Source organism: Aquila chrysaetos, chromosome 3 (assembly GCF_900496995.4).
Source record: "Aquila chrysaetos chrysaetos chromosome 3, bAquChr1.4, whole genome shotgun sequence".
Classification (NCBI taxonomy): Eukaryota; Metazoa; Chordata; class Aves; order Accipitriformes; family Accipitridae; genus Aquila; species Aquila chrysaetos.
In genome coordinates, this window is record NC_044006.1 from 39920724 (window position 1) to 40178008 (window position 257285).

The following is a 257285-nucleotide window of genomic DNA, read 5'->3' on the forward strand; positions in this document are numbered from 1 at the left end:
TATGCTTCTAGTCACAAACAAACAAAAAACCCGTAAGTACAATGCACAAGGACTAAAATAGGGGGCTATTTGAAATTAACTAAAACATTTAGTTACCATAATCAGCGTTTCTGGACATATCTAGATGCCAAGAAAATTGATTTAGAAAGTGTGACAATGTTGAGTTTTGCTTCTTTGCCTGGTAAAATAGGATTGCAATCTTAACTGGTTAAAATAAAATAACATAAACAAGAACACCCCATCAGGCCACTAGTATTCAAAGATAACAGATGATCTGCCTCAGCTAGCACCTATAGAAAACCCTTCCGTTCTCATGTTGCCAGTCATCAAGAGAACATGTTCACGTGCCAGGCTCCTACTGGAATCAACAACCGCATGAGTCGGGGCAAAAATACACAAATGAGTGCTCACACAGAATACACTTAGTTGCTTTATTAAACTTTCTTTCTTCTTAAGGTAATACTAAAGTCTAAGTAGATTTAACTTCATGTAGAGTGTTAAGGAGAAGTCAGAGTCTATTTTGAAGCTACAGGAAAAGTCAAGAATGTTGAAACATTTGTATCAGCATTGTCTGTAGCAGTATGCCATTCCAAAAAACCCAGTCTCTTCAGTCTGCTAATTTTTTGGGTGGGAAATAAAAATTCAGGAGAAAAGAACCCCTTCCAAACCATAGTTACCATGCTGGACTGGCTGGCTGCAGTGTTATTTTACAGAAGAGCAACACTTCATCTAGTTTCTGTGTTCTGTATGCTGCTTTTTGTTCCTTTCACAAGAGGTTTTTAAAGTCCTATCTATGAAGATGTTCTTTGTGTTTGATGGACAGAGGCCTACCACCAAGCCTGTAAATTACTTCTCAAAATACAGTATGAGAATTACACAGGTGACATCTCTACCGATCCTCTGCCAAAAAAAGATGAACATTTAAAACATAGTGAAAAAATCTTTCTCTTTTTAGAATTTACGATCTTCTGTATTCCATTTGTGTATGGCCGCTTCATCTCACCGTTTGGTAACTCGTCAGTGTCTTTGTGCCTTTATTCGGCCTGCTCACGCTACCCAGCACCCGTCAGTTCTGCTGCCGCTCCTCCTTCCCCCGATGCCAGGGTCTGCGATGAGCATCTCTGCCAGGAGACACGAGGGGTGTACGATGCAACTCCACACCTACGCCAGCACCCGCGCTGGGCCTGAATGACTCCCGGGGCGTAACACATCCCTCCGTTAGCAGAGCTGCAAGCAGATGAGACCGTAATTCTGCAACGTGTGTCTGACATAAACACGTGGGAGTGGGGTGACGCCTTCTCCCCTCGGCAGCGAAGGGGCTCACACCGGCTCTGGAGTGGCGGGTGAGCTGCACCCCCGGAGGGCCGCGGGCAGGTGCCGGACCCTTCCCCCGGGGGGCCAGGGGCCGAGGACTGTCTCTGGCCCAGGGGTACCGGAGGACGCCCGCCTCGGGCCGAGCCCAGCTGTGCCGATAACCCCCGTCCCGGGACTTTTCTCGCCGAGAGCAGGCCTGGAGAAACCACGGCAGTTCCTCAGGGAAGCGCGGCTGCTCCAGCCCTGGCCCAACCACCCCCCACGTGCCCACCTCACGTTATCTCCCCCTGCCAGCCCGCCTCGCCCGCCCCGCCAATCAGCGCCGCCCTTACTCCGCCCCGCCTCTTGCGGACCAATCAGCACCGCCCTTGGTGGTGCGGGCCGGGGCCGCGGCCGGCGGCGCGGGCGGGTGCCTTTGATGCCGGCGGGCGGTTAATTCAGGAAGCTCCTCGGGAGCGCGAGGAGAGCGGCGGGGCGGGGCGGCGGGGCGGGGCGGGGCCGGCGGGGAGGGAGGGGAGGGGAGGGGAGGGGAGGGGAGGGGAGGGGAGGGGAGGGGAGGGGAGGGGAGGAGGCCCCGCCCCTGGCGGGCCCGCCGCGCGCCACCGCCCCGAGAGTTGGGCGCGAGGCCCCGGCGCGGGGTGGCGCCGGCGGCCGCGGCGGCGGCGGGCGAGGAGGGGGGCGTGGCCGGCGCGCGGGCTGCGGGGCGGGGGGGCGGGGCGGTGAGCGGAGCCGAGTCGTTGGTGGCCGGAGGCGGTGGCCGGTCGGTGCGGCGGCCTCGCCATGGTGTTCCTCAAACTCCGGGAGCAGGTGGGTGCGCGGGGGCGGCTGCCGTCGCCCGCCTCTCCTTCCCCCCCCCCCCCCCGGTGCCGCCGGGCGCGGCGGCTGCGCGCCCTTCCCCGCCCCCTCCTCGCTGTGGTGTGCTTGTGCATGCATGCGTGTGCGTGCGTGTGTGTGTGTGTGTGTGTGTGCGCGCGCGCGCGCGCGTGTGTGTGACAGGCGGCGGGCAGGGGGAGGCAGCATGGCTGCTGCCGCGGCCCGGCGGGGACGGGGCTGGGTGGCGGCCGCCCGGCGGCGGGAGGCGCCATGTGCTCCCGGTGCGGACGCCGGTGCCCCCTCGGTGGCCCCCCTGGGCGGCCGGGGGCCGCCGCCCCGCGCAGGTATCGGGCCTAACAGGTGGCCGCGGGAGCCCGCCCGCCCCTTGCCCTGCCCTCCCCTGCCCGCCGCGGCGGCGGGGCGGCGAGAGGGAGGGAGGGAGGGAGGGACGGCGCCCTGCCCGCGCGGGGCTGCTCCGGCCGCGGGTCCCTGCCGTGTCCCCCGCCTCGGGAGCGGAGGAGAGGGCCGGGAGGGGTGACGAGGGGGGTGTCTGCGGGCTCCCCCGGGCCAGCCGGGCCCCGCGCCTGTGTTTTGGGAAGGGAAAGGTCTCCGGGCGCCGCTGGGGCAGCGCGAGGCAGCCTGGGCCTGAGGGACTGCCCGGTGTGCGGGGTTCCAGCCGGCTGCGGCGGCTGGGAGGCGCGGCGGAAGGCGGCGTGCCCGGGAGCGGGAGCTGGCTCCTCTCCTGCCGGAGCCGGGCAGTGCTGCCCTTCGCAGTTTCACGTGCCCGGGAGCTGCCCGCCCGTCCCTCCCCGCATCACCTTTCCCTTTCAGGCCCTTCTTTAAAGTCTTTTGTTCGGCTGCTGTATCTTTCTCCTCCGTGGTCCTGACAAACCTTCCCCGAGTCCGCGCTCCCCTTCTGCAAAGCAAAAGGTTCTTCGTGCCCGTAGTGGTTTGTGGCTTTCATCGCATCACACCCTTCTTTGTTTGCTAGACTCTTCGGTTTCCATCCCAGTTTATGAAAAACACTTGTCTTCGCTGCTCTGTCCTTTTCTGGTGTCTCCCCTGTCCTATCTATTGTCTCTTGTGCAGTTTCAAGATACAAAGGTGGGAGGGTCTGCTCTGCCAGTTTGCTGCCTGTAAAAAGATGCTTGCTAGAAAATGTGTTTTCTTGTGTTTTCATGTGTGTTAGACCAAATTCACTGTGAAAACTCATACACCCTGCTATTGATCTCCTCCATACTCTTCCTTAAGGTAACTGACTGTAATGCTTGGAGACCCCCCCCCCCCCCAAAAAAGTGCCACAGAAAAAAAAACCCACCTAGAAACTTGGCAGTGGTTAGGCAACTGGTATCCTGTGTCTGTTTATTATGCTGATCAATTTCAGCTCATGGTTACCTGCTAGTCCTTTCATCAGTCTCCATACACCTCTGTCTTTTTACACTTAAGTTGCATGGTCCCTTGGGATTTTGTTCTAAAAAACGTTTAGCAATACGGGGCTGGGATCTTTATGTTCTGCTGTATTGTGTGTAAACTTGGTGAAGTCTCATATTTTTTTTAGAACTTCATCTATGAATAAGCAATGATTGTGGACCTGAAATACATGTAGCATCTTTGAGTTAGATTTCCTTTTAGGTTTCATGGGAGGCTTTCCACAGGAACAGAACACTTGTTTATCTCTTGTATTAAATAAGTCCTCCTGTTAAATCCAAGAAGTACAACTCTTCTGCAAGTAATCATTGTGAAATAACTCAGAAAAAACCCATCATCATGATTACGTTAACATGAAAGTGCTGTATTTCAGAACTTTTCTTCTGGGAAGGATCCTGCTATTGACTGATGCCGAGGTGAAGTACTGGTCTATGTGGGACCACTGGTCTGACAGAGTAATGCGTGTGAGGCTTTCAGCTTCTGTCATAATGCAGGTTTTAATCCAGAAGCGTGAGGTAGACTTGTTTTAGAAGCCTCATGGATCTATAAAGGTGCACTGATACACTGGGAATTGAAGTATTCTTTCACTTCAAAGGGGGGTGCTAGGGGCAGGGAAAGGAGGGAGGGAGGGGAGTGCTGGTTTTGAAGAGGCTTTTGTGGAGGGAGTGATTTTTAGCAGCAGCTGTATTTCTGGTGGGTAAGTGTCAGTTGCTTGAGAAATCAGTTATTACAAACTAAATTCTGTTAAAATTGCTTTATTGAAGAATGCCAAAAATAATGAGGAATCATATTAGCATGAATTATCTTAGTTTTGCTAATTTACAGATAATTCCTCCAGGTCAGTGTTCGTGTGCAGTATGCTGCAAGATGTCTTGACTTCAGGACTAGATGCTGTGCTAAGATTATAACACCACTTGCTCATTATAAAAATCAACTTGTGGTACTATATGAAAGTAGAGCTGTTTATCTTCAGTTTTTCATGAAACATGCTTCTTGTTTGCTTGAACCATATACTTTGCTTCATAGTGATGTGTTCATTTAGACTAAAGTAAATTGTCATGTATGTTTGTAGTCCCTATAGTGAGTCTGTCTGTCTTAAGTGGTGGCTGTTTCATGAGGGAGCGCAAAGGCTCCTCTGTTGTTTGTACCGTTCAGCTAGTAAGAAGGAGGGAAGTGATTTGCTAGTTTCTTTTTATAACAGTCAGACACACTAATAACTGTCTGGAACAAAAATGCTACTAAGTATTACTTTAATGTAATTATCAAGATTATTTTTTTCCAAAATCAACATAAACCTGTTGATTTTGTTCTTTGATAATGTAGAAGGGCTCTGCATTACTTGTTTAAATGTCAGAATTATGCTGGGGAGAGGTAGACTTAGGGCATACAAGCAGCTTGATATTTTCTTACACTTGGTTTAGTTTAGTTTTTCAAGTGAAGTGCTGCTTTTACGCTAGCTTGCAGTGAGAACTTACAATGAGGTGAGAAATTCTGCTCTGAGGCTCTTAGCTGACCTCAGAGGGTGAAATCCCAGTTCCCCTTGCAGTTGATTTAATTTACTTAGCACACTGATAAACAAAACTTTGATCCTACAGATGCTTAACGTGTTTGTGAAGCTCAAATATTTGGTTGTCTTTGGAGGCTGATTTGTTACCTTTAACTTTCAGAATAAAGGTTTTTCATGCACTGAGAAGAGTAGGCCTTTCCTTGGGTTCAGCAAGCAGCCAGCAGGTACATTCTTTACAAATTCGTGTTAACACTGCTTAGGCTTTATTGCTTTGCAATCCTGTGAGGTAGGAATATCTTTCAAAGTTTTGAAATAATTGAGGGTGTACATTGCATTTTCAGAAGTGACTTAATGTTTGCTTTCAAAGTATATTAGGTATCAAAAAACCCCATAAGCCATATTTGCAAAAATTTCCTTTGAAGCTAAATTGAACTATATTGAACAGAGTTGATACCTGTAAGGCTCAACAGCAAACTTTAACTCTGCAGTAGAAAGAGCAATCATTCCAGTGTCAAGTTAGAAGCTGTAGATTGTTCTCGTTGCTCTTGGTTTGTGCAATATTGGATGGAAATGTTTAAAAACAGAGGAAGCAAATCTGCAAATTCTGTCACTGAAGGTTAAGCCATTCAAGGTAGAGATGAAGAATCCAGTAAGTGTACCTTATGATAAAGGTATTTGCTCTTCAGTTTGTTTGCCTTCGTACTATCTGCATAGATTGGTGCTTGTATACCAGGTTCTTCTAGATGAGAAGCTGCTTTAACTGCTGAAATGCCAAGTGAGAAGGAAACTATAAAAGTTTGTTTCTTCCTGAAACATTGTGGTACTCTCCTGTAAGAAACTGCATTGAAAGCAAAGTTTAAGTCAAGGTGCACTGATGTTTTATCAGACCTTTTTTGGGGGTTTGGGGGAAGAAAAAGGAGTAACCTGCTTGTGAGTCTCCATAATGGTATACCTTGGTCTGTCCTGTACAAAAGCCCCCTCAACTCTGTAGAGCTAAGTGTGAAAGGCTAAGTGTCTTCTGGGTTTTTTTGCAATTCAGTCATAGCTTCTAGGTACATTAACTGTTTCCCAGAACAGGTAGATTCTTGCTTTAAAGCGTTGCAAGTTAGTCTCTCTTACACCTAAGGAGTAATTGACAGCCTAGTTTTTCTTAGTGGGTAGGTGAAATTTGGATTGCATAATAGCCGAGGGATTTGTTGCTTTTCTGTTACAAGCCTTACCTGCATACAAGCCTACACGTTGTCTTTTAGGCTAGCGCAAACCTACATTTCAGTATAGTGTTGCTGAAATGCATGAAGCTCTGATCAAAACTGGCTGAATTTTTTCTTTAATTTTGCAGCTATATAACTATTTGTGGCAAAGCACATTGGATGCAGCGTCATTACAGTTGGTAAAGCTTTATTTTTTTTCTTTCAGTACATCATAGTTTTAATTATGCATTTCCTGTTTTCTCTGAATCTTAAATATGTAATAGGAAGAAATCTTAGGGCTCATAATACTGGGCATTTGAAAGGAATTTGTATGGGATTTTTCTGTATGACTACTAGGCTGTGCTTGAGGCAATGCATTTATTCCCACAAGTCAGATGTGAGTGGAAAGGATCGGAGTATGAACAACTGCATGAAGATATTAGAGTGACCACTTATCTTGAAAGTCCTTGAAGGCTGTGAGCGCTGACTTCTTTATTGCCCATTTATATCTTTCTCTTAGCTGAGATGGATCTTGTTCAATTGGCAGTTAAACAAATGTTTGCAGTGTCATAGTGAACACTCTGAATGCCTCTATGGTTGCTATTTTCATTACTGCCAACATTAGACTTCATTCTTTTAGAATTCATGCCAAGAATAAATGTCCCAACTAGTTCCTTGTTACACTAAGAGGAGGAATGGTCTCCTGTGGTGATGAAAAGGAGCTGCTGCTGTTCGATGAGGGAGGGATATGGTGGGAATGGAATTACATGTTAGTGCTCTACAAATTCTGTTCAGACATAGCCTAATGAGATACGTGTTTAATTTTTTTTGGTAGAAGTTACTTTAAAGTACTGTTCTTTAAAAAAAATTACTTTTGGGAATCTTGTTGAAGTTGAGAACCACTCTGTGTTCTATTCTCCATCACACATTCTTCCTAAAATTTGGATCTAATCTGTTTTAACTATATACAAGATAACTAAATTAGGGAGTTGTAATACTTGTCAAGACACATTAAGTCTTATTGTTAATTTTTGTGTTCCCAGGGTAAGAACTCGTGTGTACTGAAAAGATAAGTTTCTTTAATTGATGGAAAACTTTGAGTAACTTGAACTCCGTTTATCTTGTTATACGAAGTAATTACCAGCCCTTCCATTAGAATGTGTTGAGAGAACCTGGTTCTACCACGTGTTCTTTTTGGGGGATCAGATTGCCTGATGATAACTCGGGAACTTTTGACTTGTGAACAAGCAGTTCTTCTCAGTCAAGAAAATAAACTTTTTAAAAAAAAAAAAGAAGGAAAAAAAATGGGGGAGAAACAAAGCAAGCCTTGATTCTGCAGTCAGATCCTTATGGCAGATCCTGTTAACTCAGTGGCCTTCTGTGAAGGTATAAAGGTCTATTCATGTAGATAGCATCGAAGGTTTGTGACCATTACTTGGAGGCAAATATCGGGGGGGAAAAAATGAGGCAAATGTGCGCTTGCCTATGAAGAATTGACTTCCTTAGCACCCACAAAAAAGTCGATGATTCCTGTAGGAAACTAGTAGCTGCTGAGACTCTGAACTAGTAATCTGATGTAGATTGTTACATTCCCAGATTTCTGTCGTTGTTTCCGTTCACTGAAGTGGGTTGTGCAATAAGATGACTGAAATTAAATATCTTTAGTGTTATACACCTCATCTTTTATCAGCTAGTTTGTTTCTCGGTTGCTGTACCTTTTATTTTTTCTCTAGTCAGCTGGGCCTTCCTGAGGTCAAACTAATATCTGATCATTTGTTTTCTTGCTCCTGCCAACTTTTTATTTTGTTCTTACCTCTATTCCTCTCTTCCTATTTCTGGAAATTGAGTGGGAGACTCGTTGCCTTAGTTACAGTGACTAACTGTTTCAAAGTTATTTATAATGTTTGTGTTTAAATAACCCATATCATAATATAAATCACAAAACATTTCACACCAATAAAAAAAATAAACAAAGCAGTCCATCGCTATGTGCTGGGAGCGTGCTTACGGTGCTGATTCTTGAGGGTTTTGTTTTCCTTCGTTGTTGGGGATGGAGGACAAGTTCTAATTGGCATTTGAAGATGAATCTGAAATAAGGTGTCTTGGTGTTATCCTTTGTGCAAATGAAGACAGACTCTTAATATTTAAGCTCCGAAATATCAGGGAATGTTATTCTTCCTCTCCTTTGTAACGACACTAGCGCTCTCACCCAAGGGGTGGGAATATACCATTTAACCATGTTAATTCAGTTGTGATTGCTCAGGTGTTGATGAATTATACAGCACTGACCCATTTCAGCACAAAAAATAGAGCTAATGCAAGAGTGATGGGACTGAGCAGCTGAGAGAGAAAGGAAGATGAGACTTGTAGCCAGCTGAGTGGGTGCAGAGAGTTAAAGAGGAAGCATCAGCAGTGATACGCAAATGAAAGAGGGGCAAAATAGTTGTCTGTAGCATACTTGTAGATTGAGGAATTACTTGTTAGCTGAAGCTCTTAATGGCTTCTCTCCTATAATAATGAGATGCTCTTTACTGTGAATTGAATATAATCTTACATTTTCATTGGTTATTTCTACAGTAATGTATGTATGTGAATTGAGTGAACAATACCACGTAAGTAGATTGCTGTTTACATGACTAAAGCCTACCTGTTTAGGGCAGCCTGAACACTTAAACGGCTTTCTCACTAAATTACTGAAACTATATTTGAATTTGAGAAGTGTAAAGCAAAGGTCTGCCTATTCTAAAACTGGGGTTTTGGGTAAAACAAGAAAAAAAACCCACTTTGCTTAATCTTGTGTTGTTAAACTTCAGAACTACGTTTACAGGGGTGGGTGGGGAAGCTTTCCTGCCCCAGAGTAGGAAAAAATGCCGCTTAATTGTAAACTGACTCATATTAGGAGAACTTAGTGAATGTTCAGGTTTTGCGGATAACTTTGCCTGTTTGCATGGGTTACTCTATTTTTGACTGTCCTGAACTGTTGTGAAGCCATCCTAAATGTTTAATGTTTCCATACTGTGATGGGTTGACCCTGGCTGGTTGCCAGGTGCCCACCAAAGCCGTTCTATCACTCCCCCTCCTCAGCTGGACAGGGGAGAGAAAATATAACAAAGAGCTTGTGGGTCGAGATAAGGACAGGAGAGAGATCACTCATCACTTACCGTCACGGGCAAAACAGACTCAACTTGGGGAAATTAACTCACTTTATTACAAATCAACCAGAGTAGGGTAATGAGAAAAAAACCGAATCTCAGAACACCTTCCCTCCACCCCTCCCTTCTTCCCGGGCACAACTTCACTCCCGGCTTCTCTACCAACCCCCCCAGCAGCACAGGGGGACGGGGAATGGGGTTTACGGTCAGTTCATCACACGTTGTTTTCTGCCGCTTCATCCTCCTCAGGGGGAGGACTCCTCACACTCTTCCCTGCTCCAACGTGGGGTCCCACCCACGGGAGACAGTCCTCCACGAACTTCTCCAACGTGGGCCCTTCCCACGGGCTGCAGTTCTTCACGAACTGCTCCAGCATGGGTCCTTTCCACGGTGTGCAGTCCTTCAGGAGCACACTGCTCCAGCGTGGGTCCCCCACGGGGTCACAAGTCCTGCCAGAAAACCTGCTCCGTGGGCTCCTCTCTCCACAGATCCGCAGGTCCTGCCAGGAACCTGCTCCAGCGCAGGGTTCCCATGGGGTCACAGCCTTCTTCGGGCACCCACCTGCTCCGGCGTGGGGTCCTCCACGGGCTACAGGTGGATATCTGCTCCACCGTGGACCTCCATGGACTGCAGGGGGACAGCCTGCCTCACCATGATCTTCACCACGGGCCGCAGGGGAATCTCTGCTCCAGCACCTGGAGCATCTCCTCCCCCTCCTTCTTCACTGACCTTGGTGTCCGCAGAGTTGTTTCTCTTACATGTTCTCACTCCTCTCTCCGGCTGCCGAATCTGCCTGTCCCAACTTTTTTTCTTCTTAAAAATGTTATCATAGAGGCGTTACCACTATCGCTGATTGGCTCGGCCTTGGCCGGCGGTGGGTCCGTCTTAGAGCCGGCTGGTATTGGCTCTCTCTCTCGAACACAGGGGAAGCTTCCAGCAGCTTCTTACAGAAGCCACCCCTGTAACCCCCCCCGCTACCAAAACCTTGCCAACAAAACCAATGCACATACTTTCAAACAATGAACTGTCACTTAATGGCCTTCCTAATTCCAGCTGATGAGCATTTGCCCCAAGTTATTCTTCGTCATTCTGCAATCATGCAATCATACTTGAGGTTCATTCTCACTTTGTTCTGAAATCCTGTACTTCACTTCCATCCTGTGCAGAGGAGAAAGCATGGGTACATCTGGATTTTTTTTTTACTTTGGCAAAGTGAAGATAGAACAGTACCTTAATGAAGGAAGAGAAGGGGGCACAAGCAAGGATTCTAGTCAGTGTGACAAAATGAGAATGAAATTGCAGTAGTTATAGCATTGAGGCCAAAATGAGCCTTTTTAGAGCTTACAGAATTTCGAACAATTGTGAAGAATTCAGTGTTTTCTTTCAAGATTTTGCTGTTTGCCCTCTACATTTGGTAGCTCCATCTGTACTGGTACCTCTAACAGGGAGGAAGTTGAACCTTCTGTTCAGGAATGTGGTCATCCAGTGGCAGGCAGCACAAGAGACCAAGGATATACCTAGCTCCTAGCTGAAGGACCTACTTGAGTCATAGACAGCTGAACTGGTTGGAAAAAAAACCATGTTCAGGAAGTTCTGTAGTTATTTATATACTAACATAATCTGTAACTAATGCATAATGTAGTCATTTAAATCCATCACTACAGACTCAGTTTTGTATAATGTTAGGGGTAATTGGTATTCTCTCCTTCCCCGTCCCATCTTTAGGTCATCTGCTTCTTCTGTCTATTGCTCATGATGGGCAGGTAGTCTATGCAAAGTTTTTCTTTTCATCCTGAGCACGGATGTCTCTTTCCTGCCTCAGATCCCTGTGTGGTGTCTGTTGATTTTTCTCTACTGCTGCTAATGCTTCATTCTCTCGCCAGTGTCACCCCACAAAGTATTGTTGGTAGGTCAAAATGAAGGACAAGCACACGTAAAATAAACAGATGAAGAAAAACAAAATGCTAACTTTATTTTTCTGGTTACGTTTTGAATTAGCAAAATGTCCCAAGTCATGGTGCAAAACCAGTTCAGAAATAGCATGTTAATGGAGTTCCCTGCCCCTTACCTCTGTTCCTTTGTGACTGCAGAGTTCTGTTCAGTTCTTGCCATGTTGAAACATGAGGATCAATAGAAGGAGGTCTTACGCTTGATACTGTGTTGCTGTGCAGTCTGTTTGCCAGATTAGAACCCTGTATTGGTACTGCTGGATAGCTTTCATTTCCTTTGCTCCTGTCTCAGTTCCAGGAGCAGTATTTTGTTTTACAGCTCTGCTGTATTTGTTGCTTTTTTTAAGCATTCTTTCATTCTGGGGGATAATTTTCAGTATTAAGGAGGACTTGCAGAAGAACACTTTCTCTTCTCACTTCTGTCACCTGCAAGGTTGCAAATGCCATTACTGTCCTCTATCATTTCTGATCCTGTAGTAACCACCCAGCTCATCATTTATTTCTTCCACTCCTACCCCATGATGTTATGTTTTGTTTCTTTCCGTCCACAAGCACACAGCCATTTAAAGATTACTAACACTACTTAGATCACAGACTGAGTAGTCATGTTAAAATAGAACTTTTCAAGTAAAGAATAAGTAACATTTTATGACTTGTCTGTAGACATTTGTCTATTCTTCTTTTTACTGTAAGCTTAACAAATTATAATTACTGCAATCGGGCATGATAATAGTCAAATTTATCTACTCCGGAAGAAATAGAGCCCAAGTGAGGAGTTCTTTGAAGGTCTTTGTAACAAGAACAAAAGAAAGGTGAAGGGATTTGTAAAGCACTAAAGTGAGAATGAGAAGGACAGAAATGGTTAGGATATCACAGATTGTCAGTGTCAGTGAACAGCAAAATCTTCTTCTAATGAACTTCAGGGCTTTGTAGTCGAGGATCATCCAAAAACCAACAGGTATTCAGATACCCTGTGGAGCTCTGTTCGCAATGACTTGAACATATTGGTTCCTTTTCCTACCTGCTGTATCTTTCTACAGCACAGGAAGGGGACTCTCCCAGCATCTATAATCTCGAACTAACACTGTGAAGAATACAGGGAAGAGAGTGCCTTCTACTGATTTTCTACACCCAGAGGTGCAAAAAATGGTTTTGGGTCAAGTATATCAAATTGGTCATCTTGGAAAGGCAAATATAGCTGCATGCAGCCACATCTTTTATTTTTGAAAGGGCTTCAACTTTGCACATTGTGAATTGGCTTTTTTTTTTTAAAAGACTCACAACATTTAACAAGCCATAATTGCTTTTAAAAAAGTGATATTTTTCATAGTTCGCATTTGAACAGATAAGTTGTGAGGTTTCCTCACCTGAAGGTTGATAAAATTCCTGCAATGCTCTGCATATGTGTTAAAACTGCTTTAGTAATCATTAAAGTATTAAACTCATTGCATACATAATTAAAGAATAACTACTAGCATCAAAGTAGAAGTACCATGGTTTGTGACTCTGTGCCCACAAGTAGTAGAAGAATTTTGCAGTAAAATTAGGATGACTGTTAAAAAGCTGTTGATTACATCTTTGCATTTCAACCTCAGCTTGATCTGGAAGGTTCTCTCTTGCAATGGCTGTACAAAATACTGTAAGCATTTAGGGTATCAGACTGGTTTCCTGTCTTGACATCCAACCCCTTACATGAGGGAGCACTGAGATACGTTTTCTTCTATAAAGTTCTTCACTGGAACTTACATAAGGCAAAGAAATAGTATCTGTTCAAATGACAGGAGGAATAGCAAAGCCAGTGGTGTCTGTGGAGACTGTCAGAGGAGAAGTTTAGCTCCCCTTCCCTGGAAGCTTGCCATACCAGTATTAGCAGTGCTCTCCTCCGTGGTGGTTGGAGGTGTTGCAAAGTCATTTTGGAACTGTCGTTCTGGAATAATTTCTTTAGAAAATTGGCTCTTTGCCTCCTGAATGACCACAAGCAGAAATAAATCTTCTAGGCCTGAAGCTCGGTCTTGTGGCAGCAGTCGGCCCCAGTTAACTGAAGCAAAAGACAGAACAAATGTGCCTGCAGCAGAGGTCTCAGAAATGTCTGGAGTTCAGCCTTCTATGCTGTGGGAGCCCTTACTGCCTTTACTGAAATACGTGTTTTAGACATGTTCACAAAAGCCCCCCCCTGCCCCCTTTTTTTTTATATATCATGACTACAGTGCCCACTAGTGCTTCCCTTGTGTTGCCTGACACCACTTATTTTTGGGAAAAGTAACTTGTAAAGGTAGGATGGATAACTGAAGAAAAGAGGAGGAATTGTTGGAATGATGTAATTTGACCTCAGGATTTCATGACCTACTCTTGTGTGGAGTGAAGTGACATGTACCATGGCTGTGAAGCAATGCATTGTCACAGGATGCCTGTTCAAAATGCTAAGTTCTTACTTCGCATAGTGTACAGTGTGACTGCAGAAGTGAGGTGGCAACTGCTTGGTGTATATTTGCACTGTGTTGTTTCTTTCACTAGATAAGAAACAATGAAAATGACCTGTAACAAGCAAGGTGCAGTACAGGCAGAAACATTAGGATATGTTTCTCTTGTTATTCTGTTCCTCTTTTAAGAGGTTAATTAACAGCCAAAACTGTGCTAATTGTGTGACGTGGAAATTATCTACCACAGCGAAGGCCAACATTTTCAGCTGACAGATAGGAGAAGGAAATACAGATACATGAACTACTGAATGCTGATGTATTTCTGGTGTAGGGTAGGACTCTGTGTGTGTGTGAGAAATAGAGTACATTGCCTGAATGAACCCCGATCTTTAAAGTCATGTGGAGTAGGTAAATTTTCATGAAAGAGTAGGAGTTTCATAATTTTAGGATGGAGTTTAATGACATGCTTCTCCTTGGGCTGTTTTTTTTTTTGTTTGCAAAGTTTCTAACAATGATGATTGAAACTCACTGGCTTCTGATCTCCTGCCTAAGGCTACGGTTTGATATTTGGTTGCAGCTGAGCTTAAGCAGTCACTCATTCTTTTATTCTGCAAAGTGGTGAAAAGGGAGGGGAGAGACAAATTATTTAGGTTAGCATATGACTGAAGTTGTTCCTTGAAAGTTTTCCTAAGTAGAAACTACAAAGGAGTGTTTTGGCTCAGATAAACTTACTCTAACGTCTTCCTTTGTGACAGCAGTCCTGTAATCACAGAAGAGGTGTCTTCTGTGAGCAACCTTTGGTTTGTGGGCTGAGGGGTGAGTGGAGGAACTTGAGTGTGGTCTGCCTTGGACCTCTTTCTCTGGGAAAGTAACTTTAATGCTGTTGGCCTGAAACTTTTTAGAATGTGTTTTGAAACTCAGCAACATGCTTAACTTTCTTGTCTGGTTCCCATTTGTTTTGGGGTTTGAGTGTGGTTGTGAATTCCTCCTTAATTGTGAGAGAACCTAGGGTCTTAAGGATGTCTGCTTCTATTTATAACATCTTGTGTTGACTTACACTGACTATGAAAACACTGAAACAAGAAAAGTTCCTCTGTAACATGCTTGTTTACCCCATGTGCTGCCTTTCAGGACCCTCAGCTTTTTCCCATCTCCCATATGACAACTGTGCGCCAGTTTTCTTGCAGCATTTTAAAGTTGTTTTTCTCTCCTCTTAGGCTGATTACGTGCTCTATTACTCACAGTTTACCACTAGAGCTCTGAAAATGACATCACACAAACTTGCTGTTGCCTTCCATCTCTTCTCAAGAGGTTACAGTGAAAGTATAAGATCATGTTCAGGTAGTCAAGTTACCTGAAAACTATATGCCAAAAGTAGTCTGAGCTTGCTGCAGATTTTTCCCTCATAGAAACATGTATGGACAGAAAGCCCTTCAACTTAACCCCCTTGTACGCTTCTGTGTGTGCAGCTCTAATTCTTGGACACCATCCAGTGACAGCTTGGAGTCATGCCTGTTGTGACTAGTGATCCCTCTATCTCCCTGCACAGAGATATATGCTTGGGGTAGGGAAATATAAGAAAAGACACTCCGAAAAATGACTTAAGTTGAAATAAACTAAAATAGTAATTGGTCACTTCTCTACAAGTAGTAATTAATGAAGCATGTCAGTCTAAGAATAAATTTAAGTCTTCTGTAATGGAAGAAAATTTTTCATCTCGGCTCTATAGGAAATTGAAATATAAAATAGTAGTTAAACTTGTTGTTCTGTATTCCACATATCACCTAGTATGGTTGTATGGATACCACAACAGAAGCACATTGGTTGTGTAAATATTTTTATCGTCAGCTAGAAAAGATAGCATTTTGAATCGCCATTAATGAAAACCTTATCAAGATGGACTATTCCTCACTTCATTCTGTTTCCCAGTTTGATCCTGCTGCAAAGCTGTTTAATCCAGGGGGTTATGGATGAGACTATTCATGCATTTGACTCTGGTTTAATTTTCTGGAATAAACAATGATGAAAAGCTTGGTTTAAAAAAAAAAATGGAGCATGTCTTTTGACTGTGAGAATGCACTGGGAATAATTACTCTGGAAAACAAGGGTTTAATAAAATTGCACTTAACAGGCTCCACATAAATAGTTATCTACATATCACCTGTATGTTTGTTATGAGATATCTTTGTTATAAGTATTTTGAACTAAGAAGCAAAGAATATGGAAGATTTTAGTCAGGGCCCTTAGCCCTAATTATTTGTATTTTGGGGGGGGGGGGGGCTGTTGGGTTTTGGGGTTTGGTTTTTTTTTTAGAAGTAAGCAGGGAAGACTCAGTGAAGGTCAGGTTACAGCTTCTGATTCATGCTTGTTCTTGAAACTGCTCATCAGCACCGCATTAAATTTTTTTAATATCTGCCTAAAAATCTTAGGCAGTCATTCAGGGGCTTCTTCATGAGTAGGTCAGTTGTCTCTGCTTTGGGCTCTAGAGCAGGTGACTGGAGGATAGTAACTGGTGCTGCTTCTAGTAGGTGTCAAAACCCACATGGGTGACATAAAAGTGTAAAACATAAACAAGTGAACACTGGGGTGTGGGGGGAGGGGGGACTGTGGAGGGGATAGGGGTGGAAACAGGCTGACAGACATTTAATAAATAAGTATTTTGCAAAGCATTAGTAAGAAAAGTAGTTTGATATTTAAGAAAACTTACCTAAGTATCTGATTCTAGATTTTCTTTGTAAGAGGAGGGAATATGAGAGGATAGCAGAATCTTACTTGCTATGCTGAAATAAATGAAAGTTATTAAAAGTATGTAAAGTTTTGAGAACACCTGTATTATGTGGCTATTAGTGTTTAAAAATGAGGTTCAACATTGTGAATTAAGTTACATTTATGATAATTTTTTTGCTATTCTGTACTTAATGTTCCCTATCTTAAAAGAGATATGGAGTACTTTTTGTTGTGCTTTTTGCATTATGTTGTACAAAGGTTCTCAGTGATAAGACTAGACAAAAGGTTAATCTATTTTCAGTGTGGTTTATTGGCGTGGAGTGTGGGAACTTTGAAGGAATGTTCAGCTTGTGGGTGTACAGAACAGGATGGGAATTTTTAATGTAAAAATTACATTAGGGAAATATATGAATATAACGTGTTAAGATCTAAGTATAACATCTACTTGCATTCAAAGAATTAAAAAAAAATAATGCTTAAGTAGTATATATTTGTTGCCAAAGGATTGAATTCGAACTGCTTCACGGACGGAAGTCATGAGCTAAGCAGTTGGAACAAGTTTGTGAAAGTCCACTGTTTGAAAGCGGCATTAGACAACAGTAGCCTCTTCTGGAACAAATGGTGTTTTCTTTACAATTACTTGTCTTACTCGGCTTGTGCAGTGTTGAGAACCAGAAGAAGCTGGGGAAAAGAAAAGCTTCATTTACAGAGTGAAGTCTGACAGAATTGTACTAATCCTAAAATTTTGACAGACTTTGTGACCAACCCCAAGTGTTTGATTCAGCTCACTAACTGTCCATAGTATTTCCTTCATAAAATGACTGCTTATCCCAAGACATTTTTGGAAGCTTTTTAATTAGTGGCACATGTAATTAAAACAACTTAAAATATTTTTTTTTTATTTTCTGTTTTTATTAAATGCCCTTATAAAATCATAAATTAAAAAGTATAGCAAAAGTAATAAAAGTGGAGTAATTAATGCATTGTAAAGGTTATCGCATGCTATTTAAATGCATCAAAAAAGCAAAAATCCAAACCAAGATAATTCACTTTGATTTGATGGGGTCTGCCCTTCATCTAAACACAGGTAGAAATTAGTTGAAAAATTGTTACTAAAGAATTCAGCTGTCTGTTCTGAAGAGGGGTATGCCTGGTGAGGCAGTGTATTCTTCACAAGTATTTGGTGGTAGCTTGCTTCTTTCTTCCCTGTGGAGGGATTTAAGCAGTCTAGGACCGAGGGCAGAGAAATTGCTGCAGCGCTGCTTCGCTGCTGTGGAGAGGTGTGGTACGTTCACTGGAATACTAGTTTTATAGGGTGGTTCTTTTTTCTCTGATTTTGGTTGTTTTGGATCACACCCTGTTTAGTGTGCATCGCTTTTTGGTTCCATGTTTGGAAGGTTGTCTTCTCGCAATCTTTTCCCACCTGACCCCTATCCTCCTCACCCCTGAAGAAGTGAAAAATGTTAAATTTTCTTGTGGGACAGTTCTCCCTGGGTTGCTGTCTGTCAAGGAAAAATCTGACTAATTTATTCTTAAGAGCACCTCACCTAGGTATTTGGAGGTAACTGAATGTGCTTTGGAAGTGAATTCTGTTTAGTCAATGTAATGCCACTTAACTATAAATAAGCAAGGTCTTGGTTTGGTTTAAGTGATCTGCTTTAGATTGATGGGATTACTTAGTTGGGATTAATTTTCCTGGGAATGTCTGTGTCCACTGTGCAGGTAGGCTTAGTTAACCTGTCTCTTTCAGACCCCTTTCAGTATTCCATTGTCTGTGAAATGTAATAATATTTTTTTTTAAATAATTTTTTACTCCTTAGTTTGCCTTGCAAAAATCCTTTTTTTTTTTTTTTTTTTTTTTTTTTTCCCCCCTGTAATGGCCACATCCTGCTGAACATAAAAGTTGTGCTCTTATACACAGCAGTCCTCTGACCAGATAGAGAAGATGACCAGCTTCTTGCAGTCAAAGGCACCTGACTTTCCTCCCTTTGCAGGCTGTATTGATGTAGTAGAATCAGCTATGGCACTTGTGTATGGCAGGTAACAACACCAGTTTTCCTCTTGCATTCGTGTGTAAGTGACAGTCAAGACTTAAGCTTTAAGCAGTGGGCAGAGTGCAGGTAAAGGAGATGTTGGGCTCTGCATTCTGTTCAGGCAACTGGGTTTTTCCCTGGGGGAAGAAAGTCCTGAAGCGTGTGGAAGCATTCTCTGCATTTCCAATGGAACCACACTGGACTGGAAAATGCAAATCATGCTTTTTGCTCAGATATATGGCCTGTCATTGACTGCTTTGGGCCTCTTGTAAGATTGAGGTGCTGCTACATCCATACGCTGAAAACGCGCTTCTGAGTCTGCCGGCCAGTTCTCTTTTAGACCTTGTATTTTGGGGAAATAAAAGCTATAGCTCATTGACCTGCGTCAAAAGCTTGTATAGATACAGTTAACACCTCTGTTCCCAGTAAAGTAGTTGATTCTGACTCTTCTTGTGTCCCACCTTAAAGCCATGTTTTTGTCCTGTAACAATAGCCTCAAAGCTGTTAAGACAACAAAAAAGGATGTGCATTAGCAGTGCTAGAAATGTTTATATGAAATTGCAGACTTTTAAGTCTATTCGAAGAGCTGCTTATTCCATGTATTTTGCTATGTTTTTCTGCCTTTTTTTAAAATGGCCTTTTGAAGACAGAGTCAATAGGATTAAGAATCATAAACTAGAATCATAGAATAGTTTGGGTTGGAAGGGACCTTTAGAGGTCATCTAGTCCAACCCCCCTGCAGTGAGCAAGGACATCTTCAACTAGATCAGGTTGCCCAGAGCCCCGTCCAACCTGACCTTGAATGTTTCCAGGGATGGGGCATCTACCACCTCTCTGGGCAACCTCTTCCAGTGTTTCACCACCCTCATCGTAAAAAAAATTGTTCCTTATATCTAGTCTGAATCTACCCTCTTCTAGTTTAAAACCATTACCCCTTGTCCTATTGCAACAGGCCCTGCTAAAAAGTTTGTCCCCATCTTTCTTATAAGCCCCCTTTTAAGTACTGAAAGGCCACAGTAAGGTCTACCTGGAGCCTTCTCTTCTCTCAGCCTTTCCTCATAGGAGAGGTGTTCCATCCCTCTCATCATTTTTGTGGCCCTCCTCTAGACCTACTCCAACAGGTCCATGTCTTTCCTGTGCTGAGGGCTCCAGAGCTGGACGCAGTACTGCAGGTGGGGTCTCACCAGAGTGGAGTAGAGGGGCAGGACCACCTCCCTGGACCTTCTGGCCACGCTGCTTTTGATGCAGCCCAGGATATGGTTGGCCTTCTGGGCTCGTGAGTGAACATTGCCGGCTCATGTCCAGCTTTTCATCCACCAGTACCCCCAAGTCCTTCTCGGCAGGGCTGCTCTCAATCCCTTCATCCCCCAGCCTGTATTGATACTGGGGGTTGCCGTGACCCAGGTGCAGGACCTCACACTTGGCCTTGTTGAACCTCATGAGGTTCACATGGCCCCACTTCTTGATCTTGTCCAGGTCCTTCTGGATGGCATCCTATCCCTCAGGCATGTCAACCGCACCACTCAGCTTGGTGTTGTCCGCAAACTTGCTGAGGGTGCACGCCATCCCACTGTGTATGTCATTGATGAAGATATTAGACGGTACTGGTCCCAGTATGGACCCCTGAGGGACACCACTTCTCACTGATCTCCCTCTGGACGTTGAGCCGTTGACCACTACCTGCTGGATGCCACCATCCAACCAGTTCCTCATCCATTGAACAGTCCACCCATCAAATCCATGTCTCACCAATTTAGAGAAAAGGATGTTGTGGGGGACTGTGTCAAAGGCCTTACAGAAATCCAGATAGACTACATCTGTAGCTCTTCCCTTGTACACTGATGTAGTCACTTCATCATAGAAGGCCACTAGGTTGGTCAGGCAGGACTTGCCCTTGGTGAAGCCATGCTGGCTGTCTCAAATCACCTCCGTGTCCTCCATGTGCCTTAGCATAGCTTCTAGGAGGATCTATTCCATGATCTTCCCAGGCACAGAGTGAGGCTGTCAGGTTGGTAGTTCCCAGGGTCCTCCTTTCTAGCCTTTTTAAAAATGGGTGCAATGTTTCTGTTTTTCCAGTCATCAGGGACTTCACCTGACTGCCATGACTTTTCAAATATCGTGGAGAGTGGTTTGGCAACTACGTCAGCCAATTCCTTCAGGACTCTGGGATGCATCTCATCAGGTCCCATAGACTTATGTATGTTCAGGTTCCTCAGCTGATCATGAACCTGATCTCTTACAGTGGGAGGGACTTTGCTCCCCCAGTCCCTGTCTTGCGGTCCATCCCCTCAAGAGTTGTGGGAAGAGAGGTTGCCAGTGAAGACTGAGGTGAAAAAATTGTTGAGTACCTCAGCCTTCACCTTGTCTATTGTTACCAGTTTGCTAGTTGTGGTCATCAAAGGGGTAAACTTTCTTTGACCTTCCTTTTCTGGCTGACATACCTGTAGAAGCCCTTCTTAGTATTCTTTGCATCCCTTGCCAAGCTGTGCCTTGGTCTTCCTGACCCCATCCCTACACAACTGGGCAGTGTCCCTATACTTTTCCCAGGATACCTGTCCCTGCTTCCACTGCCTGTGCATTTCCTTCTTGCCCTTTAGTTTGACCAGCAGGTCTCAACTCAGCCATGTCAGTGTCTTGCCTTCCTTTCCTGATTTCTTACACCCGGGGATCAAGAGCTCTTCTGCTCTAGGGAAAGTGTCCTTAAAGGTCTGCCAGCTCTGTTTTGCTCCCTTGTCCCTGAAGGCAGTTTCCCCAGGGGGGTCCTATTGACTAACTCCTTGAACAGCTGCAAGTTTGCTTTCCTAAAATTCAGGGTCCTGACTTTACTCTTCGACTGACCCATATCCCTGAGGACTCCAAACTCCACCAGTGCATGATCATTGCAGCTCAGGCTGCCTCCAGGCTTGATGTCACCGATTAGCTCACTTGCATTGGTGACCATCAGGTAGAGTATCGCATCCCCTCTGGTAGGGCTGTCTGTTACCTGGCTTAAGAAGACAACTGCTGCTTGGGTGGCTGGCCCTGGTAGTAATGACTGCTTGCACTGTTACTCCATATGTGTTGTAGCACTTCCTCACTGAAGATCCAGTGAGGCCATTTGGATGCACCTCTATTTTTGCTTTCAGAAATTACTCAAAAAATATTCTTTTAAAATGTATTGCTTTCCTTTTGGAGAGGGGGAAACAACTCTGAGGAGGTTTTTACCTGTGATGATTTGTTCCTGTTAATGCATAAGCTGAATGTTTCTTATCACTAAATTTCATTTTGCAAATGGATTTTTTTTTTGTTTGAAATAAGATTTATGTTTTATCATTCTTTCTGACAGACATTTAAGTTTGCAGTAGTTTCTAAAATGCTCCTAACCCTTCTTCCTGTTTTTCCCACCCTCATATTAGGTTGGTTGGAAATGCTAAAGTTCAAACACGTGGAAATTAAGTTGTGATGATTAAAACCCATGAAGTAAAACCCAAATTCTTAAAGGTGATATATGGGTACAAGATTCCCTCAACAACTGCCACCCTGCTATCCTATAAATACTATTGATCGGCTCCTTGGCAGATACCTAAAGTATGTGATGCTTTCCTCCCTCTACCCAATACCCATTTTTAACTGTTATGTTCCCCTGGATGTTCTAAAATATGTGACAGCTATGTACCAGAAAGTCACTGTTAGATAGTAGTTATCTGAGGGGTTTTAACTCTTCAGTCCTGTTGTGTTTCAAGCACTGAGGTTTCTGCAAAGCTGAACTGTAACCTTTGAGAGGTAACCTACTATGGACAAAAGTGGATTTGAATAGCTCTGAACCTGTGTTTTCTTCTTTGATTTTAACGTGTATGAACATCACTTCTTGAACTGTAATCTTTTCTTTGAATGTGACAAGCATCTGTTCAGATTGGAAAGCATTACGCTTTTCTGGTCTTATTGAAGTACGGTGTTTTTGAAAAGTTGCTGTAGGTTCTAAAAAACCTGTCCCAGTTGTGAACTTTCTTGATGGGTTGATTTATATATAAACTGCTGTGACTCATAGCACGCTACTTTATTTTTATCCAGATAATTACCTTGCTAAAAGATGTGTGAAATAGTATTTAAAGATTTGTTCTCTCAGTTTAAGGAGCAATGCTATTGTCTATCTTTTTATCTGTCCTCTTAATGTTATGTCAGATCAGAATTCATATTCTGCTTGCTTTGCTTTCTTCACAAATTTTTAAATTGAAATTCTTTCTGAAGTAGTTAACAAAAAGAATTGTAAAAGCGAAATTGAAGACCATAAAAATGGTATCTGAGCTGCAGTAGTTTGGGCTTGGTTTTTGGGGGGGTTTTTGGGGGTTTTTTGTTTTTTTGGTTTTTTTTAAGCTGTGTCAGTCCCAGGTATATCATAAGAAATTTTAAAGTTGATACGGCTTTTTGTATAAGCAGTTACTGTTTGAAGAGATACATTTGCACACACTGAAATAACATGTAGGTAAAGGATTCTGGAATCTCTAGAGGATTGTACTTCTCTTCTTCCTTGATCATTTTTCATTTTTAATAGTGGTGTGAACATCAGAGGATCAACATGTCTTTTCACTTAATGTCATTTGGGATGCTTCATAGATTCATGGTTTTCCAGGCTTGCGGATTCATTATTTCACTTCTTGTTTTATGCTAGGAAACTGCTCAAGTTCAAAGCTTTTTTCTGAATGGCAAATCATTAAGTAGGATTCAACAGCAGGAGTGCTCTTAAGTCTATTTTTGAATCTACTTTTACTTAAAAATGGTATAATACTTTTGCCATGATCTGTGACAGTTCTGCTGATTCATGATGAAACAGCTTGAGTTACTGCTTCATTTGCCTGCGAAGCTCCTCCGAGCAGTAGTCCTTGGTAAATAGGTAGTCACTGAGGAAATGGTATGGCATAGCATTCTCCTACCCCCTCACATCCTCTCCTCCCCCCAAATGAACTCAGCTCACAGCTGGACATATATATTAATGATATTGGTTTTATGGTAATGTACCTACTTGTGAACTGTGATTACTGGGGGCAGACATCCTTGGGAATATCTGCTGCTGCTAAACCTGCTTGGAATTGTAAATGCTGTTAATATAACCTACAGAATGCTCTGAAATAACATGCCTGATTTTAACCAACAAAAAGTTAAGAGGATCTAGTAAATAAACCAAGTTAAGTGGATCAGATTTCTTTTTTTTTTTTTAAGATAGTGAACAATTTTCTCATATAACTAAAAAATGAAGGCATGAAAACTAGGAGGAGAAAGTAAGATACCATTTTAAATTAATTGTACATTTAATGCTCCTCAAAGCTTGGTATAAATATAACCAAATTATCACAAGGATTTTGGAACAGCAGATGGATGTCTATTCTCCCCCTTCCAGCCCCCAAGATATCCAGGAATATCTTTGGGAGAACTTGGTGTCCTTCCTGTAAGTACTCTAGTTTAAATGTAACCACCATAAATAAGCTATGTGTTTGTGCTATGTTGAAATGGTCTTTAGCATCATCTAGTACTACAAACTCTCATCTGATGTAAAAGATGGAACTTTAGGTGCCAGATATGTTGACTTACATATCCTGAGATCCAAAGTAAAGCTTAGTTGTATTTTAAAATATATTGCTTTTATTGCGACAAAAATAATGTTGGTTAAGTTGAGCCTTCCACTTAGTTTAACTTCCCAGGACTTTTAAAAAGAAGAATAAAGAAACCCAAATTTTGCACATTTTTTCTAGTATTAGTAATTTGTTTCATGATAAGCCTTTACACCTTGGTTATAACTTCCATGAATTCAGGTCACCCACCCACACAGCTGTGTTGAGAATATCGACCTTCTGCGGCACATTGCTCCAGATGCTGGCAATGGCTTTGTCCGCCTTCGCTTAGATGCTGCCACAAGTCATCTTTTTGGATGAGACTTCCACGTTTGCTGGGATTAGTCTCATACTGTGTCTTTGCAAGGTCCTTGTTGTTTGTTCCGATGTGTTTATTGCTTTTACTCTGCTCAGCACAACTTGGTTTAGAAGGCTGCTTGCCAGTGTTGATTCTGTTGGTTGGTTTTTTTCCTTTGTCAATGCATTTTGTCTTGTCTTTGTAACAAATGGTTATCTTAAATAGCTTCTCTCTGAATTATTGATATTCTGGAATGACTTCTTGCTCCAATCTATTTACTTTCTACTTTAATCGTCTCCTGCATTATTCTGTGAGGTAAATACATTCATATGAAATACAGCATTAATCAGCCTCTGCAGTGTCTTTATACGTAGGTCCATAGGTATCTCTGTAATACTGTAGATTACTGGGTAGAATTCTACAAAGAATTATGAATTCAGAGAATAAGGTGTTCAGTGTCTGTTACTGTAGGTAGGTCTTATTTTAACTGATAAGCCTTCCTCTACTCTCCAGCTTAACTGCTTCCATAACATTAAGAGCAGAATGTCATACTGCTTTGTGTTCTCCCTGCTATCTTGCCAGACTATCCTTTGAATGTGAGTACAGATGGTATGACTCATTTACACTTGTCCTAAGCAGGCGAGGTACTTAACACCAAGTATGTGCCTCCAGCTTTTGATTCCTGTGAAAAAGATGTTTCCCTCCCCCCACGCCAACTAGAATTATTTTGCTATAATTCAATCAGATTGCAGTTCACCTTCCTTTTAGAATTGGGCATGCAGTCTCTCCCTTCCCCCTCCCCCGACTAAAATGTAATTGACTTAATTTTTAAAAGATGGCAGACTTCTGCTGATTTTGCTGAGGCCACTTTTAAGTAGGAAAAATGAAGATTACTGAAGAAAATTGCTCCACCATTTGGATCTAGAACATACCCTGAGGTACTGTAACCCTACTCTACTACTTCTTCAGTACCTCTGAAACAGATAACTATTTTTACCTAGTGTATTAGGAAGCTAGTGTATTCTGCAACTTGGGACGTGAGTAAATCAGCAAACATATTCCCTTCTCAAATAGGCTGAGCCTAATAGAGCTTTAGTGTTGACTAGACCTTATCCGGTAGGTCTTGAATATGCTGGAAAAATGGCTTCTCTTCTCTCTTCAGCAGCAGGGATAGAAAAGGAGGCTTAAGAACTTGTGTGTTTGGTTGGGGGGGGGGGGGGTATTGTCTTTTTTTATTAGGAACATTCTCCCCTCTTTTATCCATGCCTCAGCTGAGGATCTGCTTTTACAGGTAATGCTGAGGAGCATGCAGTGTGAAGTCACACTTGGCACTGAAGAGCAGCAGCAAAGGGGAAGTGAGAGCATGGGATAAAGTACAGGCTGGTATATAGTCAAGTGCCTTATTTGTTCAGCTTGTCCCTTTTCACGTCAGTCAGAACCAAAATTAAGCTCCATATTGATACAGTATCTTTTTTTCCTTTTGAAGGCACTAAGTTTACTGAAAGTTTACTGAGAAAAAGGATCAGGAGCACCTCTTCCCTAACTTTTATTTAAAATTACTAATTTCAGCACGTGAAACTTGAAGTTGGTGTTCATTGTCCCATGGCCATGTCTGTCTATATATAAAAATTGTATAGTAGCTCTGTTTTTCAAAAACAACTTTCTTTGTTTTCTTGCCGCTGTTTATCAACAAAAATTTGGAGGACCAGTCCTCCCTTAAAACTGTGTAGGTGTTTATAATTGCCCCAGAGCTGCATATTTGCTCTCATCTGGAAGCTGAATGCTTTTGTTTAAGGCTCATGCTCCCTCTGATGGCAAATTGCTGTGTTTCTCTTGCTTTCTATGTTCACTTTCATCTCTCCTTCTTGGTCTCCATTTTATCTTTTTGCTGTTACGCTGGATTAAGCTAAGTTGTTTTGTGTGTGGTATGTGTGTGTCCCAATGAAAGTGTAGTTTTAATAAAGCTAATCAAATTGAAGGGCTATACCAGACTGCATATATACTAGACAACAGTAAGCTATTTGTTCAGGTAGGGGGAAAGGAGGGAAAGCTTATCTTTGGATTTATTTTATATTTTTAAATATCACAGTCACTCTTCTGTGATTCATGTGTGATTTCTTAATGCTTGGCTTAAAGTGATGACTCTGTCTCCCTAAAGCTTGGATAAGAATAGTTTGCTCTCTTAAACTTAAATTCTTTGTTCCAGAGGTAAAGTATTTGAATAATATCAGTTTATGTATGGTATTAATTAAAAAAAAGTACTATAAAGACTTTATTAGTTGCTTTTGCATGGGATCATTATTAAGAAATGACTGTGTTTAAAATCTTGAAATGATACTAATCAAGATTTAATATATAGAAAGTAAATCTAAAAGAACTGTCATTGCAACTTGTGTGTTAATGACGTGATAGAATATGATAATTTTTTATTGACCATAGGTAAGTTTGGCATGTAGAGTACAAATAGTGCAAAATAAAGCCGTTTATCATGTGGTTACAGAAATAAAACATGATCATTTGTATGTCTTTGTACTAGCCTGTGTAGAAGATCAGTTTGAGAGAAAAGGTAGCTATCCTGTGTTACCCATGTGGTAAATGAGCCTTTGCTACAACATTAATAAGAGGAGAAGGAAACCAGCAGATGTTTGTGTTCTCATTACATCTCTTTCCTGCTTCAGTAGTTGTAGTTTCAAACATTTCTTGGATGTGTTTGTTAAATTATTTAATTATGATTAAATATTATGAATTTAATTAAATCTAACCTTTGCTTAACATCAGTTATTTAAATGGGTAAAGGCTATTGGTTCTGGTTCATTGTCACTGACTACAGTAGTACTGTTAAGTATTTACTGCATGTGGTGCTGCCTTTCATGTGTAGTGCTTGCAACAGTTTCAGGTGGTGGAAGAGATGCTGACAGGAGAAGTTTAAATTACTGTAATGAGTTTTCTGGTGTGTTGGTAGGCCTTTTCTGACAGCGTGGGGAGAAGGTAAAATCCAAATTGAATGTGCATCTGAATCCAAGTCCCCTCTTTAGTTTGGTTTCAATGAACAGTTAGCACCGTCATGACATCAGGCTTTCAAGTGTTGTTTCTGTTTGCTTGCTTATGCTTGGCACCTGCGTGGGAATCCAATTTAGCATGCATTTGGCAATTTTGGTGGAGGTAGGGGAACCTGTAAACATCAGTCAGAAAGACTGAAGAAGAGCTCTTTTAATTTTGAGCCTTTAATGTCTACTTGAATGTGAAGTCAGTAGTGTTAAAAATTTAGGTGGCTATCTTAAATTTGTGAAGTGACTAAAGCCTTCCAGGAATTCTGGCACTTGCATGAGAGATGTAAAGGAGTATGTGCTGGTAAGAAACTTTGTGTCTTGCTCAAGTGTTTTGGTTTTCTTTGGTGTGCTGCCACCAAGTGACAAAACTTGATATTGCTGCCTGTTTTAGAGTGATTTCCACCCATCATGCTTTCTCTTTTCTTTCTTTCAAAGTGAAAAAGTTAGAATATTACTTTGCACTTATTGTACATTCGCATATAATATTCCAAATTATTATTCGGAGTAACACAACTGCTTGGACAGTCTGACTGAAATTTCTAGGATAGAAGAATCGTCAAAACAAAGCTTTTTTTCATCATTCTGCTGTTCAGTTTAGAGATTCTAGATTTCTGTCAGTTATTGGAAATAATCTTCAGTTCAAAACAATATGATATAAGCACAAATTCGAACATAAAGATCAAGTATAAAAATGCTGAGATCAGAAAACAGTATTTGTCACATCTGAAAATGTGCAATGTATTGTAGAAACAAAGTTTGAATCCTGTTAGACATTTCTTTTCAGGGTATCTTTTGATGAACAATCTTATAAAAATAGTCAGTATATTAAGCTAATACTCTGACTAATACTCAAAGTGCTCAAAATACTTCACTGTGCTAATCTAAGCAAAAATTGCTTGGTAAGATGAATGATATCGATGTGGGTAAGCGGAGAGTCTTGCAGGTGGAGTGGGGGTGGTCACGGGATGCTGAGGGTGACCTCATGTCTGTGCAGCTCACATCTGATGTGTGCCGTCTACTTTACCTTCTGCTGAGCACTGTGTGTGGGCAGGAATGATGGGGGTATGTATGCAGAAATTACAGAAAAGATGATGCATTGCCCCTGGTTAAGTACCATTGATTACGTTACACTATTTATCATCTGGTCCTTATAGACTCGAGCTCTGTAAAAGTCGCTGAGCAATGAAATTATACTTGCTTTCTAAGAACATAAAGAAAGTAAGACTTTAGTTACAGCATTACTTGGGAATATGATTAAAGGTCTGAATTGTAGATGAGACCAGTAGCCAAGATGCATCTGCACAGATTAGCAAAGCTACTTTAAGTGCTGTTTATAAAGATAGTAACTTCAAAGCCATGTTAGAAAAGGCAGTCTCCTTTCATATCCCTCCCTTGGGAGTTTCCTAGCTGTCCTCTTGCACTGCTGTTCAGCTGATCTTACAGTAGGCCAGTTTTGGGGCTGAATTAGCAAAAAACAGTTTTAGCTTTCTGCCAATTGGGCTCTCTAGGTCAGCTTATGGGACAGTAAGATGACTGCAGGGACAGCACAATGAAAACACTGGGGATGTGTAACTGCAGTGGTAGTCCTGCTTTGTCCTTGGCTATATTGGGGCTGAATACATCATGTGCTACTCTGCCCAGTTTGGAAAGGTGATTGGTTTTTGACCTGAGTAGTTAATTTATCATTAAGATTCATCTAAACAATGTTGTCATGATACAGTTATTTTGGAAGATTTCTGTACCTGCTTACCATAGCTGTTACCTTTTCATTTGCCTTAATTCTATATGCCCTCTTAACTATGAAAGCTGAATCTCTTGAGGTTTGCTCCTGCCTGCCCCGCTCTGGGTGGAAATGAGGCATCCATGAAGGCTAGGCTTTCTTTGTAAGCACCACTGATAAGCAGAGGAGGGAAAAATATTGATTCCTTCATTTTGGTCCACAAAAAAGAAATCCATCAGTAAAACCCACTAGCAGTAAAGACTACAACTGTTTATATAAAATACATTGAAACTTCCAGAGATCTTTTCTCTGGCACAGGATATCTCACGTGTTGCTGACTACACTACCAGTGCTGTCCCAAGAAGTATTGGCATATCAATATGCCAGTTGTGCTTCTTATTTTGCAAACAAAAAAATTAATAGTAACCCAAGATACGGTTTTGTTTGCCTCAGTAAACAGTAACAACAGTTTTAACATACTTAAAACCTTTACTTCTGAGGCGGCAGTAATTGTTCCTGTAAAATATATCCAGCTTGTGATCTGTTGGGTTATATTTAATCGTAATGAAAGAGGATTTAAGTTCTGAATTTCTTTTGTGTAAATTAGGAATTAATTTTGCCTGTGGCCATTTCAACTCTGTTGTTAATCTTTCTCTCTTATGCTGCATAAACACTACTGCACCTAGTCACATGGCATTTTTCATGGTAAGAAATTTGTGATTAAATTTCATTAACTGCTGTGTGGTGTTTCTGTTTTGTATTTCCTTGTTCTCCTTATGTTCTTCAACTGCTTGTGTTATTTATTGAAATAACACAATAAGTAAAATTAATGAAATCCAGCATGGGTTGTACGATCTAAGTTTCACTGGTCCCCGTTACAGAACTGATTGATAAAGGAAATATCTGAACTGTTTAGAGATCTTGGGGAACTGGAATCACGCATAAACTTCTTAATTAAAAAATACTTATGTCTCTAACTCACAAAGTAGTAGGGACGTGTAATTAAGCAATATCTTTGTTCTGTTGAAGGTAAATGTGTCAAGGTTGCCTGTTACCTTAATTCTACCATTTTCTAGCTTGGTTTAACCCTGGCAGGCAGCTCAGCCTCACAGAGCTGCTGACTCGCTCCCCCTGGTGGGATGGGGGAGAGAATCAGAAGGGTAGGAATGAGAAAACTCATGGGTTAAGATGGTTTAATAGGTGAAGTAAAAACTGTCCATGCAAGCAATGCAAAACAAGGAATTCATTCTCTACTTCCCATGGGCAGACAGGTGTTCAGCCATCTCCAGGAGAGCAGGGCTTCATCATGTGTAACAGTTACTTGGGAAGACAAATGCCATCACTCTAAACTTTCCTGCCTTCCTCCTCCTTCCCTCAGCTTTTATCGCTGAGCATGATGTCATGTGGTCTGGGATATCCCTTTGGTCAGTTGGGGTCAGCTGTCCCAGCTGTGTCCCCTCTAACTTCTTTCGTATCACCAGCCTACTCACTGGTGGGGCAGTGTGAGAAGCAGAAAAGGCCTTTGTGCTGTGCAAGCACTGTTCAGCAATAACTAAAGCATCCTTGTGTTATCAACACTGTTTCATCACAAATCTAAAATACAGCCTCATGCTAGCTACTATGAAGAAAATTAACTCCCTCCCAGCCAATACCAGCACACTCAGTAACTTGAGCTAGTGTTTTGTATACAGTATTTCTGTCCTTTGGATGTTTGGAAAAAGGTGACTACAACAACTAGCTATTTTGGCATGTAAATAAAAGGGATAAACAAACAAAAAAAACTTGTCAGGAAGTGATGCCTGTAAATTAACTTTTATAGCATGAAAACAAGCAAACTGTATGAGATCATCTGGTTTGTGGCAGCTCTTTTTTGTTGGCTATATGTATTTGATAGTTTCTGGATTGTATAAGGCCATAAGAAAAATTGATTTTAGGCCTTGAGTTGATACAGCAGGTGATTTCCACCACCAATCTTTAAGAGAACACAAGTAGACTTCCATTACTGCTTTAGTGCTTTGGTTGTGGTTTAGCTTTATACCTTAAGTTGCATACACTGTGATTTCTTACATGATTTTTTTTGCTTCAGATTCTTAACTGGTTTATATGTCCCAGTTTCAAGACTAAATATCATTGTTTCATTTGAAATGACACTTTTTTTTTTTTTTTTGGTGTCTTGTTTTCCTGTTTAATCATGATGGTGACTCTTGAGTGGGCTATTGCCTTCCAGTTTAGGCTCTAGTTCAGCTACTTCCTTTTTTCCTCCTAGCATGGGAAAATAAATTGAGACTGTTTGCACTTAGAAGTAGTTCTGAAATTACAAAAAAAGCATTAGTGTCAAGCCCTCCACTAGGGGAGATTATCCTGTGCTAGTATTGCTAGTGTAGCATCTACGGATTCTCTTTACAAAGTAGTCTGTGTTGACAAAAGTCTACATTAGAGTTTACTTGCATAACTACTTTAGTGGTATAAAGCCACTGTCCTTCCCAACTTGCATAGGTTTGCTGGAAAATTTTTTAGTATAGGTTTCAGTCAAAGAACCAGCTTCTTGCTGTTGAGGAGTGCAAAACACTTTTAAGCTGTTATGCTAGTTTTTGTTGATTCCTCTTGGTAAGCTGAAGCCCTTATGGAGGGAAGGATATGTAAACCTGGCATAGTGGAAAAAAATCATAACAGCTTAGAGGAGATGTAAATGTCATCTTTTCCATGTCTATTTATTGAGGAAGAACTGGTTATATGTATACTATTCTTGATTTTGGAAAACTGTTGAAGTTTTTGATGCTTGACTTCAAAAGTAAATTTACCTGAGAAGCTAGTGTACATCACTTCAGACTCTTAACAACTACTGCTGAATAAAAGATGAAGAAGCCAGTTTTAATCAGCAGGCTGCATGTTCATCAGTTCTGATTTTTTAAATTATTTTTTTTTTACTGCTTTTGTATTGAAGGAGACCTCTACCCTGAAAGAAGCAGCACCTGCATGGGATTTTTGTGTTGCTACCACCAGGTTAGAAAATTGGAGTCTGTTCTCACTTAGCATGGTCTTGCCCTGTTCCTCATACCTCCATAGTGCAGACTGTGACATAGAAACCAACAGCAGTAATACTTATTACCAATAATAAAAAGAGGCATTGCTTATATTATTTCTGTTTGAAAGCACCTGATTCTGGGAGCAGTAACAATGATATAGGGCAATTTTGGTAGAACTTCGCATTCTAAAAGTTCATGGTAGCCTGATAGATTTCTAAGCAGAGGAACTGTTGCTGTGTGTAAGCGGAGTAGTTTTAGTACTTCTCTCCACAGTCAACAACTTTCTCTTACTGGATGAGGAAGTGGGGGAGATTGTCATGAATAGTAGTTTCAGTTGCTGGAAGTTTTTGCTTTAATGGTGTGGGACATGAACCTTGGTTCATTAAGACCTTTCTTGGATGTAATCTAATCCTTCTTTCTCATGCATTTCCACCCCCTAACCATGTGACTTTCAAAATTTAAAAAAAAAAAAAAAAAAAAAAAAACCAAAAAAAAAAAAGCTATGATTTGTCTCAGAGGTCCAAATGGGCAGGTCTGTTTTTAAAATTGAGGCAAGCAGTAGTCAAGACCAAGTCTGGGTGTTTTTCACAGCCCACCCAGAGCTGATCTAGCCCTGTTTGGACTTTGGGCAGCCCGGCAATCTGTGCCCCCAGCAGCTGGCTAAGTACCATGGACAGGGCCTGGGTTAGGCACTGGGGGCACTCAAGTTCTGGTGTGTTGGAAGACATCTCCCTTGTGAGTGGTGTTCAGCAAGACCCTTTAATCTCAGAGCTTAACAGTGTCTTGTTGGAAGTGTTGCTTGTGGAGGTTCTTGACTATATACTTGTAGCATTTGCAGCAAAATTGTAAAAACTGGTACTATTTGATTGAAGACCTCTTTTGCAAGACAGGCGTTCCTGTCGAGACTAGTAGGGACTTTAGATGGTTCCACTGTACTCCTTTTGTTTTGTCTGAATGTTTCTGTAGCTGCTATGATTTGCACAGAGCTGTTTGGTTTCTGATAGTTGTCACATGGTTAGGATGATTATGTCTTTCTCAGGGTTTCAAGGTAAATTATATTCAGAATTTCATCTGATAGCTGAACTCATGCTCAGCATCAGGAGAGAAATGGCACATAACTCTTTCAGATCTTAATTAGAACAACCTCCCCAAACTGTTCAGTTTGTGTACCTATTTATTATGGGTGGTGGCTGATATTTTCAAAAGACTTCTCTATAACAAATTCTTTGTTATAACTTTCCTACCAATAAGGAGGTGTACCTTGCTGTTAAATCTTTTTGTACCTGCTTGTCCCAGAAAGTTGCTAACTTTATATCCAAAGTTGAGCCTAGTAACCTAATGATTAAGCATCAGAATTTGCGTTGGTGCTGCAGGGGGTTTTTTACTGGTGGTTTTTTTTTTATTCCCCCACCCCCTTGTAAACCTTAATTTTCACTGAGAAGCTGTGCAACTGCTTTTTACTGCTACAGCTCAAGGTAAACAGCTTACCAGGTATGGGTAAGATCTGTATTGATATATAATTGAATGTAGGGCAAGTTCCTAACATGCAGTTGAGTCAATTTCCAGGTTAAAGCTAGCTTGAGTGATTTGGTTTCTTCTTCTTGAATCTGAACCATTTTGTTGATATTTAAACAACAAAAAAAGAGGTACTGACCTTAAAACAAACACAATCAAAAAACCCCCACAATAACAGAACGAGCAAAACCCCCTAAACTCAAAGATGCTTCAGTTTATTGATATGGAAGTGTAATTAGATTAAAAATAGGCATCTCTTAGTAGGGAACATACGGAGATTTGCAGAACCTCTGTGCTCCCAAAAGTCTTTGCAGTCATTTTTTGCATCCTAGTTTGGTACTCTGCTGTGAAACCCAGTAGGGGCCTGCTTCATTTTTAAGACACTTTGTACCTTTCTGAGGGGTATGCTTTAAGTTAATCCTCACAGGGAGAAAGGTGGCTGTATTTCACTGTTTTCCAGTAGTAAAACTGTTCCTAGCATTGTTGAAGTGCCTCAAAGAACCTGACTTTCTCTCATTTTCCCCAAGGAGTTCCATTGGTCTTTCCCTGTAAAGTCAAGTGGATTTTGTACCTCTTTAATTATTCTGTTAAAACTCCTTAGGTACATATGATAGTCAAGGGGGTTCTGTTCTGTACTGCTGGTACCAGTTGTATTTTTACAGTTTTGAAGAACTGCAGCTTCTCTTGGTTCCTTAACCTCATGTGCTAGGAATGTGGAGGCCAAGCTGCTCTGTGGTGTAGATGTCTCCCATAATTTGGCAGGAGTTGGAGCCTGTGTGAAGCTTCAGGTTGCAGACCTGTCGCCTCATCTGATCTTTTCCAGTTTTATATGTTTGTTGTTTTTTTTTTTCTTGCCTGACCTGTCCTGGACAGGAATCAAGCTGGAACAACTTAAGTGCAAATCAAACTATTAAGGGAAAATGTCTTGACTTCCAGGTGGTGGGGAGAAGTGTTGGTTTCCCCCTTATGTCTTTCTTGGGGATGAAGTGGCTGTAAAGGTGATGGTTAATAGTGGTTTAGTTAGGAAACGGAAAGCCATGGTTGCTGATACACCTCATCTTGCTCTTGTGCAAATACAAAAGCAGTGCACATCCTTATTTAGAAGTACAGTGCTAGCTAAAAGACTTCAAAAAACTGCACTTGCTGAAGCATGAGTTTTTGGACAGAACTTTCTAGTCCACTTTTTAGAGGTTATGGGAATTGTTTACGGCTGGAAATTGTTCTTTTGGGGTAAATTATTCAGAAAACTGGGTAGGCAGACAACTACAAACTATCTGAAAACATTTGTAGTATTCAGATAAGAGCCTTTAACTCACGGAAATTTGGGCTGATTTTGACAGCCCAATAATAATAAAACCACAAAACAGAAATCCATTAATTGTGTGTAATGGGTACCAGAATGGTGCATGTTTCTTTGACCTTTCAAAATTTCATGTACCAGCTACAAAATTGTGTGGTGCTATAACTTAAATTTCTGTAAGTGTGGGTTGAACTGATAAAGATAAAATTTATTTTTCTCCTAATCTTAGTAATAGCTGATTTCCCCCCACCCCCATAGTCTTTAACTGATTATGGCACCTGATGCAGAAAACACGAATCTGAAGTTGTCTGAGTTAAAGCCAGATGCTTATAGCAGTTAGTATGGTCTACCATTTCTGCAGATGTTGCTAGCAGCTCTTTAATATATATGTGTGGAGCAAAATAAGCTTTAGTTTTAAGTGCGTTACATCGGATTCTTTCTCAAGTGTGTTTAATCTTTTGTAAACGAGACTAGGTGTGATATTTCCCTTGTTGTTTACCAGATGGTGGTAGTAATGACTGAAAAATATACTCTCTTCCACGATGAATGGAATTTACCAGCTGCTGCTTTTTGACTGGGGTGGGAGGGAATGCGTTGGGAAAATATGCTGACTGGCAGTTTGATTGTTCCATCTCTGTTAAAGCCAGGAGCCCTGTGGGACAAGGAGTTGGTGGTATGTTTCTCTGGGATGGAAAGTGAATCTTTTTGTCCTTGATTTGGTTTTAATGGTACACGAATTCCTCTTCAAAAGAAAGGCAAAACAAAGCTTGTATTAAATAAAGAGTAAATACTTGAGAATCTTTTCCTCTTCCCTTAGGCATGGGAAAGAGGTGAGGTAAAGGCTTTTTTGTACGTTTGGTTTTAATAGTTTTATTTTAAAAAAAGCCACAAAGCCTCATGGATTTTGCTAAAATATTTAAAAGTTCAGCTCAGGAATGCTATAAATACTTTAGAAAACAAAATTCAAGTGTTCTCTTTTACAAGATCCAGAAATTTGAAGTAGCACCTGTAAAGAAATTACATAATGGAGCTTCTTTTCTTTTTTAGGAACTAACAGTATCCTTTAAGTGGCTTTGTCTTGCATATTTAGGTAAAGATAAATATTTCAAAAGAGTGAGTCTTTTTTTCCCCTGCATATTAATATTTCATGGATATCGTTAATTAAATTAGCTCTACAGTATTTTAGAAGAGTCTGGTAATACTCCTAGCAAATAAGCTTTATAGGCTTATTACATTTATATTACTCTCGTATTTGTCACTGTTGAGGACTTTATAATTTTATTTAGCAAGGAGTAGTTTGTTAGTTTATCAGTCTTGAGATGTACGATGGGTGACTTGACTATTTGCATGGATTGCTACGGACTTACCTTGGCATGTGGGGTTTGGAGTGGGTTTGTTTTGTTTTGTTTTTTGTTCTCCTGCCTCAATCAAGAAAGAAGAAATGGCAGAGGGTTTGGATTTTTTTTTCCCATACATGTTAGACAGCCCGTTGGGAAAGGTGAAAGGTAACACACTTCTACTCCAGAATGAGAATCTGGAAGGAACCTCGCCTTTTACCTTTGTTTTCTATGGTACAACAGTGCTAAATAAAGCTTATTGCTACTTTGCCATAAGTTGAACTGAAAATGGTAAATTTTGCTAATATTCTTAGGTAATCGTGTGTAACTATGAAGGCTTTCATGGACGTCAAAGACTAAAGGCCTTCTGCATAGACCTAAAAAACTGTTCAGAGCTAGTTTCTGTCATTTGGGGAAGGACACTTCCAGTCTGATTCTTCATATGATGTTTGTCCTGTTTTTCTTCCTGGTCTCTCTGCCCTGCCAGGAATTACAGGGTCTTTGGTTGCTTCTCTGCAGTTTGGAGGGACTGAAGCTGGAGAGAGGTACCTTGTCTTTCTGTGTTCCATGGTTCAGTGTTTGATGGGGGGGACCCACACTGCTCATCCAAAGTGAATGCTAAGTAGTTTTTTATTAAGAGAAAATTAGCAATAGACCAAATAATGTCTTGTACATTTCTAAAGCAGACAACATGACATTTTTAAAAAAAAAAAAAAAAAAGTAAAAGTGATTGGAGTTTTAAAAACGGAGAGAAAAGCAGAACTAGGAAAGAGTAGACATTAAAAAATTTTTAAATGTCCATGAGGTGTCAGTGTACATCCAGGAAGAAACCTGGGAGACCAAGACTTCCTTATGAAAAAATAGTTGCCTTTATTTCCTAGGGCCTGAAATCATTTGCAGGAGAGAAAGTGACAACAGCTGAGTCAACACTCCAAAAATTTGTTTCTGCATGACTTAAAGGTTGCACTTTCATGATAATGCGTGTGATGTTTTTTAAACAAGATGTGTAAGTTTACTGATGGGTTTCTAGGTTTTGGTTTAGTTTACAAAGCAATTTGAGTTCAGTTGTGTTCTGTCTTGATTTTCATACATTCTGAGTAGGCTGGTTGTGTTAGTAGACTTTCCTGGGGAAGACTTTGCACAGCTTGGTACATAAGATATAAACAAATAGGAATATTCCAAATCATGTTCTTGACTTTTTGTACTAAATATTAAAGTGTTCCTAACATATTACTAAAACTAAGTATATTTATATTTTATAGAAACCTGTTTTTTGTTTTTCATAATGCTTTTATAAAATAAAAGTTACCTTGCCAAAAAGTAGTAGAAAACAATTGGATACAAGATGTTCAGTGGCCTCATTTCTGCAAAAACTCGAGCAGATACTTTCCCTTTTCATAGGTGCATGTTTGCTGAGTGGGATTTGGTTATTTGTAGATTCTAAGATACCTAAGCCTATGGAAGTTAACTTTCTTAATGTTTTAAGAAACTGCTCACATGTATTATGTATTCTGGTTTGATACCATCTTTCTGATTCTATATTATAAGTACTCCTTTATAAAGCATTTTGTTGGCTTTTAGGAATATAAAAATTTACTTTGCAAGTTCTATTCTAGGTGTTATCTTAATTGAATAAATCACTGAGTGAAGACAGTGTTAGGAAGATTTTGGAAGAAATGAACCCCAAAATAATCCTGACTAAAAAAAACAAACCACAAGTTTAACTTTTAAATCATGCATGGATGACTGTTTAAAGTTGTAACTACCTTGTTGTGCTTGTATGGTAATATGTAAACTGTTCACATGTCGATTCTGCATGCATAATTGGGTTTTGGTGCATTTTTTGAAAACTGGGCCCTAAAATTCTCTAGCCTGAGGCTAGAGGCCTGAGGCCACTGAACATCTTATTCTTATTGCCATGTGCTTTATAAATACTGTTAGTACTGTAGAGACAGTTTGATTAACATAATCTGTGAAATTTCTGCATTGCAAAATATTAAACTTACTAGGAGTGACTTATGTACTGAATCATGGGAGAAAAACTTGAGTTCTTCACATAAGTAAGTTTTTGTGTAATTGGAAAGAATTTCATGACAGATACACTTGTTTGTAATAGTGTCCAAGTTTGGAAAAGTTCAGGTGTCAAGAAGGCTGGTTTGAGATATTTTAAGGAAAATACAAGGAATAAAATAGTTCTGATATATTGTTGATGAAGGGAGCTCAGCTTATGGGTGCAGTTTTGCAAAGCAGTTGCATCCCTTTCTGTCACAGTGAGCAGTTTGAATGCTCCCCCTGCTTCTGTCAGCTGTCAGCCCATGATGAGCTGGCTCAAATAATTCACCAGCAAAAAAAAAAAGTGAATAGGGGCAGTTTGATGACACAGGTGCCTGTGCTGGCTCAGGAAGGGGATGTGAATGTACAAGGATCATGTGGGGAAGGGAGGAGTGAAGAGTCTCTCTGGTGGCCCACAGTTAAAATCAGACTCATCCACTTCCTCAGATGTCACTTTTAAAAAAAAAACCAAACCCCCAAACAAACAAAGAAACCAAACAAACAAATTTCTAGGCTGGTAAAACTTTTAATAGTGTTCTAAATTAATACTTTGTTATATTTTGTGAAATTTAATTCAGTAATGGACTGCTCAGCTTTTTAAAGAAAGTGCTTTTTAATCTTCTAAATAACAGAATTGAAAAATTGATAGCAAAAGTAACTTTGAAGAATAAATGTTGCTTACCTGCTCTTATCCCGAAGGGATGTATAAGAGCCCTCCTGGGAGCTACTTTCCTGTTGGGCATTGAGGCGAGGACTCTTTGCTATGTTTGAAGCAGCTGGGTAAGATTCTTGGCTGTTGCTGTATTTCTCCTTGCTCAGTTTTGGGAAAAGCCATCCATTTTGGCAACTGCAGAAGATTCAGATGAGCTCTCTCATCCCATAGTAGTGTGCGTATGTGTGTGTGAATATGTGGATTTTGTCCAGATACGTTTTCCAGAGTGTTTCTAGTTGCCAGAAAGGAGCTCGCTCTTGGACATGAGGGAAGTGTAAGGGGTTCCTAAAAACTTCTAGTAAATTTAGCTTCCCCCAAACAGCAAAGTCTGATACATTAGGCAGCTAATGACCCACACTATTTTAAAGAGAATCACAATAATTCATATACAGTGATGCTGAGTGTTTACATACTAAAGAGAAGTAAAATACGTAAATGTGGTGGTATCCATAGCAGCTAGAATTCCTTTTGTTCACTTGCATATAGTATTTTGAGTCCCTGGTATGTATGGAAACAAAATCCCACATGTGAGCAAGCCAGCTGAACTGTGGCTTCTGTGGTCGCAGTCTATTCATATCTACCCAAAATTATATTAAAAGTATTGCACTGGTAGGAAGGTTATATACATTTTTAGTATTATACTAGTTAAATATTTATTGTTTTGTTTCAACTCTTATAACTTCTATGCAAGAGAGAATCTGATTTTAAAAAAATCTTTAAAAGAAAACTTTTAAATCTTTTTTTAAAAAATTAATGTATTCAGGGCTATTCTCCAAAACTCCATCCTGGAAAGAAAACCCTCACCACCAAACTCTCCGTGCACCCCCTGCAACACCACCACTCATCCCTGGGTGGGACAGGAAGGGGGAGCCTGGGCGGTAGGCAGATTGTACCATCACATGACTAATGAGTAGGAAAATATGAACAGAAACTTTTAAAGGCAGCAATTTTTCTTCTTCCTTTCTTAAGGTTGAGAATTTTGGAGCTATTTAGTATTTCAGCCTCTTCCTCCCCCCAGTATTACAGACTTCCAAAACTTTCTACTAGCAAGAGTTTCAGTAATGACAAAAATGGAGGATAGGTATTTTGAATGAGTAGATTTTTTTTTGTCCTTTTCTCGTTGACAAAATCAGAGCTATGTTTTGAATGGTAGAAATTGTGTGGTCTTCTGAGAAAATATTTGCTGCTATCGCTCCGTCATTCTAAATATAGTGTTTCCTCTTGATAATGCCTCTTAGTTCTTTTATTTATTAGAATGTTATGCTTATGAGTGAATAGCAGACAGACATTCAAAGCTAATTTAACTTCCCTAAGATGGCCAGACTTGGGAAGTGTTAGACAGGAATTGCTTCTATGCAAAGCGTCCTCTTCCTGGTGCCCTTCTGGTAGGGGAAAAGCAGTCTATATTATATAGCTGCTCCTACTTAGTTTTTTTTCCTTCCTCGGTCAAACCCTTGTTACTTCCCCTCATGGCCATTTAACCACTGGAGGCCAATGAGGGCTGTATAACACTCCTTTGGATGCATTGCCATGCTCTATTCTTAGCTTTTCACAGGCTGTTCGTTATTCCTCACTCTTAATTGGTTATGTCTTGTTGCCCCTGTCACTGGTTTAAAGTTGTTGGTACTGGCTGCTGAAATCACACAACCGTGTGAGTCCAAGTAAAAGATAGGCTAAGATAAAACCCCACTAATACAGCTGAAACAAGACAGGTAATGAATGTGCTGTAGCAAAATTTCCAAGCTTATTTTTGCCAATACAGCAAAAATAAAATGTAAATAGGCATAATTATCAGTTGGGAGTTGGTGGGCTTTCTGACCTTGGCCTACAGAGATATGATTCACTGAGCTTCTTGGGTTTTGTGTTTTGTTGGGGGGAGGGGAGTGGGAAAAAAAAAAAACCCACAACCCTTCCCCTTTTATTCTTTTTTTGGTAGTTGAATGGTTCTGTTGAAAGTGGATCGGTCTTGTTTATTTTCTTGAATAGTCAACAGCTTATTTTCTTCAATAGTCTACAGCAATTTGTTACTTTAGAAAAGCAGCCAATTCTGGAAGTGTCCTAAGCTGATGTGAGTCATCACTGAAGGTTTTAAATAGTTGAATGTGATGTTTGTTTCCTCCCTTCCATGGCTCAAAATGGTATGAATCATTTTTTTAGTGTTTCCCAGATAATAGTCTGAGCGGAAGCGGTATGCGTTTCTGACTCAAGTTCTTGAATGTTGGTGGAGCACTCCCAAACACTGCTGGTTTTGGCCATGTGGGAATTCCATGTAAATTTCAGACAAACATATAAAAGCGAACATTTTGTAACGATGGCAACTTACCCACAAGGATTCATGTGGTTGGTGACATAAAACTGTGAAAGCCCCTTACTGACTGGCATAACTGACTTGACTTTTCTGCCTAAATTCTGTAAGTGGTGCGGGATAAAAATTCAGTCATGAGAATAACTTCAAGTTTGTAGAAGGTCCTGTAGAACACTAGGATTTGTGTTATATTTTTATATGGCTACCTGCTGCTATTCTTACCTGCTAAAATGAAAATGTCTTTTATGAACCTGAATTTCTTCCGTAGTTTCACACGCTCGTAGTCAAATTTGGGTTTCTTTCTTCTTTCTACGTAACTTGGTGCACGACTCAAAAGCGATACATGCTCTAGTGTAACTGAAACGATGCTGAAAAAGGTTAGTTAGCTAATGAATTTTATAGGGGGAAGAGAAGGGGAAAAGGAGGAGAATGGCACATCTGTGTTAAAGAACAGTATTGGGAGGAATAACCTTGATGTGACTTGGAAAGGAGTAGCTGATTTGTCTGTCATCCCAAGTTCATCAAACATGCTGCAGTGACAGCTTTTATATGTCATCATTTAGAGTGGAGCTAGTGATAGAATCAGATTGGTCACTTGTCATAGGCAGCAGAGCAACTGTTATTTCTAGAAATCTACCTGACTAACATTTGCTTCTTCAGAAGCTCAGCAGTATGGCAATCCAGCAGAGTTTTAATGAGGAAATGATAAACTTTATTCCAGGTTTCTTGGCTCCAGCTAGAATTTCCAAATCTTCAATCTCAACACCAGCACTGTCCAGTGCTGAATCTGGGCAAGTTGCATTGTTCTGCCTTTCCTTTAAGGGGGTTTCCAGCCTTCAGCAAAAGAACCAAAGTTAAGAAAAAAGGCAAAGTGAGGAAAAAGGTTATTGTCTTTTAGCCCATACAGGTAAACGAGCCTCAGTGGGGAAGCTGACTGGCCCTACAGATCAATTGTAATGCGTTCCTAATCATCTGCTGGAGAAACACCAGTTTGTTAAAAAACAAACCAAAAAAGGATCTGAATCCAGGGAAGTTGGAACTTGTTCTTTTCCCATGTAACAATGAAAGATCACATTCAGTTTTTTTGATTAAGCAGCTGGAAGGCGAGAACTGCTTCTTTTCCTTGGGATACAGGTATAGGGAGTTTGTTTCAGTGCATCAGAGCAAGAACAAGCTGTTAAGCCTGGTGTGCCATCCTTCAGAAAACCCCAAGGACATCTACTGATATTCAACGATGCAGCCTCTGAGAGGCCTGTGATCTTGTGCGCTATAGCATCTGTCCTTGAAGCCCAGACCATGCACTGTATTTGCAAGCCCTGGAATACCTACTGACGAGGGAAAAGCAAGCCTATTGTATGCTGAAAATAAGACAATGCTATGTTGACGTTTTGTGATGTGGATTAGGTTTTTTTGTAATAAATTATGAGCTTGATTCTGTTTTCTATGCAGAAGCAATATTGCAGGAAGAAATTTTCAAAGGGGAAATACATAAAATCGGCACTTCCTGTGCTCATCTTTAGAGCATGACTATAGATCAGTAGAAAAGTAGATCAAAGGAGATGTACTAATTCTTCTCGGTGTATGCATGTGCCCACGTGCCCAAAGGGAATTCTCTTAGTTGTGTTACCAGCTGTCCTAATACAATTTAGTAGGATCATGTTTAAGTTAATGTGTAAGAGTGTGTGCGCTATTGGTATAAATGCTTCAAAGGCGATGTGATAGATGATAAAAAACTAACATTAGGAATTCTGCAGTCGTTCATTTGCTTCAGCAAAGCTACCTTTATCTGTTTCTTCTCCTTGGGACGATGTAATAGCATCGCTTCCTGAAGCATCAGGCTGTCAATGCCAGCTGTGGCAGTGGGTTGATGTCTTCCAATGTCTCCGGGTTCTTATTTTTGTTCCACTGTTGTTGCGTTCCTGTCCAGTCTCACCTCCCAGCAACTGTCTGGGTAGTGCTGGGAGAGGACAGTTAACATGTGAAAGAGCAAACAGGGGCTGCTGAGACTGAGCCTTTGATTTTTAATTTGTTTGTTTCCTTCAACTCTGCTTTTAGAGCTGGTGTGCACAGCTGAAATTGCTGCCTTCAGTAATTATTCCTTGAAGGATAGTGTGGTTATTATTGTAATTGATGCCATTTTCAGTGCCAGAAAACAAAATTGGCTGTGGAGGTGGTCTGAGCTGAAAGGAACTAAGGAGGCCAGAAGTATACCTGCGATCAGTGGCTTTTCTGCCTTTACTCTGCCAACAGGGGAAAATACCTGTAACCGATCTGTGGGCCTTCCTTTTCATACTATGAAAACATTTTTTAAAAGCTGTCATACTTGCAAAAAAACCCCTTAAGTGTACAGTTATAATTGTGAGTTTGCGTGGGTTTAACAAATGGTGAAGTGTTTTGCCTGCTTCTTTCTTTGACTGAGCTGATGTTTTGAGGTATCTTCTCCATTTTCCAACAGAATTCATCTTCTGTCACTTAGCTTCTCCCCAAAAGAAAAGTTACTTTAAAACCAACCCATCTCCTGTCCAAAACCCACACCACACTACCTGAACTATCTAGATCTATTTGTCTGTCTTCATGGATGCAGAATTATCTTACCTATCCATAACAACTATGTGGATAGATGCATCTTTTTGTGGTCTCTCTTCCCTGAAATAGGAGTTGTTTTGACCTCTGGTTAATTTTATAAGACTGCCAATTCTACTATCAGACTTGTATGGTTGTTATTTAGGAAAGCTGTTTGGTGTAATAGCTGCCTGTCGTTTTGGTCAAAAGACAGGAAAGTGGCTGCTGTTAGATACAGCTGATTAATCAGTAGGAGCCCCCAGCCAAAGCACATACACTTTTTTAAAAAAGTACCTTGAGAATCTAAAGTCAGACAGACTGGAGGACTTCTTTTATGTACTGTTTGTTAATGTAAGAGTGGATTGTTGATTTTGATTACAGGGTTGTACACTAAAAGAGCACAAAAAGAAAACTCCTGCCAGTGAAGTTAAATCTGGCCTTAATAAAAAGGGAGGTGTCGTGGGTGACGTCCTAGCTAGAAAATCGTGAGGTAAGATGCTGTTCCGTCAGATGTCCACTTTCTTTAAAGAGAAACAGGGCTTATATTTGCTTTTCTGGTTTTTAGGAATGTGTGCTCCGTTCTCTCTCTTTTTTTTTTTTTTTTTTCCCCCTGATTGCTAGACTCCATATTTTGGATACTGGAGAGAATTTTTTTAAAAGGTATTGATTTATCTTGTACTATGGTGTAAGGTACTTCAGCTGAGAGTTTCTCTACCAGTGTGTTGTGTTGTTCAGATGTATAAAATGTGCAAGAAGTATTAAGCAGAAAATTGTGGTAGACTTTTAATACTTTTAAGATATTTTATTGCTCTTTGATCAGATGGTATTTCTGAAGTATTTTTAAAAGGTTACAGTTTAAGTATACAAATGAAGTTTCCATCTCAATCACAAACAGACATTTTGCATTATTAATTTTTCTTATGCTGCTCCAATAGAGAAAATTTAGAATGAACGCTGGATTGTTTTTCTTCTTTGTCATATTTGTGTCTCAATTTTTGTTGAGATGACTATTCAGTTGCTGCATTTTATTAATTGCAAAGTCTTAATTCAAAGAAAATACATGACTAGATAAAATAGTTCTGTAGATTAATAGAGGCTATATGCTTCCATGAGAAAAAGAAATAAGAACTGCCTATGGTATCCGGGAGGTGCAAGCGAAGCTATTTTGCTTGTCCTTGGAACTCTCCTTTTTCTGTATCCCAGCTGTGCATATGGTCTGGAATAAACAGACCAAAACTGGGAAGAAAGGTAGTAATTTCTTGTTGCTTTAGACCGTTCTCTTGCCCGACTCCACCTCATTCCCTCAGGAGTGGGGAGGAAACAAGCAGAGGAGTTCAGATGAGTGACTCACAAGGCTTCTTGAAGTATTGTAGCTTATATTCATGGTGATGCTGAACACTCATCTCTGTCTATATGTGGGCAACACTTCAGTAAATATTCTAGCTAAATTATATAAAAATCTGCTTATACTGGGACATGCCTATGTATTTAGAGCTGTAGCTATTACAAGCAATCTTTGTCTTCTGAATAAATCCATAGGTTAGGTCTTTGCCTTGCAGAGCTGATACAGGTTGTTTAAAAAATGATTCATAAGACTGACTTGGTTCTAAATTTTTTTCATTTTTACTGGAAACTGACAGAACAGTTTCCTTCCTTTCCTAGATCTTTAATTATACAAAATATTAAATGAAACCAGTTGGATTAATCTCAGCCAAAAAAGGACTGGTAAACGCTGATTGGCAAGAGAGAAATCTTTATTGGGGTAGATTTGTTGATATTGAATGTGCTTTGGTGAGGTTTTCAGTGTCATCAGCAGTGCTGCTACAGTCTTCTGCTTGTCAGTTCCTACAGAAAAGGGTAGATCTAGAGAAAAGGTTGCTATTTTTAGCTGATTCAGAGTTCATGATTTTTCTGTCTGGTGTAGACATGGCTGTCATCCATATTTTAACCTGCAGGTTGCATTTTTGTAATACATTCTCTTTATCTGCACCCATGAAGGACTTTTGGAACTTGATTTAGTTAAATGGCAAGTGTAGCTTGAAAATTACAACAATTTTTTTTTTATTTGCAAAAAGCTATCATGTCAACACAAAAGCTTTTTTGCAAAAATGCATATCCTCACTATTGTCCACTTGAAAATTGTTTTTATTCTCTCTCCATTGCACTCCTTAAAATTTTAGAGCTAAGTATGGAGATTATACTTTGCTAACAATTAGATATTGTGGAAGCTATCAGATAGATCATCCCTTGAGCCCCAGCAGACATAGCTTGCCTTTTTTTTTTTTTTTTTTTTTTTTTTTTTCCCCTCTCTTTAAGTTAGGCCATTTTTTACTCTTCTTTCCTGCTACTCGTTTAATAAGCTTTCTTACTGGAAATATGTGACATGTGGAGAAGATGGATGCTGATGACCTGCTGTCTTCAGCTGTTTTAAGTTTTAGTAAGATAAACTGAAAAGGCTTTTTCGAGAGATGCAATGTTCTTTCTTCATACCTTTGCAAAGATCTGTTATGATTCCTAAATTAGTTTGAGGAGAGGAGGCCTTAAATTAATCCTCATGAATTTACTCTGCTTTCATTCTCTGTTACTATTATCTCTTCTCCTGCACTGGAAGTTAATAGTCTAGATCATCTGCTGAAAAACTGAAACCTTAGTTTAGTTTCTTTCAGTAGAATTGTGAACTTCCAGCTTTTGGCTTTCAGAATAGCTTTTAGGTAGCATTAGAAACTTGTATTTTGTACACCAGAAGATAGCTTGGATGATTTTTTGAAGTTGAAAGAAGAGATGACGAGAGATGGTGTTTGCATTGAGGTGAAGGCAGTACTTTCAGCTGAAGGGGATGGGGCGTGGGGAGATTGTTCTTTTAAGTAACCTGCAAGTGCTAGTTCATTGTAAGCAGAAGTTAAATGTTTCTAGAACTGGGTTGTCCTTTGGTTATGGAAGTAATTGCACGTACACATATTCCTAGTGTGAATAGGGTTTTTTTTTTCCTCTGCTTACTTAGATGGTTTAGATTGCTATCAAGATCAATATAATATTGACTCTGTTGTGTTGGTTCTGTTTCTAATGCAAACTGTGACGTACTGGCTTTTAACTCGTTGACCATAGTAATGTCACCATTCAAAAATATGTAATGTTGTGCAAGATATAGTATGTTAACTTTTGGAAATAGTTTATATTAATTTTATTTTAATTATATGTAAGATTTCTAGACTAATTACCAGAGTAGATTCCAATATTCTTAACTCTTCTGAATTTTCACAGTTAACTCAGTGTGAAGTCCTATACTTTTTTTTTAAGGTAACTATTGAATTTCTGGCTGATTTTTTTTGAGTGCACTTCGGAGCATTAATTGCAAAGGTCAAAAATGGACCACTTTCAGATTATTTGAACTAAATTGGGTATTATCTCTATCTAGCAACGCGTCCAGTTGGTAATTCCATAGAAAGCATATGGAACCCTAGCATTTGCTTACTGTATAAAGGTACTGACCCTCAAAAGGTGTTCATTTGTACTAAACATACAGGCTTAGCTAGAAAATCATCATCTAACAAGTGTGTGTGTGTGTATAGTATGAATCCCAAGTATGCATTTTGTCAGTGTACTTTGCTTGTAAACTTAAAATCGGGGGGGGGGGGGGGGGGTTTGGTTGGTTGGGTTTTTTTAATTTATGTTTAGTTACGCAAGTAAGCTACAGTGTCTTTTCCTTAGGGCATTTTTCACAAACAGCAAAGTATTTTCTAGGTTGTGGTTGCTGTGTTCCTTAGCAGACAGTAGGGCATTGCAGTAGATGAGCCTTGAGGATGTCCATGTTTTTATTTAAACTGGTTTTGCTGTGGCCAAGAACATGAGTTCTCATATGTATTCATGTGAATCTGTCTTGTTTCTTTTTAATAAATGGTTGAAATGCTAGAACAAAGCAGCGTAGTGTACAAACCATTGCTTTTTCATAATTAAGACCAAAAGTATGAAATTCCAAAGCATCTGGACTCTATGTAATGAACAGAATATATTTATAAACATGTTTGTTAGTCACATGCTGTAAATGAGAACACTTGGGAAATCTGAAATTTCATGGTGAATCAGAAGCTGGTGCTATATTCTGCCAGGCCAGCAGTCCTGAGCTCAGGGAGCCCTACACTAAGGTACTCTTTCGCACTTACAAAAACCTTCACCTGCATGAAGTGTCAGTAGGTGTGTGTTAAGCAATTTATTACGTTGCAGTGAAGCTGTTGTAGACATCATTTCAAAAGAGTGGCAATGCAAGCTTTTTCTGCCTGTGGCCCCCAAAGGTGGGAATTCAATATGTCTATTAATATCCAAACCATTTAATATACCACTTAAACCTGTTTTTCTCTCTGCCTGGACTCATATGTGAAACCTGAGTGCAAACACTTTATTGAAGAGCTCGAAACTTGTTCACCGTTGACAAATTTTGATCTTACCAGCCACTGAAGGACAGTAAAAGTGCCTTCATACTGTGCACCAGGAACAAAAACCTTCCTTCTGTTCCTGTAACACTGAAGCTTATCCAGCAACTTTGACAGAAGCCATTTACATAATACACCCACAAGCCAGCACCATTTAGGCAGATTCAGGCTGAAATATTTATTCAGCAAGTTGTAGGGCTTTATATTCTATTTATACTATTATAATATTATTATATTTAAATTATACTCGATGTAATTTTTTCTAAGCTAAGGGTATGTTTGTCTATACTAGTCGCAAAAAACATGCATTTGGTCATTAATAGCTGGCTTTTTAATAGTCAACCGATTACTTTAAGGGAGATTTTACTTTCATTTAATTTTCAGAGTATTTATGTGGGGAGTTTCTTGTCTTCAGCGACTTAAGTGAGGACTGTTTTGCTGCTCTGACCAGTGCCATATGAAAGCAGTTAAAATGCTGGAATTGTTTACTGCCTAAATTGTTGTTAGTCAGCAGAGCCAGTACATCGGATTTCTTTGCGGCTTTTCATGGAAAATATTAAACAGTCGCTCTTTCTTCAGTTATAGGATTTTTACGTTTTCAGCTGCGTTAGTCACAGAACTGGCACGGATGTAACTGCAAAGACTGCCCCCCAAAAAAAAGAAAAAGGCGCTTTTTTTTGGTGCCAGAGGAAGTTGCACTGAGTGCAGTGGCTGGGTTCTCTGGTAAGTGTGACATGTGAGCATTACTAGGCATTTCATCCTGCCAGGCTGCAGTTGCTGCTCGCTGGGCTGCTGCTCAGCGGGAATGCTGCTGTGGCGGTGGTTTGTGCTCTGCTCCTACGGGCTTTTAATGACCGGCTCGGACAGCCAGGCTTTTTTTAAGCTTTGCAAGGCTATCTGCTGATTGTATAATTTAATTTGTCAAGGAAAAAAACTGATAAGCAGAAGCTCTAGCGGAAGAGGAGATTCAGGTTGGCACAGTGACAGATGTTTGGATAAAGAAGTTGGCTCAGAGATGATGTACGGAGTCTGATTTTTTTTTTCCTTTTTTCCCTCTCCCCCTCAATCTGAATGAAGACTATCATGGGAACTGCATTCACATGGTGATCAAAAGAAACACTTGAGTGATGAACTGCTTTTGCAGAAGAAGTCTAAGGCAGTAATTTGAGCTTTTGTGTGTGGTAGCTAGCTTGTTTTGCTGAAGCATTCTTCCTCAACAGTATTTTTGCCTAACGCGTTCCCTGATGGAGAAGCCGCAGCTACTGCCCGGTGAAGGAAGAATCAACGCTCCGCATTGCTTGTGTCCGTGACAGAGTAACGCTGTCTGCGTTGCTCTCGTTTTGGGGAGGCTGGATTCAACTGGCAATATTATTCAAGGAGTTCATTGTCCCTGTGGTCTGACTCATCGCATGTAAATGTACTGCAGCCGTGCTGTACGTTGCAGATATTTTTCTTGCATGGGAAGGAATTACTTTCCTCTAAGCAGGTCCTGAATAACTGCTGGAAACGAGATGCATTTTTCTGGCTGGACTGTTTTTGACATTGAGAAAGGAAGCCATAGCATGACAGGATGATCAGAAGACGTGTTTATTTTCAGTCACCAGAAAGCCTGCGACGGTTGATTTAAAACCGACCTTGCAGGAGCGGGTATAGCTGCGGCTGTCTCTCTCAGGGCAATTGTTCCTTGTTCTGTCCTCAATAGGACGGTGTCATGTCTCCTGCAACAATGATTTCACTGTGGGGGTAGAAGGACGCTGTGGAAGTTGTGACATTAACAAAGACAAATTTGCTTGTGAAAGGACAGCTGTGTGCGACAGTGAGTGCTGTTCGAATGGAATTGGATCTTGGGATATTTTTATCAGCTGTTCCACAGTTTCATTATCGTGGTTTCGATGCCTAGGGAAATTTTATTTTAAAAGGAACAACTTTTTTTTCAGCATTGTCTTGAATGTCTCAGGGTGTTTAAATCTGAAAAATGAAGTGTAAGGGGGGATTGGAATGTCCTTTTTTAAATGCTAATATACCAGTGGTAGCACTCACAAGTTTGTGAGGGCATGTGAAACAGGTGAAAGTATTTCCTCTATGGTCCCCATTGCGATATTTGTGGTCTGGTTCCAAAAATACTGTTGCTGGCATTTTTTTGTTTGCTTTTGCTTCCTCAAACGGATCGAATGAGTCGAGTCTGTATTGTTGTTTTGGAGGAGGTGGAAGATGATTCTCCCACGTTTATTTCCAAATTACCTCAGGAAAATGTATCGTTACGTCCATCGCCCTCTGGAAATGTGCTGGTAAGGCATGTTGTTTGTTGGCATATTTCCTGCTTATAGTACTGTTGCGAATACAAATAGTAATTTTCCTAAGATGGATATGAATATGTGTGATGTTGAAACAAGACAAGGTGGTAAAAACTGCCTGTACTAAAGAGGGAAAAAGCTGAAACTTAGTCGTAAAATTAATATTTGCAAGGGCCCATTCTTTTTCATGTAACTTTATTTGTGGTGCAGCAATAACAGATCTCAACTCTTGTGTAATAGCAGAGGATTTTTAGAGGGCTTGGTAAACTGTATTTGAAGTAAATGGTTTTTCCCCGCTCCACTCCTCATTCCTCAGTGGTACATTTATGCAGTACCACTTTAGAAACTGATGTAATCATTTTATTGCAATAATATGCTGTGTTTATTTTGAGAACTGATAGAGTATATAGTGTACATCAAGCAAGAGCAATTCTAAGCTAAAATGAAAAATAGCGTAAGTCATAATCTTGCTGTTAGATTCAAGTTACCCCGTTCTGGAAATGATCAACACTAGGGACTGTGCTTTTATTGCTTTAAATTATTTTATTTTGTCAAGTGACTGACTGAAATCTTGCTAGCATACCTCAGCAGCTTTTCTTACTAAGAAATCCTGCTATATTTAGTAGTAGATGTGTGTGAGTGTGAATTTGTTACCATACTTATCTGATGCACTTTGCTTTCCCACTCTATCTAAACAGGTGAAAAACTTCTAGTAACTTTAGTCACTTGCTAATGTAAAAGGGGTTTGCTTATATTGTATAGAATTGGCAGTATGTAACAACAGCCCTAATTTTATTATGAGGAGTTCTCTTTTCAGCTGTTTTAAGCTAGTCTTCTGGGTCTTGGTTGGGTTTTTCTATTTTTATTTTTATTTCATGAACTTAGAGTATGTTTGTGTGTTTGAGGTTTTTAAAACTTAGAATTTCTTCAATTCTAAATACTGTTGCTGGTTTCTTTATTTCACTGCCTGGGATGTTTTATTTTGTCATCATCTTGTGTTTGTGTTATGTATCAAAAAACCATATGTGTATCACTAAAAGCTAAACTGGGATTATATTCTAAGATGTGTTTTTTCTTCATTTCAGCCACCATTGGTTCAAGCTATTTTTAATGGAGATCCTGATGAAGTTCGAGCACTGATATTTAAGAAAGAAGATGTTAATTTTCAGGTAAAACCAAACATCATTAGCTTTGAATACATTTTAATTTTGTTCTGATACAGCTTTCTGGTATACTAATCACTTTAAAACTTTGTTAATTCATGAGCTGTAAATTTTATTGCTTTTATGTAATAGGCAAAGTAAAGCCTATACATACACTTTATACTAGGAAGGAGGAGTGTAGCTTTGTAGATTTGTGTTGATAGTAAAGACCTAATTCTATATTCCTTTCAAAAGTTAGTTCTGCAGTGCTTGGGTAACTGAAAAGTTTGTTTATGCAGTTGCATAAGACTTTTTAGAAAGTTAGACTGGTTAAATGTGATGCTATGTAGACTTTGATTCTTCTTAAATTAAATACAGCCTATAGTATACATTAGACAATTATAAGAAAATGGTCTGGGGTTTCAGTAGGTAGGTTTAATAGTGGTTTTTAAAAAGTGAAGCCTACTGATTATATTAATAAGTAAAAATGAGAAATTGTGTGTGTATGCCCTACTTGCGGTGCTGCAAACCCAGACAGTGCAGTGTTAAAAATTATACTGAAATGGAATTGAATTTGTTCCATTGGGTGAAATTCAAGATTTGAACAGCATGCAGTTACTGTATTTACTTTCTATTAAAATTCTAATACTCATGTTTGCCACTATGCAAGATAATATAGCATAAACTCTTTACATAGATTAGAAATTGCTTTGATTATTAAAGCAGACTGATGTAAACCATTTAGGGTTTAACGCTATGGGAGTGTATGTAGCTGTTTCTGCTCCAAATGCATCAAAACAAGAGTGATGCTAAAAAGCAAAGGCTAACATCTAGATGCTACATAGTCGCCAGTGTAAGGCTATGATAATTGTTTACACTTTCTTCTTGAGAGATGTAAACCAAAAGCAAGTATTTAATTTGGTATGTGTATTTTGACATTTAAAAGCATTCTGCGGAATTTATATCTGAACGATGCTAGCTGAAGTATAAGGGAGCCCTCCCATTGTCTTGAAGAGCTTGAGTAGGACCCTGTATAAGTAGACTTGCTGTCAAATCTAAAGTTTTATTTCATAAGGTTGGACTTTTCCTCTCTTTTTCAGTAGTTTTGCATGTTCTTAAGTAAGATTGTATGATGGATTATATAATATCAAAAGATTTAATCTTCTGTTTAGTTATGAGAGCATGAGCTGTATATCTTTCCAGTCTCTTCATATGAACACTCTGGTCTCACTGCCATTTTTATTTTTAAAAGCTGATTAGGCTCTATTGTTTCATTTATATTCCTCCATGTGTAAAGTCAGCATTCATAGCTATAGTGCCTGTAAACAAAATTAGGTTAGTATCTTTCAGCTTTTTTGACTGTCTCTTACAAAATCCTGTGCTAGATGTCAGTATATATGTGGTAGTGGTTTGGTTTTGGTTTTTGTTCTATCTCAAGTTTTGTCAAACAGTTGCCCATAAATATGAAGTCAGCAGCTGTGCTGTAATTGATGTCTTTTGAAGAGGGTTACTTTAGACTGCCAGGTAGTTACAGTGGAGATACTGTAGGTACAGTATTCAAAATCTGAGGGTTTTTTATTTTTTTACATCTTAATTTTTATATTTCTTTCTGTGGATATATCTCACTTTAACCAAACATGTGTGCATCTTAGGCTAGTAACACCCAAAGTGTATTTAGAATCCATCCAGAACAAATATGCTATTTTTTCACAGCCACCTTCTTCAGCCTGGGCAGATGCTTATCACGCATGACCACTCCTTCCTGTCATGGCAGTCCTAGTCTTACTACAGTATTTAATATTACATTCACATATATCTCTTAAAACACTGTTGGGACTAAATGAGCATATAAATTCTCCCATTGTTTGATAGAAATGAAGTAAACTGCCTAGTGGATTTTTCTTTGTGTGTGTGTTTTGTTCTTTTCCTTGGGTTTTTGTTTGCTGTATGTACTTGGCTGGAGATAGATATCCTTACGTAGTCTAGATCCAAAGTTGTCCCCTTAGTTATGTGTTACAAATTGGTATGGACTGAATGAGGAGAAAAGAGAAGAAAATGAAGTGGTTATGTGTATTTCCTAATAAAGAGAAGGATCGTGATAAACTGTTTTGACTGTTGTGGATTGTATTAGACCAGTGTATATGTTGGATTTTTTTCCACTTTGCTATCCAAGGGCTTCAGTACAGTTGTTTGAATTCCAGAGTCATTCCCTCCAATGCCTCTGCAGAGTCTTTTCCCTCTCTCAAGAGCAACTAATTATTTTGCAGTTTGAATTCTAATAGTTCATATTCCTTCCTTCCTCCCTTCCCCTGAGCATGGGTTGGGACTCTGTAACTGAAGACCTAGCAGGGTTCTGCAAATTAATTTTGCCCAGAAGTGAACTGAAGATAGCGCTGTTGTAGGTCTTTGTTGTGACAGTGACATTCATCTAGGAAAGTTGTTAGTGTTTTGATGAAATGTGGGTGTAATTTTTGTTTTTTCCTTCTGTTACCATCCAGCTTCATTTACCTTCTTACTTTCAGGGTGTGTTATCTTTAACATTAATTGCAATTGGCTTAAAAATCTTTCAAAGCTAAGTGAGTTGAGTCTTTTTATTTGGCCTTCCAAAGCTAGGCTGTGATAACTGTTTGGTATTATGGTAATAGCTAAAGATTGCACCCAGGTTGGGCTGTATTAGAGCATTACTCCTAAAACAGATGATGTCTTCTACCATAGTGTTATATTTAGAAAGATTCTGAGATGGGTGGCCTTCCATGAATTGCTGTGTGTGACTGTAAAATGATGTACTGATGGCAAGCAGGCTTTTTCAGGAAGAGGATTGTTCATGTCACACCAGCCTTCTTGAGTCACAGGCTCAGTCTAGATTTAGACAGTATGTATTGTATTCCACTTTGCAGTTGTAATCTTTTGTGAAGAAAGAACAAATCAAGTGTGTCCCTAGCTGCTTAAGCTGTTGTTCAAAAAGACTTACCTTCTCTGCAAGTTGGAAGTGTGCAGCTATTTTATAGACAAAAATGATTTATAGGAACTTTGATCAAATGTATTGTTTGGAAGGTGAACTCTCTTGAGGCTCCAATTAATGGGAAAAAAACAGGGGAAGGGGTTGCTTCTCCCTCCCCTTCGCCAAGAAAGCTTGAGAAACTGTAGCTGCTTGTTTCATGAATCAGGCTTAAATCACACACGTCACATACGTCAAGCCCAATATGGTTTCTGTTACACACATGGCTCTTGCTGTGCTCTGTGTGTGTATATGTATATATATGTTTAAAAAAAAAATTATTATTTCTTGGTTTCATCCTGAGCTTTTGAGACTTGGCAGTAAGGAAAATCTTGTGTGATAACTGACATATTTAATATCTCTTTATTAGTTAATGGGGATCCTCAGCATTTCCTGCTCTTGCTGATGACAGTATGGCTGATTTGAATTTTATGTACTTTTCAGCAGTTAGTTTTAGCTAACTAAATGATTTCAGCATTGCCTTTTATAAATCAGGATTTGTTTGTTTAAGATTTGGAGGCCTATTACTGTTGCAAACTGTGCCATTTCTGTTTGTAACCAAAACTGTTATGATGTATGTTCGGTTTAAAAGATCATGAAAATGGAGTATTTCATCTCAGCTATTTGTTAAGAATACAATTCTGTGGCAGGAACACCAGATCACTGTCAAAAATCATTTAAAGGTTGCAGATCTGGCTATTGAAATGACCATTCAAAGTCAGAACAATTTTTCCTCCTCCTAGACCTATTAGGATAACATTTCTTGCCATGAAAAGTGATACTTCAGGTAACCCGATATGCAGTTTTTGTAACCTGATTGCACTTGATCTTAGCAGAGGGGATAAACATCTGATCCTCTCTTGAACTGGTGTCAGTGTGCCCCTTGCTCTTCTCATGCTAAAGCCAAACAAGCCCTCTTTTTGGAGGAATCCCAAAATCAGACAGATCTCTCCCAATGTCAAAAGTGCTCACTGCACATATTGACATGCGATAAGTGACTTAAACATGAAACACCTGTATCTCACTGCTCATTGTGCTTTGTGAGATTAAAATAGATTTAAACTATGAAACATATTTTAAAGCTGCTTTATGTGTGAGTTGGTGGGGTTTTTTCCAACATACAGTGTGACATGGGCAAATGAAATTCCACATACTGTACCAGCAACTGTAGCGATCAGGGTTATCTGTAAGATTTCTATCTGGACTATTGGCCATCCAGCACAGCTCTTAAATTAGTGGCTTTTTCCTACAGTAACGAAAGTAACGAAAAAAATAAAATAAAAGCTCACCTATGTTACTATTTTGGGAAGAAAGGAGGAAAAAAAAAAAAAAAGAAAACAAAACCATAGAACCAATCTTGTCTGCCCTCCTTACCCCCGACCTGTATTAGATAGCAATGAAGTGTTGCCCATAAATCCCAAGCTTTGTTCCTGGCACTGGCAAGGTGTATGATCCAGTAGCACCAAAGTGCCAGGTACAAATAGGAGGACTAAGTCTATGTGTGTGACTTGGTTATTTTGAGCAATAGGGTTGCTGCGTGGATGACTGTTGCAGTAGAGATGTGGGCTCCCTTTCCAAGCCTGCCAAGTGTGGGTTTGCATAACTTCTTGTTTGTGTTATTTGTGCAGTAGGAGAATGTTGCTGGATGTCATTCTAGCGTAAGATATGACTTCTTACTTGATTACCTCTTAAATTTTTTAATTCATTTTACTCTGCAGGTCATTGCATAGACTGAATGAGGAAGAAAACTGGTTTGTTAGTCTAGTGACAAGTCTAGGACTTCTCATACAGCATTGGGTCTGGGTACCAGGAGAATTAGATTATCGAGGGTCTCAAATATCTTAATAATTTAGGAATTAATAACGAAAACTGAAGTACAGTTTAAAAACCAAGAAAGATTCTTTGTGATGCTCGTATTGGTCAGCAAAGTCCTAAAAGAGGTTGAATAGAAAAAATAGATAATGAATATATGGTCTGCTGGCTTTCATCTTTATATTTAACCTTGTGGGTTGAACTGTGGGGTAACTGGTTTGTTGGGTTTTTTTCCTGCAGACTTGAGAGTACAGTGTAGAACAGAAAAGCCTGAACTACTTGGCTGAAATATGGAACAATCTACAAAATTTAGTAGAGTTCAACGTTCTGATCATACAAATAAATTCTGTACCTATTTCATACATTAGAATTTTTATATGTGTCATTATGTTGAAAACTGTAATTGCTGTCTAATTCAGCAATTATGTTGAAATATCTCTCAATGTAAAGAAACTTACATACGTAAATATGGCCTTGCTTAAAAACAAATAAAAAAGCCAAAATGTGTAATGAGGGGGAAAAAAAAAATCTTTGGGAATTTTTTTACCATTATGTTCATTATCTTTCTGTAGCCATTTATTTTACCAATGACTAATGTGGATTTTCTTTTGTTTGTTTTTGATAAAGTGTGTGTGCATACAACTACAAGTGTAAATTCACTTTAGTCTGACATACCTATACCTCTAAAAACCTATTTCTACATTAATTGCTATGCATAAATTATTTGAGTTATGCCTTTTGTTACCAGTGCCTTTTGTAACTTAAGAGTCACATTAGTGTAAGACTTTGCTGGTTGGGACAACTGGAAGAAGTCGCTCAGAGCAGGTTAATATGTGATGCTTTTCAGATAGTGGTGGTTCATCTGCAATACCATGTTTCGGTGCTTTTGCAGGGGATTCAGGGGGGCTGTTTTTAATAGGGAGTGGAAATAGTTTTGCAAACAGCGGGGAAAACTTTGACAATTTTGCAGAGATTTGCATGGGCTAGATAAAAGCAATGGGAAGGCAGGCGTGTCCAAGTCATACTCCTTTCCCCTTCAGGAACACTATGACTATTGATTAGAAAAGTGTTATGATGTTTCATAATGGTTTGTGATTTGCTCCACCCAGAGTATGCTTTCAGGGAAATAATTTTCCAGGCCAATTAATCTATAACACCTCTTGTTACTAGATAAAGCTTCTGGCAATCAGAGCAAAGCTACCCTGTGGCTTTTGTATGTAAACTGGTGAGGATAAATAGTAGTTAAAAGCTAGGATAATGTAGCAAAGGCTAAGCAGGAATTGTGTAGAGTTTCTAGCTCTTCAAGCTGTGTTACTGAAGAGGTGAGAGATTATGGTTTTACTAACTAGTCTGTCCCAGGCATGCATCAGGCCCAGTGTTGCTAACTGTTTTGTCAGGTTCCTTCAGGCAAATCCTGTAGACTATTTGCATGAAGGACTTTTTTTGTTGGCAACTGGACTTGGCAACAAAAACTTGCAGTAACGTATTTGGTACTGTGGAGCAGCATCTTATTGTATTCCCTGGCAGGACAGACTGTGCAGGCAGCACTCCTAACTTCTGGTTTGCTGATTTGAATGTGAGGGAGGAATTAAAAAGGCAGCCAGAAAATAGTAAAATATTCTGAAGAGCGCAATTTATTTATTTTTTAGTTCCTATCTTAATAGGTCAGGGTATGAACTTTTGCTTTCTTAGTTGTGGTCATTGCCAGAAAGTTTCAATCTGGCGTACATTTTTCTTTTAAAAAAGTATCAGTCAATTTTTTTTAATTGGGTCTTTTGCTAATTTCCAATTGCAGACAAGCATTTGATGAAGAGACACTGTAATTATTGTAACTTTAACTATCTGGGCTGTAGTGCATAATTTAGACCTACTAAAAACAATCTTAAATTTAAGACTTTCTCTCCAAAAATGTTGTAATGTCTCGAGTCTCTAATCATAGCAAAGAAATATTTAGTGAAAAATGGTGCCTTTGATGTATTAATAAAGTACATGAAAATATTTGCATGTTTTCCACTATTGAGAACACTGTTTTTTTCTCAGGGAGATTTAGAATGAGGACAAATTTTAGTTTCCCGTCTTTTATAATGTGCTAGTTATAGCTAGTGTGATTCTTAAGACTTATAGCTTCAGGTTTTATCAATCCAATCCAGAGGAAAAATTGTTTTAAAACTGCTTGCTAATTTTCCAAATTATTTATATAAAATTCTGTTCAACTTTGGAGTTTTGTTTTTGTTTTTTTTTTTTCCACTAGAAAGGTTTCTTCTTGGTTAAACATTATTTGTAATCTGTTTTTATTTCCAGTTTAGAGTGTAGCAGATTTGGGGGATAAAATTACAGGTATTTGTGGGTTTGAAAGACTTTTCAATGTGATGAGAACATAGGATGAGTTTGGTACTCGTTATTTTAATTCAGTTTCATCCTTTAGATTATTAAGCACAGTGACTTGCTGTGAGTTTTCCTGCAAAGAAGAACTGTATATTGAAAAGACACATATGTACATGTGTGTGCCTATATATATACACAAGTTTATATCTAAATGTGAGTGTGTATATAAGTATTTAAAAAAATATGGTAGCTTATCTAATGCTAATGACAATAAGCATATAATGAATCGACAGTGAGAACAGTCCTTTGAAATAACAGTAGGAGGTTGAAGAGGAAATAAAATGTTCCTGTATAAACAAATCTTAATAATGAGAATGCCTCCAGTAAAAAAAACAACGCTGAGAAGCACAGGGCTTGACTCAGTGCAGCAGCTCCTGCCTGGCAGCCTCTGCCTGGAACCCAGCTTCAGGTGCTGGAGCAGAGAGTCTGAGAAATCTTGTATTGGGCAAACAGGGGGTAGAGAGCAGGTGAAGTCAGAATGGGCATAAATCACAAAACAAGGTGAGTGTGCCTTCAGATGCTTCCCCTGCTAATTGTTCACTGAGGGATTTTTGTTACCCATCAAAATGGCAATAATGATACGTATGTCTTACTCAGATCTCTAATAAGAATTGAGAGGGCTTTTGTAATTAGAGGCATTTTAAATAGTTATTGGATTTATTTAATTTGGTATCTTTTCATTTTGCATGAGGTATATGTAAATATTTTTCATACGTATGGAAGAGAAGAAAATAGTATATAATCTCAAAGACTGACAGCACTCATCTGTATCCTGTTTGCCCACAGACTTCTAATAAAATACAGCTGTAGAATGAGAGCAAGATGTTTCTTTTTCCTTAAACTTTTGCTTGGACCTTTGTCCAATGTGCATTTCAATGTACTGTATTGCTTTCTGCTTCTGCACAGTGTCTATTAAACTTCCTTAATGTTTCCACCACAAACAGGAACTCTCCGTTTCCTGTGTGACTAGCCTCATGAAATGATGAGTCATGAGACTCTCCTGCTTTATGAAGTGTTAGCTTCATTGAAATTTCTTTACATCTGAAGAATAGCAGGAAAATTCTGTGAGGAGTCCTAGTTTTGAGGAGCGTGTTTGTGGTCCTCTGCAGACAGGAGCAGGTTGTGCCTGCTCAGAACTTGCAGCCATGCATCAGTTTTAATGTGGTGCTGAAGTATCTTGCGTGCAAGAAGGTCTAGGAGATGGTTTTTAGAAGGGCATTATGTGAATAGAACAGGCAAACGTGTGTGGTGCTTTATTAACAAGACACAAAGTTAGCTTGTAAAACATCTTGCCACTAAACATGCTCAAGTTTTAATGAGGTGTTTTTAAGGGAGTAGATAGATTTCAGCACTACCATACGGGAATGTCCAGGGGTTATTTTGCTAAAGAATTAAGTCAGTTCTTAAAAATGTGAATATTCATGTTATGTGTTTGAAGGTATAAGAAGAAATTTTGCTGCAGGGAATGTAGGGAAGTTTTTCCTATAGGAAAGCTTCCACTTCTAAAGGATCTGATATTGAAGCTGTTTGATCCATGGATCTGAAGCCTGACTGATTCCAGAAACTGAGAACTTTGGAGACCTAAGTCTTCCTAGTGTTGTGGAAACTTGCTGCAAGTTGTATAGTGTAAAGAGCATCCACCAGCTACTGAAAGAAGATTTAAATTCATAATATAGCAGTTATTTACTGTTATTTAACTTTAAAGTTGTGGATTTCCTGTTCATTAGTGTGGAATGTTTCTCAAGCATGTCATCTGTAATGAATAATCAGATATCTCACTTCCTTTTAAGTGGTTTAGAGTGAATCATGTTTTCCAGCCTCAATATAAAGTGTGTCCAAATTGTGTTGAGTTCCTTTTCTGGTGTAGAAACAGATTCAGAAGGTTTTAAATACAAATCTGTATAATTAAGCATTTTTCTTCAGAATTGAAACTCTTAATGAGAGAACCTTGCCAGTCCAAAGAGGAATAATTCCTTGCTTCATGTTGATAACACTGTATTTAGCCTGTGCAAATGAGAGTTTCAGATGTATTGAGTTATCACTCTTACTACAGTGATACAAACAAACCGTCAACGGAGTTATGGGATAATCTGACCAACATCAGCAAATTGCTGCTCTGTACAGTGGATTCTGTGGACAGTAGCTCTCAAAAAGTTACCATTGCAAAGGGTAGGACTCTCTGAAAAGAAGAATGTGTTTACATGGCATGGTGCTGCCTTATACAGGTAGTGAGAAATATTCTTTAGAGACTTAGTATGAATTAGTATTAGTGTGATGTGCTACTCAGACTAATATATCCTCTTTCTCATCAGGTCTAGTAAGCTCGCCTAGTACTATAGTAATATGGTTATATTGTTTGCTAAACTGGGCAAACAAGCTTGGATGTCTGCGTGGCAGTGTCTTTACTGTATTGGTTGTACACTGAATTTGTTTTACAGTAATTGGGGATTTGACAGACAGGTTTTGTTTCGGTCATTGTTATTTCTTTAACATTGAAAAATTGGCATTGATGTAGAGAACCATGAATAATTAGATCAAATTTAAATGTGTTGCAAGAATTTTGTGTTTGAGTCTTCAATATGATTCTTAGTGATAATGATTTTGTAGATCATGTCTGATTTGGCTTATTACTTTCAGTGATTATTACTTAAGATTGTAACCTTCAAAGGATAATTGGAGTTCTGCATTTCCTGCTGCTTTTACAAAACAAGCTAGAGGCAAGGTCTTGAATAGTTAGAGCTTACTGGGGTTACTTCTGGCAGTTGCTGTGCCTGTCACGCAAAGGATTGGTATTTGAGAACAGAACATCCCCACTGAAAGAACAGAGAGAAGAAAAAAACTCAGTAGACTTAATGTGCATTAACTTCCAACATTGACACAGTCCTTAAAGAATGAATTGCTGGTAATAGCAAGATAGGATTTGAAATTATTGATTATTTGCGGTAACTTTCTGGGTGAAAACTCTTTATGCATATGCAACGTACCTTTGAACAAGACAATTTTCTCCACTTTGTAAGTGGTTAAAGCTGTCTTACATATCTGCTGTGGAATATCTATGCACTATCAGTAAACATAATTTCCTTTGTTCAGTTTGGCCCTTGGACACAGGCTGTATGCATGGTAGATACACCTTTTAAGCTCCTTAAATCTACTCTAATGAAGGATGATTGTGTATCAAAAACTGGGAAAAGAAAGTGTTTCTCATTCGTTTGCTACATGTTGTATGGAGGGCTATCCCATAAATGCCCAAGGAGGAGGGCTCTCGTTGACTGTTTGTAGGTGGCTGTAGGCCCCAGAAAGGCTCTTACTGGTGTCAAGTCTGAGGACAAATGAACTGGAAGTTCATTGCAACGAGGGATCTCTGAGTCTTTCCTGAAGAGGATGCCCGAAAAGTTCAGATACAATGTCTGTCTGGAATATGAAGTTTGTGGGGAATTTTCTCAGGCCCATGATACCAGCCTGTACCCTTCCATCTCCAAAACCAGTGGAATTCTGTTCTCTTTTCAGTCCTTGTTAAAGTCCTACTTTATTATCATCCTTCCTGTTCCTTAATTTCATTTCAGTTTTTATTTGCATTAAATACTAGTTATATACATATGTATATATGTAGTTATGGTAGCTTATAAATAAATTACATGATGCTGACTTATTGTCTCAAAGGAACGCAAACATCTTGCTTTAGTTGCTGCTAGCTCTTCCTATAATGACAGTTATCTTCTAAGCTTATCCCCTATCCACTTAGCCTAAGGAGTAGTGCAAATAAAATACTTTGATCCTATGGTTACCAGCACTTCTGGAGGAGTTTTGATCCTTGCTAGCAGAGACTTTCTGTTGGGTTTCTTTTGTGATCAGTGTGGGGACTTTTCATTTTTTGTTGCAGACACTTATTGTTGGGTGGAGGGTTTTTTTGACTCTCATTTTCATTCTTCAGAATAGATATATTCTGCGGGATTTTTCTTGCCTAACAATTTGTCTCTGTATTAGCATAGATTGCGTTGTATGCTACTTTGAGTCAGATGTTCAGAATAGTGCAAGGGTCTCTTAACAGAAGGACTTTGCATATTGCAGCTAGATGACCTTACTTTATGAAGCTATTTATCTTAACACACACAAGCAAAATGTTTTAGCTTGCTCCAAGAAGAGGTGCTAACATTAAACACACAACCTGAAAATCACATCTTTTCCTGTCACCAAGACAATGCAGTTAGTGAGACGAATACCTGATTTACATCAGACATTTATAGAGTTGTCATTCTAGCACTAGCCTTTGCAATCAAAAAGGCAGAAACCCCAGCTTTTCTGAACAAAAGTGTCATTGGCCCGAATGTAATGTGTTGGATTTAAACTGGGATGGAGATGTGCATACCTTACCTAGTGTGGTGTGATCTTTCACTGGAGCATAAACAGAGCCTGTATTGTACTGTTTTCTCTCTTGGCATATTTTCTTACTTGTGTCCTCAAATATTACAGATAGATAACAGAGTAAGACGAGGCAGTCACTGTCCCTCGTTCAGCCTGCTCTATGAGCACAGGCTGAGTTACGTAATGTGCTCCACATTACTGTACTCTCATTATGGAAAGTCCATTGTTTTCACATACTGCTTTATTTTTTTCAAAAGTAGTTTCAGAGTTATTTATCATTTTTCTGATCAGCAACTGCATTCCAATTAAAAGCTGGGTTTTTTTTAATGCCATACATACCAGGTAAATGTTTATAAATCATATACTTGGCATTTGGAAAGGGTAAAGCCAAGGGAAAATAATTAGATATTATTGTATCTGGTTTTTTAAAATATAACATTGAATGCTATAGAGGTTTGTGGGTGGGTATTTTTTAATTTTACTGATGGGGGTTTTTGCTGCCTGTCCTCTCCCTGCTAATGATCTAGTATATTAACAAATAGTAATGATCTAGTATATTAACAAATAGTCTTGGCCCTAAAAGTTGCTCTGTTTTAATTCCTGAGTTGAGTGGAAGGAAAATACATCCAAAATGTCTCATCTGTACTGTGAGATCAAGTTGCTCTTATCAAAGGGTAGAGAATAGCTCTTTATTCATTCCAGGTATTGGGCAAGAATTCAGTAGCCTTTATTGGTGATAAATGGGACCAAATTCTTGATGTTGGAACTTCCAGTGAAAGGGAACAGCTCACAAAACCTGCTTAGTTATTCAGGTCCTTATCTGATACCCAAATGGATGCTTGAGTTCACTCACAAGGAATCCTAGCCTTTTTAATTCGGGCAAAAGAAGCTATGTAGACATTTTTATAGAATAGAGGCCTAGGTTCAGCTTTTCTTACAAGCTGTGCTTGTTCTGTACATGAGTTTGAAAACCCGTCCAGTGAGAATTACAACAGTGACAGCAACATTACAAAACCTGCAAGGAACGTAAAGGTTAAAGGGTATGAGAAGATGTGTATTTCCAAAAAGCACCCTTAGTACTTTCAAAAAAACCAAAAATTGAAGAGAGATGTTTTTGAGGTGAATTACTTGGAAGTGGAAAAATACACCGATGTTTGGTTGTTTCAAAATATGTCTCTTGAAATACTTGACTACAAGTCAAAAAGTCTTCTTGCTGTGTACCTCTTTAGTTGTGAGAAATAAGGATGCAATGTCTACTAGAGTACCTCAAGCCTTCTTGTCCTCATATGTTGCATTATTGACAATTTTTGACCTTTAGGAGTAACAGAACTTCTTACAAAAGTAGGAAATTTAACTTCATTCTCTGTTGTTGTTGGCAGACAAAAATAATGGTCTTCCAGAAACCAAATGAAAAAAGAAATACTGTATTCTACAAAATTTTGTCTGTTTTCTTAGTAAAACAGCATATTTTTCAAGATTTAGTACTTCAGAAAGGCCTTCTTGAAAACAAGGCATGCTCATGAACCGAATCTCACTGTTTAAACTTCTTAACCCCATCAAAATAACTTGGGGGTTTTTTGAGTGTACATCTTCAAATGAGAAATTTTTACTCTTGTTCTCTGATTGAGAGTTTAGCAGGCTGTGGGGTCCAGCAATTTTCATCATAGATGGAGCTGAAGCTCAATAGCTGTTCCTTGTGCTAAATGTGACTCTTTTCTTTCTATTTGTGTGTGTCTTTCTTTTGGTGCCACTGTTTTAAGTGGACTGGGCTTCAATCAGTTACACCTGAATGGTGTTTTGTGCCTAATGCTTGTGATGTAAGACAGTCAGCATTTGAAGAGTTAATTTTATGAAAAGATGTCCAGAATAGTGTTATTTAGCAATATGAATTTTTCTGAACTTTGGTTTCCTTTTTTGCCAGTCTTTCTTGTAGTGCAGTACCAGCTTGCATTCAAAATTACACTTCCCTGAGTTGGTATGGACATTAAAGTTTGCGATTCAATAAAAGTTAAAACAGCAGATTTATTTTCTCCCATCCCCTTCCTGTCAAGTTGTTCTACTGAGTGCAAATACTACAGACCACATCACCTTTTGGACAAGAGCACTTTGGCATCTGATGTTTGCTTATGTAATTTGAACTCTTAATACTATTTGTGCAATTTTTATTAAAGGTATTTGCAGGTGTTACTTAAAAACAAATACTAGAAAGATACAACTGAGCTATCTTGTTTTTAAAAAGGAATTTTTAATAAGAGGTGGTTGAATATAAGCGAATATTCCAAATCAATATGTCACTATAATATATATGAATGCTTGGTGCTTTTTCTGTGCAGACTTCATTTTAATGATGCCCACGAGATTGCTCTTACTGTTCAGGTGTTTCAGAAAGGAACCAAACTTTCAATGTGCTTTTTATTTGTAAGATTTTGTATATGAATTGTGTATAATGGTTCAGTGAGGATAGAGTTTTTTATCAGTTTTAGTTTTGTTATGTGAATAGAATTAAATAATATTAGCTGAATGGGAAGTAAATTATTTTCCATGGATTTTAGTGCTGTTCTGTGAACTTGAACTTCAAATTCAATTGCAGAAGTTCCATTTTAAAAATACCTGGAGGCATCAGGTTAAACAAGGATGCTTTGGGGATTGCAAAATATGTCCAGACAGCAAAGCCATGCAATGTGAATTCTTCCCTGCCTCCTCCTTGGTGAGGATTTTCATTTATCTTTGTGGCCCTGTAAAGTGGAATGATATGTGACAGGCAGTGTCATTCTGCTCTCCTCTAGGTCAACGTAAAACTCAAATGTTTGACTTGCTATTTTTCTGTAAGACTTCAAATAGACTCCAGGTTTCGTGTTCGGGAAGAAACATTGCCTGGGATGTTCCAATAGCCAGAAAAGGAAGGGACAACTGTTCTGTTATGAAGTGCATTACAGTTGTTCACCATTGTTACAGACTCTAAAACTCCAGTTTAGGATGTGTCTGTGATACTAATTTTTTTTTTTTTCCCCCCTAAAACTCTCACCATGGCAGATACCTTATTGTCCCAGGGAAGGAGGTTTCCTGACCAATGTTCAATCTGTTGTTCTTGTTCATTCATTTCTCATGGTGGAAAGGTTGGATATAACTTGGAAGTTTTTATAGCCAAATTTCTTAGCCTTTTATCACTGCCGTTAGTGACGAAATCAGAATAGATGCATTTCTGTAGTTCAGAGTGCCACTCAGCGTGGATTCCTCCCCCTTTTGCTTATTCACCCAGACCCAAGGTAAACTTATGTCCTGTTTCCAAAATACACCCATATGCAAAACCTGAACAGCTCTATCATTTGTCCATTTGAAGTTGCTAAGTGTTTGACTTTGATTTGGAAAATCAAATTTTGGATGGAAGAGTTAGTGTCTCCTTTGCAATTATGTAGCTAATAGTCTTTTCTTCTAACATCCTAAAAGTACTGTGCTTGCTGGTTGCTTTGTGTGTCAATGTAGATCTACTAAAAATTACCTTGTTATGGGATTTTTTAAAATTTCTTTTTCTTGTGGCAATTCAGAAAATTGTGAGCCTGTGCTATTGAGGAACATGAATGCTTAGAGTGACACTTACATGTTTTATAAACTCTTGGTCTTTCTTAAAATGGTGCTCTTGTGACCTTTTTCCAGTGGCTTTGTAGTTCTCTTCTGACTTGCCTTTTATTTTCTACTGCCATCTAATTTTTTAAGGTCTCCACAAGCTGTAGTGGCACTCACAAGTAAATGATTTAGTGGTTTAATCCACAGTGTGACAGGTTTTATTACTATTATCTAGAATCAAGTCAAAGAGCATGCACTATTAAATTGGTACTGAAGATCTTAACTAGAAACAACACTGGGGTTTGGCAGATTACGGCTGAAGTGACCCTCATTACTGAAGACGCTTCTTTTCTCCTACAAGACAAGGTCTCTAGAGTCATCGGTTACTGCTGTTGTAATGAGCAAGAGGGCAAAGATTCCTTCTCAGGTTTTTGTGATTTCTTGGAAGTCTAGATTTGCTCTGTCCTAATAGATGGCACAAAGACGTTATGTCCTGAAATGTAATGTGTAGTAATAAAGTCTTATTAGTGAAAATTGAATACTGGGCTTTCAAAAAGTTTCTTTCAAATGCCGTACAAGTGTTTATGCAAATAGTAGCATGAGCATTGGTTCAAGAAATTCAAATGGAGTCAGTATGACAGATCTAGTCATTTCAACTACGACGAATCTATCATCTGGCTTCAAAGGCTACTTTGTGGTTAGATATGTAATATGTATTATTTTTGTGGTTAATGGCATGCTTTCCTCCTGTTTTTAAGCATGCAGAAGACCATTATTGTAGCTTGTTAGGCTTGCTCACTGTATTGGAGCTGCATCTTAAATTTGAAATGTGGTGAGAAAATAGAGGTCTGCTTCTAAAAATTATGTTAGCCAAAATTAGTTAGAAATTTATTAGTTTTTTGACAATGTGCAGGTCTGAGAATTGAGTTAAAAAATATTGGGGGAAAAATCTAAAGAAATAGCAGATTAATTACGCTCAAGGTAGGGATACAAAATTAATTTGTCACAGATTTGCAAGTTTTGAAAGCCTAATACTTAACTGAAAGTGGAGGAAAAAGATTGACAGTAATACAACTAATTTTCAAGTTCTAGTTATGTGTTTTTAAGATACCACTTTGTGGTTGGACAGACTTCCAAAGAGTTAGTGGCCTCAATTATAGATTATGTACCTAAACAAACCTTTATGAAGTTTAAAGTTGGAACATAAAAGCCAAATATTTAAATGTGTTCTTTACTGTATGGAGGAACAAAAAATTTATTCAGAGTAAACAGTTACTGTACATTATGAAATGATAATTCTAAAAACTGTAGCAAAACATGCAAATAAAATTCAGTGTACTAGTGACCCTCAAGTGTAACACTGGGACTTCACACTGGGAGAGACCTCTCTGGTACTGGACACTGTTTTGGGTTTGTGTGGCGGGGTTTTGGTAGCAGGGGAGAGGCTGCAGGGGTGGCTCCTGTGAGAAGCTGCTCGAAGCTTCCCCGGCTCCAAGCCGGACCCGCCTCTGGCCAAGGTGGTAGCGCGTCTGGGAGAACAGATTTAAGAAGGGAAACCTGCAGCAGAAAGGGGAGTGGGATGCGAGAGAAACCCTTGTACAGACAGCAAGGTCAGTGAGGAAGGAGGGGGAGGAGGGGGTGCCCCTGCAGCCCGTGGTGAGGCGGCAGGCTGTCCCCCCGCAGCCCATGGAGGGGAGTGGGGGAGCAGGGGGATGCCCCCGAGATGGCCGTGACTCCATGGGAAGGCCCACGCTGGAGCAGTCTGTGCCTGAAGAACTGCAGCCCACGGAAGGGACCCACGCTGGGTCAGTTCGTGAAGGACTGCAGCCCGTGGGAAGGACTCACGTTGGAGAAGTTCGTGGAGGACTGTCTCCCGTGGGAGGGACCCCACGCTGGAGCAGGGGAAGAGTGAGGAGTCCTCCCCCTGAGGATGTTGAAGCGGCAGAAATAACGTATGATGAACTGACCGTAACCCCCATTCCCTCTCCCCCTGCGCTGCTGGCGAGGAGGAGGTGGAGAAAATTGGGAGTGGAGTTGAGCTGGGAAGGAGGGAGGGGTGGGGGGAAGGTGTTTTAAGATTTGGTTTTACTTCTCATTATCCTTGTTTTTATTTGATTGGTCATAAATTAAATTGATTTTTTTTTTTTCCCCCCAAGTTGAATCTGGTTTTTGCCTGTGACCATAATTGGTGAGTGATCCCTCCCTGTCCTTGTCTCGACCAGCAAGTGTTTCTTTATATTTTCTCCTCCTCATCCCACCAGGGCGGGGAGCGGGGGGAGGAGCGAGCGAGCAGCTTTGTGGTGCTTTGTTGCCAGCTGGGCTTAAACCACAACAGACAGTATCAAAGAATTGGAAATATTTTTTAATCATGTTCTTATACATTATCTGTGAACCCAGGAGTTACAAGTCATGTTGGTTGAATAGTCCTATCTCTCTAACCCTACTGAAAAATATACTAAGTGTTATACTGAAAATAGTTTCATGTGCAAAGAATGTTTATTAAAGCTATTACAGGGTATGTTGGAATTGAAACTCTTTCAAGATTTATGATTGTGTATCTAGGGTTGATTTCTGCCAGGAACAGATGGTATTGAAGCAGACAGCTGACAAGTGATACAGCAGAAAACACAATCAAATGAAATTTTGTAAGTGTGGTCATGAAATAATGAGAGTATTTTAAAGTGTTATTGCAAAATTTGGTTTTGAAGAGCAGACAGGATAAAGAGGGGTTTTTATGAAGGGGGAAGTTGCATTCATGCTTTTCCAAAAAATACTTTAATTCAAAGATTTCGGATCAGTAGATGTTGAACTATTTGAAGGGCAAATTGAAGTCATATTCTAACATACTCTTGGGGAAGCCATAGTCAGGTTACGGCAGTCTTACTGGATATGTACGGGATAACAGAGATCTGCCTTTAAGGCATCTAGCTCCTTAAAACTCTCTGTAGTTGTATCTAGTTATTCTAAATCAATTGCTGACATGGAACCCAAACCAGAAATAAATTGTTATGTCTCAAAGGATACTTACTACTTTAAAAAGAGGTAGATTTGAATGCTGCATGTTTAAAATAGCCATAGATTTGTCCATTGTAGAAGTTTTGATCCATGAAATAACCAGCGGAACAATTAAAGCCTGTGTTTTAGGTAAAATGGAACAAAGGAGGCCATTACCCTTGTTCTAGGTTAACTTAGGAAGAAGCTCGTAGCACCACAATCCCTGTCACTTTATTCTAAATTTGGGTTTAATGGGGTCATAAGTTTCTCATGTCGTAATCCTTGTGGAAACTCCTATGTGGATGAAATGTTTGGGAAACTTGTGAAATGGAAGTACTGCGAATGGATAGATTATATGTTTTCCATGTAATGTAATCCAAAGGCACATATAAATTATGATGTTGGGGTTTTTGTGACACAGAACCGTCATTCCAAAACCTGATTCCTTAAGGACTGAACCCTTCTACTGCTTTTTAGTTTGTTGACAGCATTGACCAATATCTGGAATTAAACTTTGGAGTTTCTTATTAGGAATATAAATTGCTTTGTTGTTTCTACTGGAATACCAACATAGTCTTTCAAATATGTAAAACTTGCCTAATGCAATTAGTGTGATGTGTTTCCTTACTAACATTAGAGCTGATTTAGAGTTGCAATAGTCCCATTTGCCTTGCAGATTTTTGAATTGGAAAATGAAGATGGCTCAACACTTGCCTTTCTGTGTTGTCAAATACTGCAGTAATATTGTGATACTTGGAATTAAATAGTACCAACAATGTTAGATTTTACATTCTGTGTAACAGTGACTTTTATGTACAAAACACCTTCCCTCTTGAAGTGTTTCTTTTAGTGTCATTTGAGTTTATGAAATTAAAGGAACAACACTAAGGCCAGTATTTGTATTAGTATGATATATTAGTGCTGCAAGATGTCTGCTTCCAAAGTGCTTGTTAAAACTGAAAGCTTGATTAGTGTTATTTACTGTAACACTTTATATGCAGTAGCTTATATTTGCAGATAAAATTTGTTCATCAAATGATTCCTGCTTTTTAATAAAAGTGGTTGATCTGTATAGCAGTACTTTAGTAGCATTTAAAATACAGAATTCTCTTTAATTTTACTCAGATTTCATTTATTAAAATTCACCAATAAAATGTAAGGGTTCAGATGGAACAAAATTAGAATTTTCTTTTAATGGAAACAAAGACTTCTGCATACTGATGAGAGCTTGCTGAATGCAGCATTTGTGCTTTTCTAAGACACTCTGAAAAACAGTTTTTTGAATAGTAAACCAAAAACTTTCTCTCAGAAATTAAACTGGAGAAAAAAAAAGTTTGGATGCATCAAAAAGTGCCAGCTGTGAAACTATGGGAAAAAAATGTCAGGGCTTCTGTCAAAGCACCCTCAGCATGCAGAATACTTGTGGCAAATAGAGACCCTGGGGCTTGGGATTGTTGAAATACCAAGCTCTGGAGTTGACCTAGAAGATGACAAGCCATGAGCATCCCAGCAGAGCTGCCCTGGTGCTGTAGAGCAGGGAAGTCTCTACCAGCCTCCTGCATACGTACCCTCCCAGTTTGTACTCCCTGCTGCAGAACTGGAGTTTGGCTTTGAGTATTTTCAAGCTGTCAGCTTAAGAGCAGCAAAACTGAAATCTTTGCATGACTGGAAACACACAGCTTGGAAACATAGAAGCACTGGAGTGGAAATGTTGCTTGTGTTAGAGCTGCTTTCATGTTTGTATTTTGGTGGGTTTGGGATGCTCAACAGTTTCCATTAGTAGAGGTTGGATTTTTGGAGAAGCATGGCTCAAATTTATCAGAAATTTGGACCATGGATGTTTCAGAAAAATATTTTTAGGGTTTGGTGATTTGCATTTTTCTAGACAAACAGCTTCCTTCTCACCACCGTTTTACTGGAAGATTTCTGATAGGTTTTATCAGATTGGTTACTTGCATGACTTCTGTCAGATGTTTAAAAAAAACCAAAAAACCCAAACCAAAGAAACCAACACCACAACCAATGGGATGAAAATTTTTATAATAATGAGTTTTGCCCTTTAAGTGGGGAATGCAGTTTTTGCTTGTGTTCCTGAGTAAATACTGTCTCTACAGAAGGACGTACTCACGGCTCATCTTATTTTCTCTAAGTCTACAATGAAATTGCAGGCAGTGTACTATCATACTCATTTTTCTGTGTTCCTTAATCTGTTGGGTATAGGCTTGCTAGCATTATAAAAAAGGCTTAAATGGGGTTGCAAAATACTAGCTAGCTATAGTAGCTCCACTCCTCCAGGCTGGAGGAATGAAAACTGATTTTCATTGCTGGCTGGTGCTTACTGCCTTTGGGCTGGGGAAGCAAGTTTAGTATGTGTATTACTTTTTCCCTTGTGTGTCCTGTCTGTCAGGTTGGGGTTTTTTTTGTTTTTTGTTTGTTTTTTTTTCCTTTTTTCCCCTAGATGGCAAATCCTTGGTGCCAGGGCCTGTCTTTTTTGTCATAAATGTGTTATCTGCAATGGAGACATACTGGCAAGTAATTGGTACCGTAAGGCATTATGTGGTGTTAGTGATAAGTACGTGGTATTGATTCCTTATTCAGGGTGCATCAGTGTCAGGTTTGCACTGCTCAATTTGGAATTACTTGTGTGTAATTCAAAAAATTATGTTAAGAAACATTGATAATATGGTAACTGTGTAACTTCGACTTTTTCCGAGCAGGGACTAAACAGGGAGTAGGTTGTTTGGGGCAAGGGGTTGTGTGTGTGTGGTGTTGTCTTGAGGAGGGGTTGAATGTTCTAAGTTCTGAAATTGTCTTTTATGTTTTAGAAGTGACTTCTTGGGTCTCAGCTCTAAATTTGTTATCAGATCTCTCCTGCCATGAACTTTATTTTTCTTGTATGCTGCTAGCTCTCAAGTAGGAATTCACTGAATAAAGTTATTTTTGCAAGGGAGAGGAATGCTTTTCACAATAAAATGTCAATTAAAATGTGCGTTAACTTCACCATAGTTGTGACACAACAGTTGAATTAATAGAAATGTCTTGCGACTTAAAATTTCTTGCTGCTTATAATATTGATCCCTCACCCCCGGTGTATTTTGGAACTCTACTAAAAAGATCTAGACATCTAAGCAGAGCTTAGGCCAGAACCAGGATCCTGACTGATGATCTGTCTCTCTTCTGATTTCTCAGCGGCCTTCCCTCAGAGAGCAAACTGGTTGGTTCTTGTTCATTTTTATCACTCACTGTGATGTGAAAGTGATCTTATTTTTCTGATTAAGCTATAAACTCGTGCAGGGAAATTGGCACTGATCCTGAAAGAGTGGAGAAATATTTTGTGCTAGTCTTTCAAAAGTGAATCTTCATCGGTACATATTGTGTATGGCTAAGTAAGTTCTCTTGTACCTTCAAAAGGACCTTAGGTCAGCCTGAACTAATCAAAAGTGCTGGGTCTTACTTGCATCCTCTAGAGTGTTTTCTGCAAAATAAATTGCCTCTCTACCTTCTTGCTTATTTACAATAAACAAAACAGTCGAAACTGGATTTCAGTATTTTTGCCCCTACTCACTCCAGCTTCTTTTCTATTTAAAAAATAACTGCTGAAACTAAATTAAAACTTTCCAAAGAAAATGTTTTTCAGTAATTGTTGCATATCACACACCATTTTTAATAGGACAGCTTCAAGTTCCTGTCTCTGGAGACAAGTGAATGGTGATTTCTAACTGATGGGTTAATCTAAAGATGTGAGGAGCATCTGTCAATCTGTGTATGTCAGGAAAACACTAGTTGACTATGTAGGTATTAAGAGTTCCTTAGGGAGAAGCATGCTTGTCTTAGTAAATGTGACTAACATCTTTAGAGTAATTATGTTTTCTAAAATATAAAGTGTACAATATTTGGAAGATGCACTCTTATGCAGTGTTTTTTCATAACTCATACAGAATGCTAAAACATACTTTTTTATTTTAAATAAAACCTTTTTTCCCCCCTCTTACCACAGGATAATGAGAAAAGGACCCCTTTACATGCTGCTGCCTATCTGGGAGATGCAGAAATTATTGAACTACTTATTTTATCTGGTATGTTCTGTTCCTGTTAATGGAAAAAAAAATAACTCTATGCACATCCAAAGAAATATTTATGTACATCTTAGTCTGTGTAGCTTTTACTGAGATATTTAATGTACTAGAAATTAAAGATGTTTGTACAGAAATTTTGGGTTCCAGACTTATCAATGTTATAATACTGTGTAGTTCTGCTTTAAAACATTTCTTTGTAGAAAGCTTTCTCAGTTATGGCTGTTTTTATTTGTAGCTTGATCAGCTTTAGGTAGTTTAACTCTAGTTCAAAGAAGCAATAGGGTATATGTTATAGGTAGATGTTAGCAGCATTGATTTTGTTCTGAAACGGCCTTCAGAAAAACAATTAAAGTTGAACATAGAAGATAACATCCGGAGTTGGTTATATTATTTTTTTAAGTATCCTTTGCTGTTGGCTTAAATGCACAGAATATAATTAGGATCAGCTGAAAATTTTAAAATCTCTTGTCTTTTTTTCTATTTATTTGTACTAAGACAAAGTGCAAGTTCTGTAAAACAGTATACTTCCATCTTTAAACAAACAAACAAAAAAAGGTAGAAAACCAAGAAACTAAACCGAAAACCTGAAAGCAGAACTTCATGATTGAGATAGAAGTTTTAATTTTAATTCAGCAACAGTCCCTTAGAACTACTTTAATCATCAGTCTGCTTAATGGCACGCTTTACCTGTGCAAAGCTGGCTATTTCCATGACCCTCCACCACCCTCCCCATGAACCTTTAATAACAAAGTTTGTTTTAAGGAAATGTCACTTTTAAGATTGTAGGAGTCACTTCCAGACTTCCAATTGAAATTGCCAGGCACAATTTAATTTGTTATAATTTAGCAAGATACAGTCTTCTCACTATATATATTATATGTATGCTCTCTCTATATAACTATATATACTTATGATTAATTAATATCATATTTGACATATTTGATGCATATATTTCTCATTGAAATATTATGTAGCGATAATTTGTCAAGAAAAGTTCACCTGTGTTGCTGAGAAGGTGCTGGTTTTCCCTATCAAGAAAAAAAACAAGTTCTGGTGACTTGAAAATATATAATGACCTTTTTCTTCTGAAAAGGGATCTTGGATTTGGCAAGGATATTTCTTTTTGTTTGGGTTTTCACAGTGATTAAAACAAAACCAAACAGAAACTCAAATCAACTAACCATGTTACAAACTTTGCAAAGTTGTAGTCAGCTACTTCTGGGAGTGAAGCTTCTGACTGTTTTGGGTGAAGAGAGTTCAGTTACCAGAACTGTGATTGAAGAAAGTCTCTCTCTCTCTCGGGCAAGGGGCTTACAGAAGGAGTGAGATTCTAGTTCAGATATTAATGAAACAAGATCGTGACTGGAGGATGGCAATAGGAGAGGAAAGGTTAGTCATGCTATTTGGGCACATAGCCTGGGGGTAAGTGCAAGAAAAATTGGAGAACAAAGGAGGGAAGTGAAGAACTAAAAATTATGGCTGTACAAATAGTCCAAAGTTGAGCTGTTGCATGGAGGAGAGGTGGTGGATTGCTGCTGTGTGTGCAGATTGGTCAGGAAGGCTGGGAGGCATTGATAGGTCTCTGATAAATCTTGATTTTCATTAAATAAATGTTACTTACACAAAACAACACATTAAATAGTTGCAAAATCAAAAGCTTCAAAAGCTGTGGAATGTATAGGCAATATCAGTCTAACCTTGTCGTGCTCATGGGCTATGCTGTGGACTTCAATTACATGTTTGTGCCTTGCTGTAGAAGCACAGCCTCATGAATTTCACAGGGAGGGGCTGCGCTGGGAATGAATCAGGGTGGTACAGTGAAGGAGGCAGGGATGCCAGTTGTTGATGCATTTGCAAGTGAATGAAGAGGGGCATTAATTGCAGGATGAGAAAGTGATGTCTTCATGTTAAGGCTGTTCAGTTTGAAAGGCTGTGCTGCACTTGGGCACTAATCTGTATATTATCTCCTTGCAAGCTGTGGTTTTAGGCAAGCAGCTTAAACCAGACTCTTTAAAAAGTAGTCACCAATTTAGTCGTCTTCATTTCTGAATGCTGGGCTTGAAATCTTTGTCGTTTGTGAAGTGTGAGCGCCCACAGCTGTATCTGAAGTGCTGCACCAGCTACTCTGAGAAATCAGGTCTAGGTGTCTCAAAATGCACAAGCCAAGATTTTTCTTTTAACTCTCTTAATTAGAAGATAGAGAACAGAGGTCAAGTGTATTTATCCTCTCCATTTCATAAAGATACGGAAAATTCATCTATTGTGTTTCAGCTGGAAATCAAATCTCTCCTTTGAGACCGATGTATAATGTTACATTTTTGTCATAATAGATGAGCATTAGGGAGCAAATAAAGAACATCTGTTACCACAGCAAGGTTTGAGGAACACTTGCTGTGTTGCAAGACCTCTTTTTGAACAATGAGAAAATAGTTTGTTTTTCAGAAATGTTATTTATTCAACAGTTTCCTCTGTGCAGTAAAGTTGCATGTAAAAATTTTGTATGTGACTTTCTTTAATTGACGTATTGTAATATATTTGCACAAGGGATTGAATTAAGTAGTGTAGACTGCTTTCAACCTAGCATTTCTCACCTTGTGAAAGCTTGGCTTTGCAACTTGTAATGTCCTCTAATGTAGTCTTACTGGAATGTTACTAGGAACGACTTTACAGTTTTCCTGTTGTGCAAGCTATCCTATGAAGACTGTTTGCTTTGACTCTTTTATTCTTTCTTCAAACTGGACCTCAAAATTACTGAAGTCAGTGTTGATCTGACTTCCAGTACTCAGTGGCTCTTACCCAATTCTTTCTCACTGTTCTTTATTCTTAGTTAAAGTGTGTATCATATGTTACCTAGACATAGTTTTTTAATTTGATTGGAATGTCTTTTGCATCCCCCTCCAGGGGATCCACATTGCTTTCAAGTATGTATTTTGGATCATACGTTGCTGTTACAATACCTTTACATTACTTTGCTGTAGACCTAAGCAACCCATATTGCATGTTCTGAAGATATAACCAGTTCAGCCTATTTGCAGACTTCTGTGGAATAAGTTTTGTCTTACAAGCATACTTACTTAGTTTTTGAATTCTTGAGATGGTTTCCCACCAAACCTGGGCAAGGGACCTGAAGGTGATGGTTTCAATACAGACTCTGAACAGCGAAGAAAATTCCTTCAGTGACACCAGTTTGGGCCTGGGCATTTAGATTGCCTTTTGTTTTTTATCTTGAGACAGTGCTTCACTGAACTTACTAATAAACTTGTCCCCTGAGGATGTGAACGTCTTGCCAGCAAACTCTCATACGACTATGGTCCGTGGAAGTCTAAATATTCAAATCATCTCTCCTTGCTAGATTGTAGCTGGATAAGCATTTAGCATTCCTAAATTTGTTAGGTAAGGAGGTGAACAGTAAATAAAAAAGAAACATAAAGGTGGTTGTTTATGGTTGTTATGGAACAAAAGTTTGTATTTTAGTTGCTCGAGAATCATAATTTTAGAAGCATTTTCTTTTTTGTATTACTCTGTGAAGAGTCATAACACCCATCACAGATTTATTTTTATGATGTGTGTACAACTCTGCATCCTGGTGCACAAATACATCTGTCTACTTTGCATAATTGCACTGACTTTAATTGTGTAAATACTTGATGGCAAACTACTGAGAAGTAGAAAAGTAAAATAATTAAATGTCCAAATTTTTGTTCTTCCCAAGAAGTCCTGATTAAAAAATAAAAAAAAAATCAAGCCCTTCTTTCAGCTGAGTCCTGCATGTGAACTGTTGTGGGGAGGCATCTTGCTTCATTTATAATTTATTTATTTATATTTTAAAAATACCATGCAGACTATTATTGCTTTCACTGAAATCAACACACTTCATGAAAATAAACATCTGATTTATCTGTTCTCTTTTGAATAGATTTAGTTACTATATTGCATTGATACTTAAATACTAACACAACATATTTATATGTTTGTTTAATCCAAAATTTTCATTGCATGGAGCTCAGCATACATGAGTGCGTGGTCAAACTCAATCTTATTAAGATTTGGCAGCCTACAAGTTTTTGTTGTGCTTTCTTCTGGGTCAGCTGGAAAATGTAAGAATCATGCTGACGCTGGAAAACTATCGTTACAGTAATAACAGTTTTTGGAGCATAGTAAAGACCCTCCAACATTACTCCACTCTACCTGCATTTCTTTCATCTAATTCTGAAGCTATGCAAGTATTAAAAGTCCATGCAATGACAGTCACACAGCTGAGCTGTTGAAAGGCTATCGCTGCAAAAATACCAGCCACATGAAGCTCCCTTTGTTTGGATTGCAGATGTACCCACAGTCCAAAGGCATTTCACAGGGGCTCCTTTTACACTGGTTGTATCTTTCGGTTGCTTCCTCTTCTTTTGACAATGATGTTGGCTGCCATTTTCTTTTTTGAGCTGTCTTAACTTCCCTCTGGCAGCAGTAACAGTCAGTTGCTGCGAAGAAAGTAGCTCTGATGCTCTTTGAAAGAGAAAATGAAGCTGACTTAGGAAAAGGTAGAAGCGTTCAGTAGCTCAAGGAGTCTGAGAACCTTGTGTTGCTCTCTGAAGCTTGAGGAGGTGGTGGCTGAGATGTGGCAGAAACTATGAAGTTCTGTAAGGAAATGGACTTCTTATATTGACAAGGCAGCGAAGTTCTGGAGGATGGCTTTGACTTGATTGTGGTTTTCCTCCCTTTTGTGGCCGGTGTATCCCCATGTGTGCTTGGTTTTTTCCAACCAATAAAAAGAAAGACTGTTATTGAATCATTATTGTGGCTGGTCAACGATACTCCAGTCCCGTTCCTCTCAGATTTTTTTTTTTCACTATTCTGTAGAACCTCTACTATGCATTTAGCTTATAAATAGAAGAAACTTTCTCTCAATAAGGTCTTAAGCATTATTTTTGCAGCAATAGTTTTCCAAGTATTCATGTTTTCAATAGGAAATTACCCTAGATTTCTATGACTGATTGCTCCAATTCATATCTCAAATCCTTTTTTACTTTACAAACTTTTTCTGTATCTCCTCCTGAATGTTCACATAACTTTTCCTTAGATAGAAAAATTTCTTCATCTGTTCATTGCCCAGGGCAGTCTGGGAATTTCTGCTTGCCACTTTCAGTACTTCCATGGTCATCATCTCTGGGTAGAAAGTGTGGGTCATTTAAAAAGGAAAAACTTCTGAATGTAATATTAGCCCTTAGACAAATAATTAAATAGACTCTAATTACAGTAGGACTGCTGATTATTCTTAGTGAATTATACCTGGGATCTTTCTAATTTCTGCAAAGATCATTCCTAAAATTAGTTCAGTATACTAGCTGTCAAGACAAAATTTGTTAGCTTTTTAAAATGCAATCTGAAGATCTTTCTTACTTGTTTTACTCCTAAATAAACATTTCGGAGCTTCAAATACTGAACGTTAGGTGTCTGTATTGTGTACGTGAATAAAAACACTTCTGCTTTCTTTGCTTATATTATGATATTGTTCAATTGCTAACACATCTTGTACAATAACAAAGGAAAATACTGCCCTTGACAGTCTAAAAATACAGACTGCAAAAAGAACAGTGGAAGACAATTCAGTACTTAAGTCAGTACTGTGATCGAAGATGAAAATGTCTTGTCAGTTCTGTTGTATTTCTCTTCTGAATCTATTTCCAACTAATGATGTGTAAGTAATGTAGCTGCTGCATTCACTAGTCTTCCGAGGACATTTGCAAATAGTGTTATGGGTGGCGACGACAAATTATACGCCAGCCTGTGGACAGTCCAATCAAAATTTATTGAAGCAAGCAGCAAACAGGCAAAACAGCGCTGGGCGGCCGGGGAGTCTCTGCTCTACCAACAGGCGCGCACCCAACCCCTTTAGAGTCCCCTTTTTATAGTCCGTGGCTGCCGGGCCAAAGCCCAGAGTCCCGGCCCACGTGGCCTTGTCTAGTGTCTTCTGCGATTGCGCGCCTGGTTGCTACGGGGGTCGTGGGATGAAGGTTGTAGTCTTCTTCTGTGTTTCTTGTCGGTTTAGAGCATGCGTACCTTAAAATATTTCCTTATTAGGCATTGAAAGCCGCCATCCCGCTCACTTAGCAGGACCTTATAGTTACAAAGTTTCCAACTGCACCTGTTTGCAGGAGCTAACACTGCCTTGCAAAAGCGAACACACTGTGCAAGGCTTACAAAACCGGTTTGATTAACAAATACATAAGATGAATTAATACATAAGATGAATTTATCACAATCCCCCCTTTTTGTTTTCATCATTTTGTTGGTCAAACCAGATTACGGTTTCTCGAGCTAGAGAAAGAAGGGGAGTTTCCCTTTCAACAATTTCGGCTTCATGCTGCCCTTTTATTAACATTAGGTGTGTAGCTTCTAGTCGATTTTTTACTAATTCAATAATTCTATTTAATATACAAGGTCCAAAAGTTAAAATCAACATTAATACAGCTATTGGTCCCGCTATGGTTGACAGCAGAGTAGTTAACCAGGGGGATTGGGTGAACCAGGACTCATACCAGTTCTGTTGGGCTTCTCTATCCCTTTTCCATTTTTCTAACCTTTCTCGTAATTTTGTCATGGTATCTCTCACTATTCCCGTGTGATCAGCATAGAAACAGCATTCCTCTCCTAGAGTTGCACAGAGCCCCCCTTGTTGTAGGAATAAGAGATCCATCCCTCTCCGGTTTTGTAGCACTACTTCTGATAGTGAGGTTAAAGATTTTTCTAATGCTGTTATTGATTTTTCAATTCTTTCTAAATCTTCATCTATAGCAGCCCTTAAGGAGTTAAATCCTTGTTTCTGTTGGATGAGTGAGGCGATTCCTGTCCCTGCTCCTACTGCCCCAATACCTAACAGTATGGCTATTGTAATCGCAGTTATGGGTTCTCTTTTCACTCTTTTTTGTGTGTCAATATCGTAATAGTCATAAATTACACTTTCTTGGTGATACAATATTCTCGGGATAATAGTGACTAGTATACAGTATTCACGAGAAGCATCAAACACATTTAGAGATACACACGGAGTAAGTCCTGTTTTTGAACATATCCATCGAGCCCCTTCCTGGGAAATAATCCATTTTCCAGCAGTTTTGTTGATGCTGGTATTAATAGAACTACACAGTGTTTGCTTTGCCCTAGGTACTGTACCTATACAGGCCCCTATTCCAGTAACATGTTGCATGGTTATTCCTTCCTTCCTATTTCCCCAAGAGCATTGGGAAGGTGCTGCTTCTGAGCTCAAGTTATATGTGTCATTAATTCCAATTGCCTCATAAAAAGGTGGACTGACATCATAACAAAGCCAACAACCCTCTGTTAAGTTTGGTTTGGTATGATTTAAAGTTTGGTAGTAGCTTGTATTATTTCCCATAGAGGATCTGATGGATTACTTTTCCTCAGGGTTCCTCCCCATAGAGGATCTGACTGATTTCTTTCTCTCAGGGTTTCTTCGGTAATATTATTTCTTCCTATGGTTATATCATGGGTTGGGGGTAGTTTTTTGGGTTCCTTAACTACTGAATTAGGACCTACAGCCTGTAGATGTTTTATCTTTTCCTTTTTGATAACAATAAGTATTCCCCTGTCGCTTCCCTGTTCCCAAAATCTTACTCCCCAGGTCTTACCGATTTCCCATCCATCATGTTGGGGTTGTAATATTTGAATCATTAGGTACTTACAATTACCAAGAGTAGCCAAACCTCCTTCAAATCCATAAGTAGGCTTTTTGCATTTCGTGGGTCCCCTGTCAACTTTAAGATATGGGTCAGAAGTTTGGACTTTCCAACTTCCTGTTGTTACAGTTTCGCATCCCCAGTAAGCACAATAATATTCCCCCGGATAGTTGCAATAACTTTTTCCTGGGTTAGAACTGGGGCACCAATAGGTGGCTTTTGCATTTCCTTCATCCGGTGTTTGTTGACATATATAATGATCTCCTATTAAGGTTTCAAATAATTTACAATTGGTAATAATAAATGTGGGTGCCCCTGCGGTAATGGTAGTATCAAGAATTTTCTGATCATCCCATCTACTAAATGTCCACTTATATGGTTGATGAGGATTCTCGTTCTCACAGGCAGATTCCGTCAGCATTGATAGCAGACTCATTATCCATATACTTAGATTTAAGATTGAGAAAAGTGGTGTGGCCTTGCTCTTCCTATAAATATTTCTACATGTTTGACATTTAATTTGGTTTTCGTTTCTACTCCCTGAGGGAGATGAGGAGCTTCGGGGCGGCCCTGAGGTCATTGGGTCTGGGAGTTGTGAGTCAAGGGACCTCATGTGCCATCTCTGGAGGTGGTTCTTTAACCTCAATCCCCACAGCAGTACGCCTCTGCCTTCTCCTCTGCCTACTCTGTTGCTTAGAGCAGCAAGGTGTACCATCTTCTCGGCAGCAGTCGTATTCTTCAGGGGAACCTCCTTTGTCATATTTAGTCAACTTTGACTTATAGATCTCCCAACTCGTATTCTTCACCTCCCAGACTCTACACCTCACTCTGGTCACGACCCGTCTGAATTTTCCCAGTTGCTACTCCCACACGTAATGCTTGTTCAGTTAATTCCCGTTCGTGATTATAACATTCGTGGCAAATACTGTTAGGGAATATCTATAGGGGCAATGGACCCACCACTTTTCTCTACAGAGTTTACACCTATAACATACAAAGGGATAACATATACAGTTAGGGTTGTTACAAAAGACAGTCTCACTCATCTGCTTTCCTTCGGAACGTAATTTTCAAGCTGTCAGGGTCTCTAATCGTCTCCCAATGTGAGCTCTGAATTGGTCCTTTGATTCTGCTTGCATGAGTCCATCTTCTTTCGGCAGTCCGGACTGCAGTATCTGTAGTAAGCAAAACAAGAAACGGTCCCTCCCAACAGGGAGTTAGAGATGATTCTTTCCAAGTTTTGATCAGTACTTTATTTCCGGGTGTAATTTTGTGTATTGCAATATCTAAGGGTGGTCTCTGCACTATCAGTCCTTTCTTTATCAATTCTTGTCGTCTCTTCATGAGTTCGACGATATATTCCTGTAAGAATTTTTCTTCTACCTTTGGGTGCTCAGTCGGCATTTCTAGGTCATAGGGCATCCCACATAACAGTTCAAAAGGAGAGACCCCAGTGTCTGCTCTGGGTTGTGTCCTTACATTTAATAAGGCTAATGGCAAACTTTTTATCCAATTCATTTTAGTTTCAATGATCAATTTAGTCAAATGTTTTTTATTTCCCCATTCATTCTTTCCACTTTTCCTGAACTCTGTGGATGCCATGGGGTATGATATTCCCATTTAGTTCCTAAGAGATCCAAGATCTCCTTGATAACCTTGGAGGTAAAATGGGGTCCCCGATCTGAATCAATTACTGCTATGTTTCCATACCACGGTATGATGTTTTCCAGCAGTACTTTGACTACAGTTTTTGCAGTGGCTCGGGCTACCGGAAAGGCCTCCACAAAGTGGGTCAAATGGTCTACTAGTACTAGGAGATATTTGTATCTGCCCACTTTAGGAAGTTCGGTAAAATCGATTTGTATTCTTTCAAATGGTCTCTTAGCTAGTTCGCGTCCTCCTAGTACTCTTTCCCTGAGCTGATGCTTATTTACCTTTTGGCATGTTAAACATTCCCCAACGATTTTTTTGGCTATATCATATATTCCTATACACATATACTTAGTTCCGAATTGGTCTACCAATGCTTGTACTCCCCAATGAGTTTGCCTGTGAAATTCTCTCATTATTCTCCATGCCGCCCCCTTTGGAATTACTTCTCTCCCATCAGGGAGACACCATTTCCCGTCCTTTTCAATAACTCCCGCTTGTTTGAGTTTTTCCTTTTCTTGAGTGGTAAAACTCACGATACCATTGGCTTTTATTGGAGTCTGTGTCTGTTCCACTTCCTTTACGATTAGTAAGGCGGCTTTCTTTGCTTCTTCATCAGCTAAATTATTTCCCCTTATTTGTTTATTGATACCCCTCTGATGGCCTTTCACATGTACTACTGCAATTTGTTTGGGTCCTCTTAGAGCCTCTAGAGTTTGTTTTATCAAGGCCTCATGTACTAGGCCCTTCCCTTGAGAGTTTACTAACCCTCGTTCTTCCCAAATTTTGCCAAATATATGAACTACCCCGAATGCATATTTGGAATCTGTAAATATCGTCCCTTGTTTATTTTTCAATAACTGCAAAGCTCTTAATACCGCATATAATTCACAAGCTTGGGCTGACCACGTCGCCTCAAGGGGGCCAGATTCTTTCACTTCTAGGGTGGTCCCATCTATTATCGCATACCCTGATCTTCGCTTCCCATTTACCACTCGTGATGACCCATCTACAAATAATTTCAACCCGTTCGGTAGTTCCTCTTCTTCTAAATCTTCTCTAATTTTGGTTTGGTGTTCTATTAATTGCACGCAATCATGAATTAGGTTCTCACTTGGTTCCCCATATAAGAATTGAGCTGGGTTTTGCAAGCTAGTTGTTTCAAGTTCCAACTTGGGGGAATGTATTAAAATACCCTCGTATTTCAGCAGCCTGGCGTCAGTGATCCATTTGTCTGCCTTCTGCTGTAATACTCCCCGTATGTTATGAGGTGTATATACTTTCAATTCTCCCCCTAGAGTTACTTTCTTAGCTTCTTCAACTAAAAGGGCCGTGGCTACTATAGCTTGTAAGCAAGTAGGCCATCCCCTGCTAACTGGATCTAATAGTTTAGAAAAATAGCCTATGGGTTTCTTTCTTCCAGCCCACTCCTGGGTTAGTATCCCAAAGGCTGTTCCTCCCTCTGAATTTACAAACAAATAAAATGGTCGTTTAATATCGGGTAAACTTAACACCGGAGCATTTACAAGGTCAGCTTTGCGGTTTTCTAGACTCTGTTCGTCCTCTTGAGTCCATTTTATTAATCCTACTCCCACTAATTTCTGATACAAAAACTTCACTTTGCTGCTATAATTTTCAATCCATTGTCTACAGTACCCTAAAAGTCCTAACAATTGCCTTATCTGCCTCTTGTTTGTTGGTGTCTGGAGGGATAAAATACCGTTCACTCGTTCAGGGTCTAGTTTCTTAGTTCCCTTGCTCAGCCAGTGTCCTAAGTAGTTTACTTCTTCTTCAGTAAACTGCAATTTAGACTTTGAAACTTTCAATCCCTTTAGGCTTAAAAAGTTCAATAATCTAATGCTCTCATTTCTAACAGCCTCCTGATCTTCCCCAGCTAACAACAGATCATCTACATACTGCACTAAAGTCACTTCTGGGTTTAATTCAAAAGTGTCTAATACTTGTTCTAAAGCTTGCCCAAACAAATTTGGTGATTCTGTAAAGCCCTGTGGGAGTACAGTCCATCTTAATTGTTGTTTCCTATGGGTTTCAGGATCTTCCCATTGAAAGGCAAAATAATCCCTACAGTTTTCCTTTAGAGGGCAAGCCCAAAATGCGTCCTTTAAGTCTATTACACTATACCATTTTAATTCGGGGGAAAGTTGACTCAGTAAAGTATATGGATTGGCTACCACTGGGAATCTAGTAATAGTCCTCTTATTTACTTCTCTTAAATACTGTACTAAACGGTAGGACCCATGTGATTTCTTTATGGGCAGAATGGGGGTATTGTGTCGTGACATGCAAGGTTCTAATAATCCTTGCTGCAACAACCTTTCGATTACTGGTTGTAGTCCATGTCTGCCTTCTTGTGACATGGGATATTGTTTGACTCTAATTGGAACTTCTGGGTTCTTAATAGTGACTTAAAAGGGAGCAATGTCTAATCGTCCTACTGATTCCGGGGTAGACCATACTTCAGGATTGATTTTAGCTTCATCCTCCATTGTCAAAACACACAATTTTACTGCTATTTCTTGGTTCTTTATCTATAAGTTAATCCCTAATTCAATCATTAGATCTCTTCCTAATAAATTGTATTCTGCTTCAGGTACCAACAAAAAGGATCCTATTCCAAATTGAGATGGAGTTTCTATTTCCACTCCTTTTATTATTGAAACTTGAAACGGTTCTCCTTTTGCTCCTATTACTTGCAATTTCTCCGAAGACAGTGAGCATCCTCGGGGTACTGACTGGACAGTAGATCTTTCTGCCCCAGAGTCCACAAGGAACTCAACTTCTTGATGCTGGGGACCTAATTTTAATTTTATCAAGGGCTCTGTTTTCTTAGGGGTCCCCAGCAAATAGAGCCCCTGACCCCCCTAATCTTCTTTAAACATCCGTTCATCCTGTATACGCTTTCTACAGTTCCTCCTCAGGTGTCCTTTCTTTTGACAGTAGAAACACTCAACCTGTCTCAAATCCTTTGTGTCACCCTGGCTTCCTTGGGGTCTTTCCTTTGGCCCCTGGGCACTACATCCCCCCGTACGGGGTGCTACTCCTCTCTGTCCTTCTCGGACAGCTGTCACCAAAATCCTTGCTTGCCTTTTCTGGATCTCTTCCTCCCTTCTCACATACACTTTCTGAGCTTCTCTTAACAATTCATCTAATCCTCGCTCCTGCCAATCTTCCAACTTTTCCAGTTTCTTTCTAATATCTACCCATGATTTCGCCACAAACTGAGTTTTTAACAGGGCTTGCCCTACTGGAGTGGCAGGGTCCAGCCCGGAATAGAGCTGCAGATTCTTTCTCAGTCTCTCTAACCATTCAGTGGGGGTCTCATCTTTCTTTTGGTGTTCACTAAATGCTTTGTTAATATTCTGTCCTCGGGGAACAGATTCCTTAATGCCTTGAACAATTATAGTACGCAGATCTGCCATATGAGTTCTATGTTCTGCATTCTGGTTATCCCAGTTCGGCCGCTGTAATGGCCATTTAATATCTGCGCCTGGTCCGTGTTGGTGCTGCTGATCCCAAACTCTCATTCCTGCTCTTCGAATCATTCCCCTTTCTTCTACTGTGAATAGTGTGCCTAAAATTGCCTGCAACTCTTCCCAGGTATATACATTAGGACCCAAAAACTGGTCTAACCTTTCGGATACTCCCAAAGGGTCTTCTAAAAGGTTCCCCATCTCCTTTTTAAATTCCCTTATATCTCCAGAGTTCAAAGGTACTGGCACAAATCCCATGCCAGGTTGTGGTCCTCCCATAGCTATTTCTCTTAAGGGGTATAGTCTTTCCTCTAACTGCTCTTTCCTCCTAGTCTGACTCCTCATTATTCTCCGAGTCTCTTCAGGGGAACTAGGAGAGCCTAAGTCTGGGTCTGGGACTGTTGGGGGAGAGGAGGGAGGGGGGGTTGGGTCAGGCGTGGGTGTAGGGGGAACATAAGGGGGAGGAGGTGCAGGAAGTTCTTCGGGGTTTTTAGTTTTTTTCCTATGGTTCTTTTCACTTAGAGTAAACACGTGGACTCGGGTATCTAATCTTATCCATAAACTAGCATATTCACTCTCTTCTAAACTGAAGGGTTCCTTAGTATTTACATATATGTTTAGGGCCTGGCATATCCAATCCTCAAATGACCCAAAACCAGGCCAAAATACCCGATCTCCTCTGATTTGTTTACCACCCCACACCTGCATACAATAATACATCATTTTTTCTCTACTTTTGCCTTGTCTGGGCGGCCAGTCATCCCAATGGGCAATGATTAATCCTAGAGGGCTGTCTGGCGGTAAGTCGGGTAACCTCACCTTGGGGCCCCTCATGGAGTCAGAAGGCTTGCTTTTCTTCTGCCCCATCTTCCGAAGTGCCTTCTTACACACACACACACGCGCCCCTTGTTCGTGGCTCATGCCCTCGCGGGCAATGAGAACCGCGCTACAAGAGGGTCCGCACTCACTTCGCTCCTCTCGGGAGCGTCTCGTTCATGCGCACTTCGGGAAACCCACCCCGACCGAACGGGAACGCTTTTAATACTCACTTAACCTGGAGTCTTCGTCCGGATCTTTGTGCACAAAAATTACGGGGTACTGCGGTGTTCTTTTGCCTGCTTGCCAAATTTAGGGTTCGGAGGTAAGGGTCTTGGAAAGGATATCGTCCACTCCGGGGCCATCCAAAGATGGGGCGCCTCCCCAGAGTTTAGATTCCGAACCAAGTTACCTTATCTGAGTCACGGCACCAAAATTGTTATGGGTGGCGACGACAAATTATACGCCAGCCTGTGGACAGTCCAATCAAAATTTATTGAAGCAAGCAGCAAACAGGCAAAACAGCGCTGGGCGGCCGGGGAGTCTCTGCTCTACCAACAGGCGCGCACCCAACCCCTTTAGAGTCCCCTTTTTATAGTCCGTGGCTGCCGGGCCAAAGCCCAGAGTCCCGGCCCACGTGGCCTTGTCTAGTGTCTTCTGCGATTGCGCGCCTGGTTGCTACGGGGGTCGTGGGATGAAGGTTGTAGTCTTCTTCTGTGTTTCTTGTCGTTTAGAGCATGCGTACCTTAAAATATTTCCTTATTAGGCATTGAAAGCCGCCATCCCGCTCACTTAGCAGGACCTTATAGTTACAAAGTTTCCAACTGCACCTGTTTGCAGGAGCTAACACTGCCTTGCAAAAGCGAACACACTGTGCAAGGCTTACAAAACCGGTTTGATTAACAAATACATAAGATGAATTAATACATAAGATGAATTTATCACAAATAGGAAGAGTTCTGATGCAGAGTAGCTTGGGAAGAGAGTCATAGCAAAAGTTCTTACGAGGGTAACACAGAGGTGATGTGCTGAGACATGGCTGTATATGGTTACATGGCACTTCATGGATGAACGAGGAGGTGTGTGACTGTTCCTTGCATTTCCTGTCCAGTCATTAATTGCCTATCTCTGCAAGACATGGTTGAGATGCTTGCTCTTACTTGACTGTGAGGATATTGACACCAATGAAGTACCAACTGGACTACAGAAACATATGTCCAGGAATTGGTGGCTAATTGCACATTTAAATGTGCAATTGCCAGATATTGACTGATATTATTAAAGCTTCCAGGATCATTCTGTAAATCAGTGCATGTATCAAATTGGAAAATGTGTCTCTTGGAACATAAATTTGCTAAAAGTAAGCATCACTGAGTTTTTCAGTAGCTTCTGTACTGGGTTTATTAAATAAAACATGTCTTTCTAATTGTCAGTCTTGTGAATGCAACTTTGCAAAATGAAATGTATGATTCAGGGAGGAGGGAAGAAAAATATGTAATACTTCTTCCCCCCTCCCCCCCTCCTTTTTTGTTTTTTTGTTGTTTGTTTGTTTGGTTTTTTTGTTTGTTTTTTAGAGCAAAAATCCTGCTTCCATATTTGCCTAGGTGTGTAAACTTACTAGGCTGTACTAGCAAAGTTAATGATGAAAGGGAAGATTTTGTTTAATATTTAGGTTTAGTGCACCAACATTGAAGAATTAGTTGGTTTGTTTGGAAGGTGCAGTTTTAGGGGAGTGTCATTTACATAATCAGTTCTTAAGTTCAACCAAAGACGATGGGTATTTGTGTTGCAGTATTGTATTTGGTATCTCTAGCAAGCCCCCAAATCCCTTTCCTGCAAGCTCTATGGTATTAAAAGAATTGAACTATAAGAAATTTTACACTAAACAAATGAAATATTTGAGCAGTTTTAATAAACATATTAAGACCAGGCCCCTGAAGTCTAGAAGATCCAGTGTGGTGGGGATTTTTTTTAGTTTGCTTTTTTTGTTTTTACAAATTGGGGATTGAGGTACCCTGCACTGTGTTTTGAAAGAGCAAACTGCTGCATAACTGGCATTTGAAATGTGAGAAATGCCCTGGTTAACATGTCAACAGATTGAGCTTCACAGAGATAATATTGCATCGGCAGTGTCGTACAGTGAATTATATGCATACATGTGTTCAAACTCTCTTTAAGCAAACCACAAAGCAAATCATCTTTAAGCAAAAGATATTCAGTAAAGGTGTAATATATTTTCTAACATTTATTTGCAATGATCTGGAGTAGAGCTTTACTGCAGAGGATGAAGGCTGTAAACTTCCTCATAGTTGCATAGTAGGAGTATGATAGGTTTGAGGGAGCTTTAGGTCTCATGGACAGCATCTGAAGGGGGGGGAGGGAGGAACGGTAACATTTTCCCAAATCACGTGCTGGGGAGTAAAGAACAGCCTAGAGGGGGATTATGTCCTCAGATACAAGGCTGTTTGAAGAAGCTGTTTTATGAAACTTAAATCATTCTTGGCAGCATGTCTTCTTGGTGAAATTTAAGGGGGAAGTATCTATGTTAATTTAAAATATTATGTTAACATATCTAGAGCTATAGATCTCCTGATTCCCACATTAATAGTTCATATGCGGTTTTTTGGTAGTACACTTATTCTGATTATTACTTTAAAACTTTGTCTTTCAATCTAACAATTTTGGAACTCCTTTAAGAGTTGTTTGTTGTGGGGGGGAAAACAAGCTTGGTGGTTCCTTCTTAAGTAAGTCCATTAGAGATTTAGATCTTTTGTCAAAAGTTAACTGTGGTTTTTTCCTTTGTCAGAGAATATACAAATTTTTTGTTCATTTGAAAAGTTAAACTTATTTTAGTGTCTACATATTACACTAATTTAACTATGGGATGTACTTGACCTAGGCTTTCTTGCTTCTTTGGGTGGAAGATCACTTATGGGGTGGGGAACAGATGTTGTTGTGTTGATTTTGTTCTTTTGAGAGGACCATGTTACTTTTAGATGTCGCTTCAAATTTCCTTAGGTGTTTCTTTGGCTAATGCTGATTTTCTTTCTTACCAGAAACAGCAAACGCTTTCAGATATTATTTTCCTGTAGTCCTAGCAAGTCCGATTAACTTAACAACTAGGAAAACCTTTTGTACAGTATCTTTCTGAATTTATTCCTGCCCTCTTGTGATGCAATTTTGAGGCTGTGTGTTAAAGTACCAGAAATGTCGGTGAACGACTTAGCTGAACCCACAAACAGGGCTTGGACTCCAAGCATGTTTTCACTAGAGCTTAGGTAACTGCTACTTACTTGGAGTGGAAACATGCATTTCTCCCCTTTGGCTGGGCATGGAGCTTCTCCTGTCTTGGGCATCATCACCTGGGTGGATCTGACCTAACCTCAAATCTGCAAATGCATTTTCCTGAGGAAAATCAGGACGGTGATTAGTGACCTAGTAACTCCTTTAGTTCCTTTAAACCACTTCAAAGACATTTGTATCCTAAGATTAGAAAGTGAAGTCAGTTAGACTTTGAAAATCTTCATTCCTTATTTGTTGGCTGTAGACATTAAGTCAGGTGGAGCTTGGATTACCAAGCTTTTGTCTCATCTGCTAAAAACAAGGTGTGGCTAACAATAACCTGGAAGACAGTCAAGAATTACAGATACATTTGAAATATATTGATGACATTCTCACTGATCATTCAGGTTATTGTCTTTTGGGAAGGATTACCAAAAATCCTAAGACATTTCTGGTGACTTTTAGAATCCTCAAATTCTTTTTTTGAGTTCTGTGCAGAATTTGATACAGTACATTATGTTATGGTACATGATACGGTGCAGCAGTATACTACGTCCTTACGATGGTTGACAAAAGCAGATATTTATGGTAAGATTAAGTCTCAAATTTTTGTTAGATTGTGAGGGCTTTCTTCAAATGGACTTGAACTTTCTTCCCATTTCTTCAAACTTATTTTTCAAAAACTTTTGAACTTGGAAAATAGGATGACACCCAAAGCTTCTGAAATTTGGATAAGAAAAGAGGGAAATCCCTGAAATTATAGCCAGCAATCAGATGTCAGGCTCTGTCTGGTGCTTGGAAGACCTAGGGTCAAAGTGGGAGTTTGGATCCAGCATCAGCTTCCATGTTGTGTTCTTAAGCCTGAAAGGGATGGATTGACTAGAAACTAATTAACTCAGAGAATTGACAATAAATCTTTGGTTTGCTTATTATATACAACCACAATTTTGTACAGACTGCCAAGTTTCTTGGTCAGGTTGTTCAGCTGGACTGGGAGAAACTTCTTTGCTGGTGTGGGTCTGGGAGACTTGGATCAAAATACTCTTGTCTCTCAGCTGAGTATCCTGACCAGCAGCCTGTTTGACATTTTGTGTCTTACTGGCCTTTCATGCTTTTCTGTTCTTTGCATAGAAAAAATTAAAGTTGGTTCTGACATAATATTACTTTAGCCTGAGAAGTTAAGCTCTGACCATGTAGCATTAATATTACTGTGTGATATCATATATTGCTCTATGAACACTTTCCAACAGTATTTCCAAACTATTTTTTCAAAAACATAACATTTGTCTAAGCTATCATACCTCTGTAACATCTTAGCAGTTTTCAAATAAAAATGGCTAAATTTCCACTCAAGGTATAAAAAAACCTATACGGTTATATATGTGTGTATATGTATACACACATATATGCATGTATACATATATGTGTGTGTATACATCAGTAAGAAATTAAATAATTAAGCTTAATCATTAAATTTTCTTCTTTGTTCAAGTTTACTGGAAGTTAGAATGTAGTTCAGTTGCTTCCTTCAGGAAAAAAAAAAAATTCCCAACTCCTTCTTTCCTTTTATTATTAAGAAAAAAATTAAAATCCAAACCCAGGCTTGTGTCCCTTATAGAAGTTTGTGCGATCTTTTTTTCTTGGGGTGGGGACAGCTGTTTCTCAGGTATGCTTTTAGAAGCAGAGGGGTGTGGTTGTTGCAGTCTAGCTCATGAAGGGAGGTCCTGAAATGGGCTAGGTGACCTGATGGAGTAGGGAAGATTCATTCCCAAAATCCCAGTAGAAGAAGCAGCATCTTCTATATACCTACGCATCAGACTCACCAACCACAAGGAAACTGGAGCCATGGGGAATAAATGTAGCTTCTTCCTCTACTTTAATAGAGAATTTCAACTATAGTGGGGAAGTGAGATTTTTGTTGCTGAATGAAGGCAAGGAGTCCGTCTTTCTTACCCAATAGTATTTTATGTGCCTTTGGAAGTGCAGAGGATTATAAAGGATTACCTAGTGTAAAAAGATGAGTATGCTTTGATGGAAGACCATTATGGGTGCAGTGTTAAAAGACTTTCTTCAAAGGGTGGACTTCAGCTGGAGGAAAGACTCCTTTCCATTTTTGGCATCATGCTGTATTAATGAGCCTAGAATAAGTATCTTCCAATAGTTCTATCTCTGTAGTTGAAAATATGTAAGTCTTTCTGTAAATATGTTATAAATTTCTGTTATGTTTTGTTACAGGAGCTAGAGTTAATGCCAAAGACAGCAAATGGTTGACTCCTTTACACAGAGCTGTGGCATCTTGTAGTGAGGTATGCTTTTTATTTTTTTGACTGCATTGTGTTAAAATAAGACATTTCAAATTACCTTCTGTTCTTTCTTTGATTTTTACAAAGTGAAACTACTCCAAAAGTTTGGAATTGCAGAACATTTTTGCAACAGTTTGTTTAACCTATTGAGAGTATGTGTATATATATAACACATGCCTGAGTAGGGAGAAAGGGGGAAAACTGTAAACTTCCAGTTCTCAGCCTTGCTCTCTGCTGTTTACCCAGCAGAGGATTCTGCATGCAGTGTTCTCAAGTCCAGCTTACTTCTCTTAAGGTGACCAGAATGGTTTAGCATGAGGGAAGTAGAGATGAACTAAGATTTAGTACAGCTTTTACAGCATAATCTTTGCATTTCTTCATTTTTTTACATGCTTGTCTGTTCAGGCATTGAAGAAATAAATGGTTCTATAAGGCCTGCAAACATCTTTCTTTTAAAAAGCAATTAATGAGTAATGATAGTATTGAAAATCACTTTTAAAGTTATAAATGAAATACGTAGAAAGTTTTTTGAAGTCTACCAGTTACACAGTTGTGAAAATATAGCAATGTAAGAAATTACTTTGTTATTCTTCCTCTATTGTTGATGTCCTAATAAAAATTTTAAATGCCTGTAGAAGATCAAAACAAAGAGAAATGCTGAGCTTGTTCTGTGGAAGAGTTTATGCAAAACTATCTCCTTTGAGATCCTGAGTCAAATCGCTGTGCATTTCATTATATCTCAAAAAATAAAGGTTTTTTAAAGATTCTGTGTAAATTTTTGTTTGAGAAGATGCAATTGAGTATTTTGGTTTTGGCAAGCATTGAACTTCAAGTATTTGATCCATGAACTATCTAAACAAATCTTGTTTCAGTTTTTGCTTTTGAATTCCCTGGATAAATTCCAATATTCTGTCACTAGCATTAATAGCTAAGTTACATGGAGATCATGTTATTCAAAACAGTGTTTGAAAATGAATCTTTGAAGGCGCCTTATTCTCAAATGCTGTGTGTTCTTCTTGAGGTATTTTTAGGCTGCTCTTTGGGAGCTGATCAGAGCACCAAATGCTGCATTCTTCAGAGCTGAGGGATAGCAAAAGCATCTTGTATCAGTAATGCTTGCAGGCAGGAGTGCTGCAGACAGACTGGACCTAAATGATAACTTCAAGAAATACAACCATACTCATATTTTTTTTAATGTGGAATATTTTAAACAAAATACTAACCAAGGGTGAACAGCACATGTAAACCAATCAGACTATTTACTCAAAAGGTAATGATAGGCTCTCGTCGGAATTTTCTGTTTATAAATACAGTAAGTTACAGGAGCCCACATACATGGTTGGTACGTGTAGGCACTGTTTTCCAGCTGACAGACATACATGGGTTTTGTGCACTAGATGAAAAAAAGCTGTAATGAAAAAACTCTTGATACTGATTTCAGTAAAACGTCTGTACTTACTCTTGAAGCAAGGACAGCTGTAATTAAACAAGGACATTGAAACATGCAAAATAGCTGGAATTATGGATTTAGTTGTCAACTGCAGAAGTTCAAGCAACTTCATGTCAAGACGGTCACACCCCAGGCCTTTGTATTTGTGTGCCTGGTGTACTTTGGGGGGGGGAGAAACCCTAAGCAGATTCAGTAATTCTTGAAATTAATTAATGCATATGTATGTGCATAAAAATGCAAGATGCATTCTTTTTATACTAGTACTATGGTGCTTCCTTCTACAAGAGGGGTAATAGCGGTTCTAAAATTTCCTTGTTCTGATTATGGTTTTTCTTAATATTTGGTTCAAAAAAGACAAAAGTTCAAAATATTGATTAGATTTTTAAAGTACTAAATCTGCTTAAGTTTCTTAGAGAATAGAAGAGCCATTCCATTTCTCAATTAAATTACAAGCCTGTGATGCAGTATTTTCACCTTTATGTTTGTTCCTAGCTTCTTCTTTCTTGACAATAGAAGAAATTTGAACATTTTAAATATAATTTATTGTAATAAATAGAATCAAGTGTTACTTAGCATTCTGCTCGTAGCTGAGAATAATACCTAGCTATTGTACCATAGTGTAATTAAAAATTTCCAATAACTACTTGTGGTAACATGTTTTAAGTTCAAAGTGCCAACCATTTATTTGTGTGCTCAGTATTTGAGTTGGAAGAAGTCGCTGAAAGCAATTAGTGAATTGTGGGAAGGTCACAGAGTTGATGTAAAATGCAGTATTCATCTTCATGTTGATATCACCAACAGATATTTTTTTTTATGCGTTCCAATTTTGTGCACATATTTTAATGGGATTTGTTTATCTTGCTGTAAGAATTATGATCTTATTTGTCAAATTTTCACAGCTTGTACTTTTAACAAAAGGAAATGAATAATCTTTTTGTGAGATGGAATTCAGTGCAACATTTTGAAATGGTTTTCAGGAGTTTTGCAACAGTATATGTTGAAACTTTTTGTGACCGTGCTCTGTGGTTCTTTAGATGTACATTTAATAAGGTGTTCTTCTCTTTGCCATTTCTAGACTGTGACAGTTCAAAAATTTTGCTTGGCAAATTGATGAAAATGCATTCTAAGTTCATAGTACTTCACTAATCCTTAGCGATGGAAGAAATCTTAAGGAGGTTTATTGAGCTTTGGAAACTAGTTGTGATGACAAAACAATTTGCTAGCCGGCTTAAGGAACTGGATAAAAGACCTGGAAATGGTTGATTCAGTTGAAAAGAACAAATTGTAAATAGTTCTATTCCATTATACTGACCTTGGATTTAAGGCTGATGTTTCAAATCTTTACTAATTGGCTTGCTTGTTTGTTGGGATTTTTTTAAATGCTTTCAGGATGCTGTTCAGGTGTTGTTAAAGCATTCAGCGGATGTCAATGCTCGTGATAAAAACTGGCAGACACCCCTACATATAGCAGCTGCAAACAAAGCTGTGAAATGTGCTGAAGCTTTGGTGCCTCTCCTAAGCAATGTAAATGTGTCTGATCGAGCAGGCAGAACTGCATTGCATCATGCAGCCTTCAGTGGACATGTTGAGGTAAGAGTTATTTTTCTTAGCTTGTTTCCCACTCATTGTTCTGTACCTCACATTTCTGATGTTTAGTTTCTCAGTTTAAAATCATGTTTCCCCCATCCCCTCAAAAAACCCCAACCCCTATTTTGTATTTGAATGTCTTTTGTATGCATCTGTGTATAGAATGGTTGTAGAAAATACGTGTTACATCATTCAGTTGGAAGGTTATTACAGCGTTCACCTTTCTTAAGATAGAAGCAAATTTGCCTAAGTTAAGTGGAGTTAAACTAGTAATAGATAAATTTAAAACGGAAAAAAGAAAATATTTTTCTGTTCAGTAGATAGTGAACATGTGGAATGTGTTGTCACTGAAATGTGGAGGAAATACATGTAATACGCTCTAACTCACTAGTTTTCAAGCCCTGAAAAACAACCGCTGAGAAATGCCCATTGTAATTGTGGATAGGTAATTGGAGACAAATTGGCAATAGGCTTGCTTTTAGTGATTGCCTTTAGTGAATTCCTTAGTAATAGCCTGAAGATTTCAAACATTCCACAGCTTTGCCATATTTAGCTGGGAGATGTTTTTGGTGACATCGAGTTTTGTGTTCCTTACAGTCACTTCATTATTGCTGCCAAGGTGGGCAGCCAGTTTTTTCAAGCTTATGGAATATTCAAAAACCCCACCACATTTAAAACGTTTGAAAATGCATATATTTTTGTTTTCTTGTATGATTTTCTTTTGTCTAACTTTAAGCAGAGTTTTCCATTGTGAATAGAGGATTTCTTTTCTTTCTATCTCAGATGGTCAGCTTACTGTTGTCTAGAGGGGCCAATATTAATGCATTTGACAAGAAAGACAGACGAGCTATACATTGGGCAGCATATATGGGTATGTATGTATTTCAGCTGATTACTGTTGTGGTAGTAAAAAAAAAAAGAAATTGCCTTATGTTTAGTTTTTTTATATATTTCTAGGAAAAATACTTACATTGTAAGCATTGAGGTTATCTGTGTGTCTGCCAGAAAACCATTAATAGTATACTTCACATTGCCTTGTAAACGTGTGTTTGTGGTGAGAAAAATCAATTTGTTCAAAAACTTAAGGTAAGTAATTTTGTTCTTTAAAAAGAAGGAACTATGTTCCTCAGTCAGCAGGAGTCTAATCACAGGTGAAAACTTTGGCAATAATGCTAAATAGAAAGTAAGCAGTTAATACAAGGCACACCTGAAACAGATGATCATTGCACCAACCTTGGGGATTGTATTTTAAAAGAATATTCATCTCTAAAACCCCAAATTCTTGCCTTGCCATTCTTACTCCAGGAGTGGATAATTATTGTTCTCATGATATTGATCAAGGCACTGGCAGTACTGTCAGAGTAATGTACTTCATTGCCTTTTATCAGATGTTCATTTTATTAAGTGGTAGGAATTGTTTTCTTCAGCACAGCTATTATAAATAGTAGAGCTTTGTATCTCAAGCTTCATTTAAAATATGAGCAATGTAAACCATTGGAAGGTGAATCACAGAAAATGCAGATTAAGAGTTCTAGGCTGACACTGGCAAAGTCTCTTAGCTTTGGCTAATCACTTTGTTTCCAAGTAATTCACTTGCAACTGCAGATTGTATTTGTCATTGCAGAATATCTTGTACCTGTTCAGAAGCCAAAAAACATAATGCCTCTTTTAACTTCAGAAAATGTCTAAAAATGCCCTTGAACACGAGCAAGGTGTGTCATATATGAGCAGTGAAGAATTAGGTTTTAGTATCAATTTCAGGAAGAAGCCAGTTGAGATGATTCCATGGTCTTGATTGTTACTCAGTATTTTAGCTTATTGCTTCATAATTCTACCCAGCCAAGGAAGAACAATAAAAGCAGTAGCATCAGTATTGTGTAAGTGTGCATGCCTCGGAATTTCTTCGAAGATGTAATGGGAAAATAAGACTTCATTATATGTAGTTTTTTGTTCCTGTTATGTTTTGGTGATCTTCATTTTCCTAAATTTTAAATTCTTCAGAAAATATATATCTATATGCCTAAGGTACCATCTTACAAAACTTAAGGAGAAGAACAGTTAGGAAAAGAACATGGTCCTATTATTTATGGCAGCTTTTGGTTTTTTTTCAGAGGTGATCTAAAGATGTGAATGTTTTTGTTCCCGTTATAAGAGAAAAATACTACTTGGAATGACTGTCTCAGTGAAAACATTTATATATGGGGTTTATAAAGGAGCACCTTGTATTTTTGACAAACATTTAAGTTAATGTACAGGGAGAGTAATTTCTATACTGCCCCTTTCCTGAGTAAAACAAACTAACTTTACTTTATCTGATATCAAACCAAAAAATAAACACACATAAACTAGGAAATTAATGGACTTATTACGCTGACATCACTAAGTCTAGGATAACTCTGCCTTGGAGGTCTGATCTTAGGCAAAATGCCACTCCATATACAGTTTGGTATTAATGCTCATTATTATGAATGAGAGAATTAATTATAAATAGTCATAATGCTGTGCAGTGTGTATGCAGCAAAACAGACTTAAGGTTGCTAATTAAACATATTTCTCATCTGTGATTCTGTGGCATTGAGTATCTTACACAACTACTTTGGAGTTACGTTTATCCAAGCAATGTTTCCTAGTCTTGCCAGGAAAGAGCAAATGGAAACAGTAATTTAAAAGTGGAAATAACATTTTAAACTCACATACTGAGCAAAAGAAAAGAGCAATAGCATGTGGGACAGTACCTGTTTAAATATAGTTGCCTTACTGAGGGTTTTGGCAATCGATAATGAGTTGTTTGTTGTATGAAATGTGCTTTGGTCCAGGGACTGAGATTTCTGATCTTTACAAATGCAAAACCACACATTTACAAAATTGGGCTTGTTTAACATCTTAGCGGTTGTAAAAGTGATCTTCTCGTGAACACCTGGATTCACACAAAAGTGGAATTACTAACTATTGTCTTTGCACAACTCTGTGTTTCAGGCCAATTTCACATTAGTCTTATGTCCCTGACAGTACAGGTCTGAAATAATCTGATAGCAATGTAAAATAAGGCTGTGAAATCCATATGTGAAATGCTAAAAAGAACAACAGGACCCTGTTGAGCTGTCTTCAGAGGAAAAGACTTGAATGTGCCCATGAATTATGAAGTGATCATCACAGTATTAATACTCCAACTTACAATTTGAAGCTGTATGATATTGCACTTCAAGTACTGATACCAGTACTTGAAACCGAGAAGTTAAAGAACAATCTTCATTACTGATCCAATGTTCTTTGCAATATTTTGTATTAGGATTTTGTAATCTACTTACATATGCAAAGCAATGTCTGTCATAGGCTGTCCAACCACCTTACTCAAGGTGATTATTTGCAAAATTTTGTTGAATGAAACTTGTGCATGAGATGGCAGAGATCTGACGAGCATCAGTGAGAGGACAGAGGTTTTCTGCCTTGTGCTCACCTAGATGAGAGAAAAATCTTGTGTTTCTCAGATATGCTACATTTATTCCAATTTTAGTCGGTGCTATTTCGTAGGCTATTAACAAGAAATTGTTAATGAACAGTTCTTGGATGGGAAAAATGTAATTTATCTGATGTCAATCAACCTAAATATTCTTGCAGACAACAGAGTAGAAAAAGCTTTTGAAAGTCTTCAAACAAGGAAAGAAAACCCTGTGACATTCTGTCTCACAATGTAGAGCCACTTTACACTGCTCCAATTGTTTGAAGAAAGCCTTAAAGCTTTTCCACCATATAAAACTGACCATAGAATAAAAAAGAAGTTATGCTTTTCGTCAGTCTACTATAAATAACTTTCTAGGGTTATATCCATTGTTTCCCTTCCTTCCTGCTTTTCACCCGGCTCCTTTGCTGTCTAGCTGCAATGCTGTGACTAAAATGGACTTTCATTCTTGCGTGCTAGCATCGCCCTCATAAGTGTATCAGGATGTCTCCTCAGTGCTGCCCACTTGAAGTATCTAGCTCTTCTGTTTGAGTGTCTTCCACAGATTGCTGCTTGCGTTTTCAATGCAGGTCAGGGATTTTTTGGTTTTTTTCTTCTCTTTAAAGTTTTTCTGCCACTGTTCTGCTCAGCATCTCTCTTCCTTTCACTGCTTTCAGTATCTTCTGTAGTTCTGTCTCTTATACAGGGCTTGTTTTCATTCTTGTCCCCGTTACATTTGGGTCAGAAGATGAGTATCATGTTTAAATTTCTCTTTCTCTTCTTTCCTACAATACTGCAGTAATTCAGAATTGAAATGTTGCAGCACTTCACATTGCACTGGTAAACTCTGTGTTTCTGATTGGTATGGCTAGGTGAAATGCCGTTTTGTATGTTGTTGGGCATGCAGCTTAAAATAGGTATCATGGTGACTGAAAATTTATCAAAATAGCTTGCTTTGTATTCCTTTGGGTAGATGCTTCCTATTCAAACTTTTGCAAGTTCTCTTAGTCATTAAAAAAACAAAGACCTTCACTTTTTATGAAGCACTTAAACTGAAGGCTGGATTTGATACTATTCACTTACATGTCTGACTGGATAAGCTTAAGTATTCAGTGTGCCCCTTTTTTAACTAAGGTAAGGGTGTCACTTGAAAGGTAAAACAAAGAATCCCACATCTGTCTGTATGGGTCAGTTACAAAGGAAAAGCACTAAATGTATCGTGGTCTGTTTAACTCAAGTGTGCTCCTTTATTCTGCAGACTTTGTCATGATTATTCATGTGTTTTCAGTGATTGACTTGTTTCGCAGTTAAATTAACAACTGAGCAAATATGGCAGATTTTTTTTGGTTACCCCATTTTCATAGCATTTTTCTTAGCGTGCAGCATCACAATTGCATGCAAGCTAGTGGGGGAGCACGTGGACATGGTGATGGGGAAAGCTGGTTGCCCTTTGCAGCAGCAGTGTGGTGTTGGGGCCCCTGGCCCAGCCACAAAGCTGGCAGTGAGAGCAACTGCCTGCTACTTCAGGGTGGGCTCCTTGCCCTCCCTTCCGTTTTCCACCCTCTTACCTGGAACTTCCCCCAGGTCGTCCCTTCCCCTTGATCCCACTTGACTCTTACTCTCCACCTGGTGACTTAGGAGAATAGTTGATGCTTTCAAAAGGCTATGGTTCCTCAGAGGCCTGAGTCAGTTTAGAAAATAGAGCTTTGCTAAATCCTGTATGATTTGGGTCAACATTTTAAAGGCTTTGCAAGTAAAGGAAGTTGGATTGCGGGGGGAGGGGGCGGTAGCGGTTTATATTTTTATTTAAAAATAGAATATTATCTTCTGAAGGCCTTAAAAACTTTAATGGATGTTTGTAGTTGAGGTGAAGGTGGAAGACTGACAGTCACATTCTCTCTCAAGTTGTTAACAGAAATTTGCAGTAGATGTTTAATAATTACAAAGTTATTTCACCTCTCTAGTTCTCAAGTCTTCCCAAAAAATCCTTCTGTGTAAGGAGAAACTTGTGCTGGTTAATATAAAATGCAGCTTCATTCTTTTTGTCTTTATTCTTTTAGGTCATATTGAAGTTGTGAAATTACTCGTGGCCCACGGAGCTGAAGTGACATGCAAAGACAAGAAATCATATACACCCTTACATGCTGCAGCATCTAGTGGGATGATCAGTGTAGTCAAATATCTTCTGGATCTTGGAGTTGATGTAAGGAAGAATAAAAGTGATCCTTTTTTTTTTTGTCATTTGAAATGCTCTTGTCAGTGTTGTAGCACACTGTTTATTTAGGGGCAGGTTATGAGACAGTGAAAATAGTATTTCCAAAGGTCTTCATTCACATGGTTTTTTAGTTATAAAACCTCATTCCCCCAAGTAACTTAAAAGCCTTGCAGATTTTGCACAATTATTTGGAAATAAATTTGTATTTAGTAGTTTTTTCTTTCGTTTGGTATTTCTTACCCTTAGTTCATTGAACTGGAACTCAGGAAATAGGAATTCCGTTCCTAGCTTTGCCACACAATCCTTTTTGAACAGCAGGAAATTAAACTCTTTTGCTTCGCTTATTTGTAAAATATAGATGTTACTGACTTTCTTACACCACAGGTTTTAGGAAATACTAAAAATTGTGAGAAACTTCAATACTACAGTAAGGAAGGCCATATTAATACTGAAATGCAAAATAAATTAAAGGGCTGTATAGTACCTGCATGTAGAAAGTGTGTTAACAACAAACTGAAACTGTGTAAGAATTCTACGTTGTGCATCACATTACAGTCTTACAAGGCTGGAGAATGCTGCCAAAGTTCTATCCTGAGAAGTAGATAAGAATTCAGTATCATGTGTGCACAACAACAAATTCTATTTCTATATGGCCCCCCTCATCCCCCCCCCCAAAGTCCCTCTGACCTCTTGTTTTTAATGGAAACCCACAAATGCTGTTGAAAAACAATAGAGGTCCATGCTGTGCTTAGTCTGTAGTGTCTGTGCAAATTGCCATTCTTGGCATTTTTTTCTATGTGTGTGTTCTGTGAAGTTGCATATTGCATACAGGAAACTAGTGTGGAGACAATTGGAGGAGGTTGGCTCACTTGTAAAGCAATCATACTCTTCCCTAGTACACACTTCTCAATCAAAGTACTACATCCAGAACTTGCTTTTAATTTCTGGTTTTGAAGATTTCCAAAACATAATGAAGAAGTTGTTTCATGATATGAGATTTTTCTTTGTCATAATTAAATGCTGCAGTAATTACAGGTTTTTGCCTACTAACTAATCTTGGGGGTTTTTTTTTCTGATAGATGAATGAACCAAATGCCTATGGAAATACTCCTCTCCATGTAGCTTGCTACAACGGACAAGATGTTGTAGTGAATGAACTCATAGACTGCGGTGCTAATGTAAATCAAATGAATGAGAAGGGTTTTACACCTTTGCACTTTGCTGCTGCGTCAACACATGGAGCATTGTGTTTAGAGCTTTTGGTCTGTAATGGAGCAGATGTAAATATGAAGGTAGGTGAATCCAAAGCCATCCATTCACTCTTAAAGATGCAGTATGTGTTTATCAGAGGTAATTTTTCAAAATCATTGTTACGATAATGTTTAAAAGTTCCCACTGATTGATGGAGTACTTCTGTGAAAAGTACTATAGAAAAAATGAGTCAGTATGTTGCTTCAAGGAACTTGATCTGAATCTGAAAACATCAATGGGATGTAGTAAATAGCCCAAAAGGTTAAAGAAAGATGACAATACTTTCTGGTCAATCTTGATTATATTTATATGTCAGAATTCCACATAATTTGTCTTCCCTAGTCTATCCATGTGAGTAAAGCAGATCATATGGAAAAATGCAAAAGAACATGTTTTTCATAGAAATGAGCAGCATTAATGAAATCAAGGATATTTCAGAGAAATGTGTATGAACAGGCTAATTGATGCAGCAGTTGAGCTGATAATGTAAGATCCTAAAATCTAATTAATAAGGGAGAGTTGTGAAGGATGTATTAAAAATACAAAGGTAAGTAGATTAGGCCAATGGAAAGTCTTAAACAGCTGGTTTTTTAATTACTCCAGCAAAACTTTGTGAGCAGAGTCAGTATATGTTTTACATCTCCACTTGGTCACAAGTCTTTGGCTGCAGAATATTCCTTAGAATCCAGTCTTAGTGCGGGTAGAATTTCTAATCCACGCAAGCATAAAAACAAATTATAATCTATATCTTTTATTATCTTCTCAAGCGTGTAGGGTAAGGCCTTGCGATGTGAGAGAGAGATGTGAGACATCCTGTTTTCTATTAAGTTGATTTTTACTCTAGTAATGAAAAACTAACTGTGTTCAGAAATATTCAGTGGCAGTATCTGGTGTCTTGACAGGTTTCAGGCTGGGGGACGTGGGAAATGGGTATGTGGAATCAAGAGTCCAAGTGTTCCTCTTACAAAATATCTAATTGCCTGTACTGTTGCCCACATGTGGTAGGAAGAGAATTATCTTTCCTTTTGTTTCTTAAAAATAAATAAATAAATTGATTCAATAGAGTTATGCCTGAATTTCAGCACAATCTAGATAAGAGGTGAATATTAGAATAGCTAACATACCTGTTAAAAATCATGGGGTTTGTGGCTCCCTTCATGTAAGATATTCACACTGATTTTCAGCTAATTCTATAATGTAATTTTATATCTATAGTTAGTACAAAATCCGTAGCCCACTGAAAATTTGGGAGTGATTTAAAAATAAGCTATTTGATATGGAAAAATCTTAGATGTATGTTACTGCTCACTTTTACATATATTTAAATGTGCAACTCGTTTAATGAAAATGTACTTAAACTCATTTGTGGAAAAATTCATCACCAGAGTGCCCTGGAGAAGTAAGGAGCTGTGCTACAGGGTTTATTGCTAACTTGTCCTAAAATACATAGGTCATAGTCCATTTATTTTTGTTGCCAGCTTTCTGCTCTGCATAATGTCCCAGACTGGATATGACTGAGGGTTTAGCCTTACAGGGCTGACTTCTGTCCTACATTCTTGAAACATCATTTCTCAGTAATATATGTTCTGTCGTTAAAATAATCCCGCAATGTTAAATATACTAATGATTATGTACGTATGTTACTTACACAAATAAGAACAAAAGAGAAACATAAATATTACTAAGCAAAGAATTACTGTTTTCCTGTATGCTGGCTTGCAAGGGTTCATGACTTTGTGCCTATTTGCGATGTAGAAGAAAGAAGTGGGGAGGGCTTCATTTCAGAAAGATGTGCAGCAAGTAATGGTGGTTGGGATTTTTTGGCTGTTTGTTTTCAAATACACCTTAATTGTAGGTTAGGAATGTAAATGAAAAACTTCCAACATTCTGTTAGGATAATTAAACACTGTTAAAGTTATAATCTTTATGTTTGAACTTAAAATAAGAATCTTTGTTTTACGTATGGTATACACTGTAGATACTGACTACATTTAGTCAGTTATAACACTAAGAAACCTTAGAAATTGTGCAAAGAATGGCTAATGTTTTCAAAGTGACTGGCAAAGTTCCTGAATTCTTTGAAGTTTATAATGTGGGTGAACTTTTGTTTGGATGTGACTAGAGATGTTTTAACATTAGAGAGAGGTATTGTTGCCTTCCTTCCCATTCCGTTTTAAGTTATGGGATCCAAAGTATAGGTTAGTTGGTTTACGTAACTTAAAAAAAAAAAAAAAAAAAAAAAAAAAAAATCCTTGGATTTAGTATGGGTAAACCCAGGTTTTCTCTTAAGCTTACTCTGAGATGACAGAATCATTTTTTCTGAAACATGATAGTAATGGGGCTGGGAAATGCAGCCTGAAGCATATCAGAGAGCTGAGAATTTCAGCTAAGTCTAAGAGCTTAGTGAAGATTTGGCTACTGAACTTAGCCTGCTTCAGAAGAAAATGTCTTTACAGTGGAAAGGGTTAACATCTTTAGCTATAGGTTGGCTGTAATTAAAATGTGTTAATTTAGTAAGTATCAAATCTGTTAAGTGCAAAATTAAGCAAGTAGGGTTGTGTAAGGATTTTAAGCAATTATGGCTTGAAAACACCATTTATCCCATGTTAACGCACTATGTATCTCTGTTGTAATTCTGCTAATAGCATTTCTGTGGATTTATACCAGTATGACTGAATTTGCACCTGAAGGTATGAACAGCCTTACTTTGTATATGAAAATTTACTGCTTGCACTGTTGAAAAGTGCAAGAACCGAGGCAAAAGAAAATAATTTCCAAGTCACCTTCTGCTTCCCTGGAAAGGCCTATAAGGATAAATCTTGCATTTAATCAGAAGAACAATCCCTAAGAAATAGCAAAGGGGAATTGAATTAGAATATGTTGTGTAGCTAAGAATAATTTGTAGAGTTAAAATGGGATACTTTTAGAGTGTTCTAAGTATTTATTGAAACCAAGCCTCTTCAGTGTCTTAATACTGAGGCTGAATTTCAAAGTAGTTCTTAAAATTGTTACAAGATTTATTTTTCATCATAATTATATTGCTTGTGTAATCTGATTCAGTAGTTCCCTCCCATGTGCAACTCCTGTGTTTTTAGAGGTAACAGAGTGAGTATGGATGGTAATCTAAGTGCAGACTAGACAGTACTATTAGAGCACTTTTGCTGTGGATGACCTAGTGGGGAGAGCAAAGGGGAAACACTTTTACTCTTGATGGCAGATGGAGGGTCAGTGCTTGTGTGTATCTGTGGATGCTGGCCTCATCTCAAGAAGGGAATATGTAGCAGAAGGTAATGGAACGGTAGAAATATGTTACATGCTTTTAATCACCTGTGTAGGCAGAGGACATCATTTCATACTTGTTTTTGTAGCCTTATCAGTGTGCATATAGTACTGTAGAACAGTGAGTGAATCCTGCTAAGTATTGGTCATTACTGCAGCATGCTCTCCTTGCTATTCAGGATTTCCATGCATGGAAGAAGACACTGAAATGAGTATGTAATGGGACAGTATTAATTGTTTTATGAACCCCCTTGCTGCTTGAAATTTCAGTGACCTAAACAGAAGAAGTATTTTACTTCTGTTGGTGATACTAGAACATGAGGATTATTGCTTAGGGGAAAAGTTCACTTGGAGGAATGCTGGGACATGATAGACCCACATTTTCCCTGACCCTCAGTAAAGCTCAGTAGTCTGAGTACAGTTAATGTCTGAGTAATCATTTGATAGAACACCTTGCGCTGTGTGTTTAATTCTTTCTGTCTAATAGCAATTACTGTTCTTAGCAAATTTCATATGATCTTAAGTATTTTGTTTCCTCTAGCAATAGAGGAGATTCGGGTGATTTCTTTCCTATACCACACTTAAGATTGAGTTTCAGTGAAGACAACAAAAGTTACCATTAGCCCATAGCTATTCTGTCATGCGCTCTGATCCTATTTGATCTCGTAAAATCAGACAGCTGTAGTTAACTTAATATTTAGATAGAAGACCTTAAAGTCATTAAAAAAGTAAATTGAAGCACAAGGTTTGAAGATGCCTCCTTATGCAGTCCAACCTCCTGGCATCTCAGGAAACAGTTCTTTGCTCAATAAATAGAGCCTTGCTGTTTCATTGCTTAAAGAACTCTGGCTACTGGTTCTCATTCTGTATATCCTTCCCTAGTGACAGTGTCTGAGAAGGGAATTCTGAATGTGATCCTGTACCTAGCAGTTCAGCTTCAACATAGAAATTATCACCTTCATTCAATTTTGTACCTGTTCTGTGTTTATATGTTGATAGACAACTGTGTGTTATGTTATTCCTGGGTTGCAAAGGAACCTGAGACTGTAAGGCTGGAGAGAGGCACTGTAGATAATTGAATCCATTGTCTTAGAAATCTACATTAAGAGCCTTTTTAAGTAAATTTGAGCAAAGTAAATCTAAAAATCCATTATTGATCGTACTGTGGTTTTTCATTTACAACTGGAAAATTATTTTGTAGCTTATTTTGATGTCCTTTCCAAGATCTTACTCAAGTTGTCTTGTGAGGGTTCTCACTTGACCACCATGCTCCTTAGTTTCTAATACTGTCATCTTAAGTTATTCTTATGTCCTTGTAAGGTACTTTATTAATGTCCTCAGTGAGACTTGGATTTACTTTTTTTCTGTTCTATCTTCTGACTGTTCATTAGCCTTCCTTTGAGATAGATTTAGTGTATCTGAGCCAGTGAGATTGCAGGCTTCTTTATCTGAGCCCTTAAATTCTTCTGTCTGTTACTTCACTAATTTATTTCCTTACTTTCTCAAAGTTTACCCTTTTAAAGTTTAGAATATTAGTTACCAAAGCAGGTTTTAGTCATTCACTCTAATAAAGCTTATTTTATGTGAGATTTATTTAAATTGATTGATTCTTCAGCTTAAAGAAGGAGAAAAGTGAGGGAAAGAGACAGCAGATGTGTAACAGTTGTTTTAAAGGAGGAGAATAATTGGACACAGAATATTAATGGTTGGATAAACAGAGTAGAACTAAACTGTGGGGAGAAACATGAAAGGTAGACATTAGAAGAAAATTCTCTTTGTAAGAAAATCAGAGCATAGAGAATGCTTGGGGAAGTTGTCACTTACGATGTGTTTATTTGGCCTTTTATTAAGGCCTCCAGTGACAGAAGTAAATCGATTGTCCAATTCCTCAAGTGAATTTCAACCCCATGTTCTGTGTTTCTTTGTGTCTGCTATGGATATGTGGATGGGTCTTTTGGATTATTTGCAGTCAAAGAAATCTGCTAGCTGAAACATCTGGAGATAACTTGGGTGTCATTATCAAGTGTTTTATTTCTTTCAGTCTAGGTCTGAGAAGACAATGTTTCCCATAATTGCATTGTTCTAGATGGTGTATCCTGCTCTGTGCAGTGACACAACTAAAAACTCCCCATCCAACTCTAAAAGGGTCTCCAGCAGACTTTCAGTAACAGATGCATAGAAGCTTTGCCATTTGGTTCCAAAGGAAGAGTAAAGATGGGAAGACACTTTTGCACATGACAGCAATTCATGATATTTCAATACATATGTTCATACTGTATGTTCCCCCTACCATCTTTGTCTTTTTTAGCTTTGTATTTTGTGAACATTTCATACTCTTCAAAGCTAACGTTTAAAATTTAAAGATGTGGTACTCATGTGCATCCAAGAGTGCTTTTATTTTCTGAGTGTCATGTTTGCAAATTTTTGTGTGTATTTGTAGGAACTTTTTTTCTGCAGTAGAGCTTTCCCATTACCTATGATAAAGTACAGGAAAGAAAAAAAATCATTCTAAAGTAAAACAACAGGAAAAAAATGGTTTTTTAAGTGCATTGAGATTGTGCTGTTAAAAATTGAAATTCCCGTATGCATTACTGTTGGCCTACTTGAAGGACATCTTTACTGGGTGAATGACTTAAGTGCACATTTGATATGTGTGTCAAATCTATAGTACCAATTATGGTTGAATAGTTTTACCTTAAGATTACTTGTGGTTTATGATAAATTGCTTACAAATATCACTTTAGAGAAATTTCCATGAAACACATAATGTGTTGTCTTCTAATATAATGTGTAAACCTCCATAGTAAATACAGCTACCTTCTTTCAAGAAACAAACAATTTAAAGAAGCATTGTTTTGTTTTAGACTTGGGTGGGGGAAGAGTTGGACGTAGGCTTGTTGCTAAAGTTGTGCGCTGTCATCATCCTCTGGAGAGTGATTATCCTAAAGGCATAACTGTGAGTGAGTGGGCATCACTGAGTTGTCACTCACAGCTGGAAGAGCTGTGATTAAGAGCAGCTCTTTTGAAAAGCTTGCCATGTCATGCTGACTTGTCACTGCCAGCATCTGTCTTGAAGAAGTGCATAGAAACAATGTAAAAGAGGGAGTAGAGGGGAGAGAAGAGAAAGTAAAAGAATGCCCTTTTTCTTTTTTTTTTTTTTTTTTTTTTTCAGTTCTGGTGGATTACTGTTACTGACCATAAGTAAACACTGGGGTTTTTTTTCTTTTCCAGAGTAAAGATGGGAAGACACCTTTGCACATGACAGCAATCCATGGTAGATTTTCAAGATCTCAAACCATCATTCAAAATGGTAAAAAGGGCGAGGGAGTAGTTTTGTCATCAGCTTTCCAGTATTATGAATATTTTCCTCCTCTTATATTGGTAACAATGTACTGAATTTTTTTTCATATCCAGTACTAGTTCAGTTAATGGTGGAGTCTGGCATATCTGCTTTTAAAGTTTGATAAGTTATGTTGAAGAACTGTTTATTTTTTCAGAATGCAGGAACATATATTAATTTCTCTTCCATAACTTAGGTTGCAGAAAGTTTGTCCCATATGGTTACATAATAAAATGCTTCTCTCCATTTTGCTTATTATTAATACTAAATACCACTGAAAGCTGTATAGATTTTTAAATCCAAAGTAGTCATTCATGGACAATTATTAATGTTGCTTAAATTATCATCAGTGCTGTTTTTCTAGCAAAAGTATCTGTATGCCTACGTATATTCTTACTTAGTAATTACTTTTTATTACAGGAGCTGAAATAGACTGTGAAGATAAGAATGGAAATACTCCTTTGCATATAGCAGCTAGATATGGCCATGAGCTATTAATCAACACTCTGATTACGAGTGGTGCTGACACTGCAAAGTAGGTAACTTTATTGACACGAATGCAAGCTGAGAGAATTTAGAAATGTATTTATTAGATTAACAAGACTAGTATGATTTTTTTTTTTAATACTGTCTTCAACTTGAAATAGGAAATACTTCGTGTATTATCCTGTACTGTACTTTTAAGTACGTACTCAGTACATCACAATTTGTACAAAAAGAAAGAGAAATAGATTTTCCTCAAATGTATTTGAAGTAAAAGTGCTGAAAGTTTTAATAGTCTGTTGCACTGACTTAATGCATCCTGCTAGCTTGTAAGAAAGCGTTTAATATGTGAAGTTTTCCTATGGCTCAGTATTCTAATTAGGTGGTTTGCTGAACCCACCGTGCACTTTGCCACACAGTCATGTTTGTTTTATGTTAATTGTAATGAAACTGTGATACCTGATTATGGTGTATCTTAGGCGGGGTATACATGGGATGTTTCCTCTCCATTTGGCAGCATTAAGTGGATTTTCAGACTGCTGCAGAAAGCTCCTCTCATCAGGTAGGATACTCTTTAAAAATCTTATGGCTGCTTAGTACTTTGTTTTTTTTATTCCATAGAATAGCTTTTAATTAAGTCTTAATTTAGTAATACATAAAAATCTTTATAGTTTACTAGTAGCCTGGGGCCAGTGCTTGTTTTTTTAATGAACAGTCTATAGTTAAAGTGAATGCAGACTTTTACAGAAGCAATTTAAAAAAAAAAAAAATCATCCAAATTGAAATAATACATCTATAACTTTTTAAATGTTGTGGTTTTGCATTTTAAGTTGGCCATAGATGTGGGATGACTGTTTCAGACCATAATGCGACTTCAAGGAGAAAGACTACTGTTGTCTTAAATGACTTTATGGAGCATCCTCCATTTCCCTTCCATGATGTCTTTAGCTTAATACAGATCAGTCTGTTCCTATCTTTTCCTGTAGTGGGCACCTAATAGCTCTGAAGACTCTGTGGGCTGCTACATTAAGAAACTGTTGCATTAGTGGTTTATTGTTAATTAAATGCAACCCAAACTGCGCTCTGCTTTCATTGTTTGATTCCTTCCTGAAGTTGCAGAGGGTTGTAAGGTTATTACTTCCCTTGTTGTCCATAGTCTGCTCTGGTGTAAATTCTGAGCTCTTTGAACCATTGCAATTCTGAGAAAGATCTGTCTGGAGGATTGTGGAAGCTTCAGGAACAGAAGAAGAATAAACTAAATGGTTCTACATTAATCTGAAGGCATTTCATGTTTTTTGAAAAAAGAAAAGTGGGGAGCAGAGGGTTGCGGAAAAGGAAGTGTGAGAAGTTGCTTACCCAGCTTTATATTGTCTGCTGGGGAAGCCTGGGAGAAGAACTAAAGGAGTATAACTAAAACTACCACTGATAAGGCTTTTTATTTCACTGTCCTTCATGGACAAGCTTGCAAGGATTCACTCCAGGAAAGAACTATCCTCTAGTTAACTATATTTCAATTGGATGCATTCAAAATGAGGAATACTCTGGCGCTTTTTCCTTTTTCCACATGGTGCTGTGCTGGCTCTGCCCTTACTGGAGATTCAGTATGGCAAGGGAATCCCTGCAGAAGACTTGCAAGTGGTTTCTGTGACTTCTACATGAGTTGAGCAAACTTGGATATAAATCTAGCCTAGAGCAGATAAGGACTCAAAGAGTACGTACAGCCTTCGGACTGGAAAGACTAGATACTGCTAACAGCTTACTACTAGTACATGCTCTTGGTGCGGGGATTGGTAGCTGCAGATTATGTGCCCTTTTGGTTTTGGGAGGAAGAGTCTCATTTATGTAAATAAGAATTTCTGGTTTTTAAATTCATTAATATTCATGTGCAGACCTTAAAAAAAAAAAAAAAATCATCAATCTGCCTTTTCCCCTGTACTGAATGACATTTAAGTAGTTCGTGGTGTTAGACAAGCAACCTAGGGATGTGGAAAGGCATCAAAGACTACTTTTCAAATCAGATTGATAAACTATCTTAAATTGTTTGCTGTATATCATTGCCTGTTGAAATGGGAGGAGAACGTAGTGGCTCATACAAACGCTATGTTTTGGGGGATATGGAGTAGGAAAACAGTCTTGAATAGTAGTACTCATGAATAAAACATCCTGTGTTGTTCACTATTTGTCGTTGTTGAACAATTCTTAAAAAGAAAAAAAAAATTGCATTCCCAAACAAAAGTACCAAAACAAGAGCAAGACTCTTAGGAGAATATAGTAGTTTTCTCAAACCAAAAATGTAGCTTTGAAACCTGATTTAAATAGTAATCTTCATGTCAAAGTATATGGTTAGATATGGAATTGCACAGTTACAGTTTGTGATCTCAAATACGAAGTTCCATAGTTCATACATTTTGGGAAGATAAAACTACAATGTTCTCTAAAGGACTCCTCTGTAAATAATTGCTATTTACAGGCTTCACTCCAGCTTAACAAAGTTCTTTATCTGGGACTAAAGAGCTAAACTCCAGGATGAAATATAAGTAGCTTCTGGATTTATAATGCTGACATCCCCCTCTTTATTTATAAAGAAAAATAAAAAAGAAAAATCTCTGCATAGCACTGATAAATTCTAGCATACTTTAAAATGTTTCTATTACCTTCATATATTTTATATTCAATACTAAATTATGCAGAAAAATTAGCAGACAAATAGGATAGGAAAGAATATAGCCTCTTGCCACAGTGCAGCTAATTGTCTTTTACCTCATGCCTTTCAGTTTTACTTGAACGCCTGTTTTTCAAAATATTACGAATAGCAAGGATGTGTTTCAAATGAAGTAAATTTTCAGTGCTTACGTGCTTTTTTGCAAATAGCTGTTAAGTTTGCTTAGCAAGCATTTCTCTTAAGAGTACATGAGAGCAGTTTTGTGAAAGGTGGTGTTACATAATGATTTTAATTGATTTATAGGTTTTGACATTGACACACCAGATGACTTTGGCAGGACTTGTCTTCATGCAGCTGCAGCTGGAGGGTATGTAAAAAAGCATTCATGCTTTCATATTTAGTGTTCTTTTTTCAATTGCTGATCATTACTGTTCTTTATTATTTCCTTTCTGTGCTTTGCCTGCCCTCTCCCCTTGGAATTTATGTAAACATTAAAATAATTTCAAGATGGATTCTATCTACAAACAATAAAAATAAATTAAATATTCAGCTCAATAAGTAATTATTGGAGTACAGTGTCCAAGTATCATCAGCCTTACCTTATGTTTGTGCTTGGGGATGAACTGAATTTTATTTTAAATTCCCATGGATGATGATATTTTTAGAATTTACAGCATTCAAAGATGGCATGTCCAGCTAAGATCACTGTAGGACATGAGGTGGAGAACAGCAACTTTGGGAAATATGTTTTTACCATATCCATAAGCAAAAGATCAATCTAAATTAAAAGCCATAATTAGATTCCAGAGTTTAGGTGGATGAAGTAGTCAGAACTACTTGCTCATCACTTAAGTTGTGATCCATATTGATTATTGTTATTGTATTGTAGGTTTTCTATAGCAGCTACTCAAAATTGCCTGGAAGAATTGGGTAATAAATTTCATGATACACTTTGTGGGACACAAGAACTCCATGATATTGATATTTTCATTTTTCTGTTTCAATGTTGTTTAAGTAATACTGTTAAGTAATCATTCTAAATCAAAAGATACTTGATAGATACATCCTTGTTGCAAATGATTAAGGTTAAAATGCTATCTTTTCATATAAAAACACATAATTTGTGACACATTCCCTCATTCATCTCCAGTTTAGGAAAGTTACTAAAATAGTGTTTGAACTATAAGCAGTATTGTACATCTATTATAATAATCATGCTGTATTGAAAATTAATTACACTAAAAAGTAGAATATTTATGTTGCAACTTACATTTGGCCTTAAAAAATATACATTAAAAACTTGCCTATGTGCTGGAATCCTGGTAGCAAAAAGCATGTGACATGCAGGTGTTATTGTTTGTTTGCTTTAAAGAATTGAAATTTCTATTAAATTAGATTAATGTTTATGTGCTTTTATGCATGCCAATTGATATCAATAAAATTTCCATATATGGACTTGAAATAATTTGAATTCTTTCCTGGTTTGGTCCTGCAGTTATGAAATCTATTTTACATATAAAAATATATTTATCAAACTTGTCATATGATAGTTCAGTTCAATTAAAAATAATGTATGGATGTATATATGTAGCAGTTCTGATATTTGCAGAGGCCAATATTAAGGAAATAAAATTTGCAATCACAAGTAATATTGCATTAATTTAATAGGAATTTGGAGTGCCTAAATCTTCTGCTAAACACTGGTGCAGACTTCAACAAAAAGGACAGATTTGGGAGGTAAGACATTCTAGATTTGTATATTGTAAAGGGCTGTTAAAGGTATTACAGAAGTAGCATATTGCTATGTGCGCAAGTCTGTGTGTTCCAGTTTAAATGTTTTTTAAGATAAGCTGTCTGTAATAAACTATGTTTTGGCATATGTTATCAGAAGTTACAAACATACTTTGTTTATTGTGTTTTGTTAAGTAGGTGTTTAGTCTTGTTTTTAAAGACTGAGTTCCATATTCAAATGTAATTTTTATGAGCCTTTTTTGCTTATAACATGGATCTAATGAGTTTAAATTGCTATCATCCAAGGACCTTAGTGGTGTTTTCAAAATAATGTGTGTCAAACCTATAAATCTGTTGCTATTTCTAAGCTTATTTTTAATTTAAAAATCCATTATTTTATTATAACTGCTTCACTTTTTTCCTTTCATTATATCCAGCCCTTTCTGTTTCCTAGTTTGTGCTCTGAACTCTTTTGGAATGACTTTAATTTCTATTTTTAGTATAGGATTATTTAAGTTTAGATGGCATGATCAGTACTTGTGTAAAATTTCACATCACATCATGGAAAATATGATTTTCCAGGATGTGAATGGCAGGAGTAGGACTTGAGGAGAATGTTATGGATCCAAAGCTGTATTTTGCTTTAAATTTCACTTCCATTCTTTTCTGAGAAAGGAACAACTATCTGTCATAACTTTTGCCATTGAAAGTTGGGGTTTTTTTGTCATTTTGGTTTGGTTTTGGTTTAACGTGCATGTTATATAGAGCAATTATTTCAGGAGAGGGAAAAGATTAAAATAGTTAAAAATTGAGAGAAATAGGAAAAAGTAATTTTAAGGGAGAGGGAAGAGGTAGGACACACTAAAGTGCCTGACTGTCTCCTCAAAATTGAGATATTTATAGTAGCAATCTTTTTTTAAAAATAGAAAATGGAATTCTGAGTCATCTTGCTGCTTTTGAAATTTTATCCAAACTGGTTTATTTAGAGAATTGTTTACGTATTTGAAGCTGGAATAAATTTCCTCTGAGATTATACATCAGTACTAATATTTCACCGTTTTGTTATAAGAAGACAAGGTATATTTTTAAAACTTTTTTTTAACAATACCTCTGCTATGTTAGTATAAGTAAAAATAAATAAATAATGTTTGCCTCTTTTAGACAAAGTTCTGATCTCTTTGTCGAAAACATCTACTTGTTAATTGTTGTATTTTATTTTGACCTTGTTTAGTTGCTATGCAGTTCTTAGTTTTGTCTGTATTTTTCCACGTGGCTTGAAGTTACTTAACTAAAAATATTTCTAATGTAAACTTGATTTTCCTCTGTATGTTTACACAAGAAAATTCATATAAAGCTTCCCTTAATACAAAGTTTGTGCATATTTTGGCTGGCAAATAGACCTCCTAGATATTGTTCTGCATTATTAAATGGCCCCTAGAAAATGGCCCCATTTTTTAATATTGTAATGATGCATTCTTCACCACAAATACTTGTTAAAAAATGTAAGGACGATTTAAGTTTCATTTTATTTTGCTTTTTCTGTCTCTGTAATATTATTTTGCTGTTATTTACCATTGTACTTTTTATTTAAATGTGTACTAAAGAACTCCACTCCATTATGCTGCTGCCAATTGTAATTATCAGTGCCTGTTTGCCCTTGTGGGATCTGGAGCTAGTGTGAATGACCTTGATGAGAGGGGTTGTACACCTCTGCACTATGCAGCTGCATCAGACACAGATGGAAAGTAAGTGGAATGCTTTGTACTAAAGCTTTTCTCCTTAGAAACATTTGAGTTGTGACTTTTGTGTATGTTCTGCCTTCAGATTTCCAAATGCATTTTTTATATTTTTTTAAAAATTAAACTTGACAGTGGATTGTTCATTGTATATAAATTATTTTATGTAACAAATATTTCTGAGAAAAATGAACAATAGTAAAATGTATTGTAATTTTTTGGTTATGTCTTAAAATGCGGATGTCCTAATTCAGGAATTCATTGGGAATAGAGTTTTTAATCCCACCTGCTGCGTAGTGGTTGAGTAAATATTGCTTGTGGGAGTTACTATGGCAGTTGTAAGCAGTAGGGTCATTTTGCTTTAAAACCAAATTCTGATGAAGGTTGCTGTGTTTTATGAAGGGTTCTTAATGTTGCCCCAAAATCTGTGTAGTTAGTCAGAAATACAGTGTAAAACTAGACTGTGAGTTACAGTAGGCCTACATCAGGATAGAAATTAACTTGACATGTCAGTATAAGATGCCTTATCATTTGGTGTTTGATTAAACTATTCATGTTTGGTATTACAACTGTATGTCCTGTTAGTGTAGCTTTTTTACACTTCTATTAATGAAATACATCCAGAAGCTTTCAGAAATCCACAAATGCCTCTTGCATGTGTTTATTTTGTAACTAATGGTTATATTTAACATAGTTATTAATGACTTAAATGCTTACATGCAAAGCTTATATAGGTAGCACAGAATTTATGAGGCTAGTTAAGTTCCAGACATTGTATATTTTGAGGAGACTTGGGGAGAGTACCACTTGCATGTTCACACACTCAAATACACAGGTCAAAACAAGCTGGTGTGCAGCATGGCATTTCAAGTGCATACAGTGACACCTTCACTGGAAAAGAGTGCTGCTTAGTGCTGTATCATCTTGTTTTAATATAGCACCTTTTAAAAGGTGAGGTAGTAATAGGAACGAGGTGGCATATAACTTACAGATTGGGTTTTGAGGGATAAATAAAGAATACTTTCATGGTGTCCTGGTTTTGGCTGGGATAGAGTTAATTTTCTTCCTAGTAGCTGGTATAGTGTTATGTCTTGCATTCAGTATGAGAAGAATGTTGATAACACACTGATGTTTTCAGATGTTGCTAAGTACTGTTTATACTAAGTCAAGGATTTTTCAGCTTCTGATGCCCAGCCAGCAAGAAGGCTGGAGGGGCACAAGAAGTTGGGAGGGGACACAGCCAGGACAGCTGACCCAAACTGGCCAAAGGGGTATTCCATACTATATGACATCATGCCCAGTATATAAAATGGGGGGAGTGGGCGGGGGGGGGCGGATCGCTGTTTGGAAACTAACTGGGCATTGGTCGGCGAGTGGTGAGCAATTGCATGGTGCATCACTTGTTTTGTATATTCCAATCCTTTTATTCTCATTGTCATTTTATTATTATTATCATTATTAGTTTCTTCCTTTCTGTTTTATTAAACTTCTTATCTCAACCCACGAGTTCTTTTTCCTTTGGATTTTCTCCCCCATCCCATTGTGGGGGAGTGAGTGAGTGGCTGCGTGGTGCTTAGTCGCTGGCTGGGGTTAAACCACAACACATGGCCATTTAACTAATATTTAAAGTACATGCCTTTTTTATGTAAAGCCAAATTTAAAAATTAAATTGTCTGCTGCTTTTTAGATGTACTTTTAATTCCTTCTGGAGTTTGTTGAGATAATTTTACTGTAATTGCCCTCTTATGAGTTGAGCTAGGATTAATTTTAGCTTCACAGTTGCTCTGAAAACCTCCAGACTATAATGGTTCTTCAGATGATATCGTTTTGCCATCTGTCTTATAAAAGGCACAAGCAAGAATGATGGCAATACTGCAGAGCTTTGGGAGATAACTCAAAGAATTGTCTCTGGAACCCACGCAATACTGCCCTTCTGATTAACAGTTGGCTTTCTGGAAGAGGCTGCAAAGTAGTATGGCCTGAGGAGAAGCTTTTTATATTGATGCAGCAAGATGATTAGTAACAGCTGGAAAACCAGTACTGCTCAGCTCATGTTCAAAATAGGAATGAAGCTAAAAATGGTTACTGAGTTGGAATATAAAGCCTGGAAAAAAAATGTGAGGAAATTATCTATATAGAAATTCCAAAGATATTTATGTGCATTTTTATAGTCTTTGTTCAGACATCTTTAAAGACAGATTTTAGGGACAAGGATGTTTTTGTTGAAAATTATTTTCCAGTTTGTTCCTGTTTGGAAGTGTTTCTTTTGTATCTTTAACACATGCTTCTGATCTGGAACAAACACCAGTAAGCCTCATTTTGACAAGACTAGAGAGAGAAACAGGATCACAGAATGAGATAAACTAAGCAGCATCTTAGGGGAGATAAAACCACGCTCTTTCTATGTTAGAATTATTTAATAGACAGTACACCAATAAATAAATGGGAAATAAATTTAACTTCTCTGGGCTTTCAGAAAGGTTGATTAATCTTAATTAAGATTATTTTATTATCCTAATTTTAAAGAGGCCTGTTGAGGACAGTTAAGTATAAAAAAGATGCAAAGTTAACCTCTTTCCTGGATGAGAAGAAACAGCAAAAACAATTCTCTCTTTTGCATTGGAAAGAATAGTTGCTTCCTGCAGTGTATTTAGTGGATTGTGGTTTTTGTGAGCACACAAATACAGAAAGTACATAAGTATAGAAATTTAGATAGCCGAGGCCAGTGTTGTTTAACATTTATTAATGAGTCATGAGTGTTAATACAAAATCATTGATTAAAATTAACGAAGAAAGTTAGACAATTGGACAAATAAATTGTAGGGACAGTAATTCTCACTCGATGGGACAAATTGACTTGTCTTTGAATTCTCAAAAATCTCATCCCATTTCAATTCAAATAAAAACATGCAAGCATGGTTGCCATTAATTAAATCCAGGCATTTGTTTATTGGGCAAATAAAACCCAAATTAGTTGGTTAAAAACACAGATATGCTTTACAGATAGCTTTTTATTAGGTACCCTGAACTTATAACAAGTTACTTACATGTTGTGTTACATATTGTTATTCTTTAAAACTGGAGAATTTTTACCTTTTTCACTACCTAAGTCCTTTTCTCCTTTATGCTGGGCATAAAATGATGAGAGTGCACCTTGGTACCACTCCTGTTCTTCTCAACTTTGTAATGAGATAGAGTACTTTGTAATTAGATACTTCCTTGTTCGTAGTTTTTCCTGCAGCTTTTTGTCCCTTTCATCTTCACTCACCTGATTCGTTAACTTTCAACCTTTGTCTGGAAAAGCAAATGTCAGATCTTCACTCCAGCAAATTGCTGTTGTTGCACATGAGGTTATCAGCCCCCTGACCCAGAACAGCTGTCTTACTCCTGTTGAAATGTGTTTCCATTTCATCACAGCTGGTACTGGATCTGATTCAGATGATGAACTTGCACTGTTCCATGTGCTGACTCCAGGCCCTTCCTTGAAAGAACTTAGGAAGAGTTCTGATGTTGCAGGGTCATTCTGTCTTCCCTCAGGAGATGGCTGCTTTTGTCAGATTTCTCCAAGGTTTGAGTGTTTTCCAGGGTTTTGAATGATCAAGTTTCTACTCTTAACGGCATTGATAAGAAGTCATGTTAGGATTCTTGCCTCTCAGATCTAAACCTGACATATCCTACTGCAAGTTTTTCACATGACATCACAGTATAGCCATATCGTAAAACAAGTGTTTACATTTCCTTCAACTTTCTACCAAACAATTTTCCGTGAGATAGATGGGAACTAAAACCCTTATATATTGTCAGTGTATCCAACTGATCAGTTTGTCACTACTGATAATGGTAATCTGTGAGACCTTTAGATAAACTGTGCTAAGGAAGAAAGATTCCAAGCTGGATTTGACAAGATAATGTATTTTTTAGCTCCCCATGCATTTTATTTAACTGGTAAAGAAGAAGTATTTCATAATCCCAGAGAGAAGGGATGGTGACCTGTTGTTCACTTCAGGAAACCAAACGGCTTCACCAGCTAGTTTAAGTCATGATGGTGACTTTGCAAAATGTTGCTGAAATGATAGACATCATAGAGTTATGAATAAGTAAGGTTATTGGTTGGAATTTTTTAGTGTGCATGCATAGAGTCTCTTAAAAACAGAAAAAGAGGGAGAGGGAGCTGACTTTAAGACCTATTTTTCATCCTCCTGGCTGAGTGTCTGTGGTTGAAACTGCTGATCACGTTCTGCCTTATAACTTTGTATAATGAAAGTAAGGAATGGTAGAATATAAGTATGCCAACAACTGAGTGTGTTTACTATACAAATAAATCAGTTAGTGTCTGGTAGTGGAAATGTATGTGTGTGAGACTCTTGGATACATACCATGAAGAACTCAGCTATTGGTTCTCATCCTTCTGTATTAAGTACAGAAGAATGTACTGATACAGAAAAACATACAAAAATAGTAATCATTTATATTAACAAAGGTAACTGCAGTTGTATTAGCTAGGAGCAAAATAGCCATGAAATCCTAGTTTTAACCAAGTCAGATAATTCAGAGGATGCAGGATGTCTGCAGAGAAGTATTCTTTCAAATTTTGGAAGCGTTGTGATTCACCTTAACAATTGGTGTGTAATGAGTTAGGTGTTCTCTAGTCCTAGCCAATATTGTACATTAAGTCAGTGTTCCTGTGTGCTGTATTCTATTTTCCAATTGAATTGGAACAATTTATCACTTAGCATAAAGTTGAAATTCGACATGTAGATATATGGTTATGTATGTCAATTTAAATAGGTGCCTGGAATACTTGCTAAGAAACGACGCCAATCCGGGGATCCGAGACAAACAAGGATACAATGCAGTTCATTATTCAGCTGCTTATGGTCATCGCTTATGTCTTGAATTGGTAAGAAAATGTATCATAGATGAATGCTGTAACAGCTGCTGTTAAAGAGTATGATGCAGAGGCTAGGGTACTCATCTACCTTGATTCTTTGTCTGTAAGCTAGGACAATAGTGTTTTTCAGCTCCTGTGAGGATGAATACCTAAGCACTTGGTACTCAAATTTAAAAATTTAATTTTAAAATAGGGGCAAGGTGAGGAGCTAAGATGCTAGATACTGGCTTAAAAAGGTAATACATTCTGAGATTAAGAGGTAACTGGTTGAGGATGTGGGATATTAGTTTAGTTTTGTTTCTTAACTTAGAATACACTGTTAAATTTTTTCCTGATGGCTGAAATAAAATAACCATAGGTTATCCCACTGAGAAGTGTTAAGAAATTTCACAAACGTCATCTGAAGGAGCAAATTAAAATGTAGGGAAAACCTGTAAAGTAAGGGTGCCTTTTAAAATAGTTCACATATTTACAGTAACATAATAGAATTTTAGATAATAAAGCCTCAGGTAGTTTTTCTTTAATCCATTTGCAAAAATGTGTATGTTATTTGATATGATAATTTTATCTTCTCTGTGTTATGCAACTTAGTATTTTTGTACAAATTACTTTTATATTCAGATGTATTCAAACATGAATTCTGAATGTTTTTAATTGCAGATTGCAAGCGAAACGCCTCTAGATGTTGTAAGTGTGTATTATTTCTCATTGTTAAAGTAGTACTGTACAGCAAAAGGGAACATGTAATTTTAAAAATACTGCTTATTTTAAGACTTATTCAACCATTTCTTCAATGCATAGATGTATTATTTAATTTCAATTACAATTTAGATTTAATTGCAATTCAGTATTTTAAAATAGTAAATTATTTTTAAGGCTTTTTTTTTTTACTTAAACATTCATATGACCATGTTATGAAAGTGTGATAATGAAAACTTAGTGATCTTGACTGTATTTGGTGATCTTCAAACACTTTGAATTTTTTAATTCTACTAGTGTGCTAAATTAAATATGGTCTTGAAAAAGATCCAGATTTAAAACTTTAAAACACATCTGAAAGTAACAAATAGAATATACATAGTTATTTTAATCCTATTTTATAACACTTGTGCCTTTTGGGTGTCCCTTTCTTCTCTGTGGGAAATGTTTTTCTGTTCTGAGAAATGAGTCTTGCCTTCTGGCTTTTCATATTGTTTTCTTGCTGACTTTTCACCTACTCTGAATGCTTGCTTGTTTGTTTGGGTTGGGGGCAGGGGGGGTGGGTGTGGGTTGGTTGGTTTTTTTTTCCTACTACAGCTGTTCTCACCTGTCCTTGTCTTTCCTTTGTATGTATTTCATCTATATTATTTCATATGGCTGCTTTAGGAAAAATAATAATTTTAGATTAGTTTCTGATTTAATTATTGCATTGTTATGCAAAATTAAACAACTGTGCTTGGGAGATGAATATGGGGGAGGGGTCGCAGTCATTGCAATTCAAACTCTTTAAAAGGTTGAAGGAGATACAGAATTCCTGAGGAAACTGTAATCCTATATTATTCTTCCTCTTTTTCTTCCTTTATTTTTCAATCTATATACTGGAAACTGCAGCAATTATTGCCGAATGTTTTTAAAGGTGAGGGTTTTTTGCACTCACTCTGACTTTCTCTCTCTGCTAAGCTAATGGAAACATCAGGTACTGATATGCTGAATGATTCAGACAACAGAGCACCTATAAGTCCACTGCATTTAGCTGTAAGTATTTCATTCTTTAATGATGATAGCTCATCTCATTGCAAACAGTTGTTGACATAGGTTTTTTTCATTCTGGATTTTTTAAAAATAGGTCAATAACAATAAATGAAATCCAAAAATACTTACTAATATTCCTGAATGAGCTATACAGGGCAATTTTTCCATTTGACTTGAAACTTGCTTCATGGAACAGCTTTCATTTGGAATATTCTGATTAAGTTTTATGTTATAATTTATACTAATAAAACTTTTAGAAGACTTGTTCTATAAGTAATGATAACTGTTTTATATCCTCGTTTTACCCTTATCGATGTTTAGTATGAGATGTGTTTATCCTTAATATTTTAAGAAAGAGTTGCACAAAGAATAGCTTAGGAGAGGACCTGATGAAATTGTCTATACAAATATACTCAAAATACAGAGTAACCAGCCCAGTACGTAGCTTTCATCTTTTCTACTGAACTTTGAGCAATTGAAAAACCACAATGTACTTTCTGAAAATAGCCTGAGTCTCATGCAGTGTGTGTATATATATATATATCTGAAGTAAAAAGTAATCTTTAATACTGGTAAATGAAAGCAGTTAGAAGAGACTGTTCCTGGAAATCAGTTTTGTTTGGGGCCAGGCAATGTATCCATGCATATACATTTAAAAGTTATTATGGAAATTATAAAACCATAGTTGTAGATGTTTATTTTCATTACGAATTTGGACATTCTGTCTTTACACATACCTACAGAGTATTCTCTATGCTATTTTTTTATCCTTGTACATCCATTCTGATCTTTTAACTGTTTCATCCCCCAAGTCCCTTGTGTTTTACCAGTTGTGTTAACTGTAGCTATTTGTACTGTATTCTTTTTACAGACAAATTTTACTGGCTTTTTCTTTTTCAAATATTTCATTAAAAAAAACTAATAGGAATTAGTTAAGTTTGCACAAGTTCCTCACTTGAAATAATCTGATGGTGATGTAACTATAACATAAAGCAATGAAACATGCAGTATTCAAAATACTGGCAGTTATACAAATTGGAGACAGTTGATTTTCTGAAAGTAGTTTCAGTTGCTGACTGAAAGGCTAAAGTGGAAAAAAACCACCAATCTTCTTGCTGAAATTGTGGTGTTTTTTTTAAATCAGTCATAACTATTGTAACTAGATACATGCTGCATCAGTAGCTCTTCCACATGTTAAAACAAAAATACTATCTTCACAGTTTCATATATGTAATCCCAGTAAGAAAGGGAAAAATATGAAGGATGGGAAAACTGAAGAATTTTCTTATTCTTGTAGGCCTATCATGGCCACCATCAAGCTCTGGAAGTGCTGGTACAGTCGCTGCTGGACCTTGATGTGAGGAATAATAACGGAAGGACACCATTGGATCTTGCTGCCTTTAAGGGACACGTGGAATGTGTAGACGTGCTCATTAATCAGGGAGCATCAATCTTGGTGAAAGATTATGTTGTAAAGAGAACCCCAATACATGCTGCAGGTATGTGCTAACTGCTAACCTCTAAAATTTTGGCTTTTGAAGCGGATCATCTTCATGTTCAGAAGTCTCGATCATTATTGTTCTAAGAAATGGTGTTTAGGAAAAGATGATTTTTAAGGTATATGCTATGCTGAGAAAGGTGTAACAAAGCAGTTGTGGGTGGAAACCGGTGTTAACCCAATAAATGATTTCAGCTTGAGGTGTGCTGTTCCACACTGCTCTCGACAGGGTGCATTGTCCTTGTTCATTCAACTAGCTTGGCTATCTGTGCTGACAGGTGTCAGTGACATGTTCCTGTTTCTCTCCTAGTCTTTCATGCAGCCCAAACTGTAGGCCCAAATTTACATACGTGAATTGTGTTGCCTGTCTTGGCAGTAAAATACTTCTAAAAATGACTGGATTCCTGGAGAATTTTGTCAGTTTGAGAAGAGATATGAAAACTATACTTTGGGTTTTTTCCAAGGATTTAAATGACTCCTGAGTGTTTTCAAAATAACAGCAATCCTTTGCAATATTTTCTGCGTTTCCTAGAAAACTTCTATAAACCTTTCTCAAAGTCTAGCATTCATACTACAGTCTTATTTTTTTCCTCCCTTTGAAAATAGACTTATTTAAATTGACATTTATAGTTATGGTGTTATAGAAATGTTGCAGTAAAAAGAGCATTATGTACAAAACATCATCATTCTAACCACTTAATTTGTTGTCTATGAGCACAAGCTGTATTTTTCTATTTGATTTAGCGTCTCCTAACTTCTGTTAGCATTTCTGTCAGCTAGAGAAGTATGAATTGTCACTGTTCTTATGTGGACTGAATACAGCAGCTGTGTGTCAGAAATAATTTCCCCTCCAACAAGCAATCATTTATCTTTCACGGGTTGCATTTAAATGTGATTTCTCAATTTTTTGTTTCTTTTCTTTTCCCCCCTTTTTTTTTTAACTGCTTGGTTAATTGCTTGTATGCTTTATATTTTTGTCTCTCTTTCTAAATGTGATTTCAGTCATTATTTCATAACTATGCACATGCCACACTTGCTAACAGAATCTGTATATGATTGGCTAGGTATGTGTTTACCTGTGCCTTAAAACAAGCCAAAATTATGCTAATTACTATATTTAATGATTACTTCTTATAGATGTTGTATAAGCATATATTCTAATTACAGTTAATGTGTGCAATCTCATTTATATGTAAAAAACATACGTTGGCAATTGACAGTTGGAATCAATTACTTTTAATACTATACAGTTGAGAATGCCTGATTTCTGCAATAACTTTCTTGTGTTCATATTTTTTGGTTTTAATTTAAGCTATAAAAAATGATAAAGCTGTACAGTGGGTTCTCAAGCTAACATGCTTTAGTCTGAGCAGGTTACCGTTCTGTTTGAGCTGTATACTCAAATGCAGTTCATGTAAAACTCATATTTTTATGTTTTACAGCTACAAATGGTCACTCAGAATGTTTGCGGCTGTTGATAGGAAATGCAGAACCACAGAATGCAGTGGACATTCAAGATGGAAATGGACAGTGAGTTTAAGTGATACACATTCTGTTCTTCACAAGTTACTGCATTTTATAAAAGGAAAAGCTAAATATTTTACATCGGTGATTTTTAATTTATTAATTTAAGGGGAGATGATATTTGAACTAGGACAAATGCAGCTGTGTATTTTGCAGTAAACATAATGTTGGTGGTGAAAAATGTTCTTGTTGAGTTGGGAGGAAACTAAAATGTGTCTTACTGCCCAAATGCTGAAAAAATGGATTCTGGTAACTTAATCAGGACTTCTGAATTAGGGTATATTAATTTATTTTCTTGAAACTAAAAAGCAAGTATGAGTGGCATTCTCAGAGTGAAAGTAGTGCTAGAGAAGATCACTGATGATATAAATGTTAACAGCATTGTCCAGAAGGGTAGTAGTTGTTATATTTCAGCTGAGTGCTAGTCTGTTAAATTTCCATGTAGATTACACTTTATTTCACTCTCTGCTTAGGACTCCTCTGATGTTGTCAGTTCTCAATGGGCACACCGACTGCGTTTATTCACTCCTTAACAAAGGAGCAAATGTAGATGCCAAAGATAAGTGGGGAAGGACAGCATTACATAGAGGGGTAAGAGAATATTCCTTTTCTGTCCTTTCCAGTTTTATACATATTAATTCAAATACAGACTCAAGATGTAGTGTTAATGAATTTCTCATTATTCTCATCTTGCCATTCTTAGTTTTTAATTGTCATTTTAGTTTCAGAAGGCTAGCTTTTGCCTGTATGCTGCGTACCCTCAGAATTCTTTTGGACTTCCAGAGTCTCTTAATCTTGCTGTGAAGTGTTGACCTGGAGAGGTCCCAGAGTACAGCTTTTTGTTGTGGGGTGGGGGTAGTGTTAATGGGAGGAAGAAAAGCATGATGCATGCCATATGCCAAAATTTTTTTTTATAATCTCTGCCAGATAAGACAATTGAATGAGCCCTAGAGATTAGCAGCTCATTCAGTGTTACCCCAAGAAATTATTCTGTCATCAATATTATAATACATTGCTGTTTTTCCAACAGAATTGCTGTTTCCAGGAATAAAAATAACAACTGTGCTTAAGCAATTCTGTTATTACTTAAAAACATAAGAAATTGCCTGGAGTTTGCTTGCTGTAGTTATACACCCTGGCTTTATATACATGAATATTTGCAAACTTGCTATTTCCTGTCTCATCTCTCACAGGCAGTTACTGGGCATGAAGAGTGTGTGGAAGCATTGCTTCAACATGGTGCTAAGTCCTTATTACGAGACTGTAGGGGGCGAACCCCTATACACTTGTCAGCTGCATGTGGACATATAGGTGTTCTAGGAGCTCTCCTGCAGTCAGCTACATCTGTGGATGCAGTACCTGCAATAGCAGACAATCACGGCTATACATCACTGCATTGGGCCTGCTATAATGGTAAAAGACATTAAAATGCAGGTCTAAATGTATTTGTTGATACTGAGAAAAAAAATTTTACTACTTAGAAAAGCAACGTATAAAGTCTGTCCTCTTTCAGTTCGTATTAGTCAATGTGAGGGACGTGATATCTTGAGGGAGAATGCAGTAACATCTAATACATAATATGAGGTGTTTATTTTTGCACTACATTCTTGTTATAAACTCCCTTCTTAGTTTTATGCCTTGAGTCTTTCAAGAAATTCAGCATAGTACCTGTGAATAGAAATCTGCCACACACCCCCAAAAAATAATCTTCACAGGGAGTCTTGGGAGGAATGGTTTCAGATTTTTTTTAAACTTGCTTCAAATCAACCTTGATAGGCACAAGAAGCTAAAGCATATAAAAGTGTTTCAATAAGAATTAATTTTTTTCTTTGCTGATCTTTTTCTTCACTGATACTTTTCTTGGATTTGGGGGTGAGGGAGGCCTTAAAAGGTAGGAAATTCATTCAGCATCTTTGCTAAAGATTTTGTTCTATGTGTTCATTTCCAACATAGTAGAGTTTCTCATTTATTTCACTTCTGAGTCACATGATAGAGAAAGATCAAGAAGTATGGGTTCAGAGCTTCATTTTACCAGTTATTTTTAAGTGAGTAACTAACTAGACTGTTTTCACAGCTGAAGCAACTGGGTAATACACTGATAACTTGAACTAGAATAACATCTCTTTATCACATTTGTAAAATTAAACTCTTACACCTTGGTCCATTTTCAGAGTGACCACAGTGTCTGAATAAAACAAAACTGAAATATGCTTGATTTGTAGAAGGAAAATTTGACAGGACTTCTGAAAATACAGATCTTCAAACATCAGTGAATATTGACCTAAGGTTCCCTCCATATGCGCATCGAAGATCAAACAGATAGTTAAAATTGTTAGCTACCTGTACAGCAGTAGGCTATAGAATTTTGAAAATAATAGTATGATAGGCTGAACATGTTCTTTTTAAGCTTTTGTTATGACTATCAACTTGTTTTTTCTCTGGGTTTAACAAGAAAGTGGAACAAAAATAACCCTCAAATGGTGGAGACGGTTTCATGTAAACTAAGTGGTGAATGTGCAGCAGAGTTTGAAACATGGAGGTGTAAAGAACTAAATTAAGCGTTCTGGATGTTCTTCAGACAGCATGAGATCCCTTCTAAATTTCACAAAGTTTACAGTGTTGAATATCAGTTTGATTTTCAGGATTCTAAAAATGTCTTGGTTCCTAAATGTAGCCCTATCAAATATAACCAGTGTGTCTTTGAAACTTTTAAATAAAATATTCCTAATCTAATTTAGATACATATTTTTTGTTTTAATCCATAAATAGACCTTTTCCTTTTTTTTTTAATATGCAACTCTTACATTTGCTTTAGGTCATGACAGTTGTGTAGAGCTCCTCCTGGAACAGGAAGTTTTCCAGAAAATGGAAGGAAATTCTTTCAGTCCGTTGCATTGTGCTGTGTAAGGAAGTGCTAAATTATTCTTCATAGATTTCATTGCTGTATTTAACAAAAGATTTATCATTCTGTAAATAACAGCCTGTTTAATTCATTATAGGATAAATGACAATGAAGGTGCTGCAGAAATGTTAATTGATACACTAGGTGCTGGTATTGTAAATTCAACAGATTCAAAAGGAAGGTAAGAGTGTAAATGCATAGTAGAAGAGTGTTTGTAATGTAATAGTTAGAGTGGCTCTGCTAAATTCTACAATCGTTTGGGTTTTTTGTATTTGCTACTGAATGTTAATTCTCCCTTCACCCTGTTTTTATTCTTTGAAATTTTTTTTTTATTCTGTGCTAGAAATAAATTTTAGATTTTTAAAAATCCTTTTCTGATTCAATAAACTTGAATTGGCTTTTTATTATATAGGCAAGTTTGAGCATGTTTTAAATTGTATCACTTTGTGGGTAGTATTTTATGCGTATTTTATTTTTTTCTGAATCAAATTGTATCTCTATTACTGAACTACACAGAGGCAATTATTTGAAACTTGAAGGTGACTTTCTAAAGGTAGCAGTCACAACTCCAGCAATACTGATGTCAAAGGATCAGTGGGAGGGACTGCCCAGTCTTTTGTATCTGCAGGATCACAGTCAGGATGCCTCTTTGAATAAAGTAGAAAGTATGGCTGAACATGGCCATATTGTCTTTTGATCTGTTGTAGAACTCCTCTTCATGCAGCAGCTTTTACAGATCACGTTGAGTGTCTACAGCTTCTGCTCAGTCACAATGCTCAAGTAAATGCTGTAGATTCTTCTGGGAAAACACCTTTAATGATGGCTGCAGAAAATGGACAGACGAATACAGTTGGTAAAGAGAAAGCTTTATATATTCCTGCTCTTAGGTTTGTTAATCTTAATATGGGTAAAGTTGCCTTACAGTTAACATTCTTGTGGATATATTTTGCCAAAATTATGTTTTCATTTTGCACAAATGTAAGCCATTAAGACTTTAAGGAATATGCTTTTAGTTAATATAAATCTTTATTTCCCCAGAGGTGCTGGTTAGCAGTGCTAAAGCTGATCTGACTTTGCAAGACAGTTCTAAGAACACAGCACTCCATTTGGCTTGCGGCAAGGTGTGTGTGTAGTCTGACTTACCAGTGCTGAGCTTTGTGTTATCAAGCACTGTTTGCAAATACTAACTTGTTACTTTGAAAAGGCATTCAAAGCAATTTTTGAAGAGTATTTGTTATATGACAGATTTTTGTTCTGTATTAAGGGTCATGAAACTAGTGCCTTGTTAATACTGGAGAAGATTACGGATAGAAACCTCATCAATGCCACCAATGCAGCCTTGCAAACGTACGTATCAGCAGTGAGTGTGTTTTACAGATGAGGTTTTGGTGTGTATCTTGCTTATAAAGAGGAATAGTTTTCAGAATTTTTTTCCACGCTGGTTGAATTTTAATTGCTTAATAGGTACCAAGAGTTGAACCGACTTGAAGTGAAACGGTGTTTTACTCGTACTTAAAGCTCCAGTTTTAGCTGGGTAAAAGGGATGATAAATAAATCTTAACAGTATTGTGATTCAGGGAATCCTGTGTGGAATTACTGCAATCCACTGAGATTACCTCATTCTAGACTTGCTCTTCAAAGCTAGCTAAAGTATGTTTTTATTCTGCAGCATGCTTTCTGTTAGCAAAAGACACCTATTCCTACTAGGATGAAAGACCATTTTCTATTAAATATTATGGAGAATACAGTATTCTTAATGCTTCCTGAAGATCTTCTCTCAATTAGAATTAAGCCTATTTTGTTAGCCCAATCATAAGGAAAACTTCAAAATGTAGTGGTATGTCATACTGGGGAATATATATCAGGATGAGCTATTAAAATGACTCTTCTGCATTTGACACCTGATATGTAGCTGAGTTATGTACATGAATTATTAGACTGCTTTAATAATGCTATTACAGCAACTCATGTATTTCTCTGGCCTTTCCCTTCTGGAATCTGTCATGTTTAAACTCCTACAGTTCTTCCAACTATTTCCAGAGATCTGCTTGAACTGAGGAGTTAAGATAGTTAAGACTTCTGCTGCTGCTCTTGCTGTTCACCAGGGCGCACCTCAGGCAGCATGAAATAACCAGAAAGCAGGAAAGGGATTGATTGCCTCATTTCTGCCTTGAAGCAGGGATGTTTTGAGAGAAGGAAAAGCAAAAACAAGATGGGAACAGAAGTGAGAAAGTGTGCTACCACAGGCTCATGTAATTCCACCTACATGCCTTGGCTCATATAGTCTGATCAAGAGATGTCATGGAGAAAAATAGGTACATATTCGCACCTCCATGAAATGTTTATATAAATTGCAAGATTTTAACAGTTGTTTAAAATATTACTGGCTTAGCAAATGTTTTTTAATAACTAAACTGACTTCCTAAATAGCTTAAACAATGTCCTACTTTGTGGCAAGATAACCATTAAAATTGTTGGCCTCTATATTAAAAATATTATAGTTACAGTACATTTTTCAGTATATCTGTGGTGTGCAGTAGTTCTTTAATTTTAATACTTTCACATAAGCACCACAGATACAGCTGCTCCTATTTGTATCTTTTGCATTTCTGGTTTCTAAGTAAGGCGCTTGTTTCCAAATGAAAATATAGTTCACAGTTAATTCAAACAATTTTAAGAATCTCAAAACGATTGAAGAGCAATATAAAGCAGAAGGGAAGTAAGCTGATTATTCTGTTTTCTGCTGAGTGGTGGTAGGGTTTTATTTAAGCCAGTGAGAACCAGTTTTGAAAAATGGTTGCATTTGAAAAAGATATAATTAGAATATTTGAGGTAAAGCTACACTTTCCTTGATACATAAGTCACTGGAAAACAGAGTTATGGTTAATAGTTTGAGGTTTTGAAAAGTAATCTGCTTTTCTTGCTTCATGCATGATACTCTAAAATATTTTTTTTTATCTCTAGTCACAATGGAATGTAGCTGTTTCTAAAAGGCAGATTGGTGAAATGCTTCTGCATCTCTTAGAAGCATTTACATGCAATAGAATATGACTACCGTTCTGCTGTTGGTATTCTAATGATTATTGCCAGTGATATGCAGTAACTCAGGTGTGACAGTATCTGTTAGAACCGTTCAGTGAAGGATTTATCAAGAGTAGGGTACTAGATGTTTCTAACTTTTTAACATAATAAAGTTCATAAGCAGGCAGGTCTTTCTAGTAGCTACTTCAACGTGTGGTGCCCTAAAAAGAAGAAAGTGCTCAATTGTTACTGTACAGTTTCTTCGCAATAATGAGACATTTGCTGGTTTTCCCATCTTAGTTGTTCTATCTACAATATCTATATAATGTGTAAATAACATACAAGTATAAATACTTTAATAGTCATTTAACTAGATGCAAGCTACCTATCTTACTTAATATCTTGTTCTAAGGTTTACATATAAGTTTGCTTGTCTTCACAGACCTCTGCATGTTGCTGCTCGGAATGGACTAACGGTTGTAGTTCAAGAGCTTTTAGGGAAGGGAGCAAGTGTACTTGCTGTAGATGAAAATGGTAAGAAAAAATTAACTTTGTTTGCCCATGAGGAACTGTGGTTTTAAACTCACCTCACTGAAAAGCAATAACCCTTTGGAAATTTTGTATGAGCCTTGCAGTAGGTTCCCCCATAGAAAAAAATGTGTTGGTGATGGGTCATTTTAGCAAAGCAGCAGAAGTGTAAGGAGAGTGAAAACCTTCAGAGCAACGCAGGTCATGGCATAGAAATGTTTAGTTTGCATTTGTAGTTTATAGTGTATACCCTATAAATACACTAGCTTTAGCATGCTGAGAACGGTCAGAAAAACATAATGCTCAGAGTAAAATGTAACTTTCAGCTATTAAGAAGCTGAATTGAATTGCCATTCATTTTGTGACGGTAGGTATATGGGTGTTAGCTTTTAAAAGCAAGTATGAATTACAGATCTCAGTTACTGGTCTCAAGCTTCTGGCTCTTTAGAGTTTTTTGGCACATAGAAGTCAGAAAAAGTAACTGCTTTATCACAGAGACTAAATCCTATACCTTGTAAGAACAAAAGAAAATTCGATCTATTGACTTCTTATTTGCATATTTTCATGTAAGACATCTGTGGTCCTCCGAAGCTGTGCTTTTAAAAGTGTAAGAGCTCCTGCTCTTATGCCATACCCTAAGGTGTCTTCAATGAAAGCAGTAGCTGGGGTTTGAGGGGGGGTGGGGGTGCTTTTTTGTTTTGTTGGTTTTTAGCGGTTTTGTTTGTTTTTCCAGAAGGGATGTGCCTAATTAATAGTTCTAATTATATTTCCAGTTCGGAAAGTTTTTCCTCTCTTCATGTTTACTGTGACTTTCTTTGTGTGTTTCTCAGATTACACTGCTTAAAGTGACATGGGTGACTTAAAGATCATTCCTTGCCTAAAATAGGGTACAAGGGTAGCTGCTAAATGAAACTCCCTAAAATGAAACTCCCTAAAATGAAAAGATTGGAAAACATCTTTTTGATTTCAGTTTCTCATCACAAGTATGCTAACTGGAGATGTTTGTACGCTTGTGGGCTTTCCATGTGCTGCCAGCCAGTCCCTTGTTAGGGTGGATCTTTGACATAACAGAGAAAAATGTCATTTGTATAGAAGTCGCAGTTCTCTGGCAGCCTGGGGATCTAACTGCAACATGTTAAAACTTCCTTTTACTTCTGTTCATTTTTTAAATTTTAAAGTAACTCTTCAGTGCTACCTAATCTTGTTCCTTACTGTGGTTCTTTTCTTTCTAATAGCAATTGTTTTGTTTATAAAATTTTAAGCAGCCTTGAGAATATTGATAATGAATTCTTATTCTGTTGGATGAATATGCCACCTTAAAGTACAGTATGTGCAAAGTGATGAATACTTTAAGTTGTGAGAAAGGAAGGGAAACTTTCATGGGATTTATCAATCTATTTCACCTGTCACTAATTTTTTCTTAATTCTTAGAAGTATTAGTATGTCAGCAGGCTTGCTAAACCTGTTGCAAAAGTTGTCTTGATTTCCATAGTGTACCTCTCATATTAAGTGGAAAAGCTGGCAGCAGTGATAGCCAGGTTCTGCTTTAGGTCTCCTTGCCTTTGATTTTAGCATCTACTGCTAGAGTGTAAGTGTTTCTAAAGAAAAAAAAAAAATACATACATTTATGTAATTCTAAATAAAGTAAAAATCTAGGAGAAACTTTGGTTTTTATTCTCTTTTTTTTAATTAGAAAGGCTTAAAAGAGTATGATTTGTGTATTTTGGGGGGTGAAAGCTACCTGTTTAGCAAAGCAGACTGAAGAAATAGGCGCTAGAATATTTTACATCACAATACTGACATTCTCTTACTTTAGGATAGCTCAGATAAGTACAGTGATCTGTCACGCAAACTTGGCATTTCAGATAGAATTGGATGAAATTGGAGGTAAAGTTTGAGTTAGTATTTTACATGGAAGCATGTCTTGATACACAGAACATGTAAACAGAACCTCAGCTGGTATGGGGTGGTGATCTCCTTTTTGCCTTTGAAGTTGTCCCTTTCTATAAAGGTGGCACTGACGTTTTTTACATGCAGTCTCTATTTGTATCTATATCTGTATAAAACTACTTAATAGTCCTCTGCTGCTGTATCTGGACAACAGAAAATTATTGAAAAACATGAGCTTTGAAAAAAATCACATCAGTTCTCTGCTTTTCAGCTTATAAATAATTTATAAGATACTTAAAACTCTAGATTTGAAGTCATACTGCTTTTGTTACAGAGCATCTCTTAATGTGATGAGATCACTTTTTGAGATGTTATCCTGGCTTCAGCTGGGATGGAGTTAAATTTTTTCGTAGTAGCTGGTACAGTGCATTTTGGATTTAGTGTGAGAATAATGTTGATAACACACTGATGTTTAGTTGTTGCTAAGTAGCGCTTATCCTAAGTTAAGGATTTTTCAGTTTCCCATGCTCTGCCAGCAAGCAGGTACACAAGAAGCTGGGAGGGAGCATGGCCAGGACAGCTGACCTGAGCTAGCCAAAGAGATATTCCATACCGTAGAACGTCAGGCTCAGTATATAAACTAGGGGAAGTTGGCCGGATCGCTGCTCAGGCATCGGTCAGCCGGTGGTGAGCAATTGCATTGTGTATCACTTCTATTTTCTTAGGTTTTATTTATATCTCTCTCTCTCTCTTTTTAAAAAATATTCATTATTATTGTTATTACATTTAGTATTATTATATTTTTAATATTATTGTTATTATTGTATTTTATTTTACTTTAGTTATGAAACCATTCTTACCTCAACCCACGAGTTTTACTTTTTTTCCTTTTTCCTCCCCGTCCCGCTGGGAGGGGGGAGGAGTGAGCGAGCAGCTGCATGGTGCTTAGTTGCTGGCTGGGGTTAAACGATGACAGATGTTTAAGAACTAATGTCTTTGGAAAAAATGTAATCCTCTTGGTTTTCAAAAGATTAAATGCAACTTAAACAGCAAATTAACTGTCCGGTATATTTCCCAAAAGTAGTCATGTTGGAGGTTCATTCTCAGTTCCGTATCATTTCTCACTCAAATCTTTCCGTTCTTTTGCCATGTTTCCACACCTGTCTTGATGAAACTTTGCCATCACTTGCATCTACAAAAATGCTGTTGAATTTTACATTATTTATGCAAGTTTACCTGTCTTAAAAGAAGTTACTAGCTTTTTATTTTATTTGACACCAGCTGAAGTTTTAGTTTTGGTCACTCAACCCACTTTTCAAGTTTGGGGTTTTTTTTCTTTTGTTTTTTTTTTTTCCCACTAGTTAACTTACTAGGCTAGTTAAGTTTCCTGATACGGTCTGTCTTTTATTTGTCATATTAATGTGTACCACAGTAGTGAGAGGAGGCATTCTCTAACTCCGGAGACTGACATAGCATGGAGGTTTCTCTTATTTTCTAGATTCATCATTACACTCATGATTGGCCTTTCAAGCTTTAAAAAAAAAAAAAAAGAAGAGGGGAGGAAAAATATATTTTATTGTCTAGTTCTTTTCCAAGCCTTCCTTTACTCATATTTCTGGTTTATAATATTGGAGACCTCCAGTTTTCTGGAAGGAATTTTTCTTGCAAATGTTTACAGGATGGCTCACACCTCAGATGACTTTCTTCTCTTTCCCAAGTGTAAGACTTCATTCAGTTTATCTTGAGAACTGTCTTTGCACTGACCGCATTAATAACCCTCTGATTTTCCTGTAGGCACCTTCACAGAAACTTTGAAGCCCCAGGGGAGTGAGCAGTTCTGCATTTGGGCAGGGGGAGCCCTAGTCTTAAGTCAGTGTCCACCACTTAGGCTCTGTTTTCTGTTGTGCAAGGAAGCTGCTTCACCTCACTACTTCTGTTGCCCTGTATATAAATGAAGAGAGTGATTATATTTTTTTTTGTCCTTTGAAAGCTTATGCAAATAGAAGTACATACCATGGGGGAACATTATATGAGAAATGAGTAAGAGTATTTCAGTGAAGTTGGTACCTTTACCAACATCTTATTAAAACAACATTTAAAGTATTTATATCTATTGTTGCCCTGGCATATGAATGATCAGTTTGCAGTTGTTTAAGGGACATAAAAATACAATTTGTTCTTACAATTTTAAGGTAATATAGACAAAAATAAAGTGGTGGAGGACGCAGATGTCAGTCTTTCATGGTGCAAGCAGTTACTTCATTTTGCTATTATCTAAGGCAAGAATAAACCTGTGATATTTCATTCCTAGTTATGAAAGCCAGAAGCTTAAGATCTACAGTCGAATATTAGTATAAATACTGTTTTTAGAGACCTTTTAAAAGAACCAAGTAATCTATTTAATCTTTATGTTGGCCTTTAATGTTTTTTATGATGAACTGGGATGCTCAAAGGTAGCTGGTGACTGCTCGTTTTTCTTCTTTGAGCTTTTATCAAATCATGTTAGTGAAAGAAATGGTGTTGATTGAGTATGGCCAGCTTGAATAAACTTAATTTGTGTGTCTTCTTACCTTCATATAATCTCCAGCAACTGTAGATATTAAATTGTGTGCATTTGAGTATCAATGCTGAGCCTTCTGTTCTGCCTGACATGCCTGAAATGCAGTCTTCATCCGAGTGTAGCAAGCTCTGGCCCTTGCTTCTGAATCCTCTCAAAATGTATCTCTTCTGCAGACTGTCACTGTTAACTCTGAGCTGTTTAAGTGCTGTGATACCTTACTAACAATGAAAACATCTGCTGCGCTGCACTTCTGTACGGCCCTATCGCATGGTCAGCTGGTGCGTTTTGTGCTTGAATTATCTGTGTGTTTCCTTGGATTGTATGCTCCTTTGGGCAGGGACTGTTGTCTTACTCTGTTCCAAGCATCAAGCACAAGGTCTGTCCTGAGCAAGTAGTAGTTCAAATGCAAGATTGTCTGTCCCCTGCTTGCTGTTTTCTTAATTTCTAGCTACAGTTATTTTCCACAGTGTGCCTACTTGTTTAAAACTTCTGTGCAATTGTACAACATAATAACTACTCCTGAGCTCTAGCCTAACACTTGACCTGGATCTACTTCTACAGTAAAGATGATATCTTAGTAGTTGAAACACTTGCTGGCAGAACAGGCATTGCCTCATTTTCCATGCCTTCCTAAGGTCTGAATAGAAATCCATCATGCGGTTTGCTTTAAAGCCATCTATTATTTAAAATTACTTGTGTGCTTTTTACCTGGATGTTGTACACCTTTATGTTGTGGACTGGGCGTAGTGCAGGACTTCAGACTTCCAAATGTTACCTGAACATGAGCCTTCCTGTTCAGCTCATTGTGGACATATCTATCGCATGTAGTGAGAGATACTGCAAGGGTGCTACAAGGTGATCTGGCCACCTGCTTCTGAGTGGAGCCAGGTGGAGGGAACTGACTTTGGTCTTGGCAGCAGAATTAGCTGTTATCTGTGGTTGTACTTAAGTGACTGCCCTGCTTCTAGAGCTGCTCGTCACCCGCAGTTGCAGTGCCTCAGTGTTGCAGATAACACCCGGAGACCTGTGCCACAACTTCAGGGGCCTTGCTGAAGGATTAAGCCTAAAGCCAGAGACAGGAGCAATGCAGAGATCTCCACTAAGGAGAATTTGAAGCATTTTTCTTGACATTTAATGAGTAGAGGCAAGTACATAGGGAAGGGGGAAGCTGCAAAAGGAGAAGTGTTGGAGGATTATTAGAGCCACAATTACCCAGAGGAGATTTCACAGCTACGTGACCTGACTGCAAATCATTCCACAGCCTGAGACGTCCTGCATTTGGGGGTTGTCACAGTAGCATTGCCTGGAAGGAAGAGTTTGGCCGGACCAGTTGGGCAACCAAGAGGTGTAGTTTCTCTCTGCAAGTGCTAGCCTACTAGTCCACCTGGCATTTCCTCAAACTTCTGTGGATTCTTAATTGATATCCTTCAAATAAAAGTTAGACATTGGCTTTATAGTTTATGTTACTGTACATTGTAATAAAGTATAGGTTGACTGAAATTGTATACTCTACCTTTTCAATTAACTGGCCCTGATACTTTAGCCAGCTTGTTACTGAGATAGGACAGTCTTATTAAAATAACTGTCTGTGATGAACAGCTATCTGGAAGTTTCTGGATGAAGAAATAGTTAACATGTTGAGCTGCAGTTTCTGCAGTGGCTGCCTAGCAAATGCCTTCACCCACCACTGTTGGCTGCAATTAACTGTCCCTCCTCAGCCAGGTGACTTCCTCACTATTTTCAAATCCAGGCTTTTCTCACTGGCCTAGAGTGTCTGACTGTGCTTAACAAAACAATTGCATCTCTGTTCCAAAGCCCACTAACTTCTGGGTTGTTTTTGCAACTGAAAGCTAAAAAATTCTAATTGATAATGCATTTAATTTTATGGTTTGATTTTTTTTTTTTTAAACAGTGCAGAACTAAGCAATATAAAATACTTTTGCAGCTGAAAGATGACAGTTCTTGGAGAAATTTTTACATTGTCTTTATTTTAAATGAAGGTTTTGTTTTTTCTTTACTTTCTAGGTTACACACCAGCTTTGGCCTGTGCGCCCAATAAGGATGTGGCTGATTGCCTGGCTCTCATTCTGGCCACAATGATGCCTGTTTCATCGAGCAGCACATTACCTTCCCTTACATTCAATGCCATTAATCATTACACCAACACCTCAAAAACTGCCACCTTCGATTCCTTGCCAATCATGAGGAGTGACCATAGCTCTTACTGTACTTTCAACAATATTGGCAGGGAAGGTGGCTACCCATATACAGAAGAAGACGAACTCAATGACTCAGATTCTGAGACCTATTAGAAGCTACGTTTTGTAGGTCTGCAGAGTGAACCCTCACGCTGGAAGGTCAGACTTGTGCTTTTGAAAAAAAGCTATCAGTGTTTGGATGCAAAAAGAGGACAGACCTTTGAGAAGATGTTTTTTATTGTGGTTGCATATTAAAAAAAAAAATCTGTGAGACTCTAGGAGGATTTTTAAGAGCATATTTTGCAGAAGAAGCATAAATTCTTGAATAAGTACTTGGAATCCATGGCAAAAAAAAAATAAAAAAATAAATAAAGAATGTCAAAACTGTTTTATTTAACTGTATTCTACCATTCTGTTTCTGGTGCCGGGAGTAATTTCTGCAGACTGGGCACCCGACTTGATGTACATGAACAACACTGTTGTACAACACAAAGGATGCTAGATTTAAATGTTATCAATAAAACTAAAAGCATTTTGAAGGCAATAAATGAGTTTGGTACAGTAGGCATTGTTTGTGCTGCAAATTGCCAAAGGACCAAATAACTTAAAGGTTTTTTTTTTTAATTAAATACGTTTTTGTGAAAACTGGAATAGGTTATTTGAGAAGTTGTTTCAACCAAACCTTAATTACTTCTGGAAAAGAAGCTTAGATTTGGTTTTAAATGTAGATTTTTTTTTTTTTTTTATTTTTTTTAAATCATCTGAAAGCCTTCCGACACTATTAAATGTACCATGAAAGAAAGCAGATGTACTTTTAAGTTTTGTTTTCTTTTTCATTTAGATGAAATGAAAATGAACTTGTCATACTTTTATAATACTAAAATTAAACCAGCTAACAAGGTGAAGTCAGGGTGAAAAATGTACAGTGTAATAAACAAGGGAAGGGGTGGGAGATGTGGGAGGGAAGCAGTAATTGTTGCACAGTTTTAGATTTTTTTAACTTTTGGGTTTTGGAATGAGATTTTTTTAATTTAAAAATACGCTGGTAACTTGGAAACTATGAAACTGCATAAAAAATTGAAATGAAATGTCTTGATAACCCTGTTGTGACTGAGAGTTCTTTTGAATAATTTGTCCACTTCCTTACATCAATTTGTATGTAAGATTAAAATTGTATATCCCTATCACTTTTTTTTTTTTTTCCCCAGTCCTGGAGTTACAAGGGGAGGGAGGTGAATTTAAAAGTATATTTCCCTATTAGAGAAAAAAGTACAGTGTCTGGTCTGTGGGAAGAGCTGTGTATCTTTGTTGTGCTCCATTTAGAAAATAAACAGCAGAAACAGGTCCCTGTAATGTAGTTCACACTTGCCCGGATATTTTTTTTATTATTATTATTTATAACAGACTGTGGTTTTTTTAACTGCCTGAAGAATGAAAAACTGACATAAGTAAGCTGAAGTTTTGTCTGTTAAATATGAATATTTACTTTATTTGGCTCTGCTTTAACTATAACTGTTACTTTTCAAGTGGATTTGTTTATGTACATGCAAGGAATCCTTGCATGTCCTGGTAAAGTACAAATAAATTACTACAAACTGATTCCAATTTCCTTTTTATCCTTTTTGTATTGTGAAACTGGAAACCCTTTATTATATTGTAAATTATCAGCTGGTTTTCTGAACATAGTGTGGAAACATGGGACAATATTTTGATCTATTTGATAATTTTGTGGGGTTTTTGAAGAATTAATGAGCATGTACATAGAAATAGTGACTGCTTGAATACTGTATTTACCTGCACTCTTTCAGTACTTCAAGATTCCTGTATATTTTACGGAGTATAATAAAACCCAAATGTGAGTTCTACTAATGAATAATTTATTTGTATCCACTAAGCATTAATGACAAAGTCTCTTGCTGAACTGTTAGAATTTATAAAATCTACTTCGCGAAGGCTTTGCCAGAATTTTAATTCTAAAGTGAAGGTGAAATATTTAAATTTTAAGTAATTTTAAATGTTAAATTACTTAATTATTCATTTAGGCTTCCTTTCAAGTATTACTTTCTTAACCATTTGTGCCTGTGTTCATTGTTTATATATGCAATATGTTTGTGAGCGGAATTAGATGACTTCAGGGAGATCGTGATTTCTGTATTTTCTTCCCTCTGAATCTTTCAAGTATGGGGCTATGTGGGAGTGATGTATGTGCCTCAGCTGAGCATGCAGGCAGCACTCAAAAGATCCATATTGGCCTGTCTTGAGATTCACTGCATCTATTAAATACAAAGGTTGAAGGAGCATGGACCCATTTTCCCTCATATGCTTGTGGGAGATCTGAGTCAGAATGCCAAGTAGCATGCCTGCTATTTAAAAGGTAACAACTGCATATTTCTGTTAATGAAACTGTCCAATTTTTGTCCCTTCAAAGGAACTGTGAGAAGATGCTATAATAGGCCTTTATTATCTGTGCTAGATCCTATTTGACTTCAGGATGACCTGTTTCCTCAGTGTGTGGTATCTGTAGCCATAGGGCAGTTTATAGGGGGGGACACTCCTATCTTACTTGAAAAATTGCCAGGGCAGAGATTGAGAACTATTCATGTCCGCTGTGTGCCCGGATGATGGAGGAGAAAAAGCTCAGAAGGCGTTGGTTTAAATGTTAAAAGATTTGGATACGGAATACACGCAAATGCAGAAAACAGTGCTGTTGAACACTTTTGTTCCTGTATAGCAATCAGAAATTGTGCCTCTCTTCCATTTCATTATTACTTGCCTCTTGAGGAAGAAAACTTTTGCTGCATTAAATTGCGTTATTTTTAAGTTAAGTTTTGTGAACTTTTTAGAGCTAAAGATATGTCTTTTTTTATTAGGAATTAATTCCATTTAGGAATTCAGAGTTACATGATTTGTGTATCTTATCTATCTCATCATTAGAATTTATTCAGTGAGCCTGTAGATTGCAATTTGCATGTATTTGGGTGTTCCTATTTAAAATAAAAAAACCAACAAAACCAAACCAAAACCAACCAAACAAAAAACCCAAAACACACCCCACCCCACACCCCCAAAAAAAAATATTACTCCATTACTACCTGGCAGACTGGGTAGGACAGTAATTGTGCCTTGTAAGTGATAATTTGGACTATTATTAGAATATGATCTTATTCCAAAAAAAAGGAATGTGATTTGTTTAAAGAACATGCTACTGTGGTCAAGAGACCACTCTCTTAATGAGAGATCAAGGAACAGAAGGTTCCTTGTTTCTGTAAAACAAATAATGCTGTCTGTGACTGGGGGCGGGGGGGGGGGGGGGGAGGTATTAAAAAAAAAAAAAAAAAAAAAAAGAAAAAAGTGTTCATACCTCAGTGGAGGCCTTTTCACTTCCAGAAAATGATATTGGAACCTCCACCTTTCCTAAAAGAAATCCTCCTCTTTTTGTACAGATAACAGGGCACTGTTACTGTTACAGCCTTGATCCAAACAGTCTCTTGGATTTTTACCAAGAGAGAGCAGTGAGCCTTGGCTGGACCACTGAAGCAGTATACTAGAATAAAAGAAACTCTTTTTATCTTGGGCGGGGGGGGGGGGGGGGGGGGGGGGGGGGGTGTCAAATGGACTTCAGGAATGAGGATAACCAGCTCTGCTCAGCTTTCTGTGTACTCTGACTTCTGGGATGTTTTATGGGTTTTTCAGTTCTCAGGATAAACGTTCTGCAGGAGAAAACACCAGATTAGTTAGTATTAACCTCCTAGGCTGAGCTGTTACTTTTAGAGTGTAGTGTGGTAGCATAAATGCTGGATGCTGTTAAAATGAAGAATTAGACTTTGTGTGTGTCCCCCCCCCCCCCCCCAAGAGTGACCCTACTGTAATCTAAAATATTTTTCTTGCAATTTCTTACAAAATCTTGTTCTCTCTGTCTCCTGCTTTGTATTTCCTTTTTATTACTCTTTATTGCTTTCCCACACTTTAGTATCTCCAAAATAATCATATAAATATATTTGGAACAATCAGAGCTAAAAATATGCTCTTTTTAAACGTGGATCTTGATTGTGGTTGGTTTGGGGGGTTTTTTGATCATGTATTTTCTTTTTTAAAATCCTGACTTTGTCTACCAGGCTAAAGAATTAATAAATGTTTGGTTAAAAAAAGTTAATATTTAAAAATTAATTACTTCAAAGTTTTGCTCCTTTTAACATCTACACAAAGGGCACTAAAGATCCCAAAGCTGCTACCTAAGCTGTATGGAAGATGACTAAAAAGGAGCCTGATAGAATGTTTACAGATTCTGTCCTTTTAAAGGCAACTGCTGTAGTGATCCAGAATAACATACTCTATAGTCTAGTTTCCAAAAAAAGAAAAGAGAGAATACTCATTAAATCCAGTTGATTGGAGATAACACAACTGTTGTTCTGGTAGCTCAGCTTCTATATTGGAAAAAAAAACAAACTTCTGTTAACCATACAAGAACTGGGTGAGAGGATAAAAGCCTGTAGAAAGACTGTAAGCAGCAGTGAATACTGTACAAAGGACTGTTGTCTAGCATATACTTGTGAGAAGTTTTTTCATGTGCATAATCATGGAGTATTTTTAACAGTGCTAGATGTGTCCAGGGAGCCCATACTACTTCATTCCATGTTTGGATCAGTGAGCTTCACATCTTAAAAACTGAAACCTAAATAGAAAGGACAAGTGTTTATGGAAGCAGCAGTTCTGGAGAACTGGAGGACGTGCTCTTTGGCTCTTCCCCAGCAGCAGCTGTAGGAGCAGCAGGAGGAGCTGGCAGGAGTACCCTCCTCATCTCCCACCACTTTGCTCTATTGCTCTGCTGACGGTACGTACCCTCTGATGATGATACACACCCACATCCCAAAAGAAAAGCCTTCGTGCTTTTGGTTAAAAAGCATTGATTCCTGATAACAATAGTTCCTGATAATCAAGTCCTGGTTGGAATCAGACTAATAACCTTGGAGAGAAGGGCCTTTATAATCTCTGAATAAGTAGTTTAAACTTTTAACACCACTTTCGTAGGTCTGGATTTAAACTCGGCAAAATCCATTTTAATATCAGGAAAAAGTCTTGAAATTCTTGAAGTTGGTCCAGCAAATTTGTAGAAATCCTTAAATCCAAGATTGGTAATTATTGCCTCTGGTAGTAATCTCTCAATGATTTGCGATGACTTCCTTATAATCTTTTAATATGCTGCAGAAGCTGATGGGACAGTTGGAGAAGAATTCTTTCAGATTAGGATTTAAAACCTTTTTTTATAAATCTGTAGCTGTGACTCTAAATTGGACAAGAATTTATAAAACATGGGTCTTCTTTACAGACTGAAACCTGAGATGTTACATGTGAAGAGACACAATACAGGCCTCTCTGTTCGCTGATAGCATTGGCTTTTTTCTTTTTCTGGGGTCCTTTTCTCACTGTAAAGTCCATATGTTTAGAAGAATGTTTAGTGCCAAGGAACCACCGCACATTAATTTGAAACGGCAAACCAACTGGTTGTTCTTAAGAAAATATCCTATTATTATAATGATTTATAAGCTTTATCACAAAAATCCCTTCGTTTTACTGGTTAACAGGAGAAGCAAACTCCTGGCTGGATATTGTAATGTCACCCAGGCCCCTGGTCTGATCCATGTATCCCTGTCATACCTACTGAGAGAAAAACTGTATGAAACAGCAGCCTTGGAAAGAGTGTTTCTTTCAGTTGTTCAGTCATCTAGAGCCCAGGAAAATCGCAAGAGTGATTCAGTTTCCTTTCCCTGGGGGAAAAATAGTTACAGATGTGCCTAAAATTTTCAGTCTGTGGGCTTTTACCCATCTCTGCCACTCATCTTGGAATTTAACGTTCCTGATGGGAAGATGATGAGTGTCCCTACTTGAGGGACTTGAACATTTCTTGCAACTCTTTCCAACCCAGTATCCCAGTCTCTTTAGCACTGTTATTTGTCTTCAGATAAAGCAGTATCTAAATTACCCATGCTTCCCTGGTGCTGTGTGTTATTTTACATTAGGATAAACTGAACTCCTTCCATTCCATGCTGTTCTAGCAATTTTCAAACCAAGATTGGGAAAGGAATCTTGCAGTATTTCACCATGTAACTGTAAACAGTTGGATAACCTAAAAAGCCCTTCAAGCTGTCTTAATATTGTTAGTGTCACTAAATATTTAAAGAGGAGAAAAACACCTCCATTCTCTTTTTTCATTAAAATTGGCATAAAAGCAAATAGAAATTTTGCTATTCAGATTCACAACAGAACAAAACAAACCCCTGCTTCCAAGCCTTGTCAAATGACAGACGCGCAGGTTTTCTTCTCATTGTACCTGTGAGTTGACTTAATTCGGAAAGCTTAAGACACTGAGTCTTGGATGTTCTTGTATGTTAAAAGAATAGATTAAATACCTTAAATAGTTTTAAAGCAAAATCTAAGGATTCATGTCCTATCCTACCATGTATTTCCTATCCCTTGCCAAACTGTTATTCAAGCTGTCTGCATAGTTTCCTTAAAATCTTAAAAATCTTTCTTAGAATCATATTAACATCTTACTGAATTCAACCTTTCTGATCTCTTCTACCAAGAGTCTGTCTGATCTGCTGTGGGTGCCACTAACGATCATCGCTGACTTCTGACCCGTGTTGCCTATGCCTGCCCTCCCAGCGGAGGGAGGAAGGAGAGCACAGTGAATCTCTGAAGTACTTCCATTGCCATTGACCATTAAAAACTTGACTGAGCGAGAACTCTCACTTCAACCTGTGAATAACTGGGGTTTTCAGGAATGGCATGTGTCAACACTTTTGGGGTTTTTTTTAACCTACATAAATGGAGGAGGAGGGGGTAGTTCTTTACAGCCACTGAATCTGCACGTGCGCCATAGTGGGGGTTAGGCATTGTTCAGGTCCTCTTTCTGTAACAGCTCTGAAAATGTAGTATTCTTCAGTTGGTTCTTCTATTCACTTTAAATGGTATGTCTGAAGCACCCAAAGAGGGTGGTCAGTTTTTTGTGTTGATCTTCTTGGGTGTTCTGTGATGATGGGGTGTTCATTAAATACCTGATGCTGCAAGACACATCACCGCCTGGGCAAGACTGCGCTGTGTCTCATCTCATGATGGCTTCCTTACTTCCATGTTGATTGCAGCAGGCCCTTGAACCTCAGTTGCTTCAGTCCGGTTCATTTCGCTTGTACAGATCTGTCTAAATGAGTTTATGCCCACCTGTGCATTGCAAAGATCTCTGATCTGAACATGCCTCTTGATAACTTAACTCCAATGTCCTGTTTGCCAAATGTTCCTTTGGTGTGCTTTCTGGTGGTTTCTCTCGCTGTAATCAAAGTATCACCCCATCCACCTGGAAAACTCACTGGCCATGTGAATCCCAAAGCAGCAGATCACTCATGAAGAAACTCCCAAAGCCTCTTGACTTGCATGCTGCTACCCCTGCCTGGACAGACAGTTTCTATGGTTGTCTTCCCCTTCCTGGAGGCAGCGTCAAGGCCCTTTAAAGACATCATGCCCTGCTGTCTGTCTCAGACAGGATGTTCCTTTGGTGTCAGTACAAATTTCCAAATCCTGATTTCACTTAATTCAACCAACCGAGAGAGTTAAAAATGTTCTAGACTTCAGCTGTACTTCCCATTTGGTTTTGTTGCACTCACAAACAGAAACAGTTCAGGAAGCTTTAATAAAACTGTCTCTTTCCATTGAAGAGATACCAGATGATGGGCTGCATTACAGTATGTTACGAGTCTGCCTGCATGAACATCAGCCTTGCCAAAGGCTTCTCACGCCTCCTCAGTAAATGGTATGTAGCTTCACTCATATGAACACCGGCTCGTTTGGGAACGGAGCTGCGTTCAGCCGGGCAGTGCTGGGATTGCTGTTCCAGTGCAGAGTTCCAAAAGCTGCCAGTTGGTGGTGGTCACCCCCTTTCAGAATGGATACATCTGGTGTCACTCAAAGATCGGGATGGGGAGGGGTGAAATTACTTAAATCGTGTCTAGTACTGTCTGCTCCACTTTTTACAGTGTCTTTGCTAAAGGCTGCTTTTTTGGGTGAAGGGAACAAGGTATAAGAACACACTCTAATATACGCCTGCTCTTCTCAGGGAGGAGACACAGCAATGTGCCCCATGCAAACAGTAAGGCCAGAAGGCCTTGTTTTGTAATCATTTTGACATACCCAAAGTTACAACAGCTCTGTGGAACACACTTTGGAGTATCTCGCAGATAAATGCATTTTTTTCCTTAAGCATAGCAAATTTGTGTAATGGTATTTACTTGTTTAGCCTAATTTATTGTGATAATAATGGTCTGCTTTGGAACTAAATCCAAAACAGTATTTGTTGCAAGAGGATGCATGTTTTTCAGCCTACAGGGTGGAGTGGGGAGGCTTGTCCTGAGCGCTGAAATTCTCCAGCTGTTCATCGTTCCTTTCTTTCAGACTTGGTTGTATGCTACTAGAACCAGAAGCACAAATAAGCACCACAAATAGTTTTCTGTTCTACCCTGTATGTTCTGGAATTTGTGCAGCGTTCAGCAAGAACACCGCTATGGGTGCCAAAGAATTAATGATTTTTAATAACCCTATGGTGGGATGGCCTACTTTTACATCAGCAAGTTTATGTCTAATGAGATATAGGCATTCCCCTCTCCATATTTCTGTCTAATATATGCTGCAGGATAAGCAAACCTGTTGTGTTGCTGCATCAAAGCTGAGTGTGACTAGGTCCTGGCTCACAGTAATACAGCCTGGAGAAGGAAGGTTTGATAGAGCCCAAGATCATCAATATTTATATACTTATTTTGTGTAAATATTGAAGAAACCTTGAGGTAGAAATTCAATATTTCTTGGTTGTTTTGCTTTCTGAAACTAGAAAGTGAGTTCATCCAAAGCAAGAGCTTATGGAGCAACTTTCCTTACACATACTTGTAGCTGCCATAGTGGTTTGAGTTTGTACACATCTCAGAATGGACTTGGACCATCAAAATGGAGACTCACAGCTCTCCTGTTAGTGCTCTGCTCCCTTTGGCCTTACTAATAGACTGAGCACTGGAACACGAGGACTCGCCAAAGGAACTGGTGTGTTTATTCCATTACTCAACAGCTATTATGCAGATGAAGCCATAACGGCCAATTAAGACCACACAAAATGATAACGCTTGAGAATAAATTATCTTCTCTGAATTTAACCCCAAACTAATATTCTTTGAATATTCTTTTCCCAACTTCTTCGCTGCAGTAGAACAGTTTGTCACCACAGTACAATAGTTATAGCACTTTTAATCTAGTTATTGCTCTGGAAAGAATAGCGTGTTTTACTCATTTAGCAGCAGGAGCCTGCCATCTGGCACACAAAGTATTTATGTAAAAACCTTGCTGTCCCACAATTCATTATGTGCTTTTCATAGCTCTTGTTGAATGAATTTATGAACAATGTGTAAGATGTCTTAAAGTCAAAACAGTCTTGAAATGACCTCTCTTTTAAACTAGGAAAGTTAAAGTACTTAAACAGTACATAACGTAGTCCTTGATACTCATTGCCCATGTTTTCTTTAAACACAATTCCTTGCACAGCAGGCTGGAAATAGTGTCTTAATGCAGACTAGTTTTTCACAATCATTTGATATTCTCTTCCCTAGACTAGCTGTTCCGTAGATGTTCACACCTATAACATTCAGTTACTGTTAAAAGTATATGAGAAAACTCACTGAGTTTTCTAACAGGTTTACAGACAACTGAGTGGCCAGTAAATGGTAATGATTTCAGCTGGGAGTTTTTGACTCTAAGAAAAAAAAATAAATCATGGCACCCTAACCAGAACTCAGAACCTCACCATATACAAGCTTAATGTATGTATACATATATATTTTCATGCATGTCATGCATGGTATTTGTGTCTTCATTCCCTTTCCTGTTTTTCTTCCTTTTGCAATGGTTTTCCATTCTATTCATTTCCATGCTCCTAGCCAGGACCCCAGAAAACCAAAGGAATAATTTAAAAGGAACAAATTTGGTTGCAATGAGAAACGTTATTTTCCCAATATAAAACATCTCAACACATTACAACAAGCCTTTACCTTGCGAGGCAGTTCTTTTACTTGTGGTAGAATATAAGCTACCAAGGTACAGACTGTACTTACAGCCCCTTAGGTTAAGTGCTTCACTTATCATTTCAAATGCAGAATCTAAACAGTCAGTCACGTAACAAACATACCTAAAGCTCTAGGAAGTACAGATGTTCGGCAAATTATATTAAGATATATACTCTGAACATACAAGAAGTTGTTTTCCGATTCTGTCAAATATCTGTGCTAGTCCTTTTCATACCATCGTCCATATAGAGCAGCTGTCAGTAGGCCAGAAGATGTTCTATTTTTGCTTATGTAATAGTGGTTGTTTTTCCAGCCCATGTCATCAGCAAAGTCCAAGGTAATACCAGATGTCAGCAGTAAAGGAAAGATGTAAGGGGTACTCATATTTCCCCATAGCTGGAAATCTATCAGAGCAGTGGCATCTGTAACCTCCTGTCCACAAGTGCTAAAGCTGAGACCACCACACTTTACTAATGCACAGGCCTGGACATAGTATGTGCCATGCACTGTATGGAGACCATCAAAAACTCCCAAAGCATATAATTCATCAGTTAAAACAGCTCTGCGATAATTTAAGTAACAACAAAGGGTATTGGCACAAACCTGGAGCTCTCCTTTCCGCCCCCATACAGGAACTAAAGTAAAGTTGTCATACATCATTTCTGCATAAAATAGGGGCAGTAACTGTTCCTTTCCTTTTTCTGATGCTCTGCCAGCGGTCTCTTCTCCCTCCTTAAAGCAAACTTGATCATCCAGTGAGGTGCTTGTAAAAGTCTTGCATGAGTGATGTAAGTTCTCCCTGAATCTTTTATTACTCTCCAAATTGTTTTCATAATCTATGGTAATCACAGGAATTTCTGCTACTATGAGCTTGCCACCATGACCTTCCATGTTGTGGTAGATGAACGATTTAACTGGAGTGTATATGCCACTCCCTGTCATGCCCAAGGTAGGGTGGTGGATGTTAGCTGCTAAAATATTGACTTTGAAAGCTGTTGCAAAAGCTTGTTGAAATTCTACAGCAGACAGGAGCGGGAGCTGGTTCATCCAGGCAGTCGGATATACAACTTGTTTCACGTTGTATCGTCTGATGAGGTTCACTGCAGGCTCAAAAAAGAGTATATCAAAGCAAGTGAACATACCAAACTTGCCAGCAAAAGGGGTATCAAAGACTTCATAGTCAGGCTCTGGAGGGGTATCAAAAGCGTATTCAAAATACAGATTGTGTTTGCGATATGTGGCTACCAGCATACCGTCATCATTGAATGCCACATTGGTATTGAACTGGTATCTTCCATCAGTTGGACAGTGAGGATCAGTGTACTCACAGGGTTGCTTAGTTCCTAAGTTTGCCACAAGGAATATTTTGTTCTTCAGTGCCATGCAGCTCAGACGCTGAAGAACCTGGAGAACAGTATGGGGAAACGTAAGCGCTTCAGAATATTGAGGAGTAAGTTTTACTTAAGCAGCTATAACTTACTTAATACTTTTCAAATTATTATTCTCAACTAGAAATTGAACATATTTGACCGTATCTGTAAAATTTAAAAGTACCGATGATTTTGTGATGAAAGCTATTGAAACCAGTAGCTTTCTAGACTGAAAAGTATTTCAGATACTAATTTCAAAATAGCACTGAAAAAAATTATCTAGGTTTTCTTTTCTGAGAAGTAAGTAAATAAATAAATCTATCATCTCAAGGGCATTAATTTTCAGAAACTTCTGTTGCAGGAGCACCAATGGCTTTAAAACACCATAGGTAAACTAAAAGCTTTGACGAGGCAGCATAACTGATCTGTGTGTGCCTTTAGAACAGCAAATGTCTAATAATGATTGTTTGCACTGCAATGGCTTGTTCCTGCAACTAGATGTTTTTACTGTAAATTTTTAAAAAAGTTATTACTAGCTACAACTTAGAGAAGCAGAGATGTAAACAGATAGACTTTGCATAGTTATAGAAAAGAAATACAAAAAGCTACAGACTACAGTATTACTGGGATGTTTCTTCCACACCAGAGAGCTGTACCAAAGACTGCCAGTACTGCAATCTCCAAATAGGATCTGAATGGCAAACTAAGTTCTTGCTTGCTTGTCCATGATCATTGGTAGTAAAGATTCATAGGCCAAAGTAGGTCACCATTTACAACTGTGATTCATGTTTGCATGCAAATTTTGCTTAGTAGGCACATGCATGATTACTTTCATTATATTGACTACTGTAATGTTAATAAGAATAAACAGTTTGTATTACTAAGCATGGTTATTTTCACTTCAGGTTAAGAACAATCAATGAAAATACTATTTTTGTAACCTGCAGGTCACATCTTCTGTAATCACACTTGATCTGTCCTAAGTTGTGACTTCTATTACGTTATAGTAGGTCAAGACATGTTACTTGTGCTAATCATTTTACACACAATCACTGAGTCAGAATGTTCTGATGTCATTAAAACTGAGTAACGAGAATGCATCAAAAGTGAAGATACACCTATATTATGTTATATAAAACAATGCTGTTCAAAATAAAATCACACAAAATGTATCTTATTAGAGAGCAATTACCATTTCATAGGTTGGGGAGGAGGAGATGACAAATCCAGATGGCTCATAAACAAGCTAATCTTCTTGCATGTATGTATCTAAAACCCTCCTCTGCCAAGAATGAAACCAGCACAAATTAAGAGTCCATGAAAACAGAATCTGGTACTACGAGTTCTTAAACTCTGTGCTTACTTCCCTAAGCAAAACTACTAGAGCTTAGTTTCCCACTTGGAGCACAAACCTAGCATTCAGTTATTCCACCTCTCTGCAGAAATCACTCCTACGTTTACCTCTGTGTCATTGAACAAATACGGCTCTCTGCAGGGATTCCACTTCACAGAGCGTGAATGCAGAACGAAATCTAAGTAAGGATAAATGGAGCTTCTGGTGAAGTTGAAGCCATGGATTCCATCTTCAGGAAAAACAATGATCTGTGCCCCCTGTATGTAAAACAAAGACATGTTTTGTAGGCAAAGCAAAACCAACCTAAATACGGAAGGAAAAAAGGGAATATCACGGCTAAAAAGAGCTAAAGAAAGTTAAGGATTACCCAGGTATGTTTTGACAAGAATGTAGTTTGAAAATATCTTTTCTTTGACTTCATAGTAGATGTAACTATGTATGTAAAAAAAGCTTATTTAACCTGACACATACATTTAGCTTGAAAAATAACCCATTTGACATTATTTTAAGGGCATATAAATAAGAGCAGACTTCATCCAAATTCTTACCAAAAGTATTCTCCATTCACATCAGCCAGGAGAATGACATCATTCAGGTTAAAGACTGATAATGTTAAAATTTGTCTTAATGTTTTTGTCAGAATTATGCTATTTGCAGATGAACTTTGTCAAAGGCGCTGTACCTGTGTCAAAGCTGCAGCATCACTTAGTCCAGGCTACATACCTTGATTAGGTATATAGGGTTGGATAGGGTACTGGAGTATTGTTTTCAGAAACACTTGACTGTGGAAGCAATGCAGATTCTGGCAGAAATGTAGCTATGCCAGAGCTAGGCTGGCTCTACCTCAAGGTCAGGGGGATCTGAACTGTTCCTAAAAATAGGGCGGATGCCTCTTAAATCAAACACAGCATCACTCACTCAAATTCCTGTGACTTTTCAAAATTCAGTTCAAACATGTTATCTATGCTATGGCTTTAGGATAATTTATGTGTCTTGGATGCAGTACTGCCTAAAAATAGCTATTATGCTTCTGGACTGTGACACCCAGTCACCTGAACTTCTCAAAAAAAGTCGCATTTTCAAATTATATAAAAATGGTAATGCTTCTATTCCAGAACAACAGATCTGTGAAACTTGCAAGTCAATTCTCTGTGTAGGGACAGTAATGCCTGCTTCCTCTGACTAGAACCAGCTTTGGGTTTTCTTGGGGAGGGAAGGAAAGGAGGCTCTGCATAAGAACAGCCAGAAATGCAAGTCTCTCTCCTCTAAATATATTCAGACTGAGAACCGTTCCATGGACAGTAGGAGAAAGGAATGGAAAACTTTACTTTCACAAAGCTGTTAATGGTGGAACATTCATTTCCAAAATATTTAATTTCCTTAGTTTTTAGAAACATTCAGGAATTTCCATTGAGAGCACTGGAATAAAATCAAACCCAAAGACAGCTGCCTGTAAGACAATCTTTCAGTAGAAACATTCCATTTAAGAAAACAGAAAGGAGCTAGGTATTCAGACCAAAATAGAAAATTAATTTCGCTATACTAAATAACTATAGGCGTGTTTTTCCAAGCTTGGAATAACTCAAGTCAGGCGAGCTGCTAATTGGCCTGATTTCTTTCAGAGCCGCTGGCAGGTCAGAATGTCTGAAAAACCAGACCATAGTTATGTATATAAATATGGCTTTAGTTGCCTGGGAACACAAATGTGAAAGATTATCCTTAAATAGCACTTACTCTATATATACATAGGACAGATGCAACTGGTACTAAGCTGCAGCATACCTGTCTTGCAGCAGCTACTACTTGCTCTTCATAGATGTCTAGGTTTCTGCCCATGAGTTCCAGCGCAGACTGTCGATCAACCAGGACTGTCGGGTTAGGACTCAGTATAGACTCGTGTTCATACACAGCAGCAACATAATGCCCCTCCTTCTTAACTCTTCCCAAGACAACTTGATAGCAAAAAAAGCAGACGGACAGTTTCCAGCACAGATCCACCATGGTGTATGCCATAAATCTAGAGCAAAAAAAACCAGGTGGGGCGGGGGGAGCTTGAGCAACAAATCATGCCAGGAATTTAAATTTATTATTAAATAGGGACTGTAACTGAGACTCTTAGCAGAGTTTGAACTGAGTGTGGTTTTTTTAAATTCCTGAATGGCTACGTGCATATTGTTTCTAAACCTTAAATCTATCTACGTTGGTGCTTTAAATAACTGTGTCCTGTTTAAAAGCATTTTAGTTTCATATATAGTTCTACTGATCTCCTTGCTTGGTCTCCCTTTACAATTAACTTTAGCATTCATTTATAGATTATTGCACCATATATCAAAACATCTGTGGGAAAAGTTAAAAGCAGCTCGCAAATTTGCAGTTTCTCCCCCAGTTGGTGATGGGGCATGTATTTAAAAGTAGCATTTCCTAAAATTACTTGGACACGATATTTAGTACTAAAGTAGAAATAGAACTTATTTTATCAATACAGAAACAGATAATTGCCAAAAGAATTACACGAGACACTACTTCTGCATTTAGCTATCTTTCTACCATGAAAATGCCTCTCCTGATGGATTACGGATTCACTCTATTCCAACTCCACATACGTAATTTAATAGACTATTTTGTCTCACACGGTGCAGCTTTTTTCAACATTTATAAAAATGTTGAGCACAATTTAGATTTGCATTCCTCCTATACAATGCAGATAGGTAGGGTTAAAAAATGCTTTCATAATAATAACAATAAAGCAAAAATCCATACAAAATGCAGAAAATTTGCATTACTGAGCTCTTCCTAGAAAGAAATGAAGAATTAGTGAGTCTGGAAGGCTGGGGCACTCTTTCCAATATGGGCTCCCCATTTAGCCTTTTGACTTCCCAAACTGGGAATATACTTACTTATACAAAGCAAGGACTGACTGACACAGTCAACGGCTATGCAACGCTTAAGAAATACTATAGCAATGCCATGTTATTCACAATTATTCTCACAACATGAGAATTCTGTATTTGTCACCACAGTGTTACTAGTATCATTAAGGAATTAAATCTTGAATATCAGTGAAGTTGGAAGAGCATGCAGGACAGATGCACTGATGCTATATATTGATAGCCTACAGTCTTCAAGTTCAGTTGCTGACTTTTTAATTGTATTTGCTCTTCGGTAACGCTTATCCAAGAAAAAAGTGTTCCAAAACGCTCTTAGCGCCTTTCAATCTTTGTGATCCACAACTCCCTGAATTCTTCCAAAGCAAATACAGACTGAAAGACACATGCATGAAGAACCTTCTCCACTTCCCGTTAGGAGTTCAGCTGGAAAAAAAGATCAATTTTAAACTAATCCCATTTTTATTTTTATTCATGTTATATTAAATGTAGTTTTGTACCTAAAGAAGAAAGCCTATGGCAAGTTAACTTAAAATATCTCTTTTCTTAAATTGCAGAATGAAAAGCAGCTAATAAGCAATCCTCAATACTGTTGTTTTTTTTTCTAAACACCAACTGGTTTAGTATCTAAGAATGAACAAATTGAAGTGTGAGGAAAGCTATTCAAAAAGCATTTAGGAAGTAGTATCTTAGTTTAAGCCACTTGTTTGCTTCCATGAGCTCTACACACTATTTGCAACACTGGTTTAATAGCAACACAATGCCATGTAGGACACAAAAATCATAACCTTAGTGTCCATGGTAGGCAGAAGACTTGTTTGCTCAACCAAAAAGCTTTAGTATCTAATAACACTTGTAAGGGTGCAGGAGTAACTTGGCTATTAGATGCTGCTAAGCTTACCTACATATTCATATTTTCCTGAGCCTTAATATGCTGATCTGTCCATATATACATGACTTCAAGGGTAAATTTAAGTTGCCTAAAGCACAATGAAAACAGAATAAGGCCTTGGCATTCCTGTAAAGAGTTGTATTAAAGATACTCCATTTATATAAACAGTTGAGAAGTGATGTACAATAAGCTACCTTTGCTATTCTGCATCTTGAGGAAAACACACGGTACTTATGGGGGGGGTGATTTGGCAATATTTATCAAGAATAGAGGATCCTACTTTGTCCTGTGCAGCTCAGCTTTGCAAACAAAGTACCAAGGTACACGTGAAGATATAAAGCGGTAGCAGGGGGGAGGGAGAGGAGAGACGGGAAGCCTCTCACAGTTAAGGAAGCACTGAAAATACACTGTGTTGCATTTCACTGACAAAACTCTCTTTTCTATTTCTGTCATACCTTCAGAGCCAAAATGCCTATTTAGGACAGGAATGGGTTCTAGTCAGCCGCTCCTCAAAAAAGTTATCAACTAAGATGTAATTAGAATTCATCATTACTAGTGATGGAAAAAGTTGGAGAGTTTTAGATCACAGGATGAATTGCTATGCATTTGAAAAATAGCCTTTTGGCCTTCTAAGCCAAACATGCTAACAAAAAAAATTAACAGGTAATGGGCTTCTACAGAATGTTGTATTTTACAGACATGCTTGGAGAATTCTTATTTTTCTGCCATGGTTTATTTCCTGGTGATCAGAAACACTCAAAGTACTAACCCGAGTCCCTTCCTCGTTTAGATACACAAGAGGTTTAGCACTGAACATCCCACTACACAATCCCATCTGGCTGAACCTGGGCCAACTAAAATAATTTAATAAATAAAATTATTCAATAACTAAAATAATTCCTCTGAGTCCTTACCCTTGGTTGTGATTACTGCTAGTTCCACAGGTGATGGCTGAGCACTTAACGGAAGTGCTCCCTAATGCCTTTCCCCTATTTGACAGCTTAAACAACAGAACCCTGCTATCTAATGGATTGCTTCTAACAAGGAGAGCTGTGACAAGCCCCAAGGCTGGGCTTGGGGATAGTAACCTTTCCAGCCACAATAAGGATACCAGCAGGGTTTACTCAGCCCTTAGGCTGTGAGACTCCACGTAAGTCTCAGCCACGTTCTGGTTTTTTTCCCTAATGGGAAGTGCTACACCATCTAATAAATCCTTTCCTTGAAGAGAAGTTAATTTGTTCCGGGTGTACAGAGCTGTCCCCTCACCTGAGCTGTGACTTTAAAAGACATTTTCATGAATGGAAATGCTTTATAATTTAATCTCTTTTTCTGGCCCTTTCCTGTGATTTATGTGGTCTTTTGCCTGGCAGATATGCTTCAGTAGGATCATCTTACCCAAATATAAGTACTTCATAGCAGTATTACTGTCACACAGTCACAGTATTCTAGGTACAGTTCTATACAAAAGGTAAAAAGACTGGTGTTTAAGCTTGGATGCCGATTCAGACAAGTTTTTCCCCCAGTCACAGTGCAGACTGTTTTCCTATACAGTTTTTCAGAACCACCTAATCTCAGTACATTGTGAAGTAAATCATCCAGTCACCCACTTTTCAACAACTTTGGAAAACTTAGGAGTTTGTCAACTCTCACCATACATAGATGTATACACAGAGAAAGGCAATACATACCCCGCTTCTTAGCACTTTTATATTCAGAAGAATCCAACAGACTGTGAATAGTATATTGGCTTTCGCAAAACGAGAACACTGAAATTTGCCTAACTACTGCATAAGCTACATCCCGAAAGGATGTTTGCCTCACTGCCACTAAATTAGGCCTTAACATGGGAAATATGTAGTTGATATATTCCAGACATCAATTGTATTTTATAGTTTGTAGGCAATAAATGGGCACAAGCAGAATATATAGTTTCTTCTGATAAGACATCCTGTAACTCAAGTAATTAAAGGATGTGTAGACAGATTTGTGAAAACACAGAAAAACAGACATATGGACTCAAGGACGAGTGAAACTGAGAACACAAGTAAGAAGATAAGGAGTGATTTGTTAACATGAGAACAGCATTTTGGGAGTGAAAGATTATTTGACATGAAAGATACGAGAAGAACAAAGGAAAAACAGAAGTTTAATGTGAAAATATTGAAAAGTGCGACTGGAGGAAAGTGACAGAGTGAAAAGTGCAGCCAGAGGAAGACTACTGACTTCATTCCTTGTAGATCCCCGAAGGCCCCTCCGAACCACAAGAGACGTGCGCAAGTGGGGGTGGTCTGGGGTGGAGTTATGTTAATAGATACCTGAAATATTAAAATAACCCCTTGGAAATGCCACGAACACAGTGTATAAAAAGGCGAGTTCGGGTATAACCAGCGCGCCTCTGGTTTTGACCATGTGCCCAGCACTGTTTGCCTTTGTTCTATAATAAACTTGTAAAATTCATGAAATTCAGCGTGAGTGCATTTCTCACAAGACTATAAAAAGCGGAAGTAGCACAGCATTAGTCTGGGTCCTCTCAAGTGATCAATAGCAAATGCCTGTTAAGCTATAGTAACATAACCAGTAATTGTTACTAGACAAAATATTAAATTTACTATAAAAAATAATTAAAAGTCTTTTTTACATAAAGTGATATCCATGAATTGTGATGTTGCTGTCATTCTAACACACAGAATATATAACACAACAGTTCCTACACAGATGTAAAAATATAGGGAAATTTAAGTTTTTTTTCCACTGATCCCTCCAGTTCTCTTTTACATGCTGCACTGTACTTCAATACAGTGTTTTACTATAATAGCTTTTTCTGAAGGTTTTTTTTTTAGCAACGCCATCATAGCTCAATGTAAACAGGTATCATGCATTTCCATTTCTGAAAAACGTTTTGTGTGCAACGCATTACATAACATTGCTCTACCTTCCTGGCTTTTATCCAGAGGCGCAATCTGTTTTTAAAGAACGCTGCCCATTCTAACACAGTCTTATATACATTTCACAGCATTCCTGAAGTATACTTCGTCTCATAATTAAAAGACCTCTGTTACCTCACGGACAGGGTGAGGCTGAACTGAATGCCGCTGTTGTTCGCCGTTCAGCCCGATCAACTCAAGATGGCAGCACAACCGACAAGTCAGGGGGTGGGGCACAACACGTTGTCAACCGCGTCAGCCCTCGGACACGTGCAAGCCTGGCGTGGCCAGGATGGACACGGCCAGCTAAACCGGCGCGCACCGTCCTTCGGTGAGGACGGTGGAGACGCGTCTCGCGCTCCGCTCCCGCTCCTCCTCAGGAACGCTGGCGCCGGGTATCTCCATCTAGAAGAACCTGTACTGCGTGTGGCCCGCTCTGTCAGCGGTCTCTGGCCGACTCCAGAGAGCCGGGGCGGGGCGGGGGTTACACTGCCCGGGCCGCCGCCTTAGTTAGAACTGCGGTTCGCCCTCCGGCTCCCACAGGCCTTCCGGGTCGAGCCGCGACACGCCAAGCGCGGCCTTAGGGGAGCCCGGGCGGCCTTAGGGGAGCCCGGGCCGGGCAGTGAAGCCGACCACCCGCTCCCGCCTGCCCCGGTTTGAGGCCGATCGCTCGGCGAGGCGCGGAGCGCTGCCCGCAAGTCCCCTCGCTCCCGCCGGGATCCGGGCAGGTCCGTACGCTTCCCTACCCCTTACTGCGCGGCGGCGGCGGCCCTCCTTCCCGCCCCAACCGCCCACAGCCGGTCTCCGCGCCCGCCGCCCGCTTCACGGCCGCCCCCTGGCGGCTGCTCCGCGCGCGGCACCGCCAGGAGCCTACGGCTGCGTGGGAAGCGTTAGGCGCCTCCCGGCCTCTGATTGGGTGCCCGCTCTAGCCAATAGGAGGCTCCCCCAGCCTTCGCCCTGGTCCCCGCGCCGCCTTGCCAACGGGGGTCAGGGGCGGGTATTCGCGGCCCTCGCGCCCGCCCCCTCCGCTGTCTCATTGGTCGGAAGGCGTGCCACTCGACTGCTCCCGACCTTCGGCCGGGGGCTCTGTTCCGCCCGCTTCCCCGGTGGGCGGCTCCGGCCTGGGCCTGGGTCTGGGTCGGAATCGGAATCGGAACCGGAATGGCCTCCGGGAGCGGTGCGGAGGGGGAGGCTGTCAGCGGGGCCCAGCTCATCGCTGAGTCCCTCAAGGCTCAAGTAAGCGGGCGGGGGGACAGGCGAGCAGGTTCCCTACGGCGGGCGGGCGGGCGGGCAGGGACAGTTCCCGCCGGCCCCGCGGCGGGGCCGGGCCGGGCCGGGTCAGGCCACGGGTGCCCGCGGGGCTGGGGAGAGGCGAGTACGCGCGGCCGGACTCACGCTGGGCGCCGCTGCCGTTCTCCCGGGGGCGGGCGGGAAGGGCTTGCCCCGTCGCTGTGTGGGAAGGAGGGAGGTCCCGCCGCAGCCGGCCAGTGAGCGGGCCCCCGGCCGGTCCCTCCGCCCCCGGCCGGTCCCTCCGCCGCCGCGGGCAGGCGTGAGGCGTTGACTTTCCCCGGTCCTTCATTTCTTCCTTCTTGGTGTTCATTTGCTGTGAAAGCGTAAAAACATGAAGCGCCACGGGGAATTTTCAGAGGAGGTGAAGTTGACATACTGAGACACCGGAAAGTGGTGTAGCAGGGATGTCCCCGGTAAGACGTCGTCAGTAAAAAGCACTAAACATCTGTTGGCTGAGGAGCCGGGCTGAACCGGCTGTTCTGCTCCTCGTAGGCCTCCAAAACCCGGTGCTTTCACAGCTACAGAGGACTGAGCTGCAAACGCCAGCTGGCATCGTATAGGTTTCCACAGCAGCCTGTGAACTTCTATGATGTGAATATATATATGTTGCTACAATTTATTTTTAGACTTCCTGTGTAGTTAGTACAACTGTGCGTGGCATGTGCTTATTAAAGCTATCTTTTGGAAACAATTCTGATTTCTTTTAACATTTTTCTTTTTAGAATATCAAATGCATGTTTGGCGTTGTTGGTATTCCTGTCACTGAAATCGCAATTGCAGCCCAAGCAGTTGGAATAAAATATGTAGGAATGAGAAATGAACAAGCTGTAAGTATTTATCTGTAGCAGGACCAATCCTATCTTTTAACTATTGTATAACAGAATGAAATCCAATTCATGTTTTCTTACTAGAAAGAATGTGGTCTCTGAATGTTCCTGTCCACTTACAGTCATTCCGGAATAAGAGAGAGCATTGGTGCATTGAGCTGGGTGTTTCCTTTTGCTCTTCTTTACCCACTTCCATTTTTAAGTGCCCCCTACTGTTCTAATAAGGGAATTGCAACTTTCTTCATTTTTGGATGCCTTTCTCCAGTAAGGGAGAGAAGATAGGGTGAAAATAGGGAGAAAAAGAATTTGAACAGAGCATTCCAATACAGAAAGAAAAAATGAGATCGATTTTGTCTCCTTCAAGTAATATATTGTCAGATTTTATTTGCCACTTTTTGGGAGGCTCATCCAATCCATTTTTGGTTTTCTGTAGCTTTATATACGTTTTCCAATCTACTTTTCCCTTAAATTTTTTTACTGTCATTGTCTTTTGCTCATGTCTTCCCTTCCAGATTAGGAAAATATTATCATTCTCTCTCTAACTAGTAGTAATTTAATTCCTTTTTTAGGACTTTCTTAGCTATTTTTTTCATTTTTGCTTAGAAGGATATTTTACTTAGGAGTTATTTCCTACAGGCCTGAAAAGGTAGATTATTTTTTTTTCCTTGTCTCTGTTCTGTTCTTGTGGTGTCCAAAGAGGAAGGTTTTCCTGCTGATAGACTTCTCCTGACTATTTTCAATAATAGTGATATCTTTTTTTCCTTAACTGTGTTTTAAAAGCTCACCAAACAGCAAACCATAGAAAGTTGTAACGCTTCTGAATGCTCAAAATCAAGCACAAACATACACTTAGATTCTCGTAGTTGTATATATTTGAGCTTCATTGTCTGGATATCAGAAATTAGACTCAAGCTCATTATCATTTTGATGTTATGCCCCTAGTTCTGGTTTTGTTTGGTTTTCCCCAGTAGTAACTCTTTAAGCTTCAGTAGTTTCTTAAGTGATTTGAGGTTGAATATAATAACCTCAGGTTTATACCTCATTTTCAAAGATAGCTATACAAGCTGGCTAGCTAGCTGCTAGCTATTGGACTGCTAGCAAATCAGCCATCAGCTTTCCATACTCAGAGTTGCTCTACTACGCTTGTCAATCTTCCATAACTGATGCCAACAAATAATTAAATTGCTCGATTATTATCTTATCAGGAGGTTTTTCCTGTGTTTTAACTTGTTTATGGGTCTTGTCTCTCTATGAACACTATTAATTAGAATTTTACCACTTTGTAAAAGGAACTCCTTCTAATATTCTGGACCCGCACAGTATTCAGGTGCCTGTATTTTGTACCAGTGTTCTTTTTCTGTTTTCCACCGTGTAGTTCATAGCCTTCATGGATTGTCCCAGATGTCAACAAAATATTATAATAGTACTTCTCCTAAATCAGGTGATCATGAGCTGTATGTTTTTGCTGTCTAATCCTTACATCCTTATATTGGAATGTGAGAATTTACAGAGGAATGCATGCCTCTGTATGGAAAATCTGTACCATGTGAGAGAGGCAAACATATATAAATATGTTTAAAAGGTGTATTTGATTCCTTTGAAGGGCTGGGAATTCAACATGGTCTTTATATTCCTGTAGGCCATTTAGCCAGTATTCTAGTTTTAGCTTTGGTTATGAACATGATTAAAATTAATTTCCTCATGTGTCTAATTAACAGAAAAGATTGCTTTGCACTGCCAAATGAGATGCTGTCCTATTTATCACTCTTTATTAGACTCTCTTCTGTTAGAGTGAAGAAGACAAGAAACATTCTGCTGTGTTAAATGGTGAGATACTTTTGCTTAGGGGAATAACAGTAATGTGAAGACTTGTTAAAACATCAAAATGTCAGGGTTTCTCTTCTTTGGGAAGTGGAAAAGGATGAGCAAAGATATGTCTTGTAGTGGGGATTTGTTTTCTTTGTCTTCAGTGAAGACATTGAGTAGTTGCTTGGCAGAGGAGAAGGTAAAAGGTTATGCACAGTATATTCAAGATACACTTAATGTTTACACGTGTCATGGTTTTAATTGTCTAAGTTTATTAGTTGTGTGGTCTGGCTGTGGAGGATGTGTATACAGCTGCTTCCTTTATTGGTGAAGGCAGCTGTATAATAATCTGAGATATATGAGTTTTTTCCAGGGGTTGAGTTTCTGCCTCATTTCTGGGCCAGGTGTAGCAAAAGCCCGTAAGGCTGCAGAATAAACTGTTTGACTAGAAAGACCACATTAAAGCATGAAGTTAAAACCTAACTAGTACTACCAGTATCCGTTAGCTAATCTCCTGTGGCCTGTAATATGCCATAAGTTTGCTAGAAGCAGTTTAACGTGTGTCCCATATGTCCCTTGAACACTGAATAGTTGTGTCGCAACTCAATAGGGGCATGTGTTTTGTGTACTGTCCCTGGGTAATTAGAGATTTCTGTGATTGTTTAGAAGACAGATAACCCAGGTCAGTTTTAAACTTCAAAGAAACCCTTTACTAGATTGTTATTCATTAACAACACACATTGCTAATGTTTAGTTCTTAATCTTTAATAATTATCGCTACGTATTCAAAGCAGTCTCTTCTTGATAATCGTATCCTAAGTTAGTTGTGAGCATACAATATGCTGGAGCTGGTGCAGTTCCAGCTGCTGATGGTGCTAGCTGTCAAGGGAATCGGGCTTGACAACCCTTCAGTAAAGGCAGCTGGAACCAAAGTGGGCATCTTTTTTCTCCACCCCTTAGATTCAAGATCTCTTTTTATAAGACCTTTTGGCCTCTGAACAGGTCTTGCCCCTTGGCCTCCGTGCCTGGACTATGGACTGCGTGGTGCTGGATGGCGCTTTCCGAGGCCAAGACAGGTGCCTTATCCTGTTGCACGTCTGTTGCTTTTCTTTTTTGATTTTGTTTTGTTTTTTCCCCTTGCTTAGCCATTGCTGCTTTACCTAAAGCAAAACAGCGTCTTCCCAGATCTCAAAGTTGCACTTTTTCAGTGATGAGTAATTGGCCATTAGCAATTTGTTTATTATTCTGGGACCGCCACTTTCAACCTGTGTCCTTATTTTCAAGGCCCGCACATAAGTCGTATGTGGTAACAAAAGACACTATGTACCGCGCTCAGGTTAATACAGCAGGTTCTCACAATAGGTCGATCACAAGCTCTACAGGCCAGCCCTGGAACATTGGGCATTAGGTGCAATTAACATAAGGGCCTCAGACCTGCCCCTAGGCATGGCAGTACTGTTTTAACTGGGCTTAAGCATTGTTTACTTGCTATGTTGTATTAGTTGGCTTATGTTTGAGTTGAAAACAGACTAATTAAACCCTGCTTAGTGTGCTTGTACTTGTATGGGAGGAACAGGCCTCTGCTTTGGCTACAGTTCAAACCCAGCGCTCATGGGTGGTTGCAAGCTTTTGAGTTCAGTGCCTACATCTAGACTTCCTACGTTTCTTCCTAATGTCGATTGTGGGTTTGATGAGCAATGGCATTTTATATACCTACATCCTTCTTGCCTGTCTGAGGAATATAAGGATCTGGTTTCAGCTGATTATCTGTTAAGGTCACAACACAGTTCATGAGTGCTGTTACTCACATTTTAGTGGTATGTGTGCAAAGTTCATCAGTAAAATGGGTTTTTGTTCTTACTGTTCACACAAAAAAATCTTTTAATTATACCTTCAAAATTATTTACGATCTCTTCTCCTCTAAATACAGATAACTTTAGTCATGTTGCTTTCTTGCAGAAAGAAGCAGTAAAAGTTTTAATGGCAATGACTGTACATGAACCCAAATTCTATGTGCTGCTTTATTTGCCAGTCGGTTCTAAAACATGATTGCCATGGAAACTCAACACCATGCTTTGAGCTCCATTAACAAGATTTTTAGTAACACCTACTCTAAATATTTCTAAACTTTTGCACACAGATATGTCGTCAAATTGTTATCTAATTCTTGAACATTAGTGACATTTTTCTTCTCCATGTTAGAGGCATATGAAAAGTAGAAAGAGATTTTTCTTGTCAATGTACTTTTTTGTCAACAATTCCTTATCCTAACGCTGCAAAGAAAATGTGGGTTTCTTATTATTCCTCTACTAAGCTCCACGCTTTTGCTCAGACAGTTGGTCTGTATCTGTAGGAGCATGCGGATATTAAAGATAGTTTCTCTTTCCGTGTAAAAGCTTCTAAGAAGTCTGTGTTTTCACTCATTTAAGCTGAGATTGCTGTGTTACCTAGAATTACTCATAGGTTTGAAGAAAATATCTAGTAGCTTTGTAAACTTTTAGAAGGAGCTTTTGTGTTACTTATTCTTCTTACCACAATATTACTTAAAAAAACTAAAAAACAAAACAAATAAATAAATAAACAAAATAAAACAAAAAACCCCAAAATCTCAACTCTGTTTAAAAATGAAAGAGGGAGGCTGCAAGACCAGGATCTTACCTTGAGAAAAAAAAAAAAAAAAAAGAAAGAAAAAAAAATGACAAAATCAGTTTTTTCCATTAAGTATTAGACCTTGCTGAATTCAAGACAAAAGCATGAGAATATAAGGGAGTTGGCAATGTTATATATGTGAATCCTTTGGAGTTCTTGGGTCACCTGTAAACTTCTGTTTCTATTTGATCACATATTGTCTTGTTACCAGGTGAAATTTCTATCTGAATGTTTAATATCACTACAGGAATAGCATAAAAACATACTCCTTAATAGTACTGCTGATAAGCTATGCTAACACATGTTGTAGGTGTTACTTTTGTGAAAATTATTCAAAACACAATTTTTGTTTATAATGTCAAAAGTAGCTAAAGCTAAGTGTGGTGCCAGAAATGGAGTGAGAAGTACTTCAGCAGCTCAGCTTGTAAAAGACAATCCCTAATCTTCTGATGAATCTCTCCAGTGTGTGATTTCAACCTTTTGCTTAATTTCTGAACTACAACAAGTTATTCCAGTGATGGCTGGATTTCTGTTTGTTGCCTTTCTCCTGCAAATCCCTCTTCTGTGTTAGTCCAGAAGACAGTGGAAGGCAGAAGTTTCATATGTTGTTCTATTCAATTTGCTTCCCTGGTTTTAGGGGTTTTCTTTCATGTGGTTGTTCTTTCTTTTTTGAATCCCAAATATTCCTTATGTAATATCCTGGAACAACAGGAGCCTGAAATGTGGAGAGGAGTCTTGAGATTTTTCACATAAACCTTCATGAACACACCTGATAATGGGGAGGGTAAAGGGGTGCTTTTACTTACATTTAAGCTCTGATGATCAGGGAAAATTCTGTACCTGCTGATTTTCAGTATTGTTGTTGAAAGTTATGTACAAGATATCATGAAATGTATATATAATAATAATTGTATAATTAACTCCAGTATTTTCAATAGGCCTGTTATGCTGCATCTGCTGTTGGATATTTGACTGGCAGGTACATTCCATATTTATTTATATTTATAATAATGTAATTTATAATATTGACTGTGTTAGACTCAACAGAAGCTAGGAACATTTTTCTATTTTGGAGCTGGGTGTTTTTAGTGTGTGCAGATGTAGGGCAGTTAAAATGGAACATGAATTTTAAAATAACTGTCAATAAAAGTTATCAATATTTCTGTTGTTATCTATCAGAGCAGGAGCAAGAAGGTGCTTAAGCTCATATAATATTGTCCATCTTATAACTTCCTTTATTTTTTCCTTTTTAATATCTGAATAGTAGCTTAACACCATTGGTATGAGGGGCAGAAATCATGCCACCATTGTTTGTTGCAACTTGGTGGACCTGCTATACCTCAATCTCATCATCTGGGTGTATGGTTCAACAAATATCTTATCAATACAGAGACTGATCATATGCCTTCGAGTCTCCCCTGTGCTTCTCCTGACACAAAGTACTGGCTTTTCCTCTTTTACTGCATTTTGCTCTTAATGTTGTTGGGAAGCATTCTGTGGCCTGTGACTTGAGTTGTGCTTCTTAGGTATCCCATGAATCCTTTTCTGAAGTAAAATCTGGTGTCTGCTTGCTCACAAATGCAGACCCGAAGATGCAGGTGATCTTTCTGTATTCTGTCTGCAAGCATGACACCTGTGTTACAGAGTTTTGTAGTTTTTCTTTATTTGAATAATCATCTGAAAGTAGGATTTTTTTTTTTTTATTTTTTTTTTTAATATGTAAAGAGTCTGTAAAGCTACTAGGGAATGGTTAGTAGTTAAGAATGATCATTTTTATCTCATCACATGGAATAACAAGTGCCTCTGCCTGAATTAAACTGTAATAAAATTTTTGTTGAAACAGATGCACTTCTTCCATTGTGAGCTTTCTTCATTGATATCTAGTGCTAACGTGCAGTTGAGAAAAATGCAAACATAAGTGGCTTACCAAGTTCCATATAATTGCTAGATGATGGAGTAAATGTGATAAAAGAAGTAAGGAGCTGTGTTATGATAAGCCTGTGTATGTTGCAGACCTCTGTGTGGGTGGCACATACCAACTGTTCACTTGCTTTTTCAATTGGGTTGGTACAGCTAAATGATTTCTGATTCCCATGTCTATCTTCAGTCCTTCATACAAATCCTTGCCATTTGTGCATTTTGATGACATGAGTAAAACTTTAATATTTTGTATTTCAGCATCTTACTAATTTTTGTTGGTGATTTATTCAGTGTTCCCTGTGCTAACTTTCCTTTTCTCTCCATCTTTTTCTTCTTTTTTTTTTTTTTTTTTTTTCCCCTCCCCTGTAGACCAGGAGTGTGTCTTGTAGTGTCCGGTCCAGGTTTTTTACACGCATTTGGTGGGATGGCAAATGCAACCATGAACTGCTGGTAATTTAACTACTTCCCTTTAAAATTCTAATAATTGTTTGCTGTTATTTGTTGCAGATGTTGAGTTCCACTGTATTTAGTATAGGACTTTTGTTTTTTCTTTCTTGTGGGTAACGAGAAGGGAATTCTTCATTTATCAACCCTAAAAGTAATTTAGTTCCATTTTTTGTATTCTCATGCATAAAAGTCTCCTTTTTGTCCTACCCCATTATGCATGTATTGGAAAATCTATCAGCATACCTGATTGTATGGATACGTTTGAAAATGAAGTCAATATTCAGCCTGTAATGCTTTATTGATCGTGGAAAGTCTTAGAGGGTTTTTCTAAATTTAATTCCACATTGCCTTTGAATTACTGTATTTCCTATGTGAACAAATTGACAACTGCATTGTTAAAATCTGTATTTGCTCCCCATGCAGACATTTAGAGCAGTAATTAAGTATTGAATTAAATAATGTACAGAGTGATAGCGTTTACTCCCACAAGCCTTCAGAGGGACATGGCAACTTTAGCTGGTCTGCCACTGAAAGCTGTTCAGAAAGCTGTATGAGATACTTTGGGTAGGAGCTCTGGTAATACCAAGTGCACATCCTCTGGAGCATTAGGTTAGCAGTGGCTGAGGGACAAGGGAAGCTCAATAATGGAAATGCTAAAAAATCAAGTCTCTGACACTTTGAAAAAAGACCCCTGGTGTTCAAATTCTTTTTTTAAAAAATGAGTTATTGAATAAAGTTTTGCTGTCCCTATGTGACCTTAGGTTAAAAAAAAAATCACATTAAAACCTTGCTTTTGAACAGTCATGGATTTGGTCATATTCATGGCACTTGCTTATGGATTTGCAGGAGGCATTTCTATTTTCTCACAAACTTAATTTTGTTTGAGATGAGGTCTGTTTACCTGACTTGATCTTGCGTAAACCTGTACTCCTGGCAAAAGGTGAAGGGAGTGACTCATCTAGTTTGGCAGAAAATTTGACAATATAGTAGGAGGATTGGTTTTTACTGACCAAACCACAGTGTTTGCCCAATGATTTTTTCCACTGGTTGCATCTGGCTTGCCTTTTGCCTGCCATGTGCCAAAAGGAGAGAAGTAAGCATTTGCAAACCCTAAATTTAGCCTAGTGAAATTAATTTTCCTTGGCTCCTTTGTTAGTAGGCCCTCCACTGAGTGTTTGAGAATCCCAGACATGGTTTCACATTTACTTTTGACTGGCATTACCATTGTAAGAAAGGGTGCTATGCTTTGGAGAGGAAGACTAGGGATTTTTCTGTTAAGTAATCTGCTTTCTAGCCTGTTTCACTAGACAGCAACATGAGTACTTGGGCAGGTACTACAGAGAAGGAGTGTTGCAAGGGAAGAGCAGGAGTAGCTCAAGGAAAAGAAAGGAAAATACGATACACATTGGGGGGTTTGGTTACACTGATGTAATACAGTCTGCCATGAAATGGAACATAAGCCTGTATCATCTCCTCACCTTTCTTCTGGGCATGTACTTCTGCTGCTTGCCCTCTTGACAGCTCTGGCACTTGTCTGCCTTAACAATCACATTCAGTTCATTATTTACTTATTTTTGCTGGGTTGGCTTTTTGCCAGAATAAAGTCATGTTAGATAAGTGATCTAAATCAGCTTACTCTGCAGTCGGGCAAGCATCAAGCACCTAGGCAAGGGAGGGAGTAGATTATGCAGATGGGAGCAGAAGTTAGAGAGGTCTTCCCCTTTCTGTGGCAACAAGGTGTTAAGTCTCCTGCTCTATACCATCCCCTGCGAGGAAGTGGCATGAGGAGACCAATTTGTAGGGCAAGGTTAGCCCTCATCGGTATCTCCCAGGTGTCATGCGATTCCATGGCTTTACACCTGGAATTGTTAATGTGCTACAATGGCTGAGCTTTGTCTCATTTCTTGCAAAAGTAAGGTAATAGTTGAACTGACCCTGCTGGTTCTGACTTTAAATAACTCTGACTAAGCGAGAGTCATTAAAGCTCAGTCTGAGTTGTCCTCCTTGAGCCTGGAGACCCATTCCTCTGATTGTGCTCTGTTTCAGTCTTTTCCAGATGAAAGAAACCTCTCCGGTATCAACTGGAAGAAAGTCAAGCAGTCTGATAGCACAATTTGCTGCCAATTGTGCTTTTAGATTTTATTGCCTGAGCACAGGTTGGCTGAGTAGAAGAGCCTTTGGTTTACCCTGGAAGCTTGTCACAGTGAGCTCTTGGACATGTAAATCTAGCCAACTAGGTAGCTAATGAGGCCTTGGTAAACTGCATTTCCGAGGGTAAAACCTTTTGATATTTCATGTTAAAAATTACCTACCATGCTGCCGCCTTCTCTCATGCCTCATTCTGAGCAAAAGTTTTTGTATCTCAGTTTGGCTATGAGAATAGACTCCAAAGAAGAGTTTGAGATAGTTGGTAAGATTCAGTATACAGTAGCATGGTGAAATACCATACTCTTTACCTGAAGCTGATGTTGAAATTTTCTTCAGTTTACTGAAGTTCTTCTCCTGCAAGTCCATAAGGGTTGCTATTCTTATTAGTTTCACTGTTGTTTTTGACTTAATTTATAAGCACTGCTCTTTAAAATGTCCACGGTATTGTGACAGTAGTACGATGATTTCATTAGGGGTAAAACTTCTTCCTGGTTAAAATTATGTAAACTTTAAAAGTAGAACCAAATCTTTTCAAGATATAGCTGTTGGAGTTGGCTTTCTTAACAGTAGAGCATTTTCTTAATTATATTTCTGTATTGGAAAGTAGTAGTTATTTTGTTTATTAAAACATTTAAATAAATTTGAAAAAGATAATTGAAAGGAACACAGGGTTTGTCATTGTGAAACAAACTGTTTACATATGGATAATCATTTTGCTGAGGGGAGAGAATCGGCAGAATAAAATATCTAGAGCATACACAAAATATTCCATAAGGATTTTTCACAGAGGTAAGATACAGTCTGAAGTTCTTACCTCACTGTGTCAGGGGATTAGAACTGAGATTTTTGATTTGTGGCAGAGAAAGGGCCTGGTTATGAAGCTGGGATCGAGATACACATATCCCCAAATCTTATGGGTGATTGAATTTAGGATTATGCATTGAGCACACTGTAAATGTTTCAGCTTAATACATTGTATAGATAAATGCAGTCAAAGGAAAGGCTATATCTGAAGATAAATTGTTTTGGAGAAAAAGCCTAGAAAGGTATTGACCCAATATTTCAATTTAGTGTGGATGAATGAGCAGATTAATAAGACAGCTTTCTTTTATTGGCTCAGCATTTAGCATTTTAAGGAGTTTGACCTAAAAACTGAATAAAAGACCAGTTTTCATTCACTGTAGGAAAACAATTTATTGTATTTTGTGGAAATGATAATAAAAACATGCTCCTGTGGAGTGTATAACCCATATTCTAAACTGATGCTGCCTTTCTCACATATCCATGAACTAATTTAAGAACAGGACTGCTTGTAGGCGTGTTAATTTTTTGTTCATCTCTTTGGTCTTTGGGGTTTTTTACTAAAAACTGAATGCAGGGAGAAGTGCTGTTGGATAGTCAACTAACTTCTGCTGTGTTCCAAATTGTATACAAATAAAATCTAATATTTCTGAAGAGATTGTTTCCTATTGCGTTTCTTTAGTTCTAGTGTTTGCGCATGTTACAATGCCTGTTATAAACAAACATCTTAATGCTTTTTAGATCAGTCATTACTTTATAGCTTTTTAGATTAGCTGTTGCCATTCCTGTCAAACCACCTTTGTCACCCATGTTATCAAACTTAAATGGAAATTGCTAGCAATATGACTTGCTTTTAGAATTTTTATGCTAGATACAGATCACTTAATATGGCCAGACTGTCTTAAAATTAGTGACGCACAAGCTGCTACTAAGTCTAAGGGCTGACACGCTGATACTTAGAATCCACTTCTGTATTGTGCTGGTCACTTTGTATTCCTGTTGAGATCTGTGGATGCTGAAGGTGCAGAAGATCCCAAGACTAGTAGGATTTGACCATAAGGAAAGTTTACAGATGTGATTGCAGTTATAAAAAAATATATGTATGCTTAAGGTTGGCTTTTGTTTTTTGTTTGTTTTTTTTTTACATACTTTTCTAGGCCTTTGATTGTTATTGGAGGCTCTTCTGACAGAAATCAGGAAACCATGGGAGCTTTCCAAGAATTCCCACAGGTACACAGACATACAACTTTCTGCAGAAAGGTTTCAGTTAAATAATTGATGTTGTTTCTTCATTAGTGTAGGAATAACAATCCCAAATACTAACATTTCCTAACAGATCTTATAATGCTGTTGATTTGCTCCATCTACTGGTTTAAAATTCACATTGTGTCAATACAGCAGACTACCTGGAATGTCTTGTCCATACTCATGTTAGAATTCATGCTCTGTTTTAGGTTCTCAGCTGGTATAAATTGCCTTTCTCTGTCTGTTCTTTCTGAGATGGAAGAAAGCAAAATAAACTTTCCAAGAAAAGAAGTACCACTTTCTGGGGGAAAAAAAAATACTTAAGCACTCAGGGGGATGGGTATGGCTTTGACAGTTTCCACCAGCTGAGGAACTGCATTTCTCTATGTTGGAGTTTTCAGCTTTTTGCTTTCCATTTGGCATTTCTTCCATTTTATTCATGTTGAAATGAGATGGTAATGAGCAAATCACTTTGATAAATCAATGTAATGGTTATATGCATTTATTCAGGTTGAAGCTGGTAGGCTGTACAACAAACTGTCTGTCCGCCCAAGCAGCCTAGAAGTTATTCCTGCTATTATTGAAAAGGTATGAAAAAATACTAAATTAGCAACAGGACATCAGGTAACTGTCTCCTCCTTTATAAGTTTTGAGGGTTTATTTTTTATATAGTTGGTACTATAAATAGTTTGATCCTGCAGATGTTAGATGATGGTTGAGTGTCTAAATTAACAACCAGGGAGGTTTTTCCTATGAACAATGCTGTGGAACAGGTTAGAAATAGATTCTGGTCCAACCTGATGCTTACTGATCCCTGCAGCATTTTTTGTTAGCTTCAGTCAGAGCTGGAAATTTTTTATGAAATAAATGCTTTTGGGGAGAGGTGCAATAACTAGAAATGTAATACTACAAACTCCAGCTCTTTTAGCACTTACTGTGTGAAGGAGATTTGGAGGGGAGGGCAGTGGGGACGGTTGTGTTTGGGTTTTGAGTTTGGTTGTTGGTTCGGTGGGTTTTTTTGAGAGAGTAAGAGAAAACACATCCTTATCTCAATCTTTCAGAAAGGATTACAAAAGTCTCTTGCTACTGCTGTAGCAGTGCTTCAGCCATGTCAGCCTAAATTCTGTATAGAATGATACTGTTTCCAGAAGTGCAAATTCAGCAGAGCATCCACCTGTAATAGAAGAACTGGAATCAAAAGGAATAGTAAATGGAGGCATTGGTTGTCTTGCTTTTTCTCTTTGTGCTACTTTAAATAGAATTCAGCATCAAAGTTTAATTTAGTATTTCCAAACACAACAGCTAATAATGCAGTTCTCATTGTAAATTAAACAAAAAATTTACAGTCTTAATACTGTGCATCTACTAAAAGGCTTCAGCTGGCATATAAGGCAATATGTAAATAGTTCTCAAAACTTGAATTTATTGGTATAAATCAGTCCGTGGGAGCTTTCCTTGTGGTGATTCAGCAATATGAAAAAGCATGTTCCTTCTCTGCCTACAGAAGGGTTTCAGCTGGGATAGAGTTAATTGTCTTCCTAGTAGCTGGTACGGTGTGATGTTTTTGAGTTAGGTATGAGAAGAATGTCAATAACACACTGATGTTTTCAGTTGTTGCTAAGTAGTGTTTAGTCTAAAGTCAAGGATTTTTCAGCTTCTCATGCCCAGCCAGAGAGAAAGCTGGAGGGGCACAAGAAGTTGGCACAGGACACAGCCAGGGCGGTTGACCCAAACCGGCAAAAGGGGTATTCCATACCATGTGACATCATGCCCAATATATAAACTGGGGGAGTGGGGGCGAGGGGGATCGCCGCTCGGGGACTAACTGGGCATCGGTCAGCAAGTGGTGAGCAATTGCATTGTGCATCACTTGTATCTTCTAATCCTTCTATTATTACTATTGTCATTTTATTAGTGTTATCGTTATTAGTTTCTTCTTTTCTGTTCTATTAACCTGTTCTTATCTCAACCCACGAGTTTTACTTCTTTTCCTGATTTTCTCACCCATCCCACTGGGTGGGGGGGAGTGAGTGAGCGGCTGCATGGTGCTTAGTTGCTGACTGGGGTTAAACCACCACATTTACACACAAAGATTTTTAAAATCCTTTCAAACCATGGTTAAAACTGTGATTACCTGTTTTCTAGGCTGTAAGAACCAGCATGTATGGTCGTCCAGGTTCCTGCTATATTGACATACCTGGGGATTTTGTGAATCTTCAGGTGAATAAGAGCTCTGTCAAGTGCGTAAAGATTATGTTCATTATTTTTCAAGTCACTGAATAAAAGAAATTTTAGTTTTAAGTTACTCTTGTATTTTCTTTTCTTAAAACAAGAAAATCCAGCCTCTAAATTTAACGTTCCATCATAATGTGATATAGATTATAGTTTGCAATGCAATGTGCAAAAAGGAATGAATTAACATGATCGTAATACAATGATGTCACTTTGTAAATCTCTGGAAAAACACTACCTATGAGATTGAAGAAACATGCAAGAAAAACTTCAAAGCCTGTTTTAAAAAAAATATATCCTGTTCTGATAAATGCTGTAACATGGTGTGTAGCAACTGTGGGTTTTATGCCAAACAATAGTTCTGTCTTTCAACATTTCTTGTTTTGAATTTTTTAAGGAGCTTCTTTTGTTTTGCTTGACTTCTAGGTACGTGGAATGCTGCCTGCCACCTCCCATCAGCATGGCCGAATGCTCTGCTGTATCCAAAGCAGCATCTATCATTGGTCTTTCCAAGCAGCCTCTGCTAATCATTGGCAAAGGTAGCATGCTTTAATGTAGCTTTGAACTGTACTAGTTTGGGACAAGAACAACGACTAAAGTGATTTCTTTTCCCTATAAGTGCTAGCCATGTCCTTTTCGCTCTCTATTAAAACAAACAAACAACCGAAACAAAAACCACAAACTTCATCGAAATTTGATGTTAAAATCTGCTCTGTTTTTAGAATATTTTTATTCTATTGTGTAACTTGTCTTTTTCATCTAGTTTAAGAAAAAAGTCAATTGATAAAATAAAAGTTTAAGTAGAAAAAAATTGGATAACCGTTGTCTTAAGTCTAGAGCCAGTACCAAGGGATCGCTTCCAAAATTCCAAACAAATTCTGTTAGAATACAGAAGTGATATTCTCTGTCTGATGCTCTGGCATATATAGCAAGAATCAGAATAACCAAAGGTCATTTTTCGATTTGGACTGACTGAAAGTGCCAGCCTGCCTGTATGGAGACATGAAGCAACACAGCAGGTGTTGCTGTTAATGCTGTTTTACAGACTTTCCATTGTACTCTGCCAGTGTATTTCATTCCTGAAATAGAGGTGTCCCTAAAGATAGAGGATAATTATTCACTGTGCTGGTTCACGTATTTTGTCCTTCCTTGTGGAATGTTAGTCATTGCAGTGGCGTTTCTGTTGAAGATATGGGTCTGCTAGTAACAGAATTGATGTAACCAACTTGTTTCACGCAATCTGTTTTCCTGCAGATGTGGGAACGATCTATATCTTGGAGAGAGGTTCTATGTTTAATCAGGGAGTGAAATGATTGAGATGAGAAGGATCTTATCATTGATTAGGTAATGAAATAATAGACAGAAGGTAGATCGGGAGAGGTTGGGGTTTTTTCCCTCTCTCTGGCTTGATACACATGAACAAAAGGGTGTACTTTGAAAGGGAAAGGTAGAAAACTCAAAAATACATAGATATATGTTTTGTTGATGTCAACAGTTGAGAATCTACTTAACATGTATCTGGACTTTCTGCTATATATTTTTGTTAGCAGAAATTTTGGAAGAAATACAGAAGTTTATTCTTCAGGATTTAAGGCTCTTGGACTTAAATCATTGCACAAGGACCAATCAGTTATTCTAGATTGCCTGGGCAACCTTATTTGAGCAGCCATGAACTGAAAGTAGCATCACAGTAAATGTATGCACAAACACATATCTTTACAAGATCTTCTTTGGGCTTCTCTTTTTTCACTAAAGGCTTATAGTGGACCTGTTTGGACAGATTGTTATGGAGCATGTGGTACGACGGTATGCAAGGGGCAAGCAAAAAATGGCATGACACAGCACAAAGGTCATCTCCTGTTGCTGCTGCAGAAGTCTCTGCCCCATAATACCAAACTTCACCCACTCAAAATTGTTGTTTTAGATAAACAAAATCTCCTGTTCTTCCCTGCCCTGCTTTACAGAAATAGCTAAGTAGTTCAGCTTAAGTCTTAAAAAAAAAAAAAAAAAAAAAAAAAAAAAGCTTTTGTCAAAAATATGGGAAATTTGAACCCAAATACCTGTAGTTTGGCATGTTATGTTTTGAGTTCTCCAGAATGAAAAATAACAGTTAGCTTTCATAATGAGAAATAGTACTCTTTCTGCCATGAATGTAATCAGGTTAATTGAAGTTGAAGTGAATACAGTAGGTTTCTGTAGTATTAAGCAGTCTTTTTCATTTCATTCAGGTGCTGCTTATTCACATGCTGAAAACAACATCAGAAAGTTGGTGGACCTTTGTGGACTGCCTTTTTTGCCTACACCAATGGCAAAAGGAGTAGTTCCTGATAACCATCCAAATTGTGTAGCTGCAGCAAGATCAACGTAAATATAAAACAAGGCTTCTAATCCTAACATCTGAGAAACAACTAGGAATTGTGGTGGTCTACACATGCCAGGGAAGCCAAAATTCATACAACAAAAATTTTTCAACCACATTTTACACTGCATTTTAGAGCACTGAAGATCTTTGCTTGGAAAGAGACAACAGATTTAGGTGGATCACTTTTAACAATGCCTAGAATGCTGGCCAGGAAGATACTTTATCTGAGAGCTAATACTCTGTAACTATGAAACCTATGGCAAGTAAATGTATCAATGTTGTTAGTATGTATTTCATAACATAAAATGAAACAGGCAAACAGTTTATGTTAAACATTTAACTTGGTGCACTAGACAAACTACTAGCTTTTTATTTTAACACCATAAACAGAAGCTTAAGATGCACACATTGCAGTTGAAGTTTTGCTATCTGCTGTCTCTGCATGGTGTTTGCAATACACCATCACTAAATCACACTTCATCTAAAAAGAAAAATAATGTATTTAAAACTACACTGAAGGACTATGTTTAAAGTAATTTATAAGGGGTTTTTTTGGCTTTTGGCAAAATTAATGTGAATGGACTATAAGAGCCCTACTAGGTATGAATATGCACAGAGTCAGCTTGCAGGTGGAGCATTTATATACTTAGAGATTAAAATATTTTCCGTTGTTGAACATCTTAGCTTTATCACTGTTAAGCATGCTGTTAAGAAAAATGGAGAATAAAATATTATACCAAATATTGTCTACCCAGCTGAAAGGTAGATTAACACGAGTCTAAACTGAGAGGTCCACAACAATCTTAATTTTGGCACCCACTGTTGCCAGTGTCACAGTAGTGAGTCTTTTGCTTTAACCTCAGCATCATTATAGCATCTTGTTAGTCTCCTAGTGTAATGATTCCTTTCCCAAACACAGTGTATCAGGAAAAGAGTAATTTTCTTCTTGAGTTCCTAAACTCAAGAATGCCTTGATGATTGGCTGTGTAAAAGGACATAGGGTTTTGGGGCTAAGCAAGCAGCTTAGAGGAAGGAAGGAGTATATGTATATTCTGGGGTTTGCTGTGGTGGTTAAGATTACTTCTAATTTTGAAAACACTATTGAATTTAATAATAATTTATCTTTATCTGATTCTCTTATTTCCCTTTATTAGGGCGTTACAGCATGCTGATGTAATCATCTTGCTTGGTGCAAGGTTGAATTGGATTTTGCATTTTGGTCTTCCACCAAGGTTTCGACAAGATGTAAAGGTTATTCAGGTAAGCATGAAAATGATTGTCACTTGAAGGAAGTCCTCTGTGTTCTAGCATTGCCTAGAGCAGTTATTGTAAATTATTTTGGTAGTGTACTTCATGTGGCAAATACTGCCCTATGGACAGTGCAGTACAGTGCATATTACAGTAGTTCTCCAGAAATACTTCTGACTTCTTTAAATTTTTATTTTTTTTACTTCCTTATTTTTTCTAAAAATGGTTACAGCATTGTTCCAGCTATCAAGGACTTGGTGCTGTAATGAGGAGGGCAGACACTTCTATGTAGCTGACTAATACAGGATTAGACTCATGATACTTGTGTGATCTTTGGAGCACTGGAATTTCTGTGATTGAAAGCAAATTGTCTTGAAATTGTGAAACCTTTCATACTGTTTGACAGTGCTCTCCGCTGGATTTTTTGAAATAGTATTGCTTTTAGATCCAGAGTCAGTCGAAGAAAAGAAAGGCTATTTAACTAATTAATGTATTTGGCAATCTGCCAGCTCTTAGAAAGACAAGTCATTAAATTGTTTATGTCCTTAAAAAAAAAAAAATCTCCTCCCTTAGAGTCTGTGATCAAAGAGTAGTAGTTGATTCGGTGTGCTGACTGGCCTGCCTTCACTGATCTGGAACATAATCTTGGCTTCCAAACTTTGCATCTTTTCTAGAGGAATAACATACATTTTTAAGCTAGAATTCCTTTTGACTTATGAAATAATACATCTTTTATGTTTCCTTTTTCTGAAGAATGTAAAGAAAAATATTTTTTCATCTCACGTAAATTAATTTTTTTCACTGTCAAGGGTTAGTATTAAAATACTAATTCAGTTCATAGTCTGTGTGACCTGGTCATAAGTCAGTGTTCCATGTAACCTTAGAGGTGTCATACATCACTGCTAAAGAAAGTGGATAAGTTTCTTCAGTGGCTGCAATTTACTTTTCAGTTTGTTCATACTAGCCAAATTCTTACTGCCAAGTGGCATACACAAACTTTTCTCAGTAAGAAAATTACTGCTTTATATAGACCTTAAGGGTATACCCAAGCCTAGATTTTTAGTTCTTGTATAATTATCACTAAAATCACCACCTTATTCTCCTTAATGTTCTAATAAAGCTCTATACTGTCTGCAAGAGCTTGAAAGAAGCAAGCAGTCAATTTAAGGATATATATGAACTTTTATTAAAATGGGTATGTACCAGAGGATTTTACTTTGAATAAAGGATTTCCTGATGTCATTTCAATGAAAGGCAGAGGAAGTTATCTGTACAGCCAAAATAAGGTATGAAGACATTGTTAGACAATGTTCCTCACTTGAACTGAAAAAAAATTCTCTTTAATATCCTTGAGTTAACAGTGGTCTTTCTTTTTGAAATATAGATTGATATTTGTGCAGAAGAGCTGGGGAATAATGTGAGGCCAGCTGCAATTTTATTAGGTGACATAAACGCTGTGACTAAGCAGGTAATGTAATGTCAGGTGTCCTCCTGTTTTGACCTTGGTTTCCTCTGATATATATAAAGTAAGTTACCAGTTAAAAAAAAAAAAAAAATACCCCAAACAAACCAACACAAACTGTTCAAGGAAAACCATTGTTCAGGCAACATACACTGTGCATCCAGTCTATTCCCAAATTAAATGTTAAAGATTCTGATTAGCGTTACTGTGGTTGTGCTGGGATCTTTCTTGATAACATTTTTCTTGATGCTTGTGATGGTTTTTGGATATGTTGAAAGAAATATCTGCAACATTTCAATGTTGTTCCAGCTCTTAGAAGAATTCAGCAAAAGACCATTGAAATATCCTTCTAATTCAGAGTGGTGGAAGAGGCTGAGAGCGAAAATAATGACCAATGAAGAAAGATCAAAGGTAGTATTATATTGAAAAAAAGAGGAGGCTTCTCACCTTAACAGGTATTGATGCATAGTCAGTTTTGTCACTGGTCTATATCCAAGCTCCTCAATTACTTCTGACAGTCACGTAACCCAGACTTTGAAAATTTATACCATTCTGGTACAGGCTTACTCCTGTCAGGCTTATGAACTGGTAAGTTAAGTCTTAATACTTAACTGTAAGTTAAGTATTCTAGGTTTTGTATAAATTCAAACTGAGTGGAAGTCATTGAACTTTGGGATTGGGTTCTTAAAGCCAGTGGTAGAAGACCACAGCCAGAGCTGCTGTGTTATGGGCAATGACTTCCAAGCAATGGACAGGTACTCCAGGTACCTCCAAATACTCCAAGGGGAAGCTAGCTTACGTGAAGATGCATTCTTAGTTTTCTTCTGTAATTGTGCTGTTTAGCTCTTTAACAATGCTGGTGAAAGTGTAATCTGTGTTAAAAGCAAGTAGCTATTAAGGCCAAAAGACCACAGATGCTTGGCATGTGCTTAACTTTATGCAACTCATATTCTGCATGTTTCAAGATTGGGATCTAAAATAAATTCATTCTAGCAGATCACTCTTTTGAACTACCTCCCAGCACACAGATGACAGCTCACTTAGGGTTATCAATAGTCAAACATATGTGCAGAAAAATTTCATGTGTGTCGTGGTTTAACCCCAGCCAGCAACTAAGCACCACGCAGCCGCTCACTCACTCCCCCCCACCCAGTGGGATGGGTGAGAAAATTGGGAAAAGAAGTAAAACTCGTGGGTTGAGATAAGAATGGTTTAATAGAACAGAAAAGAAGAAACTAATAATGATAACACTAATAAAATGACAGCAGCAATAACAAAAGGATTGGAATGTACAAATGATGCGCAGTGCAATTGCTCACCACCTGCCAATCGACACCCAGCTAGTCCCCGAGCGGCGATCCCCCGCCCCCACTCCCCCCAGTTCCTATACTAGATGGGACATCACATGGTATGGAATACCCCTTTGGCCAGTTTGGGTCAGCTGTCCTGGCTGTGTCCTGTGCCATCTTCTTGTGCCCCTCCAGCTTTCTCGCTGGCTGGGCATGAGAAGCTGAAAAATCCTTGACTTGAGACTAAACACTACTTAGCGACAACTGAAAACATCAGTGTGTTATCAACATTCTTCTCATACCTAACTCAAAAACATAGCACCATACCAGCTACTAGGAAGACAATTAACTCTATCCCGGCTGAAACCAGGACAATGTGCCTCTCAGGTTAAACTGAGTTTTAATAGCTTCCTGTTAATGATAGGCCATCCAAGGGTTGCTGAGCTGAGTGAGCCTCTGACAAATACATTGTGTCACCAGGATAGGTACAGAAGGAGTGACCTTGATGTAGTGCATGAAAGACCAAATACTTCAGCCTTACCTAGCAGAGTACATTTTTATTCCCATCATTACTATTTACATGTCTCAGTTCTGTACCTTATTATAAATTATATCCGTAGGAGTTACTAATATCTCTTATTTTTAAGGGATTAGCATTACAGAAATCCCTGCCTATGAATTATTACACAGTCTTCCATCACATCAGAGAACTGATACCCAAGGACTGCATCTTAGTAAGTGAGGGAGCAAACACCATGGACATTGGACGAACTATGCTTCCAAATTACTATCCCCGTCAAAGGTGTGGTATTTTCTTTGTTGTGCTGACTCAACAGGCTAGATCTATGTATAAATGTTTTCATTTAGCTGCAAAGTATGATGGTCCAGAATTTTTGTAATCCTTTTTAAAGGTTCTAAATAAAAAAAAAAAAGTTTAGTATGTTGGGAGAGGGGTTAAGGGAAGTTTTCCACTCATATACTGGTGTCCTGTCATAGATTTTAACAATTCTCTGCAACTTGTCTGTGTGCTCTGCAACAGAATGGTGATAGCTTCTCACTCTTTTGTGGGAAGTGAGTGAGGAGAATCATGTTGAATTCCTTGATCTAGATCTTTATTTTTGTGCTCAGAGTCCATGGTAAAATAAAAACAATCATTGGGATTCTCATGTTGAAAAGAATTCATACAAATAGTTTTTCTTTGAAACACACCTAAAAATGGGGACAACTTAAGAAGAATCAACTAATTTTGAAAATTGAATTATATATTGGGCACCCTTTCACATAAACCTGCATGCCTAAAATGTAGGTATTCAAATTTGGAAGTGTTGGTATATCACTTCAATCATTATATGTAGTCTAGTTTTAGTGTAAGTAGGAATTAAGTGCTGTTTCTTGAATGGGGGGAAAAGGTGAGTTCTGTCTGGTGAGGACAAACTTCTGATCTGACTGTGAAGCTTGCGTCTTCCTGTGAAAGTAGCACTAAAGTCATAAATGAACCTAAATACTTCTTTGTGAACAAAAAACAACCAACAAACCAAAAAAACCCCCATACTTCCACTAAAGTTGGGGGAAGAGTTTGCATTTTTCCCCCTTATTTAAAACAAGGGCACAGTAATGTTAACAATTCTCTTTTCAGATTGCATTGCGCGTATCTGAAAGCAAATATGAAAAGTTAACCCTAGAATAATCTAGTTCTTTATGTACTTTTGTGTCCATTATGTGCTTCTGACTGAAGTGATGTAACTTAATTACAGCTTTCAATTTGATTTCAAAAGTTGAACAGAAGACTAAAATTTGAACAACAGTATTTAACCGATGGCTTTCAGACTTCTAGTTATATTTTCAAAGAATTTATATATACAAAGATTTCATGTAGTCTGCCTATCTCTACAATAATTGAATGTTTTTGAAATATTGTTACTATGCAAGCTAAAAGCATACAGGAATAGTTCTTTATTGTAGTACAACTAGTGTATAAGAGTTCCTAATTTTAATTAAAGTTCCAGTGTGTTTATATCACTGAAAACATTTGCAGTCTTATCAAAAGTTTGACTGACTGTAATAATCTCTATATCTGGTATCTCTTTATACCAATTGTTTATGAAACAGTATTTGAATAGTATATGGCAAATTTTTAAAAGTAAAGATGAGTTACCATGGATTAACTTAAAAGTTTGAGTAGAAATAAAGGGCTAGTAATTCTGTATTCTTCCCTTTAGGCTTGATGCAGGTACTTTTGGAACAATGGGAGTTGGACTGGGTTTTGCTATAGCAGCTGCGATGGTAGCTAAAGACGGAACACCTGAAAAGCGAGTCATCTGCATAGAAGGAGATAGTGCTTTTGGATTTTCTGGGATGGAAGTGGAGACTATTTGCAGGTAACTGTTTTTTGCTCAAGAAGACTCTCTTCACATATTGCTGGGATCAATTTAACTAGAAGGCCAAGGACACCACTGTTAGATGGGGTACTCTTAAAAGCACATGAAAACAAGCCAAAAAATATACATGGTTGTTTTTATGCTGTTGTGACATGTGTTACCAGTGATGAGTAGATCATGTTTCAGGTGGAAGTTATTTTTTTTTTTTTTTTTAATTTATTTTACTTTTAAGGAAAAGTAACACTTTTAACACCTTAGAGAAGGGTGCAAGTATTTCAGAATTCTTCCAAATGCATCTTTTTTTATAGATACAACTTGCCAATCCTGATTATTGTAGTAAACAACAATGGGATTTACACTGGTTTGGATGCAGATGCCTGGAAGGAGATGTCAAAGTTTGGAGATCTTGCTACATGGTGAGCATCTTCAAAGTATGCCCTGTTAATTAAGGAAGAACTGACAAAAATAGTCATTCTCTTCACTTTTAATGCTTTGTGATCCAGATTGAAATTTTTCATAGTGAACTTGGTCCTGACCTAAGTTTGTGTAAGTAACAACCAGTTACCAAAAGCAAGCAACCAACCTAATTCCACACTATTGTTTACAAGCAGTGCAGCAGAGAGATGACTCTCTATTAGTTGTCTCAGGTTCCTGCAGCAGTTCAGGCCACACAGTACAGAGTTCATAGTGGGCTAACCTCCAAAATCATGATAATCTCCAAAATTACCTGAGACTTGTGTTCTGAGTTTACACTGGGCTTCTGCAGCTGAGATCTCTGTACCAAGAGAGCTAGACTAAAGCTTTGCTCAGGAACATCTCCAGAAGATGAAAATGAGTATGCTACCCTATAAACACAGCTTAAGCGGTATAGGAAACATAGTTCTTCCAGACCGGAAGAATTCATCGGCCCAGCACAATAATCATCTTACACTTTAAAATCAGTGCTGAAGTAATTAAATTGGTCAGTCTGGCAATTCTTCCCTGCCATTAATCAGAGTGTTTCCATTTCATTACAGTGTACCTCCTGTTTCTCTCTTGCCGAATTCACACTATGAGGAAATTATGCCTGCCTTTGGAGGTAAAGGATACTTTGTTAAAACTCCAGAAGAATTGCAGAATGCTCTGAAAGCAAGCCTGACTGACAAGCAAACACCTTCTCTTATAAATGTAATGATTGATCCACAGTCTGAGAGAAAGAAACAGGTATGTGTATGTTTCCCTTTCTTTTTCTGCAAGCTTCATGTGGGCAAGCCTCTGAAATCCTCTGGAAGTATCACTTAAACCGCAGAGAAAGCAGAGATAGTTGCAAGGCAGAAAGATTGTCTTTAGATTTGCAAGATAGGAGAATGGGTGCTTTTACACTGTTCCATCTGCTTTCCTTGTTCTTTGGTTTGTTTTTGTTTTGGTTTTTTTTTCTCCATTAGCTATTATTAATGCATAGTGTCTTTTAATGACTGTTTCCAGAATTTATGGTTGTTCCTTTTCATTCCTGACAAAATGAGACAAAACATTTTGAGCAGTCTTTATTTCCTGTGGATTCCATCTGGTAGTTAATACATATTTGTATCCTGTTCCTCTTAATGTTTGTCCATTCTGATATGTTTTTATTCTGGGGGGGGGGGTTTTGCTTCCAGGAATTTCCCTGGCTGACCCGTTCTAACTTGTAGTAGAAGATGAAGATAATGGTGGTGCAAGGCAGTGTGTTAAGCAAAACTAAATTGCCTTCCAGAAGTGGAACTGGTACAACTCTATTTTACATAAGCATTGGAACAAAGTGAGATTTTAGAACTGCTATTAGAGGAATCATTACATGCTGAAATTAAGTAATTGTAAAATGAAAGAGACACACATGGATGTATACCAGGCCTTCTAGCAGATTGTACAGAAACACTGATGATAAAATTATATACTTTTTCTTTTCCTCAGAGTCATACCTATCAAGATTTGTGAATTAAAATCTTGGGTGTTCTGGACAAAGGGAGTAAGCTGAGGGGTTTATGCTGACTGAAACATAGAAGTTTTTGGCAGTCTGCAGTTATACTAGCTTCATTTTTAACTGACCACTAGGAAGCTACTTGTTAGAGACTTTGTCCTGTAAGGACCAAAACAAAGCATCTTGTTGTGACAAAGTGCTGACTGGCCTCATGATGCATTGAAGCCCCTTGGGTTGATACTTGCTTCATAATTTTAAAGGTTGCTTTTTCAGCTTCTACTGCAGGTAGAAGTAGTGTATTAAAAAGTGAGACTTACTTAAGGGCGAAGTTTTTGTCTGTTGCATTTGCTTTTGTTAACTGGGACTTATGGTGCTTGTAGGAAAAAAAAAACCCTTAGATTTTTGTTTGAAGCTTTGCTCTTTACAAAGGCACTGTCATCCTTATAGGCTGAAAACAGGACTGGATTTATTAGTGAGGTTTCCAGGATTAATAGGTCATAAATCTTTATAATCAGAAGCATTTAAAAAAACCAAACAACAATGAAAGAAAAAAAGAAAAACAAAAAAACCTCTCACCAGAACAACAACAACAAAGTGTTGGGCTGGAGCTTAATGTTCAGTTTGGCTGGCATCACAAAGCAACCACCAGCATTCATGCTGTGGCTGGCTAATTGTGCAACAAAGGTTCTTCATATAATGTATTTACTGTATAGAAACTTAGTGCCCAACTCACACTGACTGTGATGCAAAGATGCTTTAAAGTGGATAATTGGCCTACCTGAGGTTATATCTACTGTGTTTTCATCTGTTGTTGCATCTGACAATCTGACTTAGAGCTCAGACTTTAAAATTGAACTAATTCTTTCTCTATGCTTCTATCATGGCGTACAGCAACTACTATTCAGTATACTACTAAGCAGGTTACTTTATATTTACATCTGTTCTTAAGTGCACTGGGAGGTTCTTTGTTGTTACATAGGTAAAAGGGAAAATTCTGGCTCTGATTTGGGTTTTGATTGCTTTATTGTCTATTATTCCATTGACATTAAGTGTTAGTTAACTAGTGGTAGGCACTTGGATGACCCAAGAGGGAGGAGGACTGGGCTGGCAGGGGATCCTGGCCTACAGTTAGGTTTGTTGCAAAAAGCTTGGCTTATTAGTTCTTGCACTTCAGCCTGGGTCTGGCAAAGGCCATGGGTTACTGTTAGGCAGAGGAATGTCTCTGCACACTCGTGCAGAAAGCTAGTATCTGACAAGAGCAAGAGTACCACAGTCTGACTAGAGGTACCACTATTTGCTGTGTGTGGGAACAGCCATGTGGCACTGGGAATGCTTGAGTCAAGAAAGGTAATATCCTTAGGAGCCCTAAGAAGTGCAAGAAGATAAAATCTGTAGAATGGATGCAACTCATGAATGAGCATAAGGCTGCTGTGATGGCAGAGTTGCTATGTTCTCGGGGCTGCTCTGCAAGGGATGTGGAACAACGTTGGATCTGGTCACCGATTTTGTCTCATTCTTCTTTTTAACTCCTAAAAATTGATTTTTATATGTTGCAGTGATTAAACATAATCCATTATGATGATGTAAAATATCTGTAAGAGTTAATGCTGGGACTGACCACAGGGCAGATCATTTGCATTGGATAAGCAAATGCAGATATTCTTGTTTTATATTTGAAAATTAATAAAAAGTTATTTTCATACTGTTTCTCCTTTAATGAGAGTATTTGAATTATATCAGCATTTTGTGTCAGCTGTCGGAAATCAGCTTACGTTGGATTTTTAGAAAAGTTGTTGAATAGTCACAGTAACATGCATAATTCATTTTAATAAGTCAAGACACCTGGAAAATGGAAAGCAAAGAGTTTGAAACTGTGGGGAGGCGATAACATATTGATAACATATTTGGATTTCACTGAGCTTTTAAAAAGCTCAAAGAAGAATTAATACTGCATTTCTTATAGCTTTAAAACAGACTAATACCATGATATAATAAAAATTCTTAGGTTGTTATTAATTAGGGTTTTTTGTGAAGAGAGAGTGCACAATTTCCGTATAAAACCAAGGAGAGTGAAATCTGTACTACTTTGTTTATATAGCTTACCTGCTTGATACTATGTTTTACGTCATGGAGTTGCATCTAAGTGAGGTGTTAGGCAGATAAAACTGTGTGAAAGACAAAGTTTTGGAGATGAGACAGGAACAAGTTATCTCTGAAATGTCCCAATTTTATTAAAAGGAGCAAAAAATTACAGATGATGTAAGTTTGGGGAATGCTGACCCATTTGACTTTAGCCAAGTGGAAATTTTTCTTCAAGACCAGAGCATGGAATTAAAAGTATTGAACAGACTCAAGATGCCAAACTCAAGAGGAAGAAAATGCCTGGGCCTCAGCTGAGGGAAGATACTGTGCAAGAGGTACTGTGTGTAATTTACTGAGACATACCAGGAGAAGATAGTGTTTAAATAAGGCAGAGTTCCAAATCTTTCTTATCATGGCTTTCAGGTAAATAAAGAATATTTGAAATTTTGATATACCTGTTATGGGTGACCTCCATCATTCATTAGTCTAGTTCCTGTGAAAACTTTCTTACAGGGGCCTGCTCAGTTCATGTGGTTGGGAAACCCAGTTCAGGCCAGCAACACTTCTCCTTTTCAGAGAGGACACCGGCATGCATGAAAGGGGTTGGAACCTGGGACCAACAAGTGGTATGGGGGAGGTATTACAGAGATGTCCAAAACCCAGCAGGTAATTTAACTATGGGACCGCAGGTGAAATCAGCAGCAGCCACAATGAAATGGCCAGGTATAAAGAATAAGAAGTAAGGTTTGTTATTGTCTCAGCACCTCACAAGATGGTGTAAGGTGTTGAATATGTGATCCTGCAGCCTGTTGGTATGCTCAGCTTGGAAACAGGTTTAGTTTGCAGTAATTACTAGCTTTTTAATAATTATGTTTCACCTTTAGGCTGCAGTGAATTCTGTAGACAGTTTGCCCTGTGAGCATTTGGGTATATGTCATGTATGCTTGCCTTTAATTGTTATGGCTGTATAGCATATATCCATTTTGGTGAGGCATCAGATGTATACTCGGTCTGGCTAGATTTGTTCTCAAGCATGCATGCGAAATCCCAAGTACACTTAAAACAAGCAGCAATGCATCTTCAGGCCTGCCATTCTACCCAAGAAACTAGCACACACTGGCTGTAAGCTACAGTAAAAGTCTTGTTAAGAAATGTGAGTGACTTCTGCCCCGACTACATCATTCCTTTATATGTTGGAATCAAAATCCCCATTGCAGCTCTTTTTATGCTATTTAAAGAGCTTGATGGCTGTGCTCAATAGAGAAAATAGTGCTTGGCACTCCCCTACTTAGTGATGTTCCGAGGTCAGACAAGGTATTGGAGCTGATCGTCTTTATGACATACAGGCAATGCGACTTCTGCCGATTGGTTTACTTATAACTGAATATTGTAATGAGTAAGAAACAGCTATTCTGAAGGAGACATTTGTTGTTCTCTTGATGTTTTGATTGAAACCAGATGGACAAGGTTTAAAGAGGCCCTTGGTAAAGCAGACCCTTCCAGCTAATTATGGCACACACTAATATAATTGAGAATTATTTCAGTGTCTGTTCTTTCCAGGAATCTCTAGGCTGCCTGAAATAGTGCAGAAATAAGTAAGAGAAGTAAATAGAATGACAATTAGCTTGCTTGAATCAATACTCTAAGAAATTTTTTGTTTTCATCAATCTGTTCAAGGGGGTGATAGATAAGATAAGGAGGCACAATACTGAAAATGTTGTTTAGAATAGTTTAACCCAGAATTATTTTACTTTTTGTCAGCTACAGGATGTCTGAGCAATCCAACTAGCAATTAGTTGTGTAATACCTTGGGTCAAATTCTAAACTAGATGCAGAGAAGGGATGTTTTTGAAGATGGGATTTAAATTGCTGTATTTTGGAGCTGAAAAAAGGGATTAGCAACCCATCTAGGGTTGTGTAAATGACCACAGACACATGAATGTTGGCAGCTTAGAACACCTTTGCACATAGCTGATGGGAGATTTCCTCTAGTACTTAGTGTTGGTAATGCTACCACATGAGGAAGATAGTGGAAGACTCATAGAAGCCTTTTTACACCTCCAGTCTACACGGCAACGGAAGTTTTTGTGGGTCTTGCTTCCAGAAAGCAATCGCTATTCCTGGGCATGAAATTTTGTGGAGTGACTAGCTGTAGCTGTTGCAGCACAAAACTTAGCATAACCTGCAAACCTACCTGAGAACCAAATTGTTGGGCAGAGAGGCCCTTCTGCTCTCCTTACAGTGGCTACAGCAGGTTTGCATACCTCTGCATCAGCTTGCAGCTGCAGTGGTGACTGCAGTGTCAACATACCCTCAGGCACTCGTCCAAGGTAGAGCTCCACAGTGTCCACAGACAAGTCCCTCTCTAATGAAATCAGCACACTAAAAGTATATATAAAAAAAAAAAAAAACTGGCACTTTTTTGAAGTGTTTGAAGAGCTTGTCATCTGTCTCCTTGGCACTGTCTTTAAGGTAATGTGCACGTATGGCATTTTATAGACCTTGGTGCTGGGAGGTGCTGATATCAATACTGGTGGACTTGCAGGCACGCCTCAAGTTCCAGCCAAAGCAGTCCATCCATCTTACAGCAAGGAGACGCGGCTGCTGGTATTTGGGTATGAAAGCCTCATTAGCCAGTCCATAAACCTGCTTGCTCTGCAAAAACAGGGATATCATTCAAGTGCTCAGAAAATAAGTAAAAATTATGTTAGGAAAAATTAGTATTTCAGCCTTACCAGGGATTTTAAGCTACCGTAGATAAACAGCTAATGCTGGGCCTCGTTCTAGGTAGTCGAAATCAGTGAGACCTTTATTACTGAATTTAGCATAAGAGCTGGTTTTTCTCAAAGTTTTCATCCCTGTGTGCCAAATTGCCACTTGGTAAGGATGTCTTAAATACAAATGATTGAAGCTTCAAAAGTAGGACTTTATAACGGAAATGCTAATGCAGCCTTAATAATAGCTCCCTGATTCTGCAAAGGGAGCTGGGAAAATGCATTTGTCTAGTTTGATTAGGCTCAGCTGTTACCCTGTGTTTGGAAGATGACAACCCTGGCATACCGGAATGACTGGGCAACGTGCAGTGCCCAGCCATTTTGTGTGCTGCCGCAGTAAGAGTGCGGCCTGGGCTTCAAAATTTGAAGCACTGTAAAAGGCAAGGCCTCTCCACCCATAGCCTGACTAGCACACCTTGAAATCAGCATGAAATTTGCCATCAGCTTACAAAAACACAGCAGTTTTAAAATGCAGATGTGGGCTGCCCAACAACTATGGTGCCAGAGAAGTCTCATTGAGTTCTGCTTGCTGTAGCGTCATGGTCAGCACTTGTGGCCATCCATTTGCTAGGGCGGAAAAAAAAAAAAGGTAAGCAAATTTGGGAACATACTGCTACTTCTTCCTACTCTTCTGCTGTGACCTATTTCTTTACCCATCCCCAGCTTTGTAATGCTGGTTCTTTTGTCAGGCCTTTGGATAAACCCATGAGTGTTGACCTGTATTACTGCTCCTGGTTTTGCATTCTGCAAGGCACAGGATCCCTAAATATTTAGTGCCCAGAGTCCACGAGAGGAGAGGAAAACCAGCTGTGGGAAAATGAGGCATCGTGCTATTTTAAAGACAAGGTATCTGAATCTTTTTCAGGCCCTGATTTGGCAAGGCATCTATACACATGCTTCATTTCAGGAGCAGCTTCATTGATTTCACTTGCATGCCTGAGATTACACTCAGGATTAAGTCTTTTCCCGAGTCAGTGGTGCTCTGGCCGCTCATCTGATAGGGATCCTCTACAGAAGGCTGCGGTGCCTATGTGAGGGGGCATTCTACTAGGTGTGTATGCACTGGTGGTTGGATCCATGTTTGCTTCCATCTTAACGGTGTAATGGGCTGTAGTGCAGTATGAAAATTGCAAACAGGATGCTGCATTGTTGGCATCTGCGAAGCTCTCTGGAATAAAGAGTCCTGAGACTAGTGTGAACAGTAAAACAATAATATTTTTTTTTTCCTGCGAGAATGTTAACAGAGAAGAAAGAAGATTGTGCTTTGTGGTGTTTAATTGATTGGGCTTTTTGGCAAGCTAGATGATAAATCACTTAAATGAAGAGTCATGAGAGCCAATTACTGCCAGAGATTCTTCTGTTCTGTGCCTCCGGCAGCACTGCAGTGATACTAGTACAGGCGGCAAGTTCTGCAGACCTTTACTAATAGAAGTAAATAACAGTAATAAACAATCCAAATGAAAAAAGTGTGCAAGAATTACCCTGAAGACTATTTCTATCTCCTCTAGATGTAAATATCAAGAACAGACTGGGTTATAGCTGTAACTTGTTTGTGATTCACCACCGCAGGGTGTTGAAGGCTGTTTATCTACCTACATACTAGTAACTGTAGATCTCAGCTGGCCACCACTCCCAATGTCAAGGCCATTGTACACATGGATTTCTGTGGACATCTTTTTCCTATGGAACATTTTTCTATGAATAATCCTAGGATTTTGCATGTTTGTCCAGGATTTTGCATGTTTGTCCAGGATTTCTAGAAGCCTGGGAATCCTGGATGTATCCCTTGATTCTGTGCAGACTTGGGAGCATGTGTGATGAGCATATCTCATCCAAGAAGCATCACGTGTTCTGCATGGTGGTCTGCTCCTGCACAGTAGATGCAGCACAATGAGAACATGTTTGGCATACTATGTATGCACCAAATAATCATCTAGTACCTGAACATCTTGAGAAGCCATCAAACTTTCTGCACATTTGATCAACACATTCAGCAAGTCCATGCGATTCTTGCCTATATAGATTTTTACAGCACGTGCATGCGTTGTAGAGAAGCATAGGCTTTCTGCATGTCTACCGTGTTATCCGTATGGACGTATTTCAGCTGTGAATGGCAGCCCTGCTGTTGTGCAAAATTTTATACAATCCCACAGCAAATGCTAAATGATTTGCAGTTTGAAAGGCAAGGTCTAAAAGGCAGGTGAAACAGGAACAGGGAAGAAGAGTAATGTTATAAAGGCCAGTGGCTGAATTATTGTTTTAAAATTGTTCTACTTTGTTATGCCTTCCAACGTTACAAGGTCACATTGGGATTCTTCTGATTGCTTTGATGGAAGTCACTTGGCATTATCCCATAATCTTTAATTATGTCCATAACACTTTTGTTCTCTAGTTTGTTTCATTATCATAAATAGAAAAAGAAATGTATGCATGGGGATTACTCACAGGAGAAAAAAAAGTGAAGGACTGAGCCTTTGAAATAGGTCTAAAAGTGCAAAGTTAGAGTTTCGAGCTGAACTTCCTAAAAATGAGGTGAGAGCTGGGCTGCTCTGGAAACAAATAACCTCTGAAAGGTGTAAAAATAAATCAGATTCCCTAGCCAGTTGTGCATTTCTGTGAACACGGAGTATAGAGAAAAAGAGGAGGCCAGAAGGCCACTGCTTCTTGTGCAATGTACAACATCCATTAAGTGGCTCATTTGCAAAAAGGGTTTGCTTTTGGAAGTTGCAAGGCATCAGTGTCCCGCCTTCAGCAGGACGTCAGTGTCCTGCCATCAGTGTCCTGCCTTCACCCTGTTCATCCGGTGGGTAATCTGAAGACTTACTAGCACTGACTTGCCTTCAACTGGCCACCTGCCCTGTGACCTGATACCCAGCTGGGTGACTGGCATGGGTGGAGCTGTGGAGTAAGCCAGAACTTCAGCATGTGGTTGAATTTACTTCATCACACAGTGGGTCTGTTCCTGTATGGGCTTCTGAATTAAATTTAATACACCAGCAAGGAAATGGTGAAGCCATTCATTGTTTTTCTGTGCTTACTATCTTTTTTACTTCAGCAGCTGCCTTTGTACTTTAGATAATACCATCTTCCAAAGTAACGTTAGCTACGTTGTCAAAGTATTAAATCTAAATGTTAGGTGTAACCGATTCAGGCATGCAAACTTGAACAGGTATTTTTATTGTGAAAAACAATTGTTGCTAAATAACTATCTAACAAGGAAAACATAATTATAAAGAGTCTTTTCCATCTCCCGCACTAATTGAATGAACAGAATTCTTCTGTACTGCTTTGCAGACATAAGCTGTTATTGAATTATTGCATTAACACTGGGTTGCTGTTTTACCTTTGCCCAACTCTGCAGAAGAGCTTTCAGACTTTTGAACTAGAAAGTTTCGATGTCCTATCGAGATATTCGATATATAAAGGGGTAATGGTTTTAAAGTAAAAGAGGGTAGATTCAGACTAGATATAAGGAAGAAATTTTTTACAATAAGGGTGTGCTGGTTTTGGCTGGGATAGAGTTAATTTTCTTCACAGTAGCTAGTATGGGGCTATGTTTTGGATTTGTGCTGGAAACAGTGTTGATAACACAGGGATGTTTTCGTTACTGCTGAGCAGGGCTTACACAGAGCCAAGGCCTTTTCTGCTCCTCACCCCACCCCACCCCACCAGCGAGGAGGCTGGAGGGGCACAAGAAGTTGGGAGGGGACACAGCTGGGACAGCTGACCCCAACCGACCACAGGGATATCCCAGACCATATGGCGTCATGCTCAGCATATAAAGCTGGGGGAAGAAGAAAGAAGAGGGGAATGTTCAGAGTGATGGTCTTTGTCTTCCCAAGTAACCGTTACACGCGATGGAGCCCTGCTTTCCTGGAGATGGCTGAACACCTGCCTGCCAGTGAATCCCTTGTTTTGCTTTGCTTGCATGCATGGCTTTTGCTTTACCTATTAAACTGTCAGATCTCAGCCCACGAGCCTTTCTTGCTTTTACCCTTCTGATTCTGCCCCCCATCCCACTATGAGGGAGGTGAGCCAGCGGCCGCGTGGGACTTAGTTGCTGTTTGGGGTTAAACCACGACAGAGGGTGGTGAAACAGTGGAACAGGTTGCCCAGAGAGGTGGTGGATGCCCCATGCCTGGAAACATTCAAGGTCAGGTTGGACGGGGCTCTGAGCGACCTGATCTAGTTGAAGATGTTCCTGCTTACTGCAGGGGGGTGTTGGACTAGATAACATTTAAAGGTCCCTTTCCAGCCCAGACTATTCTGTGAGTCTGTGGTTATCTTTGTCCTTCTAACTAGAACTGTGTTCATACAGGACCTTGAGATTGATGATAATTTAACTACATTCATTTTCCCTTGGCTTGTTGATGAAGTACCTACCAACCAGAAATGGATAGGACTGGGAAGAAGCCTTCTTTTTAACAAGTATTCATTAATTCTGGCATAGACAAGGTTCATAAATTCTATTTACATAGTTGGTCTGGGTTGAAAAGGTCAAGCAACAGCTACTTGAGCAGGTAAACTGTGCAGATTTTTTTTTTCGTTATGTGTTGGTTGGCTTTTGACATTTTTAGTTGCTATGGTATCTACTCAAAATAGGATTTTTTTTTAAACTGCAGTTGATGCCCTGTGATAAAACTGTGGGGGTCTTTATCTTTGAACACTAAACTGCAGATGACCTTTGGGGTTCTGGGGTTCTCACTGTGGAAAAATTTTTTAAAGTCAAGTCCTCAAAACCCCTTGTTCTGACTTAGGCCATTTGGGTATCTTACAAGACTCAGTGTGAAAACCTTGCTGTGTTTCTTTCTTAAGCTAATGTAGTCTGAAATAGAAATTCTGCCGAAGCCATTCTATTTCCATTTGATGAACACTACTCCTGGTATCAGAGTAGCAATTCTAGGTGAGACAAGATTAGGAATTGTGCCATATATATTACTTCAGTTTCTAGCAACTGCATAATTTCATATAAAAATTTTAAGGTTTTTTTTTATTTATTCCTCCAAAAATTTTAAATTTTTTTATTCCCAAATATTTATGGGATCTTCTCCAGCAGTTGCACTGTGAAGTCATATTAATGTGGGTTTTCACTACACCAGCAACAGCAGCTGCAGCGAATACGGAAAAAAGAAAAAATCCTTTGTTACTGATTGCTGTTTGGATGATAGAGACAAGGACTTACTTCTAACCTCAGAGCGTTGGCCTTAACTACCTGGTGCAGAGCTCTCTGAAGGGAGCCGAAGCTTTCCATTGGCTTCACGAGCCCCTGGGAATATCTGGAGGAATGCACTGCTTGACTGAGCAAGTTCACAGATGATAGACAGCTCAGGGGCCTAGAAACCACACGTCTGTCAAGTTTCTCGCACCGTGTAAGACTCACTCTGCTACGTGACACTCCCCCTCCTCAGGATTGTCTCTATCACGTGTACCGATGCCTCGGAGGTCAGAAACAAGCTGTGTGACCAGGTGTTCATCCTTGTCATCTAGCATGGAGCGCCAGTTAGCATGGAGTGTCAGTCTTGTGCACTGTCATCTAAGTCAAAAGCAAAAAGCCCACAGCTATTGTCCATTTTATTTCCAACGGACTTCATTCTTTTCCCACTGAAAGCATTAGCAACCTTGCCAGCAGTTTCTGCCGTTAAGGCCAATACCTTAAAATTGGCGGAAACAAAACCCAGTGCTTGCACCTTGACATGCCCTGGCTTGCTGCCTTGTAATGAGAGCTCTCCTTTGTGTTGACCTAACGGTGGTCCCACTAAAAATTTAACGAGTTGATGAACTACCGCTACATCATGAGAAGCAGTCTCTTCAAATATAAGTCCAAACATCTCCTTTTGAGACTTTTGTGGAGGGTGGTGCATTTTCCACTGCAGAGTATTTGCCTACAGAGCTTTCCTTTCACATTGGCTGAGAGCCAGTTCAGGTCAAACAGGCTCAGACTTCAGAGTGATGGAGATGCTATGTCTAAAGAAAGGAGAATGTTGACAAAACATCCATTTTTAATTGGGGTTCTCCACTGAAAAAAGTGGATAAAAAATCTCTACCTAAGAACTGAGTGTAAAGCTAACTATATGTGGGGTTTTTTTTAACTCTGAAGCAGCCCTGGCTTTCTGTATCACTTCTGGCCACCTCCAATATAGCACTCGCTCTTGCGAGGAAAAGGTATATTCCTTGTTATGTTGCATTTTTACCCAAACATGCATTTCTGTTCCAGGCCAAAGAACCAAGAACTAAAATTGTTAAGGGGGTGATGGAGGAGGGGAAAGATATGGGTCCTACTGCATGATCTTAGTTCTTTGCAGTATTATTGGATTAATTAATTTCCTTATCAAATCGAACATGTTTTTTACTAAAAGACTACAGGAGGATTTCAGGAAGATTTGAAATTACTCAATTGTTGCTTTCACTGACTATTGAGTTGGTCAAACATTTTCAGAGGTGAATCTTTTGGTAAAATCTTGGCATTTTAACTTCTGAGCAATTTTTTCCAGCATCCATGCAGGCTTCTGGCATAGGGATTGTCCACTGCTTACCTTTACAATCGGGCAGCTGGACATTTACCTTACATACTTAGGGCTTGTCATGATAAACTTTGCAGGAGCTATGCCTTTCCCTCTGAGATGCAGCATGCTGAGAGAACTAATGGCACTTACTTAATCCATGGTCATCTTGGTCAAAGAAGGAAGCGGCCAAACTACTATCTTCACTAAAAATAGCCAAATACTAAAAAGTAACAGACAGTGGACTAAAGTAGATTAAATTAAATAATAAATTCAGTTATCCAAAGTGTTGCAGTACTGGAAAGAGATTTTAGAAAGCATTATGCTTATATTAAGCATGTCCTTTAACGATAGAAACGTATAAGGCAGATGTGACTGTTCCTATCAAGCCATTACATTTAGAAAGATTTTGTTAATATGTTTGCAATGTCTGGAAAGTAACAGCCAAAACTGTGTAACTAGCATTGTGCAAATACATCACTTTTCCCTTTAGTGGTGTACTCAGTAGGAGTTAACACTCAGGGGGACTTGTCATTGTCTCTGTCAATGAGTAATTTTCTCAAATGAAAAAAAAAATCAATTCTCTAATTAATCCAAAAGATTTCCATGTTTGTCTTGCAAGGAACAATAAACAGTGGACAAAGAAAACCATCTCTGTCCAGAAGAGAGGGAGTAATGACGGTTTTCACAGTGAAGGAGTACCTCTGCTTTTCACGGAAACCACTGTCAGATTCCAGGCAGAAAGGAGGGTCCCTCTGCTAGTTATTCAGAGGACAGAAATTTATTTGCAAAGCCCTGCGAGTTGCAATAAGGCACAGAAACAGCAAGCTTTTGTACAGGTAAGGGCACGCGCTGCTTTTCAGAGAGCCAGAGGTTTGTTTTCTTCCCACAGTGCTGCGTAGTGTGTTGGCTGTCACCACCCCCAGAGCTGATAGCGTTTCACTTGCCCCGTCATGGCACACGTATTGTTTCTTCCACCTGTTGCACCCTGTCAGTAAACTCTTTGCAGTCCTACAATGTCTGGCACTATCGGTGATACTGTCATTTTCACTTAAATCCTAAATAATAATCTGTTCTGTGGTTTGTGAAGCCTTTGTGGCATCCCTCAGCCTGAGATGCACTCTGTAAGTGAATGCAACGCTTGTAACTACCAGCGATAAGCCGATGTTAGGTCACTGCTCATCTGTCTCATTAAGGCAATTAGTGACCTGTAGAAGATGATCAATGAGGGATTTTATCCATCTCGACATTGGTGTCTGGTTGCCTGCACCCAAGGATGCTGTTTGTAGTCCGGTTCATTATTTCACCGTTTCCCGCTCATCATTATTATTATTATCCAAAGTGCCTTTTTGCTTCTGTTAGCAAAACCAGAATCCCCCATGCCCCAGTTTTAGCAGCTAATGTCCACAATAGGGGCAACTGATCCAGTGCAGGAGTTAAATATAACCGTGTCTAGTGTAAGGAGAAGATTTAATGGGAAATGGTTGGCATTCTTTCTTCCTAAAGGCACGGGGGTGGGGGGGGTGAGGGGGGGGGAAGAGAGAGACGTACACACACAGACACACACACGCATCCCACAGCGAGGGAAGAGGCAGAGAGCAGGCAAGGCAGAGAGGGAGCGAGGGTATTGAGAGAGAGAGATCCCCAAAGCAGCCCTGCGCCTCTGAGCTGGAATCTGCCAGGGCACAGCCAGCATGTTGGTCCTCAGCCCACTTGTCTGGGGATCTTACCTGCAGCTTTTCTTCTGCTTTGCTTTATCTCAGACTGCGTACGTTGACAATGTCTTCTCACTTTCAGCAGGTAAATTGCTTTAAGTCTTGTTACTTTTCCTTGCTTGGAGCTCTGCGCTCTGATTCTTGCACTTTCCGGTGATTGGGAACACAGGAGAAAAAAATAAATACTTCAAATTGTAGATCTCGGTGGAGGGATTTTGCATTGCAGACCGGTTCTGCCACATGCCAGGACATTTTGTTGCTTGGTTGGTTTTGCTTTTTGCTTTATAATTTCAGGTTTTAAACCCCTCCCTTCCCTTCCCTGTGAGAAATAATAGACAAGATCCTCAGCTGCTCTAAAGTGCTTTTTTCCATTGGCTTCTATGGTGCTGTGCTAATTCATGGATCTGGCCCAATTAGTATATTACTTGCATGTCTGCATGCTTCTTTCTATTTTGGATGAGCTTAGGTAGATTACGGCAAGGGAAAGAAAACGAATCTCAATGTATATCTGCTTCTATAAATAAAGCCCTGACCTCAATGAGCGCTGCCGGAGACTGACTGGATGTTAGCAGAATAAACATCATCTGGCTCTGGCTATGACACTAACAAATACTCAGATGACTTACATAGCAAACAAGGGTCCACTGCGTGGAAAATCCCTGCTAGGCAAAGGCAAAACAAATTAGTTGTCAGCTGAGGCTGATTTCCAGGGCACTGGAAATCCCACTTAATAGATTTTACAGTTTCATCAGCAAGACTTTCCTTTAGCTGCATTCTGTGCAAAGGAAGGGGAAAGTTGGTGAGAGCTCCGATTCCATCTCTGAGGAAATTTCACCAACTTACAGCAAACTGCTATCTCCCACCTTCTGTCTGTCAATAGAGATCCTTCTAACTAACATCCTGGATTCCTTCAGTGTCAAGTTTGAGATGGTTCAACTGAGATTTGTAGGTCAAGGTCAGCTATACCTACAGATCCTCCCCATGTCTTTCAGACAAAGACAGTGACCAAAAGGGTGCGCATTTTAAGACTACATAAAATCAACTTTAGACATGAATCTAAAGACACACGGCCTTTCTATCTCTCTATCATCTCTGATGTGACCACAGAGCCAGATGGTTTACATTCAAGGCGTTTATGAGAGAAGGGTGTTCAAGAGGGTGGCTTGTATGAGATGATAGATTTCTGCACTAAATAATAGTAGTAGTATGCATCATTTCTTCTAAGGGTTTTTCAAAAACCTTTCAAAATGTGCAGAGCTAGTACACTGTATTTCACTCCCAATGGTTTGAACAGTCCATTCATTTAAAGATATTCAAATAATAAGATTCTGAGGGCCACAAGAGTAATGCAGATACCCTTTGGGGAAAAGCCCTATAGCATTTAATAACGCAGCCGTTACAGTTCTGTAGTCATTTCAGATATCTTTTAAGATAACATCTAGAGAATCCTAATGTTTGAAGAAGCACATCCTTTGAAAAACAATTTTATCCATTCTTTCAAACCTTTAGGAACTAATAATTTTTTCTACTAAGCTCTGTAAGATGCTAAAAAGCATTTACATTTGTTATCATTTCTGTTCAATTGGGTATGCTTTTTCCATTATGTTCCATTATTAATTGATGCTGAGGTACAGGAATCATCAAGATTTATTTTCTCTGATATATTCCAAATTGCTTTGCAATAACAAGTAAGTTATTAGACCTCAAAAATTGTTTCAAAGGGCTTTACATTTATTCGACACTTGTAGATGCCACCCAGACAAACAAGAATTTCACGTTTCCATCGCCTGCATGGCCTGGCGTTTCTCCTATGGCACACACTTGTGTGTCTAGAGAAGCCATTTAAACTGTCTTGAAAAGTAGCAGTTCAACAAATAACTTGCCCCTTAGAAGAGGGAAGACTTACCATCTCTGCTGAAAACTTAGTAAAAGAGGCCAATATGAAGGAAAATGCCAGACTCTGCTCTTTGCGGTCAAATATTTTCCATAGCGCAGCCCCGGGGGCTGGCCTGCAAGAGACCCCAGGGCTCCCCGGGCAGAGACTGCAGCTGGCCGTGGCCCCCTTCCTCCTCCATCCCTGCAGGCCAACAGCTTCTGGTTTCAGGCTCAGAGAAGGTGTGAACCCGATTGGGAAATCTGGTTCCCAATGTGGCAGTTTGGGTAAATCGCCAGCCCACGCGCTGCTCTGCGGGAAAGCCCTGCACTGTGCCCTTCTGGCCAAGCCACTGAAAATCACTTTTGTACCCAGCAAGCTCTTAACAAGGCTTCTGTCACAAACATATTGTAAATGTTTACTTGATAATATGTGGAAAAAATAACATTTGGCAGATGATTCAGTCATAATCCCACAACTGTGGGGCTGGATTAAGAGACATACTTTGGGGAGCTGTTACATACCTGTGTGCCATTATTACTTGCTAATCAGGGCTATTTGGTGTCAAAAATGACATAATAAAAAATTCCTTTAGTGCTTTGATTGCATCTGCGGTTTAAGAAACATCTCCTAAGAAAAAAGCAAAAGTTCTCTATTGTCTCGTAGAAATCTCACAGTGGGTACAGAAGGTGAATTAATTCCATTTAAATTCTTAGTTACCTTAATGGTTTCTCAAATGTTCTGTGACTGTCAGCTGAGTCAATTATTTGTATCTGGCACCAGGATGTAATTTCACATTTAAAGAATGGATTTCAGCACTGTACTTGCAGATTTTAAAACTAATCACATTTAACAGTGAGGATGTTCTTAAGCGATAACTTCTCTTTCCTATAGTTGGGAAAATGCATCTGGGTATCTTCCAGGTATGTCTGAAAACTTCTGGGCTAAAAGTACTTTTATTTCTGTCCTCACACATCTTTGCATAGCAACAGGTCACAAATAAAAAAGTTTACAGGTCACAAAGCAATAACTAGAAAGCAGAAATAAACAACCGGTAGGGGGGAAACGTGTTTGTAGAATAACGGGGGAAGAAGAATAATCTGGACCTTTGTCCATTTTGCTGCCAACTCCACTTTATAGTCCCATCAGCCTCAAGCAACAGCTCATCCTTGTTTCTGGAACTATTTTGAATGTCATGTCAGCTCCAAAGAGTTGAGTCTTCTGGTGCTGAAGCATAATTTCTGGAAGAAATGCTTCAGGGAATAATATTACAACACACTCAAGCATGTGGCTGTGGTTCCACGCGGCAGTGAAGACCCTGAGGGGTGCGTAGCTCAACCCTCCTGGAGACAGCAGATTTCTTTTCAGGGTAACCTCTCCTATCCCACCCGTATGCCACTGTGTTTATGGTGCCCTTTATAACCATTTTTCAGGGCTCTGCTCTACTGAGATTCCTGCACTGTGCATTTAAGGAGGTTGCACGCACGTGATGAAAACTAGGTGTGAATTTTATACTCATTTTTAGTAGGGTTACATGAACCAGTCTGCACGTTGTAAGAACCAGCCTGAAGGAAGCCACCTTCCAAATTGAGATAGCAGAAAGACTCTCTTCCCCTCCCCCTCATTCCTTCTCCCCTATTCTACTCATCCAGGCTGAAGGTTTCTGAGGTTTTGCAGAGATGGGGAAGTATTTAAATTACCGGCAACTGCTGGAGAAGAACAGTATCTCAATGCTTCTTCTTACCCAAACTGCCTTTTATGCATGCCACAAATGTATGCCTTGATTGACTTTTCTCCTACGATTAATATTGATACACAGCCCTATGAAAAGAATATGGTTTATTAATTTAAAGGCACAAAATGAGATGATAACATCTGAGCACTATTGGCGGTATTCCTCACACTTTCTTTGCCTTTTTCCCATTATTTTCCCAAAGAAAAGAAACACCACATCTCACTGGATGGGTGGCACAGCCTCTTTGAATCAGGAAGGTGTAAGTTTAACCTGCAGCCAGACCCTGTGTGGGATAGCTGCAGAAAACAGTTCAGCTTTCTTGCGGACCGACACTGTTGGAGCAGTAGGAAAGAGCCACAGTGATGGGCAAGGCGGGCTGGGAACAGGAGCTGTGTGGGGTGACAGCCTTGGCTGGGCAGCGCAGGGAGGGGACCCTGGTACCCTCTGAGTTGCTGCACTGTGGGGAGAGGGCGTTGGGCATTTGTGAGAGAAACAGCAGAGAGAGAAAACACAAGACCAAGTGGTGATGCCTGACATTGAGGGAGTTGGGATCCCAGCTGCCTTTCTGTAAAAGGAACATCTGACCCCATCATCAGGGTTTCGGGTTTTTTTTTCCTCTAATGAAACAACCTGCAGGAACCCTAAATATTGTCAAAATGGGCAGCAAAGTTGTCAGGTGGATGTTTTTTGTTTCTAAGGAGAGTAATTGTAAATATTTATTTCTGTAAATGACAAGGGAAAAAATGCTCAGAGTGCTTGCAGGAGTAAGAAAGACGCAAAGGGAATTTAAAATAAGACCAACAGTAAAATCTGGAAGACTCTCAAAGGCAGCAGCCAGGGCCTACTGGGAAAAGAGCCCAAAGGGTGACTAGCAAGCAGAGGTGAATCTCTGAGGGGCGAAAATACCAGTCCAGGGAAGGAAGCCTGGCTCTGCTCTGGAAAGTCAGCATGGGCCCAGGAGGTGCCCAGCATCCTGACGCTGTTGGTCAAGAGGTTTCTCATGGAACACAAATGAGCAGGAAAGCTTTGGTTAGATTAAAATTCCTGATGGAAATGAGCCACTGGCAAAGGCTACAGCTTTGTTAGGAGAAGGAAAGCAAAGTGTCATTGGCCATAAGAGAAGGCAGTCACCTGGCTGTGGATCTGGCTGGGCAAAGGTCTTGGGGCTGGACTCGGCTGGGTATTTAGAAGCTTTCTGTCTTGTTTGTGACTCACAGAAGCCTGAAAGGGAGGCAACAGATTCTTTCAATAGAATATCTCTTCAGCTTGAGAGAAAAAAATAACCTTGGGATTGGCCCTTTGCATTTGAGAGCCCAGATGAGTGGCTAGAAAGGTGAGCCAAAAGAAGGGTTGTGTAGTGGTTACCCTTCTAAGCCGATAAAGAAGGCAGTTCCTGAACAGTCTCAGGGGAAAGGCTTGGACTGCTAGCAAAATAACTGTCTGGTATGGTGTGGTTACTGTTGCTTTATGTAAATGATCTTTAAAATAAACAGAGATTAAAGAAGCACCTGATTTGACTTTATCTGTAGTGTCTCCCCTGATAGATATGACCTGTGAGAATCCCAAATTGTGTTTCCTGCTCAGGTCAATGCAGATAATACTCAGGGATGAAATTACCTCAGGATTCATAGACCGTTCTGTGGTGGCGTACGGCGCAAGGCCTGTGCCGAGTCAGGTGAGAGCAGAGCAGCCGTGCCGGTGCACAGCCTGTCCCCGGCTCCGTGCCTGCACCCGGCTTCGTGCTGGGAAGGCCAAGGGGAAGACCGATGTGAGCCGTGGTAGCGAAGGACCCCCAGGAGGTCCTGTGAAATTAGCAGTAGACCAATGAGTAGAAGCCCACTTGATCCTGTGGGCGAGGGACAAGGAAAGGACGTCAGAGGCAGTTCAGGAGGTTGCGGCATTTGCCTTGCAGCAGTAAATAAAAATCAGAAGAGGACACAGCCACTAGCGAGAAAGCTGGCTGCTGGCTGCGACAAGGCTCCTTAAGTACAGCTCTGGGTCTTGCATGCAGGAGGGGAAAGGGGCTTCTGACCTGCTTGTGGCATTACCTGACGACAAGGCACTCGGCTTGTCAAAAAAGGTTCAGTGACTATAATGCAAATGAGGGGAAAGGGTTCATTTAAATGCTGCTTAAGGCTCAAGAAAATGCATGTCAAAGACCATGTGGTCATCCCTGTGTTCTCCTGTTCCCCCTGGTTTAATATAAAGTTCGACTCATTTGGCTTCATGTGGTGAGCTGATGGGGGCACGGGCATTCTGAAAAACAGAAGCCAGGTTTGATACCTGGACTCCTGAAGTGCAGGAAGCTGGGACTGCACTGGTGGCCAGTTCAGATTTTTTTTCTGGGGCGATATTTGCGTTACAAGTAAGGCAGGTGTCCAACTTCAGGCTGTGGAAGCTCCTTTGGAGATGTAAGCCAAGCAAAGCCAGTATTTTTCAGGTAGGTTTTTTGTGGTGAACAAGTGCTCCTGCTGCCAGCGACAAAGGTCAGTGCAGGAGCTGAGGCAGCGCTTGCTTGGCGTTCCAGCGAAGGAAGCAGTAACCGATCCGAAGATTTGTCTATAACCTGTGAATGTTTCTGAGAGGCAGCACCCAGTCCAAAAGGGAACCTCAGCTGAAAGCGATGCTGCAGCTGGCATGGAGATCCCAACTGGTTCAAGTAAGCTTGTCCATGCTGTGTCGTTGCTATAAATGAGCATAGCGCTATCTGTAGTCCATAGGTATTGGACGTGCTGGTGAATACTAGATTTTTGTGGTAACCAGACTGGAAGGTGGAGGCTTAAATTCCAGCACAGCAAAGCAAGCTGTTTCAAAATCTGGTGGTTTCAGTGAAAGGATGGGAGCTCCACCGACAAGCAATCCGAAGTGCTGTAAAACCAGCTTATTCCCTATGTACTTGTAGACAGACAGTGCTTGTAGGCCTCTGCTCCTAGTACAGACAGTTCATTTGTGGGCTTGTCAATATTACCAAACCCCTGCACAGGAAGGGAACAGCCTGTGACTTCGCATTTTAGCCTCCTTGGTTTTTACAGTCTGTTTTATATCGGACACAGAGGCTTCCCGTGGGTGGGCTGTGTTGGCACAGGGGCACCAGCAGCATGATTACAGCAAAAGAAACTGCTAATCTTAGTTAAAACTATAGAAAAAATATCATTTGTGTTTATACAGGAGGAAGTCTGTTGTCAGGATAGGCCATGTATCCCTGCAGTCTTTAACTCTTGGTGCTAGGATAGTGTGTGATAGCAAAATCGGGGAACATTCAGCTGTAATGCAACATAGGACTCACCCAGGACACACACATCCAGGAGACCTATTTCATGCTGCAGCTCAGTAGGTAGAAGACAACTGGGAAAGCCCTTCAATTCTAGGGGGGATTGTTTGAGGAAGACCAGAAATAGGCAAGAGAGGAAAAACCTCACAGGAATTAACAGATCCCAGCCTAGATGTTCTGTTTCTTCCCTTCTCCTCTCCAAGGAATCACTGCTTTAATGAAAAGGAAATAGGGAGGATGCTTTTTGTAGTCACACTGCTGTAATGGTAAAAGGGCATTTGGGATGAGAAGATGGATGTAGGAAGAATGCAGAAGAGGACTGAGACAGTGGGGGAAAGAGAAAAGAAGCTGTTAACCATTTTTCTCAGGAACTAGCCAGCGCATGTGCATGAATGCGTGCACCCAGGGAATGTACACAAGTAAAGGGAGATGCTTTGCCTACAGAAGGCAGTGCTACAATTTCAATTTTCTTCTACCCAGGGAAAAGTGTCAATGGATTATTTTTTTTTTTTTTAGCTTCTTGAAACAAGTCAATACAGAATTATTTTTTGTGAAAGGCGTGAGAATAAAGTCAGCTGGGCTGTGAATCTGCTGCAGCAAGGGAGTCATGAGGAATTAATTTAATCCATAGTAGCAAAGTTTAAAAGAGGAATTTGAAGTCTTTCTGAGCACACAGTGGAGCAACATCAAAGTCAAGTACATGTTTGATCTATGCCAGCACTGACAGATTATGATCTTGCAGTTGCAGAAGGGTGGCACTGGTGTCTCTCAGCTTTGTTGCTACTGATCCCACAGATAAAGTGGGAGAAGACTGTCTGGCAGCAAATGAGACGTAGAAGTCTCTTGGGGTGATGCAGCAGCCATCTTGCATTAATCTTTAGGGTTTCAGGCTCTCTACAGATTGTAGTAGGTTCTTAGGCTTTCATACTCACAGTATTTATAATATTGTTCTGCTGTGACAAGCAGTTGGGTTTTATAATCCAGTTCATAAAATGATTGATATTGTGATTTACCAGACTGGAACTCCATTTCTGGTATTGTAATTGAGTCATCTGTGGCTTTGCGGGGGTTGCTTACCTTCCCTGTGCCTCAGTTTCTCATGCACTGAAGGGGAGCACATAGAGTTGTCAACATCATTTAGCAGCATCTAGAGCTCTGGACCTCTGCAAATAGAAGGCAATAGAAGGAGAATTGCACAAAATAGCCCTGTTGTGGTTATTGGGATTTATAAGCCATGGGTTTATTTTATTTTATATATATATATATATTTTTTTTTTTATAAACCCATATTATAACCCACTGAAGTGTTCCACCCATCAGATTTTATTGGGATTTTCCTGTTCTTGTGAAACTGGAGCGCAGAGCCAACCCAAGCAAATGCTCCTCTTTCTGTACTGATCTCAGAATTTTCCTTCTGTAGTCAATCTGTGAGAACAGTATATGACCTTTTGGCATATGCATTGCCCTCATACATGCACATACACACAGATTAAATGTCTGAAGTATTTGCATATAGGGAGCAAAAGGCCTTTCCCTCGTTTAGAAATCTCACATGCCCCTTTGTTTTCCTGCATCTTACCCTTTCTGCAGCATTCTCTAAGGCTCACCTGCAAAGATGCAGCCGCCTACCTCTCGCCAGCCAGGCTGCGAAGGGCTTACCTGGGCCCTCACTGCCTGTGAGCACACAGGGAGGTACTGGGAGATGTTGGGGGCCATGGGCTGAATATTAGGTGGGGACAGAGGACAGAGTGTCCTTGCTCTTCCAGCCAGGTGAATACCGAGATCTGCCGTCCAGGCAGCGTGCCAGGGTTTGTGCTGTTGTCAAGTTTTTGAATGTCGATTGATTTTAAACACTTTTATTTATTTATTTATTTATTATGACAGCTTCTGAGCGTGTGCCAGCTGGTAAAGTACACATTACTGCTGCCACGGCCCGTAGCCACTGTGGGGATTAAAACCAGAGTATTTTCACATTTTTATGAGTTTTTCTTGGCTGAAAAGAAACTTGCAAGCTTTCGGCTGTTTTTTTTTCATTTTCTGTTAGAAAGATGGTGAATTAATTTCTGATCAGCTTGCTCTGTTCCTTTAAGACTCTGAAGATCAATTTCAAGCAAGAGGAAACCAGAAGTGGGTGAGACCTGCAACCCCACGTCTCATCCTGTAACTCCCATGGGAGCTTCATAGGTCACTGCCTCCTCCGCGCAGACACCATTACCTAAGCTGTAGGGCTTGATATATTTCTTTGACATATTTATATTAGCTGGTTTATAGGAAAAATATATATTTAGGCCATCAACTATAAGATCTAAGTTTAAAAGGGTACTGAGAGATGCAGACCATTCACCAACCTGACTGTCCGACCCAGCTCCAGACATGAGCTGTATTTCCAGCTCTGCTTATATGTCCTTAAAGCACATTTTGGGTCACAAAGCTTTGTAAAACACATTTTAAAGAAGTATGTATTGTTAATGCTGATGCATGTCTTTGGGGTTTTAAAGGAGAGCTTAATACCTGCATCTGCTCTGTAAATAAAGGATTTCGACCTGTATGGCTCTCAGAAGGCACTTTTGACAAGCTCTTAAACTTTCCTAGCTCAAAAGGAAAAAGTGCCTTAGTCACCTTGCAATAGATGTACAGAATGGTACCAGGTGGCTGCGGCCCCTGGCGCGCTGGTCTTCTTGCAAGGAGGGTAAGAGGAGCCTGAATGAATGACAGCAAAGCAGATTAAAAGTCTCAGTTTCAGCTGGACAAGCCTACATTCATTAACTGACTAGTCTGCCCAGCTTGTTTATTACTAATTCTGAGCACCATCCAAGTGGGAGAAACACCTGTGATGGGGTGTCAGCCATCAGAGGTGTCCATCTAGCAGAGTCCTGCCCATCACAAGCTGCGGGCCACCGGCACTGCTGTCAGGGTGACAAGCCTCTGGATAGCAGCTTGGCTTCCCATCGGGACCTGCTGGATGAATGTGGTCACAAACAGGAAGGGAAACACATGTTAAATACCTTTTTGCTTTCTTGTCCTTTCCTCCTGACAGTTGGCCTACAGCTTGTGATTTTAGGGTAAAAGTCACTTTTGTGGTCTACTTATGACTTTTTTTCAATGAAATCCTGTAAATCTAACATGAACCCAGGACAGCACTTCTCTGGTACCTCCTTTGCAGCTGTGGGGCATTCGTAGGGTGAAGGGCAGCTCTGGGATCAGCTCTAAGAGGGCTCAGAGACCTCACATGTGCCCTGCTCCAGGGGCTCAGCCTGGGTGAAGGCTTCTCTCTGGCTCTGCACTGGACCATCTTGGATAACAGTTCCCAAATTCCAACTGTGGTCAGAAGCAAGCAGTCTGCAGGAACAAAATGAAACATTGCAATGGCTTATCTAATATACGTTAATTTCCGAAGCAAGCTTTGCCAGTATACCCATAGATTTGTACAGTCACTTTCGTGAACTAGATTAACATATAGTCTGGACTGTAAAAATAACTTGAGTTTGAAAATGATGAAGACTTTCTATTTTAAAGCCGACTACCATAATTTTTATGTTCTCTGAAAACAACTGCCACTTAGACAAGTCCTAGAAGGAGTTTTTCATTTTGTCTTCCTTTTGTTATTGAATACATTCTTTGATACTGAAGCTGTTGAAAGAGCAGTTTCCATACAAGATATGTAAACGCACACTCTGTGTAGACAGGGTCTTCATATTTCACAGAAAACTATGACAGTCCTATTCTTGGGCTGAGATTTTTTCCACTGATGGGGACTGCAGTATTCTGAAGCTGTGTTTAGCAAACAAAGCTAACCTGGAGCCTAAAAATATACATTGCATTTGCAGAGAGCCTGTAAGCCTGTCAAGGTAACCCTTTTGTGATATAAAACAAGCCAATACTGTAATGGTTGTACCTCTTGGAGCTATTGCAGTTACAAAATCTGTACCAATGAAATGCAGTGCTTATTGTAAGATCAAATTATAGCAGTCATACCTGTAGTGACTCTGTGACTCATTCATTTTTTTGCTCCTTCTGCTGTCGTATTGCCTGTCATATGTGCGTGTGGGAGGTCCTTGGGTCCAGGACCAGCCTTTTCTTAAATACTTGTTTTACAAATACACCTTCCAGAACATAGCCATGGTTAATGATGGAGCCCCTGAAATATTAACTACCCACATCTTTATATAATTGATATCTATAATAGTAATTAGATAAACTTTTTTCTTGTTTCTTCATTGAGATCAGTACATGCTATCACCATTTATAGCAGCAAACCTAAATTGGGTTTCAACCTAACTTGTGGTACAGTAGTATTAGAATAAGACTATAAAGACTGAAATCAGTGGCTGTTTTGCTACCATCTTGGTTAGCTATAGTGTTTTTTCACAATAAAACCTGTTCCACAGAATTTCAAACTTTGCTGCTAAAAAGGAAAATCCAAATATTTAATAACCCAGGACTTGACTTTACTCATGAGGACATGATAAGTATCCTATTAAAGCTATAGATGTGCATCTATATTTAATCTCATCTTTGCAAAATATTTAAAGAACAACACTTTAATATTCTCTTTTTTTTTTAAAGTAGCAGTACAACTGCAGTAATACAAATGTTTTTCTACAGTGCCTGGCAGTGATCTCTTAGCAAATAAGCCACATCGGGCTAGCTTTGATATTCTTATTCTTGTTGAATGATAATAATCCTACTGAAATTTAGCTAAATCATGGAATAGGGTAATACTAGGAAAGAGTGATGATGTTGGAATGTGGCCTAAAATAAAATAATAATCACATTTTATACTGTGTTAAATTACAAGCTGTCCATTGCTTTAATGATATGCAATTTAGTCCCAATGCAATATGTTCAAATACAATCCTGAAATTAAGACAACCCCAGAAGTATGTGTGGTAAAAATTGAAGACCTTAGTTACAGCTGCGTAAGAGTGATTGAATTCAGCATACGCCAATACAGAACTTAACTCTACATATCTTTGTATTTTATTGCTTGTGAGAACTGAAGACAGGCGAACTCAAACCTTTGCTACTTTTTAAAGGGCATTGGCATTTTCAGTATGTATTTAAATCTTTAAATGAAACAATATATCTCTATTTTTTTAATAAATCTTCTGCCTTTCTCTTAAATTGAAATCTCTGGTTGAGTTTCAAACTTGTGAGGAAAAGTGGAGAAAGAGTCTTCTTTATGGACCCTTTCAGACTTTAACTGACTCATCTCTCAAAGGCATCATCGCAAATAGTGTTTTGATAGAGAAAAAAATCCAGATAATATAAACTACCCCTGAATGCTGTTGAATCACACGCCTCTGGGCAGCTCTTTTCTGTGCATCAGGACTGAGAAAATGCTGTCCCCATTGATGCGGGATGGTGGAACTGATAGAATACATTTTCAGAGACATTTGAAAAATTAGGAGTATCTCCGTCTCCTAGAAAAATTGTCTTACCTTGAGATGTGACTAATATCCAGCCTGCAATTGATTTGCACACAAATCTAGCAATTTTGCCAGGTTTGTCCTCCCAGAAACTTAATTTAGAGATTTTCTATTAATACCAGATACTTCACCATAGGCTTTTCTTCCTACTGTATTTGGCTCCCTGCCACCCTTCATTTCACAGACACCCATTCCTTCTGCCACTAGCGAGAGGAAGAAACCAACAGACATAAATAAATGTTTGCTGTCCTTGGCAAAACCTTTGCAGAAGGCCCCCACCCTGATTAGAGATATATTTCCCAAGGAGTAAATAGATTCTGGAAAAAAAACCCACCACAGTATAAATGCATCATCTTCACATCCTTTCTCTGTGAATCTTTGGTCACAGCTTCTTATATTGTTGACGGAAGTTTACAGACCAGTCAGTTGATGACAGAGCTATCAGCTAAATCTGGGTTGCAGAGTATTTATTCTTAGGGATGATGCACGAATCAGAAATAAAGCAACTTGGTTTCAGTCCCAGGGGAAATATAAGCAAATGTGCTGTGGAACCGCTTCCCGCTCTGTTATCACAGAAGTGCCCGAAGCGATTCGGTCCACAGGGAAGGCTGGTGGGCAACAGCACAGAGTGATTCCTGGTGGCATGCGGGCTGTAACGGGAACTGGAAACTTTTGGAACAAAGGGGAGAGAAAGCAAGAATTATTTCAATCTAATTTCTAGTGTTGCTTACCTGAAATTTTCCAAAATCAGCCTGTGTCATAGCCACATTAAGATCTTAAAGCTCTGCATAGCCTTCAGCACAAGAAGGAACTTACAGACTTAAGGGACCACCCGGTTTCTTAAATCCCCGCTTGGATTACAGTGTTACAAGCAATGCACACAGGATGTAGGAAAATCCTATCGAATGGAAACTCCTCCTATTCTGTAAGAAATGTTTGTGGTGTTCAAGACAACAGATGAGTGTTTGTATTGAACAGATCTCCCTTGTTTGGAACAGAAGAAACAGCTCAACCGCAGAGCGTGCTGCTTCCTCGGCCCTCCTCCACCACCCCTGTTTCCACCACCGTACTTCAGGCACGGCTGGAGCTCTGTAAGTGTGGCCCAGGAGCCTTTCTCTTCTTTTTTACATGACTTTTTTGATGTATGACAAAGACTGAAGCATCCTCTCAAGCACTGCTTCATGGCATCACTCAGCAAACCCATCTGGCTGTGTTGATACGGCTCTGTTAGGACAATCATTCAACATCCCAGACTGGTGCTTGAAGTAAATCTCAGATCAAGGAATGGAACGAGGCTGGGTTTGTTCAGGCAGTTAATTCAATTAACTTAAAATATTCTCCTTAGTCTGTTTTGGGAACTTTCTTAGAGTAAGGCAATCCTGAACTAAAGGAAATGGCAATGCAATAAACCAAGTAAGGACAGAAAGGCCTTAAATCACCCTGTACAGTGATTTCAGGGTATACATTATGTATGTGTCCTGTTTTGCATCACATTTGCCTTTTACCCAGTAGGTGAAACAAAGGTCCCAAAATCCTCCTATGGAATCTATTCCCGACATTTCATTTTGCAGAAAGACAAACATGTTTGAGTTGCTGGTATGGAGTTTTCACTCACTCACCCACCTATGCACATACCTGCTCTATATGATATATATCCATACACTTATGTTAATATATGCAACATACAAGATACAATGGGTATATGATATAGCAGTTTGCCCCATTACTCTTATTGCCAGGTTCTGTTAACACCATTGTATTTTCCATCCCAACATTAAGAATTTTTCTACCTACTCAGTAATTCCTATTTCTTAATTCTACTATTCATTTACCATATAGAAATACTGCAATAATTGCTAGTCTTATGTAAATAATGATTAGTAAGATGTCTGACAAGAACTAACCCAAGAAAAAATACAGTGTAAAATCCTCCATTGTCTTCAGAGAGATCAGGACTGAGGTCAAGGTACTATTCCCCCTAAATCAAAATCTAGTTGCCTCCCTTTTCTTCATCCCCTCCCTGTGCCTTGATTTCCGCAGGAAGGAGACCCAGAGACAGGATCTCCTTAGGAATATGGTGTACTCCTTCAGTGAGGATGAAGTTGGCACTAGGGTCCCTGAGATTGCCCCAAGCAGCCCAGAGAGTAACCTGGGCATAAAATCACCCTTCACACCATCTCCCCCATAAAAACACGAAATAAAACTAAGTAGTAACTAGGAGGGTGGGAACCACGTGAATTCACTACGAGCAGTTTGTGCTTTGGAGTCTCTAGTTGGAGACTCCTTTTGTCACAAGACATAAATAAGCCAGTTTACTCATGCAAGCCTAATTTGGAAGTCAAAAGATTAGATGTTCATTGAGCATTAAAGACATTGGCTCTGATCTGCAGTGAATGAATGCCTACGGGTTAGTATCTTCTGGAGCGAAGTTCATGCTGCCTACAGCCTCACTGAGCGTAGCCTCTATTTTTAGAGCAAAGACACTATTTTTGGAGAGGATCTGCTACTTGCAAAGTGGGATGGAGAGAGCAGGGTCAGGTCTAAGAATAGGCCAGGGTCCCACGCTGGCTCGGAAGGGCGCGCAGCAGCCTGGCTGCAGTGTGCCTCTGGGAGAGGAGGAGGAGGAGGAGGAGGAAGTGTGGGGCAGGACACTGCTGAAGTGCTAATGTTCAGGCATCCATGAAGATAACCTTGTGACAAACCCTGGGCTTCTCCTTAAGGGAGTGAATAAACTCTCCTGAGGCTGTAGCGTTTGGTGGCTGGTTTTTTTATGCATTTCTCCAACAGGCGATGTATGGCTGCATGTTCACTTGTATGTTTTATGTTACGTAGAAACTGCTTGCCCTGGATATGAAAGAGTTGTGTCGGGAGCTCCAGATAATAGAGGCTTCCTCTCTGCCCAAATCGCATTGCCCTGCAGGGCCTCCTGGCCCCCAGGTGAGTGATGCATTTGCAATTAAACCACATCATTCTCTCCAAGGTTCTTACAAAGCTGTAAAACATCTGCAAATGCTTTTTACCACTTAATAAACATACCGAGCTCTGACTTAATTTCATTGTGATATGACTATGCATAAATCATGTAGGCTTTGTACCCTATGTTCTCATCCCTGCCTTGCATACTCCAGTTGGTTTCAAGTTCACCCTTCATTTTTGTGGAGTTTTACAGTGGGTAGCACCCATCAAAAATCTCAGAGGTGCCATCACTTCCTTCAGAGGCATCATCACTTCCTTCAGAGGCTCTTTGTTAGCTTTTTCTTTGCTTTAGACACTGTTGTCCTTTATGTGAGGGAAGGAGCTCATGGAGTGGATGCACAAGAGGTGCAATGAACTTGAATGTTAGTGGCGTACATCCCTGAGAAGGCAACCACCTACAGTAAATGTCAGAGACAAGGAAGGGCTTCAGGAGGGCAGTGGGATGGGATTCAGGAGATGTGGGGTGTCCTAGCTTGACCTGCAACATCTCTGCCTCTGACTTGCTGGGTAGCCTTTGGCCAGCCTTTTTAACCTCCCATTTAATTTTCTACAATTTGTACATTCAGAAATCTTCTGAAGGAGGTCAGAAATCTTCTGAGGAAATGGTCCACCTCTAGGGGGAAGGTTTTTGCGAACATCTCCATACTTTGGATAAGATCACCCATCTGTCTTTCCATTCCAGTTCGTTCCCTCCAAAGAAAAATGAAACTTTTCATGGAGACGTACTTCCAGTTTCTCCTGGGGCTCAGGTGATCCCAATCTATGTGCTGTGCACGGTGCTTTGGGACAGTGATCTTCCTCGAGGTCCCTGGGTGCCTGTTTTATAACAATACAGCTAATAGCAGGCATGACACAGGACCTTTGCTGCAGCAAAGCTGTGACTGAGGCTTTGGCAGCCTGAGAAGTTAACAAGCACCCAAACACTATTTAAAAAGTACGGACTGTACATCACAGTAAAGATTCAGTTATGTGGCAAAAAGCTTAGCTTTAATTATCTAGAGGTCAATACTTCAGAAGGCATTTGTAAATAGTCTAGAAGTAGCAATGTGAAAGCCACAAGGTCTTGCTTTATGAACCTTGACTTCATTGTTCTGCCATTTTGTCTTTGCTGAGATGCAGGATGAGGCTGATTCATTTAGCATATGAATCATAAGGTGCGGAGAGCAGCGATGGGAAGTGTTTGTCCTGTCCTGTATTGAGAAAACTCTTCTCTGCATTATGAAACAGCCCTGCAGTATGGTTGGCCATGATCCAGAGCTGCAGTACATGTGAAAGAAGCAGGTGTTGTTTCAGTCTTCACTAGACTGTCTTTTTTTTAAAAAAATACTCTTAATACTCTCTCTGACTTAAATTGGAAGAACAGTAATATTAATTCTATTGTTCTACAAGGTCCATTGATATAAATGACATTAATCTTGCAATCAAATGATCTATGATCCCTCCAAGAACATTTTTTAAATAGACTGGGCTGGCAGATTTTATCACAACAGCAGACAGTAGGGTGGGTATAACATGGCTTCGGAATTTTTAATTATAAATTACAGGACTGTGTGTTGTAATGGGACAATGTTAGAGCCAGAAGTCTGTTGACTCAGAGCTGAATTTTAACACTTTTTCATAAGAAGGAGAATTAGATTTGTAATGATATAACTCAGAGTATAATTCCTCCCATGTGTAACCTAAGGTAAAATGAAAGAAATAAGATAAAATATGGCTCTGACTCTAATAGGGTGCATTCTGATTTACACTATTGAAAACCTAAAATAACTCTACTGATGAAAATAGTTGGAGTAATTTGCATTTGAAGGTACACTTTGTTCCCATTCACGTACAATTTGCATCATGTTTTGGACAGTATAAGACAGCCAGGATCCAGACCTGATGTGAGTGATTTGTACAGTGAATCTAATGCTCAGGCTCATGGCATTCTAAAATAAAAGGTGGTCTGTGAACTGAAGCATTCTAGAAACAAAATTCTTTTTCTGATTTTTTTTTTCTGAAATGGGGTTCAAGGTCTGCCTGGATTAAGCAGTCTCCTGAAAGGAAAATCAGCCTCATTTGAGAGAGACAAATATCCTCAGGATTCAGAAGTGGTGACAATCCTCTATGTCCATACCACACTGCAGAGCCCATCCCACGTGTTTTATGCCACTTCTTTTACCACCCTTTTGGCTGACCTCCTTTGCCAGCTGATGTGGTGTCTCCGTGTCCTCGTTGTCGCTAATTCTTCAGGACTCCAATAACTTCTCATCTTTCCTTTGCCCCAGGCCTTTTTTCTTGCTAGTTTTCCTCATCTAGATGCCCCTGCACTTCTCACGTCAGTCCAACTCTCTAGCCTGCCATTCAGCAGTGGCACAGAGCTGGCATTTAGAGGTCACATTCAAACACCACGTCCAACACCCCAACCTTGTGGGTTCACACTGTTCCCAGGAGACACCTACAAGGTCAAAGGCTGAGGGAAGACAACGACTAGTGCCTCCTTACTAATGCAGTTTAATAATAGCATTCACTTTTCTCCCTAGGGTCCACAAGGTATTCCTGGTATAATGGGACCAAAAGGGGAGAAAGTAAGTGTCTGTTGTTATGGAGTTTGGTATGTTTTTGAAGGGCAAAGAAAGAAGGGGGGGGGAATGTTCACTTTTTTCCTTGTCTGTTTAGTGAATGGTGGGCCTTAGGGATATAGGGATTTGCTTTAATTTGAATGTAAAGCTGTGAATTGGTTTGAAGCTATAATTTAAAGCTCCATCTTTCAGTGTTCATTTTTCAGTCTTGGAATGTTTTTTATGGCTTCTCATGATAGCTACCTCTGTCTAGAGTATGCGTGAAGAAAGCAGCTCAGGTGCACAAGTCAGTGATCTTACTGATCTGAAGGCTTTCGAATGCACTGTCCCTCTGGAAGGACATGAGAAGCAGAGCTCTCCCATGTACTGTTAATTGTATGGGTCAGCTCAGATGTTAAAACTGGCCTATATGTTAAGTTTGGCTTCAGATCTGCAAAACATTTGCTCCATGATGATGCCTAAAGAGCCTTTTCCTGAAGCTAGGCATGTAATTACATGCTTTGCTCTACAAGGGGATGACTGTAGATTTAGGACTGAGAACACAGGAGAGACCAAGGAGCTCTGTTAAAGCAATTCTTCTCACTTTACCTCTGGAAGCAGAGTCCTGAACACAAAGATATTCGCAACATTTACTTATTTATTTAATGTAAATGCACTGACTAATGAGTCACTGTGCTTTGTGTGGTGCCTATGAGACTAACATACTCCTTTCTCTGGCAGGGGGAGATTGGCCGGCCAGGAAGAAAGGTATGAACAAAGGTGCTGCCTCAGAAACCTGTCTAATACTTGACACGTAGCAGCTGTCAGAGAGGGGTGCAGACAGTAGTTAAATAAAAATCAGCTAATGTTGAAGTCTAACCTGTTTGTGCTGCTTTCCCTGGTACCCAGGGTGGGTGGTAGGGAGCTCTGGGTGCAGGGCTGGAGAGCTGGGCCCTCTGGCTTGGAGAGCTGTCCCAGCCGGTTTGAATTCGACAAATTCCCTCAGTAAAAGCCTGCAGCTCTAGCCAGACAATTAAAACAGAGTGGGAAATTATCTGAACTATGTCTCTGTGGACAGGGAAGCAGAGTATGGGAACTATCATAAAAGGTGTATTAAAAAAAGCCCAAAGCAAAATCAAACTTTTTACTCCTCCAAAGTCTAAACAAGGCTTGACCAAACACCCCCAAAGGAGGAATAACCATTAATGATTACACTCACAGAGTTCTGGCACAAATGCAGTATGCTGACTACAATCCCATGCTTGGTGTCATATGAACCATGATATATTGTCAAAAATATGCGCCCCTACATGTGGTGAAACAGAATACGTTATCTCAGTCGCTAAGTACCTCTATTTAATGTAATTAACTTTAAAAGAAGTCAGAAATGCAGGATGAAATCAGAGATATGCAGGCGGTAGTCACTAACCAGGAAAAGAAGTACCCTTCTAATAATATGCCAAGGATTTTAACACCCTTCTAATAATATACAAAGGATTTTAGCACTAGCTACCAATCAGTAATTCAAATAAATATGAAACACATAAACAAAAGAGGTCTTTTTCTTTAATCTAAGTTGCAAATGCCTTACAGTAAACAAAAATACTACTTCTTATATATATTCAAGTGTTCAAATCAGCAATGTCTTAGAGAGAGTCACCCACCAACCTACAAGAGAGTGCAAACTTTAAACACAGTACATCAGTACTTACTCTTCTGACAAAAACTAGTAGGTCCCAAAAGAGAAGTTGCTCAGGTTGGAAATAAAACAGTATATCTCTTGCTAAAACCTGTCTGGTTCGTGGGAGGTCACTCTTAGCCCCAAATGTCATGATGACATTTCTAAGATCATGTTGTCAAGTGGCGTAAAGCAGTGGAATAGCACTAATCTGCAGCATTTTAGGAGACACACAAAGAGTGATTTACAGGCAGTAATCAAAATAGATAAATAACTCTATGATGTGTGTAGTTATTGCTAGTCATATAGTAGCTAATAAAGAGGAATTATAGCTAGTAATATGAGAATGTTCAGAATAGGAATAATAGTAAATACAAATAAGAATATCTTAGTTAAAGATTTGGTTCTGTTCTTAATGTAAATTGGATTCATACTGACATAATTACATGCAGGTCTTTTTGATTGACATCCTATTATTAAATGAAAAGAGGATCTAAGTTATTGATACTGGATTTTTAGGATTATTATTTTGACTGCATGTAGATTTACTCTGTAGCTGACCTACTTATTTGACTCAGTATAACCTGGTATTTCTGTGAGCCCACACTTGCTCCAGTAGCATCAAGACAAACTGTATTATGAATATAATATAGTAATTTTTTTGTATTGAAAACAAGGTAAAGAAGAATTTGCAGGTCTTTTCCTGAAAAGACTTTATTCCTCCATATCTCCTGTCTGCAATGGAGGCCTGTGTGTAGGAATGATGTTACATGAATCATTGTAATCAATGTTTTCTGTTCAAGGGTAGACCAGGTCCCCCGGGTGTCCCTGGGATGCCAGGACCAGTAGGATGGCCTGGACCTGTGGGACCGAAGGTAAGACTAAAATTGACATGGAATATAACCTGTTCAACATCATGATCTGAACAGAACAGTTGTCTTGGGAAGTCCCTAAACCACTATCTGCTGGAGGTTGGGAAGCTGCAGCAGTGCAAGGACAGTCTGTGCTTGTCCCGTTTCTTACACTGCTCTGCAAATACCTGCCCAGTCTAGGGTTAGGTTACTCCATCTTCAGCCTAGCCCCTGTAGCACTTCTTATGTTGATTAAAATATGTCAAAGGGAAATTGAAAATCAATCTAATGAAGACTCATTGATAACCACTGGTATCTCACAGTCACATGAATCAGTGTTTCAAAACTGATCATCATCTTTATGACTGTTCTTTTATGACCTCTTTGCCTGAATGTCTACTTCTCGGCAGTGTAACTGTGTGCCCATGCGATCAGAGTGAGAATACCTCACTGGTATCAGGAGAAAGAGATTACCAACCATGAGGATTGCTGATCGCATCTTTGAAGTTCACTCCCATACAAACAAACACTCATTCCTGTGATTTTTAATAACCAACAGTGAAAGAAATGGCAGGACAGGCTTTGCTACTGCAGAGTAGTTGCTTCACCTGCATTTATTACAAAAAAGCTGCAGGACAGTCCTTTACTGAGTATTATCTTATGCAAAAGGTATACAGCTCTTCTCAAGAGCCACAGTATATGGAGTTTCTACTGGGACTTTTGAGATAACTTGCTTTTCTTCAAGCCAGTATGCATCAGACAAAAGGACTACACACAATGTTTAGTTCAAAGCGACATTTTCCAGTAAATCTTTGACCCTTTATTTGCTCCATGAAGGTTGGTGCCCCCACCTCAGAGTATGTGATGCAGTAGCTCTTGCTACTGCAGGAATAATAGTAGATGACTTCTGAATTCAAGCCACATCTGGGAAGCAGACCCTCTAGCTCTTCACAGCTGTGTTAGATGAAGAACATCATATTATAGTATGTGGAAATGTAGGCAAGCAACAGCAGAGGATGTACTTAAAAGAAGCCAATGTTCACTTTGAATTGTGAGATGGGAAATGGTGTGTGTCCCCCCCAAATGCATTGTGTTTTCTTTTGTTTGTGATTTCCCACAGTGAGAGCAGTCAGGGCAGAAGGAAGGTCCAACTCCCTCCTTCCCTCACAGTCAGTACTGAGAGCAGAGCAGTCAGAAAACTCATTCACTTGGCCTTTTCCTTAAATAAGCTCTGGTTTTATTTATGAAGTCTTCCTAATTTTTATTTTATCTCCTCTTCAACTATTGCTATGCTTTTTCATCACACTCCTAGAAGCATCCCTCACATTCAGTAGTAATACTTTTGCCTATACTTTGCAAGTCTTACTTGCTGTTTGATTCCAGTTCTTCTGCTTTTATTGTCTCCTCTGATACCTGTCTCCTCTGTTCTTTAGATGGGTTCACACTTTCATTTCTTCTAGTCTTTATAAATTTTGGTTTTATGCCTGTCAATGAAGACTCCAGTCAAATAGAAGCCAGCAGATCTCTGTGCTCACTTCCATCAGTTGTGTCTCCTTTCTCTTCTCATCTCTGATCTTCCCAAACTTGTGATACTTCGCTATAGTCATTTGCTGCATCCTCTTCTTGCTGTAAATCTCCCTCTGTAAATCTTGCCTTGTTTCAATTTTAAAGTAAGATGCTGCTTGGTTTTTTTTCTCAGTACCATCTCTGTGCCTTCTATTTCTTCAGCTGGGTCTCCTTACTTGTCTTCCCTTTCTTTGACACAACCTTGATCCAATCCTTATTTCTCCTACTTTGTTTCTTCAAGTCTTTTCTGAACTTCTGCCGGGGCAGCAGCCAATGTGAAAATTCTCTCCATTTCTAGGACAGTGAAAGCCAAAGGAGAATGAGAGCCAACTGTATTCTGCTGGTAGCACTGCTGCATGTTTGCAGGGACTACTCCATATTTCACACTAGACATAATTATCTGACAGCAGCCAGAGAAGTTGTTGTAAAGCCTTTTCATGATTTACTGGCTCCAAACCACTGTAAAGCACATGATGTCTCAGAACTATGACAAAAGTAGTCACTATGCCTCTCCAAGCCACAAAGGCTTGCAGCAAAATACTTTCCTTTTCTGCAACTCAGTGGAAGCGATGCTGGTTAGAGACAATGCACCTTCACGCAGAAAAAAGATGCACTGCTGATGCTAATTTGCTTGCATGTCCTTTAATAGCATCTGGCAAAACTGAAGCACAAGTTACACACTCAAGAATATGCAAATAGAAGAATAAGATACATATGAGGACTCAGGCAGAATATAATTGCAATATAGACCTCTGACTACAATGCTACACCAAGGTCAGGCTTGTCTCACCTATTTGACATAAAACCTGAACCGCTAAACTGCCAGACATTCAAATACGACCTCATCAGAGAGCCACAATCAATAACTCTCTTTATTGACCCCTTTAGGGTGAAAAGGGAGAGTTGGGTGTGATGGGATTGCCAGGTACAAGAGGACCAATGGGCTCCAAGGTTTGTTAACCAAACGCTGCATTTTCAGACATTGGTTTCTAATGCTCTGCTGACAGCTGCTTCCCTCATGAATTTGCTGGAAGGCATTTATCAAGATATATCTTTTCTAATACATTTAAAAAGATATGTTCTCCTTCAAGCAAGGTTTTGTTGTCTGGTTGAGCTTGGCTGTGTTTTTGGCTTTTCATAAAAATGCTTTGGTATAAATTATTGTAATGCAAAAATTTATTTTAAAAGCAAAACTCTTATATGATTGTATCCCACTAGAAGACTGGAGTTCTTAAGTGTATCTGCAGCATTAAATAATTTCTGCAATGTTTTCCACCCACCTCATAGGATTGTGGAGATCATTTTGGTACTCTACTAAAACTATGCATATGTACTGACAGTTGGATAGCAAGCTCAATTTGGTCTGGATGTTCTAGTATCTGCACATCATTGCCTATAGCATAGCCTCTGCCTTTACAAATTTGAGCCACAACATTTTAAGGTACTTGAAAAAAAAGTGTGGTCAGTTTATTCAGATAAAGGACTGGAAGGAAGAACTGAACACCACTGTTTATTGTATGTTTCTTAAAGAGAAACTCAGTTTTATAGTAATCTTCACATTAGAAGATTACTCAAGTATATTTTAAGGATGTTTCACAGGAGAAATTTAAAAAAAAATACCAAAACAACAACAGAAGAGGAATGTTATTGCTAGTATTATTTTAGATTATTAACTGTGGCTTCTAAGGCTTTATTCACTTTCAGTTACATTTTATTGCCCTTGCTTCAATTTTAAAGCAATATCAAACCTGCTGGCTTTACCTGGCTTTTTCACATTGGCTTTTGGGCTGAGTCGTCTTGCCTTTAATTCATATTTCATAGTTCTGTTTCAGTGCAATTTTAGAAGCTATAAATATTCATTTGCATTTACAAGCTGATGCAATTAATTATTTGTGCTTCATTCCTTTTCTTCACTTTGAAGTTTGAAAGTCCAGCTTCTTGGGTGATCTTGAAAGTGAGAAGCATTAAAATATCTATCATTCCCTTTAGGGTTTTCCTGGAACTAGAGGAGAAAAGGTCAGTGTGACAATAGAATAATGTATAATTTAACAATTGGCAAGTTATGTAAAAAGAAGTAACTGTAGAAATGAGATGATTGAATTTTGATGGAGTGAAGTCTAAAGGTCCCACTGAGAAATGCAAACAAGCATCAAGAAGGAGCACAGTCTTGGGATGCTGAAGAAGTGAGTTTTACACCCCATCTTCTATTGAACAGGTTACTACAGTGCACCTCACTACAGTTTCTCCGTCTGTAGAATGGGTATAATAATCCTTAATTGTTGGTCTGGTTTATTTAGGCTATATACACTTCGGCATAGAGGCAGTTTTTACTGTAAGACCTTACAGTGGGACCTGAACTTGGATGAAGCCAACTGGGGAAAAAAATCATGTTTGGAAGTATTATGTCGAGGACAGCATGTATTTAAAGCAATTATCTGGGGACAATGAGTCCCTTTTCCTACAAGCCTTACTCTTAATTCTGTTATAATATCAATAAAAGTAATAAGGAAACATTTGAGGGTACCTACCATATACCTCACTCTGAAGATAGTACTGTATTCTGCGTGACTCCAAATAACGCCTCATGTAGGAGAAATATTTTTTGCTTCCTCATGAAATGCTACTAATTAAGCTATTGTCACCCTGTTATCTCTCTCCAGGGATCCAGAGGTGACAGGGGTGACAAAGGAGTCAAAGGAGACCAGGTAATTTTCTTTTCCAAAAGGCTGTGAGCTTTAGCTGAACGTGCACATGAGGACTAATGTACTTCTGATAGCAAAAACCAGGAGCGGTATGGAGGAAGGGAGGCTGGAGGCATCTTCCCAGGAGGGCAAGAGTGGCAAGGGAAGGCAGTGGTCCTACCTGATGGGAGGGCGGTGGGGCAGCCTCCCTGTCCATGTGCCCCCGCGGCGCATAGGGGGGTTGATGAGTCAGAAGGGGATTTCCCTGGAGGTAACCTCAGTCCCTTCTGGCCTGTGCAGGGCAGAGCCAGACACCTCACCAAAATGTTTTTAGCTGGTGATATGATAATGCTGGGGGTGGGGGTGGAGTGGTGGGGTGGAGTGTGAGATTCATGGCTTGGGGGTTCTTTTAACTAAGAAAAGAAAAGTAAGCTGCTTTTGATGTAAATGGAGAAACGCCATTCCCAAACCACAGGCTTTGGGAATTGTCCAGGTAGCATGGTTGCCTGTAGACAAAAGCACAATTAGGATGTTTTTGCTGGAGGAGAGGAAGCAGGTGGCAGAGGATCAGACAGAGGAGTAGTGTTACCATAAAAGGGGCTTTACAGTAAAATTTTGCTTATAATTCTCCACCTACTGCATCAGCCGCAGTGCTGAATCACAGTATGGGATTTTTTAACCGATATCAGTACATGGCGCTTGTTTTACTTCCTTCCAAGGAAAGTGCTGCTTTGTCAAAGATGTCTCCACATTTTTTGACGATTTTTCTCCTTTTAATTTGTAGGGAGAAATAGGCTTCCCTGGAATGCTGGGACAAAAAGTAAGTGGGTGTGATATTTTGGGGAGTTGTGTTAAGTGCTGACATAGGGTCAATGAGTGGCTTCAGGGACAGCCTGGAAAGTATAAGATATTGAAGGTCTTGCTTGACTCAATGACCAACACTTCTTGGACTTGGACAAATTCTTTAGGCTTTTTGTCTTCTGAGAAAACTCTGAGATTTAGCTGTTTGTTGGTGTTCCTCTTTTTTCCCCAGAACATTGATTCAGTCATAATCTTCCTCCTGTTTTAACATATTCAAACTCTTGATTGTAAGTTCATAACTGCCCTAATTGCTTGGGGTTTATTCACTTGAAGCTAATAAATATTTCCTTCTTGATGGTGTGAATCAAAATGGCACTACTATAAATAACAGTGATATCCATGACCAGTGTTTATGTCCTCGTTATTCTGTACTTGAAGAGCAATCAACATTCAGATGTTGGCTTATTGATAGAAAGCCTAAAGGAGGATAATTTTACAACATAATCACATCTTATTTCTGAAATTAGGGTAAGGAAATAATGCTTCTAAGGAGGCTAGAAGATGAGTGAATTCACCTCCCTTTCACTGAGTGATTTTATTACACTTGCGTCTTAACAGCAAAACAAAATACTGCCAAGGGGTCAGAGAGTTTTGCTAGCCTTGACCTCACCGGGTCTCTGAGCATGTTTCTGATCTCTCCATTTGGCCTCCTCTTTAGGAAAGGATTTTTCAGGGAAATGTGGGTAAATTGTAAGAGATATATTTTACTTTATGCTTGTTTTAAAATATTTTATTATAATCTTGGATATCTGAGAAAGAAATGGTGCCAGCATTATCTAGAGGAATTGTGTGAATGAAAGCACCATTCATCTGCTGTCTTGTATAAGGCCAGTATAACCATGTATTTACATCCTGCTTCCTTTCTGCCCGCACCCACCAAGGGAGAGATGGGCCCGAAGGGACAATCTGGAGTACCAGGACACAGAGGACCTATAGGAAGACCCGGAAAAAGAGGCAAACAAGTAGGACCATGGTGTTTCCTCTTCGCATGACTCATGGCGTCTGTGTGGTCGTGGTGTACAACTATGCGGTCTGTGCTTTCGTGGTACCATGCACTTTATCACAGAGGGAGCAGACAGAAGCCCTGAAACACCTCACACGCATGTACAGGCTAAGCAGGAGTTAAAGCCTCAGCTTTAGAGCTGGAGCCTTATCTGTAGCATTCAGCTCCCTGGATGTGCAGCATCGGGGAAAGTTGTATTTTTCCTGGCTTGGTAATGAACTTGTTGAATACAACTTGAGCAGACCCTGAACCCCTCCTTTGAATCCTAAGCAACACAAAGCTACAGTCCCAACCCCACCTGATGGCTAGAGAGTTGGCATGAGGTCCAGGTCTCAGACAGCATGGGATGTAATGCTGTGGTGCCCTACACTTCGTAGATCCCAGCCCTGAAGCTGACTTAGGGAGCAGGGCTGCTCGATTTACAGGCAGGCTGCAATGGCAAATGGGATATATCCAAAATGCAACACATTTCAGCCTAGCCAGGTGCCATCCTCTGCCCCTCACAAAAACAGGTTCCTGGGATGAGCGAAGAAAGGTTTGTAGGGAAATGCTGGCTTTCCGGGGCTCTGAATGAGGGAGGGATTGCTGTGGATGCTACATAAACTAGTTCCTCCTCACCTCGGCTCCAGGCAGAGAGGCAGCGTCAGCATCTTGCAAGGGAGGTCCCATTGCCTGTCCATGAATTTTCTCCCTGGCTCACCAGCGCAAAGAGCTACACTACTGCTAGCAAAAACACTGCTTGTGTGCACTGGCAGTAGCTGCCTGTACACTAAGAATGGTATGCTGTAATGGATTAAACTGGTATGTGGTCTGTGGCAATGAAAACCACTGGTCTATACATCCAAACCTCAGTCCTGTATTACACTGTCATACACTCCTGGTTTCTAGCACATGCACTAAGTGTGCATCCAGTGCCCATTCAGGCTTGGCCCTTGCTGCCGCGCCTGCCTGGGGGATGCTTTCCGTCCACACCATCCAATTTGTTTGAGTCAGGCTTTGCCCAGGCCCAGGTGTTGGTCAACACAGATCAGCTTGCAGAGCCACAAGGCCTTGGAGATGTCCGACACACAGTGCAAAGAACCAAAGCACTAAAACACCCTCTCTGTTTCTCCCGTTTCCTCTGTTAACACTAAACCAAGATTGATTTGTTAGACTGGATATTTATAAGGCAGTTCTTGCCATAGTACTGCATACCAGGGACAGATTCTTCCACGCTGAGAAAGGTCAGGAAAACACATAGTGAGCTTAAGGGGTGGTAATCTTGTATGGAAGCTGTTCAGGAATGGGATGGTTAACAAATGGTCCTTATTTGGAGCTCAAAATAATTATGCTGGTGGAACTATTTTTTCAGACTTTTAGATTAATTGTAAAGACCAGGAATTGTGTGTAAATTTGATACTGACTCCTCCACTACAGCATTTTCTAAGGAGGAGGTAGCAATATTGGTATAGTTACCTGTTCAAGTCACTTAATGGGCCTCTTTGAGTGCACCTTTCCTTTTGTATTTTTTTTAAGCAGTGATACTGGGGATACAAAGGAGACCAGTTCTTGGTGCTTTGAATTGCCACCTGCAGAGCCTGTTTCTTTCCGCTGACTAGCAGGGAAGGGAACCTGTTCTCGCTACACCGATGCTGGTGTTAATGTACATCTGCTCAGATACAGGAGCTTGTAGATGCGGTAGTTATTGGGCTTAGCCAAAAGTATTTTATTTGCAGTCTTGTCATACTCAGCATTGCAAACAGAGGCACATGCCTGCTTCACTGTTGCTCTGATGCCATCAGCTAGTATCTGAAGTGAAAAAATAGCTAGTGTGGGGAAAAACTGAAAGTTGGCTGTTAGCGGGGGAATAATATGTCACCAGGTAAAGGAAGGTATGTGTAATGTAAGTCTTCTAGATGACCCACAAGAAATATTTTATTGTCCTTGATTTATCAGGTTTTAAAAGCTGATGTGTGCTCTTTGCTTTTTTTTTGTTTTGTAAACTGTGCTCATCTGTGCTGTGAAAGTAATATGCACAGAATATCTTTACATAGCATAAGGCAAAGAGAAGACAGTGCCTGCAGATCAGCTTGAACACAGTGCACTCCTTACTTGACCGTAGATGTTTCACCACATTACACAGTGTCTTAATCAAAGTGGTGACATAAGCCATGTCATAGTTTAAGGCAACAATCAGTGTGACTAAAAGGACTATAGTCTGGCCCTAAATTAGGATTTCCAGGCCCAAGGCTCAGTACACAAACCCTGAAAGCATTTTCAGCATTGATCTTCTGCAAGAAAACCGGGTTTCCCTCTCTGTAATTGGTGAACTAGCTACTTCCTTCTTTTCTAATCCTTTGAAAAAACTTGAGAGTGGCATTTTAAGGCTCTGTGGGTCTGGCTGCTGCCTTTAAGTGCTGTAGTTGTCTGGCTGTTTGTTCAGCTGAGAGGATAGTTTCCATCAACATGGGGCTGTTTCCTGTCTCTTGATCCAGCTGACATCCCTAGATAAAACAGCTAAATTAGGAAGGTGTCACTTCCACTTCCATTTTGAGATACGTCTTGATTATCTCACTGACATCTTCAGCTCTCCCCTGCTTCTGGGGCAGGCTCTTCCTAAAAGGTGGCAAGGAGTTGGGAGTCACGAGTCACAGCCTCACCGACCTCTAACTGAGATATAACACCCAAAGCTTTGTAACTTGGGAATTGACCCTAAGGAGCAAATTTAGGGTTTCAGTCTTGATAAGAAGGAATGACTTAGGGCTTTAGATAATGTTACTTTGAAAGAAAGGAGAGGAATATAAATATTGTCCATGGAAAAATCTTCTCTGAATGCCATGGGTGCATGTGAAAAGAAACAAGGCAAAAATATTGAATATAAATCTCTGCCATTATTATTTAATCTATCTGTGTCAAACAAGAGAGCATTAAGCAATCATTCCACCAAAGCAGGAGACACGGAAGACAGCTAGTTTTCAGGCAGTACATGTCCAACTGGCGCTGGCTTGCCTCTGCCAGATTGCTGTTGTGTGGGGGAAAGAGATTTCCCACAGACTTCTTTGGGGCTACAAAATCCTGGTCTGCTAGTTCTGTGTTGCATAATGTAAGAAGTAATTAGGGATCAGCATCACTGACATTCACATAAATCCTGGAATATTTTGATGGCACAGAGCTTACCTAATAGGATTAAACAAAGCAAATATTCAATTAGTTCTTTATGGAGCATGGCAAAACCAACCTTCTTCTGTTGAAATGGTGCAAGTGACATTCAAACGTATCCATGGGATACAACAACATTATATAACAACAAATTATTTTAGCATATATTACTATATATGCTCCATTACTCTGAAATCAGACATGCAACCACTCATCATGTGCCCCTGAATGCACATTAACCTGGAATTACACCATCTTCAAGGAATTAATCATCTCCTTTGTCATTAAAAGAAAGCTTAAATAGTACACATCATTTTTGTTATGCTAAATAATGTATGCTGCTGCATAAAAATCAGATCAGATATTTAAACTTCAAGCTACATAATACACTTCTGAAATATAAAGCTGAGAAATCCAAGCCTTGGAGAGTATATGAGCAGGAAGATAAATATAGTTATTTTTAATAAGTGTCACAGTATTAAATTCAGGAGCAAAAATAGGAAGGTGCTGAACAGTTCTAGGGTGAAACTTCCAAATGCCTAAGGGTATGGCTGCACAAACAAGCTCCCATGAGGCAAATTAGGGCTGATTTTACAGAATATTAGGTATTATATGGTAACTGTGTGTAAGCTGATCTCCCATAGGTAATTTTACAGCATTTTGACGGAGTGATAAGGTACCCGAGGGACACCATTTGTCAGCATGATGTTGCCACACACTAGCTTGCACTTCGTAAAGCCAAGCCCTTGCTTACCTTGCGATGATTTGTTAACATAGCTATACCCACGGTGAGAGTCAAGAACATACAGGAGTCCAGGCACCTAAAGTACTTCTGGAAACAGTGTGGGCCTCAAAGTCATTGGTGTGCTTCTGAAAGACTGCACCCTGAGACTGGGAAATGTCACTGTGGCAGCCCTTGCCAACTCCTTGGTGAATTTTCTCTTTTTTTCCCCAGTGTGTATTAGTACAGTAACTAAGGATTTCCAAGGTCCGCTATTTCAGCTCCACCAGCCCTTTCTTTCTGAGCTGCACTGACTCCTAGAGAGCTACCAGGGGTAAAAAGGCATCCTTAAAGAAAGGCTATCAAATGATTGAGGTCAGAGTAGGGTGAATCTTGACTCCACACAGAACAGGTCTCTGGGACTGTTCACGTTTAGGAGCAGAAGTCCTGCCTGGACATGCTTTTCTGTCTCCACGTGGAAGAGGACAGAACCTCTTCCCTGGGGTGGTGACTATGAAGCTCATGCTGCATGCTTTTATTGGCAAATGTCTTGGCATTCTTGAAAGGGAAGCCGGTGCTGGCTGGAAGAAGTTGTGTGCTATTAATAGTTTAGCAGATAAATGGGTGTCTCCTCTCTCCTAGGGACTAAAGGGAGACATTGGACCTGCGGGTATCATGGGTCCACCTGGAAGGCCTGGTCCTTCTGGCCAGCCAGGCCCCCCTGGACCTTCAGGATCAGGTAAGCAGGAGATCAGGTGATCTCCTAAACAGTGTCCCTGCTCCCCAGCCCCTCCTCATTCATCACATACACCTACATAGGCCCCTTTACAAAAAGTACTGCAGGGCTTCATTTGCTTCTCCACTGACAGCAAGGAGAGGATTTCTCCTGAAGGCAGGTCATGCGATCCTTGTCCATTATAAGGACTCTATACCTTACTTTAAAGTCTAAATTATGGCTTCTGATGTTTCAAATAAAACCAAACCAAGGCCTATGTGGTTCCTGTGGGACTTTGGTAGATGGGGATGATGAAAAGCCATCTGGCAGCCTTGGAGGCACTAGTTGATCTCCATCATCAAAGGTCTGCTGCTTCTCCAGATATCCTGGCTTACAGTGAGAGATTGCAATTTTTAATCAGCCAGGACATACTCACCCTGTGCAGCTCTGTAAAAGAAAGAGAGGAGACTCAAGTCACAACGGCATTAAGGAAAGAAAGGAAGAGAAGGGAAGGGATAGGAGTCAGAGGGACAAAAGGGCAGTGGAGAAAGACTCTTTAATTAAGTGCTGGAGGTCTATGCTTGTTGCAATTGTGCATGTTGTAGAAATCATGAGAAAAATCTCGTACCTTATAATTGTACAGCTTCAAAGCTATGCATGCACATGAACTCTGGGCAGCTTGTGAGACCAAGCATAGACATGAAGGACAATACACGACCCACAGCGTTCAGTGACAGTGAACCCTCAGGTAGGGTTTTCTCAACCCAGATATGTACTAAAGTATCTGAAAAAAAAAAGCAAAACAAGGTGGAAACTACTGTTGCTTCAAATGAACAACAGCTGCTTGTATTGCAGCTGACCTGTTCAATGTCCTCTTCCATTTTGCTTTCCCTTTTTCTTCCCTTGCTTACATCAGTGGGTAGGAAGTCTCTTTTGTGGTGGTGTGGAAATGGTACATCATCTCTGAAGCTGGGGGCTGCTTCAAAATCTTCACATATCTCATGTGTCCCATTATGAAACATCTTTGCCTCAAGTAAATTAGCAGGAAGTTTTCAGAGGGCAGAATTTTCACCATGCCGATGGGAAGGCAGCCAGGATCTTGAGATGACTTTTTAAAGGCTTTATTAATCCGCAGAAAGTCTATGTGTCAGGTTTGTTAATCTGTTTCCTCTAGAATATAAATTCTGATCCTAAAAGACCTTTCTGTAATGATGTCACTGTTTGCAGTATGAACATGTTGGCTCATAGTCTAATTCTGCAGAGTAGCACATCCTTGCCAAAGTCTGAAAGTCAAAAAGCAGTATTTTTTTTTAATTTTTATTTGTAGCACTCCTGTATTTCTAGTTGGGGTTCCTGTACAGAAACCTCTGAAACAGCATTGCTCAAGTAGTTGCACAAACACACAAGTCCAATGCATTGTGGATGTATAGAGACTGACTCTAGTAAACTTGGTGCACAGGTGCTGTAGAGTGATCTGCGTGTTCATTGTGTCCTGAACTTCTATCACTTCAAACAGGCTGACATTTATTCTAAGCAAATCGTCTCTCTCTTTCTCTGTAAAGTTGGTAGAAAAATTTAAAAAGTGATCTGAAATAATATGACCATAGTACAAACTCGGGTCTTTCTCCTGAAGTGCTGGAATTGGTGGTTCCAGCAATCCCTTCCCTCAGTTCCCAGTGGATTTGGTAGGACATGTGCATATCTGAAAACTTAGGTAAATACATATATCCACCTGACCTGTATTTTTTCCCCTCAGGCTGCATTTGTGTTTTGTGTATTAACTTCATAACAATGCAACCTGGTATTTTGCTTCCTAGGGCAATTTGCAATAGGACCAAAAGGGGAAAGAGGACTTCCAGGGCCTCCAGGGAGATGTCTCTGCAGATCCCCACAACATGTGAATAACGCACCATATGAGGAATCTGTGTTTGGACACAGTTATCCAAAAGTCCCCGCGGTAAGCAGATTTTCTGGGAGAGGTTATGAGTGGTTCTTAAGTACTTTTATTGTAAGAGGTGGTGTACTCACTAATATTTTGGATTTAACAGGGAAGATGTCTGTATGTGGGCAATGTGTGAGTTCTAGTATCCAAAACCTCTGAGATCCAGTCGGTGCAAAAGAGTTTGGTCTCATAACTAGTCTGAGGGTTGTGTGATTGTGTCGTGGTTTAACCCCACTCAGGGGTGCATTTCAGGGTGCTGAAATGCAGCTATTTCAAACCATCAGTAATGTAGCACATGTTTAGAAACCTTTTTTCAAGCCTGAGGATGCTCTTTTCCATCTCCTACTGTACATATATAATCTGTTCTTTTTCTTTCAGTAAATTGAAATATATTTCAGATTGGTCAGTGAAGTAAGCATCTCTTTCTTGCTTATTTTTTATATCTTCTTCTGCAAAGACAGTGATTTCAGAATTGAATATTGGGGTCAAGCATTTTGCATATGTGATAGAACTTTCTCCCAAAGCACAGACCCTCTAACTTGAACAAAAAAGGAGTCTCCACAAATCATGGGAGTCAGATTTCTGAGCTCCTGTCTGTAGACATACACTTTATATAGCTAATTTCAATCTCTAGCCTTCCTGAAAGCATTTTTATGAGCAAATTGGACAAAGTACTTTAAAGGAGAAGTCATTGGTGGAAAGTGACCAAGCAATTTTTCATCTCTGATTTCTTTGGGCTTTGTAAATACCATTTCTGTACTTTTCCCTCTGCTGGGCCCTGCCTTATTATTCTGTCCATTGTAGAACTTAATCAGCAATGAAAATGCTAGCTTGCTGCTGTGTACCAGCATAGTCCAGCCACTCCACTCATGCAAGTGGATATTGCGCAGTGTCTGGTCATCTCTGAATGACAATAAGCAGCAATTAGCTTTGTTAACTTTCCCATCTGTCACGTTGTCAGAAAGCTATTACGGAGTGTGAAAGGGAAATAAAACACTGTCTATTAAACTGGGTCATTGAACTCAGTCTTTTGCATGAGTCTGCTGCAAGTCTTGTCAGCTCCTCGCTCATCCCTGTCTGTGTTGCATTACAAAAAAGCCTCATTGTTTTTAAAATGTAATCGTGAGTGAAGTAACTGCATGAACTAAAGGCACATCACATCACGCTGCATGCTATTGCATAAAAACTATCATGTACTTCACGGCACGGAGAACTCGTAGGAAAAGGTATAGGGCTCACAATATTCTGTGCAGGTCTCATCGCCCTCCTTCTCCATCAGGAACAGTTTCATATTAGATCTTAAAAGATGGTAATAAGACTGTAACTACCTAAAATATAAGTACCCTACACTACCGCCATGCACCCTCATTTGATGATGATTAAGTGCTGTTTCATTCTCAGAAATGCAGGGTGGCAAAGCAGCAAGCCTCAGCTCTGAAAGTGGAGCACTTGCAGAGCAGCACTCCCTGTTTGCCTGCCCCATTTGTTTTACTCCCTGAATGCCAAGAGCGGGAGCTTAAACATTGTTATTATTTATTCTGTTCAGATCCCCATGTAGCAGCTTTGAAGCCTGCCTTGTACCACTTGAAAATTATTGTCATGGTTCCTATAGCTGCTCATGGAAAAGACCCAGAGACGGTGCTCTGTGCCCCGAGTCCCAGTGTCGCCTGGTTTGCCAAAGCAGCACCCGACCGCAGCACGTCCCCAGTGCAATCACCCACTCCCCCGTCAACTCCTCCGGTGCCAGCACTGCCAGGGTTGGGGAAAGGCTAGGAAACAAAGCACTGGTTTTCTGTCACTGGCTACGGTTCATTCTGGTTCTTAAATCTTTTGCAATTTCAAAGGCCAGTATCCGTAACAGAGAGTTTCAGAAAGCACAGATCTGCTATTGATTTCAAGAGAAATTAGAGCTCTGGGGCTTGGACTTGAGCTCCTGAACACAATTACAGAATCAGTTCTTTACTGGCTTTCTATTTCTTTGCTTTCTTTCATTCAAGCTGAAGGCATTTTTATTCAATGCTTCTTTAATGAAATTGGCCTTTGTAGAGGGCTATGGGAATATTCTGCTATGTAAAAATTTCAGGGTAATTTGTTTTAAAAAGAGCCAATTCTGTTTATGCTGGTGGGAATCAGGCTCAGCCCTAAATCCATTTTGCTCAGAAGCACTCCATTTGCTTTTTCTTAATTTAAAAATGGTTCAAATCTTGCTAAAATTAATTTGATTAAGCTGCCAAAGGAAGAGATTATTTCCTAATGCCCCTTACAGCCAATTTCAGTGACTGAGACATTAAAAAAATTGGTAAGAGAGCAGCTCATCCTAATTTTTCCATTTTTAACTAGTTCTTTTCTGTTTAATTGAAGACTTGGCTTTAGACTAAAATGTATGCATATAAAGAAACATGCATTTCAATGACAATTAAATCTAAACAAGGTACAAAGTAGTAAAAGATAAGTGAAGGTTGCATTGAGCAATGCATTATATATTTTGTAGTCACAAGCATGCCTAAAAAATTGTAGCCAAACCCACAAAAAGCACTTACGCCCATATGGATTTTGGAATTGTTCCAGCATCTAACCAGTGGAGCATCTGACAGTTTTTCTCAGCAATGATTGTGCACGAGTACTTGCACGACCATTACCTGTGGATGTGCATTTTGAAACAGGCGCCATTGGAGCCCTAGCTAGGTGCTCAGGAAAGACCATTCTCCTTCGGCAACTTGTGTCTCTTCTTACCAGTCACAAAGGAGCCTCTTATGGTCTGGCAGTCCATGGGTGTAAGTTCTCATACCATTCTGTTTCTGAAAACAACCAAACCATTTTTCTGGGTAATTATTTACCTATTTGCAGATACGTATGTCAGTCAGCAAAACTAGATTCTGTGACAATCCTAAATACTTCTTGAGAGGGTTACCAATCACCTCTTTTTCTGTGCCCCAGATTTTTGTGGTGAATAATCAAGAAGAGTTGGACCGGTTAAACACCGAAAATGCCCTAGCTTTTAGAAGAGATCAGAGATCTTTGTATTTCAAGGATACCTTTGGATGGCTCCCAATCCAGGTGAAAATGTGACTATGGTCTCAGAAAACTTGTGAGTGTATGTTTCGTTTTTAAATAGAGAACATACTTCTGTACTTAAGGTGTCATACAGAATCAATGAAGCAAATGGAGAAAAAGCTTATTTTTGAGCACTGCCACAACTGTACATAATTCTGTGATTTTTGTGCACAGGAGTCTCAATTAATGAGGTGTTAACTCATCAGTGCTGCAGGTTTTGCTAACCGCCCTGTGAACCAGGCTCCACTGGTGAACAAACTGGGGCCGAGTTCAGGGAATTATGATAGTAAAAAGCATTTTTTATTTAATACAAAATAAGGCAAAACTCACCAGGGTACAAAGTTGTGGAAAAACACAAACCCTGCAAACCAAAACCGTGTATTTCCTTATTGCTTCAAGGAGCTAAGCTAAGTCTTGCTGAAATCAGCAGCAGGATCCTTCTTGTGTCCACTGGACTTTGAATCAGCTTCTGTATAAACCCTGTGAACCACCAAAATATGAAAATCCAGTTGCGGGATCTGCCTCCCACAGCCCTTCACCTCGGTTTGCTAGTCAGGCTGCTTGTGGTCCAGTTCAGTAACAGCTGTGTGTTTGTTTGGCCAGCTCACCCCTTTCTATTCTGTGGATTACCACTTCAAGGATGGCGGTACCTGTGGAGATGGGATCGTACAGGATGGGGAAGAGTGTGACGATGGCAATGCGGTTGTGACTGATGACTGTATAAGTAAGTTCCAGCGCATCAAAAGCAGCCTCTTTCTACCAGGAAAGGTGCATTAGTTGTTTCCACAGGGTACACTAGTGTGTAAATCACACAAGTGTTTTACTCAGGGAAGCTTGCGTGGTTTCTGGATTGAGTGCAGGCACGGGGAGAGGGAAGCACAATGGCCATAGTGCGAAAACTGAGGTTCTTCCTGCGTGTGGATGCCACACACCAGCACAAGACAGAGGTGATGCCAAGCACTTCTCATGCGTCCGTATTGAGGACCATGTACCTCACTGAGCAGAGGCGTCTGCAATCAGAGCCAAACCACTGCATTTCAGAGGCCAAATCCAGCAGCTTGTGTACATACACAACCTCCCCGGAGGCTGCTGACTTTCTGGCCAGAAGATGTAGCATACCTTTGCAGTGCACCACAAAACCCCTTAGGATAGATAGACACAGGAGCTGTCTGTTTCTAATAGTGAGCTATATCCTGGGTCCAGTAAAACCACTTTGGATTTTGTTATTCACTTGCATAGGGAGGGTGTCAGCTCGCTACCTACGCTATTAGGTTTATACAACATTTGATTCCTATCTAGTCAAGCTTCCTTTCATTTTGCTGGTTGTTGATAGCAAAGAGCCCATAAGCATACAAACAACTGTGGCAACCTTCACTTCTACCTTTCAGTCACTTTTACCGCTTGATTCCTTCCTCAGACTGCAGCACTCTACACCATCTACAGCTGACACACAGCAGGTTTGGTATTCTGTTGGTTTTAGCAAAGGGATGCTTCTTCACACTTCAGAACAAATATCAGCCAACACTGAAAGATGCAATTTTTCTTTTTCATTTATATAGCTCTCCTTTTTTTAGCCTGACTTTGAAAATGAGGTGTATACAGCAACGCTCTATGTGCGTTTGTCCATCCACCTGTCCATCATCACCCTTCCCCTTCTAACTTAGGAATCCCAGCCAACTTCTCAGTGACAACAGGAAGGAGATTTCAAAGGCAATTCAGTTGCAATAGGTACAGGGAGACCTATAAATGCCCCTCGAAGCATGACTGACCACAGAGTAATCCAGTGAGAGAGCATGAGCTCTCCAGGCTCCAAGCATGAGAAAATGATTCAATTAGAATTTGCAATGAACAGTGGGGAACAAGCGTGCAGGAAAATAGTGCTCCTTAGTTCTAGTGCCTGCAAAATTGTACATTGTATGTCTGGAGGCACATCTAGTGCCTGCAAAATTGTACATTGTGTGTCTGGAGGCACATTGTGTTACTTTGTGCTATGCACTGGGCAAAGCTCCGGGTCGATTGAGGCGTTGCAATAGATAGACTTCTGACACTGATGTGACCCAGAGAGTTATCATTTAGTTCCTTGGAAATGAGCACAGTGTCATCATTCTGCTCTTGTGACTGAATCAAAAGGAAAAGGTTTACCAAATGTTAAGTGAATTTAATTGTAAAATAGGCTCATTGCTCTTAGAAGCATCAATTTCTAACAAACATATCCTTGATGCAATTAATTAATCATTTCTATTTGTAAATAGCCTACTTTAACTCTTATAAACACCTTATTCTTGTGTGTCCTTTTAATCCGTTGCTTAATAGTGTCTCGGAGATGATGTCAAAGGGATTTTAGCTAAATGAATTTGTTCAAGTTTTGAAGTCATACTTAGAAAGTTGAAGACATCAAAAGTGAAGTCCAGTTTCTAAAATAGCAAACAACCGACAAATTACTGCAGCCTACATGCCAGTTCACCATGAAAAAATGTCACAAGGCCCACTCACACTTAAGTCAGTAGGAGTCAGCAGTGGGAAAAACACCTTTTTGGCAATCATTACATACTTTTTTTTTTTTTTGATAGACAGGCAATAGGTCTGCATAATTTTGTTCATATATGGGAACTTACTTGCAGTAAACACACACAGATACTGTGCAAAATTGGGTAAAGGTCTAGGTTGGGATTTTCAAACCACTCAATAACCTCGGAGTGTTTTTTTGAAATTGTGACCTCCCCATATAATTTATGGTAACTGTATTTTATGCTTCCTTTAATTTGTTTTGATGGTAATTATCTATGGCAATAATCATTACTAGAATAAATGCTGTTGTAATTAGTGTTTCTGTAGTAATTATTTTTAGTAGTTATCCATTCTTTCCCTTGGTCACTGAAATTAGGCTAAAAAAAGTGTATTCTTTGCAGTGAAGAATATTGCTTCTCCTAAGACAGTCCTTACAGGATGTCCTCCCCAAAATGACTTGGTTTATACTTTACCCTTAAAAATCTAGTCCCACTTACCTCACCTGCCTCTTTTACGTATGAAGTGCCCTGAAGGTATTTCTTTCTGTATTTTTCGCTAGGATGCCGCCGTGCTTACTGTGGAGATGGCTACAGACATGAGGGAGTTGAAGATTGCGATGGGAAGGATTTTGGGTATTTGACATGTAAAACATACCTCCCTGGGTATGTATGAGCTGTCTTCACTTTGATTCAGAGTTTTTTTTTGTTGGTTTTTTTTTTTTTTTCTTTTTTCTCTTTGCCAGCTTTAAACCAGAAAAGTATTACCCACTTAAACCTTGTTCCACTGGGATCACTGCAGGTAGTGGGGGAGAAAGAGTCTATCAGATTATTTCTGCATATCATTGACTTTAAAGGCTAAATCTCATGTCTCGGTAACAAGCATATGCCTCTTACCCTACAAAATGAATGAAGGTCATATAGACATATGTTTGCCCATTGCTTGCAAAGATTTCCTCATTTGGTGACATTATCATTGCATTAGTGTTCACCCATAACATACCAAGAGTAGGAAAGACCATAAGAAGGAAATGATCACACCGAAGGAAAAAAAAAAACCTAAACCACAACCCCCAACTCACCTCCTGTTGCCCTTACCATTAATGGGTACTCTAGGGGTATCTTTGTTTCTGAATCAACCGGTCATCTATCAGCCTTTCCAAAGACCAGGAAATTCACTCTACAGCAGATGCAAAGCCATGCATCTGCTTAACAGTGTCCTTCATTTAAAACATCTGCTTATTGTTGACTTGCCTTCTCTGCCTTTGTTTAAGCAGCTTCCTCTGGTCAGCATTTTGCCTCCAACAGCAGTACCTCTATTTAACTGTCAGGTATTGTTACTGGCTAACAGGAAACATTTAATTTGCAAATGAAATTATGTGCAGAGCCCTCATCATTCATGGAAGAATAATGTGCTAATTGACCTGAGTAAGAAACCACAGGATGTCTTTGTAAGTCAAGCACTGTGCTAATCCTTCCAGTGCAATTGTTGCAGCACTCCTGGTGTAAGAGATTACTAAAATCGAGACCAGCAAACCTGACAACATGAAACATTTTACAAAGATCTCATCTTCAGGCAATGTGGAGCTGTTTTCTACTGTGAAAACTATTCCCTTCTAAGAGTGTGAAGTTTGGTGCCAAAAATAGCACCACCAAAGCTTGAGAAGTCTTTATTAATTTCACTTTCCATGTATAATCAAGTTGTGAAGAGCAACTGACATCCTTTATTTTTGTGTAAAGAAAAAGCTGTGAATCATGAGTAAAATGAGATAAGTATGTAAGCATGGCACTCCCAAAGGCGTTTCATCCCAAAGCACCCTTTCCTCCAAGAGCTCTGCTGCAACTGATTTTCCCATTTTCTACTCTTCCCAGCCCCCAAATCCCTCCTCATATTTCACACACCTTCACTTCAGATTTTATGTTGGTTTTCTGAGAATGTAGGTTACCCAAGGACATAGTTTTAAGGACTTGCTTAATGGCTGCTTAATCCACAGTTTGTGGATTATCTGATGGATGGGTTATTCACTTAGACATATGCTAGCAATAAAACCTCATCAAAATGCTTATTTTATTAACATCTCTGATCAGGTCTTTGGTAGGTACAGTCACTGCAGCTCAGTTGAAGTCAGTAGAAAGTAGAAAATCACTGGTTTTCTTTATTTTGCAAGGACCCTTCCATTTACTTTATTTCAAAGGTGGGCATGTGTCACTCTCATGATTTCAAGTACATGATAAGTAAGTTAAAGGACAGGCACAGTCACGCCTGCTGGAGCTATTGGAAGTAACTGGAAAAACACTTAGCTCAGAGCCTCAGATATTTCGTTACACAGTTCCCATGGATGAGCACCAAGGCCTCCTGCACCCACCCCCACGTAACACTCAAGTCCCACTGCCAATGGGGATTTTTTTTTTTTTTAATTGACATTACTGGGAATTAAGTCTCCACTCATAGTTTTTCCTGCACTTTTATTTTGCTGACAAGGGGGAGCACAGTGGAGCACTGATGGAAGTTACCCTCCCATTTTGGTTCCTATATGTTGCTGCACATGGCATTTTCTGATGTCCTTCACTCCTACAGAGAATTACATCCAGAAACCTTACAATGTGAACTATAGCATACTTTGAAACTGAGATATTCTCTTTTACTCTAGGTCTTACGGAAAATTGCGATGCACTTCTTACTGCTACATTGACTCTACACAGTGTCGATACTTCACATGAGGGGAGAGGAGGTGGGTAGCATCCCACATGTAGCGGGGTGCTAGGTGCTACACTATCATCTATCCAAGAAGGACTGGGACAAAAAAAAAAAACCCACCCACCTCTGTGTGAAAACAAACAAGGAGACATCATGCTGCTGATGGCCATTTTGAGATGTTTTTCTTTTTTTTTAAATTAAGTCAGATTGGGAAAAAATAGGACCACTGCATCCTGTCTTAATAGAGAAATGTCAAACAGTGTTTGCCAGCAAGACTTTCATGTGGCTGTGGATGGCAACCTGCTCTCCATCACAAATGCAATGTTAAGCTACTGGAAACTGAATTTCACTAACCAGGAATATTGAGTAACAATTACCTCGACTTAGCACTGTTAAACCTACATGTAAGCTCTTCAGGGTTTTTGTCTTTAAATCTTCTCAGCATAAACACAAAGCATATCTTGGATGCAGTGTTTATAGAGACTTCCTCTTTTATTACAATGTGAACTTTACAAGTGTTGTATCCACATGAGTGATGACTTCAGCGACATTAAGGTTAAAGATACACCTTCATGGGTCAAAGGAGCAGAGTGCTTTCAAGATCAGCAAAGCAGCCAAAAAAGCTGGTTAACTTCACCTTCAGGCTAAGACGTTTGGCTGTGTGTGTCTGTGTGCATGCACGGAAATGCAAGCAGTCACAAGGAGGCCTGAAACTGCAGACCACAAAGGCCAAACTGGACAAACAAATTGTGAAATAGCCAAGAAGCTCTCTCCCAGGAGAAAATCAGACAAGGAGAGAAGATAAAGAAGGAACGTATTTCCATATTTTTCACCTCTGTTGAGCTGGCTGGGCTCTGTGTGTCCTCGAAGGGGCTGAGACAGCATTGGTTACCTGCTTGAAACCACAGCGTGACCACGTACACGTTGCCTTCACTCTGGTTTCTACACTGGAAGGTCTTTTCATTTTCATCCCATTGTCTACCCAACTATCATCATTCAATTACCCGTTATACCCTTTCCTCTCCCCGCCTCTCTCCCGCTCACTGTTTCCGCCATCATGTCTGGGGTACCCCCCAGTGTACGTTCTCACTTTTGTATCGCTGTAAATCAGACCTTGGAGTAGGGTGTTTATGGATGCTCATTCATGCTGAGTAATGTACATGTATTTTTGTTTTTTTCAGAAAGTTTGTTCAACTGCATTATCTCTGACAGGAGTCAGGGTAATTATATACTTATTTATTAGCAAAAATTAAAGAGCAAATTTCACATGGGAAGCATATTAAATGTTAAGTGAAAAGAGTCTATAAAAGAAGAAAATGAAACAAAGGATGTGCAGAATTCAGGACTAAAAGCCTCAAATCAAGGTGTTATTTTCATACAAGCCACTCTTTTCTGCTTCATGATAAATGCTGTACACGACTGTTTGAAATGCGTGAGCTATCTGTACCAGTGACAGCACTGCAACAGCTGCACTTACACTGGTACATCTGTAAAGGTTAAAGGTGGATGTTATAATGATAATGCATTAAAGCAATCAAGAAATGCATACAACTTTTACCATCTGTATAGAAGACTTGAACTCTGCATGTCCAAAGTGGTACTGGAAATCACCAAGTAAAAAAAACCAAACCAACAAAATTAGTGTACTCTTTGTAGCTATCACTTACCCGGGCTATTTATGTTGCTATGAAGCCAAGCCACCAGCATTTGTAGCCCAGTTCAATAGTTCAAAATTTTTCATCTTGTTGCTTTTTTTTTTTAAACAGAGGTCTTAATAAAAGGTCAAGGAACCACTGGGGAACTTGTCATAAGCTCTGGAAATCTGGGCACTAGCACAGCTGCCTTTTAATTTCCTGTGCTTTCGCAAGCAGCAGTTTCCAGCAGCGTCATACCACGCAGCAACGCGTACCCCAGCGGGAGGCTCCCGAGGACAGCCACGCTCCCAGCAGCACGTCCTGCTGGCCAACCCTCCGGCTGAACCTCTGGCAGCGTCTGCCAGGCGTTACCATCCTGGGCTTGGAGACACTTCATCTGAACTCTTCACCTTCTCCAAGGACTTCATCTCTACTCCACAGAAGGCTGGAGTCTTTGAGAAATTTGGTAACCTCGGTGGTCTTGCACATTCAGTTTTAAGTTGCGTCATTTTTAAAAGCTGCTACCTCCAAAGGACGTTGAAGTTGCAAAGCTAAGTGCACGGAGGGTAGGAAACATAAACAGGAGATGTGATCACGTAGGTAAAATTGTACTGTGCTGCACGTGTTCAGGAAGGGGTGTATCAGTCTGGTCAGAAAACATACACAAAGCATGGATTTTAAATGGACTTTATCAATACAGCACAAACAATTCAGCATCTTAACAGAAAGAAAGCAATCTAAGATATAAGGAAAAAAACCAAAAGGACATGAAACGAATTTCTTACTACCATTACTGTCTTGCTCCCCTCAGATGATAAAGCATGAGAAAGACATCTGGGAAGGTGTTAACTATATATGATTTAAAAGGCTGCAAAAGAAATCCTTCCTCCTTATTTCTGACATACCTGCTTTATCATTAATTGGGGATTCTTCAGCTGGATGGTGCCTGGTCTGCTGTGAATTATCTTCCCTCATTGTCTGAGTTTCTGGCACATTGTGCCAAGACTGGTTCAAAAGTTAATTGGGGTATTTCAGTTCCTTGGCCTTTTGTAGCAGCAAATGCTTGTGGGAGAGTTTTCTAATGATTAGTATGCAACTCTAGACAAATACAAAACCATTATGACCTTACACCATGCACTGTATTAAATGTATACTAAAAATCCAGCTTGCACTTAATATATAATTAAATATATGTAGTTATACATATATACTGCGTGTATTAGCAGCTCATGTCAATAAATTATGCTACCTTAGTTCTGCTATGTCCTTACTTTCACTTATTTCATTTTGGGTTTAACACCACAGTTTTTAAATATAATTACCTAGTTTAAGATGCCAGGAAGGGAAAAAAAACAGTGCCTCCTTTCCCATGCCTGCTGCCTCTCCCTGCCTGCTGGACCCAGCTCTGTGCGGCAGCACCGGCGCGCACAGACCGGGAGTGTGACTGTGCATCCCTGCACCCCGTCTCGCTGCTGCCCAAATCGACCCGTGCAACACACCATGTGCAGAACTGCTCCGCTTTCATTGATTTCTGGTTGTAATCGGAGTCGCTTGGACTACTTTTAATAAGGGCTGCGGTTTTGGGGATTATCTCCTCATGCTACCTCATAACGTACAGGCTGGTTTGTAACTCCTACCCGAGGCTGAGCTGATGGCTGCAAACCAGAAAGCAACAGCATCGGGTGCTGATGGACGATGGGAACGGCAGTGTTGGCACCTAGGGTTTGGTCCCTCCCAGCACCCAGCACCCAGCCCGCGGGAGAAGGCTCCTGCCTTGCAGTAGCAGCTGGCAAGTCTGTCCTCCCGAGGCTTTTGTGTACAACGGGGCATCCCAGAGAAGGGCAGTGCTGTCTGTCCCCACGGGAAATGGAAGTGTATTGACGGCCAGAGAATGAATGAGTCTTTGGGGTGGTATATTTTCTGCCTGTCCTTTCTAAAAGCTTAGCTTCCCAAATGCCTATGTCATGTCTCTCTTCACTTCAAAGCATTCAAAATGGTAGCTGCCAACCCTGTCCTTGCCCATAAATCTGGCCGTGCAGCTCACCTCCTCCTTTCTTTGTTCCTTTAACAGCAACAAAGTTCATATCCCCCCCGCCAAACCCCTGCAACACCCTTGCTGCTCTGCAGGCACTGGGTTTCATTAGCTTCTTTTTCAGCCTCTCATGCCAACCCTTTTCTAACATCTTGTGCATGTCACAGCCCCGCAAACATCACAGCAAAGCCCCTTGGCCATGGTTCTTACCTTCTTAAAGGATGGCTTCTTAGAGAAGTCATCCTCAATGTCTCTAAAAATCGTGTGGTGCAATTCCCATTTCAGTCCCACTGATTTGGACAAGGGGCGAGGGGATTCGTGGTTATCCTTAATCTGGGAGTCCCTCCAGAACAGACACTGTCCTTGAGCACCAGCTGTTTATGAGTAACAACAGTAGTAAGGCCCCGGTTAGCTGCTTTTGGGGACAATTCAATAACTTTGGCACTCTGCTACTACATACAATCAGGGTTTGTATTAAAAAAAGAAGACCAAAATAAACCCCAAAGAGAAGTAAACCAGTGCTGTGCTGTGATTCTTTGATGACACTCAAGTGTATTATGCAGGCAAGGCAATGCCACAGGATGTTAACTCTTAGAGAGTTATTGGAAAAATCATGTTTTAATTCACAAGTGGTGAGGCAACAGAGAGCACTTTGTGATAAACTTTCAAAGTTCTCCCTCTGATAGCTTTTGCCTAAGGAGATGGATACGGCAAAGCAAGTGTCCCTTCCCTGGAAACTGTTCTCTTGCATGGAAACCACCAAGTAATGGGCTATTGAACTCAGCTACAGGCAACGTAAGGTGCTGGCAGAAAGACAAACTAAAGCAGGCAACTAGTGAATGTAAAATTGGGATCAGGAATTTGGTTCAGAGTAACTGATGCTTATTGATCTGGTAAGGGAGCGTGCAACTTGCAGACCATCTAAGTGCTGCCAAACGTTAATCAAAGAGAAAAAAGGAACAGAGCCTAAGCAAATGAGCCATTTTTTGTCTGTATTGAACCTGGTCAGTGAAAAACCCCCACTGTATTAATGCATTCAGTTACATGCCCAGCAATGTGCTCTTTGCTGCAAATTGGGGTCCTCTGTGCTGAAGGCTGGTGTCATTCCAGGTCTGAAGAGGCCAGAGCAAAGCCAGGGCACATGCTTTCATTGCATCTGTAATTACTGAGGCATTTAGGAGGATGGCCCTGAACCAGCCCAGTGGAGGAAAGGCTATGTTTGAAAGAGTAGCCAGGCCAAATTGCATTAGAGGAGTGTACTCCTGCTGGAAATTACATTAGTGGCTACTTCCCTCCCTCTAACCCCAACAAAATCTTGACACTTAAAAAGCACTGAGTTATAGCCCTGGCCTTTTAGGGCTTTTAATTCACTCTGACAGTTTCCTGTGCATCTGATGGAGGGTCTGGTTTGGATGCATAATCTTCTCGAGTGAGAGAGAATAGGGTTTAAACAGGCATACATTGCTGCAGCCTTCCCACCCACTACTGAACAAGTGGCTCTCCCTGAACAGGGTGCTGCTCAGCATTTTCTTTGGGAAAGGAGGGGGGAGGAGAACCATGGAGCTGAACCCTCGAAGCCTCCCATAGCAAAGCCAAGGGGTGCCGCAGGGCACTGCGGGGAGCCAGAGCCTCTCTGGCCGTCGTGCTCAGGGTGGGAAGGGGCCTCATGCCACACGTCCATTGGACCATGTCACATTCTTCAGGAAAACCATCTGCCAGGCTGTGCCCAGGGCCAACGCTACCAGTGGGATCTCCTGCAGGACACAGGGAAGGACAAAGTACTCCCCGAGCTGTTTTGCAGGTGCGGCTGGGAGCCTGCCCAGCTAGTGTGTGACAACACAAATGCAGAGCCTCGACAGAGCAGGAATCTGAGGTAACAGCACGATAAATCAGCCAGGAGGAAGAGGAGGTAACATTAACCTCCTCACACAGCAGCACATTTAGTATATTTAGAAACTCGGCAACTGATGAGTCTCTCTCAGCCAGTCTAAAGTGTCACCTTCTAATAAGTGAACAAACTGACATCAGCATTAAATTCAAGCCCATGGCAAGATGTGTGTTTGACACTTGTGCCAGGTGTGGGAGGAAGCTTTCAGGGTTCATCTTGGAGAGGAGACAGAGACCCGCCAGAGTCCTCAGCACCCCTTGCGTGGGGTGAGCAGGGGGGACAGTTATTCGCCGGCACCCTCCCAGGGGGAAGGGGCACCCAATGGCATTTCCCACTGAACCACTACAGAGTGCTGACTTAAGACGTGGAAATGCAGGCTTGTAAGACTTATTTTCCTTTGCCCTCTTAACCAGCATGTCTCCAATTTGGTGGAGCAAAGAGGGAATAGCTTGGGGACCCCATACTGTTCCCCAGCCCCATCACGAGGGCCCAGAAACTTTTTAGTGATGAATTTTGTTTGGAAGAGGAGAGCTCCCATTGCTCCCTGCCCTTCTCATTTCCATCGGCCATGTTCCCCATGAAACTCACCGTGCAGGAGCTGGGGGAGGCTGCGCTGAGCCAGTCAGACATTTGGGGCAGGTTATGCTTGGTGCTTCCCATGCCTTCCTCTTGGAGGTTATTTGATGGACAAACTTACAGGGGAACCTGGCAAACCTGACACTTCATAGCAACACAATTTCTTTTATACATTTCCATTGGGTTTGTCATCTTGTCTGGCAGTACTGCTCTAAGGACGGGATGTGCCAAGCAAGATTATACTGAGGACTGCTTCGGTTTTGAGTTGTCACCAGATTTAAAGTGGAGGATGACCGATTAGAGGTAAGAAACAGAGAAGGGTTCAGGCAACTGAACTGTCCCATGGAAATGTATATATTATGGGCCAAAAACCACAGGGAGGTTGGTCATGAAGGACAATAACAAGCCAGATTTAAGCCATGATGCTCCAGTGCATTCACATAAACCATCATAAACCACCTGGTGGCTGTAGTGGCGAGTTACTGTTTCACTGTCATTTGACCAGAGACTAGTTTTCAAACCCAGCAGTAACCCCAAAGCAGCAGCGTGGGACCAGTGGGGTGAAGCTGGTCATCTCACTGGTCTTACTGGATGCAGAGAAGGGCAGAGAGGCTTGCTCGGTGCCAGGACTTTTTGAGCAAGACAACATCTGGTGTGAAATGCTGCAGGATTACAGCTTCTAAATAAAGCCAGGGAGCTGTACCTGTTGCTGCCTGGGGTCAGCAGGCTCTGCTTTAAGCTGTCTGAGACTGAGCTGTTACACTAATCTAAAGATGTTAAATATTTGTTTTCTGCTCTACACTGTCCCATTATTTGATGAGCAATAATGCCCTGTAGGTTTGCCAGGGAGTAAATACACGGCAGGGAGGATTGAACTGCTGTGACTGGCCCTTGGGCCAAATAGGTTGACATAAGAGAGTTTGTACTGGGTATAGGCAAGGAAGAGCCGAGCCCTAAGGACATAAAAATCACGTGATTATTCCTCCTGTATTCAGCAGTCACACATCTGTTAGGCCATTTGAAAAGGGAAACCCATGCTCTTTTTAGCCATACTGACCCTGTATTTTGCAGCCCTGAGGGTGGCAGGACTCTAGCTGCAGGGTAAAGAGAGGCAAAGCTTCCCTCAAAATGCAAAACCACCCAAAAGGCTGTTAGCGATGTCTCAGCAGTGGGGGTTCGTGCAGTGCCATGCAGCACGGCCGTGGGCCATGCCGGGTCGCTCAGGCTTCTCTCCTTGCCTGCAACAACCATGCCCAGGTTTCACAGCAGGATGGTCTGTTTGGTAAGTGCATCCGCATGTGAAGATTGAAGACTTCTTCATTTCTGTTGCATCAATGGCCAATGCACTGCATCGGCATTTGGGGGCAGAAGGAATTCCCCTCCACACCCTCATCACCTATGGCTCAGCTGAAGGTTGTCACTGAGGCTGAGGGGCACACACTTGACAGCTCTGATTTATGGAGATGATCAGATCTGTCTGACATTTATTTAGGGATACAAACCAAGGCTGTTTTCTAGGCCATCTCTTGGTTTCACCAAACTTCGTAGCCCACAAGAAAAGTCCTTTAAGGCAGATCTGTGCTGTGTGTGTCTCCAGAAGGGCACAGCAGCAGCACCCGCAGCAGTAAGTAAGTACTGCATTATTTGACTACAGAAATCACTGAGAAGTGATTTGTCCTGTTTCGGGTTATGAACACCCACAAAGTATGCTTTGAGGATTTTTTTACCTGCAGACATGTCCTTGCAATGGCTATGTCAGGGGCTTGGGTTTTGTGGTCTGCAGCTGGATACCTCAGCCATACAGACCCAGTTCTGCTCCCTTAGCAGAGGGCTGATCATTTCCTTGCTTCTTTCTCTTTTAATAAAAAGGGTAATAACAAATATTTTTTTTGAAAATTTGCATGCTTGAAGGAATATCCTGCTTGCATGTGTTTCTAAGCCTCTGTATCAAAAAGTTTTATTCTTCTAACAGCTGAAAGCAAAGCTCCATTTGAGATGGTCTGCAGACAAAAAAATATGAATGTGGAATGATGAATCCTCTCCCTGTGCTGAGAACAGCTACATACTCACAGGCTGTTCAGAGAATGTAAGAAAATTACTTGATTGCCCAATGGATGATACAGGCTTAAGAAAATGTAAATTAATATTTAATTGCTTTATTGAAAGCAGAAGAGCATCGACAGAAACAAGAGAGTCTATTTCAGAAGGAGCGTAGCCTGGATGTATGAACTCCACACAAGTAAAGGACCGATACAAGAAAACTAAAAGTGCCACATGAAGAAACTTTTGGGCTGGCCGACAAGAAGCATGTCCAAGTGCTTTGAAATAGTCTGGGTTTTTCCCCAGCTTCCACTCAGGGGCCCTGGGGAGAGCAGCCTGCTCAAGGTGACTGGTGAAGTGTGAGGTGGGTAAAACTAGCAGTGACTATTTATACATTGACAGTGTGCTGTAAACCAAAGGTGAGAGAATACGAATCCATCAAAGACTGGGGTGGAAGGGGAATTTAATAAGCCGGATTGAAGAAAATAAATTGTGAAACGTCCTGGCAGGATCCCGTGGACACATATTTAGCTAACGGTCGCAAGAGCATTCCAGACGCCTTTAGAAGACCTTGAACAGAATAAACAAGAAGACAAAAAAAGAAAGATGCCAATTAGAAGAACACAGGTGCGCATTCCACGATAAAGGGAACTTGGCACAAAGAACTGCAATTCGGCAGTTTATCTTGACCAATTAGACTGAGACAAGTTTCGCATGTTTTAGTTGGTATAACCAATTAAGTCCTATGTTTATGCGCGTGTACAGAGTTGATATAACCAATTATGTCTTATTTTTATGCGCATGTACAGAGTTGATATAACCAATAATATTTTATGCTTGTGCGTGTGTACAGTGACTTTGCAGAATATGTGATTATAAATATGTGTGTGTTTTAGCAATAAACGTCATCTGCTTTCAACTTTACAGGCATCTGTTTATTTCTACCTCCTGCAAATGGTGACCCCGATGTGGCCCTGAGAGCGCAGAAGACGCGGCAGGAGAAGCCCTGGTTGGAGGTACTGCTGTCGGCGGGACCAAAGCATGGAAGCTGAGCCTAGGCTAAGAAGACACCTGAAAGGAAGGTGAGCAACCAGGTGCAGTAGGGGGCAGAACATGTCCTCGGAGGAAAGGGCAATAGTCAGACTCCTACTGCATATACTCTCTAAGAGAGGAATTAAATGTAATGAATCCTCCGTGAGAAGGTTATTGAAATGCTGCCGAGTTCAGGGCTAGCCTGCTGAAACGGCTACTGCATTTGAGCCTAATATTTGAAAATATTGGAACAAAATTATGGGATGCAATGTCTAAAGGGGATCAACACATTGAAGAACTGGTTACGACTTGGCGGTTGCTTTTTCACAATATACGATCCTTACGGGCAGAAAGAGAGGTGGCAGCGGAGGCAAATTCGATTTTGAATCCAACAGCATCGGTGTCGGTAAACAGCGATGAGGACAGACATGATACCAATGAGTCATCTTGTTCGCATTGTCCCTCTGACTGTACTTGTCATAAAATGACGTAACTGGATGGTTCAGTAAAAGATACACTGGATCCAAAAAAAGGCATCGCCACCTATTCTACCACGAAACCCTGAGAAAGAAATATGCCCGATTAAGCCATCTAAGGGTTTATATCCACCTTTACCTGACGATGATGATAATTGGTCAGAACCTCCCCGAGACGATATTTCTTTAGAAAAAGAAAAACCGCCGCCAAGTTACGATGTAGCTGAAGATTTGGGCTGTGACCCGAGAAGTTACTGGAGAGAAATACATAAGAAAGCAGCAAGCGAGGGAGTGGTCGTTCCTCATGCTTAACCTGTTATAGTGAGGGCGAGTAATCCAAATGAATGGAATCCCTTTTCATGGGATTTGATAAAAGAAGTGTGCAAGTCAGTCCATAATTGTGGGCTGACAGCTCCTTTCACTGAAGCGCTGCTCGACAATATTTTCAGAGCTCAACTTTTGACTCCGTATGATTGCGATCAATTAGCCAGCATGCTATTAAAGCCAACTCAGAAAATGTTGTGGAGAGACAGATGGAGGGGACTGTGTGAAGAAGTTGCTATAAAAAATTTGGATAGACCCAATGATGACCCCCTGAAGGCAATAGGGGTGGATCACCTTATTGGGACTGGCAAATTTACTGATCCAAGATTACAGGCAAGGTTTCCCACAGAGGCCTTGAGAACTGCTTCAGTAATGGCATTTAAAGCAATGATGACTCTGCCAGAAGAGGGTAGAAATGTTAAGTCGTTCACGCAGTTTAAGCAGGGTCCCCAGGAATTGTACACGTCCTTCATTGACAGACTAAAAGAGATGCAGTAACCAAACAAGTATCGAGTGTGGAGGCTCAGAATGCTTTGGCGCTAAAATTAGCAGTAGAGAATGCAAATGCTGACTGTAAAAAGCTTTTGATGGCGTTACCCAGAGATGCCAGCCTTGTCGATATGGTCGAGGCATGTAACAAGATTGGAACTACATCATTGCAAATGGCTGCATTAGCAGAAGCGTTTGCGGTTGCACTTAGAGGGGATAAAAAAATGTTACACTTGTGGAAAGCCCGGTCATTTAAAAGCACAACGCCGGGCTAAAGGGAAACCGAGACAAAATCATTCGCAGTATCGACAACAAACTGTCACACCGGCTCAGGTTTGTGCAAGGTGCCAGAAGGGTGGCCACACGGCTCGTGTTTGCCGTTCCAAATATCGTAAGGATAGCTCTCCGCTACCACCTCTGGCGGGAAACGGCCAGCAGGGCGCGCCGGTGAACCGCGCGCCGACCCAAAACAGCCCCGGCCGCGCCGGCCGCTCGGCAGCCCCCGGCGGACGGCAGGCAGTGCCGCGGGGGACCCGGCCACGGCACAGAAACAACGCGTTTTGATACAGCCCTGCAGTGTATTCCAACAACTGCATGTCGACCACTGGGGTTTGGACTGAGTGCGTTATTAGCAGGACGATCATCAACAACTAGGAAAGGATTGTTTGTTTTGCCAGGAGTAATCGACTCTGATTTCACAGGACAAGTTCACGTTATGGTACGGACATCTATGCCACCGGTTAACATTCCAGCTGGAAGCCGAATTGCACAACTCGTTCCTTTTCAAGCGCATGTTCCCAACGCTCTAAAACAACGTAGGGGGACAGAGGGTTTTGGTTCCACGGGAGAACCGGCGATTTTCTGGGCTCTAGATATTGGACAAAGAAAGCCAACTTTGCAAATTCAGTTTTTACACCCTCAAGATCAACCTAAACTCTGGACCTGTCAGCTATTAGTTGATACAGGAGCAGATGTGACAATAATTTCAAGCAAAGACTGGCCATCAAGTTGGCCGCTGATCAATCCAGCCCATGGACTCATGGGGGTGGGTGGAACATCAACCACCATGCAAAGTGCAGTAACATTAAAATGCAAAAATCCTGATAGTTATGTTTGCTCAGTGCATCCCTACATTGCTCCTATACCGGTTAACTTGTTTGGGGTGGGATATATTAGGGCAGATGAGTTGTACCATTGTCAGCAAGCCTAAGCATTTTGTGGAGAGGCCATTGAAGAGCGACCAGCCCTTGAATTAAAATGGAAAACTGATGATCCGGTTTGGGTAGACAAATGGCCGCTAACCCAGGAAAAGGTCGCTGAACTGCAGGATCTGGTAGGAACAATTGGAAAAGGGACATATTAGACCAACAATGAGTCCGTGGAATACACCTGTGTTCGTAATCCCAAAGAAAAGTGGAAAGTGGAGACTTTTACATGATTTAAGAAAAATAAATGAGGTTATGGAAGACATGGGAGCCCTTCAGCCTGGGTTGCCATCTCCGAGCATGATTCCACAAGACTGGGACATTTTGATAATTGATTTAAAAGATTGTTTCTTTACCATTCCTTTGCCTGAACAGGATGCGACGCAATTTGCCTTTTCGGTGCCATCTGTTAACAAAGCTGAACCAATGAAACGATATCATTGGACAGTATTGCCACAAGGTATGAAAAATTCCCCAACGATGTGTCAAATTTTTGTGGATTGGCCATTAAAACCAGTACGAGAGAAATGGCCTCAGTATATAATATATCATTACATGGATGATATATTGCTTGCTGGAAGCCAATTAAATAAACCTGAACTGATCGATGAGTTAACAATTACGCTAAAAGAAGTAGGGCTACAGATTGCACTGGAAAAGGTTCAATGTCAATCTCCGTGGAATTATTTGGGTTGGAAAATTATGCAAACAGCTATTTTCCCACAAAAACTGCAACTGAGAACAGAAATCAAGACCAACATCCGTATGCTATTATATTGCAGTGGTTGGAAGCTGAAAAAGATCCTTTACGAATTTTAGAACGGGTGTTTGTGCCATTCCAGCCCCAAAAGACAATTACCACCAGATTGGAAATATTTTCATTGTTAATAATAAAAGGAAGATCACGTATAATTGAAATAGCCGGTGAGGAACCAGGGAAATTGTTAATTCCCTTACAACAAGATTATTGCGAATGGGGTTTGCAGAATTCTGTAGCACTTCAAACTGCAATAGTGGGCTACACAGGGAAACTAAGTATTCACTACCTGAGTCATCAAATGTTCACCTTTTGGAAAAACACAGGGCTAGAATCAATACCTAAACTTAGTCAGCACCCTGTTAAAGGACCTACAGCATTTACCGATGGAGGAGGCAAATCAGGAAAGGCTGGTGTAGTGTGGGGAGAAGGCAATGAATGGAAGACTCACATGGTTCATTGTGAAGGCTCGGTGCAAAAAGTAGAGTTGCAAGCTGTAATTGAGCATTTAAATTATGGTTGAATGTTTCCATAAATATTATTTGCGATTTGCTTTATGTTGTTGGGGTAGTACAACGAATGGAAAGAGCTATTTTGAAACACTGTAAACAAGAGGATTTATACCAACAGTTTAGAACATTGTGGTACCTATTAAATGACAGGTTACACACCTATTTTGTGAGTCATGTTCAAAGTCACACGAATCTGCCAGGAGAAGTAGCACAAGGAAATGCAACAGTAGATCAGTTGGTGGCTTATGCATGGATGGGACCTTCACGAGATAAGCTAGGACAAGCTAGGATCTCACATGGGTTTTTTCATCAATCAGCAAAGGTACTTGCAAAACAATTTGGAATAACCATTGGAGATGCAAAAGCCATTACACAGACATGTTCTGAGTGTCAACTTGTGGGAACAAATTCACCTGGAGCCGTAAATCCATGAGGTTTGCATTCTTTACAATTGTGGCAAATGGATGTAACGCACGTACCTGAGTTTGGTAAATTGAAATATGTCCATGTGTCTGCGGATTGTTTTTCTGCAGCTGTATGGGCAACAGCGCAAACAGGAGAAACAAGTCGACACGTCCAGCGACACCTGTGTTCAGCTTTTGCAGCACACGGCATTCCACTTCAGATAAAAACTGACAATGGGCCGTGCTACATCGCACAGACAACTCAAAAGTTTTTTAGTCAATGGGGTATTGTACATACCATGGGTATGCCACATTCCCCTACAGGCCAGGCAATTGTAGAACGCATGAATCAGACTTTGAAACGCCAACTGGAAAAACAAAAAGGGGGAGAGCAGATGGCTACTCCTCACGAACGATTGAACAAAGTTGTGTATGTGTTGAATTACTTGAGATTGACAGATGGCGAAAGTGTACCACCAATTGTAAAACATGTGCAAGGCATGGTAGGAGATTTGTTTGACATTAATAGCAATGTTCAAGTTAGGGTTAAAAATGTTGAGAAAAATGTATGGGAAGGACCATTTCAATTAATAACCTGGGGACGAGGTTATGCTCGTGTTGTTACAGATCACGGAACAAGATGGGTATCAGCAAAGTGGGCAAAACCCTGGACAGTCGTTACATCCTTGGAAAAATGCTGAACCCAAAAGGACTCCTCGCTGCATTCGGCCTGTTATGGGTGACACACGTAAGTGAAGAATGGATGATCCAACAACCAAAAGAGGGTTTATGGGTAACTTTGGCGAACATAACACATCAAGAAGCTATATGTCTTTCTGTTGCTACCCCTGAAAATCCTTTTTCTACCTGTTTGGTGGGGTTACCTCTAGACACCTGTCCAGGTCCAATGCCTGAATTTTCCCTTTGTAATAACCCACAATCCTGTGTCGATAATTGGGATGGTGTGTATGCACACCTGCCTCAAGTAATGCAAGAACCTCAAGAGTTAGAGTTGTTAGGATCAGTCATCATGAATGCCTGTGTGATGTTTAATTACACCTATAACACCGCTCGAAAGGGTCAGAATGTAAATGTTATTTTGCCTGTATATAGAAATGCTACAGCTTGGTGTAACTATATCTATTCCAGAATATCATGCTCTTTTTTTCTATTCCAGCTGCTTTACCTGCGGGGATGTTTTTAATTTGTGGGGATAGAGCGTGGGGGGAATTCCATCGAAACTTAACAGGAGGCCACGTAGCCTCGGACAACTTAGGTTACTAACACCCGATATCAATATGATTCACAGTAAAAGGCTCATGATAACTGACACAGTGTTAAGTGGATGGCTAGCAAGTTTGGGAATTATGGGATGGTTGAAAGATTTGCTTATGCATGGCTTAATTATTTTAATTGTAATATTAGCAGTTGTAATGATTGTACCATGCATCATAAAAATAGTTGAACGTATAATTGCAAAAGCATTTCATGTAACTTGGCTTGCACAAAAAACAAAAAGGGGGAATTGTGGGAGATTTCATGGAAAATGGGGGACATTTCTTTGAGCCTGATTATTTAGAGTTAGCATGAGTAGGCCGCAGTTAGCACGAGTGAGCCGTAGTACGTGACAGCTGCAGTATGAGCGGACTTTGAACCACCGGAAAAACAACGGACACGATGAACTTGGACAGTGGAGCAATTAATAAACAAGATAACAGAACTGCAGAGGCAAGAAGGAGCTGCAAGAGCTTTAATGCAATTAAGAAAGCTGTCATTTTGGCTGAGAGCATTTAGCTGCAGGATGGGGACTTAGGAGTTGGTTTGTATCTTTGTTAAAAATCGGGGTTTCTTTTATTCTTATGTATTTTATTAGGTATAATGTTGCTTTTACTGTGTTTAATTAATTGTGTTCATAGATCTTTGCAAAGGGCAATACAGCAGGTGTTAATTGACGAAAAACAAAAAAGGGGGAATTGTGGACACATATTTAGCTAACGGTCACAAGAGCATTCCAGACGCCTTTAGAAGACCTTGAACAGAATAAACAAGAAGACAAAAAAAGAAAGATGCCAATTAGAAGAACACAGGTGCGCATTCCACGATAAAGGGAACTTGGCACAAAGAAGGGCAATTCAGCAGTTTATCTTGACCAATTAGACTGAGACAAGTTTCGCATGTTTTAGTTGGTATAACCAATTATGTCCTATGTTTATGCATGTGTACAGAGTTGGTATAACCAATTATGTCCTATGTTTATGCGCGTGTACAGTGACTTTGCAGAATATGTGATTATAAATATGTGTGTGTTTTAGCAATAAACGTCGTCTGCTTTCAACTTTACAGGCGTCCATTTATTTCTACCTCCTGCAGATCCAATGTGTGACTGGGACATTCAGCATGTCCCCGACAAGGGGACGACTCCTTACAGACAAGCGCCTGCAAGAAGGTCCCCGTGCCTGGCTGGTGCATCTGCTGAGGCAGGACTGGCGGTGCCTCAACACGAGGGCCAGGGGCAGCAGAACAAAGCTCTGCATGGAAGAGCGTGCCTCTTGCTCTTGACGAGGGTCTCCCACCGTGGTTTTGGCAAGAAAGCTCTCCCAGCCACCACAGTGCCCAGAGGGGCACGGGTTTCACAGAGACATCCGCAGCAACCCGCTGCACGCGCAGGTGTGTCCTGCCCGTGGGGCAAACCTCCTCGTTTTGCTGTTTTGGGGAAGGCTGGTTGCTGCTCGATGCGTGGGACATGGAGCCTTGGGCTCAGCGAGTGTTGAATACCCGAGACCGCGGCTCAAATGTCACGCTAGGGAGAAAGCGGGGTAGGCGAGCGGTGGCAACGCAGCAGAGGCTGCGCGGGCTGCGCGGCACGCAGCTTCCTCTCGCTTGCAGGAAGGAGGTTGGGTACCAGCTGCTAAGCAAGAAAGCAAGTGGAAAACTATGACCTATAGGAAACTATGTGAGGCACGTCTGGTCTCTGAAGACTACAGATGAGCTGGCGATACCAACACTGGAAACAGATGCTGAATTGATTGGAAATTATTTTGGCGGAAAGCCATAGCTGGAGCAGGAGCCCTGGTATGAAGACAAATAGATGCAAATGCATCTGAAGTCTCAGATCTGTTTGATTTTTGAGAAAACTGACCTGTTCTCTTTTTGGCATCGCTGCAGGACTTTGCACAGGCCACACATCACTGCATCTTGCTGAAAGCAGTGGGGTACCTACTTAGAAAGCTGCCAAATGCTGCTGGTTGGCACCAGGACCTGTTGGGGGCCCTGACAGGGAAGCACCATCTCAGTGACTCCTTGACTGACAGCTCTGGAAGGACACGAGTATCACCAATTTCAGCTCCTCCTGCTGCAGGCGAAACTCCTGCACTAATGGTGACGCCCTGCTAAAGCGGTGGGTAAGCAGTCAAAGATCCTGGAGAAATTTTACCAGACCTTGCAAGTCAGAACACCAGCAAAGTAATACCGGCTGGTAAAAGGTGAAGGTTAGGGCAATGCAAGAACACAACGAAACCTGGAAAAGCTTTTCTCCCTAATCCTCAATGTTGGGGGTTGAGCCTGCACTGCCATTACTGCAGCTTCGCTGGGAACCATCTCCTCATGGGGCAGGGAAGGGAAGCTTGAAGCTTTCTAAGGCTGATGTGTTTTTTTAATGATAACACACAAGAAACAAATCTAAAATCTGTGTTAGACACAGAAGGAGGGGAATAAATATATGTTAGTTAAGAAATATATTTGGGTCAATGTATTGAAATATTAGGAAAAAATACATGGTACCATCTTGGATGAAATCTTCCAGATGGACAGACACTTAGCTTGGTTGCACCAATGTCTGAAAGTGTCTGACGTACTGTAATACATCCTGCACTTCCTTTTCTCAGTCCTAGTACATCTGCTTGACACTTAGTCTACCAGTCCTCAAAAGATAAAGAAAACTTTCCTCCTCATGTCTCCGATTCAGGGAACACCTTTGCATAAACACGTTAAACTGGTGTTCAGAACCTGTGCTCCATCCAGGCTGTAGCACTGAATTATGGTCCCATATTCTGCATCTCAATAGCTTTATATTTCCTATAGGGCAGCAAAACTGCACGCCAGCCCCACACTGTCCCCAGCATAACAGGGTTTCCAGCTGGACTAAAAAGAAACCAGCCCAGTAAAGGTTTCACTCTGCCTGGTTGCATTGGTCAAAGCTTTGGCGCTGTGAGCTTGCATTGCCTTTCCCCCTTAAATTCAGAAAACATAGTCTTTTTCCATGTACGGGAATCCTAAGAAAAAATATCTACAGATATTTTGGTCATTGCTGAGTCTTTAATGTGTCCTCTTTGAGCTTCCTGTTTTAACAGCAGCACATGTGTGTTCCTATGAACCCTACATGTTCAGCACACCATTTTTTATTTTGAACCATGGATCTAGATTCCTGTGGGGACAGGAATTTAGCAGCCACTATCACAGCCCGTGACCTTTACTAAGAAACATCGCAAACTCTGCCAAAGCTTTAGCTGGGGCTCTTTCTGCAGTTCACCTGGGATCCTGTAAAGGCAACAGATCTGGGTTTTTTAACCAGTGGATGTTGTAGTGAGGAGACACTTGCCTGGGAGGTATCTTTTTGTGCACAGGATTTCTATTAGTCTGTGCAGCGCTGCTGGTCCGTGTTCAGCTGTTTAGGAGAGCAGAGCATTTTACAGAGCTGACTAATGACTCACACTGGCAGACAGTCCTTCTGCACAGCCGCAGACCTCCTGGCCACAGCCACCATGTTCTGCTCTCCTTTACCTGTGGACACGTTTCAGCTGTAAAATAGGACTCTGCGGTACTGGTTGGCAAATCGATACTGCAGCTTATGGTTAGA

The 257285-nt window shown here is 39.5% G+C and overlaps 4 protein-coding genes and 2 long non-coding RNA genes across 28 annotated transcripts; 4 read left to right on the forward strand and 2 right to left on the reverse strand.

Moving 5' to 3' along the window:
- Positions 1-2024: 2024 nt before the first annotated feature.
- Positions 2025-141063, forward strand: ANKRD28 (ankyrin repeat domain 28). 8 transcript variants are annotated; one of them, XM_041122303.1, is made up of 29 exons: positions 49032-49145; positions 49500-50710; positions 51802-51885; positions 73971-74049; positions 93215-93285; positions 96122-96322; positions 97103-97190; positions 101819-101961; positions 103053-103265; positions 109735-109813; positions 110264-110378; positions 110806-110888; positions 113292-113355; positions 114657-114725; positions 116324-116464; positions 121244-121355; positions 122007-122033; positions 123006-123080; positions 124375-124576; positions 126018-126105; positions 126573-126690; positions 127293-127512; positions 128915-129002; positions 129099-129182; positions 129709-129854; positions 130040-130122; positions 130266-130348; positions 132465-132556; positions 139026-141063. In XM_041122303.1, the coding sequence occupies exons 2-29, from the start codon at positions 50594-50596 to the stop codon at positions 139310-139312; spliced, it is 3252 nt and encodes a 1083-aa protein (XP_040978237.1). In that variant the 5' UTR covers positions 49032-49145; positions 49500-50593; the 3' UTR covers positions 139313-141063. The 8 variants fall into 8 exon arrangements, 6 of the variants coding, with proteins under 6 accessions (XP_029864832.1, XP_040978239.1, XP_040978237.1 ...); XR_003922671.2 differs by lacking the exon at positions 49032-49145 and adding an exon at positions 137174-137278 and having other exon boundaries at positions 49182-50710; positions 139026-139137; XM_041122302.1 differs by lacking the exon at positions 49032-49145 and adding an exon at positions 49182-49393.
- LOC121233174 lies at positions 64226-90826 on the reverse strand. Its single transcript, XR_005932049.1, has 4 exons — positions 90815-90826; positions 80424-80514; positions 76510-76517; positions 64226-64235 (listed from the first exon to the last, which is right to left on the reverse strand). It is a non-coding gene; the product is annotated as an uncharacterized LOC121233174 (long non-coding RNA).
- Positions 141064-142748: 1685 nt separating the features above from the next.
- BTD (biotinidase) lies at positions 142749-208042 on the reverse strand. Of its 12 annotated transcripts, XM_030010217.2 has the most exons (7): positions 207710-208042; positions 200805-200939; positions 197841-197971; positions 196264-196333; positions 153799-154033; positions 152124-152273; positions 149273-150696 (listed from the first exon to the last, which is right to left on the reverse strand). In XM_030010217.2, exons 5-7 carry the CDS (start codon positions 154027-154029, stop codon positions 149512-149514), a joined length of 1566 nt encoding a protein of 521 aa, XP_029866077.1. In that variant the 5' UTR covers positions 154030-154033; positions 196264-196333; positions 197841-197971; positions 200805-200939; positions 207710-208042; the 3' UTR covers positions 149273-149511. The 12 variants fall into 12 exon arrangements, with proteins under 12 accessions (XP_040978245.1, XP_040978244.1, XP_029866077.1 ...); XM_030010220.2 differs by lacking the exon at positions 200805-200939; XM_041122311.1 differs by lacking the exons at positions 196264-196333; positions 197841-197971; positions 200805-200939; positions 207710-208042 and adding exons at positions 142749-142908; positions 160113-160408 and having other exon boundaries at positions 149896-150696.
- LOC121233173 lies at positions 146817-152193 on the forward strand. 2 transcript variants are annotated; one of them, XR_005932047.1, is made up of 3 exons: positions 146817-147002; positions 147226-147338; positions 152105-152193. It is a non-coding gene; the product is annotated as an uncharacterized LOC121233173 (long non-coding RNA). The 2 variants fall into 2 exon arrangements; XR_005932048.1 differs by lacking the exon at positions 152105-152193 and adding an exon at positions 151610-151936.
- Positions 159759-187284, forward strand: HACL1 (2-hydroxyacyl-CoA lyase 1). The gene is made up of 17 exons (XM_030010227.2): positions 159759-159953; positions 160730-160834; positions 166228-166268; positions 167579-167659; positions 171763-171835; positions 172361-172438; positions 173996-174090; positions 174509-174621; positions 176311-176446; positions 177599-177704; positions 179077-179160; positions 179464-179565; positions 181091-181245; positions 182663-182821; positions 183130-183237; positions 183838-184024; positions 184456-187284. Exons 1-17 carry the CDS (start codon positions 159879-159881, stop codon positions 184486-184488), a joined length of 1731 nt encoding a protein of 576 aa, XP_029866087.1. The 5' UTR covers positions 159759-159878; the 3' UTR covers positions 184489-187284.
- Positions 197280-241948, forward strand: COLQ (collagen like tail subunit of asymmetric acetylcholinesterase). 4 transcript variants are annotated; one of them, XM_030010229.2, is made up of 17 exons: positions 197627-197910; positions 211112-211224; positions 212966-213070; positions 215632-215676; positions 216391-216417; positions 218131-218202; positions 220633-220695; positions 221734-221760; positions 222405-222449; positions 223210-223245; positions 224168-224248; positions 228791-228887; positions 230681-230820; positions 233743-233862; positions 234463-234583; positions 236927-237029; positions 239015-241948. In XM_030010229.2, exons 1-17 carry the CDS (start codon positions 197805-197807, stop codon positions 239082-239084), a joined length of 1371 nt encoding a protein of 456 aa, XP_029866089.1. In that variant the 5' UTR covers positions 197627-197804; the 3' UTR covers positions 239085-241948. The 4 variants fall into 4 exon arrangements, with proteins under 4 accessions (XP_029866092.1, XP_029866089.1, XP_029866090.1 ...); XM_030010232.2 differs by lacking the exon at positions 233743-233862 and having other exon boundaries at positions 197280-197910; XM_030010230.2 differs by lacking the exon at positions 220633-220695 and having other exon boundaries at positions 197629-197910.
- Positions 241949-257285: the final 15337 nt, after the last annotated feature.

What these genes read in the sequence shown, in the direction of transcription:
- HACL1 (XM_030010227.2), top strand. Translation starts at nt 159,879, where the DNA reads ATGGCCTCCGGGAGCGGTGCGGAGGGGGAGGCTGTCAGCGGGGCCCAG. An exon ending in GTGAATAAGAGCTCTGTCAA is followed by an intron (nt 174,091 to 174,508) that starts GTGCGTAAAGAT and finishes CTTGACTTCTAG; the next exon opens with GTACGTGGAATGCTGCCTGC. An exon ending in TAAACGCTGTGACTAAGCAG is followed by an intron (nt 179,161 to 179,463) that starts GTAATGTAATGT and finishes ATGTTGTTCCAG; the next exon opens with CTCTTAGAAGAATTCAGCAA.
- COLQ (XM_030010229.2), top strand. Translation starts at nt 197,805, where the DNA reads ATGTTGGTCCTCAGCCCACTTGTCTGGGGATCTTACCTGCAGCTTTTC. An exon ending in TCAGGCACGGCTGGAGCTCT is followed by an intron (nt 211,225 to 212,965) that starts GTAAGTGTGGCC and finishes TATGTTACGTAG; the next exon opens with AAACTGCTTGCCCTGGATAT. An exon ending in TTGGATGGCTCCCAATCCAG is followed by an intron (nt 233,863 to 234,462) that starts GTGAAAATGTGA and finishes TTGTTTGGCCAG; the next exon opens with CTCACCCCTTTCTATTCTGT.
- BTD (XM_030010211.2), bottom strand. Translation starts at nt 160,381, where the DNA reads ATGTCAACTTCACCTCCTCTGAAAATTCCCCGTGGCGCTTCATGTTTT. An exon ending in GAACGGCAGCGGCGCCCAGC is followed by an intron (nt 154,034 to 160,112) that starts GTGAGTCCGGCC and finishes TTTTTGCTCTAG; the next exon opens with ATTTATGGCATACACCATGG. An exon ending in ATTTGTTCAATGACACAGAG is followed by an intron (nt 150,697 to 152,123) that starts GTAAACGTAGGA and finishes ACTGTTCTCCAG; the next exon opens with GTTCTTCAGCGTCTGAGCTG.
- ANKRD28 (XM_041122303.1), top strand. Translation starts at nt 50,594, where the DNA reads ATGAGTCGAGTCTGTATTGTTGTTTTGGAGGAGGTGGAAGATGATTCT. An exon ending in TTCTGGATCTTGGAGTTGAT is followed by an intron (nt 101,962 to 103,052) that starts GTAAGGAAGAAT and finishes TTTTTCTGATAG; the next exon opens with ATGAATGAACCAAATGCCTA. An exon ending in CATGCAGCTGCAGCTGGAGG is followed by an intron (nt 113,356 to 114,656) that starts GTATGTAAAAAA and finishes TTAATTTAATAG; the next exon opens with GAATTTGGAGTGCCTAAATC.